The following is a 284848-nucleotide window of genomic DNA, read 5'->3' as shown; positions in this document are numbered from 1 at the left end:
CTCATTCCTTCATTCATTCATTCATTCTGCTTTATTGAGCATGTTCGGTATGTCAGGCACTGTTCTAGGCATAGATAAGCCAAGAGTGATGAAGACAAAATCCCTGCCCTAGTGAAGCCTGCCTCCTACTAAAGAAAGGGACAATAAGCATGTGAACAAATAAACATGCAGGGTGTCAGGTGGAGATAAGTTATGTGTGGAAAATAAGGCAGAGTAATGGAAGAAGCCACAAGGGAACTACCATGGAAAGGCTCTATGAAGAAGTGACATTTGAGCTGAGACCCAGTGAAGAAACAGAGAAACATCTAGAGGGAACATTCCAGAACCACAAAGAGGAAGTAGTCCCTGAAGTATAGAGGAGTCTTTAGCATGCTCCAGGAATAGCAAGAAGGCCTGGGTGGCCAGCGAGGAGTGAGCAAGGAAGAGGGGAGGAGAGGAGGTGTGAGAGGGGGCAGAGTCCTGTGCACCGTGATAAGGGTCCTTGGACTTTATTCTAAGTCATGTGAGGAAGTCACTAGAGGGTTTTGAACAACCATGACAGGGCTAGCACCTTTAAGGGCTCACTGACTGCTGAAGGAAAAATAGACTGTAAGGGGATGAGGAATGAAAGCAGTTAGTTTAGAGTTAGGAGGCTATTACAAGATTCTAGATGAGTAATGATAGTAGCTTTAATCAGTAGGGGGGGTATGAAAGGGTCTCAGATTTGAGATATATTTGAAGGTCAAGCCAAAAGGAGTTCCTGAGATACTGATAGAGGAAGTGAAGGAAACAGAAGAAAAGAGGATGAGACCAAGGCTTTTTGTCCACATCTGAGGGAATATTCCTTGGGATGGAAAAGACAGTAAGGAGAGATTTGACTATGGGGCAATCAAGAGTTTCACTTTGGATTTGGTGAGTTTGAGGTGCTAGCCATGACTACTCCAAGTTCCATATAAGAATACAAAATTCAGGGGTGAATGTGGGAGTCATTAGCAAACAGATGATATTTAAAGGCATGGAGACTTCTGCTTCTATCCAAGATGAAGGAACAGAGATCAAATTTACCCTCCAATCTGAAACAACAAAATAAACCATCCAAAATATATAAAACAATGGCTTTCAAGATACTGGACATCAAATAGACAAGTACTCCTGAGAGATAGAAAACAAATAAGGTGAGCCCTAAAATCACCTTAGCCTACTGCCTTAAGAAGCTTCCAGGTTGCTGCACAGAAAGTAAGAATGGATATAGAGCCTAGAAAACACCATGAGTTGAGGAGATGGAGTTGAGAGCCCCGAGAAACCAAGATAACTAGAATTTGTAAGACAGAGTACTCAACAGCAACAACCTATGTACAGAGAAAACCCTGGAGATCTGGAGAGGGTACCCCTCAAGTATTCACCAGAGCTCTGATCAGCACGTCTGTGTAAGGAAAATACCCAAGGCTGGGCCAATAACAACCCAAAGGTATTTGAAGGAATAGTGTCCAGAACTCACACACCCTGGAATAATGTCTGCTCTCACCAAGACAAGAAAACTTCATAATTCATGCAGCATTGGGTAGAATACTCATCTTGTGCTTCAATTGTGAATAATAATTATCCCTGGACTAAATGCCACTCTGGTCCCACCTAACAAATCTTAAAAGCGAAACCCAAAGGAATCAAACTCTGCCTACAAATAAGTTGCATTCCAAAGCAGAGTTCAGAATATTTATAGGAATACAAAAATAGCCAAGAACACAAAAATACCTAATGTGAGAGTAATTGGAATACCCAAAGGGATACAAAAATTGCCAGAGGGGTAGAAATCACAATGTCTGGCATCTAATAAAAAATTATCAGACATGCAAAGATGCAGGAAAATATGATCCATAATGAAGAAAAAAATTGATCAGTTGAAACTAACCCAGAACTCACACATACGTTAGAATTAGCAGAGAGGGGCATTATGACCATTATTATAACTGTATTCCATATATTCAAATAGTTAAGTGGAGGCATTTAAGATATAAAAAAAGACCCAAATCAAACTTACAGAGATAAAAACCACAATCTGAAATGAAAAATACACTAGATGGGATGAATGGCATATTGACATTGTAGAAAAAAAGATTACTGAACTTGAATACATAGCAATAGAAACTACCCAAAATGAAACACAAAGAATAAAACAGATTTTTTTAAGAGGAATTCAATAGTCTGTGGGACAACTTTAAGCAGCCTAATATATGTGTAAATGGAGTACCCGAATGAAGGGGCAAGTGGTTAATCTACACCTCCAAACCCGACAAAAATATCTTTCAAACAAAGACAAAATAAAGACTATTTCAAACATACAAAAGCTTAAAGAATTCATCAATAGACTTTCACTATAGGAAATGTTAAAGGAAGTCTTTCAGTCAGAATAAAAATGATACCAGATAGAAATATGGATTCAATAATGAAGAACACTAGAAAAACAGGTATATATATTAAATGTATTATTATTTAAGCTGCTTTTTAAAATAATTGACTAAACAAAACAATAGCAATATATATTGTGAGATTTATAACATATGTAAGTAAAATGCATGACAACAATAAAACAATGGCTGGGAGATGGGAAAAGGAAGCATACCATTTAAGAGTTTTACACTTTACCTAAATTGGTACAATATAATTTGAAAGTAGATTATTACAAGTTAAAGATATATACTGCAAATCCTAAAATAATGACTAAAATAACAAAACTAAAAGTTACAGCTAATAAACTGATAATAGAGATGAATTGGAATCATAAAAAATACTTAGTCCAAAAGAAAACAGAAAAATATGAAAAAGGACACGAAGAACAGGTGGGATAAATATAAAACAAATAACAAGATGACAGACTTAAGCATAACCATATAAAAAATAACATCAAATCATCAAATGTAAATGACCCAAACACCCCAATTAAAAGGCAGAGATTGTCAGACTGGATAAAAAAGCAAGAACCAACTATATGCTGTCTCAAAAAAGACACATCAAATATAAAGACAAATAGGTTAAAAGTAAAAGGATATAAGATGGTATGCCATGCTAACACTAAGCAAAAGAAAGCTGGAGTAGCTATGTTAATATCAGACAAAGTGGATATCAGAGGAAAAAATATTACCAGGAATAATATTCATAGCAGTTTTATTTGTGATAGCCAAAATCTGGAAATAGCACAGAAGTCCATCAGTGGTGAATGGATCAACAAACTGTGGTATACCCATATAATGGAATACTACCCAGAAATAAAAGGAATGAACTGTGGCTACAGTAACGATGTGGATGAATCTCAAGGTATTTATGAGAAAGAAACCAGGCCAAAAAAGACTACATACCAAATAAGCCCATTTGCATAAAATTCTAGGAAACCCCAACTTATCTCTAACAAGTAAGGAAACAGATCTATGGTTGGTTGGGGATAGAGTAGGCAGGGAGGCGTGGCAGGAAGGAATTACAAAGGAGCAAGAGAAAAATGTGGAGGATAGATATGTTCGCAATCTTAGTTTCAGAATATAAATGTGTGCCAAAATGTATCTAATCATACATTTGGTGTGTAGTTTATTGTATGTCAATCACACCTCAATTTTTAAAAACAACATTATTGCAAGAAAAATAAAGTCATGAGGAGAGGAGGAATTTCTAGGGATTGAGGGCTGTGATTGTCCAGGTTTTGTTTTTTTAATGAAATTAATTACTCTGTCTTTGTTTAATGAGTATCTGTAAGGATGAACCATCACTTGGTCCAGAAAAACACATACCCAAACCCCCAAAAGAAAAGAGTCTAATGTTAGCCTTCCGAACAACAGAGGTTGTGAAGAGCAGGACCGGCTCTTCACAAGAGAGGAGACTAAGAAGGGGCAGCCAGTGAGGTGGACAGGGAACCTGGGTGCCTGGAAAGGGAGGGCAGAGAATGTTTCGAGGAGAGGAGACAGTGGGTCAACTCTCAGATGCCACAGAGGCCTGAGAACAGATTGCCGACCTGGCAGTGTAGAGGTCACTGGCAACCTTGACAAGAGCTGTTTTGGTGGACTGGTGGGGGACAAGATCTGCCTGGGCTGGGTCCAAGAGGAACAGGAAGAACTTTTTTTTTCCAGAGATTCTGCTCTGAAGAGAAGATACACAGCAGTGTCTATCAGGGAATTTCTTTTTTTTTTCACGAAGCCCCTACTTCTGGGTCCACAGTCAATGCCTGAAACTATTGTGTGCCCTGGAATATTAAATGCTCCCCTGCCCCAGAAGAGTCCCAGACCCTCAGCCACTGCTTAGGGGCCACTGCCCTCCATGCCAGCCCAGCCTCAGCTCACACTACCCTCTGCGGAGGAACAGTGGGTCTCCTCTTTAGGAACTTCCCAGGGCAGAGGCATTGCCACGGACGCAGCAGGTGCAGAGAAAAGAACCCTGGCTGCAGAGTCAGCAGGTCTGGGCTCCAGCACCAGCTCCATGCTCACTGTAAGGCCCTGGGCAAACTCTATTTCCCTATCTGTAAAATGGGAGGAATGACCCCATCCTCCCTTCTTCGCCCTGTGGTGTAGTCCCATCTTGGGTCCCCATTTGGCTGTAGGGGTCTCCAGTTACTCCCTTGCTTCCGCCCTGATGTGATGGTGTCTGCTGCTGGGTCCAGCAAACCCATAGCAGGGCAGGGCAGCAATAACCAAGGGTGTGCCTGATGGAGGAGGTCTTCCAGCTCCCCAGGATCTCCAGGGACCCCAGGAAGACAGATGGCAGATGTGGGAGCCCTGCTCCAGGGGATGTGTAGTTAAGTGGCTAGACTTTAGCTCAGGATCTTCCCACTCACTAGCTGTGAGACCCTGGGCCAGGCAGTTCCACTCCCCAAGAATCCGATTCCTGTTCTATAAAATAGCATCTATTTCAGAGCTGTCATGAGGATTAAATGAGATAATGCATGAATGTGCTTGACCTAATCATTGGCCCCTGTCACAGTACATATAGGCCATTATTTGCTCCCAATCACCTCGCAGGGAGGCTGGTGTCCCCCACCCACCTGAAGTCCAAGTTTCCTGTGAGCCTGGGTTCAGAGAACCAGGGAGAGGCAGAATCCTGTGCTGGTCCCTCCACTAACACAGCCACACCCCCATACCTCAGCTCAGCCAGGGGCGTCAAAATAACAAAAATCTCCTCTTGCTGCTAATTGCCTCTCTAGGGTCTGGATTAGCTCTGAGATCTACAGCTTAGCTGTGTCCTCTCCCAGCTGGGCCCCTCACACCTCGCTCCCGCTGCTCCCAGTTTGGGAGCAAGGCGTGGTACAGCAGAGAAGCAGTCTCCCACTGGCGGTATAGACCAGGGGCTGAGAAAGGAGTCTGGGGCCCTACTGCCTGGCTCTGCCTCCTCCCAGCTCTGTGACTTCAGGCAGATCACTTGACCTCTCTGTGCCTCCATTTCAGAATCTACAAAATGGGGCTACGAGTTGTATCTCCTGATAGGCTTATGGTGCAGATTAAATCAGTGGATAAATTTAAAGTGTTTATGGTAGTGCCTGGCACCACTAAGTTCCATATACGTATTTGCTGTTATTTTCATTGCTATCTTTATCCCGCACATAGCCAAACACACAGTGGGTTTTAAGGCATACTTACTGGATGGATGGGTGGATGGATGGATGGATGGATGGATGGATGGATGGATGGATGGATGGATGGATAAATCAACCAACTTCTAAGGTTCCTTAGTTCACTGATAACTGATAACAGCAGCCATGGTTTTGAGTGCTTAGCAGCTGCCAGGTGCTTCGTAACATGTGGTCTCAATGCTTGCCACAACCCCACAAAGTATGTATCATTACACCCATTTCACAGGTAAGGAAATCATGACCCATAGAAGTTAATGTGTCCAAGATCATGCAGTCATTTTTCCATCCCCTTTAATTTTTAATTATACACAAGATACAGAACTACCAAAGAAAAAAATTTAAATAGAAAGAGGCAAAATTAAAAACATTAAAGAAAAAAACTACTTGGGATTCCACACCCAGAAATTTCCCTTAAGTATTTGCTGACTCTCATGTAGACTTTTTTCATGCAAAAAGTACATTTTTTTTAACAAAGATAGGCTCACATTATGCACACACTGCACTGTAATAGACTGTGGCTCTCTTTCTCTGTCAATAAATCTGTGCCACCAGCAGCAGCTAGTACTCTACTGTAGAGCCGAGTCACAATTTATTTAACCAATTTGCTATCGTAGGATATTTAGGCAGATCCAATTCCCACCATTTTATGTGACGAATACCCTCCTTACCCATACAACTTTCTGAACTTGTCCAATTATTTCCTTAGGATAAATTCCTAGAAGTAAAATTTCTGAGTCAAAGACAATACATTTATTTAGAGCTTTTCATATATTCATACTGCCAAATTGTCTCCCAGAAAGGTTGTACCAATTCACACTCCCACTCGTGAGGAATGAGATATGGGAAGATACACAAATGTACAGAAACTGTGCATTAGTCAGGAATAGCTAGGCCAAACTGCAGTAACAAATTAGCCCCAAATCTCAGTGGCATAAAACAACAAAGATTTGTTTCAGGCCCACGCTGCTGGCTCAACCTGGGTCAGCTGAAGGAGGGTTTCTGCCTCTCACAGTGAAACTCAGGGACTCAGGCTAATTGCAGCTTTACCATATGGAATACAGGCTCAGCAAGGCTACCCCAGAACTGGAAGAGTGAGCCCCCAGGTTCTTAAAGGTTTTGCTCAGAGGTGACACACAGCACCTTCTGTCATACTGCTTTGGCTAGAACTGTCACACACTCCTCTCCAATGGCACAAGGGCCAGAAGGTGTGATCTTCCATGCAACCAAGGTGGAGAGGCAAATCAGATCCACATAAACACTGGTAATGTTTGCTACAGAGAGCAAGGGGTGAAAGTCATAGAAGGTTTCCTTTGGCAAGAGAAATCTGAATTCAGCTTGTGAGTTGCACTGGGCCCAGTGTCACTCACTCTGGTGTGCCTTTTCTTAAGAATTGTTTTGTCTCAGTATAATGCAGATAATGGGGAGGGCCAGGCAAGTGAGTCCAGCAGTGGGCTGGTCCCCTACCTGCACAGCAGCCTCCTCCAGGGCTTGTTCTTGGCACCTCACCCAAGCCATGTGGGCCCCAGGAAGGCGGGGAAAAGTCTCCTCTTCCTGCAAAGACTAGGGGAGTCACAAGAACAAGGTCCACGAGGAAATCTGCCCTTTGCAGCCCACTAAGCTAGTCCCCTGGCAACAGAGGACAGCATGAGGACAGCCCGACCCCAAGGGCAGGGGCAAACAGGAAATTGAAGGATGAGAGTGGTGAAAATGAGGGTTCTGGGGTGATCCTACCTAGGTTTGTGAACCAGCCAAGCCACTTACCATTTCTGTGACCTTGAGCAAGTTAGTTAACATCTCTGTGCCTTTGTTTCTCTATCTCTAAATGGAGATAACTAAGAGCAGCTACCTCTAAGGTCTGTTACAGGGTTTAAGTCAATATTCATTTCTTCATTTAACAACCATACAACAGACACCTTTATGGACACTGCGGATACAGAGCTGATCAAAACAAAGTGCTTTCCCCCAGGGAGTTTATATTCTCTTGCGGAGATAGGCCACAAACAAACCAATAACAAATAACATAGCTTTTCAGGTGGTAATTAGGGCTACCGGAGAAAAGCTAAGCAGGTAAGGGGGAGAGAGAATAATGGGAAGTGCTGTTTTATCTAGAGTCAGTACCTCTGTTTAAAGTGACATTTAAGCAGAGCTCTAAGTGAAGTTGAAGAGAGCCATGTGTATATCAGGAAGAAATGCTCAGACAGCAGGAAAGGTAAGTGCAAAGGCCCTGAGGCAGGAGCCTGCCAGCAGAAAGGCCAGTATGGCTGGAGCAAGTGAGCAAGAAGCATGCCAAGAAATTAAACAGAGGTGCCTATGGCCATGATAAGGACTTTGGATTCCACAAATGGTAAGAGGAAGCCACCCGAGGGTTTTGCGTAGTTTAAAACAACATACTATCATACAACACCAAATGCCTGGTACCCAAGTGCTCAATGAATGTCTGTCATGATGCCAGTGATCACAGTGATGCCCGTGATGATGATAATCATGATGACCAAGGGAGGGTAGGGTTAAGGGCAAGTGCCAGACTCCTCTGTACCATGGGGATGGAGACAGGAATCTGAGGAAATATAAAAATATAGGAGTTCCCACAAAATCAACCCATCTCTCTCCTTCCCACCATATCCCCACTCCCATCCGGTCCTTCCTCCTAATCTTCTTCCCCCAGAGTAAGCCTCAGGATGGAAGGAAAATAAAGAATCATCTTCCAGGCATTAAAAGCTGTTTGTAATGGGGAATCACACAGTGCTGACAGTGGAGGAGAGCTCAGTTAACCCAGGCATGACAGAAGTCGCTGGCATCCAGATCCAGTTTCCCTTTACCTTGTTTGGGGAATTAGAGGTGGGAGGGGAAGATGACTGATGGGAGGCTGTAGAAGCAGGCCAGGGAGCAGCTCTGGGCTGAGCTGGTCACCCAGAAGGATGCACCAGAGAAGGGCTCACCAGGCGAGGGAGAGGCCTAGACACGGAGGTGGAGATGATAAAGGGGCTGTGGTGTCCCACCAGCCAGGGAAGGCGGCGGTGCTGGGACTGGTGGGTATATTCTCCACGTCAGAGTAAAAGCCACTCCACCTTGGTCTGGCTTGCAGCTGTCCTGTCAGCCAATCTACAAGCAGGCAGACTAGGCAGACAAAACACAGCCAGGAGGAACGGGAAACTGGGAGCTCAGATCGGAGGTGCACTGGAAATGAGCTGCTATCCCCAGGCCAAATAGCAGAGGGGTCCACCTGTGGGGCAGCAGATCCAACTCTGCTCCCCTAAAGCAGCACAAATTCCAGAAACCATAGGCCAGGGGCTTGCAGCACTCAGCTCCATCAGCGTCACCAAGCCCTTTGCACATCTACTGCCTTCTAAGACCCAAAGCATGCAGGGGGCTTTTTGAGAGGACGGGACACAGGGTATGACAGTGACCTCAAGGCAGCGCTGAAGGCCCTGGAGGCTGTCCAACAGGACAAACTGAATTCAAACAAGGATCCATTCAAGCCTATAGATCAGCCCCAGCAGGGAAACCATACAGAATGAGGGCTCAGCTTTGGAAGCTTTCATGATAGTGAGCTGGTCTGGCAAAATAGGCCCCTCTGCCATCTGGCTGGGATCCCTAGATGAAGTGAGCCAGCAGTCACCTCTTCCTCCCAACTCAGGGCCAGGGGTAGAACTTCAGAGTTGATGGGAGAAGAGCAGAGAATCAAAGAAGCGGTAATGGGTGTTCCCACAGAGCCCTACGGGAGGCTGGAAGAGAGAAAGTAGTTAATCCTGCAAAGCCCAAGGAGACTCCAAGGCTGCGTTATCAAAGAGGCAGAGGGCTCAGAGAAGTTGACGTCATGTTATTGGGCGACCTCCATTTAATATTTTGCAGCAACCCAACCATCAGGAAAGTCTGCAGTCTCCAAATACATGGATTGCAGAAGTGTTTTATACAAAACCTCATGCTCTCCAATGGAAACTGGATACACAAAGCCGAGGTGTTGGGAAAAGGGGACCTTTGATGACTGTCTGCCTAGTGCAGTGCCCTATGCTTGGGTCAGGCTGTGCAGGTCAGCACAATGTGGCCACAGCTTGGATACAGCCGAAAGTACCCTGATTCAGTCTCCAAGGAGAGAAAAAAGATGCCAAGAACCACAATGCAGGCTGGCAGTGGTCTGAGAATCACTGTTGGCTGTGATCGCATGTCCCAGGAGGGTCCACTAGACTGCTCAGAAGTCCCAAAGGGCCACGTTATCCAGTGCAGTGGGTTGAACTGTGGCCCCCAAAAATATGTCCACCTAGATCTTCAGAATGTGACCTTATTTGAAATAAGCATCTTTGCAGATGTAATTAAGGTGAGACTGTCAAGACAAGATCTTCCTGGTGTAGGTGGGCCCTGAATCCAAGGACAAGTATCCTTAGAAATGACAGAACAGGAGAAAACAGAGAGACAGAGAGAGGGCCATATAGGGACAGAAGCAGAGCTTGGACTATGCAGGCCCAAGCCAAGGAGCACCAGGGGTTGCTGGCGGCCACCAGGGGCAAACAAGGCCCAGAATGGATTCTCCGTCAGAACCTCCAGAGGGCACGATCTCTGCTGACACCTTGATTTTGGACATTTGGCCTACAGAACTGTTTGAGAATAAATCTATTGTTTTAAGACATCAAGTTTGTGCTCATTTACAATGGCAGGCCTAAGAAACAAATACATGTGGTAACAGAGTTCTATACTACTGCATAAACAACCACCCAAAATTTAGTGGTTTAAAACAACAATTTAATTATCTAAAATTTTCTGAGCCAAGAGTCCAGACAGAAGTTAGCTGGGTGGGTTTTCCACTCTGTATGAGTTCAGCTGGGGTCATGCACTGGCTGCATCAAGCTGACAAATGGTTGGAGATCTCACTCGCACCTCTGGTGACGCCGGGCTGCTCCTGGTGGCCCCTCTGTCTCTCCTCCCTCTTCATGTGGCTAGCTTGGACTCCCTCACCATATGGTGGCCTCAGAGTAGTCAAACTTCTTACCTGGTGCTGGCTTCCAAAGGGAATGGTCTAAGCAACAAAACTGGAGTTGTAGATCTCTGTAAGATTTGGCCTTGGAAGTCACACAGAGTCGCGGTTTGCTGTTCTTCAAAGCCGTCAGAGGCCAGCTTAAGTTCAAGGGGAGAGAAAATATACTCCAGCTCTCAGTGTGAGGAGTGGCCAAGAATGTGTGGTGTGGCCACCTTTAACCCACCACAGAGACCAAGACTCTTGTTAGGGCCACATTCTAAGCCTGGAGTGGTTGTTCAAAACCTCAGTCAGGGGTCTGGCAGCAAACAGGCTGCTCATCCGAAGGGCTGCAATAGAAGATTAATGACGACACGGTTTGCAGGGGTGCCACTGGGTTAACAGCATCAACAGGCTGCCATAAGACGGAAGCCTCCAGTTGGCAGATGCAGCTGGAAGCCAGAGGGGCTGGGCAGGTCATGCCCTCCACAGAGATTCTTCCTCCGAGTGCAGAGAAGGGTGGCGGGGGTGGGGGGTGGGGGAAGCAGGCAAACACCGGAGGATGGGCAGAACCTGTGTTTGCAGAGCCCTCCCATGCTCGCACTACTGTGTGCCTGGCACTTTCTGTATGTTGTTGACCCTTCCTGAACTTTCCCAGACTGGAGCCTGAGGCAGGGCAGCGGTGGGGCATGCCTGGGCTGGACCAGGCTGGGGGCTGAGAGGTGAAGGGTGGCAGGGCTTCTGCCCAGAGCAAAGGGGCTGGCAAGGACTGAAGGGGCTTGTTCCTGACCCTGATGCTCAGAGGAAGTTGGGGCCCCTGTAGCACATGACCCCCACACTCTGATGGGCCCAGAACTCAGGCAGGGCACCCCACCACCACCCTCCGACTGCATCCCTGGCTCCCTTCCTCCTGTGGCCAGGCCCCACCCTCACCACCTTAATGAAGTTCCTAGCTGACACCTCCTAATTCCCCAGTGATTAACTTCCAGTGGATTAGAACTAGGACAGCTATTTAATTAACACGCATGTCTGAGATTACTCAGGAATCATTAAGACTCCATGATTGACTTGTTAATGTGCGGGAATTCAATTACTTGCCTGGCACTGAACTCCTGGCCAGGGCATGGTGGCAGGCAGAGGCAAGGGCCACAAAGGCCCAGCCTGAGAGACCCAGTCTGAGGGAGGAGACACAGCCTGACCCAGGGGAGCCCTGGCCGAAGCACAGTCACAGCCCCTGTCCCAGGAAAGCCCCAGACTGAGGGGGGAGGTACAGTCTCTGTCTCTTGAAGGCCTCCAAGTGTAAGAGGCCAGATACATCTCTTACCCGCAAGGAACTTCCTGGAGGGGAAGACCCAACTCATGCCCCTGGGGCTTCCTGGCCTGGGAAGGCACAGCCTCAGCCCTGTTCTGGGGGGCCTCTGTGGAGGGGACAGACACATCACCATCATTCTGAAGGAGGAGACGTAGCCAAAGCTGTGGGGAGTCTGGTCTGAGAGGATACACCGTCCCTTCGCAGGGGAGCCCCTGATCCAAGGAGACAGGGCCCAAGGCCTCCACCGGAGAAACCCAGAAACTCAGACAGACTGAGCAGTCCTGGGCAGGAGCAGGGCGCATCTGGAGCCACCCTCCCTCAGGAGGGACTGGGGCACCAGCACTTCCTGGGAGGCTGATGAGGAAGGGACAGGCAGTGCGGGGGAGAGTTCAGAGAGAGCTGGTCCCAGGGTCCCCTCTCCAGGCATGAGTGCCCCACCTTCAGGCAGACCCCTTGCCTCCAGGGTGGGGACCAGCGCTATTGATCTCTAGCCCCACCTAGCCTAGGACCTGAACTGCAGGGGTGGGGGATCTAATTGAGGAAACTGGGGAGAGAGAGAGAGAGGGGCCCTGTGGCTGAAGTCTGACTGACAAATAAGGCTGGGATGGACACAGTAATGATGATGGCAGGTTTATGGAGTGCCTCCTTGACCCTGAGCATTTTTCACTCATCGTCTCAGTTATTCTCCCCTTTACAGAAGTGGAGACTGAGGGCGAGAGAGGTCAAGTAACTTGTCTAAGGTCACCTAGCAGTAAGGGGTGGGAACTGGCTGAACTTTAAATGGTCTTAATCATTGCCCTTTACTTCCCTGCCCAAGCCCAGTGGCCCCATGGGACGGCCGGCTCACACATGCTGCTGCAGCAACTGCGAATGGAAACTCCATCCACAAACTGCTTTAAAGAGATTCACAGGGGCAGAGCGTGGACCACCCAGTGAGTGCAGTCCCCTCTGAACCCACTGAAGAGGAGATCCCGTGAAGAGGTCTGGACCATGGTGCCAAGCCGGCCCAACAGGATGATGGCAAAGCAGGGGCAGAAACTCAGTGCCAACCCCTGGCAATCCCCCACAGCACATTGTTCAGCTGATGTGGTAACCCCAGCAGTCAAGAAGGGAAGCAGGGAGGGCAGGCTCTGGTGGCCAACAGACTGGGCTCCAGGCATGTCAGAGCTTCTATAAGCTGGGTGGCCTCAGGCAAGTTACTTCACCCCTCTGAGACTGAATCAGCGCCTTCCAGTCAGGGGTGGTAATAGTACCTTCTTTATAAGGTTTTTAGGGGAAATAAATGACATACAAAGGTAAAGAGCTCATGACCATGCCAGGAGGATGGAGAGTGCTCACCATGTTAGCTGTATGGGGTCACGGTCATTTGCAACATTTCAGGAAGGAAAGAGAAGTCACCAGGAGCCGATAATGGTTCACTTGAAAAAGCTATGTCCTGCTAACCTCCACATCAAACATTTCCACAGTGATGAGTCGTGAAGCACTAAAAATGTTTCAGAAATGCATCTGATGCTCTCCTGGAACGCCACACTGATTTCTGTAAGACGTGGGCTGCGTCAGGCACTGTCATATGTGGGCTGAGGCTGTGCTGAGTGTTGATGGAATGGTTCGGGGGCCGTGTCACGGGCGAGGGTCTCCGCAAATACATCGGAAGATGACAAGACGTCATCCAGCTGGAAGGGCCAACAGAAGGATGTCAAATGACCACTAAAGTACAAGGTACAAAACAGTGTATTCAGGCCAAGAAGACAAAGTTTAACTAGAAAAAGTAAAAATCTGTTCTTTAGAAACTGTTAGGAAAAGAGTTCCACCATAGGTTTAGCAAACAACGCAGTGAACAGAAGTAGAAGACGGGGAGGAAAAAGTGTATGTGTGTGTGTATCCTTATATAGCTTAAAACACCCTTTGAGACCCTTTAAAACAGCCTTATGGTATCTTAAAAGAGCTTAAAATAGCCTTCCATATCTTAAAATTTGTTTGGAATTGTACATAAATTAATAACTTCTTCAGTCTGTGAGGAGGAGAATTAAGTCTAGAGGGCAGGGGTGTGGGAGGGAACTTTTTCCCCTGAATAATATTCCCTTTTATTATTTTTAATTTTGAAGCCTATTCAAAAATTAAATTAAAGAATGTTAAGACTGGTTATCTCTAGTTGCTGGGATGATGGGTGGTTTTACTTCTTCACATTTTCCTGTATTGTCTGAATTTTTTTAATGACCATGTATTACATTTTTAAATCAAGAAAAAATAATATCTTTATTAACATTTCCTTTAAAAGTCTGCCTCACATGTATAGGCCGAGGAACTGGCTAGACCACAGCTCATGTGACAAAAGATACATCAGACACTTGTGGTTCCAGGAAAGCCATGTAGGAATGGGAGAAGACTTGCTGTACGGCCGCCGAGAGCAGAAGCAGGAAACGCAGGCAGAACAATACGCCACAGCTCTGGGCAGCACCCAGAAAGAACTTCCTACCAAGGCTGCTCTGGGAGGAAATGAGATTCCATCATAGAGTGTATACAAAAATAAAAAATAAAAACTCTGAAGTGCTTGTCAGGGGGTTACAGAGAGAATTCCTGCTCAGCAAAGGACATAGAGCATTTAAGAGCTGTGGGTTCAAGGTCAGATCTCAGGGGTCTTGGTTTTCTAAGTCCATCAGTGCCAAAAGGGAAGCCCAGTGGGCTTTGCTCACAGTCCCTGGCTGCCTGGACCTACAATTCATTACAGGTTCAGCATCCCCTGTAATACAGCAAATGTAAAACTCTTAATAACATTTTTGTTATTAAGTGGCCACAAAACATAGAACGGTTTACTGAGCACTTACTACATGCCCAGCACTGCCCTACCCAGGCACACACTTCCGTAGATTAACTGAGTTCATTTTCAGAACAACTCTGAGGTAGGTACCATTATTATCCCCATTTTACAGATGAGGAAGTTGAAACAGAAAACTCTGGAGAGAACACTGTGCTGGAGAATGCCTCTCTCCCAGTGTGATAAACTGATTTGTGTCCCCCAAAATTTAGATGTTGAAGTCGTAACACCCTGTACCTCAGAATGTGATGGTATTTGGAGAAAGGAACTTTAAAGAGGTAATTAAGGGAAAATGAGGTCCTTAGGATGAGCCCTTATCCAATATGACTGCATCCTTGTAAGAAAAGAGTAGGACACAGATACCCACAGAGGAGGACCATGTGAACAATGGAGATGACGGCCTCCTACAAGCCAAGGAGGGAGGCCACAGCAGAAGCCAACTCTGCCCACCCCTTGGTCTTAGGCTTCCGGTCCCCAGAACCATGAGAGAATGGATGTCTGTTGTGGCAGCCCCAGTCTGCGGGCTTTGTTATGGCAACTCTAGCTCACTAATACTGCAGTTCGTTTTAGACAGCCATGCAGGGAATCAGTATTGTCTAGCCTTTCAGTTGTAGCAGGGTGCATGCCTGTGCTAGTGAGCAGGTGTAAGGGAGTATGTGCCTGGAGCAGGGCCAGTGAGAGAGTGTGTGTGTGCATACACCTGCAAGGGGGTACATAGGTGAGTGTGCACGGATGTGGCGGAGGGGGGCGGTGAAACCACAGGTGTGGCCCCATGGGTGGGTGGGTGTCAGCTGGCTGCTGTCCATACGCAGAGGGGTGTTCATTCAGCCGGCCTGGAGACAAGATTCAGAGAAAGATGCTGTGCCACGCACACACCCCACATATGTACAGGCACCGTGACCTCCCTTCCAGAGTGCCTGGGACATCTTGGTGGGTAAATCACCTTCTGCACCACCCTGGAGTCTAACGCCAGCCCTGCGGGGTGGCCAGATTGTCCTGACGTAGTATACATCCATTAAGTATCTACTGTCATCATCATTATAATCTTTATCACGACTTTACAGATGAGGAAGCAGGTGGAAAGGACCTGCTCAAAGCAGAACAGGACCTACAGATGCCAGCTCCCAGCCACGGGCTTCTTCCTACATTCTGCTCTTTCTCCCACAGACCTTGACGTGCACAGGTGTCCATCACACACAGACACACACACACATAGCCATGCAAACACCTGAATGTAACAGTAAGTCCCACGCTTCTGACCCTCTGCTCTACGTCTTCCTGTGCACACCTTCCCTCCATCATTCATTTGCTCTGCAGAGTATATAATTATTCATCATCATACAATGGTCTAATATTAAAACGAAATCAGCAGCGACCCAGGCGTGGGCAGCCACTTTCGCACTTGGCTCCCTCCTCCCTTCTCTTCTAGGAAAGCCAGAGTGGTTTTTAAATAGTCACACATCTCTGCATAATGGCTTCCCTTCTGTTCTTTTTCTTTCCAAATAAATTGGCCAGAAAACACACCTCCGTGAAACCCAGAGGCCTCCAGACCCGGGTCTAATTATGGCCACCTGTAAACAATGGTATGTGCAGGAAAGGTGGAAATGTCGGTTTCCATCTGTCTGGTATGCACAGTCTGGAATTCGGGAATTTTCCAGTTTGGCTGAGGGCACCAAGGGGTCAATTGGTGGCCTGTTTGGAAGATTAAAGGTTGGGCTGAGAGCCTCCTGGAGGCTGAACAAAAGTCACAGCTGCAAATTGTCTCTCCTGCTGAGGGCAAGAAGTCGGACTGAGATGGAGATGAAATAGGTAGAAGGAATATGGAACCTATTGTCCCTGCAGGGCTTATAAAGACTGCAAAAGCCTTTCTCTCAGAGTCCGGCTGGACCCAAGGTTTTGCTGACTTTCATCCTGTGGAATATGCTACCTGTCAATAAAACCTCCAGAACATTCCTCCAGCCAAGCAATCCCAGTCTTAATTTTTGTCATGCCATGCACAGTGCTCGAAGCTACAACTAGGGGAGGATGGATCCCGGTATCAAAACACTGGTGTGAAATGAGTATTTGCTGAGCAGCTATTATGTGCCAAGAGCTAAAGATGTCGCTGTGAAGGAGCCATGGTCCAGGACCTCATGAGCTTCAGGGTTGCAGGCTCTGAACAGGGACACCCCACTGCCCCGGGATAGGCTATGTCCTGCTTTGCAGCAGCGGCACACTCTCGGTCTCTCAAATATACTCACACACACACTGTCTCACATACCACTCTCTCACACACACACACTGTCTCTCACATACACTCTATGACACACACTCTCACACACATTGTCTCTCATACACACTCTCACACACTCTCACACACACTCACACACACATACTCTCTCATACTCACACAATCACACTCTGTCTCTCTCAAATACACTCACACACAAACACACACACACTACTCTCACACACTATCACACACTCTGTCTCACACACACACTCACATTCACACACAGCCTGTCTCTCACATACAGTCTCTGTCTCTCTCACACATACTCTCTCACACACACTCACACACCACTCACACACACACACTCTCACGCACACCCTCTGTCTCACACACACACTCATACACTCTCACACACACTCTCACACACACTCTTACACACACCATCTCTCTCACACATGCACTCTCACACACACTCTGTCACACACACTCTATCTCTCACACACTCACTGTCTCTCGCTCTCACACACACACTGTCTCTCACTCTCACACACACACTGTCTCTTTCACTCAGACACACACTCTCAGACACACACACACTCTTGTCTCACACACTCACTCTCACTCACACACACCTCTCACACACCCTCTCATACACACTCATATACACACACACACTGTGTCTCACACACACTCACACTCTCAGACACTCACACATACTGTCACACACACACTCACACACACTGTTTCTCTCGCACACACACACGCACACACACACACATGACCTCTGGCTCTAAGGACAGATGGCCTCCCAAAAAATGAAGAGGTGAAACAAAAATACCAAAGTGTTCCCCAGAGAGCTTTTGGCTCAGAGATGACCCTGACCCTCCCCCTGCCAACCAAGAGAAGACCCCACCAGACGAGGTCCCTGTGGGTGCCTTACAGGGCCTGGCTCATTTGTCCTCGCTGCTTCCTGGATGCACCACTGCCTTTGCTGTTTGGGAGTAAATTTTAAGGCACCCCAGGCAAGTTGATCAGAACTGGGCACTGCCAAAGGGCACCTGGCTTAGCAAGCAGCAGGCATCCTTGTGATTTAAACAAGGCACCCCATTCAGCCCTTGTCCAGAACCTCAACAGTGCCCAGTTTTGTGGAAGCTGTACTCCCTTCACTCTAGCCCTGAGGGGTGAGGTAGAAGGGGGAACCTCACTGAGGTCACAGCTAGTGAGTTAGCAGATGTGGGATTTGAACCCAGGTCTCCAAAGCCAAGGCTCATGCAAACTTAACCCAGCTTCCAAATGTGCATGCTGGCCTGTGCACACACCAGCATATGCATTCAAGGTGTGCAAGCCGGAAGGTACCTGGACATGCCCAGGGACACTTGGCACTCTCTTGAGGGGTCTCCCATCGCAGAGGAAACACTCATAGAGGAAGACAGAGTTGTGCCCTCTGGAGCTCCAGCCTGAGCAGGGAGATGTAGCCCTCCTCAGGGAGCCCCGTCTGCATGGGGACATGGGGAACTGGACATAGCCCTACTTGGGGGTTCGCCTTTCTGAGGAGAGTAATGAGACAAACACGAAGAGAGGCCCTAGACAGAGTAACTCTGTCCTTCACCCCGCAAACAGCCCATGGAAATGGGGTTCCCAATTCCCCAAGGCTGCAGGGCAGGATGAGCCCCTCACAAGGAGAGCCAGGCAGAGGCAGGAGCCCGGCACAGGCTGTCACTCAGCCGCTGCAGCTCCCCAGGGAGCACTTTACAACTTCACCTATTCCGCATCGCCTGCTTGACGGAGCATCCAAAGCAATTCCAGGACTATATTTCATTGTCACATTTATTTGCAAGGGGTGTCAGTCAGACCCCGGAAGCGGCTGCACTGCCGCTCCTTGCTCTTTGTTACACACACGCAGAGGCACACACTTGCCGAAACCCACATTCAGGTACGCCTCAAAAAACACAGAGGACACCCCAAAACACACAATCATGCACGTGTCACGGACACACAAACTTGGGGTCCATAACTCAGGGCCACCATGCTGCACAACCCCAGTGGCACCGTCAGATCGTTACTCTCATACACAGTTATGTGCACATGCAAGACTCACAGATATAGTGTCCCTGTGTACATGGGCACATGTGCACATGCACACACACACAGAAGCACACCCTAGGTCACCCCCAGACACCCAGAGAGCCACAGTCCTCAGGCCATGGGCATGACAACCAGGCCCTTCCCAGGCAGGCGGGCAGGAGACCAGCCACATTCCCAGCCTTCCAGGGCCCCTAAGGCAGGAGATATGGAGGGAGAGAAGAACAGGTACTCTCTGAAACCACCCCTCTCTTTGCCCCATGAGTCTCTCGAGTTGAGAAGGCCCTGCTACACCCTTGCCCACACAGACACACACACAGCCACACACACAGCAGGAAACTCTTCAGCTGCCAAGTTGAAGCCCAACCATTAGCACTAATTACCACACTTGTTGGGAAAGGGATTTAATTAACTCTCCGCTGGGACTCAGAGGGGAGCCAGGGCCCAGGGCAGGTTTGCTGAGGCTGGGCCTTTCTCCTCCCTCATGTGGCTTTTCAGGTGTGGCGGAAGGGTTTCCAGCGAGGCAGTGGAGGAGGTCACATGTCTGGACACTGGGTAAATACTGGCAGCTGTCCTACACATTCAGATGTATTCATGCATATATCTGGAGACATCACAACATACTTAACAACAGATGATAGGTGGCTAGACAGACAGATAACAAACAGATGAAATGAAAGAACAGATAATGGATGGATGGATAATGGATGATGGATGGAAAGATTAATAGAAAATAAATAGATGAACAGATACATAATAAATGGATGGATGGGTAGATAATGGATGGATAAATAGATAATGGATGATAGATAGATAGATAGATAGATAGATAGATAGATAGATAGATAGATAGATAGATAGATAGATAGATAGATGTATGTATGTATGTATGTATGTATATAAAGGGGTAGGTAGATGGTAGACAGATGGACAGATGAACAAATAAAGCTGACCCTTGAACAACACAGGCATTAGGGGTGACGAATGCCAAACATCCACATACAACTCTTGATTTCCCCAGAAACACTAACAGCCTACTATTGACTAGAAGCCTTACTGATACCATAGTCAATTAACACGTATTTTATATGTTATATGTATTATATACTCTATTCTTGCAGAAAAGTAAGCTAGAGAAAAGAAAATGTTTTCAAATTGTCACAAGTCACCAAAACCACTTCCAGCATATTTATTGAAAAGAATCACATACAAATGAACCCACTCAGTTCAAACCCACGTTGTTCAAGAGTCAACTGTATAGCTTTGCAGCCAAGTACACAAGGCACACACATCACTGTGTATTACCCAGTCCTCCACAGCCATTACAGCCACTCACACACTCACTCCAGTGCATACTCCTCTCCCTCTGCCTCCCTTCTCCCCTTTCTCTTTTCAGGAAAGGACGCTTTAGAGTTCCTAGTTGAGAAGTGAGCCCTGGAGTTCGACTCCCTGGATTTAAAGGGCTCCACCCTCCTCTGATGATGTGGACTTGGACAGGATCCTTCAGTTCCCTGTGCCTATGTTTCCCTGTCTATGAGATGGAGACAATGGTGCCTGGCAAACAGGGTTGGTGTGAGGAATAAAGAAGATGGAAAGTTCTTAGAATACATGAAAAGTGCTTGCAAGAGTACCCAGTCCATAGGAAAGGCTTAATACACCCTAGCTATTACTGCTGAGGTGGGTATTTCTCCCACAGGGGGCAATCTGAGGTCCCAGAGAGCCCCAGAACATGCCCTTGTTCCCAGAGAGGGAGTTGAGGGCATGTGGCTGACCACTCCTCCCCTCCCAAGGCCCCACCATGCAAACCCTGGAGATGGGGGGTGGGGGGGGTGTTGTCCTGGACAGAGCCCCACGGGCAGGAAAGAGATTCCCAGGCGATCCTGTAGGGCAGAGGAGCCACATGTACTGAGATGGGCTGAGCCAGGCCCCAAGCATTCAGCCAGGAAGAACCAGCCTGCAGGACCCCTGAGCCCCTTGCCCCAAACAATGATACATATTTTCAATTTTCTCAAAGATTTTTTTTTCCTCCAGATGTTCATCTTGTGCTTTTGACCAGGATAAACTGAAAAATGATAGAATCCAGATGGGAAAAAGATAGTCATTTGTTCTGCTCAGAGTGCAGTGCTAGTACCAGCCCCGCCCCCACCGCTGGGGGTCCTCTGGGGATGGAGTGATCAGGCCAGTGCAGGGGGGTCAGGTAGGGGGTGGCTCACAGTCCCCTGGGATATTACGACCCCCACAGGCCTCCTCACAGCCTGGTGGCATGGAAAAAGCTGGGATGTGGAGCTGGGACATCAGCTCCACACTGTGGACCTTAAGGTTCACTGTGTGACCTTAACTAACTCACTCCCCTCTTGGGGACTCACCTTCCTCATCTGCAAAATGGTGATAATAATTCCTCAGTTGTCTACCCAAAGAGAGGAGGGGAGACTTAAATGAGCTGTGCATGGGAAGGCGTCTGAGACACGACCCCCACCCACACAGGCAGCACCTGTATCCTGAAGGGCTCTGGTGTCCCCCACCCACACTGCCAGGGCTCTGGGCCTCAGGGCTGAGTCTAGCAAATGAGCCTCCTTATCTTCTGCAATTTACTCTGCCAAGTCTCCCTGACTCTGCCACACCCCATCCCCAGGCCCCCAAACGCCATCAGATGGAGTTCCACAGCTCCGGCAGCCTGTCTAGCTTAGAAAGAATGTCAAGATGGCCCCTTTTGTTCTGAAAGACCATCAAAGAAGGCAAAACCAGACTCTGTGGATAAAATTGTAATATTTCCAGAATATCTCACCTGGCTTTAGTGCATCTGCATATCAACAGGCGTTTCTCAGGGGTGGAGAAAGTTCATCTCCGCATCAGTGGGTAAGTACCTGGGCAACCGAGGGCTTATCTGAACCTGAGAGGTTATGGGGAGGTCCTGGCTTGCTTCTGCCGCAGTAGGAGAAAGAGACAAGTCTGCCCGGACTGCAGTTGTAAGCAATAAACGGGTTTTAAACTTTATTTCTCCCTTTGACTGATTTCAGTTTTAGAGGTATTTTGCCCTGGGATTTCCTCTACCTGGACTTACACTCTCACTCATTAGTGCCCACACCTTTAAGAAGCCCTTCTCAGCATCTAACTCAAATCTGCTTTGCTACAGTATACTTGCTTACTCTTATTGGGGTCCCAGTGAGATCAAAGCATGGTTGACCAAGGTCTATCATTTTTTCAGCCAAAGAAAATCTTTCTTTTTTAATGCTCCTCTCACAGAGATGAAGCTGACTAAGGAATAAAAATAACACTGGACTTAGGAGTTCAAGTACCAGCTCTGTCACATACTGGCTGTGTGACCTTGGACAAGTTAATTAACTTCTCTGTGCTCCAATCTCCAGAGGGTTTAGAATCATGCCTTGCCTGCCTCCAGGGCTGCTGTGAGGAGATGTGGAAGCAGAGCTGAGGGGTGCCTTGCTCTTGAGGACCTGTCGCTCCTCCCCATACCCTGGCTCTGGTCTCCCTACCAAGGGTGAGACTTCATCTCCCTGGAGCATGACGGAGGCGATTTGAAGGAGAGGAGAGGAGCTGCTCACCCTCTGCCAGAGTGATGGGTGGTGATCCCGCAGCCAGCCTAGCACCTCACTCCCAGCTGTGGGGAAGCTGCAGCCTCATCATCCGTCATTAACCGGGGCTCTTCTGGCGGCTTGATTGTAGAACATGATTTTAATAACCCTGGCAGGAGGGGATCATTTTTCTTTTGTCACTTAACTCTGATTCTGTTAGAGAGACAAAGAGACACGAAAAGGAGAAGGACAAGCTGACAGGGTGCAGAGACAGAGTAGGAGGGAAAACTGGAGCAGAGTCAGCGGGGGAGCAGCCCCCAGATAGCTGAGAGGAGGACACGCTCAGGAGGAGGGAGGGGGCCAAGCAAGGGGGGAGCAGAGTGAGGGAGAGGCAGAACGGGAGAGCTGCCTAGAACAGGCCCCTTTTCTGCCCCGTGGGTCCCACAGCTGCTCCCTCATCCTGGTCGAGGATGTACCAAGAGCAGGCATGGAATGGGGAGGACAAGTCGCCCTCCAGCCCAGGCCAGCCCAGGCTGCGTCCCTGGGCCATCCTTCCTGGCTCAGCTTAGGGATGGTCAAGGGGGAAAGAAGGGTTCGGGATTTGGGGCCTTTTGCCTAAGAGCAGGGACTCCTCCAGGACCCAGTACAGCCCGGTGTAGGGGTTCAGAGCACAGGTGTGAGTCAGACAGATGCCTGGCTGCAGGCCCGGCTCTGCCGCATGCTAGCTGAGTGGCCTTGCCACCCTTCCCTGATCTGATCTTGGTGTTACCTGTACACTGGGTTCCCTGCTTCACACAGCTGTGTGATCAATACATGAGCTGCAGGGTGTGCCAAACCCAACACAGTGCTTGGCACATACAAATAGGTGGGACATGAAATGCCCAGGGCCCAGAGAACAGACAGCCTGGGCAACAAAGAGATCTCCTGGGATAGCAAGGAGCTGGGGCAAAGGGCATGCCATGAACTTGTGCTCAGATTCCTCAGGGCCTGGCTCTGCCAGCCCTGGGAGACATCCCACCCCACTAGAAACCACCGGCAGAGGCAGGAAGAGAGCCACAAAGGGGCCTTGGCAGGATTCATAGGCCCCACCAGGGCTGCAGCCTGGCCCCCAGCATGGACAGTGTGGAACTGCAGAGCCCAGACCTGAGATGGACAAAGCTGGGGCCACTGCGCCACCTGCTGGCCATTAGTAAAAGTTACAAGAGCCCTGCTGGAAACGGGAGGCTGGGGCTTCTCAGCCCTCAGGAGGAGGACCATCTTTGGAGGCCTGCCCAGGAAGGCACCAGATTGGGTCTCTGAGTACCTCTCCCTATCTTAGGGACCACTCAGGTCAGGTGTGAGCCACTCTCCAAGCTGGAGATGCAGCAAAGGCAGTTGCATTATCTAAATGGCACATTTCCCTCCAAGCCCCAGGGTCTGGGCCCAGGACTAGGAAAGCAACACAAGTCTGCAAGACTTTGCTGTGGACTTGGGGGTCTCAGAGAAGAGGGCAACCAGTTCCAGATCTAGGGGGCTGCAGACTGATTGGGGTGAAGGGGATGAAATAAGAACCTGTCGTGGGGTGAGGGGTTGTTAAGTCAGGCCAGCTGGAAAATGCTTAAGCTGAGGTCTGCAGGTGAGAATGAGCCTGGGCTGGAAGGAGCATGGGCTGCAGTTGTGGATCCTGGGAGTAAGACGAACCCCATAATAACTGTCATTAACTCAGTAAGCCTCAATTCCTCCAAGGGCCAGGCCCATGGACAGGGTTATTCCTAGCTCTGTCCAGTAACCATAATGTCACCCCCTCTCTGGACTTGGTTTCCCCATCTGTGAAATGGGCTGAGGAGGGAAAGATCCAGGTCTGTGTCCTAAGCGGAGGGCTGGAAGCCCAGTGGTGCCACCTCTGATTTCTGCTTTCTCATGTTCAGGAGGAAGCTGTGCTGTTCTGAGACCTGCTGGTAATTCCTCTTTCCCAGGAATGGCAGGCAAGTCCGGCAGTGAGCCCAGAACCTGGGCAGGAAGAGGGGGCACTAATGTCCAGGCCAGGGTTTGAGTAGGGGCAGGAGGAACTGGCCCGCAGATCATCAGCCCAGGAAGCCAAGGCTCACAGCCTACAGACCAGTGGGCTCCGTCTCTGGGACTGAGGAGCATGGGTCAGAGTGTTCCAGGACCCTAGAGAGCCTCCAGAACGAGCCCTGCTACAAAACCACTGCCAGGAGGCAGGCAGGGGTCCCAGCCTCAGGATCCAGCCCCCGAACACTGATCTCTGACCCATGAGCTTCTCCGCCAGCTTTTCCCTGTGTCGGTCCCAGACCTGTTGGCCTCACAGCCCTTCCTTGCTCCTTGTACCCAGAGGCCAGCCCCTGCAGGCTTGGTGGGAGATTGGAGGATGGGAAGAAGGGAGAAGCCAGGGTACTTGCCAGGCCCCCCTCCCATGTCCGGTGGCATCTATGACAACTGCCACATCTCCTTCATGGTTCCAGCCATGCCCCTTCCTGTTGTCTCTCCTTCCTAAAAGTGGTGATGACTTCCCCCTGTTAGTAGTCTGGATCTGCCTCATTGTCCCCCCGCTGGTTGGCTTCTCAGCCTCTTTTCTTAGCCATGTAGCCAGTTCCCTCTACTTAAATACCCTGAGTGGCTTCATTTTCCTCTGTAGGGTTGCTCCACACAAAGCCACAGCTCTACTTCTTTTCTTCTACAATAGCTGGATAGAGCTTAAAGAATCATCAGAAACCCTTACTGCCTCCAGCCCTCCCAACAAGCATGTGTGCACACACTCACTCCCTGAGTACTGAGGAGAAGCCAGCCTTGGGAAATACAAAGGCCCTGGCTGTCTGCAGAGAAGGGAGATCTTCATTTCTTCCTGCTGATTTACCCTTCCAGCCAAGACAGGTGGAAAGACCTCAGTAAAGAAGAAAAAGTGCTCCCACGTGCTAAGTAGCTCCTGGGACCTTCCTCAAAAGAAAGCTGGAGCTTCTTCATCCCATCTGACAAACAGTTTTCAGGGGCTTATACCCAGGAATTCACTAAAATGTGACTCTACCCTTTTAGACCACAAGGACAAGAGCCACATGATAGACACCTTCAGGGTACAACCTCAGAGCACTGCAAAGAGCATTGACCATGAAGGAGAGAGGACAGGGCTCATCATCCAGCCCCGACATCAGAGTTCCTGTTTTCAGTCAACTTCCTGTCTTCCCTCAGGGTTTCAGCCTCAGGAAAACCAGATTGGATTCAGGAATCCCTGTGGATTCAGGGAGACAGAGAAGTGACAATGAAATGTTCTTGGGGCAAAAGCGTTTATGCACAACTTTGTTCTCCCAGCAGTAGGTCCAGCACTAGAATCACATCTGCCTGCAGGTCAGTAATCCCCCTCCATCTCTACCTCCGGCCAGAGCGCTGGGCAGAGCTCTTTACATAGTAACTCAGTCAATAATAGCTTATTGCCTAGGGTGTGGAAGCAGTAGCCTAGCAGCAGGCCAGTTACATCATCAAGTAGGTTAGGGTCAGGTGAGGATCCTGGCCAGAGGAACTTCAGTTTCCCCACACCCCACCAAGACAATCATTTCCACCTGAAAAAGAGGCCCTTGTAGTGTGGCCAACCTGACAGGAGGATCAGGGAAGGAGCCTGGATCCCTGTTAACTCCTTGCTTGATGAGCTGGTCTAGAGGGCCTTCCACATGCCCCTGCACCCTCCAAGCAGGAAGAGACCCACGACCCTCACTCTCCCAGTTCCAAAGGTGAATGGTCCTCAAAGGGGAGCAGCATGAGGCACCCTGCCCAAGAAGTCACTACTTCCACATCACCACCCTGATGCTGTGACCTGTCCTCACCTCTCTCTCCCCAGATGGCTGGGGTCACAGACCCCAGGTTCTACCTGGGGCACCCCCACTATCTGCCATGCTGCTCCCTATCCACCTGGGGTTACACAGGGGCACCTTCTCACCCTCAGGGAAGTCTGTCACATTTTCCTGTGGCTCACCCTAACCTGCCACATCCCCCTCTCCCTGCCGCTTGAATACAGACAAAAATCCCAAGTCTCCCCACCACAAGATATGGGGCAACGTCCAGCTCTGGGCTGCTTTGTGCTTCCTGGGCAGCATCAGGTGATGAGGCAACACTCATGGGCCCTCTGGCAGTGACCAGCATCACCCAGAGCTTGTCCTGGCTAGGTTGCCACAAAAGCCACTCTCAGCCAACCTGCTCAATCCCTTAACTTATCTCTGAAGTTGACATCCTGGCTGAGACCCCCCCAAACCATGAGTGAAAGGCAGCAGAAGGGGATCCATGACAGAAGTCCCACGTGGGTGACAGAACTGCATAGCAGCTAAGTGCACAAACATTAGAGCTAGGTTACCTGGGTTCTCATCCTGGCTCAGCCACTCACTGGGTAACCTCAAGTTGGCTAACTTAACCTCGCTTGTTCCAATATAAAATAGGGATGCTGCTAGTAGCTGCCTTATCAATGCTCATGAAGACTAAATAGTTAACATATGTAAAATGCTCAAAATAGTGTCTGGAACATAGCAAGCCATATAATGAACATTGTTCAAATAAAAAATGCTGCCAATTGGTTCCACTGTCCTTTTGTTCAAGTGGAGATATTCCTCCACATATATACCCAGGTTCCATTAAACCTCCCTAGCCGACACATCCCATCCACCCCAAGGAAGCCCACACAGCCCAGCCTCCCCATGTCACTATGCCTGAGCTATGAAATGTCAAGTGGCAGCCTCTGGACCTTCCTTAAAAGAAAGCTGGAGCTTGCCTTTTGCACCCCTTCTGCATCCCATCTTCCAACCTGTTTCCAGGGGCTTATACCCAGGAATTCACTAAAATGTGAATCTACTTTCTGGGACTATGAAGAAAGAGCAGTCCCCTGGCATGGGGAGCAATTAGCTGCTTGGAGCCATACACATGCACATTCTGGAGCCCCTCCCCTGCCCTGTACTTCCACGTGACAGAGAAAGAAACTTCTCTCTTGTTCAAGCCCCCAAATACACTTCCCCAGTTGTCATGTAGATGGAAATGGTGACCTCAGACGTGGGCAGTCCAGCTGGAAAAGCATTTCTCGTCAAAGACCTTCAAATATGTCCCAATTCAAGGCAGTTTCAGAGGGGACCCCATATGCTGACAGGCACCTCGCTCACCCCACTGAGGTTACTGTGGGTGCCTTTTGATCCCCACCCAGCAGGACAAGCCTGGGTATTATAGGTAACCCACCAATCCCAAGAGGTTCTGACTCCCACAGACAAGGGATGCAAGTCCATGAATGTCTGAGGCTCAGTGCCAGAGGGGCCTCTAAATACGTCTCTCATCTAGGCTTCCCTTGAAACTCATATGAGCTTCCCATTTTGACCTCCTCTGCCATCTTGGGCCAGAAAACCTGAGCCCCACTAGCTAATTCTCTGTCCTTCCTCGGATGGTCCAAGCCATCCTGCAGGGCTCACAAGGTGACAGGGCAGTATTTGGGGGCAACCAGGTCTTTCCCCATTGTCCCCACTGCCCTTGGCAGTTTCTCACCAGTGCATCTGTCTACCCCAGTGCCCCCAGGAACATAGAGACACCACTGAGGAGAGTCCTGATCCTTCCATCCGGGCCCCCTGGTCTCCCCTCCCATGCCCACTCCCAGCCAGGGCCTGTTGGGGCCCCCTGACCTTCCTCCTCTCAGAAGGAAGGTGCATGAGGGCCCTGGCCCCATGCAGTGAACGGCCGTAGTCCCTCACCAGCTCTAAAACTCTCTCGAGAGAGCCCCATTTACCATGGGGATCACCCCAGTGACCTGTGAACAAATCTGGCAGACAAAGCATTCCCACTCCTGAACTTGCCTTGACATGTTGGAAGGCCCAGAATTTTCTAGACTTAGAACTGACCTCAGTCCCAGGCTGCCCACCATGTGAGTGGGCCCATTACCCTTCTGTGCTGAGACCCCGCGGTTCTGGTCCCCACCTGAGTGGATTCCACACTCTCCATCTCTGCCACATCCCTGCTTCTTAGGTCATTTGTCCTCCAGAGAGGACACCCCCTTACAGTGCTCCCCGGGTAACCCATAACCCAAAGGGTGTCAGTGGCCATTTGGCAGAGTGGCCGTTGGGGAGGTGCCCCAGATTCATCAGTGGCCCCAGACTTGTGTTGTTAGTGCCCCTGGGCCAGGTGAGAGGCTGGATGCCTGTGTCACCTGGCCCCAGGCAAACGACCACAAGCATGCAGACCTTACTGCAACCCCTCCCCTTGCCATTTAGCATGCCAGCCACAGCTCTCACCTCCTGCAAGCTGGAAGCCTGGACAGAGAACGGCGATGGCACAATTCATGCTGTGCCAGTGGTGGGGAACTGGCTGGCTAGCATCAGGCCTGGGAAAGGGTGGAGGTGGTTCTGAACCTCAACTAGACCCAGAGGAGCTTATACGGTTTGTGGCCTGGGGCTTTACATGCAGAGTGTCAGGCTACTGGCCCCACAATAATCTGTTTCATGGGAAGCCATGAAAAGTGAAGTAGAAACTCTCCCCTGTCAACACAGTCCTCTTAAAAAGGGTGATCTTATTTCTGGCTGATGGAGAAAGTTTTGTTAGACTAATTCGGAGTCGGACCCCAGCAGCAAGACCCACCCTCAGAGAAATCATCGCTCCGACTTCCCCTCCTAATACAGAGTCATTTTGGGAGAAGCTCAGACTGGTTTTTTTCCCCTTCAGCTCTCAGTCCGTTGCATATCTTTTAACTTTATTTATGGCGTCATTTGTCTTATAGGAGATTTTTATTTTTATGAGGTCAAACCTGAATGTGCTTTCCTTTATAGCTCTTGACTTGTGTGCCTCGCTTAGCAAGGCCTTCTCTGTTCCAAGGAGACATTTTTCAACAGTAGTTACTCCAGGTCCAGAAGAGGCACTTGAACGCCGTCTGGGGCAGACAGGCAACCAAGATACTGGAGGCTGCCCTGGGGCCGGCTAAAGGCTGAGGGAAGGCCTCTGGGGCGCACCAATGGCGCTTCAGCGATGGAAGCAAAAAGACTGTGCATCTCTTCTTCTCAAAAAGCTTTTTATTAAGGAAAATTCCAAACGGAAGGGTGGCAGAGATCTTACGTTATCCCTGCTCCCATATTTCTCTGGGCAGGCCCTGGGGCTGAGTCACCCTCTCGTTACACGCCCTTCCCCGTACCCACCTTCATAGCCTGTCTGCATGCAGTGTATCAGCTCACCCTGGCCTTCCTGATCAGAGCCACTCGAACAGCCCAGCTTTCTTCTCCCCTTGTGTGTGGCCCTGGAGCACCCAATATGTGCTACAGCAAGGACCTCTCTGATTGTTTTGTTCCCCACAAACCACCTGTTGGGAACATTCTGCCTCCTAAGCATCAGGATTGGGCCCAAAGGGACTCCTGACCCTACCCTGAATTTCTCAAAGTCCTCACTCTCCCAGCACAGCTGTGGTCGGTACTGGTTTTCCTGGACCACATTAGACCATGAAGAGCTTGGCAGCAGTGGAGAGCCACTGAAGGTTTGGGCATGTAGTAGACACCTGACAGTCCCAGTGCTGCTGGGACATAGCAATACAATAGGGGACTATAGAAGCACAAGCAGAAAAATGTAGGCCGGACCCTGCCTAGGAGCCCCCAACTCCCCCTCCCAAGTGCCAGTAATCCTTCTAAATAAGCCAGCTCCTGGGGTTCACGGCCTCCAACTCAGCAGGTATGCAGGGGTCTACTCTGGTCTATACACACAGGGGAGGGGGGGTGCGGGGAGGGGGGGGCAGGGCTACATTGGGCCACACCCCACACTGCCCTGAAACAAGTCAGCCGTCCCCATCATCCTCAGCTTCACTGTTCCTTCCAAGCTTGGCACAGACCACTCCCCTCAGCTCTACACCCCCGTGTCTTCCCGCCTCCAAAGTCACTTCCACAAAGGCCTCCTCGAAAGCCTTGCTTGGCTGCCTCTCCCCCAAATCCCGGGGACACTTAGGGACTTATGGCGCAGATGCTTGATCCTCCTGGTACTCCATGGCTGGGTCGCCCAGTGAGATAGCCAAGGTCTTCTATCTTTCTAGATACCTGCTCCCCCAAGCCTAACCCCTTCACCTATCTCACCACACCACCGAGCAAGCCATTGGTGCAGCCACAGGAGCACCAAGACCAGACCCAGGACCAGATGGGAGGCAGGGCTCTGGATGAGGCTTCCACCAGTAGGTCCCCAAAAGAGAGGACCTGCCAGGAGTCCCAGGTGGGCTGGAGGGCAGGGGCTGGGAGGTGTAGCTCCTCCAAGTGCCCATATCCCCGGCACCCCATCTAGCAGGAGCTCTGGACCTCTCTTCCCCCCTTCCCTTCCTGCCCATCTTCAGAGCTCAGCAACCTGGCCACAGAGTCCCTCCTCTTACATTCCCCAGAAACAGTCCTTGCCACGGTCACCTGCTCCTCCCAAAGGCGTTTCCTCAGCCTTCATCCTCCCGTGCTTCCCTTCAGAATTCCAGGCACTCATTCCACAGATGTAATAACTGAGGCCCAGAGAGGCCTACAAGTAGTCACCTGCCCCCTGGCTCATTAGCAGAAAGCCGGGGCTCCCCTGCACCTTGCAGACCCACACCTCAGTGCTCTATCCACCAGATGGAGAGACATGCCCAACCCCGTTCCTCCAAATTCTCTTCTCCCTTGTCTTCTGCAGGTCGCGCTCCCTCGGTCTCCCCCAGCTCCCCCACTGCTCCTACCCTGTCTTTTTCACAAACTTCTCCTCCTCCTGTTTCCTAACAAAGGGTCTTGTCCAAGGATCAAGGGTCCACTCTTCTCTCTCTCGAAGATTTCATCCATTTCCTCCCCGTCAGCCCTTACCTCTGCACAAAGCATCCCCAAAGTCTGTCTCCAGCCCTTTTCTCTCACTGACTTTGGGTCCTTCTCAAGTTCATCTCTTTCTGACCCTGGGGTTGTTAGTAGTAACCAACCCCAGCCTCTGCCTGGGATCCATCCTCCCCTGAGGCCAGATGCATGAGGGGTGCCCTAGGGGGGCAGGCCAGCAGGCAGCTGGCGGTTGGAGATCAGTAGGGAGCAGGAGTCTGTGCTGCAGGAAGGAGGGGATCCGAGGCTGGTGCTGAGACTCCCAGGCTAAGGTCTGTCCCCAGGACTCACGTCAATGCTGAGCAGGGCCACAGGGTTCCCAGAGCAACTCCACACCAGGATTCTGGTGATACATGGGGACAGGAGCAGGTTAGTGACCCAGCCTGGAGGCAAGGGCCAGGCTTCTCCCTTCTTCAAGGAACTCAGTATAATTTGGATGCCTTAAAGAATGCGGGAACCCTGACGTCACTCTGGCTTTTGGGGGTGACCAGAGGAAATGCCAAGGGCATGGTGGATGTAGGTACCTCACAGAGGGCCCTGGCAGCTGTGACAGGACAAGGCAGCCTCAGGCAACCTCACAGAAAGGGGACCTCAAGGAGGTGGGGGTGCGAGCAAGGCCAGAGAACTTGGTGGATGCCACAAGGTAACTCAAGCTGGTCGGCTCTGTCCAGGACACTGTGCAAAACTCCCTGGAGGTTCCCAGAAATAACTGGACAAAACCTGAAGGCTTCTGGCAATCCTGGTGAACAGACGGAGAAAGAAGCAAGCCAAAGGACAGGCCGTGACTGTTAATGTGACCCTATTGGTACCTTTCCCAGGCTGGGGAGGTCTTGGGGAAAACTCTAAAGGAAGTGCTTGTGCTCACCACCAACCAACATCACAACTCCTTTAAAACTGAATCCTCCTTTCCTGGCTCTTTTGCCTTATCATCCAGCCACCCAGGCTCAAATGCCTGGTGCTATCTTCAAAATAGTTCACATGTTTTGAATACTTACTCTGAGACAGACCCCATGCTAAGTAAGTTACAGGAATTATGATCATTAACCTTTGTGGTGACCTTTTAAAGTAGACAGAATAATGATCCCTATTTACAGGGGAGGAAACTCAGAAAAGGTCTGTATTGTGCATGAGAGCCCCGGTGGGTGATAGGCAGAGCTAGGATTTGCATAGCAGAGGTCTGGCCCCAGAGCCCCAGCTCTTTACCAGCAACCCACATGGCTTGTTTGATGGTCAGTTCCTGTCACTATTATTATTATAGTTTTGAAACCCATGTGTGGTTCATCTCTTTCCCAAAAGGATGAGATGTCTTTACAATGGAAAAGATTAATCCATTCAATGGATTCATATTGCTAAAAAAAAAACTAGCAATGATTGCCATAGTTGCTGTGATTGATCCTGAAATATAGCTTTGAGCTTCCTGGCAGCCAGGGCAAAAAATGAAACACTAGGTTCAGACACTCCTATTTTCAGAAAAGAGGAAGCACATCAGTTCCTCCACAGGGACAAATATTTCCAGGAACTAATTCTGAAAGACTTCTCACACAGGACCTCATGTCGGGGACATGGTGTGACATAATAAAAAAGCAATCTTCTAAATAATTTGATAACAAAAGCAGGTGGAAGACTTTCAGTCTAAGCAGAGGGGCCATAGTGCAGTCTTGCAAACAACAGACTTAGGGGTCCCAGCTTTAGACTGCCTGTAAGCTAGCACTCAGAAATGCTAGAATCCCCTCCCCTCCAACCCCAGATGTCTCAGCTGTTGCTAAGTTTTGTCTTTTGAGAACAGATAGCTATAATTGGTTTTCTGACAGGTCCCAAAGTACTGTGGGGTAGGGGTGGGGTGGTGCTACAGGCTATGAAAGCCAGAGATACCCCAAGAAGGGTAGGTCTGTCCTGAAAGTTGAAGTTGCATGCTCACATTCATTTATCAGGTATGTATTCTGTCTCTTTTGTGCCAGGTCTTGCACTAGGAAGAGTGGGAACCAATGAGATAAATAACACAGAATTCCTAACCTCAGGCAATTCAATCATTAATAGAAAAATCAAAAACCAGATTTTTTGAGCACCTACTATGCCAGATGCCTTGCATATAGCATCTCATTTAATATTTCCGGCAATATGTAAGTAATATTACTGCTATCCACAACACAGAACTAGACAGAAACTGAAACCCACAGTACTGAAACCCCATAATGGTACATGCCCAACAGGAAGGCCAGAAACCCATCAGCCTCTGCATGTCCAATAGACCTCATCTGGTTGAAGGAACTTTCTTTTCCCAAGATCTGGTGGGAAACCCCACATGAACAACATGAAATGAGGTCCTCATATGTAAAAATGCTCCTGTTCAACAAATAATTTCAGGCAAGAGAAATTTCAGGATGGGAAAAGGGGCCTCTGTTCAATGGAACAAATGTTTATGTCACAACTTCATGCCAGGAATTATGCCAGGCAGTGTGGATACCCAAATAGTGAGAAACCATACCTGACCTTAAGAAGCCTGAGCTCCCCAGTAGAGTGAGAAGTAAATGCAGAAATGGTAACTTCCAACATATTTGATGACTGCTAAGAGTGAGGTAAGCCCAGGAGCTTTGGGAAGACAGTGGAGTCTTTCCTGGAGGACAGAAGAATTCTCCAACCTGGAGGAGGATCAAGGAAGGCTTCCTGGAGGAGGCAGCACAAAAGATGACTGTTATATGATGAATAAGACTTACACAGATGAAATAAAAACGGTGGTAGGGAGGCAGTGGAAAGGAATTTCAGGCAGTAGAAAGAGCTTGGGCTAAGGCAAAGAAATAGACAATATGGAAAGGGACTTTCATGGAGAAAGGAGGAGCCACAAAGAAGTTAGGAATTGCTAGAGCATATAGTTTGAGTCTGGAAGCCATGGGAATGAGTCTGGAAAGACTAGCAGGTGCCAGGCCTTGTGGAGCTTGGACTTTATCCTAAGGGCAGTGGCATCACTAAAAGGTTTTAACAGGGAAGAAACTTGATCACATTTGTGCTTTGGGAACATCTCTCTAGCATCAGTATGGAGGACACCTTAACAGCCTTGAGACAGGAAGAGCATATAAGTCATGAGAGGTGTAGGGAGTTGTATGAAAAGGAGAAATCTTCCAGCAACATTGTGGATATTGGGCCTTCACACTACAAATCAACCGGGTCCTTTTAAAAAAATGCCTTTAAAGCATTATGAGGCATGCAGGAATAAGGGATTGCCCCAAGCCTACCAGCACCCATCAGCAGAGAGAAAGAAAACCTAGGAGTTGACATCTGGATGGAAAAGGAGCTATAAGAAAACGAGGGAGTGAGAGCAAATTCTACCGTCAGGAGACCAAGACTGGGCTAGAAGCAAGGTGGGGTCTGCACCTTAACATTAACCCAGGACCCTCACAGAGGCTAACATGATCCCAGACAGTGAGTGGTGTTCCTTTGACCCCCGATTAAAGCAAATGTAACCTCTCCAAGGGCAGCACCCCTAACTTTAGCACTGAGGATTCCAAAAGAATATGCAAATGAAACCACAATTTTTTAAAAAATCAAAGACACAAGGAGGCAAAGTGAGCAGAAACAACAAACAATAGATTTAGATCCCTAAGGATGTCAGAAATTGTCATTGATATGAAACTGATTGAAATTTTTAAAGAAATAAAAGATGAAACCATAAGAGTGATCAAGTAACAAGACACAACAAAAAAATGACTAATCAGATCTGAAAAAAAACAGAACTTTTAGGAATGAAAATGACTGTCAAAAACTTAACAAGTAAGTTAAACAGCATATTAAGCCACAATTAAAGAGTCCAAGAGTGAGCTGGAAGATAGATCTGAAGAAATTACACCAGCTTCAGCACAGAAACCAGACGATGGAAGATATGAAGGAGCAGTGAGAAGCTATAGTGGACAGAATGGAAGACCCAGAAAGAGAACAAAGAGAGGGAGGAGAGGTAATATTTGAAGAGATAATGGCTAAGAATCTTCCAGAACTGATGAAAGCCATGACTCCATAGATATTGAGAGCATAACAAATTTCTAACAAGATAAATAAAAAGAAATACACATCTAGTCACAGTGTGGTGAAACTGCAAATCACCAAACAAAGAGATCTTAAAAGCAGCTACATAGAAAAGACATACCACCTACAAAGAAGGGATAATTAAACAACACACCTCTCAAACTGAATATCTTCAAAGCACTGAGAGAAAATAGCTGTCAACCTAGAATCGTGAACTTAGCAAAACTATCTTTCAAGGCGAAGGCAAAACGGAGCTTTCTTTTCAGATGAACAAAAAGAGTTTGCCATCAACAAATCTTTTCTAAAGAAACCTCTGAAGGATGTGCTGTAAGAAAAAGGGAAATTATCCTGGAAGAAAGGTCTGGTAGGCAAGAAAGAATGGCAAGCAAAGAAATCGGTAAGCATGTAGATGAGTCTACACAAACATTGTATAAAATGATTACAACATATGGGAGCAAAAAGGAAATACCTAAAACACTGCACAGAAATGGTATGTAAATCTGTAAGGTAAGATCAAAGTTAAAGCAGTCAAAGCTCATTGTATTATTTGAAAAAGGGGTTTAAGATACTGAGAACCTTTAACTTTATGAGGTATACAAGATAGAATTTCAAAAGCAACCCAGTAGAAACACAGAAGCACAGCATATAAATTCCACATCAATAAGGGAGATAGAAAGGATAGAATTAAAAAATAAACCAACTCAATAAATCCTAAGTGGGGAGAAGCAAGAAACAACAGGGAGGAAGCACAGGGGGAAAAATAGGATAAGAAAACAAAAGTATGTCAAAAGATATCAATAATCACAATAAATTTAAAAGGACTAAATGTGCCATTTAAGAAAACATAGTGTCAGATTGCTTTTTTTTTAATCCAGCTTTTTGCGTTTTACAGTGGTACATCTAAAACATAAGGAGATGGGTTAAAAGGCCGTACAAACACTAATCAAAAGAAAGCTGGGCTGGCTGCACTAAAATCAGAAGAAAAAACAGACTTTAAAATGAAAAGCATGATTAGGAATAGGTCAGTACATAAAGATTTAAAATTCAATTTCCCTGGAAATCACAGCAATTCTAAATTTGCATGTACCTAATAAAATAACCTCAAAAATTAGAAAGTGAAAATTGATAGAACTGCAGGAGAAAATAGAAAAACCCACTTCATGGGGATAGATTTGAATACTCACCTCTCCATTATTGGTATGTCAGGCAGACACAAAATTAGTCAAGGAGGATTTGAACAATATAACAAGCTAGGTTTAATGGAAGTTTATGGAACTCTACATCCAACCATTAGAGACCACAGGGACACATTTTTCAAACTTATTTTAATTTGCCATGTACTAGATTATAAAGCAATGCTCAATTCCGAAGCAGCAGCATCACAGTGTTCTCTCACTGCAATGCATTTAAATTAGAACTCAGTAAGAAACAGATAAATTCAAGATCCCTATCTGTTTGGAAATTTTAAAGTTTTCTTCTATGTTATTCATAAGCCAAAGAAGAAATCATAATGGAAATTTAAAAACACTTAGAACAGAAATGATAATTAAAATAGTGCCTATCACAACTGTGGGTTAGAGCCAAAGTAGTATTTCTAGTAAAATGGAGAACCTTGAAAGTTTCTGTTAGAAATGACTAAAAGCTTATGAACTAAGCCCTCAAATTAAAAAGTTTTAAAAAGAACTGTAGAATAAAGCCCAAAGAAAACCAAGAAGAATAATAAAGCTAATAGAAATTAATGAAATCAAAGCAAAGAAAATAAAATTAATTCAAAGCAAAAAATTAAACAAAGCAAGGCAAAAAATCAATGAAGTCAAAAATTTATTTCTTTCAAGGACAAATAAAAAGACAAACCTCCAGCAAAATTAATCAAAAAGAAAAAAGAAAAGCCATAAAAATGATGTGTTAAAAACAATTTTTTTAAGAAACATAGTTACAGATCCAGAAGAGATTAGGAAGGCAGAAAATGAACACTATGAACAACTCTATGTCAAGGAACAGATCATTCTAACTTACACAAACTCTTACAGAGAAAAAACAGAGCATTTCCCTGCCCATTCCATGAGGACAGTACAACTTTGATTCTATAATATAACAAGGAGAGAATGAGAAAGGATAATTATAGGCCGATTTCATGCCAAAGCATAGATGCAAAAATCCCAAACAAGACAACAACCTGAATCTAGCAGTGGATAAAAATAATATATCATGGCCAAGAGGGTTTATCATACAATTGCCAGGGTGTTTTAATATTATAACTCTGTACATGCTATTCATCACATTTAACAAATTAACTGAGAAAAATCACATCTTTTCAAGAGATTCAGAAGAAGTATTTGATATGATTTAACACTTATTCATGATTTTTTTAAGTTTTAACAAACTAGGACTATAGAAATTTCTTAAATAATAAAGGTTATCTACCCAAAATATTTAGAAAACTTTATTCTTAATGGGAAACACTAGCATTTCCTTCAAAATAATGAACAATACAAAGATGTTCACTACCACTCACTCTTTTCAAAACCAAACTGGTAGTCCTCACCAGTGCAGTAAGACAAGAAAATGAAATAAAGCATAAAAAGATCAGAAGGAAAGAAATGTGATCATTCACAGATTACATAGTTATTTACATAGAAAACCCAAAAATCTACAAATAAAGGGTTTGAAAAAGAGTTAACAAAGTTGCTAGATTTGTTAAACAATATATAAAAGAGATGGAGAAAAATATCTTTACTGTAGGAGGAAAAAATCAATTGCATTTAGGTTTAATTTAAAATACTTATCACTTACTATTTTGCAACAAAAAAATTAAGTAACCAGGAATAAATCTAACAAAACATGTAGAAGACCCAGACTGAAAGCATCATAAAACTTAAAGACAATAAATAAATATTTTTAAAAAGTCCTTCATAGTTAGGGCAATGCCATATTTCAAGATGTCATTTCCTTCTAAATTGATTTATAAAATACGCTCCAATCAAAATTACAACAGAATTTTTGTGGATCTAGACAAGTTACCACTAAAATACCTTAAGAGCAAAAGCCCAAGCGTAAATACTGCTAGCAAATAAAAAGGTGAAGGGACTTGCTCTACCAAATATCAAGACTTACAAAGGTAAAGTAATTGAGATAATATGGCACTGACATAGGGATAGTCAGATAGACCATTGGAACAGATCAGAGCGCCTCAAACCACAAATACAGGGAAATGTGATATATGACACAGAAGTAGCACTGCAGATCACTGGAGAAAGGAAGAGCTATTCAATACATAAGTAATTGGATATTTCCACCTAAAACAATGAAACTGGATCCTTTCCCCAAACTGTAAGTGTCATCAGTCCCAGGTGGATTAAAGTCTTAAAATGAAAAGCAAAACTTTCAAGCTCATAGAAGAAAATACAAGAGAATATCTTTATGACCTCAGCACAGGAAGGTCTTTCTTTAACAAGATAAAAAGCATTGGCCATAAAAGAAAATATTCATAAATTCAATTACATTAAAATGTAGAACCATTATACATCAAGATATCACAAAAGAAATGAAAAGACAAGCCACCAACTGAGGGAAGTTATTTGCAACACATGCAACTGACAGCCCAACTGAAAACATGAGCAAAAGACATGAACAGGCATTTCTCAGAAGTGGAACATAAAAGACCAATTGACACACAAAAAAAGATTGACCTCATTAGTATCAGTAAAATACAGATAAAGACAACATGAGCTACAAGTTCACACCATGTGGGCAAAAATTAAGAAGCCTGATACCACCAAGGGTTGATAAGGATCTGGATCAATAGGACCTTGTACACTCAGCTGGTAGGAATGTAAATTAGCACAACTTCCAAAATTAGCATTTTGTAAAACAAGATGGTGCCATTAGTAAGTTTAAATACTAGCATATCCAACCTGGCCAGCAAGTCTTCTAAAGAAACTCATGAACTTATGGACCAGGGAAGATGTACAAGAATGTCCCTAGTAGCAAGAAAGAAAAAAAAAGAAACTACCTCAACATCTCATTTTTGGTATAGCTACACAATGAATTATACAGGGATAAAAATGAAAAGCTTCAGTCCTTAGAAACATGGCAGAAATATGTTGAGGGGAAAAATCAAGTTGCAAAAGACTGCATTCAGTATGATAACATTTCCATAAAGTTCAAGAACAAGCAAACCAAACAATATATTGTTTATAGAAACATATGTGATAACTATATTTTTAAATAGAAGGGAATAATAAATACAAAACTCAAGATAGTTGTTGTCTCTGAGGGGTGAGAAGACCAAGAGGTAGAATAGGAAGTTTACAGGTGGATGAAAAGTTATGGGTGATGTTCTAGATCTGTGCTTTCCACTATGGTAACTCTTAGCTAATATGGCTACTTTTATTTATATTTAAATTAAGTAAAATCAGTACCACAGTCATGCTAGCTAAATTTCAAGTGTTAGCCAAATTTCAATTTTCATATAGCCAGTGGCTACTCTACTGGACAGCACAGGTTTATAGATCATTTTCATCATCACAGAAAGTTGTATTGGACAGCTCTGTTCCAGACCAGAGACAACTTTTTTGTAAAGAGCCAAATCATAAACTTCTTTACTTTTTCATATGGTCTCTGTCACAACTACTCCACTCTGCTACTGTACCTCAAAAGCAGCCCAGACAATATATAAATGATGGCTGTGACTGTACTCCAATAAATTCTTATTTATTAAAACTGGCAGTGTGTGATTTGATCCTCCCATGATCTACAAAGCATAGTTCTAGATCTCAAATTAGGTGACTGGTTAACAGATGATCATTTTATAATTATGCTTCATAATCTCCAAGCATTCTTACATATTAAATATTAGATAATATTTTTAAATAAATTTTAAAAGATACATCAAGGGACAATTAGTGAAATTTGAAGAAATTCTGTAGATTAAATAATGGTAATATGAGCAATGTTAAATAATGGTAATATAAGCAATGTTAATATCCTGATTTTTATCATTGTACTCTGGTCATGTAAGAGAATGTCCTTGTTTTTAGGAAATATACAATGGAAGTACTTAAGGGTATTGGGAGATATGTTCAACTTACTCTTAAATAGTTCAGAAAAAAAAAATATATATATATATATATATGCATACACACACACATACACATGCACATATTGTTCTAGCTTGCTAGGGCTGCCATAACAAAACACCATAGATGGGGTGATCGAAACAACAGAAATTTTTTTCTCATAGTTCTGGAGTCTAGAAGTCTAAGATCAGGATGTCAGTAGAGTTGACTTCTTCTGAGACCTCTCTCCTCACCATGTCCTAATATGGCCTTTTCACTGTCTGCGCACATCCCTAGTAGGTCTACCTCTTCTTAAAAGGACACCAGCCAATGGAGTATGTGGTGGGGACTTGATAATGGGGGGAATCTAGTAACCATAATATTGTTCAAGTAATTGTACATTAACAATACCAAAATTAAATAAATAAAAATTTAAAATTTAAAAAAAAAAAAGGACACCAGCCATATTGGATTAGGGCCCTGTATTTATTTAATGGCCTCATATTAACATAATCACTTCTTGAAAGACCTTATCTCCCAATACAGTCACATTCTGCTGGGAGTTGGGACTTCAGCATATGAATTGCGGGTGGAAGAGGACACAACTTGGCCCATGATACATACATACATACATACATAGAAAGAGACGATAGATAACAAATTTGGTAAAATGTTAAGGATTTGGGTAAAGGGTTGACAGAAGTTTTCTGTACTATTCCTGCAACTTTTCTACAAACCTAAAATTATCTCAAAATTAAGAGCTTACAAACACATACATATATAGTCATATACACTTAGAATAAGGCCCAAAACTATAATCACAATTTTATAATGGTGAATATGTTAACCTTCAATAAAAAGATCACTTTTAAAAATCCATTAAGCGAAACGGAGGAGGAGGCTGACCCCGGCAAATCCAGGAGCCCAGCCGATGAAGAGAAGACTGAGAAGACCCTGGCCATCAGGAGGCCGTGGGCGACCTGGAGAGACCCGCTCCTGGAGAGCGACGGGGCCGGAGCCAGACGGAACTGGGCCGTAAGGAAATGGAAATAGCAAATGGAGACAACTCTTTCCAATAACTTGTCTGTGGATGGGAGGAGAAAGGGTTGTGCCAAAAAGGAAATTACAGTGAAGGAATGGAAGAAACTGGATCATGGTGAAATGCTGCTGGCAGAGCCACGGAGCAGGAAAAACGTAGAAGCAGCACGATACAGACAGAGCAGACTCAGGTTGTCTGGGTTCAGAACGGGGTCCTGCCTCTGCCACTTGCCAGCTCTCTGTTTTCCTATCTTTGGTATGGGGTGATGGTGGTAACAGGCCCTACCCCACAGAGCAACCATAAAGATTAAATAAATTAATGAATGTGAAGCGCTTAAAGCAGTGCAGAGCACCAGGAAGCACTTAGTAAGAAAGTTACGATAGTTTTGATTGGCCCAAAAGAGAGGGAAAGCTGATGGAGACGGCTGAGGAAGGGAGGAACTGGGCAGAGGAATGGAGGGGAGTTGGCTCTGGACCATGGGAGGGAGTCCTCATCGTGGAAAAGGCCAGGATAGGTATGTTTTGGGGGCAGAAAATAAAGAATAGCCTCTCTTACTGGTCAATTGAGAGTTGGTGAGGCCTCTTGAGAAGCATCTCAAAATCACTGAAGGGAGAATTTTAGGACAAACGACAAGAGCAGAGTCTGAGCAGTGGTTTGAAGGCCCAGGAGAAATAGGAGCCACAACCAGGCCCCGGTCTGGTGGTCCATGAGGGTCTTCACAGGCCCCACACCAGGCCAGGGTGGGTTGGAGGGGCACACAGCTGATGACAGCCTGATCCACAAGGCTCTTCTGGCCAGGGAAGTGGGTGGACAAGACTTGAAAGTACTGAAGGCACAGGTAAGAGAATCATCCATTGCTGAGTTTATGCTGGGCTCCAGAGCAGGGAAGAAAGAAAGTGAGATGAGGTGGAAGCTGATGAATGAATCAATAGGGGACCTGGGACCTGGGGGCCTCTGAACTCAGAGAGCAGGAGCTGTGGGGGAAGCAGGGAGAACTAGACAGAGGGAGGGCTGCGGTCATACTGGGAGGTGTTGGGGTGGAAGGTCTTGGAGGTTGCGCAGTACCGGGTGATAGTACAGTCCACAGTGTGACCACAGCATTGGTGGCTAAAATGGAAAAGCCCTATCTTACTACACTGATGGACAGTGACTGCAGTGGGGTATGGGAGGGGACTCGATAATATGGGTGAATGTAGTGACCACATTGTTTTTCACATGAAACTTTCACAAGAGTGTCTATCAATGATACCTTAATTTTAAAAAACCTACAAAAAAAAAATAGAAAAGCCCTTGGAGATGACAGCCCCAAGGAAGAAAACAATCTGTGTGGTTGAGAAGCGCCCCCACCCAGATGGTGTCAGGATGGGAGTGGACTATGAGGCAGGCCCCCAAGAGAATGATGTTGAGTGACCAGAGGGCCAATAAAAGAGAGTGACAGGGAGGCTGAGTGTGACACAACTCCACAGGCAAGGGCTTCAAATGAGGACCCAGGGGCCTTGGCTGGACACAACACTGGGAACAAGATGGAATACCACCACATTTCTATGCCTGGAGCTTGGGAGAAGGAGCTGCCACCATGCATAAGGGCTATAGGGAGGCGGTGTGGTGTCCTCAGGGATGGGAGGCAGTCGGGGGTTCTGTGAAGAGCCTGAGGGTACAGAAAGTCGGTACAGACCTTGTCAAAGACCACACAACCTGGAATTGTATTCACACATTTTCCTCAGACCCAAGTACAGAGTCTGGTTGGTAGCAGCTGCTTGAAAATATCTGCTGGATGGATGGATGGGTGGATGTGTGAGTGTGTGGATGGCAGATGGATGAATGAATGAGTGTGTGTGATGGATAGGTGGGCGGATGGGTTGGTGAGTGGGTGGATAGCTGGATGGGTGACTGGGAAAATGAATGGAAAAAGAGTGAGAAGGTGAGGCTTGGGGGTGGGTGAATAAAATAAATGAATTGAATAAACTGGGCACTCTAGGAAACATGGGAGACCAGCCTGGGAGGTCAGGGACGTGATAGAGATAATACACCAGACCTTGCCCCAGCAGCCTAGACCACTCATATGAACGCTATAATCACAAGGAGGTTGCAAAAGCCACCATCACTCTACTCCCTCATGCCCCCCAGCCCAAAGGCTTATCTGTGGGCAGAAGCCCCCACCTGTGGCCCCTAGTCTAGACTGGAGGAGCAGAGGACATGGGACCAAGGGAACACTGGCTACCTCTGGAGAGCTCTCTTCCCTCTCAGGACCCAGGCCAGGGGCCCCAGAAAGGAGGGGAAAGTGCAGACCGAATTCTCATCACAGAGGTTTGGACCTGCCTTCGCCTCTCTCTTGCCTTACATGGTCACTTGACTTCTCCTGGCTACTCTTCCTGGCAAAATGCCCCTGTCTTCTCCCTTCCACCTGCCCACCCAGTGGTGGGGACATGAACCAGCTGCCTGCATCCAGTTCCTTCACCCAAGGAAGCCCATGATCTGGGTAGAATCTGCCTGGCCTGGGGACTCTCTGTTTATCTGGCTGCCCCCTATCCCATCTGCCAGCCACAGGCTTGCAGAGGGGATAGGTTTCCTCCAAGCCAAGATAAACATCTGAGCTTTATCTCCCCTCTGCCTCTGATCTTCCCGTAGCCCCCTCAAGATCATACCCCCTCCCCAGCCACACCATGGAACATAGAGATAAGGCCCTCCTGGCCAGCAGACCACAAGCAGTGGGTGGGGGAGGGGGTCTTTCCTTTTGCCCACCAAAGCTAGAATTCTGCTTCCTTCCCTAGGGGCAGGTCCCAAGAGAGTATCTGGGGCAGCGCCCAGCCCTTTCACAGCTTGAGGCCCTACGCTTTGCCCTCCAGCATTCAGCATTCATTACCTCCTGATTCACTTTTTATTTGGTGGCACCAAACAAAGGCAGAAAATCCTGCCAATCTGAGCACCAGGGAAGCAGGGAAGCACAGTGCTGGCTGACACTGGGTGGAAGAATGTTGGTAAATGGAACGGCTGGAGTGTCAAGCCCAGAAAGGGGAAGAGGAGGTTGGGAAAGGGAATATGGAGGGATGAGGCTCCACAGCAGGGAGGATTGGGGATCATTCTGAAGGGCCTTACAGGCCATGAGGAAGATTTGGAACTTTATCCCATGGGCAGTGAGGAACAGTGGAGGGCTTCCAGTCGGACAGTGGCATCCTGGGACTTGTGTTTTGGAAGATGCCATCCAGCTGAGCATATCAAGGCTGTGTCCCAGGACCTAAGACAAGGAGAGCAAGAGGCGGCCACTGTGGTGGTCCCAAGGAGCAACAACCTGCCTCCTGTAATGGCAGTGAGGTGGGAGAGAAGGGGCAGGACCCACAGGAGGGGGTGACAGACCAGATGTGGGGCATAGAGGGCAGGAGTGAGTCCTGGCCAAGTCCAAGTTTCCAGATGTCACTAACCAGGACAGCAAGGCAGGTTTTCCAGAGAAAATGCGGAAGAGCTCAGTTGGGGGCACAATTCGTTTGGGGGATCTGTTGGATATCAAGGGGCACACGGGCTCACAGAGGCAGAACCATGCAGCGCTGCCCAACGTCATGCAGTCTATGTCATCTCTGATCTGGAATGCAGGCCTGCCCAGACCAACAGCCCCAGGCCCAGGTTATCTCCTCCTACCTCTTTTATGGTCTCCATACATGCTCTTCCCATTCCATTTCCATGCCTTTGCTCTTGCTGGTCCCCTGCCCAGAATACCCTTCCCTCCTGTGTATAAATCCCACCCATCCCTCAGGTTCCAGCTGGAGTCCTACCTCAACCCACGAGCTGGAGTAAGGTTCCAGGGTCAGAGGTGGATGGGGTCCAAAAAAGAGGTGGTGAGTATAACAGAAAGTGTAGAGAACTGATTTAGAGCCCAGCTCTGCGACAAGTCAGCTGTGTGACACAGGACAGGACTCTTCTCCTCTCTGGGCCTCGTTTCCTAACCTTTCAAAGGTGGATAAAGAAAAGTCCTTGTCCCCAGAGATCTCACAGTCTAGAAAGGGCTGTAAGGTAAAATGTGACCAGTGACTTTAAAGGTGTAGCAAATGCCTTGAGTAAAATGAGGAAACATTTATGGAGAAAGGTTTAGTGATGTTTTCTCTGAGCCTTGAAGAATGGGGTAAAATTTCCACAAGTGGAGATGGCAGCAGGAGATGGTTTGCTCAGGCAAAGAGAATGGCTTCAGCCAAGGCTGGGAGGCAGCAAGTTCAGGGTATATTCAAAGAAGAAGAATGAGTGTCCAGATTCTGGTTTCTTTCTGAGTCAACAGCTCAGGCACTTTTTGTAAGTAGGCAGCCCAAGCTGGGCAGCCTCCAGTAAACACCTGTTTGCACAATCGAGGTCATACACAGGGACATGTTTGCACAATGACCGGTTTGCACAATCTCAGCCGACTGCTACATTCCAGCCAAACTGCCCCTGGTGAGAAGCACCGCCTCCACATCCCAATGCTCACCCTGATGGGCCCACCCAGCCCCTGCCCAAGGCCTCTGGAATAGGCGACTCCTCCACCCACCCAGCAGCCCCACACATCACAGACAACGACAGAAACTGGGAAGACCTGACCCTCAGTAGGGCTGCCAGGAGCAAGGTTCCTTCCCTGGGCTCCTGACTGGGGTTTCCAGCCCAGGGCGGCCACCCTGTCTGGTGGAGGAGGGGGTGGGGGGGCAGGAAAGCTGGAGGAGGAAGTACCCACAAAGCAGACACTAGGTGTGAGTGGAGGGGATGTCTCATGCTTTTCAGCTCAACAGCGAAACATTTATTGAACATTTACTGTGTGCCTGGCTCTGCTCCACAAGCCTCACATGCATTATTTCACCAATTCTCTCAAGAACCCCATGCAGCAAATGTTATTATCCCCATTTTAAAGATGATGAACCAAGGCTCAGAGCAATTAAACAATTTGTCCAGGGTCACACAGCTACTAACTGGCAAACCTAAGCAACCCAACTCCTCAGCCTCTTTTCTCAACCTCTGTACACTCTACTGCCTCTCCCCTAAGGAATGTTCATCTTTAAATCTTCCATTTCAGTGGCTACTGTCTGTTTCCTAGGGCAGGTCCTTGGTGGAGAAGGGAGCACAAATGAGATCAGTAAAATCTTGCTCTGAAGTATTGAACTAGGCAGAGGGAAGGAAAGGAAAGGAATTTTATTGGAACTTCCTATGTGCAGGTTACCATGCTAGGCTTCCTACTTCCCAAAGCTCATTTAATCCTCACAAAACCCCTGGGAGGAGTTATTATCCCTAGGGCAGATAAGGAAACACAGGCCTGGATGGAGTAAACAACCTCTCTCAGATTCCACAGCCCAAAAAATGTGCACTGCGAATCCTCTGGGTGGCCCGCACTGTGCTGAGGTTGGAGGCAGAGATGAGAACATGATTTCTGCCTTCAAGGAGTTCTCAGTCTAATGGATGAGGCAGACAGCCAACAGCCCACTGCAGAATCACAGGCTCACCAAGCAGGGAGGGCACCTGACCAGCCTGGAGAGATGCTCAGCACAGGCAGGATGTCTCAGTGGGTACAGAAGCAGGACTCAGGCAGCCAGAAGTGACCGGGGATCAGCAAGAGCAATCACAGAGGTGTCCCAGAGCCTGGGGCAGGCAGGGAGACATAAGCAGATTCTGCATAAGAGCGTGAAGCAGCGTGTCTAGGGAAGCAATGGAAGCAGATGAGGCTGGAGAGGGAGGCAGCCCAGACCATGGGGTTTCTCGAGTGTCCTGTTAAGGAGTTAGGATGTTACAGAGGGCCCTTGAAGAAAGGGTACCAGCATGGCCAAATGTGCTATGCCTGTAGGAAAGCTCCCTCTGCCCGGTGCTGAGAGAGGGAGAAAGCCCAGCAGAGAGGCTGTGGAGCATCCAGGTGAGGGGTGGGGAGGCCCAACAAGGGCAGGGAGAGGAGATGAATTTGAGAATTGTTGACCAGACTGAGAGCTCCTCAAAGGCAGGAATTGAAGCTGTTTTCACTCACCACTGGACTGCTGCACCTATTCTAGGAACATGTTTTCTGAATGATGAGCAAAGTCCTGTTCTCCTTCATTATAAATGATGGATGTAGGAGTGGGGAAAAGAGGTGTGAGGAATGCTTCCTGGGGCCCTGGGTGAGGGGAGTGGGGAGAGTGGTGTAACTTACTAACATGAGGCACATGAGGACTGGGACAGGCTTGGGTAAGTGGAAGGGAGATCCACCCATTCAATCATTCACCCAACAAATACATATTCAGGGCTCACTACTGAGCAACCGATGCTGCAGACAGTGAAGACAGTCTTAAACAAACAGACTAAAGCTCTTGCTCTCACAGAGCTTCTGCTCTAGTTGGAGGTGGGGGTAGCAATCAGTGTCAGATGGTGAAAGGAATATGGGAGAAAAGAGTGATCGGGGTGGTGGGGGGGTGGGGGGAGTTGCAGTTTTTTAAAAGACCTCAGTGAGAAGGCGACACCTGAGCAAAGACTTAAATAAGGGAAGGGAGTGACCCTTGTCATTTTCAGGAAGAGTCCAGGCCGAAGACAGCAAGTGCAAAGGCCCTGAGGCATGAGGGAGCCAGAAAATTCAAGAAACAACATGGAAAACAGAGTGGCTAGAACATAGCAGCAAGGGGGAGAATAATGGGGGAGGGGTCAGGGAGGGAACAGGGGCCCTGGGTTGACAGGGCCTTGTAGATTATTGAAAGGGCTTTGACTTTGACTCTGAGTGAGGTGGGAGCCATTGGGGATTTGGGGTAGAGGATGACATGAACAGACTTCTGTTTGATCAATATAGCACTGCCTGCTAAAGGAACAGACAGGTTGGGGGACAAGGATGAATGGAAACAGGAGACCAAGGAGGGGGCTACTGCAACGATCTAGGTAAGAGGTAAGGTTGGCTTAGTCCTGGCTGGTATTGGTTTAAGTGATATTTATATTTTCCAGTGTTTATCATGAAAATATTCAAACACAGTTAAGCTGAACTTTACAGTGAATACCTGTATACCCAGGAGTCTGTTTATATTTTGAAAGACTCAATGGGATTTGCTGAGCATTTGGGGCCTATAGGACATCTTGGGGAGGTTGCAACAGCTGGGTATTGTGACCTGGAAGCGGAACCAGGTGTGCCCCATCACACCCAACTCAGAAGCCTGCTCCCTCTAAGAAGTGTCATATGTTATGGACACTCTGCAAGTCTGTTGGTACCTAACCTTTATCGGGTCACACATCCAGTAAACTGTGAATAGTCTGAGCCCTCTTCAGAAAACTACCTGTAAACAATTGCAAGGGAACTGTGGATACAGATAATGAAAGACATAAAATGTAGTCTGTTCCACTTAATCCAAAAATGTTCAGTGTAGCAGAATCACTGTGAGTAAACATTTCTAATTTCTAGTGTGCATGTGAAGACTCGAGCCTCACCAGGTCAGCCCCATCTTGTTTCCAGAGTCCCCGTTTCTCCATCTCCTGGCCTACAGGCAACGGTGGAGAACATGCAGGGAGCGGGTGGGGGGGTGGGGGTCAGGAGGGCAGTAGGAAGTTTCTATGTTATGAAATTCCCTGTAACCCAAAGGCTGCCCCCCTGAAAATGTGAGGATCAGAGCCCCCAGGCGAGTGAGAGAAGAGGCTTAGGGCTGAGCAGGGTCCGTCTCCAAATGATGCCTCCCAGGGCAGGTGGCATGGGAATGGCACCCAGACATGTTGGAGCCTGGGCCCTGGCCAGCCTCAGAGCTCTGAGGTCAGGAAATCCGGAGGCAGGGGAGGGGGACATCATTGCCACATCCCCTAGTCTCTTCAAGACCCTCAAGGCAGGAAGGCTGCCAGGGCCTCACCAGCTTCCCTCCCAGGCTCCTTCCTGGGAGGAAGGGGCTACCCATCTGGCTGGGACTGACTGACACCGCGAGGGAGGGAAGGAGGCAGGGCAGGTGTTGCAATCAGCAGCCCCTGGGCCTGTCAGAGCCACAGCCATTAACGACAGGGCTGGGGAGAGAAGCCAGCTGTTTTCAGGAACTTGCCTTTAATAGGAGAGCAGAGACCAGGGAGGCCAGGCAGGTGCCCTACTGGCTCCAGCGTGAGTAGGGGGTCCCCAGGGAGGGCTGAGCCTTGAGCTTGATGAGGCCCTGAAGTTCCAAGCCCATTCCCCCCAGCTCTGCCAAGTGCCTGAATGTAGGGGGCCTTGGCCTTGGACCAGGGCTCCTGCCTTTATGATTTGTCCCTTGGAACCAGGAGCCCTGGATACTGAGTCTCTTTTCCCAGGGATGTCCCATTTATTGTGGGGAGGTCTTACATTAGGAAAGGGCATAATTGTCATCTCTGCCTCAGAGCCCATGGGTGTCAAGCTCTTCCTACTTCCGACTCCATCAACTTTACTCTCCGCCTCTGTCTTTGCTCCTCAGCCCCTCTCTGACTGGCCTTGACTCTGAGTTTCTCCCAGTCTGTCTGAGGGTCTCTGTGCGTCTCTCTCTGTCTCTCATGTTTCCCTCTGTCTCTTGAATCAGACGCCGTCTTGAGTATCCCTTGCTTCTCGGCCTCCCAGTGCCTCAGTCTCTCTGGGTCAGCATCCTTACCCCTTGGGCTCTTTCCTCTGTCTCAGTCTCTCAGCATCTCCCCCACCACAGTCTTCATACCCGTGAGTCCCTCTTGGTCATTTCAGTCTGTGTGCCCTTACTTACTCTTCCTGCCTCTCTGTCTCCCTGAACCACATCTGCAGGGGCCTCTCCCTCTGTAGCCCCCTCCTCCCTCCGGACGCCTTCCATAGGAAGAATCTCCACGTGAAGGAGGGTGGAAAGAACAGAGGAGAGAGGGTAGGAACGAAGGAAAGGGGGAGTGGAGAAGACCGAGTGGAGGGCAAGGGGAGGGAAGCAGGAAGCCCGGCGTGATGGCAGCCACTCCAGGAGGCAGTGCAGTGCCGTGCGCTGGGGCCTAGAAAAGGAGAGCAGAGCCGAGAGGGCTGGAGCAAAGGGGAGCCTGGGGGCCAAGGAGCTAGAAGTAGGCAACCCGGAATGGGGCTTTGAAACCACACAGCATGACCATCCTAGGAGAGTGTGGCTGTGCAGCCTGCAGCAGGGGAGGAGGCCACTGAACCATGCTGGACCCCAAGAGGTGGTGGCCTGCTTGACGGCACATGAAAATAACTATGGCCACTAAGTGCTTCCTCATTCAGGCTCTGTGCTAAGTGCTTTTATCACGGATCATCTCATTTCAGTCTCTCCACAACCCCAACAGTGTGTGCCATTGTTACCCCTCTTTTGCAGATGGGGACACTGAGGTTCCGAAAGGTGAAGTGACTTGTCCAAGGTCACAAAGCTGGTAAGTAGCGGAGCCGTGGTTCAGATCAAGTGGTCTGACTTTCTGTGTACTGGCCCCCAGTGAGGCCATGCTCCAACAGGCCCTAGAGCCTACTCAACTCAGGTGGGGGTACCCAGGGCTGCTGTGGGGAACCAGAGACTGCTGCCAAATGTGCCAACACCATTGGGACTCAGGGCGAGGATGCCTGGCCTCTCAGGTCTGGGGTTTGGTGCCCACTGTGAACCAGAATCAGTGGAGAGAACTAAAGTGGTATCTCACTGTGGCTGACCCTTGCTAGAGTAGCAGGACTAGGGTATGATCAAACACACATGGAGATGGGACCCAGTGTCCCGAAATCCAGAGCTAAGAGGCTAACCCTTCCCCCAACAAGTGTACACAGGAGACAATCAAACTAGTATACTGTAATGAGAAAGTTGCCAACCACTGGTTGGTAGACTTGGGTGCTCTGAACTTGAGTGGGGGGCAAGTGGAGGCTGAAACCAGCCTGTTCTCCTGTGGCTAGGTCCTAGTGTGGGGCTGCTTCTGGTGCTTTCTTCTGATTTGCAAAAAGGTGACTTATGAACTAGCAGTCACCTGGTGTCCTGACACTGCAATATTACAGGTAGATCGGGGGCTTGGGTAAGGCTTGGCAGCAAAAGCCTTGGGCATCTGGGAAGTTCTTATTCACACTTCTGTCTTGGAAGGAGAGAAAAGGGAAAGAAGCTTTCTCCCTTCTGAGCACAGGAGATCTGCTGGGACACCACCTGCATGTACACGTGCATGTATGTATACATGCAGGCTGGTTAACAGCTCCACTGGCCTGCCGCCAAGAGTGCCAGTTAGCACTGGGTGACCAAGTATCTGGAGCTAAGACCCCAATGGGAGGAGAGCAGATGGTTAGGCTGGAAGCCCACCCCAGCAAAAGAAATCTTTGCTTACTTCCTGAGACTGGAATTAATGTTCCCCTACCCAGGCACTGTTACCATGACCACAGGATGCCTGGCCCCAGAAGGCCTCCAGAAGTCTGTGCCCAGAACTGGAGATGTATTGAACTCCTGTGTGTCCCACCTGATGTCCTCTCAGCCTGCCTTTCTCTCCAGCCATCGCCACAGCAGCCAGCTTCCCGCAGTGTAACCTGACAGTCCCTTACCTGAGCTCCTCCATCAAGTTGTCCCTTTCTGCCAGAGGGCATTCCTGACCCTTCTGGCATGGCTCACCCAGGAGAACCTGCCCAGTACTCATATATGTGCATCCCAGAAGTGCCAAGGAGTCAACACCCCAAAGGACATCCTTTGATCAATGGAGGACGGGAGTCAGTGGATAAATGTCCCATCCCACCCCCCCCATTCAAGGGACACAGTTCTCTGAGTGCACAGTTCTGAGGCATGGTCTACCTAGCTCCGGGGAAGGTTCCAACAGGACTGAGCCCCTGTTGTCGGTAGAAGCGACCAGCTCAATGACTCACCCTTGTGTTGGCTTTCCCTCCTTAACCTGTTTCATTCTCCCCACCCCCTCACTCTGTCCCTGGGATCTTCCCAAAATAAAGTATCTGCATGCAAGTCGCAGTGTCAGGCTCTGCTCTCTCGGGGGGCCTGACAAAGACAAGGAAAGAGGGAAGAATGCTGTTCCTAGCTGCTCCTTTCCCTGCTCTCTCCTGGTAGGCAAGTCTAACAACAGTGGCTGTCACAGAGTCCTTTCCTACGGGCCAGGCAGTGCGCAAAGCCCTTGACTTGCATCATTACGGGTCTTCTTCCTAAAGCCCTCTGCGGTATAGGCTATTGTGACCTCCACTTTGCAGACAAAGAAAGTAAGGCTCAGAGAGGCCAAGCAACCTGGCCAAAGCCACACTGTGGTAGAACAAAGATTAAACTCAGCTCTGACTCCAAAGTCCATGACTTTAACCATGCTCCTCTGCCACCAGGAGAGCACCGAGCTGGCACCATGGCGGGCCTGGGGACCTGGAGCCTGACTGGAGCTGCCCTCATCATCCTGCTGCTCCCCAGAAGTGAGTGTGTCCAGGGGGTGGAGCTGTGGAGAAGGATATGGGGTGTGGAGGAGGGAATCATTTCCCTGAACTATCACACTACTCCGGGGCTCCCAGAGAATCCCAAGAGAATCAAGACTGGGCCACAGATGTGGGTAGCTGGGCTCCTACACACAGACCTCGGCAGGCACACCACCACCCGTGAGGAATGGTGGGAGGACCTGGGCTGGTCAGCCTGGAAGAGGTCAGGGGACCCAGGTCTTATCTACAAATCTCTGCCAGGTTGTCAGAAGGAAGCTGAGTCCTGTGCAGCCTTTAAAGGCAATGAAGGGATCAGGGTGGAAGCCATAAGAGACAGGTTTCATCCTGAAATAAAGAAGTCAAAGAAGAGCTCTCCAGCTATGGGAACTCTACCTTGAGAGGTGGAGAGCTTCCCATTCCTAGGGGGGTATGCAAGCTGAGGCCAGGACTGACAGGGATGCTGCATGGCAGGGACTGGCAAACTTTGATAGTATTATTTAGGCTTTGCCAGACACATATAGTCACTGTTGCACGTTCCTGTTTGGATTTTCTCTTTTGTTTGTGGCCCTTTAAAAATGTAAGAAGCATTCTTGGCTGGCAGGCCATACAGAAGCAGGCCACCCCTGCCCTGCTAAGGAGGACACGGCATCAGGTGGAGTGTGAAGTAAACAGTTTGCAAGGTTCCTTCCAGTCTGCATTTCTGAGTCTGGAAGTGGTAGGAAACCAGACTGAGAGTCATGAACTTGTTCTGTGACCCTGGGCAAACTGCTTCTCCTCTTAGGGCCTCAGCATCCCCATAAGCAAAACGGGCCTAAGAACACCTGAAAGAGGAAAGAAGGCATGGCGGGCCAAGAGCAGCGCTTACTCACTCATTTGTTTATTCAGTAGACATTCACCATGGCCTGCTCTGTGCCAGGCACTGGGAATGCAGGAATGAGCAAGACACAGTGTCTGGCCTCATGGAACCCACAGTCTAGCTGGGGAGACAGACAAGCAACTAAGCCCATAATGATCACAGGGATAGTAAAAGCTTTGAGGCTTGGCCTGGTCTGATTGGTCAGGGCCTGATCTGGCTCCCCACCCCCAAGATGCCTAAAGGTTAACGGGCATGGGGAGGAGGAAAAGGGGCACCTCAAGAAGGAAGAACAAATACAAGGATCCAGAGACTGGAGAGGTCCTAGCATTTTCCAGGAATAGCAAGACGACCAGAGTGACTGGCGCTGCGAGACGACGGCCTGAGCTGGAACTGGGAGGGGTAGGCAGGGGCCAGGCCACAAGGGCTGTGAGAAGCTGGATCTTTATCCTACCCATGGCAGCAGGTACATACCAGGTGTTGTCTATGTGTCATACTCTGTTCTCACATCAAATCATCTGGCAACACTAAGGTAGGGAGTATTTTTATCCCCATTTTACAAGTGAGAAAACTGAGACACAAGTCTTAGTAACATACCAGGGTCCCATCATTAACAAGCAATAGAACCAGGCCCTAAACCTAGGCAGTCTGTCTCCAACATCCACGCTCTTACACCACCTCACTGTTTCACAGCAATAATGTCCCACTGAAGTGCTGTGATCAAGATGGGGTAACACAATCAGATCTGAATTCTGAGAAGATTGCTGTGGCTGCAGGGTTCTTATCTTTCTCATCATTGCTTACATCATCCTTGGGGAGGAGGCTGGGGAGGAGACTAGTTGCTATCTGGTGGCGTGCTGGGGCTGGCCTGCATGAAATCACTCATGGTGGGAGCATTTACTCCAGGGAAAGCAGCCCATACTACAAATCAGCATCTGTTTTCTCCTGTGTAGCCAGCTGATAAACATTTACACACACATCGCTATCTCCCTCATCCCTGAGAGCCTCTCACAGTCCCCATACACACCCTCCCCATTCCAGCCCCCATGTCTTGGCAGGTCAGGGCATCTAGGAGTACAAAGGCCTAGCTTTGCAGCCCAGCTCTGCCAGGCAGAGGAGACACTCACAGCCCACTCACTCTCTTCTACCCCAGGCCTGGAGGAGTGTGGGCACATCAGCCTTTCAGCCTCCATCGTCCGCTTAGGAGATCCCATCACAGCCTCCTGCATCATCAACCAGAATTGTAGCCACCTGGGCCCGGACTCACAGATTCTTTGGAAATTGGGAGCAGAGCTTCAACCAGGGGGCAGGCAGCAGCATCTGGCAGATGGGACCCAGAAATCCACCATCACCCTGCCTCATGTCAACCACACTTGGGACACTCTCTCCTGCTGCGTGCGCTGGGGCAACAGCCTGCAGATCCTGGACCAGGCTGAGCTGCAGGCAGGCAGTAAGTCCCTGCAGCCATTCACCCTCTCTGCCAATACTATTAAGAGTTATTATTTATTGAGCTCTTGCTCAAGAAGTACTTTCTGGGCACAGTATCCGGTAATCTTTCCTACCAGGGGATAGTGCCATTTAGCCCTATTTTGCAGAAGAGAAAACTGAGGCTCAGTGAGTGTAAGTGATTGGCTGAAGGTCAAAAACTAACAAGGATGAAGCCAAGACCCAGAGTAGGCAATGTGGCTCCAAAGCCAGTGTACAACTACCACTCTATGTGGCTGCCAAGCAAACCCAAGTCCCCAGCCACAGGACGTTCTCTGCCACTTGGGCCTGCTCCAATTCCCCCCACCCACCCCAGTTTCAGCTTTCTGCTCTGAGAAGAATGGAGTTTATCCAGGCCAGCACATATGAAAAAACAAAGACCAGGTTTCTTTTTTAAGAATCAGTAATAGTAGAGCTAACATTTACTATGTGCCAGGCACTGCTCTGAGCCCCTTAAATAATAACGTCATTCAGCCCTTACGGTAATCCTAGGGGGTAGGTATACTACCATTACCTCCATTTCACAGATGCAGAAATTGAGACACAGGGCAATTAAGTGACTTCAAGTTCACATGGCTAATAAATGGCGGAACCAGGATGAAAACCCAGACACTACACTGTCACTGTCAAAGGCGGCGGAGATGAGAGGGTTGGAAGCTCTGTGTTGCTTGTCCCCATACATGCCTGTAATTCGACTTCCCCCAGGACCACCCCTCCAGGGTCTCCCTGCATGGAGACAGGAGAATAGACAAGGTGACCCCCAGAGGGAACGACCCAGCTTTTCGAGTGGTCCCACCCAAAGGCCTCATTCTTCCCACCTTATGTGCAGACCCTCCTGCCAAACCCCACAACCTGTCCTGCCTCATGAACCTCACAACGAACAGCCTCATCTGCCAGTGGGAACCAGGACCTGACAGCCACCTGTCCACCAACTTCACCCTAAAGAGTTTCAAGTGAGTGGGGGGTCTGAACCCCAGCTCCATTCCTTTGGGTCCTGAGGCAGGGTATGGGCAGGACTGTGGGGATAGGGGAATGAGAGGCAAAGATGGGAGGGAGAAGGGAGCCTTGCTTTCTTCCTCCGCTAGACACACAAGCCTGGCTTGTTGGCAGGAGCCGGGACAAATGCCAGACTGAAGAGGACTCCATCCTGGACTGCGTGCCTGCGGAGGCACAGAGCCGCTGCTCCATCCCACGTAAACACCTGCAGCTGTACCAGAGTATGAGCATCTGGGTGCAGGCAGAGAATGCACTGGGGACCAGCAGGTCCCCACAGCTGTGCCTTGATCCCATGGATGTTGGTGGGTGATGCTGGGTCCAGGGGAGGGGAGATCCCACCATCGGGGATGAGAGGGACAGAAAGGAAACCACAGACCCCCTGATAGCCAAGGAGAGACTAGAAGCCCTAGAGACAGAGGAAGAAAAGAGAAACAGAGACAAGGTGGGATGCAGTTGGAGACAGCCACGGAGACACAGACACAGGGAGACATGGTAGAAACAGAGGCAAGGAGACACATTCTTTAATTCTTTCAGCAAATGTCTTATACCCACTATGTGCTAGGCCCTATTCTAGGTGCTGAAGATACAGCAGTGAAGAAAATACTAAAAATCCTGCCCTTGGAATGTTACATTCCGCGAAATAAACAAAATGGAATGGCAGGTGATGATAAGTGTGATGGGAAAATTAAAGCAAGGAAGGGGATGTGGAGAGTTGGAGGTGCAGGGCAATTGCTACTGAGGTACTCAGGGAAGGCCACTCTGAGGTGACATTTGAGAAGATCCTTGAAGAAAATAAGGGAGCAAGCCATTGGTATCTGGAGGGAAAGTGCTGCAGGCAGAGGTGACAACCAGTGCAAAGGCCCTGGGGCAAGAGTATGAAACAGAGACCTAGAGAGAAACAGGCATACAGACAGAGGCAGAACTGCAGAAACATGACAACACAGAGATGAGAGACAGAGGGAGACAGGGAGACCCGGGGTGGAAAATGAAACAACACGCGACAAGCAGGAGCTAAGGTAGAGCCCTATAAGATGGGCAGGAAAAGGTTCTGACAGCACTCCCTCTCCCTGCAGTCAAACTGGAGCCCCCAACACTGTGGGCCCTGGCCTCACCCCACCCACACTGCCTGCAGTTGAGCTGGAAGATGTGGAAGTCAAGCCTGTACATAGAACAGAAGTGTGAGCTGCGCCACCAGCCACAGCTTGGAGAAGCCAGCTGGGCCCTGGTGAGGCGGAGGGCAACCTCAAAGGCCTGGGGTGGGAGTGGCTGAGGGGAGGGTAAGTTGAGCTAGCCCTGGAGGGCACAGGGATCCAAGTTCAGAGCCAAGGCCCCCTCCACCAGGTGGACTCCCTGCCCTCCAACACCTTCCAGCATGAGCTCTGCGGGCTCCTCCCATCCACAGCCTACGTCCTGCAGATGCGCTGCATCCGCTGGCCCCTGCCTGGCCACTGGAGTGACTGGAGCCCCAGGCTGGAGCTGACCACCGCACAACAGGGTAAGAAGGTGGTGAGGGGCTGGGAGAAGACATCAAGATCCGGTTCAGCCTCCAGGGCCCTTCCTGACCCTCTCTTCTTGCTCGATCCACAGCCCCCATTGTCAGACTGGACACCTGGTGGCAGCAGAGGCAGCTGGACACCAGGACAGTGGACGTGCAGCTATTCTGGAAGGTGATCCCCTCTGAAGGCCTTCCCTCCACTCCTGAGATCTCCTCCAACCCAGACCCCTGTGAGCTGGGGCTCGGACTCAATCAGGTCTGGGAGGCTTAAATGCATCTGTGTAGGATTTGCATGCACTTTGCAAGTGCCTAGGAAGCTTGGTATTGCCCTTCTAGAGACTACAGTGTAGGACTAGCTTATGGCAAAGGATTGGTTCAGTTAGTTAGACGCCTGCTGCGTACCCATTTTAACTCTTCCTTCCCTCCCTCCTAGGACCTGGAACAAGGGAATGGGGGAAGAAGGGAAGGAGGGAGGAAAGCTGGCTCCCAGCCTAGGAGGCTTGTTCCTGTGACCCATCCACGCCACATAGAAGCTCTCTCCTACTCACGATGAGCTGTGCATCCACATTCTCTTTTTTCTCCTTTGCCCACCATAGCCAGTGCCTCTGGTGGAAGACAGTGGGCAAATCCAAGGGTACCTGGTCTTCTGGAAACCCTCAGGCCAGGATGGAGCAGCCAGACAGCTACCTCTCTGCAACACCACAGAGCTAAACTGCACCTTCCACTTGCCTTCAGAAGCCCAGGAGGTGGACCTTGTGGCCTATAATACAGCTGGGACCTCTCATCCCACCCCAGTGGTCTTCTTGGATAGCAGAGGTAAAGGGGGATGGCAGTAAGAGAGCATGGTGATCAAGCATGTAAATTCAGACGCTAGACTGCCTAGGTTCAAATCTAGTCTTATCACTTGCTAACAGTGCAAACTGGGCAAGTTACTTAACCTCCACGGCCTCTGTTTGCTCATCTAGCAAATGAGGATGATAAAGTGCCTACCTCAAAGGGTTATTATAAAGATTACACGAGTTAAGACATATGCCCAGCCCAAAGTAACTGCTTGACATGTGTTGGCTGTTGTTATTATCATTAGCCAGAATGAGATTAAGCTGGTGGTGGTGCCTACACAGAGAGAGAGAGAGATTCCATTCTGCCAAGGAAATGGAAGAGAAAGCCCTAAGGTTTTCCAGCTGGAACACAGTGCCTGAGTTAACTGCTCACTCTTGGGGGATCAACCACCACCACCCCAGGTGCCCCCTGAGCATGAGTCCCCACAAGGTGAGACTAGCAATAGCTAATATTCCCACTTAGTAGCTGTGTGACCTTAGACAAGTTACACATCTTGTGTCTCAGTTTTCTCATTGATAAAATGGGACAGTAGTAGTGCCTCCCTCATGGGACTGTTACGTGACTCAGAGAATTAATACACACAAGGACTCTATCTGGCACCTACCAAGAAGTACACAGTGTTAGCCTCTATCATTATGAAGCACTCTGCGCTCGGCGCCATGCTGGGCTTGTTCCATCATCTCATTTAATCTGCACTGAGATCCTATGAGGTAGGAACTTTTTCACATTTCCACTTTACAGATGAGGAAACTGGGACTCAGATGTTGACTTATCCAATGTCACCCAGCTTGTAAGTAACAAAACTAGGATTTGAACCCAGGCTTCTGGCTCCAGGGCCTGCATTCTTTTTGGCTTCATTCCATTATCTCCTACATTCTCTCCAGGCCCACCCCTGGTCAGACTCTACACCATGGCCCGAGATCCTCACAGTGTCTGGGTAGGCTGGGAGCCCCCCAACCCTCAGCCTCACGCCTATGTGATCGAGTGGGGCCTAGGTCCTCCCAGTCCCAGCGGCAGCAATAAAAACTGGAGAATGGAGCATAATGGGAGCATTTCAGGGACCCTGCTGGAGGGTAAGGCAGGTCTGGGGTGCCAGGGGGGACAGGGCTGGGAAGGTGGTGGGCAGTGTTTGTCGGACAATAGGCAAGAGGCAGTGTCAATGATCCTAGAGACACAGCTCTCTGTCTTTCCAGATCCTTCACTGTTCTCATCACCTAGCCCGTCATCAGGAATTTTTTCCTACAGTCTAACTGGGTCCTCTCTTTCTATAGCCCTGACCCTGCCTACTTACTTTTCTTTCCTTCCCCTATCAAATGATCTGAAGAGAGGTTGCCAAGGCTAGCCCTGCAGCATGAGGCCTAGGTTATCGCTGCCTAGAGGTCTGAGGTTAGTCCTGGTCATCTGCAGAGATTAGCCCTTAACCAGAGGACCTACCCCATTCTCTCTCAACAGACAACATCAGGCCCTTCCAGCTCTATGAGATCACTGTGACACCCCTGTACCAGGACACCATGGGACCCTCCCAGCACATCTATGCCTACTCCCAAGAGATGGGTTCGTCAGTCTCCAGGCCCCTTCTCAGAACCCTCTCCTCTCTCTCAAGGCCTACCTGGGCCCCAAGAATAAGGAATATGAGGGAACATTTCCTTCCTCCCCTACCTCTGGCCCAGAAGGGGCTCTCTCGCAGTCCTAAGATTACCCCTGGCTTACACTGGACCCCCACAGCTGGACAGAAGTCAGGTGGTAGTGTCACAGAAACTGGGCAGTGAGTTTAGCAAAATTCTAGGAACAAGTCTGGCAAAAATAAATTGCCCTCATAGAAAACAGGTGTCAGGTTTGATAGCAATTAGATAGAAGGCCTGGCATAAATTCAGAGAGTGAATGGCAGAAATCAGATAATCAAACAGAATTAGGCCTGGCAGATAGCAGGGCTGTGGAGTCAAAGAGAACCAGATTCAAATCCTGACTCAACCACTTATTGGCAGTTAATGGAATTCTATCAAAGTTCCTGTGAAAATAAGGCTTAGACATAAATCCCCTTTTCTCACTCACCCCACTGTGTGTCCCAGTTCCTGGGTCTGGGGAGCCACAAGAAGTCCAACTGGGCTCTCCACTTGCCCTGCTCCCTGACAGCCCCATGCCCCTCTTCTGGCAGCCCCCTCTCAGACCCCAGAGCTGCACCTAAGGCACATTGGCAAGACCTGGGCCCAGCTGGAGTGGGTGCCCCAGGCCCCTGAGCTGGGGAAGAGCCCCTTTACCCACTACACCATCTTCTGGACCAATGCTCAGGACCAGTCCTTCTGTGAGTCTATCCTCAGCTCCCCACAGCCCCAAAAGATGTGGGAGGGGGGTGGTCAGCACCCTCTCCTTTGGAGGGAGCCTCGGCATCTGAGCCCAGGCTGACCATTGTCCTCTACTCTCAGCCACTGTCCTAAATGCCTCCTCCCATGGCTGGGTCCTCCATGGCCTGGAGCCTGGCAGCTTGTACCACGTCCACCTCATGGCTACCAGCCAGGCAGGGGCCATCAACAGTACAAGCCTCACCCTGATGACCTTGGCGCTAGGTAAGGGGAGAAGGGGGCTGGCAAACAAGGCTGTTGAGAGGGCTCCTTGTCTCCATTTTGAGACCAGACAGGCCTTGCCTGGATCCTCCAGTCTGAGGGAGGAGGCCCAGGTTTACTTGCATGCACCCTAATGTCTTCTGGCTTTCCCCTTACCTCAGAGGAGTCAGAGATGCACATCCTCCTAGGCCTGTTTGGCCTCCTGCTCTCAGTCATTTGCCTCTGTGGGGCTGCCAAGTTCTGCTGCAGACCCAGGTATGTCCTTTTGAGAGATCTGACACCTAGCCATCCCCACCCAGAGGGAACTGCAGGCCAGTGTGGGCCAGTCTAAGTCCCTCTTAGCCTTCCCAGACCTCGGGGCCTATGTCTGGGAGACCCAGCCCTCACTTTCTCCTCTCTACACTAAGGGGCCATTGCATCAGCTGCTGGGAGTGAGTGGGAGAAAGAAAGGGAAGATGGGAGGGTGTGCGTGCCCAGGCTTCACCTGCCCCAGCAGTCACCCACCCCTTCTCCAGCAGAAAGAATCCCCTCTGGCCAAGTGTCCCAGACCCAGCCCACAGCAGCCTGGGCTCCTGGGTGCCTACCATCACGGTGGAGGTGAGAACCCTGGAGGAAGAGGGGAACAGGGCTGGGAGTGTTGCCAGGCTTAAAGTAAGGAGATACTCCTCTGGGGATGGGTACTCAGACCTCCCCCTCACTTCCTAGCATGTTCCCTGCCCTCTGGAGTAAAGCAGAGCTGAGCCTGAATCCCAGCTCTACCCATGTCAAAACTTCAGTCATCTCACTGTGAAATGAGACTAATCCCACACACGTGTCAGGAACATATGAGGTGCTTTGCAAGTGAAACTCTTTGAGTTCCAACAGAGAGCAAGCAGCAGGGGTGTCCCCACAACTGCCCCAACTCAAGAAGGGCCAGTGGCTGAGGCAGGTATCTGAAATGACTCACACATTGACCCCATATCTTTGTGTCCAGGAGACCTTCCAGCTGCCCAGCCTTCGGGACCCCGGCATGCCACCCATCACCAAGATCACAGTGCTGGAGGAAGAAGAGAAGAAGCCAGGGCCCTGGGAGTCCAATGACAGCTCCGGGACCTGTGGCCTCCCCACCCTGGTCCAGGCCTATGTGCTCCAGGGGGACCCAAGAGCACCTTCCACCCAGCCCCAACCCCAGTCTGGCACCAGCGACCAGGTCTTTTATGGCCAGGTTCTGGGCAGCCCCACAAGCCCAGGGCCAGGGCACTACCTCCGCTGTGACTCAACTCAGCCCCTCTTGGGGGGCTTCACTCCAAGTCCCAAGTCCTATGAGAACCTCTGGTTCCAGACCAGCCCCCTGGAGACCCCAGATCCCCTACTCCCAAACCAGGAGGATGATTGCGTCTTTGGGCCACTGCTTGACTTCCCCCTCCTGCAGGGGCTCCAGGTCCATGGGGTGGAGGGGCTGGGAGGCTTCTAGGGATTCCTGGGACTCCCAAGCTGGGCTTGCCTCTTGAAAGTCCTGGGCCCTCCAGAGGAGAGGAGAGGGTCAGTAAGCCTATCATGAAAAAACCATCCAACCCCAGGAAAGGCTCTCGGTATCCCCCTATCCCAGGCCTCCCGCATCTCTCCTCTACCCCCCAATCTCATGGGGTAGGGCTCCCACCTGAAAGGCAAGAATGCTTGTCCAGCCCTGCCCACTAGCCTTTTTGTGCTTATTTTTTGTCTCTTAAACTGGTTTATGGTTTGGTTTGAAGAAACTCTTGAGTGTGCCTGAGTCTCTGTTCTTTCTTTTCAGGGGAGCCCTAACAGTCATGGCAGTACTTCTCAGAATTGTTCCTTTGCTTATTATTTCCTTCATTCATTCAACCAGCCCTCACCTAGCATCTAGGCCCTAGGCTGATAGCAGGAATTTAAAAGTGACTCGGCTTAGTCCACCCTGAAAGAAGGTAGTGAAGTCTTGAGAACTGGCCATTAGAACACCATGGCCAGGGTTACCTGGAGGGGTCACAGAGTGCTGTGCAGCATGGAGAATAGACCTTGGAAAAGACTAACCCCTGTTAGGAATATAATTAAAAACAAAATCTTCTGCCAACCTAGAAAACCTCTCCACAAGCATGGAAGAGGATGAAAACAGTTTTATTACTGAATGAGCACTAAACCAGAATGTGATGTGTATCACAGGACATCCACCAAAGAGCTTGCAAAGACAGAAAGAAACCGTACTCTTTAGTATAGTCAAGTGGATACAACTTATTGCATGTTTTCTCAAGATAAACAATAACTAGTCCTCAAGCAAGAAGACTTGACAGCACCATTGGTCACACAGAGTTCATCCTACATTTACCTGGTAAATGGGGTAGCCACCTGTGTTTGCTAATTATCTTTATCAAAGGAAAAAACACATTTCTCACATCTTTATGAGAGCAGGTGGGTTTGCAGCTTGGAGCTAGACAGCAACTGAAGTTAGGCTCCTGTCCTCCCTTGGAAACTGGGAGATGGGGGCACTATCTTCCTTAATGACTGCATTTCAAAGAGATGACTCCCAGATCCTTGAGAAAAACATTCCTAGGTTGTAAAACTGGCAAGAGGCTTATTTAACTTTTTAAAAGATTTACATACAACTCAAAAGGGCAGAGAAAGAATTCAGTTACAAGTTTTCAAAAGTAAATGCTTAAGAAAAGTGAGGGGAAGAAGGGTGTTTTCTTTTTGCCCTAGAAAGAATTAAAATTTATTTTCCCTACTTTTAATTTGTATTTGTTCTCACACCCCTCATTTCACTAATACTCACTGAATGCGTACTATATAGTGGGTGCTTTGCAAACAACTCTTCTAACAATCCAAAAAGACAGATACTGTTAGCATCATCCCCGTTTGGTGAATGAGTACATTGTGGCCCAGGAAGGTTGAGTGACTTGCCCATAGGATCCCACAGCGAGTAAATGGCTGAGCTAGGATTCCAGCCCAGGGCTGTGCAAATCACCAGGCTTAATTACCAGGCTACAAGGCTGCCAGAAAGGAGGTTGAAACCCAGCCATTCTTACCAAGGGGTGGGGAGGACAACAGGTTGATCGAAGAAGGCTACAGCAAGCCCCGCGGAAGCCCCCAAGGTAAAGGTAACCCGGGCCAAGGCCAGGAACGTATAGTGGGATTAAGGGTTGGATCCACGCCCAAGAAATGTCAGAATTACTCAGCACCGCACACCAGTCATGAGGCCAGGCAACCACCAAGCCTCCAACCTCGCACAGCGGTTACCGGAACCTCTCCGCTAGGCCCGATCCGCGTCGTCAGACGTGGCTTTCCAATCCGTTCTCTCGGTTCTCGTCTGCTTCGGTCTCGCACCTGCTCTCGATTGGCCGAGCCTGAGCCGGCACGGCGGCGCCCGGGAAACGCGGTCCGCACCGCGAGGGGGACGGCAGCGGCGCGGACCCCGCGGGGGGCAGCAGGCACCATGCTGAGGGCGGTGTGGAGGGCGCTGGGTTCGCTACGCACCCCGGCAGTGACCCAGGCCCCGGGCCTTGGGGTCCCCGGCGGGGAGTGCGCCAGGCTTCCCCCCACCCAGTGGGGCCTTTCCTCACCTCCTGGAGGTGAGGAGCCGAGAAACCCGACAGCGGGGGCAGAGGATACGGGGACGGGGGGGGGGGAGAGGGGCGGGAGACGGAGGACGAGGTGGGCGACCGTGGGGCAGCGGGGTGCGGAAGAGGGGGGTGGCGGTTCGGCGCAGAGGCGCGAAGGCCTTGGAGGAAAGAAGATAACGCAAGGGCCGCAGAAAGGAACCGAGGCCGCACTGTTCGAGGACAAGGGGCTTCAGCTCTTTCTGCGTAGGTCTCCGCCCGGCCGTCCGCGGATATTCCGTCCTGGAACCAGGTAGGATCTCTCGGGGTAGGACTCGGGGCTTAAGAGAGACTGCCTGGAAAACTTGGGGCAGCCAAAGGGACAGAAGTGGCCAGTTGGGGTCACTAGAAGGGGTGAGCCGGAGGTCCTGAGCAGAAGACCCCCACGTCCACCTTGTCACAAGCTGTAGGTCTGAAGCCCGCGTGGGGTGCCAGGGGAGGTGGAGGGAGCGGGAGGCTTGCGTCTGAGTGAAAATGAGCTGACCAGAGGGAGTGCGTGGCTGGCACTACCCAGGCCTACCCAGAATATAGCACTTTGTGTCTTCCCTTCCGAGGTGGAGAGCATGGTTTCCCATTCCAAGGCAGTCTGCATAGCAATTAAGCTCTCTTATTAGCTCAATATTGGGCAAGTTACTCTCTCTCAGTCTAATTCTAAAAATACCTATTGGAGAGGATTTTCCTTAGGACTCAGGGATAACAAATGAAAAGCATCCTTAGCACTGTGTGCAATAAACTGTAGTATGTGTTAGTACTTATAGCTATTAATAATACTGATAATACAGCCAGTGTTTTACTGCTATTAATAAAATATTAATTATTTGCATAGTGGCAGAGCAGGGTCTGACTGGAGAGGACAGATTGATCTCTCCCGTGCCTCTCCCACACACTTCCAAGAGAAGACAGGGATGCACACACTAAGGCTGAGGGTGTCTTGTGGTCTCTGGTGCTTACATTCCAGGTGTCCTAAAGCTATGGTCTCTCCTTAACCCCCTTATTTCATTCATGTAGTCAGCCAGCAAGTGCTTGTTGAGTGCCTGTTCTCACCAGGCCATGGACCAGCCTGTGGGGGATTCAAAAGTGGTCAAACTCATCCCTCCGCAGGAGGACCCATGCCAGCAGGGGGACCTGATAACTGTAGAGCCAGACAGGTGTGAGAGGTGAAGGCACAGTATGGGCGCTTGGGAAAGGCCAGCTACTCCCAGCATGAACTAACAAGGCAGGTGCCCACAGGGTTTGCAGAGGAGGTAATCGGGGTTTACCTTGCTTGAGACCCAGGATATCTCGGACAGATTTGGTGAGAAGAGCCAAGTCTGGGAGGAAGGGCAGTGAGAGTTGATTCTGGCTGTTTTCTATTCCTACACTTGACAGTCCAGCCCAGCCAAGATGATGACCCACCCCCTTCCACGCTGCTCAAAGACTACCAGAACATCCCCGGAGTTGATAAGTAAGCAGGAAGAAATCCCTTTGGTGAGGCAGGGGGCTCTGGGATGATTGGGAAGGAAAGGGGGGAGACAGTGGCTTCAAGGCCTGGCCTGCTGTATCTGTAGCTTGATTATAGAATGGAGCAGAGAACTATAGAAGCCCACACATCATGAGGGATGGAGCTGCTGTCGAAGCTGAACTGTGTGCTCTTTTTGTACTCTGGGTGAAGACCCTACATCATTAAATAACAAGGAGGCAATATGCCTCATGGTCTTTATAGAAATCTGTCACCTCTTGATCCTTACAAAAGCCCTGTGAGGAGAGACACATTGTCCTCACTTTATAGATTATCAAGCTGCCCAGTGTCCTGCAGCTCCCAAGGGGCAGAGCTGGGGTTTGAATCCAGGGCTGAAAGACACCAGAGTCAGGATCCTTCTGTGCATCTCCTGTGCAGTGGGAGCTGGGCAGACCCTCCAGTCCCTCCCGCTATGCAGTGTGACATGAGAAAGAAATAGTGATTATAGCAGTGAAGTGTCTTAAAACAGACTGAACCATTTCTAGCTAAAATGGAAATTCTCCCTCTGCTATCCCTCCGACAAGCCTGGAACACTTGAGCTGACAGCCCCATTTTCTGCAGTTATCACATCATTCTCACCACAGCAAATCAGATCCACACTGACTTTTAATCCTTGAGAAATGGCTCCCCACTTCCAGAGATTAATTTATCATAAAAAATTTTTAGTCATCCTTGCTTTTTAAACTAAAATGAAAACAGCATTGCTTCCCCTTGCCCCTCTCCCCCCAACCTGTCTCTCATTGCTATGGTTTCCACAGGCTCGACGATGTCGTGAAAAGACTCTTGTCTCTGGAAATGGCCAACCAGGTGAGTAGCTTGTGCCAACCTCGGCCTCTCCCAGCTCTCTCCTCTAGGACTTCCTCCTACCCAGCTAACACTTCCTGTCTCATGCTTCTCAAGGCACAGCATTTATCCCACTCTTATTCTATGTCCACTCGTCAGTACCCCCCAGCCGGCTTGTTCCCACATTGTACCCCTAGCACTTGGCAAAGAGTAGGTGCCCAATAACCACCTAATGCCTGAATGAATAAGCAAAGTTTGGGAACATTCATCCAACAAGCCATTTCTCCTGTCAGTGACACTGGCCTTGGGATCACCTCGACATGAATAGCTATGTGGCTGGCCAAAAGCCATGCTTAGGTGAGCAAAGTCAGACCCTGACCCTTATGACCTAGTTGCTATGACTGCAGCCATGGGCTTAAAGGTATTAGAGCTAGTTCTCAGGGGGTGGCAGACCTCATGGATTCTCTGTCTCTATCTTCAACAGAAGGAGAAGCTAAAAATCAAGCAAGAACAGTTGATGAAAAAGGTCGTGGCAAACCCTGAGGACATGCGCTCTCTGGAGGCTCGAAGTTGGTTAGGGGGCCCTTGGGGAGTCGGGGTGCAGGGGAGTCTGCTAGCTGGTACTTGATCCAGGGCCTCCACCTGGAAGTACACTAGCTCTTAAATGTGGCTCAATAAAGGGAGAAGCAGGAAAGACCAAGGGTAATAAAAACTGGACTCTGTATCCTGAACTCTGGAATGCTGGAGTCAGTGCCCAGGTACCCCTGCATGCACTCAGGCAAGGCTCCTCATGAACCAAATTTCGTCTCTCTGTCTGTCTCACTCTGCAGCTAGGGCAGTGTGAAAGGGCCAGGTGGTCAGGGCTGAAGTCCCCACTACACTCTGCGGTGCTTCCAGAACTCAGTGTGGGTATGGGCGGGGCCTGCTGTAGTGACAGCCTCTCCCTGGGGCCACCTCTGCTTTTGCCTTCGTCCTCTCTTTGCCATACAGTCAAAAATCAAACAAGAGGACACCTGAAGGGAGGATATTCCAGGAGCTTTAGGAGATGAGTGGGAGCTGATCATTATGAAAACTCAGTGCAAACACAGACATTAAGAGTGGCAGCTGGGAAGGGGAGAGGCAAGGAGTAGACCCTTGACAGTTGTGGAATCTTTGACTTACTGCATTGACTGATCTCCAGTGCAGTGTTGAATCATTAATATGATGGCGCATGCATCCTAGACCCTTGCTGAATTTAATAGGAATGCTCTATAATTTAACTGTTAAGAATGCTATTTGCTATGATCTAGGGATGATACGATTTTATAAGATTAAGGAACTTTACTTCCTCAGCCTTAGCTTTCTAAAGGAAAGTAATCCAAAGCCTTTTGAGATCTGGAAATTCAGAGTGCTTTGGAAATTACAGAGAGTTCAGAAGCATTGGTGATTATTATTCCTTGAGCTCTTAAAACCTAGGCCTGGGCCCTTCCTTCCTCTGTGCCCAGCTTGCATCCTCTGTGGTTTGTGGTTTCAGTTGTTGCCTTGACTGTCAAGATCCGCAATTATGAAGAGCACATGCAGAAACACCGAAAGGTAAACCTTGGCTATCACTCACAGCTCAACACCAGCAGCCAGGGAGAGGAGTCTGTGAGCTGAAGGGCTTGGGTGCCGAGGAGCAGGTTGAGAAGCCAGGCAGCTCCATCACCAGAGTGCCTACCCCTTAGATGCAGTGGGAAAGACATTTCCCACCTGCCTCCGGGGAGAAATGGGAGCCATAAAGGGCTATGCTGGGTGTCACCAGTGATCAAAAACACAAACTTTAGAGCATGGTCACAGTGTCTAGCATATAGTGGGTGCTCAGTAAATATTTCTTGAATGAATGAATGGGGTCAGGTTGCCCTGGGTTTAAATCCAAGCTCTGCCACTTCCACCTAAATAGCTGTGTGACTTTGGGGAAGTACTTTATGTGCCCGAGCCTTAGTTCTCCTGTCTATAAAATGGGGCTCATAATAGTACCTGCTGACAGGATTGCAAAGACTATATGAAATAATAATAGCAGCCAACATGATGCATATAAATTATTTAGGCCTTATGCTAAATACATGCATCAGCTCATTTAACCCTTATAACCATAAGGGTTATAATCTTTCTATTCATTTTCCAAAGGAATAATCTAGGCATGAAGTGATAATTTATTCTTCAAGGCACACCACTAGGATATGATGTGCTAGGACTTAAAACTAGGTGGTCTTGCTCCACAGCCCATATTCTTAACCATTATGCCATATCTAAGCACAGTGCTGGGCACAGAGCTACTGTAATTAGGCAGTTGCTTGTATTTTTAATAAACACAGTTGTGAATACAGGTTGGTATGGCACCATGCCTGGCACTTCAGTGTTCACTGAAGCTGGTTGAGCCTGCTCCTTGGAGATCAGAGTTTTGTTCATTTGGAGTATGACACACCAGCCTCACTGCCAAGGTCCCTCACAGAATAGCACCTGGCTGCGGGCAGGGGTCTCCAGAGAGAGCACAGGGCCTTCCCTTCTCTTCACCCCAGCTGACAGTTTGCTAAGCTGTGAAGAGGCTGAGTGGGTAGTATAGGGGAAGGAGCCTGAGATTTGGAGTGAGACCCCTAGATCCAGATTCAAGACCTATCCTCACACAAGGCCCCTACCTAGCACAGGTATTGGCCCTTATATGAATCAGATACCATCTCTGAGCTTTTATTTCCCCATCTGTAAAATGGGAATAACAAGGGCAATACCTACCTCAGAGCTGCACTAATATTTACATAAGGTTGATGGGAGGTTTCCGTGAGATGATAAAATGACCATCCTTTGCTACTATGAGGTGGCACACCACTTATTTATATAACAACTAAGAGTACTACCAACTCTCTTACAGGACAAAGCCCACAAGCGCCGTCTGCTGATGAGCATCGACCAGAGGAACAAGATGCTCAAAAACCTCCGTAAGACCAACTATAATGTCTTTGAGAAGGCATGCAAGGAGCTGGGGATTGTGTACACCATTCCCCCTCTGCACATCCAAAAGAACCACCGCCGCTTCATGACCAAAAAGGCTCTGTGCATTCAAGTACGCATCAAAATTGCTGCTTTCGTTGGCCCTATCTGGGACTGAGAGCAGAGGGAGGGGTTCCCTCTGACTGAGGCGAGGTAGCTGCCAAGCCATCAACCCTGTGGAGAAAGGCTGGGGTGACCATCAAAGGGCAGTTCCCACGCCACCTGCTCCAAGTCTGAGGTTTCACATAGGATTACACCATCTTTCCTGCTCTCTTTCTTTCTTCCCTAGGTTTTCCAGGAGGTTCAAAAGCTGAAGAAGCAAAAAAGGGCCTTAAAAGCTGCGGCAGCAGCCCAGAAACAAGGTCTCCAGAACCCAGAGAGCCCTTCCAACCCAGACCAGAGGCAATGAAAGAAAACTAATAAATTTCGTTAAACTTGTATTTTTTGGTCTCGAAGAATAATGAGAGACGGTGGGGCTCTTTGTGTCGTTAGGAAGAGGAGGAATTCATTCTTCCATTCAATTCTAGGCTCCCAGGGTTATCTGAGGTAGATTCCCTGCCTTCGCACACCAGAGGTCACATTCTCATAACACACCTCACACACACCCCCATAAACAGCTCCCTGTCGTCCAGGTGACATTTCAATGGAGGCAAGACTGAGCACACAGCGGCACAGGAGAAGGGTGGCGGCTGGCTAACTGCTGGGTGAGAAGGCCAAACTGCCCTCTAGACAGCACTGAAGGGCAAGAGTGCTAATTCATCAGGCAGAAATGGGGAGGGAAGGTATCCTGGGCAGAAGATACCAGAAGTGCAAAGGCGAAGAAGTTGACAGGTGCATGCTGTATTCAGAAAGCAGTGAGACCTGGAAATAGAGCTTGACAGGTAAGCTGAAGCTCGGGTGTGAGAGGCTTGATAATGCTGCCTGAGACTGCCCTGTCCTTTAGGGAGGCGGAGACCGGATTTTGAAACCAAAGGAGTGATAGCAATGAATCTGTTTTATTAAGCAGCAGCAGTATGGAGGGTAGACAGGAGGGGCATAAGCAAGACCAATTTATTGTTGTGGGGGCAGGGGTATTGATGTTCACATTAAGAATCTGATTAAAGATGAAGGTCCTATCCCTGAAAGACATATATAAAACATTGCTTATAAATTCTGGGAGGTAGAGATACCCCCTTCCCCACAAAGCATACCCATTTACATCAAGTTCAGTGCCAAGGTATTGAAGAGTGCTCACTTGAAGCCTGAGTATTCCTTTTTTTTTTAAACCACCACCATAGGAGATTGCCGTCATTCTTTCCTGAATCCACTTTACTCATGATTGGTTAGTTAGTCGTTCAATGAGGGTGTTTTTTAATTGGAGTAAAGTTGATACACAATATTCATTCATTTCAGATGTACAACAGTGACTCAGTAATTTTATACGTTGCTAGATGCTTGCCACTGTAAACATAGTTCTCCCTGTTACCATATCAAGATAATTACAAAATACTGGTTGTATTCTGTATGTTGTACTTCCATTCTACAACTAATTTATTTTACAATTTGCAGTTTGTACCTCCTTAACCCCTTCACCCATTTCACCCATCCCCCCAACCCAAAGTATTCTTGGCATGTTTGAAAAACCCAAGGAAGACTGTCTAAAACTGAGTGAGCAAGAGAAGACTAGGAAAAGATGAGGTCGGAGGGGTAAGCAGACACCAGATAATATAGAGCTCTCTGGGTGTATTAGCTCAGGCTGCCATAAAAAATAACCATAAACTGAGTGGCTTTACTCACAGTTCTGGAGGCTGGGAGTCGAAGATCAAGGTGCTGGCCAATCTGGTTTCTGGTGGGAATCATTCTGGCTTTTAGATGTCCATGGTCTGGGTCCTCACATGCAGAGTGAGAGAGGAATCTCTGCTCCTTTTCACATTAGGGCAACAATTCCACCATGGGGCCCTGCCTGCCCATGTGACCTAATCTAACTCTGATTACCTCCTAAATGACCCATCTCCAAATACCATCACATTGAAGAGCAGGGCTTCAACATAAAATCTGAGGGCACAAACGTTCAGTCATGACACGGGAAGAGACTTGGGACTTAATTCTGAGTGAGAAGGTGTCTTGCCAATGGGTTTCAGCCCTGGACAAGTTCACTCCGGATTCAATGAGGCGGAAAAATCACAGTGCAATGTTCTTGGGGTGAAAGGGTTTATCCCAAACTTCATTCCCTCGGTGGCAGGTCAATCACTAGATTCCCGTCCACTCAGAGTGAGTCGGCCTGCAGCACGCTGGACTCTGCCTCTGGGCCTCTCTGCCTCAGTAGCCATCTCAGTCTCCGTCCTCGGTGCTGCCACCACTTCATCTCTGCTTTCCTGCAGCCATGCAGCCAAGCTGCCCTGCTGCCATATAGCCCAGAGCACTGGGTGGAGCTCTTTATATAGAGTCAATAACAACGTTTTGCCACACGTGTGTAGTGAGCTAGCTGACCAGGGCCAGGTGAGAATCCTGGCCACAGGAACCTTCACTTTCTCCACAGAAGGAAAGCCAAAAAGGAAGAAAGATGAAGTAAAGTGATGTACAAAAAGTAGTTAGAAATTTAGATCCAGGACTCCAGAGAGGGCTGAGCTGGAGACAGATTTGGGAGTTCAGGTGGTAATTGAAGCCATGGGTATAAGTGAAGTTGCTCAGGGAGGGAGTGGAAATGAAGAAAAAGGGGCCATGTCAGGATGGGAAGGATGATCTTGGAATCAGTTTCTTCTAAATCGGGAGAAGGAGCCCAGGTTGAGGCTCAGGGGAAGTGAGGGTAGAACAGAAAGTCAGGGGTCCTGCGCAGTCAGAAGTGAGATGAGAGGCTCAGAACTGAAGATGAGCTGTTCAGGTATCACCTCTGGGAGCTGCAGGGAAGGCTTTGATGGGGCAGGACTTTGAGTGGATACAACTACTTAAGGATACTGTGCTGGTGGGCCAGCTGCCAACATTTAAGGGGGCTAGTGGAGAGGAAGGAGAGAAAATGAACATACATTAATGGAGTAGACCCTATGGAAAAGGCATTGTTTTAAGTGCTACCTTAGGCACATTATCTGTGTAATCTAAAGCCACCTTTACCAGACCCACCTCCCCACCCCACCCCCATGCATATTGGTTAATTACCTTCATTTTACCAGGAGAGTATTAAGCCTGAGAGAGGTTAGGTAACTTGTACGAATTCACACAGCTGGTTAGAGGCAGACTTAGGATTCAAACCCACATCGGTCTTGACTACAAAGCCCACGTTCTGTTCATTATACCACACTGACTAGGGGCAAAAAATATAGTCTGAGAAGCTATGGAAGGAATCCAAACTCCAGCAAACAAATGCCTCTAGCAACCAGGCAGGTAATAGAATACATGAAAGCCAGGTGTATGATAGTGCTGCTAAACTGCTTGCTACATTCCTATCATATTCACTTTTAAAACACTGCACAGACCAGGCAAAATCAAATCAAAGCCTTAGGCTGCCAGCCAACTACTGTAGCGTATCCAGTGCTGAGATGTCAGTTAAGGACCCAAAAGTCTTTGTGGTGAAGCAGTTTTAGTGGTGGGGTGAGAGCTGAATCCCTGTTGCAGTGAACTGTGGAGTGAGGATATTAAGAAAATTCACGTTATGAGTATAAACTACGCTTTTAAAACCTTGGCTGTGAGGGAAGGAAAATAGACTACCTAACGTGTGGAAAGGACTTGAGCTTGACATATGTCAAGGCAAGACTTTCAAGTGGTTGCCTTGGTTATGAGGTGATGCTCCATAGAGGGGACCACCCTGATGAGATGAGTTCAGCTGGACTGGGGGCAACGGGGGAATGAGATGCCTCTAGAAAGGTAAGTGGAGCCAAAATAGAAAGCATTGAATGCCACGTCAAGGCATTTAGATTGATGGGTCAAACAGTAGGGAACTACTAAAGAATGCGCAATTTAAATGGTATCTTCTCAAAGTTAGCCTAGCACCCAGTGCATGTGGAGGAAAGAGCAATAATGTGGAGGAACTGGTACTGCAGAACAGAAAAAGTGAAGAGGGAAATGTGAGAAAAATTTTGGAAGGAAAAGTAGAATTGGTGACCCAGGGAGATAGAATTGGAAGCCAAGGCTCAGGAGGGAAAGAACAGTAGGTTTTCGAAGTATTGAAATTTACAGAAATGGTTGCTCATCGAAGTGACAAGGTACAGCAGGTGACAGAAAGGTGATTCTGGAGATCAAGATGAGGGTGAAGTATGGGGTCCCTTCCCCCAAAGCACAGAAATGGATGAGAGGCCTGCTTAACAGTGTGAAGAAAGTAGCTTCAGAGAGCCTCCAGGTCGGATCCCCCAGGCATGGGACAGACACGCACAGGCCTGATTTGCTTCATGGAGTATGAAACCAGGTGGGGCTTCACTCCATGTAGCTTTTAGGGAGGAAATCAAGTAATTCAAGGATTTTTGGTCCTTCTCCCATCTAAAAGAAATGTCAGTTACCGTTTTAGGGAGTGCTTTCGTGGTATTTTACATCATCTCACTGATCACTCTCTGCAGCCCTGTGAGGTGCGTATGTCCTCCATTTTACGTAAAGTCCAGCCTCAAAACTCCTGCTCCTAAGTCACACCTAGGAAACAGCAGAGCCCTGGTTCAAACCCAGGTCTGTCTGCCCGGAGCCTGCTCTAATTTGCTCGGGTTTTCCTCGTTCATGGGCACGGAGGTACTGGGCTGGAGGTGGGTGGGTGGCCGCAAGGGCAGAACCAAGCCGCGCGCGCGGTGACCACCCCGACCTCCGAGCCTCAGCCCCAGCCCCGCCCTTCCTCCAGAGCTTAAGAAACTCAAAATCAGCGGCCGCGGCCCCGCGGCGCTCCCGCCTCCGGCGTGAACCAATTCACGCCATAGGTCTCTGCCGCCCAGCCCAATAAGCGTCCGCCCCCCGGGCGCCTCCCAACAAACGGTCCTCTGATTGGCTTCCTTTGCGGTGCGTCGCGTTGCCGTAGCAACCAGGCTACCGGGGATGCGGCGGCGGGGCCTCCAAGCCAGAGGCTACCCCAGCCCCTGGGCTCTTCACGAGCCTTGCTCGCTGCCGGCACCATGTCAGTGCGGACGCTACCGCTGCTTTTCTTGAACTTGGGAGGGGAAATGCTTTACATCCTGGACCAACGACTGCGAGCTCAGAACATCCCCGGAGACAAGGCCCGAAAAGGTGAGAGGCGCCCGGCCCGCACAGCCAGCCCCATGCCCCGCAGCCCGGCCCCCTCACCGCCACTCAGCCCCAACAGCCAGACCTGCGCAGCCAGGCCCCTACACAGACTGACCACCAGCCTAGCACCATGCTTTCTTATAGCCAGGGACTGTTGTCACAACGCCACAGCCACCTAGGCAGAGCCCCTCAGGAGTCAGATTCCCCAAAAGGTCTTTTCACAGCACAGGGGTGGATTAGGGTACGTGACCCGAATTTCCTCATCCCTTTAAATTGAGAGATCAATCAAAAGAGAGATCCCCCATCTCTCTTGACATCCGGTCCCTCCCAAATGTAGAAGTCCCAGCTGCCCACCACTTAGAGACTTACTGCTAATCTAAGCATCCTCTTTCACCGCCTGGGAAACAGGTTTTGGTGCTCCTTTCCTCTGCACAGTACCTTCCTACACAAGCTGGAGACCATTCTTGCTAATTTCACAAGTTATTTCTGTGAGGTTCTGAAGTAACATGGACAAAACAAAGTTTTAAATCTTTCCATTCACAATTGTTGGAAAAGAATGCAATTATGGAAACAATTATATGAGAGTTTCTAAAATGCAAAATCTGTCTTCCATATAAACCATATCTTGTCCCCAGAAAAGTGACCATACTGAACTCTCTGCCACTCTTCTCTTCTCCCTCTCTTCCTCCCTTCTCAACCAACAACTGTTTTCACCAAGTTTTCTGGGTTAAGTATGAAGGAGGAATTTTATTTCAAAATAGAAGAAGAAAAGTTGATGTAAAGGTAACTGACCTGGCTACTGATTAAAACATTTATTCAATTGATGTTAAACATACATATTCAGATATTCACTATTGTGTCTATGCAGTTGAGTCAAGTCCATGGGTAAAGAGATAAAAGAACTCCCTATAGCACACCGCCTCCACTCATTTGTACACTACCACAAGTGAGCTTTCCAAAAGGCCATCTGTCCATACTCTCCACTACACTTAAAACCCTTTGTCAGCTTTGCACTGCTATGGGATAGCAGGCAAGTCCTGGGCAGGACATTTCAGGGCACTTCCTGATCTGATCTCTGTCCACCTCTGCAGTCCCACCTTCCACCACTGTCTGCCTCCTACCTGTGTCCTAGTAATACCAAACTACTCATAGCTCTCCAATGAAAGCATATTCATTCATGTTTCCATGCTAATAATCCCCATTCTACCCCAAACCTCCCATTTCCATGGTAGTAACTTTCCATCCTACATTATTCACCTTAAGAATCATCTTCAGGAAGCCTCCCCACATGGGGAAAGGCCTGAAAATACCCAGAGAACCCTACATGTGTGCTCTCTACCTTATTACTGGCCATATTACACTGAAATGTTTATGTCTTTGTCTGTCTACCCCACCCCCATTAATTGTCTTTTTCATCTTTGTACTCCAGCACCTAGCACAATGCCTAGAACAGAATAAATTGTTGCTCAGTAAATGTTTGTTGAACTGATTATCTAAATTGGCTGTTTTATATGACATTGCCATTTCTTCCTCAGGAGGGTTCTGTTTTCCTCGCCACCTATGTTTTTTTGTGGTTTCTTTCGGGCTAATGGCACCAGCAAGCTGAGTGGAAGGCAGGGAGTTCTTGGACTGGCAGCCTTGGACTAGTAGGATGAAAGGCAGTGTAAATTAGCAACAAAGAACATACTCTCTGGAGTCATATAGATGTGAGTCTCAATTCCAGCTTTGACATTTAACTAGTTGTATGACCTTGGAGTGTAAACTCTATAAGCCTATTTCTTTTTCCATAAGAAGGGAATAATAATACATACCTTATATCAAAACTGTGAGGACTGAATGAGATAATGTAGTTAACATGTTAAGCACAATAAGCAGCAGGTGTCATCCTTCAAGAGGAAGTGTGGGCAGGACCCTGTGAGTGCTGGGGAGCTGGCTTCCTTTGTCGTCAGGGGCTGTAGTCCTGGGTCGGCTAGATCCAGCTGTAGGGAGTTTCAGCCATCCTCATCAATTCCCATTCACACACTCATTCCTACCACAGTTTTGGTGAGTGTCAGATGCCACATGAGATGCTGGGTGGAGACGGATCCAGCCCTCTGTGCATTCACTGGAGGCAGAACTTTTGATCAGTCTGATGCAATAACTGATTCTAAAACTGGGAGTATATCTCCTTATATGACAAGAAAAGACATTTATCAAGCACTTTCCATGTACCAAGGAATTCTCTGAACACCTTAATCCCCACAATTATCCTACCATGAAGGTAAGACTACTATCCCCATTTTACAGATAGGGAAGCTAAAGCTAATTTGCCCCAGGTTACACAGATGGCAAAAAGGGAATAAAGGATTTGAACCAGGTCTTTGGGCTCCAGAGCTCTTACTCTTAACTACTGCACTGTACTTCCATACCTCAGGGGACCATAGCAGAATCTTGGGGGAGTTGGAAGGTTGGGATGATAGGGACTATCCAGTCTACCCACTAATTTTATAAAAGAAATAACAGAAAGGAGTTGGCAGCTGGAGGAATGTAAACAAAAGACTTTTTGTAGAAGATAGAGTGAGAAAGCCAAGTTGAGAGTGTGGGATTGAAACTGTGAGACATACTCATGCGGTCCACCATTTAGAGTTGGTGAAGCTGCAGGCACAGGAGCCACTCTGACAAATGCCCGTGCAGAGGTCTATAAAACCCCGCAGTAAGCTAGTCCTCATGGACGCTTTGAATGGAAATCGTGTTCCTTCTCGATGTTTTCATTATCTCACACAACTAATTGGTCTCCTGGAGACTATCCCGCTCCCATACAGCCAATGCGATATTGCAGTTTCCCCCACAGCGCAGCTTCTGGTTTAGTGTTCAACAGAAAGGAAGCGCGCTCTCTATGGGGCAACCTCTGAGTGTTGCATATTCAATGTTGTCCCACATTTTAAGCAATAGCAAAAATAATAAAAGCTGCCTTTGCTTCACTCCTGTCCTCTTAAAAATACCCCTATCACATAAGGCCCTATCACATTTTATTTACATTCCTTGTTTTACATAAGGGGAAACTGAGGCATAGAGCCATATTAAGTGATTTTTTTCCAAAATGTACAGATCACGGTGTAGTACTGAGCAACCAAATGATGGTGAGTTTGTGTTTATGTTTCTAGTTCCAATTTAACAAGCAGCTCTGGAGAGCCTCGGGCTGGCCTCCCACTCAAAATGTAACTCAAGTGGAATTGTCACAAACAAGTCATCTGGAGAAATAACAGAAAAACAGGGCCTCTTTTACCTTCCCCTGGGTCTGAGCTAAGGAGAAAAGGAGCCCAGAGCACCCAACATTACAGAGACCACTGCTGGAGCCCAGCGTCAGTGCCCGTGGGAGTGCCTTCCACCCAGGATCTAGCCATTTTGTCAGCAGCAGGCTGTCACTGTCCCTGAGAATAGGTGAGACCCTTGCAGCACCACTGTTCCCAAACACACCCTCAAGAGGGTGGCAACTCCACCCCTCTGAATTCCTACGAGCCTATCAGGGAAGACCACCTGTGAAATAAATGCCAAGAAAGGTAGGATTTGGGGTCATTGTTGGCAAAGAAGCTAATATCTGCTTTAAGAAGGCCAGATGCTTGGTGCTGCTCCCCAGTGTTTTCTCTCCAAAAGCCTGTGACTCCGAGTGTAGGAGAAAGATGGTGGATTTGCCAGAGAAGTCTGAGCTTGCAACGGGAAGCCTTTGAAGCTGGTTAGGGCCTGGCACTGGCTATGCGTTCAGGCTGGTCTCTTAGGAGCTGTTGGTATTGTGTATTGAAGGCACATACGTGGCTCTGAGTATACCTTGAGTATATTATACTTCAGAAATCACCTGTGAGACAATCCAGCACAAATGTTTCCCAAAGAGACTATTAATTAATTACAAAGTGTTTTGAAAACATGGATGGGTGTAGAATTCTGTTTACCTGGGGTAGTTTTTCTAGATTGAAACGTCCTAAAAAAAAATTAAGGGAACCAAAACGTCCTCTTTCATCCTTGATGGATGGTGTCCCACGTTCTGCAGTAGAGAAAACAACTAGAAGAGAAGCCAGCTAAGTGCTTTATGTGTGTTATCCATTCCATCTCCACACAACCCTGTGAGGTAGATGCAGTTATCCCCATTTTACAGATGAAACTGAGGTTAAACAAGTTGCTTGAAGTTACATGGCTGATAAGTGGTAGAGCCAGGTCTCAACCCAGAAAGGGTCTTGATTCTCACAATTTCCCTATCAAGTATATTTTTCCCTTATTTGGTCTCCTTTGGCATCTGTCTCTCTGCCTGCCTTAGTCCTCAGGAGCATTCTTTACCAATGGGGCTTTCTTTACAGTGGTTGTATTATTCCCTCTTTTTACATGGAAGTCATGTATCTACATATAAAAAGTAAATCAGACACAAATAGACATTTATTTCTTTTAACTCACATTCCAAATTTTCTAATTTGAGCAGTTCCATCTATCCTCTAGAAACAGAAATCTTACATTAATTAAAAAATCAGGTTATAACAAAATAAAACCCTATCTCTTCTTGTTCTTGGAATAAACTGCCTCACAAAAGTTAGTGTTTTTAGAAGCCTTCTTTTGAATGATGTTAATTCTCATAGTTTTAGAGAGGATGACTTCTTGAGCCTTTCAAGGTAAGCCCCAGGCAGTTAGTCCTGTGCTTCCTCTCCTCCTAGACCATCCTCTGTAAGATAAAGCCTATCTAGGGCATTTTTGGAACTTGTTATTTATCCATCATCCTTTTAAAAGTTTCAAATGGAAGAGTATTTGCATTAGACATTAAAGCAAACATGAAAAATAAAGTTTCCTAAGCCAGCTAATTGGAATTGGTATTTCTAAACCCTCCTTGAAAATGTTCTTGCTTTATGAACTGGTGTTTTCTTTTTATATGCTTCATGTAGATGAATGGACAGAGGTGGACAGAAAACGAGGTATGCTATTTCTGGGCTGCATGTATTCAGTCTGCATCCACAGGTTCACTCAGTTCTCTGCCCCAATCAATGGGGCTTACAGTGGGAGCACTCTAAACATTTCAAAGCAAAAATATAGGCATGAGTTTCTCTTTAGCCAAGATATGCATTTGAATCTTTTACTTAAATAAATAAAGCATGTAAGATGAAAACCAAGCATACTGGTCAGAAGACCGTATTGTAACTGAAGTATTTGTCTCTTTTCATCAAGTCCAAGTTTGCAGGGCCAGTGGGGGCAGTAGCTACACTTCTGGGTGGGTTACCTTATTTGGTAGTCCTTAAAACAATTCTGTGATAATATTATGTAGCCAAAGAATTGTGCTTCGACATGAGCCACCCTCCCTGAATCATTCTCCTTAGCACACAGAGGAGATACTTGTTGAGCAACCAAGAAAAATGGAAGCATGTGCCTGCATGGCTGCCAGGATTGTGGACAGAAGGCATGACATCATGCATGCACTATGGCCTTATGGCAAATCTGGAGTTTCCTCTTCACCTGCAAATAGCTGCAAACCTGAAAAAGTTGCTGATTCCTCAGAATAAAACCTTAGCCTTTCTCACCTGTAAATGTCATGAATACCTTCCATCATTTGACATTTGGGTGCAGTTTATGCATGTCATCAGCCATTATCCTTAACATTTTAAATGCTCTCACCATACCAAGTATGCTGAGGAGATAACATATAATATTCAAGAGCACGGGCATTAGAATCAATCCCATTCTAATTTCAACTCCACCACCAGGTGTGTAAACTAGGACTTTAACCTAAGACCCAGTTTTCCTTATTGATAGAGTAAGGAAAATAGTTCAGAGTTGTCTTGGGGTTTAAATGAGATAATTCATGGAAAGTTCTAAGCCCAGGGCCTGAAACATAATGAAGATTGAAAATATGGTAACTATCCAGAAGTAATAACTTCTTTTAACCCTAGTTTCCAAATTTCCTAGTTTTCAAATTCTATTGAAATGAAGTGCTTGATACACTTTTATTATATTTCACAACCATCTTTTACCATTTCTCTTGAGCAATTTTTGACCCACCTCTGGAAGCATGGCAGAATTTCAGGCAAGAAGGCTTTTTGTATATGTAATTGAATCACTGGAATTTATTTTAATCAAAAATAATGAACAGGAACAGACTTCATGATCTGAACCCAGGATTAGAAGACTAATATGTTAAGAACTCAGTTACTAATCCTTCTGATGCATCTATGAAGTATCGCTTCCCTCCCTGACTTTAGACTCTTTCTGATGAAATTGGCTCCTAGTAAATTCGTGCCTCACTAAATTATGCAAAACTTGTGTGGATGCCAAAAATTAACACCAGACATACTGACAGGTCTGGTTAAAACTGTTTTCAGGTTTAACTTAAATGCAACGTGGGCTGCTTCTCTAGGGCAAGGACATTTCCTCCTTCTTTGTGCTCTGGTGTCTGTCTGTGTCTCATACAGAGTGGGCCCACCTCAACCAAGTGCTAGGTGAAGCACATTGTGAGATGTAAGCATGTCGATATGTGCCTCAGATTCCCAGAGAATTAAGTAAGAGGTGGGAGCCTGACTGCTGGGGCCCAACCATAAAACTGCCATTTCCTCTTGAGGCCTTTTGTGTTCACTGCTCTGCCCACAGAGGCAGGCCTGCTGTACTCTTTTTCCAGCAGGTGAACTTTCTGGACGTTCTTGTGCAAGGAGCCATGGAGATGTATAGCTTGTTCACTTCCCAGGAGGAAAGGCTTCATTTTGCTTTTGCTTTGCCAGAATGACTAACAATCACCTTGGGATTTTCTTTTTTAGAACTGATTTATTTGGGTCTAAGCTATTTTTCTAGATCCTGTAAGGGCTCAAAGACCCTAGAGAAATGACTCAGCATCTAGGTGAATGGTAGCTATTTGTAAGTGTTCATATAACCAGACCTGATGTGATTCTTTAACTTAAATTCTTCTTTGGCACTCCTGCCTAGCTTACATAAATCCTAGGAAAATCCTTCAAATTCTTTTTTGAGGATTTACAAATTCTTTTTTGGGGTTTTTTTCAGTTGTACCTATTTCCTTGCAAATTCTGCATCTTATATTGGCTGTGGTAAGAAAAATGTTAGAAAACCCAGTTTATTGCAGGTCTTTGCTTGTTTAGGTCAAAGTCAAAAGGCCATGCAAACCAGGAGAGTGAAATGTCTCCCAGCTGTACACGTTGGGGAAACATTGGTGCACGTAAAGGGCAAGCCACAATGGGTTGAAATTATCAGATGTGAGGGATGTGCTCTGTTGGCAAATGATTTGGTATTTCCTCACCAATAGGGTGGCGTCTAGAGTAAAATCCAAAGGTCAGGTGTAAGTCCAACACTTCTGTAAGGAGTCAGTCAGTTCTTTTGTATCAATGTGGTGGGTGAAGAGGGGCGCTCTCCTGGATCTCCTGCCCGTCCCCTCTCTCTGTAGCCTTTCCATTTAAGATTTAAATACAACCAGCCCTCAGCTCCTTCTTCTCCCAAAAAAGGCTCTTTGAGATGCTTTAAGATGCTGGCCTGAGCCCTCAGGTCCTTCTATCATTACTTAAAGGCAGAGAGAGTGCCTGAAATCATGTCTTCAGGGCCATACCTTGCCTTCGCTCTCTAAGATACTTGGCCACAGCCAGTCACGGGGGTGTCCTTTATGTGGCAAGAGGAAGAGGTATTTGTGTCCTTCAGTAATAGTCACTCATGTTTAATCATTGATTTTATATCATTTTAAGTAACTGGTTTTCTTTCAAATTTTAATTACCGTGAATGTATATTCTCATCATCCACATACTCTCACCCTTAGGCCAGAATATATCTAGTTTAATTAAGAATAGACTGTGTTCATTTATACCTGTTCCTATTTCTTGTACCAGGGGGCTTTCTTAGCCCTTGCCTAATGTTATTTGGGTTGCAGAAAATATCTAAGTGATTGAGTGAGTGAACAATTAGAATTATAGATACTTTGGTATGTACACACCTTAGGATCTTTTATTCTCACCAGGTGGAAATTTTCCACTTGAACTCAGTGTGAGACATATCACTACAATGTAATATCAATATTATAGACCAAATGTAGAAATTAAGGCATTCTAAAATGGTTCTGATGTGAAGTACACATCTTGAAAAAACAATAAAAATATTTTAATCTCTAACCAGTGGGTAGATATGTCTATTTCATAAAATGTTTTCCCCCAAAAAAATGTCAGTTACCATTATTGGTCTCATTTTTATAAAACATAATTTTCAGTAAAAATGTTACAGATTTGCTAAACATAGGAAAAAAAGAGCATTGCTGTTTCTCATTTTAAGAAAGAGCTCTACTCTAAAATTCTTAGAATAATCTTTTTTAAAGAATAAACGTTTCTCCTATCAAGTGAGACAATGCACGTAAAGTGGTTTGTAACCTCTGAAGCACAACACATTTGTACACTGCCACATCTACGTTTGCTCTGAGATGGTCCTATAAAGCACTCTGGACCTGCTTCTAGGACACCATGTGGTTTCTCCGCAGGAAGCAGATCTCACCGAGCATATCAGCACCCCACTGTGCATCAGCCCAGCAACTCCATTGCATTCTCACAACAGCGAGCATTTCCTGAACAAAGCTTCCTCCAGTACCTGGCTCAGCTGTGTTCTGTCTTGTCTCTACAGTTCTAAATGACATCATCTCAACCATGTTCAATCGAAAGTTTATGGAGGAATTGTTCAAACCCCAAGAGCTCTACTCCAAGAAGGCCCTGAGGACAGTCTATGACCGCCTGGCTCATGCCTCCATTATGAGACTGAACCAGGCCAGTATGGATAAGGTAAGCAGACAGCCACCTCTGTCCCCTGGGTTGCATTTCTTGTACCTTTTGTGGATGGTCATGCAATGAGAGGATGTATGCAATGGTGCCTTGCAAAAAAAGGTAGTTGTTACTGTGTTGCAGAGTGAACCTCAGAAGTCATCCACACCAATTCTTCCGTTGTTTATGTCATTCCCTCTGCCCAAGGAGAGTGCTGATTTTCATGCCCCCATCTAGGAACACTGGAAACACATGCACCTTAGCCCAGTACAAGCATCCAACCCTAAAAACTTTAATTCAGCATCATTCTCAACAGATCTCAGCTCTGCAGTGAGGAAACCAGGCTTTTTTTTTTTTAGCAAATTCAAAACTGCTACTTCTTCATTTGTAACATGAACATATCTTATTTCTTTGGGAAACAAATTATTAGGGCACTCTGATTTTTAAAATAATAATTCCGGATAAATAGATGGCAAAGAATAGACAAATCTCCCAATCAGAAAAAGTCCAAGTAATTTATATAAATGCTCTGCCCTTAAGAAAGGAAAGCATAACTCCCCATTCCTTGTGTCGTGGGCTGCACTTACTGAATTCCTTCCAAAGAGGACAGTATGTAAAGGGCAAAGAACAGTTAACTTTAGAGTGGAGAAACTGACAAACACTACCTCAACCAGGATGATCAAGGTCAACATCAACATGATAAGTCATGTTGGTAGTATGTACCCCAATAGGATGCGGTGAGGATAGCACTGGATCTCTGTGCTCTTCCTCTTGAAAACCCACAACCCTGGTCTAATCATGAGAAAAAAACATCAGCACATATGGAGGTCATGCTACAAAATACCTGACCAGTACTCAAAACTGTCAGGGCCACCAAAACAAGGTAAGTCAGAAAAACTGTCAGCCAAGAAGAGCTCAGGAGACATGATGACTAAATGTCATGTAGGATCCTAGCACAGAAATAGGACAGTAGGGAAAAACTAATAAAATATGAACTTCAGTTTTTTTAAAGCAACAAATTCCTCCACTATGTGAATTTTTACAAATCATGAGAACTGACATTGGGTGCTAGGTGTGCAAACTCAATGCCCACTTATTGCTGGTACCTGGAAACCTCAGGTAGACAGACTGTCTGTAACTTGGCCTGTTGCCTCCTGCCACTTATTTCTGCAAAGTTACTTTATCTCCCTGAGCCTCCACCTCCATTTTCTCCTCTATAAAATGGCTACTTCATCATGCTAGCAGGAATAAGTGAGAAACATATACAGAATGATATACCTAGGCCTGGCACATAGTAGATGTTCAATTAATGTTATTATCTGCTCTGCCTCTTCTCCCTCTATCTTTAAGAAGACTTAGGTTTCCATAGAGAAAGGACACAGAATTTGTAATCAAAAAAACTAGATTCAAGTCTTAGCTCTACCAGTTACTAACTGTGAGACTCATTTTACTGAATAACTCTGAAATTTCATCTCTTCATCTTATAATTTTTATCCTTTATTCCTAGCATGGTATCCTATACACAAAAGGTAGTTAATGTTTGATAATGATGGCAGAGAGTCTCAAATCTATCTCTTGTACTATATGCCTCCTCCTTCTCCTGCACACACATACACACACACTCCACTGTTCCTGTGGCATGCCACTTTCTAAGTGAAATGTTTCTAGCTGCATGTTAAAGAAATGGAATCATTTAGAAAATTCTAGCAAGTTCCTTAGGATCTAACCATCCTGAGTTCAAACCTTATCCTGCCACTTATCACCAGCTATATGAAATTAGGCGAGTTTCTTCATTTTTAAACTTGAGATAGTATCTACCTCACAAAGTTCTTATAAAGATTAAATGGGATCAGATGAGGTAATGTATATGAATGTGCTTGGCACAACACTCAGATGGTACCAGTTTATATTTTCAACCCTGCCCCAGACGTGTCCATAACTTCTCTCCCAAACTGGCTCCTTCTGTCCCCCGCTCCTGCCTCATCAGAGCATCATCTTCTCTTAGGCACTAGGTTGAAAAAGCAATAGTCATTCTGGAGACCCTTATCTTTATCCCCCAAATATCTGGTCAGGTAGTCACCATATACGGACAGCTTTTCCTTCTAAATATCACATGTTCTTCTTTTCCCTGCTTTTTTCATTCCTACTGTCTTTATTCCAGCTCTTAAGTCTGGATTCCTCCAATAAAATTTCTTTCATTCATACAATCAATAGATATCGTTGCAGCCTCGGGAGGAGCCAGGTCCTGGCCAATCTCCATGACTCTAACTCCAGTCTTTCCCATCTCTTACATCTCATCGTTGCCAGGCTGACTGTCTTGCTTAATTACTGCTTTTATCCCATCAGCTCAGAAAACATCAGTAGGGCCCTAATTCCTACCATATCAAGTCTAAATCATTTTGCCTGTCTTTCTAAGACCTTTAATATTCTCAACTTGCCATGCTTATCCAAGTTTATTTCCCACCACCCCAACATGAACTGTTCTCTCTAGTCAGGCTGTTTTTCTTATCCTCCTAGGAAAATAGCATACTCATTGCTGCCTCCATGCATGCTGTTCCCCTCAGCTAGAACACCTTTCCCCTCCCTCAGCCAATTTGAACCCTATGACTGCCTTCTTTTTCTTCCACAAAGCCTGTCTTGACCACTTTGACCCTCACCAATTTCTCACCTCTGATCACTCACAGTCAGGCTATACATGAAGCTTGTGGATATTTTGCTCATCACTTAAAATTGTTCTTATTCAGTTGTAGAACTTTAGACCTGCCTCTTTCACCTATGCCATCTCATTTACTCCTTTCAGCAGTTCTACAACTATAGGAAATTAGGAATTATTTTTTACAGATGAAAAAACTCAGGCTCAGAGAGGCAAAGAGGCTTGGCCAGGGCCATCCAGCAAGTCAGGAGCAATGAAGGGCTTGAATTCAGGTTTTTGTTCCCCAAGTCCAGGACCTGATCCAAGACTCTAAAGCTGCTGATATTGTTTCAAACTGACTCCATCAACAATAGGCATAAGCTGGCCAGAAATCCTGGTTTGCCCAGGAATGTCCTGGTTTACTCCTGCTATCCTGGCGTAATTATTAAATCACCCCCCTTTTACTCTCAAAAGTGTCTCATTTTGAGTGATAACTGACATAGTCTCCCAAGCTGTATGAAATGCCCAGAACTAGTTTTCAGTAAATGCTTGACTGAGTCGTTGTTTGGAGGTTCTGACGTTTGCTTTTATGATCCTATTTATTTTGCTCATGCATGGGTTGGCAGCTATATGACCTGATGACTATGGCTTTCAAATATCAAGTATTGCTGTGTCCCCGTCCCAAGGATGTGTTGCTGGTCACTTTCAATCACTTAGATGCCATCAAGGGATTCATCCGAGACTCCCCAACCATCCTGCATCAAGTGGATGAGACTTTCCGGCAGCTGACTGAAGTAAGAGTGTCATCAGTTCATCACCTCCCAGCTCCAGTGAACCTCTCCTTCCTGTGTTAATAATAGGCAGAGTCTGTGACAGAAAGAACAGATGGGGAATGGCAAAGCCTGCCGCTCTCCCAGGAAATTCTAAAAATCTACAAGTATTACATTTTGGTAATACAATGGATGTTATCATCTATGCCCTCTTACTGTTGCCTTCAAAATTGGGGAAGCAGTGATACAGAACATAGCCATTTCTCCTAGCTTTTCTGAAAGGGAGTTGATAGTGGATGTTCTGCTAAATCTTGGGGAACGGGAGAGGCAAAGTGTGGCCCTCTCAGGTGCGGCATAGTGAAGTTTGTTCCTCTAGTGAGGGGACGGAGCTGGCTCTCCTGCTGCTCATCTGCCCCAACAACTGAGCCCCCTCCCTGCTTATCTGGTGCCCACCTCGGAGCATCTGCACTTCTCAGGTCGATTCTGAAAGTGAAGTGCTTCTTTCTGCTTTGCCTCTGGCAGACATACGGAGGTCTCTCTGCAGGGGAGTTCCAGCTGATCCGGCAGACACTTCTCATCTTCTTCCAGGACCTGCACATCCGGGTGAGTGAGTGGGTGACCCTCGGACCTCCCACCACTGTTAACCTGGGGAAACAGGGTGCTAAGTGGTCAAGCACACAAGGGCTGAGATTGTCCAGGTAGTCATGTCCTCAGTGTTTGGCTCCATGATGATAAACATTCTGATGCCAAATCTCAGCAGTTTTAAATGGACCAAGGAAGACAATGATACTGCCATTCCTCCTAGTTATCTAATGTGTTTCTTTAAATATGGTTTTGACTGCCCTCTCTCTCTTTGTCTCTGCCTCTCTGTCCCCCTGCTCTCTCTGCTCTCTCTCTGCTCTCTCTCTGTCTCTCTGTCCTCTCTGTCTCTCTGTCTCGCTGTCCCGCTGCTCCCTCTCTCTCTCTCCCCCCCCCACCCAGGGGCAGCCACTTTCTCTTTCAGATAAAAAATCTCTTGCATGGGGAAAATATAAATGGTTTCTTCCCTTCTCTCCAGAGAAAATGTGCACTCAAGGCTACCAGCCTGACCTCACTTACAAAGCCTTTCCTCAAACCTCTAGGATCCTTGGCCTCTCCAGTATCTGATGCTGTCAGGAGGCCACCCTCTCTCCATGGAACTCTTGCCTCCCTGGGACTTCCATGGCACCACACCATCCTGGCCTTCCCTTCCGCCTCCCATCTCTATGCCTTTCACTCCTTCTTCTCCCTCCTATCTTCAAGCCTCCTTCTTCTGCCTCTGCCCACCCCTGCTCTTTAGGAATCTCTTTCCTCCCTCTTCCTAACTCTGTCAAGTAGGACTCCTGAGTCTAACCTCTACCCTACCCTTGGTCAGGCCCACCGATACAGACCTACTCCCACCTGCTTGCTGAATCTCTCTATGAGGATGCCCACCAGTGCCTACGACTTCATGTCTGTAGCTAATTCAGTCTCCAAAATCCAAGTCCTGTCCCAACTTCCTGATTTGTTTTGAGGGCACCACCATTCCTTCTCACTTGACTCAGAACCAGAGCATCACCTTTGACTCCCCTTCTCTGATCTTCATCTGACTGCTTCTAAGGCTTATAGAGTCTGCCATTTCAATATCCGTGACCTCCTTTCCATTCCTGTTGCCAGCAGCCTAGCTCAGGCCCTCATACTCTTGTTGACTATTGCCTCCCAATTGACCCTGCCTCCTCCTGTCATGCCTACAATTCTACACCCTAGCTTTTAAAAAGATATTTTGAGCTTCTGAATTTGGGGCCTGTCCCTCCTGGATAGGACTTTGTTCCTTCCCATAATTTAACACACCAATATGAGAAAATGGATGATATGGCAAAATGAGCCCTGGCTCTGGAGTCAGACACTCCCAAATCCAGCACAGATCCACAACCTTGAGCAAATTACTTCTCTTGAGCCTTATTTCTTCATCTGAAAAATGGAGATGGAAATCCTAACTGAGAGTTTGTTGGGAGGATGAACTGATGCAGCCTATGTAATGTGCATGCGTTGGCTTGTATATGGGTAGTGCAGAGTGCCTCTAGAAGGATGGACAAGAACCTGGCCGCAGGGGTTGCCTCCTGGGAGCAGGGAACTGCATGGAGGATGGCTATAGGAGAGACACTTACGTTCCATCACATACCCTTTAAACCTTTTGAATTCTGCACCTATGCATGTGTAACATATTCACAAAATAAAATTCAAAAAAAAAAGAAATAAAATATGTTTAGTGCCTCATTGTGATTTCCCTTCAATGGACCAGGGAAGACAAATAGATTTCCACTTCGAGGCCAATTTTATTTTTAAGCCTCATGAATAATTTTATTTGATAAGGATGGAGGAATAATAACCCCAATATAAATTAAGATCTCTAATAGCCATTGATTAAAATTAAAAATATGAAAGCACAAATAATATTGTTTTGCATTGCTTTAAAATATTGAAAACTGCATTATTATCAACACTAATGTTGTCAAGACTATGCATATTTGGATATTATTTTATGGATTGGAGTAATATAAGCAGCCATATTGATTTTTCATTTCTGACACAATAAAATTCATTATAATGAAAAAACACTCCTAATAGAAGTCTATAACAAAACATTAAAATATATTTAATCACAAACTATATTACACTTTAATTACTAAATGGGCAGGCAATGAAGCATCAGAACGTTCATCAAGAGAAATAGGAGCCATGTATCCTGACAATATTAAGCCACTGATCTGTAACACATTTGGCTCATCTTCCAAGTCTGGTCTTTGATGGTATTTCTGCTCAGCTGCAATTTGTGATTGCCTATACTGATTTTCTCTGTTTTCAAAATAGTCTTGATAGTTTTTAAACTTGCTATCAAAACCAGCTAACTAAATTAAGAAAATACAGCTCTGACCTAACACTCCCTTGCTCACTGTTTAACCAAAGTAAATACAAAACTCCTCATCCTAATATCCAAAGCTTTCTGTGATATCACAAAACGACCTGAAGTGGTGTTAATGTCAAGGCTCCAGCTGCACTCCAGGCCTTGCCAGAGACTGCATAAAGACCAATTCCATTTGGAATCCTGAGCAGTTATTTACAACCATCTCAAATGCCAACCCCTTCCAGCCCTCCGGAACTCCTCCAGACCTGCTTCCCAGGGGAGGCTCCTCAGGTCACCCACCCTCGCCCGTACTCTCATTCCCATTCATGTGTCTTCCATCATGGACTCTCCTCATGTTCTTTCCATTGATTTAGTTGCTAGAAAACATCATTCCATCTTCACCTCTTCATAGAATGCTCTTTACCCATCCATGCCATTATCCACTCCACCGGGAAATATTTCATCCCTGGAACCCAACCAGTCTTACAAATATTGAAGGCATACTCTATACCAGGCACTATATTCAGTGTTTGAGATACATGAGTGAACAAGACAGAGGCCCTGTCTTGAGGAGTTGCTCTACTAGTAGGAAGACACAGGAAGGGCAAATAAATTCTGTTCTGGCTTAAATAACTCTTAGGAAGATGACAACATAAGGTGAAGTTATAAAGGGCAACTGGGATGGGATGTTGCATTAGAGCAGCACTGTGCAATAGAACTTCCTGTTAGGATGGAAACGTCCCGTGTCCATGCTGTCTGGTATGATAGCCACTAGCCATATGCGGCTTATGAAGCACTTAAAATAGAACCAGTGTGACTGAGAAACTGAATTTTTAATTTAATTTAAATAGTCACACTTGACTAGTAGCTACTGTACTGCATAACACATCCTTAGATGACAGAGTTAGAGTCAAGGACAGCCTTTTTTTTTTTTTTTTGAGAGGGCATCTCTCATATTTATTGATCATGTGGTTGTTAACAACAATAAAATTCTGTATAGGGGACTCAATGCACAATCATTAATCCACCCCAAGCCTAATTCTCGTCAGTCTCCAATCTTCTGAAGCATAATGAACAAGTTCTTACATGGTGAACAAATTCTTACATAGTGAATAAGTTCTTACATGGTGAACAGTACAAGGGCAGTCATCACAGAAACTTCCGGTTTTGATCATGCATCATGAACTATAAACAATCAGGTCAATTATGATTATTTGTTTATTTTTATACTTGATTTATATGTGAATCCCACATTTCTCCATTATTTTTTTTTAAAATAAAATGATGAAGTGGTAGGTAGATGCAAGATAAAGGTAGAAAACATAGTTTAGTGCTGTAAGAGGGCAAATGTAGATGATCACGTATGTGCCTATAGACTAAGTATTAATCCAAGCTAGACAAGGGCAACAAAACATCCACGGATGCAGAAGATTTCTCTCAAAACAGGGGGCATGAGGTTCTAAGCCTCACCTCTGTTGATCCTCAATTTCTCACCTGATGGCCCCCCTGCGACTGTGCCTGTCTTAGGTTGTTCCTCCCTTGAGGCATCTTACCTGTCTCTGGCTAACCAGTCATCTTCCGGGGCCATACAGGGAAATGTAAAGTTGGCAAGTGAGAGAGAAGCAATATTGAAGGACAGCCTTTTTGAAGACAGGCATTTTAGCTGAGAATATAACAGATCTCATGGAGGAGCATCTAAACTGAAGGAACAGCCAGTTCAAAGGCCCTTAGGTGGGAAAAAGCATGTGTTCCTTGGGCAAAGAGAGAGCCTATGTGACTAAAGCATATCTAGACAGGAGTGATACTCAGAGAGTACTACCTATGCAGCATGGGCACTGGCTGATCAGAACAGGGGCCAGTCATTAATAAACGCAGCCTACCAGTTGACATAGCTTTAGGCCCTAGTAAGGAGTTTTTTCTAAGAGGAAAGAAAAGATTATGAGCATTTTAAGGTGAGTGGTGACATGACCTGATTTGTGTTCTGGAAGATGAACTCTGTGGGATGGGACAAAGGTAGCAATAGGACTGCAGTTAGGAAGCTATTGTAGAAATCTAGGCAAAAATGGCGCTACTGGTGGAGAGCATGGGAAACTTCCACATTTGGGCTGTCTGTTCAGGGCAAGGTCACTAAGACCTGAGCCAGAGACTGGATGTGGGGAAGAGGAATGAAGAACAACTACCAAGTTTTTGACCTGAGCAACTGGTGGTGCCATTTACTGTGGGAGGAGAACCGAAGGGAAGTTTATTTGGGTAGAAAAATTAATTGTTTAAGTTTGATTTGCCTATGAGACATCCAAGTAGCAATTTCAAGTAGGCATTTGAATATTAAAATCTAAAACTCAGAAGAAAGGTCCAGGGTGGAGACAAAAATGTGCAGATCCTCAGCATACAGCACAGAGGTGGTGTTTGAAGTGTTCTGGCCACTTGGTGGAAGCTGGTCCTTCTCCCTCATCTGCAGGCAGGATGTGAGAAGCAGAATCAGTATTCTGCCAGCTTCCCCCTCACTTTCAGATCATTATTCTCCTGCCCGCACAGACTCACCCCTTCTCCTGTAAGGTCAGACCAGTAACCATAACTCAGTCCAAGGCCCTGTGCTCATCACTCACTGCTGAACTGACTGCCAAGTCCCTCACCCATATTCACTGAGCATTTAAAGCCCTGGCTCTCTTCCTGGCCACCAGAGTTAGCCAGCATCCTGAGGAACACAAATGCTTATGGAGATGTCTCATCCAGCACTCTGTCCCCACAGCTGAATGACATTCACCTAGGAAACACGGTTCTTGCCCTCAAGAACTCATTAGAGAAGTGGGGGAAATGCACTTAGTACCTTACAGGTATTTGGTTTTAAATGAAAGAGTGTAAAGAGAGAGGACACAACCAATGAGGTGGTCAGTTCTATCTAAAAGAATCAGGAAAGTCTTCATAGAGGAGCTAATACCTTTAAAAGAAATGGGTTTTCATTAGACCCATAGGAAAATAAGGGGAGGTTAAGATGGACACCTCAGGCAGAGGACACCATCTCAGCAGAGGCCTGAGGCATATACTGCCTGGTGTATTTGGTGGTGCAGGGTGGAGAACACTACGAGAAACAGTATGGCTAGAGCATAGGACTCAAGGAGACACATGGCTACAAAGAAGAACAAGAGCCAGCTGGACATTATCTGGCAGGCAGAGAGCCACTGAAGCAAGAGAGGGACAGGGTCAGATATGAGTTGGGAACAGTCTCTAGCAGCATGATGGCAGCTGGATCAAATTGGAGGGGAGCAGGAGACCAGTTAAGAGGTAAGAGGCAAGGAAGCCCTGCACTGGGGAGCCATGGAGAGAGCAAGGGCCAGACACAAGGAGTGGTCACTGGGTTGGCAAGGCTTGGTGGCTGAATAGACATGGGAAGGTGGTGGGGGAAGCCTGATGACCTGGGTGTCACTCACTGAGATTGCGACCATCGGAGGAGGACAAGGTTTAAGAAGACAAATGATGAGCCCTGTTCTGAGCAGGGTGAATCCGGGGTGCACCCCATGAACCTGTATGTGGACATGTCTAATAAGCAATGGAATAGATGGGTCCCGTGCCCAGAGAATAAAGCTAAGTGGCAGCTCAAGATCTGGGAGGCATCAGCACAGGGTAAACATTGGCATATGGGAGTAGATGAGATCACCTGGGGGGAAAAAAGGGTGGGGTGAGGGGGGAAAGGGCAAGGGAGAGTCACACCTACAGCTGAGGGCCAACAGAGGGGCTGAACAAGCAGGCAGATCCCACAGTCCTGTCTAGCCAAGGGCAGATTTTCGAGTCAAACACAGACTCTTTATTTAAATGTGTACATTTCAGATCTACTATGACATGGTCAGCCTTACTAGAGAGTCCAGCATGTATATATATATTCCCACTTCCCTTTCCAAATTTTCTTTCTCCATGCCTGTATTCATATCCCCTAGTCACAGAATCTCAAGGATAACAATTCCTTAAAGGTCATCCAGCCAAACCTTCTAACCAATCCAGTTTATACATTTCCCCCCAAAACATGTCTTGTGCATGCCCATCTCTGCTTCACAAGTAGCTGCTTCCTCCAGGCCAGCCCCAAACCCACCCCCAGGCCTGTAGTGGTTCTCCTCAGTGGGCTAATCTACATATGCCATTCAGCATATCCTGCTGTAGAATATCATTCTTTTTTTCCATTTTATGCCTGTGTCCTGTGTCCAATTAGGCAGTGATACTGAGAGTATTACCTACCACGTACTGAGCACTTACTGTGTCAGGCTCTGGGATGCATGTTTTTTGTTCATTATCTGACCTACTGATCACACTAACCCATTGCAAAGGTACCACTATTAACCCCAGTTTACCAAAGAGAAAAGTGATTGACAGAAGGGTAAAGGGTTGTGTAACTTCCAAAACCCCCAGGGCCAAGGAGGGACCCAGCTGGGATGTAAGCCTAGACAGTCTGTCATTAACCTGCCAACAGTCTGTCACAGCCAGCATACAAATTCTTACCTTTGCACTTTCACTGCCTTGCATACAACAGATGCTTATCCTTAGTGATATTACTAATATAATCCTGTAGAATTTTAGAGTTGAAGAGACGTTCAAGTTTATCTCATTTTACAGATGAGGAAGGTAAGATCCAATAAAACTGATTAACTGCTACTATCTTTATGGGACTTCTCCTGACCAAGACCCCCAGTACAGAGTGCACAAACCAGGGAGGAGAAATAAGCATTAGGTGATGTTTTTAGACACATCAAAGACCTTAAAACTCAAGCACCAACTGGATACACCTGCTCTGACCCCTTCTCACCAGTCCAACACAGGGCAAAATCTCGGGCTCCAGAGTCTGAATTCAAACACAAGGCTTTGAACCTCAGCTCTGGCCCTTATGAGCTGGCTGGCTTTGAGGAAGTGGCTTAACCTCTGAGCTGCTGATTTCTCATCTGTAAAATGGAGATAATGAGGTTCTTACAACTCAAGCCTCACAGCTGTGTGGAAAGTTAACAGGGAACCATGGAATGGTATGGAATTTGAAGTCAACCTTGGTTTTGAATCCTGGCCCTACCTCTTACTGTACTCTTTGGGCAAGTCACTTCACTCTGTGAACCTTAACTTCATTTTTAAAAGATGGGTAATACAATGTGCCTGGGAGACTTGCTGTGCGGCTCAAAAGAAGTTCTGTTTGTAAAAACACTAACTGCCAGTGTTAGTTAGGATGAGTTTGTCTGTTACTGTTACGAACTCACTAGGTAACATTCCCAAGCCATTACATGCTTTCCATCCTCAGAATGCTTATGTCCATGAAAGTATACCAAGTAAAACGACAATACATGTATTTTTTTCCAGGTGTCCATATTTCTAAAGGACCGAGTTCAGAATTCTAGTGGTCGCTTTGTGTTGCCAGTGTCTGGGCCTGTTCCCTGGGGAACTGAAGTTCCTGGACTCATCAGGTGAATTCCTGACAGTAATGGTCAGACCAGTGTTTGAGGTACCAGAAAAGCAATATGGGGGGCCACTACACAGAATGGAGTACTGTTGGGCCCCTCTCTTTCTTCAGAAAGCACAGCAGTAGAAGGTCAGGTTCTAATCCTAGATTTGCCATTTAGCAGACACTTGAAGCAAATCACCAAGTCCTCCAGGATTTATTTCTTCATCTATTAAAAGGTTACTATGAAGATGAATAAGAGGATAATGCTTTAAAGTGCTTACACAGACCTGGCACAAAACACACACTCAGTAACTATTATTATTAAATATTATTATTGCATTATTATTATTGTTGCCTCAACCAGCATCTTTATCTTGAAGGAGTGCATGAATTCCTTTTTGTCCCATAGTACAAAGAATAAAGAAGACTCCAGGACTACCCCAGCTTAGAGAACATTCCATCATGTCATACTTTGTATTGTAGAATGTTCAACAACAAAGGCGAAGAGGTGAAGAATGTAGAATTCAAGCATGGTGGAAACTATGTCACTGCATCAAAAGAAGGTTCTTTTGAACTTTATGGAGACCGAGGCCTGAAACTGGGAACTAATATGTAAGCAAAGTCCCCCTCCCTGAATGAATTCAAGTCCAGGGGAGATCACTTCATTTAAAAAACCAACTTGACTTCTGCTTTTGAAAATCCCTGCTGACAATTGAAGTAATTTCCCCTTAGATACAAGGCATGCAGACCCCTGACATGTTCAGAGAGCACCCAGGATTTCCAAACACAAGGTAACCCAACAAGTCGAAAAGATAAATAATTTTAAGTGGTCATGGGAGAGAAGTAGCCAAAACCTTTGTTGCAGTGAAGATCCAGAAGGGTGGGCCTTCATGTATCGTTCACCTTCTTTTCCATGTTCCACATTATTTTGCAAGAGGAGGCATCTCCACACAGCTTCCCAGGTATTTTTCTTTGGGAAGAAGTGAAATTTGAGTGGCTGACACCCATTTCGTTGTATTGTGTACTCCCAAAATCTTTTTGGATGCTTCTTAATGTCTCAAAAGCCATGCATTATATTTATGAGTCAGAAAGAAGTCACTGTAAAAGGACTGGACAATGTTTTTGTGGTTTTCCTTTGACACAGGTACAGTGCAAACCGGTCTGTGGAAACCCATATGTCTGGAGCATCAAAGAACTTAGCTTCACAGACACAGGTAAGCTTCACCCACCCTTGCCTTCAGAGCTTATTTCTAGATACAAAAATCTGGATGAGGAGAAGGGTGGGAACTCTAGATCTTAAAGCTAGCCAGCATTTCCCTTGTTGTTTGCAATCTTCTCTCAGCCTTACAAGTACACAGGTTTTTAATTGTAGTTTCTCATAGATACTTCCAGTAATCTGGCTAATTGGGTAATTTTAGGCTTGGCTCAGCCCGCATACTTAGGCAGGAACCACACACCAGGACATGTGAATAACATTGTGCCAATCCTACTAGGTGCTGGTTGTTGAGTCCAGCACTCATGTGTAGTCTGATCATTCTGGATGCTTCTTAATGTCTCAAAAGCTTCCCCATATAATGATGTGGTAGCTAAGTTCAAAATGGGTTTAGGCTCTCTGAATTCCATCTTTATAAATTTTCAGTGAACTAGCTACCAGCTAGCCGTAGGACAAATCATGGAATATTCAGTTATTCAAAAAACATTTATTGAACTACTTCCATGGGCTGGGTTCCCAGCTCATTTAGGTGTGGTCCATCCTGCAGGGGCTTGAGGAAAGATGACAGACAGAAACAAATAATCATCACACAGTGGAAGAAGAGCTAGCTGGGTGTCCTGAACAAAGTGCCTTGCCAGAACACATGTTCTGTCCAGTGGGATGGGGACAGGGGCCAAGGATCAAGGGGGCTCTAGAGTGGGTAAGATACTAAACAGCCAAGAAGGAGAAATGGACATGCAAACCACGGTGACTGTTTGAGCAAAGGCAAGGGGCAAAGGAGCATAGTGTTTGAGGGAAGCCGGGAGGCCACATCTCTCCCACATGGCTACATTTTAACAAAATTGAGGCAGGTAGCCAGAGATTCAACCGCACAGGGACACTGGGGCCCGATGCAAAAAGGGCATAAACACTTTGGACTTTGTCCTTTAGGTAGGAGGCAGCGGGGTTTGTCTCCAGCAAGAGAAAAACGTTGAGAACTGTATTTAGAGCTCTCGCGGCCCACTGACGGAACAGGCGGAGCTGGGGAAGGCGGGGGCTGGGGCGGTTCGAAAGAAGGGCAAAGGCGGGGCAAAGGCCAAGGCCCGATCACCCTGTGAGGGAGAGGAGGGCATGGCTTCCGGGTGTGCTCATGACGGTCACCACCTGAGGGCACTGTGGTAGCTCCTACAGAATGAATGCCCTTGGACCTTGTGTCTGCTGAGGCTACTTGTAATTGCTTAGGGAACTAGACTGACAGAAGAGGAAGCAGTGTTCTCCTCTGAGGAGGGAGGTGGTTTAAGGAGAATGGGGATCCCTAGGGCCTTCCACTCATCTTGAAACTGAAGATGTCTGGTTTGCTGCCTTGCTAAGAGTCCCTCTGCTTCTGACATGGATTATTTCTCTTTTGGTTAAGTCTGTTTCTATGCTATATTTGGACACAGCTCTTCCTGGAAGTAATTTAAACAGTTACTGTTTTGCCCTGTTTTATAACCTGGGTCTCTGGGGTCTCAACAGGAAATGTGATCACCTTCATGTGGCTAAAAATCATTAAAATGTTTCTGCAGGAAAGCATTGCTCCAAACCCTCTTGCTAAAGAAGAGCTGAATTTCCTGGCCAGGCTGATGGGAGGGATGGAGATTCAGAAACCCAGTGGCTGGGAGCCAGGATTCCGGTTGAATCTCTTCACTACTGATGAAGAGGAGGAGTATGTTTTTTAAACCTGCTTTTTCAAGATATATATAAAAATCCTAAGTACAAAAAGAACCCAAAAAATGACCATTAGAAACCAATGACACTTATACATACAGAGGTAAAGATCACAAATGAAACACCTGCAAATCCAACAACGCAGTTGGAGAAGAATCCGCCAGTAAATAGCCTGAACCTTCTGGATTCATTCAAAGGCAGTTCTAATGTTTTACTTTGCAAAGCACAGCTGAACAGGAAGTATTGGAAGTCAGGATACTCATATTACGAAAAGTCTTTTAAGAAACCAGAGGGAGGCTGGAGCATGATGTCTCTGAGATCAGACAGTCTCCCCCAAAACCAGTTGTCATAATAACTCACCAAGATTTTTACAGCGCGTTGCAATTTACAAGACACTTCTGCATCCATTACCTCATGTGATCCTTCTCACAACCAAATATCTGGGGTGGGGGTTGACTTCAACTTCCCTATCCATTGAGCAAACTACTTTTGTATACTGCTGTGTGGCAGATAATATGGTAAGTTCTGGAAACACAAGGATGGAGTGTAAGAGCAAGAGCCTGTCCTCGAGAGCGCCTAGTGTAGTGGGAGAATGAGTACATGAGTGATTTCAGTGCCGTGTCATAAATGCTCTAATGGAGTACACAGTGATTGACTTTGCACCAGCAGATTGAGGGCGTTGCCATCTGAGCTGGGTCTTGGAGTTTGCCAAGCAGAGGAAGAGTGAGAATATTCTTGGCAGAACTCAGTATGTGCAGAGGCACACAGACATAAAGGACTTGGCTTTCTGGAGTGTAGGGTGCATTGGTTGGGGATAGGGTGAAAAGTTGATGGGAAATGGCAGAAGGTGAGGCAGAAAAAAGTAGGTGGCCAAATTATCAAGTGCCAGTTTGCCATGCTAGCAGGGAGAAAACCCTAACCTTTACCCCATTTTTCTACCATCTCCTGCAGGCAAGCAGCACTAACCAGACCAGAAGAGTTATCCTATGAAGTCATCAACATACAGGCCACTCAGGTGTGTGCCAGGGATTTCTCAAATCAAAGTTCATTCCGTGCCTCTTGTAATAACCTTGAACTTCAAAGGCCCTCCTTCCCGCTCTAGTCAGCATGTAACCATAGTCCCTAGTCTGACAAACAGGCGAGGAACTGGAGTGCATCCCCATGGTGGGACAGCAGTGAAACACCCACTGCACACAGGCGTGCCAACCCAGCCTCTTCACTCTTTCCTCTCACCTTTCTCCAACAGGACCAGCAAAGGAACGAGGCACTGGCTCGTATCATGGGGGAGCTTGAGATCACGGACCAGCCTAGGCAGAGTGCCAGCAAGGGGGATGATTTGCTGGCCATGATGGATGAGTTATAGCTGTGCTGACCAGGCACCCCCACCCTCATGGGAGAGGCTGCTTGACGACCCCAGGGGACGCCCCTGAGAGAAAATGCTGCTGCTAGTTTTCTACGGAGCGAGCGGAGCCGTTACCTCTTGTTCCTGTTTACGTTGTAGCAAGCTGCGCGAGTCTTCCTCAGGGAGCATGCTCTCTGGAAGGCACACCCAGAAACATACTGTCAGCAAAACATACTCTGGCTTTTAAATTGCACCTTTCCCATTTTCTTTCCACTTCAATGGCAAGCAAGCAGCCAAAGCCTTCAAGGTTAGAGGTTTAAGCCCCAGAGTCAGGAAGGGGGCATGTCTGTTGAGCTTTTAGTTGTAGCTTTTCTCTGGGGACCTACAGATGCCAATGAATCGCCAAGACGCTCCGAGCTTTCTAGAATGTATTTGGCCTTGTAAGTGAGTTTGAAATAAGTGGAGAAGACAGTTGCCTCAAACACCTGGGGCCCAGTTTACACAGCCCTCCTCTCCCTGGCACATTGGGAACTGTAACCTCAGAGGCAGGGTGAGCAGGGCCATCACAGGGAACGCTCAGCTGGTCCCCCACGGAGCATGCGGGTGTCTGTAGTTCTCTGCACATCTCTCCATGTGGCGGCTCTTCATCCCATATGGAAATATGTACTTGCTTCTCAACATGATACATACTCCTTACCTCCAGAGGCTCCCTCTGCCACTTACTGTTCTTGCCCTCTAAGGACCCAGCATGATGTGCCATGGCGCCTGCCTCCTCTGCTTCAACATCAATAGCCAGGCAGAGCCTCAGGTTGGATACAGGGGAGGCACACGTGGTGCTCCACTTTCCCTTCTGTGTACCAGGTGAGTTACTTCTCTTGGCAGGAGTATCTCAGGCCAGGGCTGTCCTAATTGCTTCAAGAGAGAGCATCAGCCCTCTGTCACATGCCCATCCTGGACAAGTAACTGGCAGGCTCAGGGCCAGCCAGTGCTCAACAGTCAAGGTCTGTTCATTCCTAAAGAAAAAATACACAGAATGGCAGAGGGTAGGAGAGAAACTGAGCTGAGCTGGTCATCACCTGAAATTGAGCCAACCCTGGGACCCTTGGGCCCCTCGCACCTTGGCAAGAGTAGAGCAAACATACTTCTGCAATAGGAGGGCCGGGGAAGCTGTCCTTTAGCTTGCCCAAGGAGTAGGGTTTGGTTGCATAAAGTCAAATAAAATAAACTGAAGTTGCTTCCAACCCATGAACATTACACTCCCTTACTTAGAAAAGCCCCCAAAAGGCCCACTGGGGAGGAGAAGCATATGATGCTTTAAACCATTACAGGCAGACAAACTGCTCTCAGTTTTAGTCTCTTTTAAGCAATCTGGTCACCAGCTGGGGTGGCCTGACTCCGTGACAGACAAAGAGGAGGGTTCTGTCCTGTTCTGAGTCTGGCTCCCACCACACTGCTACTGACCCGAATTCCACTGTCTTCTCCAAGCGTGTCCTGGAACCTTGGAGGAGGGCCACGAGCTGCTGAGAAGCTCTTCTTCCCTCTACCTACCCCAGAGTGATACTGATGATTTTAAACATTTCTGCCCTCTCAGAAATTAAACAAGATACAGATCTCCAGTAAGGCAGCCTTGTGATGAGGCAATCTTTGAGTTTCAAGTCTCTATACTGGCTCAAACACTGAGAAAAACAAGTCTATTTGCATGGTGGTTCAGGGCATCCAGAGAAAGGGAAGTCAGGAGGAGGCAAAGAAAAAACGGATTACTCTGGCAAGAATATGGACTGAGTACTAATAACACATCCATGTTCACTTAAAACATGGCCCCAGAGCACAAGGGTGTCACACAACAGTGCCCAGTGCACTGCAGGGGAGGCACGCTGCGGTCAGTCGGGATGCTGGGCTCCAGTCCCATCCTCGCCCCAAATCCACCATAGCATCTTGGGCAGTTGCCCTCACTGAGCCTCTGTTCCCTCCCTGGTAAGAAAGAGAAAGAATGGTTCACTGGCTGAAAGCCTGCTTGCCCAGATACGTTGTTCAGTTTACAGATTCCTAGGCCCTGCCCCAGGCAAGACCTGAGAATAGGAATTTTTACCCATGGTGCCCCCGACTCCATGCTTTGGGGATGTATCTGCTCTCTGTTAGCTCTACGTAACTAACCTCTTCTCAGAGAAGTTTCAAACTCTTCCACTTTTGTTCTTATCATAGTGTTGGAATGCCCTACGGATTATGGAAGGCAGTGCTCTAGAAAAGCCTTCTGAATGAGGTACCTTAAAAGGCTTCCAGAAGAAAGCAGTTAATAAAACTTGAGAGTGAATGGGAAAGAGGGTGGAGGAGGAATGTATTTAGTTCTAAGAGGAAAGTCATCCCATGTAGCACAACACACTTAAGTATACAACAGTATTTCAAGGTAGACTCACTTATTTTCCTTAGACCCAGATCCTGGTAGGCAAGAAACTGCCTTCAGCATGGTAACCAGATCCGGAGAGCCCCAACTCTAGACAGGATCAGGCTCCATTAATTGCCCTCTGGTTTGCCACCCCGGTTTATACCCACCATAGAGATCAACTCAAGCCTCAGGAAACCATAGAAAAAGAAATGCAGATTTTAGAAAATACAGTCATTTACTATAATGCCTAATGGTAAAAACCCAAATTAAAATCTGAAAGACCAATACAACCTTTACCTACCCCTTATTCCCTTTAAATTATGCCCCAGATAACTCCTCTTCAGCTGCTAAATTCCTGTACAGTTGACAGTAGAGGGAATTAAAGGATGTGGAAAACAAGGAGCTGGACTGGGGAAAAGGCCTTCATAGTTGGATCTTCCCTGCATAGCTTCATGATTTGGCATGAAGTGAATTCAAATGAGAATATCAAGATGCACTCCAAAGGGCCAGTGGAAATTGCTCTGGATTATTCGATTACCTTAACATTCCCCCTGCTACACGCACACACACTCAACAGTCTTTGTTTCTGCCCAGCGGTGCCTCTGCTGTCAAAAATAGCATTGCCTTCTCTTGTAGTTCCCAAAACTACATGAAATCCCAGTGGCATTAGTCCTGGTGAAGGCACAGAGGGGGTTCCAACCAGGACTCCTAAACCCTAGGTGTGGCTATTTGCCTTAGACCACTCTGCCCTCCTTTCTCTTTATACCCCCCCCAAGTTCCTTTTGAAATGCTGGGGCCACTTTTCTCAGGTTTTCAAGGGGGAAGTCAGTGTCAGCCAAGGACATTTGACAGGGGTTTTCTGGCTATCCTAAAGACCATGCAGCTTCAGTTACAATTGAGACGGTAATGCTATGTATGCTCTCCCTCATCTCTCCCCTCGGCCTCAGCATGCCTGCACCCTTCTTCCCTCCATCACACCCAGCCCTCTTTCTGCACCTCTGCTGTCTATCCAAATGGCTGCTGAGGATGTCCTCCTCCTATGCAACCATTCCCACCCAAACCTGCGACCTCTGCATCTCCAGGGGTCTTCCTCTCCACCTTACCTCTCTAGCTGTTCCTCTCCACTCCTCTCCATTGACTCACCCGCACTCCAGGCTCCCCCACTCCCTCCTACAGCCTAGTAGCTCCAGCACTCCACAGATCCTGGCTCACGCCTCCATGCCCAACTTTGCTAGATCCAACAGCCTTCTCTCCTCCCCCTTGTCTTGGCTTTTTGAAGGCTCTCAGCCCTGCTAAAGGGCCTTTTCCTCCTAAAACTCTCTCTCCCTTTGGCTTTGATGGCTCAAATCATACTACTTTCGGACCACACTTGCCCTCTCTCCCTCAGTGGCTTGGATTGAGGATTGCCCTGGTGATACAGATGTCAGTGCAGCCATTTTTAAAGGTCTGCCCAAACAGCCAGGTCACTTGACCAGACATCCTGATCAGATCCCTTGCTTCTTCCCCAGCCTCACTCTCTTCTCTCTCTCTCTGTTCCTCACTCTCAGGATTGGGTCCTTTATACTCACCCCACTGCTGACCCAATGTGCCCTGTGCCCCCAGCTGCTTAGTTTGCATTCTTCTGCAAATAGTTTTGCAGCATTTTTTTCCAGAGAGGCCATTACCTTGACTTGCAACTCTCTGTAATCCCCCCCCTTACCTGGGCTGCAGGCTCTTTCCCTGAGATGTTCCACAGCACCTCACACTTAGTGTCTAACACTTGACAGTCATTTCTGTTTATTTAATACATTACTTCATTTCCAAAAGGCATGAAGAAACTTTTGAAATTAAATATAAAACAAAATAGGACAGTTTTCCATAAAAGAGAACTAGAAGTGATGGGTAGAAGTTACTAGAAACTTCTTAACAATGGAGTAGAACATCTGGCAAAGACATGAGTTGCTGGTCACTGGCATCTCAGGCAGTGGTCAGGGGGCATCTTCCCAGTGCTCTAGAAGGGATTTGGGTACCGGGTGGTAAAATGGAACAGGTGACCTGGGACTCGCCCTAACTCTCAGGGTTCTGTGATCCTCTGACAACTGGGAACAGAACCACAAGAGAACTCAAAAAATATTGAAACCAATTCTGGCTACTGAAGTAGAGAAGGGATCTACTGAAAGGGCTTCCAGCAGCTCACAGTTGTCAGGAAGCCTGATGAACCATGAGAGAATGGCCAGGAACCAAGGATGGGTAAGCAGCACAGGAAAGGACTCCGGCACGGCAGCCCTCCCGGCAGTGAGGCGCTGGGAGACTCAGACATCAGGACAGGCCCTAAATAGTTCCTGCTGGGCTGTGTCACTTGGTCCAGATTTCGAGTCTGATAATGCCTGAGTTTAGGTCACAAGCGCATGCTGTGGCTGACAAGGATCAGAGGCAATAACTGGCCTTTAGATCATCTGCAGCAGGAAGTAGAACCCCACCTCCCACTGAAATTCATGAATGTCAGATTTCTCCAATCATGGGGAAAGGAGTTCAGTGGCTGAGTAGCCAAAAAATGAGATATCCTCCACTGACACGACCCCCATCCCACCCCCAACACTCTCATTCCCATCAGTGGGTCACCATCTGTCTCCCACCCACACCCCAGATTTAATCACCCTCCAAGGACTCTGATAAACCGTGTTCATGGTCTTTAACATTCATCCCTTTCCATTCCCACTGCCACCACTTCACTCAGATCCCAATCGCCTTCTCACCACATTCACGGAACCAGTGTTCCACTCCCAGCTGTTGTTTGTAGTGTGATGCCCTTGGGCCTCCTAAACCTTCTCCCTGTCTCAACACCCAGGAGACTTACAGGGAAGGTAAGATTTATGTAAATAACTCAGGCACATTTGCATGCAACAAGTAAACATCTAAGAAGCAATATGTGATAGGGGTGAGAGCAGAGATGTCACGCCCAACTGAGGTCATCAGTGAAGACTTCAGAAAGATACAGCAACTGAGGCAAGCTTTAAAGGAGGAATTGGACTTAACCATCCAAAGATAAGAGAGGATCTAAGGCAGATGGAGCAGGACAGAAAAGGCAGAGGCAAGAGTGTAAGGCTTGTCCAAGGGTTGCAGACTGACTGATTCTGACTAGAGGGGAGAGCAGTGGGTCTCAAACTTCAGTGTGCATTGTTAGCTGTGCAGATTCCTGGGCTTCACTTGTGGTTCTGCAGGTCTGGGGTTGGGTTTAACAAACTTTCCAGATAACTTTAAGGCAACTGGTTCCAATACCACACTTGAAGAAACAGTGGTTGGAGAGTTTGGGTAGAGAACCTGAAGGAGATCCAGCTGGAAACTAAGCTGGAATCAAATCAATGTCAGCATTCAATTCATATTGCTAGTGATTGATTATATTGCAATTCATTTTATAGTGCTAGCAAATGAAAGTTTTCTTAGCAGGTAAACAATAGGATCAGAACTGTACTTTGAATCTAATCTGTTGGCAAAAGGTCACAAGACACAGAGACCAGCAAAAATGGTTTTTATAATGAATCAAATGAGAGGATGAGGTTTTCAACTAGAATGCTTGCAAACAGTCAGGATAAAAAGGCAAGTAAAGTGGGGAGACACACTTCAAAGAATTTGCAAGGCTCAGTGACTGTAACAGGTGTGGGGGAATCAAGAAATGATAGAAAATGTTAAGTTTATTCAAGGTGCCCAACTTGGGTAGTTGAAAAATGGTGGTAGCAACCATAGAAATAGAAAAATTCAGAGCAGCAAATGATTTGGGAAGGACTTGATGAATTTACCTTGTAGACATGCAGTTTCAAGTACCAGTAAGACATATGAGAATAAGCAACAGACAAGTGCAGTTGGAAAATGGAGATCATAGAGCACTGTGGGCTGGAGACCTAGACCAAGGACTCAGCACGTAGTAGTAGACAGCATAGAGACAGAAGCGACCAAATACAGGCCTGGGCGGGGACACAGACCCAGAGAAAGCACATGAATTTAGGGAGCAGGAGAATGAAGTGAGGTTAAAAAGAAAGACAGATGGAGAAGAAACAGAGAAATGGGTGAAACCAAATGATATAATAATGCCCCAGGAGGGAAAAAGAAGTACCAGGGAGGAGGATGGTCAATATGGTCAAGCACTGAGGAACATGAAGTAGGGACTAAGAAAGGAGATAGAAGTTCTCCTATGACCACACAAATCATGAGTAACTTTTTTCAGGGAAGTTCATGGAGTTTTGAGGATAGAAGCCAGATTACAGTGGGTTGAGTAAATTGGTGAAAGCTCTCAGGATAGAGCAGCAGTTCTCAAACTTTTCACCCTTATGGAGGAGAAAGTTCCTATTTTTAGGATAAGAAGAAACTAACTGCGGTCACTGGTAAAAAGTGAAGGCTTCTGGGGGAGGTGCAAATCAATGAATGAGAGAGTGAAGGAATGAAACAAGTGTAACTTCAACTGAGCTTCTCCTATGTGCCAGATGCTGCCACACATTAATGATCTTTCAATTCTGTGACATTATCTTTTTTTTCTAATGAGGAAATTGAGACTGAGAGAAGATAAGCAGCTTTTTTCAAGGCAATAAGGAGTAACCTTTTAAAAATGTAAACCAGACCATGTCACTCCCCTTTGATAGCCAATCACTGCACTTCTAATAATATGTGAGGAAACCCAGGCACAGAGAGAATAAGAAACTTGTCTATAAAGTTTTATGGTTAGTATTGTATTTTTCATTGCTGCTGTAACAAATTACCATAAACACAATGGCTTAAAAAAAAAAAAGTTATATAGTTAGCACAGAGCAGATTTGAACCCAGGCACTGCCTCTGGAGCCTGCACTCTAACCAAGAAATCCAGTCTCCCTACCTTGACTTACAAAGCTCTAAATGCTCTGACTTTGGCCTTCCTCTCTGACCTCTTGTCACTCCACTCTCCCAGAGCTTACTGGCCTTTCTGTTTTTCCAAACAGTCCAGTTCATTCCCCTAGGACCTTTGCACAAACTTCTAATTGCTATGCTTCTATCCTAGTTTTCACAAGGTTGGCTTCATATCATTCATCTCAGCTCAAATGTCACATCCCTGACCATCCAATAAAAGGCTACGCAGTCACTATCACATCACCCTATTTTAATTCCCTTAAGAATTTTTACCATAATTGTTTGTTTTCTTATGGACGCCCCCTCCACTCTCACTCCCTTCTCTCCCCAAATAGATTGAAAGATCATCACATCAGAATTTGCTGTCTCCTTGGTCGCCGCTCTGTGTCCAGAGAGCCAAAGGGACTGACATACGGTGACCGTTCAATGGCTGTTTGTTGAATGAATGACTCCTATGGAGAGACTTCTAAGACACAGGCCCAGGATTGCCAGCCAGAACGCGGGCCACGACGCCTGCGAGGCATTATGGGGATTGTAGTTCCCGTCACACGACGCGCTCTCTATGCTCCGGGAGGACAGAGCGGCCCCGTCGTTACCATGGCTTCTCAGTTCCGCCGCCTGAGGAAGGCCGAGCTAAGTGCCCGCTAGCTTCAGCGGCGACGCAGATCCGGAAAGCGGAACAAATCCTGTGCAGGAAGTCCGCGGAACCCGGGGCCCGGCAGGCGGCCGGGAGCAGGTGAAAGGTTTTCTTCCCAGTTGGCTGAGTGTAGCTCATCTCCCGCAGCGCACTCCCAGGGCTTTGTGAGGAAAGAGTCGTCACCATCCACATCCTCATTTTACCTCTGTGCAAACAGGCTTCAAGCTAAGGGGCTTGCTCGAGGCCTCCCTCTTAGGAAGGGGCAGGGCCGGTCTTAGAGCCAGGCCTGCCTCTTTGCAGTACTGTGCAGCCCCAAGCCTTTGCTTGGGCACGTGCTCCTCCTGGTGAAGCCGGGGTGGGGTCGTTAGATGCTAATGGCCCAGCGCCCAACCCCTCTCTCAGTGGTGCGGTCTGGCTTGCCCCACTTAATGCCACCAGGCACAGCCCTGGTCGGGATTTTGAGTGAAGTCTTAAGGAAAGAAAGTTTCACCACCAGTTACCCAAGGTCTGAAAATAGGAGATAAGACAAAGTTACCTTGATAGAGTATTAGGACAAAGCAAACGAGAGTAAATGCAGTGTAGTGAGATTTTCTTAGCCTCCTTTAGTATGTGGTTTAATAGATGGGGAAACAGGTTCAGAGACATTCACTGTCCTAGGTTTACAGAGTTTGTGGGTGGAGTGGGGATTCCAGCCTAGGTTTCTCTGCCTTTAAAACCTGTGCGCTTTATATGATACCATTTTTTTCAGTTGATTACCTAAATTTCTACTTATATGGTGGCTGCCCGGTGGAGACCAGTCGTTCTCAGAATGTGGGCTCCAGACCAACAACACCAGCATCAAGTAGAATATGTTAGATACCACACATTCGGAGGCCCCACCTTAGACCTGAGTTAGAAACTGGGGGTGGAGCCCAGCATTTTGTTTTAACAAGTCTTCCTGGTGATTCTGATTCACACTACCATTTGAGAACTTCTGTTGATTCACCTGAGGATCATGTTAAAGTGCACATTCTTTCAATAGGTCTGGGAAGATTCTGCGTTTCCCTGGGGATGCTGAAACTGCTGGTCCACAGACAGTACTTGTAATAGCAAGGGTGTAAACTATACTTTAAAGAAGTGGTTCTCAAACTTGGGTGCACATTAGAGTTACCTGAAGAGTTTTTAAAACAGGAACCTAGACCCCACCCCTGACTAAATGACTCAGAACCTCTGGGGTATGATAGCCAGGTAGTAAGTCCCTGGGTAATTCTAATGTACAGTGAGGGTTCAGAATGACTGGTGTGAGGTTTGGAGTCCAGAACCCATGGATTTGAATCCCAGCACCTCCACTTACCAACTATGTAACCTGGGGCAAGTTGCAGAACCTCTCTCTCCTGGCCATATTTTCCTTATTGATAGAATGACTGTAAGTAATCCTTGGTTTGCATGGTGGTGTGAGGATCCTATGAGATGTGTTCAGACCTGGCTCCTGAGGGTGCTCCACAGACATAAAAACTGGGGAGGTGGGCAGGTTTGGGGAAGTCCATGCTAGAACCTGGTAGAGGTGAGTTGGCAGCTGCAACGCCTCACTCCTTATAGCTCCCATCTGTGTGCTCCTCCTGCAGGCAGCGGTGTGGAAGAATGGCGGTGAGCCACTCAGTGAAGGAGAGGACCATCTCCGAGAACAGCCTGATTATCCTGCTGCAGGGCCTCCAGGGCCAGGTAACCACTGTGGATCTGAGGGATGAGAGCGTGGCCCATGGACGCATAGACAACGTCGATGCTTTCATGAACATCCGTCTGGCCAAGGTCACTTACACGGACCGCTGGGGGCATCAAGTTGAGCTGGATGACCTCTTTGTGACAGGCCGTAATATCCGTTATGTCCACATCCCAGATGATGTGAACATCACCTCAACCATTGAGCAGCAGCTGCAGGTTGTCAATCGGGTACGCAACTTTGGCAGCAAGGGCCAAGGCCGGCGGGAATTTCCCTCCAAAAAGCATAAATGAGCCTGTCTCCTCAGCAAGCCCCAGTCCCCACTCAGGTTCCTCCAGAGGTCTACTGAGCCAACTGCAGGCTATACTTCCCTGCCTGGAAACTGGGAAGGGAAGGGCCAGCCCAGCAACTGGCATCTGTAACAGACACCACCCATCACAGCTGCCTTTACCAGGGTTCCACCTGTCAGACTCACCTGGGGACCCAGAATCTATTTATCTGTCTGTGGCCTTGGGGTAGGTGATAATCCCTGCTTTTGATCATTTACATCTGAATCTCTGATTTACTGATTTAAGGAATCTCAAATAGTTTTCAACTTTCTCCCAGTGAAAGTTATTAAATGTGCTTAGCTTGAGCCACCCCTAAGTGTCTGCATTTCTCTTGCAGTTGTGTTTGTTTTCTCATGAAACAGAACTTAGACACAAACCGGTCCATGCCTAATTGCTTTCCCTGGTGTGCACAGGCCTCTGTACTGGTCCTGTATCTTAAACTTGGCAGCCCATTGGAATCCCCTGGCCCACCATCAGCTATTCAGATTTAATTAATATGGGGTGTAGCCTGGACACGGATTTTTAGGTTTCCCAGGTGGCTGCGAAGTTAGAGAATTGTAGGAGAATGCTTCAGTACAGGCATAGGAGAAGTGGTTTTTACGTCGAGATTCCCTGTTGAGAAGGCTGCTTGTCTCGCCGCTGTTTCCTGATATAGAGGGCTTAGAATAATCCTGGGCTGCCCCTTGAGTGCGGGAGCCCAGCCAACAGCAAGAAACCAGGCTCCGATCCTGAGAGCTGTCAGGTCCTCAGGGAAGAAGGGATTCTCAGGTCAGAACCCTCATCTCCATGGTGGCCACCTTGGAGCCAGACCAGCCCTGCCACAGGCAAACAACCATCTCAGCAAAAGCACCTCTGTCTTGTAAAACCAGGAGTTTGTTTTCCTCAAACAAACACCCACAGAGCCGCTACGACATGCCAGGCCCCCTGCTGAGCACACAGCGTCCAATGAGACTTGGTCCCTGCTGGAGAGGGACTTATGATCAAGTTGGGAAAGTGGTCAAGAACCAAAAAATGAAACCCAGGCTGAGAACTGCTGCACCAGAGTTTTGAATAAGGCAGTGCTGCTACCCTTAAGACGCTTTCGTCTCCTGAGGGAGATTGGAGGAGAGTGGTCATTTGGGCAGTAGCAGCCTGAGGTCACTGCATTTGCATTCCAGCCCAGTCTTTGTCAAAGCTTTGTTCTCAGGCACCCCGCCTCACCATCAGAATCAACTGGGGTGTATCTGGAAAAGCCACTTCCCTGACGCCCTCTTTCCCATGTGAACCAGGACCTGAAACCTGGGAATCTGCATAACTAACAGCCACTCACTGTGATTCTTTGGCATGGTGTGTTTATTTCACTGCCTACAGGTTCCAGAAGCCCCTAAAACTGTGCCCTCTGCCTTCAGGGGAGAACGGTGGGTCCTAGCAGGGAGAAAACCAATTCTCTGAGTTTCCAGGCCCCTCTGACAGAGTTAAGGGAGCATCACCACAAGGGGACTGCTGGTAAGAGACGCCCAGAGGGCAGGCACAGAAGGGCGGTCATCACTGTGGGAATGGCTATGTGCACGCAGCAAATGGGGAGAGAACCACCGGAATGATGCGCTGGCAGGGAATCCCATAGCAGCGCCCACTGCAGACATTTCCCACATGTCTGCAGAAGTTTCCAGGGCTTTTGCTGAGAGGCCCAGGATGAAGGAAAGGTCTAACTCTGAGGCTTTTAAATGGTGTGCCTGGGACTTCTACAGGCTGAGCAGACAAGGGAGAGTCCCCAGGCCTGGGAGGGAAGCAGCAAGGCTAGCGCTGAAAAGAGAGGCAAACAGGCTGAAGCACTGTCCTGATCCTAAGCGTCGTGCCCCAGACCTGTGAGCCTCAGTTGTCCCTAGGCAAGGTGCTGGGAGGATAGGTGGGAAGGAGTGGAACCAGGCCCCACTGACACATTCATGCTGACTCCCTGGAGTAGAGCACAGCTAAGTCTTCAAGCCCTAAGGATCTGGGTCTTTTGGTATCTGGTCCTAGCTTGCTGAGAAAGGCTGTCAGGAACTCAGGTGCAGGTTGAGGACACTCAATGCCCACCAGCCTATAGCAAGTCAGGAATTCCCAGTCACCAGTAATTCATTCCACAAGTAATTCCAGCCACAGTACAAGCTACTGAGGGAACATCAAGATAGACAGAGGTCCTGTCCTCAGCAGGCTGACTTTCTTGACAATAAACAAGAAAAGTAATAATTACAGATGTTGTGAAGGAAATAAATGGGGTACTTGAAAAAGAATATGGAGGTGGTTTTATTTTGGGAAGTGTGGTCTTGAGAAGTTAAATTTGAGAAGGAGCCTGACATTTAAAGAGCCAGGGGAAGGCAGAGGAAACTGCCAGTGCGAAGGTCCTGAGGTGGGAGTGCCTGGGGGTTTGGGGCAATGACAGAATACCATTGTGACTATTGATGGAGCAGAAAGAGGCAGGTAAGGCTGGAGAAAGGATAATCAGGACTTGTGGGTACAGAATGTAGCTGGTTCCAATTTCTGGTATGTAAGAACTACAACTTGAATTTTCTCTAATTCAGCTGAATTTCTCTTTCATCCTACTCAGCCAGAGTGGCAGAAACAACTGCAGTCCATTCAAAGTTCCTCTCACTTTCCTTGGAACTGATTGAATTCTAGGGCATCCCCTTTCAAGGTACCAAAGTGTGGGAAAGATAGTCTAATCTGGTGGTAATCGAATCCCTCTAGCATCCTCTGACATGTCCCCGGTTTGTTCTGCTCTTTTGTCATCAGCCCAGTAGGGCTGTTCCAAGTTGCTCATTCCCTTCCAGAAGACCTCTTCAGGAGAACCGTCCCCCTCTCGGTGTTCAGCTTTCTCTCCTTTTCCTACGCCATATTAGGCCCTGGAAATGTGTAGGCCCACAGGTTACTCAGGCCCTGTTTACCCAGATGCAGCTCACAGCTATTTCTTCAGAGGATTTTTTTACTTCTTGGTGCTCCACCAAGAAGAAGAGTGCAACTCTTCCTGCTTCCCAGTCTCTGAGCCCCAGCTGATCCCCTCCAGCTCTGAGGCTGAGAGAAGCCTCTATTCTCAGGGACCACCCTTCCCCCACCCAGGACCCAAGTCTCCCAGATGCCCCTTGTTACACAGCTTTCTAAATTTGTATCTGCACAGAAATTCTTTCTGTACCTCCCTGAAAGCTAGGCTTTTGGAATTGAGAAGCTAAAAAGGAACCCTGCATTCTGTTGTATCATATGGTTTCCTGAAGTAAGGAATGCAGAGTAACCTATCTGTATAAGGGAAGGGTTGAAGGACACCAAGGAAACAAACGAAAAATGTATTTCAAAATTTTATTACCCCATCGGTGTGGGTTTTGTGCTTCTCCTTGCTGTGACCTTTGTTCAAACTCCCACATATGCCAATGTGGAGGTCCCGGCTGATGACTAAGCCCCCAGGAATTCTGAGTGCTCAGGTGGCATGGGGTGTCCCCCTCCCTCCCCTCCCGTTACTGGAAAGAAGAGAATAGGAGGGCACTGTCATTTGGGAGGGGGCACTAGCAGGCTCTGAAGAGAGCTGGCGGGCATACAGCTTGAAGTTCAGATCTCCCCAGGGGCCACACAAGTGACCCAGCATCTCCAGCAATCATCTGGATGGGAATATCCAGCTCAGTGAGTTCCAGTCTGGCATCCGGCTCAAGGGACCCCAAGGGCAGCAGTGCTCTCTTGAATTCTTTCAATGTTCCAGAAGGACCTAGAAAAACAACACATTGTATGTGAAGGGTAATGAAGCCGGCGTGGTCCCTGCTCTGGGGCGGAATTACGCCAACAGTGTGGTGGCCACACTAGCTTGCTCCTTTGGATCACAAGCTCTAATGGCTGTAACACAAAGAAGTAATCAATAAAAAGGCAGAAATAACTTGATGCAAGTTGCTTGGGAGACAAAATCTTAGCAAATGTGAGGCTTGTATGGAGAGAAAATGCTAAAAGAAGCTTTGAAGGTAAGAAGGTAAGGAGCCACTGAACCAATTCAACTCTCTAATTTTACAGTTGAGGAAACTGAGGCCCAGTCTTCTTGGGGAAGGGGAAGGTGCTCTCCCTGCATCCCACGATGAATTTAATGGCAGAAAGCCAAGATGGTCTTCATAAATAGCTATCATAAATCTCATTGCGTGCCAGGCCTTGTGCCAGAGGCTCTGCGTGCTTCCATCATTACAACAACCCTGCATGTATATATCAATAACCCCATTTTACAGATAGGCAAACAGGCCCAGAGAGGTTAAGTCGGTTGCTCAAGGTCAAAGAGCAACTGAACAGCAGGGTGGGGATTTGAACTGAGGTCTGTATCACTCAAACTCCATGATCTTAAGTACTACACTACTATGCATCCCAGCACTCCTAACATCACACTGATAACAAAAATAAGCAGTGCCTCTGCTCACCTCAGTGGGGGTACCCAGTCGCCAGGTGAGGGCCTGGTACTCAAAACCTGGCCATACCCAGGCCTGGGGGCTTGACCAGGAGAAGCCAGAGCCAGCCAGTAAGTAGGGTTTGCTGGGTTTCAGAAGCCTGAAAAAGCTCCTTAGGGTTAAAGGTCTTCTCTCCTGTGCTAGGCAGATCTGCCCATACCTCATCAAGCAACCATCTCATGCTGTTGTGACAGGCGTCACTTTGTTGTGGCAGTGCCATTTGCGAGTGTGCCCAGAGTCGGAGAGCCAGCAGGAGAGTATGTCGTTGTACACAGGTGTGCGTGTGTGTGTGTGTGAGTGACGCAGTGGTCTCATGTTGGTGTCCTGACAACAGTTCTTTATTTCCTCTGGCTGGCACCTTAAGTTTCTATTCATTACCTCTTCACCTCCCCTCTTTCTCCTCCTCCTCCTCTTCTTGTTAAAATCCTGTATTTTGAATCAGCTGAGAATCTCCTGGGGGTGGGGATGCAGTGTCAGCTCCAAGTGATTCATCTAGCTGATAATTAGAACTCTGGAAAACCCAAAACTCATTCCTGTCAGAGTCAGGGCTTCCGGAATCCCTGGCTTTTCCCTTTGTCAGAGAGAGGATTTTGGAGGGGTCAGGGCCAGGTTTCTTTGTGCCTCACTTTTCACTGTCCACTTCACTGAAGCTCTGTAACTGAGATGAGAATGAGCACCCTTACTGGCCAGGTCCTGTGAGGAGGTGTTTCCATACTCCCTGAAGTCTCACCGTGGGCCACAGAGTGTTGTCCCCATTTTGCCAGATGGGAAATGTTAGGGCATTTGTAAGGGACACAGCTAGGATTCAAATCCCACCTTTTAGGAACCATACTTGGTTCAAACCACATCCTCACCATTATTAGCTGTGTGTCTTTGGACAGGCTTCTTTCCTCTCAGACCTTCTTCATTGTAACAGACTCCTGATGCTGATGTCTCTGAAGTGCTAACACAGTGTGTGACACAATAGTGGGAGCTGTTTGATTACTGTTGTTATTCAGCCCAATCAGCTCAGTGGGCACCAGGCATTTGAGAGACAAAGAGATGGGCAGCCAGACTCACACCAGTTCTCATGTCCTGGCACTGCCTGTGTGGAGATGGCGAATTCACGTACACATAAATGGCCACACGCCCTAGGAAAACCCAGCAAAGCATACAGCCTACATGTGAATGCAGAGTGCCCCAGGGGACAGCTGGAAAAACACCAGGGAGATAGTCATGTGTTAAAAGCACCCTGGCCCACATCTCCGAGACAAAGGAGTGGGGCCGTGGTTTTTGGTGCTGCTGTCACTGAGCTCTTCAAGCTGTGTCTGCACGCCAGAGGAGGGAAGCCAGAGGAAGGCTGTCGGAGGGCCCCAGTGAGTCACCAGCCTGATGCAATCCCTTTAAAGGGTTCATCTGCTGGTGCAAGAAGCTGATTCATGGAGGGCGTGGTTGCTGGAGGAGGAGGAGAAAGGGACCGAAACTGCAGCAGGAGGGACTGAGGTTAGATGGCTGGAATCGTTAATAAGAGCCCTTCACTGTGAACCTACTTGCTCAAGACTCCAGGGATGTTCAGGTTGAAGCGGGGTTTCTGCAAAGGCAAGTGGCCCTGATAGGAATGTCTTGTGAGGGCCGCGACAAGAATTCCTGTCACTTATTGAGCCTAACTGCAGCACCCTCCGCACAGGGCGCCAAAAACAGAGAAATGGGGATCAAGGAAGAGCCATTTTTCTGACCGGCCCTGGTTCCCGGGGCCGGAGCGCCTATATCCTTCCAGCTGCTGGAGACTTCTCCAAAGGCGGCAGTGCGAGGGTAGGGCACGCGAGGCTCTGTGGAGTCCAGGCGGGGGCGGTGTCTCCGTCCCAGCCTCACCTCAGACATAGATAAGCGGTAAGTACCGCCCCATGAGAGTCTCAGTCTCCAATCGTTTCACAGGTTTCGGCCCAGTCCCCATGCAGAACCAATCCCCAATCGGATTCTGTTTTCCTGCCTCAAGACTTCCGCCCATCGTCAAGATGGCACCCCAATCCCCAGGCCGTGGGTTGTAGACACAGACGAGGGGCGGGGCCCGGGGAGAGGGGCGGGGCTGCGGCGCGGGCCCGAGAGGAGGGGGCGGTGCGTCACTTCCGTTGTCAGGTGGCGGCGCCGCAGCCATGGAGGGAGGCGGTGGCGGCAGCAGTGGCGGCTCCGGCGGCTGCGCTGGGAGGCGGCGGTGAGCGGCTCCCACGCCTCCGGCCCGGCCCTGGTTCCCCGGGACGGAGCGCCAAGCAGCCCCGGCTCCGGGATACGGACTATGGGCGAGCAGCGCTGAGCACCGGGGGAAGGTGAGGGCGGGGGTCCCGGAGCGGGGAGCCAGGCGGGGGGTGCGGGCTGGCGGGGCGGGCCTCAGAGGCCGTGGCAGTAGGATTCGGGTGACAGCCCCCGGCCGTCGGGTGCGACAGGAATGGCAACAGCGAATGCCCCCTCCTCTGCTGGGTCTGCCCTTCCCGGGCGGCGGAGGCGGCGGCCGCTGCGCCGGGTCCGAGGCGCCCGCGGGGAGCTGCGGGTCCCGCCGCAGTCCTGGGAGGTGGGCACTGCCAGCCTTGCCCGGAGTCATTCGGCAAGTGAATGAAGGTACCGGCGTTTGAACCCAGGAGACACGCTCTGCCTCTCCATGCTTCCCTCCCGATCCCGAGAGTGACTTGAAAGTTAGAACGAGTCCCTGGGGAGAGCCAGCCAGCGCTTTCTCCAGGAGCCCTCACCGGCTGGCACGGGCACCATCGCTGCTGGGAAATTTTCGCATCCCGAGTGGGGTTCAGGTGAGCTACGCGCTTGCCAGTGCTGCGTTTGGCCGGCTTTTTCCGAGGAGCCTGCTGCTGTGGTCAGTGTTTCATCTGTCTGAGGGTCAGGCCGGCCCATTCCCACGCCACTTGTCCCCCACCTTACAGGCAGTAGGGGGGGGGGGCACCGGGACTCCCGACGTCGCGTTCTCTGCCTACCCCCACTTTAGGTTTGATGCACGTTTCTTGGCGGAAGGAAGAGATGACAGCCACTTCGGTGGCAGGATAGACTTTGCTCTGTTTTAAGTCATGAGGAGAAACCGGTTAGCTTTGCTTGGTTTTGAGAGCAGTGGCGAAGAGGGTAGTCACTGTGGGCTGGGCGAGTTTCCCTCTTGGCTTAGTTTTGCATGAGATAAGGAAGAGCAGAATGTGTAATTGTAAGGTCAGAAGAGTCCTTGTTTGTAAACAGCGCTTGTGAGCTGCTCCAGCGCCGCTTAATAGCCCTGCTGTGCCAGTTGTTTGTCGGTTAGAGCTACACAGTCTGGAGGTAGCCCTCATTCATTCATTCATTCATTCATTCATTCATTCCCCACGGACAATAAACAATGTCCTTGCCTTGCGTGGAGGGGCAAGTATGCATGGTGGTTAAGAGTGGGCTTTGGAGCCAGACTTTCTGAGTTCAGATTCTGACTCCACAGCTTACCTATGTGGCCTTGGGCACATTGTTTAGCCTCTCTGTGCCTCAGTGTCCTCATCTATAAAACAGGGGTGATAACATAATGTTGTTATGAACATTTTAAAAGTTAACACATGTAAAACACATAGAACCGTGTCTGCCCCACAATAAGAGTTCAATAAATGTTAGCTATTATTATTTCAAGAAACTCGTGAAAGTCAACATGGCACAAGGTAAAGCAATATAAGTTGGAAAGGAAATGCCACATTAACAATTTGGAACTTTGTGCCAAGAGCAGTGAAGAGACAGTGGAAAGGTTTTAAGCAGAGTGACATGACTGGATCTGTTTCAGAATGATTTCTCTGAAGTCCCAACAGATCAGGGAAAGGACAGGAGAGGAGAAATGAAGGGACTGCAGGCCTCTGAGAGAGGAAAGCTGGTGCTAGGGAGGTGGCTCTTTACTGAGAAAGCACCATATGCAACTGGTGGCAAGTGACAAGCTCCTGCATCACCCTGGGCTCCTCTGCCTGGCAAATATGCCCCTCTCTTCCTGGGACTGCAAGTTACTTGAGCAGCTGGGAGGTGAGGCTGCTCTCAGGCCCATTGTAGGGGGTGCTGCATTTGTTCCCTGTGCCTTCCATTTGACCTTTAGGGAAGGCAGCAGACTGTAGGAGGCAGGAACCTGTTTGGCTCTGCAGTCAGACAGATCTGAGTTCTAATGCCAGCCCTGCCAGTCACTAGAGGTTACTTATTCTCTCTGTACCCAGCTTTCTCATTTGTAAAACAGGGACAGAGCCCCTCCATAATAGGACAGTTGTGAAGATTTAGTAAAATGTTGCAGGTTGAACATTTAGCACACAACAAGTAAGAAACACTTGGTAACTGTTAGCTCTTATTACAGGCTGCAGGCAAGAACTTCCAATAATTGAAGCAATTAGCAGCAACTAGAACTGTGTCCCATTGAGCTGTTAGAAGTGTCCTGAAGGATCACAATCAGAGAATTTTATTGTATTCTTTCTGAAAAGGAAATCTGTGGGGAGTTAACCCAGTCTCTATGGGAGCCATGCAGCTAATTCAGCTTGGCTCTTTAAAAGAACCGTTTTTAAAAATAGAACTGTGGAGAAAAAAGTCCTAACATATTCATGAGAGAGAAAGTATTAGAGTATCATCTTTGTGTGTCCCTATTAGTGACCCTAGTCTGGTATCTGAATTACTAGTATCATTAAGAAGCCTTGTACATATTGATGTGTGTGGTGGCTTGAAATCCAGAACCACAGTTCCATACACGTGAGCTCCCATGTATGGCTGGGGGTGTGCTGGATACAGAAGGTAGGAGGAGAATGGCCAAGGCAGGCTCCCATTTAACTGACACTTCCCTGGAGTCTGGTGAGTCTCTCACAGAAGTCTTTGCCACATGTAGTGGGGACAAGGAAGGAGTGGGAGAGTGCAGAGAACTGGGGAGAGCCCTTAGAGCTTGAACTGGATCTTGAAGGGTGAATAGAGTTTTCTGAGGGCTCATGAAGCACTCCAGGCAGGGGAGCAGCATGGCGCAGACATGGATGTGTGCCAGTGTGGGTGCACTTCAGGGACCGTGGGAGGTTCTAGCACAGGGTGTGAAGGGACCTTGCTGGAGGACATGCTGGAGTGGGAGACACCATGCTAAGATGCTTGAACTTCCCATTCTGTAGGTGATAGGATGCTTTAAGTGGAGGAAACCCCATTAGACCTGCATCTTCCCAGAGCCCTCTGGCTGTGGGTGGAGGATGGATTGGGGAGAGAGGAAACCTGGAGTCCCAGTAGGAGGTCATTGCAATAATCAAAGCAAGGGCTGGTAGGGGCTTGCATCAGGGCAGAGATCAGAGCTCTTTTGGAGAAAATCAGCTGGACTCTCGGGATGTTTGGAAATGATGGTTGAGGGAGGAGCAACAGTGACAGGTGACTCTCAGGTTCTTGATTTGAGTGACAGAGTGAATGACAGTGCGGAGATCGGATGGCTTGGGAGAAGACAATGGCTGGTGAAATCCGCCAGCTTCATTCAGTAAGCCCTGAGCACACCCTCACGGGAAAGGATCAGTTGCAAAGTCTTTGGCACTGTGTCTGGCTTTCGGCCAGGCTTCCCTCTGGTTTTGCCTGAGTCAGAGCCTGGGAGAGAAAGGCAGCCTCCCTTCCTTCACCTTTCCTCTGCTCAGATTTGCCCAGGGAGGTAAACTTCTTCAGTGTTTTAGAAACTCAAGTGGCTGAGTCTGCAAAACTCCAATAATGCCTTTAGCCTTCAAATGGCCTTAAAGAGCAGCGCTTCTGTCTGCGCTGTCCACACTGACTCCTCTAGCAGTAGCGATTGATGGGGTCCTGGGCGGCAGCCTACCTCAGGGAGACATGGCTTTCTCAGTGCTCTCTGGAGATCTTACTAGAAGGAGACCTTGAGATTGGATGTACTCTGGAGGCTGGCACAGCAGATTCAGTCCCTCTTCCCAGGAAGGAGAGGCGCCTGCCAGAGGCCACCCAGAACCATCAGGAAAGTGGGAGCGAGCCACCCTGGTGGCCTTATCCCCCTGAGCCCTCTGAGGGCACTGGCTGGGCATGGGGCTTCAGGCAGGCCCTTTGCAGCTGGGGAGATCTGCATGGGATTTGTCCTTGAATTTTTGTTCTGTAAAGAAGGTTGAGAGTGGCCTGAAACAAGAGCATTCTTTCTCCTCCACCTGCTCATGTGAGACTGTGGCCTTGAAGGTGGCCCAGGGTCCGCAGCAGCAGCCCTGCGTGTCCTCTCAGGATGTGTAATCAAGGTCTGAGTGGGGAAAGGATAGTACTGCTTGCTTTGATTTACTTAACTATCTTAGAGATGGTTCCACTTTGGCACATACAGGTCTGGGTCATCATCGTGTGTGTGTCTGTGTCTGTAATTTATGCAACAAAGATTCTGCTGATAAATTTAGGCTTTTCTCTTCTTGATCTTCCCACAAAGCTGAAGTGTCTGTATACATATGATTCTGCTCATCTTAGGTATCTGCAGGATAAATTTCCTAGAAGAGGGGTTGCTGCTTCAAACAGTACCTTTTATTATTATTCTTTTTTAAAGAAATTCTAGGTCTCCTTTTAATAATCTGGAGTAGGCCGATTTTCCCCCAGTGGTGGTCATCTTCTTCCAGCTAATGGCAGTCTGTCTTGGGTGCCAGTTCAGGCTCCCCAGAGCTTGCACAGTGCAGCAGTGTACAGGCCTGATGGTTTCAGAGAAGCTCTAGTTGTTGGAAAGCACCAGAGAAAACTGAGAAGGGCTCTTGTCATTCAGAAAGATGTCCCCTTAAAAAATATATTTACAGACTGCCACCTACTTGGCAAAAGAGACAGGTAGAAGATCTTTAGCCTTTAGGGAGTCTGTGACCTAAGGGTCCAGAAGGAGGGAGGAGTGGTCTGGACACTGTAGTAGGAATTGGCAAGAGCAGGACTGGTGTGCCTGTCATTTCCCTGGGTCTGGAGCAGATCTGGTTTGAGGTATGATAAGGAGTCAGTAGGTGCTTCTAGAGAGGGGCTCTGTTCAGCCCCTTGAGAGAACTTGGAACTGGCTAGCCCATAATTCTGAAGGTTTTTAGGAACCCCACTGCTGGCATCTGACAGTTCTGAAGAGCAAGAGTCCTGCTACTTTTACAGTAGGTGTGGGGTTCCTGTCATTGCCATGTTTGGCATGAGTTTCATGGGCTGGATTCTCTTCTGACTCCTCTCCCAAGTGGTCCCTCCTGCAGGAACAGGAAGGAAACCAGCCAAAAAAGGAGGATCCCCACCACCTTCTAGCTCCTTTGCAACATGTATTGAGTCCTTCTCAGAATCTAAGGCAAGAATGGTTGGCTCTGTTTTTGTTTGTTTTATTTTTTATTGGCATATAGTTGATATACAATATTACATTGGTTTCAAGTATACAGCACAGTGGTTCAACAGTTACACACATTATTAAATCCTCAACCCACCTAGTGCAGTTTCTGTCTGTCTGCATAGGTAATAGAACCATTGGCTGTATTCTCCATTCTGCTCTTCTATCCCTGTGACCAACTTATATTATGACTGAGATTTTTGTGCTGCTTTATCTCCCTCACCCCACCCACCCCAGCCCCTTCCCCATGGTAACCACCAGTTACTTCTTAGTGTCTGAGTCTACTGCTGATTTGTTCATTCTGTTTTGCTTTGTTTTTAGGTTCTATAAATAAGTGAAATCATGACATTTGTCTTTCTCTGCCTGGCTTATTTCATTTAATGTAATACCCTTTGGGTCCATCCGTGTTGTCACAGATGGCAGGATTTCTTTCTTTTTATGGCTGAATAATATTCCATTGTGTATATGTATCACATCTTTTGATGGACACTTCAGTTGCTTTCATATCTTGGCTATTGTAAATAGGGGTGCATATATGTTTTCAAATCAGAGATTTTGTTTTCTTTGGTAAATTCCTAGAAGTGGAGTTACTGGGTCAGGTTGTCTCTGTTTTACAAAGGAGAACCCCCAGGCACAGAGGAGTTAAGTAACCTGTCCACTGTTACACAGCCAGCAGGGACAGAGCCAGCTTTCCAGCCCAAAGCTGTGTGACTCTACAGCCCATGCCACACCATTCCTCCAACCTGGTCAGGCTCTGGCCTCAGGGAGCCCAGCCCACGTGGAATCTTGGACTCAAAGACCTGTAGAGCTGGAAGGGTCTCTTTTTTGCCAGAAGAATGAAAACTGCCACTGTCTGGAGAGAAGTCCCTCCCCCTCCTGCCCTATGGGTAGTAAGTAAGAAGGCTTTAGGCCATGTCACCCAGCTGTTAAGGACCTAGGCTCAGATCAGACCTGGCTTCAAAACCCAGTTCTGCCACTTTCTAGCTGAGTGACCTTGAACGAGTCACTTCCTATCTCCAATCCCAGTTCCCTCCTCTATAAAGTGGACATAATGCTCCTTGCTCCTAAGGTAGTAAGGAGGATTAGATGTGAGGTGTTACTATCTGTAGCCAGTGCCTGTAGTCAGGGCCCAGGGGCCAGCTCTGGAGACCCATGTAAGCTCATTCCTAACCAATCCTAAATTATCCCAAAGGAGGCATCATGAGGCAGCTTCCAGGTGTCCAGTCTGAATGGTTTGCCTGTCCTCCTGGCCCTTGTGGATACCAGGTGGTGAGCAGGAGGTTCCTTAGAAGCATATATGCGTATTACCTAAGAGAGCTTAAGTGTAACAGGAGCGGTGGTTTGTCCCTTCCACCTGCCACTCCCAATGAGCCTTGCATCAGCACACATATAATCCCAGGCTGCTCCTAGGGAGCAGCAAGTATGGGCCTCATCTTAAAGGCTGCATAGTACTCCACTGTCTGGATGGAACAATGATATAGTGATATTTAGTGGGTATTTAGATTGTGTCCTGTCTAGATGCGTGTGTTTGTGTTTTGATTTTTGTGGTTTTGTCTTTTGTGTTTCTTCACTGCTACACATGGTTTTCTACAGGGACCCTTGCTGAGCACATTTGTCTTTGTGAACTTGTGTAAGTATATCTGTAGGATAAATCCCTAGAACTGGAATTGCTGGGCCTGCAGTGTGTGCATTTTCTTTCACTTTGTTGGCTGTGGTTTTATACACGTTTTCTGCGCATCTGCTGGGCCTGTGCAGGGTTTCTGAAGTGGACAAGGCCCAGACCCTCCCTCCAGGAATTACCCTCTCGAGAGACACAGGCAAGCAGACATGCGATGAACATGCTGTCACCCACGTGAGGAGAGTGCCTTCTGGTGGCGGCTCATGGCTCTCAGGATTGGCCGTGGCTGGTCTCTCGGGGGTTCAGAGCAGGGGAGGCCCTTGCAGGGGGCCCACCATCCGAATGGCTCGCCGAGGGGTGCTCTGGTATCAGAGCCTGTCAGCTGACTTTGTAATAGCACAGCAGTTGGTAAAACTGCAGAAAGTGAACTGTATTGTCATTATCAAGTTGTAAAATTTAATTGAATTGAATTTTTGATAGAGGCAGTTAAAGAGAGGCAGTTTCCTGGCCCCACTCCAAATTGCTTTTCTCACAGGATGATTGTAGTGATTCTTGCTGTTAAAAACAGTATAAAAAGAGAGAATCATATGCACCTGGGCTGGCCCAGTCTTTCCCGTCTGTCACTCTGGAAATCTGCAGTGGAAGGAAGGAAACGTAACATTTGCCTGGTGCCTCCCACCTGCTGGCTCCCAGCAGTCTTCAGAGAGGCCTGTGTTGGGGTAGTGCTGTCCCTCTTCCCTAGGTGAAGAGATTATGGAGCAGAGAAACAGGTGTCCAGGTCACAGTGGACACAAAGGTGGCTCTCAGACTCAGCCAGCCCTTCCTTAGTGGCTGCTTTCTTCTTGCCTAATTAGGGCCATTGTGGATGGCAAGAACCTGAACTTCATGGGGGACCCACGGCAGGCCTTATTCCAGGGCCGAGTCACTGCACAAAGCAGTTACGGATTGTTTGAGCTGAGGAAGGGTCCTCCTAGTTGTAGGGCAGGCTGGCATGACGGGAGGGCTGTTAGTGACTCGGTCTGCCATCACTGCACATGACAGCAGGACCCCCCCTCCACGTTGCCAAGAGGCCACCAAGCCAGTGAAAGAGCCATCAAGTCTGCCCCTTCCACACACACACACACACACACACACTGACGGATTATTCGCTGTCACATCAGCTGCTTCCGGAGGCCCCTGGGAGGGGTGAGCTGGTGGTGGGCTTTCATTGCACCCTGGATTCTGTTGTCATGGCTCCCAGTGAAGTCCTTTGTCCCATTCACAGGGACTGCTTTCTTTTCCCCAGAGGGGCCTACAGGTCCGCCTCTGTGTGCACAGCCCTGGAGCCTTTTCTACCCGAATCACTCAGACACATCCCCCAGATCAGGGACCTTTAGCTTCCAGTCTCTCCCCTGCCTTCATGGAGGCCACAGAGAAGCCCAATGGGATCTTCCTCAGGGCAGTGGAGTGAAGAAGGACATCCCCGATTACAAATCTTCTTGTGCATGAATCCGGCCTCCTGGAGACTACAGCTGGACCTCTGAGCCACAGACACTGGCTTCCTGTGAGCCGGGGGTCTTCAAGCTGCTGCCGGCCCCCAGGACCGCTGTGCTCTGAACGCTGTGGTCCTGCGGAGGAAAGGCAGCCATAGAGGATGATGGGTCTGTTGACGGGTCTGGTGCGGGTGTGCTGATGGGGAGCAGGCTGGGCACAGGGCCCTCTTTCTGACCGCCCCTCCCACTTCCCACTGGGCTGAGTCACTTCCTCTCTGGCTGCTGCAGGTACTCTCCCACATGCCCGAGGAGCAGAGCGGGCTTTAGGGGTGGGCTTCCCCCTGTGCAGTGAGAGTGGAGGTAGCAGCCGGCTCACTGTTACCCCCGAGGCAGGAAAGTAGGGTGTTTACAGAATGTGATGTTACGCATTCCTGACAAATTGAAGCTATACATATCTTGCATTTTAAAAATGAACAAAACCATCATTCTGTTTTGGAATGGTGAAAATGACAGCACATGCATGAATCTTTGTCATCAGGGAGTCCTGGCTGAAGCCGAGGGATTGCTAATCCACTTCCCCCCGTGTCCATCCTGAGCACAGAAGCAAATGGCTCCCAGGGAGTTCCTGAGAGGTTGCATGCAGCCTTCAGGCTCCCTGGGAGAGTGTTTGTGCCTACTTCATGGACAGCTGTCATTCAAACGCAAAGGAAAGGCCCCCAAACAAAGCCCCCTTCCAACCATCTGGCAGGAATAGAAAACAGGCTTCAAGCAGCCTAATTGGGCTCAGTAATCTGGGCCAGGGTCTCCAGGTCAACAGTAAAAGGAGGAAATCTTTACTTCAAAAGGTTGTGAGACTTAAGGAAAATGTAGGAAATACGAAGAACTGTCCTGGCAAGCAGTAGCTGCCAATCAAATGACGGTTAAGAAGGTATGCACCTGGAGAGACTTGACACCAGGGAGATCACCTCAGCATGGAGCAGGGAACACTCACCTTTCATTCAGCAAAGACCTTGTGACACCACCAGCCATGGAATCACTTCTGATCCTTCAGTCACCCCTATTTGACAGATGAGAAAACTGAGGCCCACAAAGGGTAAGTGACTAATTCAGGTCACTAAGAAAGTGAGTGACAGAAACTAGCATTTGAACAAGGTCATGAGATTCAGAATTGGAAAACCTGTGTTCGTATCTCAACTGTCTCACCAGCTAGCCAGGAGACTTGAGGCAGATCTCTCAGTATCTCTGAGTCTCAACTCCTTTTTCTAGAAAATGCTGTGTTTGGGGGCCATGGGTGTTGGGGGTCAGTAAGTTACAACCATGTATTTGAAAGTGCTTTGTCAGCTATAAAGCCGTGTGCAAAAGTTAGTTGTTGTGATAGTTAATGTGAGGGTGTGAACCTCCCACGTGGGTTCTAAGTCCAAAATTCCCCATCCAGGAAGGGGCCTGGGGAATTTTCCAGGGAACTGGCAGCCCTCTAGTATGGAGGGAGTCTGGTCTATAAAGCGTGGATCCACATGATCTTAGTTAGGGCATGTATTCAGATTTCACACCACTCACCTCAAGACTCATTCTGTCTTTCAGGGTGTAGTCAGCGAGCACAGTTGGGCTGGAAGTCCTCTTGTTTGGGGGAAGCAAGTGGTAGGAATTTTTCTGACCAGCAGAAGGACCTTCATGCTACAAACCTAGAGTGGCCAGGAGGGCTTGTTACTGGTGTAAGGGACAGGCCAGGCTGTCACTCATACATGCCCAATCTTGCTGCAGGAAAACAGATCTTTTTGCTGGATTCGGCAAGAAGGGGGCTACTCTGCCCCTTTGCCAGTGAGGGGTTGGGCTTCAGCTGCAGGCATCCTGTGGATGGGGTTCACTCCTCAGTGGGGGCTACTCTATTGGAGTAGGGAGCCCATAGCCCAGGATGGGAGAGTCAGACAGATAAACCAGGGGCTATAGCCTCCTGCAGTGGGAGGGGATGGGGTATGCTCAGGCGCCCTGGGAGTGGAGGAGGAAAGGATGGCTTCAGAAGGTGATGCCAGTGAGGACTGACGGAACGGGATGAGCCAACCAGGGAGAGGCAGTCAGGGCAAGGATGTCCATGGCACACTCGGAATTGTGAGCCATTTGGTATGGCTGGATTTAGGGTGTATAGAAGGGTAGTGAGGCTGGAGAGGTAGCCTGGGTCTGGCCAGGCTTACTGAGGAGTTGGGTTTCTTCCTGAAGACCATGGGAATGTTGGAGGACCCCCACAGCAGACAGAGATACTACAGTCCCAGGTCCCTGAGCAGAGGAGAAAGTGCAGCCTGCTGGGGTCTGTTTGTCCAGCCCCAGTTATGCAGGTAGCTGAGGTGGGGTCTTCTGCTGGAGTCATTTCTGCACCGTCCTGATCAGCCTCATGGAGGGCAGTGCCCCCACTCCCCAACTTACACCTGGTGCAGAAACCCTTTGAAGATATGCTGCAGAAAGCCACCACGTGGCAGACCTGGAGATTGCACAACAGCCTCATTTTTCACCCCCATCCCCACCCCACCCCCACCACCATTCCTTTGGCACAGTGTTTGGGAGAGAGGAAGGGGGACATTCAAGACTGAAGTCCTATTCATGCCAACAAGTATGAGATTCCAAGTTCTTTCACTGTGGGCTTTGTGCCCACAAGAAATTCCTTTGAACCTGTGAATCTGGACAGCAGTTTCCTCCAGGGTCTTGGGAGCTATCCCAGCTGGTTACACTTGCTCCTCTGTCTCTGGGTACCTGAGGGTAAATTGCAGACATTGTGACCTCACCCCCAAATACTTCCCAACATTTGTCACCTGAACGGACATCATGTTACTCCTGATATGATGCACTTAGAATCACTTACGTTATTATTTTTTTTTTTGCCAAAATGCCTAACTTGAATCTGATCATGAGACAAACCCAAACTGAGGAACATTCAACAAACAGGCCCGTATGTTTAAAAAACATCAAGTCGAATATGCACCCCTATGTTTATCACAGCACTATTTACAATAGCCAAGAAATGGAAGCAACCTAAGTGTCCATCAGTAGATGAATGGATAAAGCAGATGTGGTACATATACACAATGGAATACTATTCAGCCATAAGAAGAAAATAAATCCTACCATTTGCAATAACATGGATGGAGTTGGAGGGTATTATGAGTTGGTGGTTATATATGAGAATGAAGGACATTCTCATATATAACCACAATACAATTTTCAAATTCAGGAAGTTTAATGTCAACATAATTCTGTCATCTAATATTCAATCCATATTCAGATTTTGCCAGTTGCCCAGGCATGTCCTTTATAACTTGTCCCCCCAGAATCACACATCATATTTACTTGTCATATGCCTTTCATCTCCTTCAGTCTAAATGAGTTCTTTAGCCTTTCTTTAAACATCAACTTGATGTTTTTCCTTCCTTCCTTCCTTCCTTCCTTCCTTCCTTCCTTCCTTCCTTCCTTCCTTCCTTCCTTTTCTTTCTCTCTTTCTCTTTCTCTCTCTCTCTTTCTTTCTTTCTTCCTTTCTTCCTTTCTTTTCTCTTTTCTTTCTTTTTTTCTTTTCTTTCTCTCTCTCTCTTCCTTTTCTTTCTTTCTATCATTAATATAAAATCACATGGGCAACATTGTGGTTACTAGATTCCCCCATTATCAAGTCCCTACCACATACCCCATTACAGTCACTGTCCGTCAGCATAGTACATGCTATAGAGTCACTACTTGTCTTCTCTGTGCTATACTGCCTTCCCTGTGGCCTCCCCTATGTTATGTGTGCTGATCGTAATGCTCCTTATTCCCCTTCTCCCTCCCTTCCCACCCATCCTCCCCAGTCCCTTTCCCTTTGGTAACTGTAGTCCATTCTTGGGTTCTGTGATTCTGCTGCTGTTTTGTTCCTTCAGTTTTTGCTTTGTTCTTATACTCCACAGATGAGTGAAATCAGTACTTGTCTTTCTCCACCTGGTTTATTTCATTGAGCATAATACCCTCCAACTCCATCCATGTTATTGCAAATGGTAGGATTTGTTTTCTTCTTATGGCTGAATAGTATTCCATTGTGTATATGTACCACATCTGCTTTATCCATTCATCTACTGATGGACACTTAGGTTGCTTCCATTTCTTGGCTATTGTAAATAGTGCTGCGATAAACATAGGGGTGCATATTCGACTTGATGTTTTTTAAACATACGGGCCTGTTTGTTGAATGTTCCTCAGTTTGGGTTTGTCTCATGATCAGATTCAAGTTAGGCATTTTGGCAAAAAAAAAAATAATAACGTAAGTGATTCTAAGTGCATCATATCAGGAGTAACATGATGTCCGTTAATTCTTTTATTGGTGATATTAACTTTGACCATTTAGTTAAGTTTGCAGCTTGCTTTTATTTTAATTAAGGTATGTTTACACACAGTGAATTTCAGGTCTTTTCATTGCACAATTCAGTTGTTTTGGAAATTGCGTACACCCAGAAGTTATGTTCTTCAATAGTAAAAACTTTCACACCCCAGTATATGTACTCTGTCCCTCTCTCCCAATCCTGGTCCAAGAAATCTTGGACTAGAGACACTAGGTCTTAATTCCAGACTCCTCCCTGCCCTGCAAGTGGATCATGATGACAGACCCATTTGGGGTGGCCTCATCACCCTAGACAGGCCCTTACTGTGATCTCAGTTGGCCATTGCCAGCTGGTGCTCTAGCCTCTCCTTCCCTGACAGACCAGTGAGCAAAATGAGGGTGAGATGCTGTGCACCTCTGCTCAAAAGAGCAGGTGCTCCCATTGGCCCACAGAACTATAGTCTGCCCTCCACTAGAGAGTGTGTACCTGGCACTGCCCAGCATCCCTCTACCTGAGCAGCTTAGCTAACCTCCAGGCCCCTCTGGTCCCCACACTGAGCTGAACATGTCACTCAGGCTGGCTGTCAGACCCCGCCAGACTGTAGTTGCAGGCCAGCAGCGGCAGGTTCAAGGTCTCTTAAGCCTTCAGTCTGGTTACCACGCTCCTCCTGCTCCCCACCTCTCCAGTTCGGGGCCCAACTATCCCTTTCTGCTTGGAGGGAGAAATGCAAAGCGACTGTGTTTAAGCTGATAACAGCACAGTTTATCGAATGCTTTCAGTATGCTACTAGGTACTCTGCCAAACCTCTTGAGTGGGTTATTCCACTTAATCCTTAGACCAATCTTGTAAGGTAGGCGTTGAACTCAGAATTTTGTAGATACAGAAGAATGAATAAGTAACTTGCCCCAAATCTCATCACTATTAAGTGATGGTGCTGGAGTTTGAACCAAGTTTGGCTTACTCCAAAACCCTAGTTCTGACTCAGAGATTCCCAGCCACTGTGGGTTATGTAGGTCAAGATGGTAAGTCAAGATGGTAAGGGTGACTGGGCCAGGCACAGGACAGCTTTCATCTCTGAGTGCAGAATCACTTGCTAACCGTGTCGTTCTGTTGCCTTAGTATTCTAGGGCAGAGACTCTTCCCCTCCCTTCTGGGGTCTTGTACAGATCTTGACACACAGACCCTTAACACATGCGTGGCAGACAGTACTGAGGCCAGGAATGGGTAGGAACTCTGCCCTCACTTTCAGATGCCAGGTAGGCTGGACAGAGTTGCAGGGTCCCTGCCTTCAGTAGACACTGCCAAAAGTAAAGTCCAGAAGACAGAGGCCTGCGTAGCTCAGGAACTTTCATTCTGTTTGGCTTGTTCTGTTTGACAGAGCCAAGAAACCTGGCGAGGGTGGCAGGGAGGGTGCACGGCAGGGTTTGTGGGGATAGGGGCTGCTCACAGAGGCAGCCTGAATCTTGACACCATCAGCTAAGCCCTACCCTGCAGGGTAGATACAGTCCCTTGGCTCCTACCAGGCATTAGAAGCTACTGACAAGTGTTGGCCACCAGCTGTTGTTGTCACACATGCATACACAGTAAGTAGTGTACTGGGCCAGGGTCCACTGTTTGCTTCTTGAGGTGACTGCCCTTTCATTCTGCCTTCACTGGTTAGGTTTTCAGGGTCACCCATCTCTCCAGGAACCCAGAAATTGCAACAAGAAGCCTAGGACAAAGTTGAGTGCAGAACTTCCTGCACATGTGAGCAGGCCTGTCGCTATCCCTCATGTTTGTGGGGGATGGGGACTCACTCTGGCTCTCTGTGCACACATGTGTCCTCTGCCTGGGGCCGTGCATCTGTGCACCTGTGTGGAGGCCTGCGGGGATGCCTCCTGGTATGAGTGTTGGGCCCCTCCTTGCCTTGGCCAGGCTTTCCCTGCTTTGTGGATGGGTGGAGCTGAGGAAAAACTGAGCTGGAGAGGTCTCAGTACCACCTCTCTTTGCAGCCCACCTCCTTTTGGGATTGATGGTGTTGAAACATGCCCTGCCTGGCTCTACCTCACCCAATTGTCATGTACCCTGTCATACTACACCCCTGGACTCAGCATCATGGACTTAGAACTTTATTTGTCATTCATTGCTATCTTGCCAATGGGTTTTAGCCCTGGGCAAGTTCACTATGGATTCAAAGTGACCAAAGAAATGACAGTAAAACATTCTTGGGGTGAAAGGGTTATACCTAACTTTCAATCACTAGAGTGGCAGATCAGTCACTAGAATCCCATCCACTCAGAGCAAGTCTTCATGGAGCAGGCCGGTCTCTGCCTCTCTGGGCTTCTCTGCCTGCACAGCCATCCTCTGGGCCTCTCTGCCTGCACAGCCATCCTTTGGGCCTTTGTCCTCGGCGCTGCCACCACTCCAGCCTCTGCTCTGCTCTCCTGCAGCCTTGAAGCCATGCCAACATGTCGCCCAGAGCACTGGGCAGGGCTCTTTGTATAGAGTCAGTAACGACACATTGCCCACACGTGTATAGTGAGCTAGCCAACCAGGGCCAGGTGAGAATCCTGGCCACAGGCACCTTCATTTTATCCACAATTACTGTCTGGGAAAGTTGCATTCACATCACCCAGAAGCCCTGGAGTAGGATGAACTTAAACCCAAATTGACAGGGTAGGGCAGGCATCCCCTTCTCTGAGCATGCTGTGGTGCCTGTCACAGAGCTGAGGCCCTCTCATGCTGAGGCCCACAACTCTTTCCCCAGGCTGAGCCAGGTACACAGAATCCCCTGCGTTCAGGATTGAGGAGCACACCCCGCAGGCAGTGGGGATTGCCAGGCTGGGTTCTCGTTCAGTGCCCCCCTCCTGACCTCCACCCCTTACCCCCATTGGTGCCTCACTGAGCTCCATCTTGAGTCCAGGTTCTAAGGGAACTGGTGCTCCTTGGGAGGTTAGCGCACAGAATAGTTAACAGACGTAAAGCTCCAGAGACTTCTAAGCCAGGACTGCTGAGCTCCTGGGGAGCTGAGCAGTGGGCCCAGGAGACACCAAGCAAATGGCTGCCTCTTAGCCAGGGCCCTTCACCCCAGCCTGAGGACATAGGGGTCTGGCCACAAATCCTTCTGAGTCCAGGGTTGCCAGAGCTTCTGCATCACAGATCTCACTGTGAAGTTGGGGTCCCTCAAAGCAACATCCCACGTGGGAACATCTGCAGAGCATTTGCAGGTGTGTCTCTGGAGGGGCCACATCAAGATGATGTGAGGGCGGGGCATATCCTCCCTGTGCATCAGCTGGGGAGCCAGGAACAGAAGGGCCTTTCCCTGGGGGGTTTGTCTGTAGTCACCCACTAGAGAGCCTGCAGCAGCTTCTGATTTTCCACGCCTGCCTCTTCACAATGCTTCCGTTGCTTCCCCAGCTCCCGGTGGCATGAGGGGATGTTCAGGTAGGGAAGCAGCCTTGCTGCCACTTCCTCTGCCAGCATCCTTTCCCTCTCCCTGCCCGTCTGCTCCCATCCTTCTGCCAGCCCACATTTTGGAGCTGTTCCCATGCCATGTGCGTGAGTGGATCTGCGCGGAAGGGGTGGGGTCAGGTTGCGCCCACTCATAGCCTGTGCTGCAGCTGCCCGCGGCAAACTGTCGTCTAGACTGCGCCTGTGCGTAGGCACCTAGGCAGGGGCTACACAGATAGGCTGGAGCCTCCGTGGTACTCTCCTGGGAACCGGAAAGAGAGAGAGGCAGCTTAGTGCTCCAGGCAAGAGGGAGAACATGGCCAGAATGGTAGTGAAACCAGCTCATCTAGCAGGGCAGGGGCAGCTCCAGCACCGGGCTGCTGACCCACTCAGAGTCACCACCAGCTGGAGTGTCTGCTGGGCCAGGAGGCAGCGGGGATGCAATGGATTTTTTTTTTTCCCTTGTGAATTTTTAGTCTAGTGGTGGTGGAAAGACATTAACCATATAAACACACAATCACAAACATGATCACAAAATATGGAAAGTGGCATGAATAAAAATGATAGGATCCTGAGTGAGACTAACTGGGACCCATTGGTAGTGGCAATATCGAGGAAGACTTCTCTGAGGAAGTGATATTTAAATTGAGAGAAAAATGTGTAGAAGTTAGCCAGGCAAAGAGTGGAAACACTGTTGCTGATACAGTACTGCCCAGCTTTTCAAGATTTTTCTGGAAGCAATTTCGTTCTTGCTTTTTTGTGGATGACTTTGAATCTGCTTCCAGCATGAGCTTCTTTGGCAAAGTCATGGCCAAGCCTAACCATGGCTTCTGCCCCACTGGGGACTGTGTGGGCCTACTGAATTATATGGTTCTAGTTATTCTCAGCATGAAATCGTGGGTCTGTTCCTCAGTGGCACAACTCTGAAAACAAATTGGGGAAGAGGGGAAGCAAGTCTGGTAGACTGGACTGGAAGTGAGTTGGGTTGCCTCTCCTACTTTCCAGTTCACTGCATGGAGTCGGTCTCCTGGGGTTCAGAATAAGGGCCAAAATGGCAGCATGTAAAGACTGAAGCTAACTAGTGAGTATGCACTTATTCTCAGAGTAGGGGCAGCCTTCCAAATAGAACAACAAAAACAAACTAAAGGAAAAGAGAACTATTTGACTACATAAACATTTAACATTTTTTTAATTAAAAAAGTTAAAAGGTTAAGAAAACTACATCCTATGTTAGTTAGAGCCTTATTGTATAAAGAATTCCTAAAATCAATAAGATACACAAGGCAATAAAAAATGGAAAAATAATATGAACTGGAAATTCATAAAAGAAATCATTCATACAAACAATTAGTATGTGAAACAAGTTCAACCTCGTGAATAATCAAAGAGTTATGAATCTAAACAATGATATGCTTTTTATTACCCATCAATTTGGCAGTTTTCAGAAAATAAGGAAATATTTAGTTCTGGTGCAGGTTCTGGGACGGCTGCTGTTAGAGCCTGAATTGGCACAGCCTCCCTGGGATCAGCCTGGCAGTGTATGTCAAGCACCTTTAAAAACCTGTACTTATTCAACCCTGCAGTTCCACTTCTTCGAATTTATCCTGAGGGTGAGAGACAAGTGTGCCAAGATGTACGTGTGTAACTGTTAGTAAAATATATAAAAAATGGAAAGAATCTACATGTCATGAATAGGGGTGTGGTCTGATAAATCACAATATATTCTTACCAGGAAGACTGTAGAGCTATTTCAAGTGTTGCCGCAAAGGCATATTGTCATACAGGGATGTTAACAGTGTTTTTGTTTTGTTTTGTTTTGTTTATGGTTTTACTGAGTTATATTTTACATACCATAAAATTCACTCTCATAACGTATTTTAGGTGAGAGAAAAGGAAACTTACAAAATGGTATTGGTGTGGTCCAAATTTTTGTAATAATGAAAACTGTTAAGCACACACACATACAAACACAGACTCAGGAAAGTCAGCTTGAATGTCAATAGTAATTATGTCTGGGTGGTGAGATTATAAGAACCTTACTCATTTTTGCATATCTGTATTTTTAATGTTTTTGTAGGAAATGCAAATTAGTTTTGTATGAAAAAAAGCCATGGTACTTCAAGGTTCAGTGTTCCCAAGCCTTTTGGGGAAGGGTAAAGCTACACAACTAATATGGTCATCAGTTCCCCTAGATCTGGCCCTTTCCCCCACTCCCTGCTTCATGTTATACACTCCAGCAACAGAAACTACTCAGGCTTGGGTTGCTTACCTGCCGCTTCTTACCTGTGTTCATTTGCTCACCCAGGTCCTCTGCCTGGAATGACCTTGCCCTTTGCCCAGTCCACTCTAGTAGCGTCTCCTCGGGGAAGGCTTCCCTGGGCACCCCCAGGACCCTCTGCGCTCCCCATGTGGAAGTCATCTGTGTACACGTTTCCTGCTCCACCTCCAGGACACTGCGTTCCCAAGGTGTTAGCTGTGAAAGCTGGAAGGAGTAAATCTTTTTTTTAAAATCCACGTCTAGAGATTAATGTCTTCTAGAATCTGGCTCCTCTGTCCTCCTTTCATTTTAACCCTGGAGATGAGGATTACCAGGCAAAACAAATGCTTAGCGAGCTCCATTGGTATCCTTAACTGGTTCTTGAATGCACAATATATTTTCCTTAAAAGTAATTAAAGAAATATTTGAAAATAGGAAAAAGAAAAGAGAAAGTAAACCCCTCATTGACGACTTTGGGGTATTCTTGACCTAAGAGTCAAGGACAGCTTGAGAGAGTTCTGAGGGCAGTCATCCTCACACTTTGTGAGCATAAGAATCCCCAGGCCTCATGGTGCCATTTCCTGAGCCCCACTCCCCACCATGCCCAAGATCAGATCAGTAGGGTTTCCACAGGTCCACTTGGCCTCGCTTTGAGAACAATCACTCCAGGGCTGGCATCCTCTGTCTCTGTGGTGGGTAGTGAACAAGACAGACCCCTGTTTGCATCTGCACGAAGCCCAGTCCTCTTCTCTGCATTTGGCCCCTTTGAGGTGGGCTGGCTGCCCACATCTACAGCCAATACCTGCTGCCTTGAAGTACCTCCGCCTCAAGCCCCTAATTAGTCCCAAGTAAAGGAGCCACAGTTCTTTGTCAATGGGAACCTTTGAAGCTCCTCTGGGAGGGGAGGAGGCTGCAGGACCAGCAGCTACAGCTGTGTGATGCATCCCCAAGTCAGAGACTTGCAGGCTGGGTTAGCATAAGGAAACTTGCTGACTTGCTGGGTGAGAAACACTCTTTTCTGTCTTGTCTAGAGCTGAGAATGAAGCGGAGAGCATCAGACAGAGGAGCTGGAGAAACATCGGCCAGGGCAAAGGCTCTAGGAAGTGGGATTTCCGGAAATAATGCAAAAAGAGCTGGACCGTTCATCCTGGGTAAGCCTCTGACCGCCAGGCAAGTTGAGGTGTCAGGCCAGGGCAGGGCGCACTGGCGTGCACAGCGGACCTGCTGCTCTGCAGAGTGAAATGCCACACCCACCATGGTGGGGGGGGCCTGACCCACCCTTGGCCTGGCCCTAGTTTCATCACTTTAGCTGGAGCCTGTGTGAGCTAGTGGAAGATCCAGAGCCTTAGGCCACTCCATACCAAGAGCTGTCATTTTTGCTGTGTGCACCAGGCCTGGATCAGTCTCAGCTGAGAGCCAGGCTGTGTCTTCCCTAAGCGACTCCTGTGTGCCCCCCAGGATGTCACCCACAGAAAGCACACAAGCAGCTCTAGAACCTGAGGTCCATAATCCAAGGCACTTCTTTGACCATTCTTGGAAGGCACAGTTAATTTCACAAAGCATTTGGTGTAGCCCCCCCAAACTTCCTGTGAAGTTGGCACAGAAATCCTGCAGAACTAGGGGTTCCCAGCAGTCCAGAGGAGCAGCAGGGCCTTTCGGCGTGATGTTGGAGGCCCAGCAAATCCAAATTCCTTGTGCTCAGGGTGGCAGGGGGTGGGCCCTGAGGATGCCTGTTCTCCTAGCAACTAGAGACTGAGTGTGAGTCTTGATTTGGCATGGGATCCCGGACTTAAGGGCACAGGATAGTTCTAGCCCCAGTCTTTCAGCAGATAGTTCTTAGCGGCTACTGTGAGCTGGGTGTTTGCCAGGGTGCAGCAGTGAACAAGACAGACAAGTCCCTGCCCTCACCGAACTTAACATTCTAGTTGGAAAAAGAACAGAGAGTAAACAACACACAGGATCATCACTGGGAGTGGTGAGGGCCTGGAAGGAAGTAAACAAGATGATGTGAGCTAACAAGGGCCTAGAGAGAGTGTAGACAAGGGAGGTTCTGTATGAGGAAGTGATTTGAGCTGACACTGAGTATGAGAAGGAGCCAGTCATGTGAAAAGCAGGAGAAAAGCATTTCAGGCAGAAGGAATAGCAAGCACAGAGGTCCAGAAGCAGGAAAGGGCTTAACATCTTAGGAATTAAGAGCCCAGTGTAGGTGGAGTACAGTTGGGGTAGAGGGCACATAGTCAGAAAGATGGACAGGAACCAAATCATGCAAGACTTTGGGGGCCAAAAAAGGAGTTTCGATTGCATATTAAGAGCAGTGGAATGCTATTAAGGGACTGCACTTAATAGCAGTGCAGTGACACTGTGACTTACCTGATTTACACTCTGAAAGCTCAGGCAGGGTGCTGTCACAGGACAAGCTGGAGTACACAAGTTCCCAAAAGCTGGTACTTGGATTGCAGCCAGGTGGCTATCTCAGACTACCAGGGAATATGGTAAAGCTGTAGTGTCCTGGATCCTTACCTGGAGTTGCAGATTCAGAGGGCCCAGGTTGCAGCTGGGATATCTTTTTCTAACACGCACCTCAGAGATTCCAGGATGCACCCACTGTTGAAAAACCCCTCTTCTTGAGAGATGTGCCTGGAACGGCCAGGTGTACCTCAGGGAGATGCACAGATACTCCTCCATTTTGGAGGGGAGACTGTGAGAACTCTCCACCAGGAAACTTGGGGTTATGGGGGGGTGAGTTCAGTGGATATGAACTGTAGTGCCTTCCTGAAGAGATCTAGCCAAAAGACCACGTGGTGACATGATGCCACGATGGACAGGGCTTCTAAAGAGTAAGCTGGTGGCTCTGTGCCATAGGTCCCCGTCTGGGCAACTCACCAGTGCCAAGCATTGTGCAGTGTTTGGCAAGGAAAGACGGCACAGATGACTTCTATCAGCTGAAGGTAAGTGAGGCACCAGGGGTGGGGGAGGTGGGGGACCCAGGGGCCGTCCTGCCAGCCAAGCTCTTCCCTCCTCCCACCTTCGCACCTACACCACTTGTGAACAAGAGTAGCGCCATTTTTTCCCAGGAAGCAATCAAGTTCACACCGTCTTGCTCTGCGCAGCTGATTTAAAGAGCTTTATCTGTGCATAAATTACATTGCCATCACATTAAGAAAAACGTTCTGCTTCGTGTGTACATGTGTGCATGTGTGTGCAAGTGTTGCATGGTGAATGTGAATCCCACTTTTCTTATTCTAATCACCGTTTTGTAAATAAGGTGTTTTTGGTTTTTGTTTTTTGTTTTTTTTTGTGTATGTGCCTTCCTAAAGATCCTTACCCTTGAGGAGAGGGGGGACCAAGGAATGGAAAGCCAAGAGGAGAGGCAAGGCAAGATGCTGTTACACACCGAGTACTCTCTGCTTTCCCTCCTCCACACGCAGGACGGCGTGGTTCACCACCATGGTCTCTTCCAGGTGAGTGCCGGAGCGCGCTGCCTGGCCCCGTCCCCAGCCCCCAGCCCCCAGCCCTGGGGCTGGCGCTTGCTGGGGCCACCTCTGTACTGTGAGCAGCTCATCCAAGTGTCCCTGCACGTTGGGTGTTCAGGCTTCCTGGGCAGGGTGGCTGGAGGTCAGGCTGGGGCCGGCTTGCTGCTGCAGGGCCCCTGCTGTGGTGATCACAGCCTCGGGGATGCCCTCGGTTCTTTCTATTAGAGCCTCTTTTCTGAGAAAAGAGGAAAGGAGGAAGTCATTTAAAGACACAGGGCTCTTTCTAGTTGTGTTGTCAGGAATTGGCCAGAACAGGGCTGAAGAGAGGGCAGTGAGGCAGAACAGGCAGTTGGGGCCACCTGTCAATCGCCGTAGCTGGTTTTTGTACCAACAGTCCTTTTGCCTTTCCAGGCATTTCAGTTTGTTCAGCACGTATCCCTGAGCCTCCATGCTTGGATGTTCCAGGTCCCTCAGGAAAGGTACTAAAAGAGCCCTCCTCAGGGTAGAACTGAAACCGTCTCCAGAAGTGAAGAACCAGATTCAGAATACAGGGGGCCACCTGCTCCGTCCCCCAGCAGAGCTTCTGCAGAGCCCTTGGCAGATACGCTGGCCAGGGCCCACTCCTGCTAGGATGGACCTGGTACTCGAGAGGCAGCGTGGTATCAGGGCAACACACAGCTTTCAGAGCCGCAGCCCTGCATTCCGGCTGTGTGACCTTGGGCAAGATACCTCAGGTTCCTAAGCTTCAGACTCCTCATCTGTAAAATGGGGGGCAGCAATAATGGGTGCCTGCCTCAGAAGGTGGTTGGGGGGATGAATGACAGCACGTAAAGCACTGAGCTGCCCCCATCACACTCTCATCCTTGTTGTTATTTCAGGCAATAAAAACTCTGTCAGCTTGATTTCCTGAAATAAGTCAGTGGAAAACTCCCACCCCCACACATACACCCCACCAAGGTCTTTATTCTTAGATGCATGATTAGAGACTGCTCAGAGTATCATTAGGCAACTCTGAAAATCAGAGCTTCCCTTAACTTGAACTCAAACTGAGGGTGATTGTAATATCTTAGTATTTCATCTCTGACAGCTTCCATATCTTGGCCTTGGTTTATATCACTTTGGCTAAGAGAACTTGGTGGTTCGAAGTATTTCTAGAGTTGTCTGTGTACCAGACACTGTTCTGGGCCTCTGGGGAAAAGAGAGTAAGAGGTGTGAGCCTGCTCTTAGGAGTTTTCAGTCCTCAGGAGTTGCCCAGCAGCCACTGTCAGTCTGCTGGGATCACTCTGAAGGCCTCCTCAGGCTGTTGGGATATAAGTCCCTGTGTACTTGTTTTTTGTCTTACCTAAAATACTTTTTCAGCAAGGAAAGTGGGTCCAGAGCTTGCAACTGCAGTATTGGTAGCAGGACCCACTTACTGAGCCCTGGCTTGTGGGGGAGCTAAGCCCTTGGCATGGGTGGTCTCATTCTCTCGACAACCTGTGACATAGGGAGCTAGTTCCCTTTAACAGATGAGGAACCAGGGACTTGGAGAGGTTACGTGAACTGTCCCAGGCCACACAGCTAGGATGAGATGGAGCTGTGGCCTGAGCCCAGCCATCAGGCAGTACCAGGGGTCATGTAACATGGCTGCCTGGGAGTCCTGCTTCCATGTGAGAGCAGCTGTCTTGGACACACCGAACCTGACTTCTACCATCTTGGACACTGGCCAGAAGTTTACATGGGTCAGTGCTGGAATCCCCTCAAGTGCTACAGAGGAAGGTGCCCCAAGGCCCTGTGTTTGCTGCCTACATACTGGGCTCAGGAGACCCTTTGGCTTTAAATGCCCAGCTCAGATCCGAACCCTTTGCAGTAGGATCAAAGCATGAAGCCTAAATCTGAGCCTCTCTAACCTCAGCCTCTGGCTGGGCCTGGCACTGGCACACAGGAAGCCTGGCATTGCTGAGTGGCCACGTGGTCCATGCTGCCCTGGCCTCAGGCCTCCACTGCCCACAGACATGCAGGCTTGTTCCAGGCTCTCTAGCTGGTTTGTGTGCCCAGCTCCAGAGGAGAGTCCCAAACCCCTGGCCCTGGCCCTGTGGACCCACAGCCAAGCCCTGGTCTGCCCCTTGCCTCCCAGGACCGCACCTGTGAAATTGTTGAGGACACAGAATCCAGCCGAATGGTTAAGAAGATGAAGAAGCGCATCTGCCTTGTCCTTGACTGCCTCTGTGCACACGACTTCAGTGACAAGACGGCCGACCTGATCAACCTGCAGCACTACGTCATCAAGGAAAAGAGGCTCAGCGAGCGGGAGACTGTGGTCATCTTCTACGACGTGGTGCGAGTGGTGGAAGCCCTGCACCAGGTGAGGCTCTGCCCCTCTGTGGCGCTCTCCTTTTCTGCCCCAGGAGCATCCTGGGCCCCCAGTGACAAGAGGCCTCAGGGCCCCAAAAGCTGTGGAAAGCCACCCTTCTTGTTGCTGCTCAGCAGATGTAGCTGTCCCTCCCTCACCCAGGTGTGCTTTGCAGCTGGGAATGTCCAGGGAAGTGACCAGGTGCCACTCCTGCTGGGCCACTGGGCTGCAGGCATTCCTGGGGAGGCATGGCCTGGGCAGCCCAGCAGAGCCCCGTGCAGCAGTAAGCCATCCGTCAAGAGGCTACACTGTAGTGTCCAGCTCCGGGCAGACTGTGAGATACGCATGGGGGGCAGCCACAGCCTGTCTCTGAGCTTCTTCTAGGATTGGGGTGGCCTGGCCCCTTCCAGGCACACAGCTTCTGTGGGCCAAGCTGTAAGACTTGGTCACTGGAACCATGCAAGCTCATCTGGGTTTTGGGTGTCCCCAGATCCAGACAGATGCTTTTTTTTTCCCAGTGGGACATTTGATGGAGGTGCAGAGAGGAGTGGTTTCCCCACTGGCTGCTGCCCTGAGGGGAGAGCTGGGGAAACACCCTGGGTGAGGCAGAGACTGCCTGAGCTCACACACCACCCTCTCTGTGGGCATGGTTAATAAGGCTTCAGAAGGGTCCAATCTTACAGATCAAGGCACTAGGTTAGAGTTACATCACAGGGCTTTTCCTGCCTCCCCAAACCCTGGAGAGCCTACATCTTACAGGCTGGGCCCAACCCCAGCTCTCGCCTTCATGGTATAAGCCGTGTGCGTGCATATTGTTTTCCAGAAAAACATTGTGCACAGAGACCTGAAGCTTGGGAACATGGTGCTCAATAAGAGGTAAGATTCGCTTCCCTTTTTCCGTGATGTCACCTTGGGGTTGGGACAGGCTACATGCTGCACTACCCAGCTCCCTACAGCGTCCCCTTGGGGATTCTGACTCAGAACAGTCTCCTTCTCCCAGGAATCCCAGGGACGGAGGGTGGGATGCTCTCTTCTGTCTCTTGCCACAGGGGAATATGGTGCTTACTGTTGGCCAGGGCAAGAGGGGCTGTGGTATTAAAGGCCACAGACCTGCCCATCAGGCCAGGTACTGGGAAGGATTTCAGAGCTCCTCGCTGTTCCGTTCATTTGTCGTGCCTAGTAGGTGCTCACCAAATGACTATAAAAAAATGGATAGCTGGGTGAAGGAATGACAGAGAACAAAGTGAGGCAGTTGGGTTCCCAGGAAACAGACTGAGATATGCATGCAGGAGGCTTACCTGGGTGTGCTTCCAGGGAAAAGGGGCAGCATTAGGCAGAGAGAGAAGCTGGACTGTGCTGCGGTCTGACAGGGCCTCAGCCTGGAAAGCTTGACCAGGAGGGGCCCTTCAGATGTCCCAAATCAAGGCAAGGGGCACCAGCTGTGGGGAGAGGGTCCTGTGGGGCTAGACCCTGAAGGGCCAGCCTGAGATGCATTGGGAGGATGCTGCAGCCCTCAGCAGGTCTGCCTGTCCCCACCCTTCCACCAGCGTCACCCAGCCCTGGTGCTGCAGCCTGTCCCAGAGCTCACGACCTGCTGGGATGCCCAGCAGAGAGTAGGTATCGCTACATGGAGAAGAGGGCAGAGGGCTGGGGCCAGAGCCTGGCCATCTCGGTCAGTCTGTGAAGGGTGAGTAAAGACGGCCAGCCTGAGCCAGTGAAGTGAGGACAGCCTTCACTGGCCCTGTCCTGCTCCACGGGGAGGACGGAAGGAGACGGGACTCCCAGGGCTGCTCAATCCCCTGACCGGCCGAGTGAGAGAATCAGGGAAGCTGGGGAGGAGTAGGACTTGGGGGTCAGCTTGGCTCACAGCTCAGCACTGCCTCTTAATTACCCTTCAGACTGTGAGAGTTTATTTGATTGTTTATTCACTGATTAACCCATTTGTATATTGAGAAGCTACTGTGGTACGAAGCACTTCTCTGAGCTTCCGTTCCCTCATTTGTGAGAGTGGATGTGATTATACCTCCCTGTAGAGGTTGGCCACAGACCTGAAACTGCCTAATAGGATTCAGCCCATCATGGGCACACCCCCACACGATACCAGCGAGGGGCCGGAGGGCCTGTATGCTTGCTCGCTTCCTTCAGGAGATGGGGCTTGCTGTGTGTCGAGTGGCTGAAGAGGATACCAGTGGTGAGGCTCAGCGATGCCCCAGCCCAGCTCTGAATTGCACAAGGCAGGCAGGCTGTGAAGAACTGACTATCCCAACCCTGAGAACATATTGCCTTAGAGCCAGAGGTGCAGGCCCTGGCCTTCTGTGGGCTGCTGGGCTGGCCACCATCCTGCCCTGGACCACAGGCTCACTGTTCACAAAGAGAGGGCATAGTTCTTGAGCATCTCGGTCCATCCAGCTGTGGAGCCCACGCCCCCTCCAGCCTCTGAATGAGCATCCCAGGGGTGTTACAGAATGTGCCACTGGGGCTCCTGCACAGCTAACCCAGCAGCACTCCAGGTCTCTGTCTCCACTGTAGGTGTGCCTCCCACTCTCGCTTCTCCAGGCCCCCAGGTTCTGGGAATCTAGTCAGGAAGTCACACCTCTCTTGAGTAACACCAGTTTAGCTGTAGCAGCTCTTCCATGCATGCGTGTGTGTGTGTGTCTGATGTCTGTGTTTATGAGTATGTGTGTGTCTGTGTCTGTGTTTTCCTCGGATTGTGGAGTACCACTACCTCACTCAGACCCTGCATCTTGGCTACACTTCCTTCCGTCTGATAACAATCCCCTTCTGATGTCTCAGGGCAGACAGGTTTCGCTGCCTCTCCCTTGAGCCAGGGGTGCTCTGGAACGGGGCAGGGTAGTGGTGTGCAGAGACCCACACTGAACACCCAGGCCTGGTCTGTGTTGTCTGTGGGCACAGCCCTCCGTTCTCAGGCCTCACTTCATCCCTGTGAAGTCGAGGATCAACCTAGAGGAGACCCAGCCCCTCCCTGCCCATCAGGCCAGGTCCTAACTCCAGCTGGAGAGGCAGCAGACAAGCCCGGGGCCTTAGTCTGCATCCTGCACAGCACAGAACTCCCTCAGGGAAGGAAACAGGGAGAAGTATTTTCTAGGCAGCTGCAAAGACAAGTTCACCCTGCTTTGGGTAAAAGGCAAGGGTTGAAATCTGAAATCCCCTTTGGGGTTATGTGAGGTTTACTGTGGGTTCTTTCTCCTTCCTCCTTTCTTTTTGGGTCGGCAAGTTGCACACCAAGTTCCTAGAAAAGGAGAAAAACACTGTGGTAGCCCAAAGGGCCATAGTTAAAGAGTGACTCACTCAGAGTGGGTCCTGCTGACGCAGAGCTCCCTCCCTTCATCTCTTGCTGCTCTCGCTCCCTCCTGCCAGGACCAGCCTGGGGGGTCTGGGACTACCAGGGATCCATGCACCACCCAGCAGACTAGGGCCGTGGTGGTTGGAGGGGTGGGGCGACGGGGGGCAGGGGAGCGTCGCCAAGCTTCAGGAGGCCTCAGAGCTGACCATGTGGTTTCCTGTGGGAGAGACTTCAGGATCCTCAGTGCGCAGAGCAGTGCAGGCCAGCCTGGCCCTGCCATCCAGCCCTGCAGTCCCAGGCCTGCGTCTTCCTCGAGCTCCGTGCACAGAGGCCTGGTGGGTCCTGCTGGCAGAGCCGGGGGAAAGCTCAGCCACACTGGCACGTGCGCTCCGGGGCTTGTCGCAGTGTGGTGCTTTGCACCCGCCACGCAGAGATGGTGTGTTTCCTAGGGGCTTCCACTAGGAGTCTCTGCCAGTGCGCCTACCATCTGGGGAGGAAATGATAATCAGAGCTGGCAGTTAGTAATCAATTACTATTGTCCAGGCCCGGGCTCAGTGCTTTCCCTGGGATTATCTTCTTATCTTGTTAAATCCTAGTACAGTCTGGGAGTGGGGTGCTACTATTTCCCTGTTCTACTGATGAGGAAACTGAGGTTTAGCAAGAGATTAACTAACATGTCACATGACCAGGAGGTGGTAGAGCTGAGACCAGAACCCAGGAATCTGACTTCCAAGCCCACCAGACTCTCCCCTGAGTCGTCCTCCTCCCAGTGTCTCATGACTCAAAGAACCCCTGCAAGACACACGCCCAGCTGCAGTGGCATCTCTGAGCAGGGGAGAGAACGCAGTGCTTCTGCTCATGGACGGACCTTGCAGATGAGAGGCCTGAGCAGCCCCACATACAGGGCAGTGACCCGGGAGGCTCAGAGAGTAGAGCAGCCCACTTTTTAATATGATCCTTGGCTGAGACCCTTTGCCTGCACCGTCCGGCTCTGGCTGCCCTCGGGGCCACCAGTCCGATTTCTGCAGCATCTTATGGGCCTGTATGGAGAGAGGCTATGTTTCCATTAGGAATGCAGAGGACAGACTGGCCTTTGTTTTGCACCAAGCCCTTTGCCAGCAGAATTCCCCAAGATAGCTGAAGGGCTCTTGGAGCCTTTTGGATGCAGCTCCTGGGGAATTCCACACTCAGCCCCACATTTTGCCCCTGAGCTGATCTCTTCTCCACCCTTGAGACTCGTCTAGGGAGAGGAGACCCAAGGCCCCTAGTGGAGCTTCCCTCCTGCCATCCTGTACAGCCTCTCTGCTCAACCAGCTGACCGGGAGCTGGGCACGTGGCCCCTGCTCACTTTTGGCTAGAGAGGCACCCTTAGAGGCAAAGAAGCCTTGGAGGGGACCTGCCCACCCTGACCCCTACCTCCCAGGTGTGGTGTAAGGAAGGCATCCTCCCTGTTGGCTTCTTTTTGTTCACATGGTGAGCTTCCTAAAAGGGTCAGAGCCCTGAGGCGCTCCCAAACGTGACTCTCTTGGATGGGGGAATCTGTGGTTGTCTAGGCCAGTGCAGAGTCTGAAGTATAAGCCAGTGGGTGAGCAGATTTTTGATGGGACTAAAGGGGAAGTCTGGGACTGGGCACTGTCCAGGGACACTCTGTGCACTTGACTGGTGTCAGTCCACAGTGTGGGTTTTGGGATGAGACCTGGTGTGGAGCCTGCTCTACCGCTCGCTAGCTGCAGGTCCCATCATGTCTCTGTGCCTTAATTGCATCAGCTGGGTAGTGGGGCAGTGAGTTCTCCCTCACACTGTTGTGAGGGCTGAATGCAGTCCCCCTCAGGCACAGAGACCGGGTCTGCACTTGCAAATGCTTGGGGAGCACTGGTGTCAGTACTGTTGGGGATGCCAATTGGTAATGACAGGGGTGATGACTGAAGGCATCAGCAAAGGGGGCAGAAGCGGTACCCCAGGGTGGACTTCAGAGCTCTGCTGGACTTCCTTTTCCTCATGTGCCGATGAGGGAACTGGACTGACCTGCTAGTCACTCCCCATCTGGACATTATGTGAGGTTGTTTTGGAGCTCTCTTCAATTTGTTCCAAGCCCCAAGTGGTAGCCCTGGGGCTCAGCCTGGCGGCAGGTTCAGAGGAGCCCACCAAAGCTCCCACTGGTTGGAGTGACTCAGATCCCTGGGGCCAGCTCATCAGGTGGCAACCAAGGGTGACTGGCCTGTGCCAGCACCCCACTCGCACTCCCCACACCACCATGGGGAAGGCAGGGGCGCCAGGGGAGCAGAAAAGGACCTGAGTGTGACTCCTCTGCTCCCTGGACGAGCAGTGGGGGCAGCTGGGGTACCTGCAGGTATAGATCCTGAGGTGTGTTCACTTTCTGCCTCCCGCTCCCAGGACGCATCGGATAACCATCACCAACTTCTGCCTTGGGAAGCATCTCGTGAGTGAAGGGGACCTGCTGAAGGACCAGAGGGGGAGCCCTGCCTACATCAGCCCAGATGTGCTCAGCGGTATGTGCGGAGTGCCAGGCAGCAGGCCCCTTGCCGTTCACACAGCCAAGCTCTGTAGTAGCTCATTCATTCACAGAGTGCAGCTGTGGGCAGGCCCTGGGCTAGTGCTAGGCCTTCAGTGGTGACCCAAACCAGTACTGTCTCTCTAGGCACAAAAGTTGGGGGTCTTGCAGAGGAGGAAGATAGCAGTTATCACACTAGTATAGTTAGTTAGTTCCTCTCTGAGATTAGTGCTTGGAAGAAAAGAAACTTGATTTCTGTGTGAATAACGAGCACTTGAAGGACTTGCCCAAGGAAGTGACATTTGCACTGATACTGGAAGGTTAAATAGGAACCCAGTTGGTGTGATGGGAGGAGGTGGCATAGTCCAGGTGAGGAACTACTGGGGCCCCTGAGGCTGCTGCTCAGAGAGCTTGGTTCAAGTGGAGGCCAGAGAGGGGGCTGAGGCCAGACCACACATGGCCTGATGGAAGCCCTGCGAGAGAGAGGAAGCCACTGAACAGGTGCTCACTGAGAGTGCCACGGTGACATTTACGTATCAGAGACATCACTCCCTTACACTGTTTGTTCGTTCGTTCATTCATTCATTCTGCTGGTATTTACAGAGGGCGTACCATGTACAAGGCTCTGTTCTAGATACTTTGGATACAGCAGTGAACAGACAGGCAAACATCAAACATCCCTGCCTCCGTAGATGGTGAGCTGATTGTCTAGTGGAGACGAGACAAATAATACATGAATAAGTCGGCTATGTACTATCTACTGATCACCCTGCAAGTAATAGGAACTGTTGCTGAGCACAACGTGCATTACCTGTTCAAAACCACAACTACTCTGTGAGGCAAATATTCTAAGTCCCTTTTTCATAGATGAGAAAACCAAGGCCAGGAGAGATTAAATCTCTTATACCAAGTCACAGCAAATAACAACCAGAAAACTCAGGCCTGATTCCAGGGCCGCCTCTTGCCCAAGCCCGTGCTCCTGTCTCATCATAGGCTATTCCTTCCCCTTTCATGCTCATCCTTTGCTCGATTGGGTCCCTCCATCCTGATCCCTTAGGGGACCAAGAGCTTACGTCAGCTCCCATCCCTCCGACACGGAGGTTTCAGGGTTGTCTCCAGGGTCCATTATCCCCAGCACACACACACATGTCCCTCCTTATGCGCCAGAACCAGCCTCTTCCCCAGGCATCACACATCCCCTGGGGGAGCAGGCTACTATAATTTGCCACAAGCATTTGTGGGTTGCAATTTGGAGGTCTCCCACAGTGAGGCTTAGCTGGAATGCCAGGCTTATCCCAGACCTACCACATGCAGAGGCCAGGGGTGCCACTCCCCAGGACCTCGGGGTTTTGTTTGGAATGTTTAGCCTCTGCTAGAAGGATCTGGGTGCCAGAGGTGCACCCCACCTCCTTGGGCCCCAGCCCTGCCTGGGCACCCTCCATGAGAGTCTCTGTAGGTGACTCACGCCTCTGAGGTAGGCTTTGTGCCTGTGTCAGCCAGGAGTGTACTCACTACCTGCTGCCGCCCTCGGCCACTCTCACAGGCACATCCAGAGTCATGCCATTCTTGAAGGATAAGACAAAGGAACCCACTGCATCAGAAGAAGTCCGGAACCGGGAAACCAGAGATGCAGGCTCTGATCTGGGCTCCTGATTAACCAGCTGCATGACTTGGTCTTCAACACCCCCGTCTCTGAGCCCCAGTCTCCTTGGTGGTTAAAAGCTGAAACAGTGCTGTCTGCCCACATTGTTGACAGGATGAAGTAGGATGATTAAGTACAAGCCCCACTGTGTAGATTCTGATCCCAGGTCTGACACTTGGTCTATTCTGTGTGCCGAGCACAGCCTCAGGCATTGGGTATGGAGCTGTGGGAAGGCAGGCATTGCCCTCAGAGAGTTTATAGTTTTGTTAATAGCTGTGTGACCTTAGAAAAGCTACTGACTTTGGGCCTCAATTTTCTCATCTGTAAAATGGGGGTGATATAGCTCCTGCCTCGTTAGGTCCCATGGGATTAAATAAGGCCCGTAACCTAGTGTTTGGCTCAATAAACATTAGCAGGCATTATCATTACTAAAAGAAAAGCTGGGAGTTCGGTGTTCTTGCCGAAGCCAAAGCTCAGGGCAGGGTCGCCCTCCCAGTTACAGCTCCTGGGAGAGTGGGTCTGCAGGGGCTGTTCATCCCCACCTTGCACCCAGGCCAGGGCAGACAGTCCAGCTGCACGCCTGTGCTGGCTCAAGTGCAGCACCCACGCCCACCCTGTCAGCAGTGCAGTGCCTCTTCCTCCTCCACTGAGAGTCCATCTCCAGCCTCTGGGCAGGACTACCTTCCCACTACTGCAGGAGGGGCAGGGCCTTTTTGGAGCCACATGAAGAGTGGTGGCACAATGGACTCTGTTGGCGACCCTACTTGGTGGAGCGGGGTGCAGGACAATGTTGCCTGATGCAGTCATGGGGGAAGCTTCGCAGAGGCTGGTCTCCACTGAACTGCCACTCAGCCTGCCAGGGTAGGCTCACTCCCCTCAGCAGCCCTGTGAGGTGGGTGTCTTGTTTGATGATGTAACAGGCTAGGTGAGGGAGGCCGCTGGCACCTTCTGAAGGGCTGGCCAAGGCCTGTAACAGCACTTCTGTGCACACACCTACCCCATTAAGTGGCTTGACCTTCAGGGGTCTGGGTGAGACCTTCAGAAACAGCATCTTTCTACCCCAAAGGCCTCTTCAGCCACCCAGGAGGCTGTAGGATCCAGAGGAGGGATTGTTTCACCCAGGCCCTGCCCAGTGACTGGGGAGATGACACTGAAGTGCCAGTGGCAGCCCTCCACACCCATGGGGACTGAGTCACGTTCTGGGATCCAGGCTGCCAAACAAGGTGCTGTTGCAGCGACTGGCAGGCAGGCACTTTCAAAAGGCTTGAGTTCAGTTGTTCTCCTGTTCTGTGTGTTGGGGGGGCAAGTCAGGCTGCAGCTGGCGTGGGGGAGAAGCTCTACTGCTGATGGATAGAGGGATGGATTTCCCTGAAAATGTGAAGAGCAGGGCTTTTACAGTCTACTGTGTGACCTTGGACAAACATCGCTATACCTCATTTTGCTCTTTGGGTAAATTTCTAATTCATAGAGTTGTGGTGGCAGTTTAACGAAGTAAAAGTGTTTCTTCCAATGTTGTCACAAAACAGGTGCTCAATTAAATATTTGCTCTCTTCTATTTTACCTGTAAGGAAGCTAACACAGTTTACTTAACTGGATATTCATTCATTTAGCAAATATTTGAGTCTGTGCTAGGCACAGCGCTCAGCAGTGAGCAAAGCAGAGGCACCTGCGCCTGAGAACTTCACGTTCTTGCATGGGAGATGGGAAGTGAACAAGAAGAGGCTCCCTGCAGACTGGGCTGAGTGCTTTGCGAGGCCAGACGGGCAGGCAGTGATAGGGCAGGGAGTGGCTGGCTTGTCCAGAGCTCAACACACACCTGGTGTGAGCTGCTCTGCTGGGTGCTGGGGCTGTACAACCAGGCGCAGCCCCCAGGAACTTGCAGTCTGGTGGAGCAGGGTTGGTCCACTGGTCCACAGGTGGGTTGGCCATGCAAGGCCACGTGCGATTCCTTCTCTTGTGGGGGTTACACCAAGGCAGGGTCATCATCCTGTGGATCTGGGTCTGGAGAGCATGAGCAGGAATCAACCTACCGTCGGGGAAGGGATGTGTGTGGGCACAAGCTAGAGGACTGAACTAGTGTGGCTTGTTCTAGAGGAAGTTGGGGGAGGGTGACCAGAAGTGAGGGCAGCAAAGTAGAGAGGTCCCATTAGTAGGATTTCAGGCATGTCGCTGGTAAGCCATTCTCTTCCCCAGCCCTGGGCTGAGTGTGTGTGTGCCCATGTGCCCCACAGGCCGGCCGTACCGCGGCAAGCCGAGCGACATGTGGGCCCTGGGCGTGGTGCTCTTCACCATGCTGTATGGCCAGTTCCCCTTCTACGACAGCATCCCGCAGGAGCTCTTCCGCAAGATCAAGGCTGCCGAGTACACCATCCCTGAGTGAGTACTGCTTCCCTGGGGAGGGCGGGGAGGCCTGGCCCTTCAGGCTTGATGTGGGGAACAACACAGTGAGGCCGGGAGTCCTGGGGCCCAGACGCAGCACCCGCCTGACCCTCCTGAGCCCTCTCCGCCCTCTCCCTCTCCTGCATCAGGGATGGCCGGGTTTCGGAGAACACCGTGTGTCTCATCCGGAAACTGCTGGTCCTCGACCCCCAGCAGCGCCTGGCTGCTGCTGACGTCCTGGAGGCCCTCAGCGCCATCATTGCCTCGTGGTGAGTGGGCTGGCACTGGGCCAGGCTCCAAGCTAGGTTCTGCCCATCTGTAGGCACTGCCCATCCTGCCCAGAGAAGCGGCCTGCAGTTGGGCTTGTTTCTCTTCCAGGCAGTCAGATTTCCAGATTTTCCCTGCCCCGTGGGCACAAATGGGAAGGTGCAGAGTTGAGCATCTCCTGCATGCCAGCCGATGCTGACTGTGGGGTTGCCATTATCTCACCAAGTTCTCACCACAGCCCACAAGGTGGAAACTGTCCTCTGTTATTGGATGAGAACACTGGGGCTCAGAGAAGCACAGTCAGTCGTGTCAGGAAGGGGCTAGGCTGGGACCTGACCCAGGTCTCTTGACTCTAGCCAAGTTTTAGAGCAGGGGAGACCTGGCTTTTCTGGGCTCCTGCCAGCCAGGCTGGCATAGCAGGGGCCAGGGGCTGCCTGGAGCCGGCCTGACTTGTCTGCCCCTCTGCAGGCAGTCCCTGTCGTCTCTGAGCGGGCCTTTGCAAGTGGTTCCTGACATCGACGACCAGCTGAGCAGTGCAGACAGCTCCCAGGAGGTGAGTTGGGGAGGGTAGGCAGGGCATTACCAAGTCCTGAGGGACCAGCTCCAGGGAGGCAGGTGGGGAGGGGCAGAGGTAGCACCCCCAGTATGCTGCAAGTCCCCCGTGGCCTCGCCTCCAGCCCCTGGGGTGGGAAAGGGAGACTTCAGTCTTTGGCCTGAACAGTGTGGGGCCTGCCAGAGAGCTGTGGGGCAGCTGAGGTGGAGGCCCCATGGTGGGGAGGCCTCACAGCAGCCAGCTTGGCCCTCTCTCAGCTTCCTCTTCCTGCCCAGACCCTGGCTCTGCCACGTGCATTTGTCATATTTCTCTGTCCCTCTGACTCACAAGGTTCTCTTGCCCTTCCTGCTTTTCATTTTTCAGATGATTCATTTTCTCCCAGTTTTCTCTCCTCTACTGTTCCTGCACTGGAGAAAGTGCTGGGCCTGGGGTGCAGCCCCAGGAGTGCAAGCCCTGCCCTCCAGGGGGCACCCTAGGATCACCTGCCAGCTGCTTTCTGGTGCCCAGGTCTCTGCTCCCTGGAGGGCAGGGCTTGGCCAAGCCTTGGGAGTGATGCCTAAAGGACCTTCCCTCTCTAGCCCACCCTCTAGTTCCACAGCAAGTACTGGGCAGGCAGGACCAGAAGGAACCAGCCTTAGGCCACAGCAGAACCTCCAGGCCCTACCCACCAGCTCCCACCACTCCCAGGGCTGTTCAGCCGCTAAAAGTCATCCTCACTAGTAGGCACTGAGTGCCCACTCCTAGTACATCTTGTCAGTTCTCACTACACACAGTGGCTTGTGTTCTTAACCTTGTTTCAGAGAAGCAGAAACTGAGGTTCAGAGAGATCAAACGATTTTCCCAAAGTCCAACAGCTTGGAAGTAGTAGAGCTGAGGCTTGAGCCCACATCTGATTGCAAAGCCCTGCTTTCCCACTCTGATGAATAGTGCAGGCACCTACCATTTCTTTGTTCTGTCTGCATGGCGGCTCAATGGAGTGCAGCTCAGGCAAGAGAAACAAATAGGGTTGCCCACGTGCCAAGCGCCCCACCAGCAGGCCCTTCTCTTAACATTTGATCTACACTGCCCGCCACCGTCCGTCCTCACCACCCTCCCCACCCCCAGAGCTCTTGATGGGCTCTTGACAACCTCTATGAGAGGAGATTATACCTCACCTCACAGGTGAGGAGGCTCAGGTTTCTGAGGTAATGTGACCTCTCCTAAGGTCAGTGAGTTAGGAAGCAGGAGATCTGGGCCAGATCACAGGTCTGTGCTTTAGCTGGAGCAGCACCCAGGGTGACCAGAAAGGCTAGGTCTAGGTTGGCTGGAGGGCTTCAGGGGCCACACTCAGCCACCAGCTAGATCGGGCCCAAGGGTGTGGTGCCTGCGGAGGGAGGCTCTGGAGCCAGACCTCTGACAGGCCCTTCCCTGCACTTGTCTTTGCATCTCCCGTCTTATGCTGTGTCTCCCTCTCTGCCTCCCAGGCGAAGGTGACGGAGGAGTGCTCCCAGTATGAGTTTGAGAACTACATGCGGCAGCAGCTGCTGCTGGCTGAGGAGAAGAGCTCCGGACACGAGGCCCGGAGCTGGGTGCCCAAGCGGCAGTTTGGCAGTGTGCCACCAGTGCGGCGGCTGGGCCACGATGCCCAGCCCATGAACCCCTTGGACGCAGCCATCCTGGCACAGCGCTACCGGCGGAAATAGCGCCTCCAGCCGGGCACCAGCACCGCGCTGCCTCTTCCCGGCTGTCAGGGCTGGGCCCTGGAGTGCTGAACTCTCCCAGGCTGCACGGGGACAGGGCAGGGACAGCCCAGGTCACACAGGGGGTCAGCAGAGGTACCACGAAGCTACCTTTTGGAATGATTGCTTGATTGTTTGGTTTTTTTTAATCTGAGAAGCCTAGATAACTAATCTGCTTTTAATCACGACGTTTTAATCTACCTCTGTCTCTTTAACCATGCTGTCTCTGGACTGAGTGAGAGGGAGGAGGAGGAAGCCCACCCACCTGCCCACCAGGCTCCACGGCCTGACCCAGCCGCCCGCCTGCCCGGGCAGCTGCTCCCACAGTCCACATAAGCTAAAAGTGCGTCTCGCTGCTGGCTCCCCAGATGAACACCCACTCCCAGTGCTCTCCCAGGCCCCTCCCAGGGGCTGTTTTCATCCCTCCCCTTCTGACCCCAGGCCCCTCAGTCCAAGCTTTGGAAAACCTTCACCTCATCTTAAGCAGAATTCAAATATATTTATTTTTGTACTGCAACCAACTTCTGTCCCATCTCTAGATTTCTCAGCCCATGGCCACTCCTTGCCCCCAGCCTGGCTGGCCAGCAGGAGTCCACAGCCCATAGATGGGCCCCCACCTTGCCCCAGGCTCAGAAGCCCCATCTTGCCAGCCCTGCTCCTCCTCTAGCCCCCAGTCCCTCCTTGTTTCTGGTGATGGGGAGGCCTTTCTATCCTTGGTTCTCTGTCTCCATCTCAGTAACTGCTCTGAGGTGCTGTACACTTGCATTGACCATGGTTTCCTTCTCCATCCCGCACTGTGGTACCCAGGGAACACTGACATAGATGTGAAGGGGTGTCTGGTGGCTGGGCTGGGGAGGGGGGTGTTGGGCTAGCTGTGCACAGGTGGGCCCTGTTTATACACCCTTTGCCCCCACATCCCACTCTGTTCAGAGAGCGGGGGGCATCTCCCCTCCTGTCCTTGCCCCACAATGGATTGCTGTCTCTTCCAGCAGATCCTGGCCAGGGTCCTTCATGGAGGCTGCGGGGCTCGTGGGGAGAACTGTAGGGACTGGGGGACCCTTCCTAGCTTGAGAACAGCCCTGCTGCCCTTTTTGAGCCAAGATTTTGAAGTGGATGCCTGTCTTGCCAGAAACACTGTTCTCACCAGAATGGCCTCCCCTCCCACTCCCCTCCCTGGACTTGGCCCTGCCCAGTGCTAAGCAAAGACCCCCACCACCGCACAACCTACATTCCCAGGCCCCCTGGGAGAAACGGAGTGTTCACCTCCAGGCTGCCCTGGGCCTTCAGCAGGCCCTGCCTGCCTGAACTTGCTCCCTAGTCAGGAGGCCTCAATTCCCAGAGTGTAAGCAGCCCCCTCCCCAAAAGCTGACTCACTGTGAGTGACTTGGGCAAGTTCCCAAACCTCCTTGTGCCTCAGTTTCCCCATCTGGAAAAAATGGGGCCACCTCTTGCCAGCAGTAGCAGGGCCGCCCATGCCCCTTCCTCCCTATACCCACTCCTAGCACTTGGGCGCCTTGTGCCTCTGCCTCGGTGGGTCTGTGGGAGCCCGCCTGAGCCCACCCAGCACTTACTCCCCCTGAGCACCAAGCTCTGCCTCTATCAGCCGGCCAGCTGCTGAGAGCCAGGGTCTCATGCTGTGGGGGTGAGGGCTGCCCTCTTTTCTATATTTATTTCAAAAAGAAGTCTCCTAAAGGAGTAGAAACGCAGTCCAGCCTAGGGCTCCCAGCCCCTGTGACTGACCTGTGAGGGTGTCAGCCATGCCCCTTGTCCAGCAGCCTGCCCAGACCCTCCAGGCCTGCTTGCCAGGTGTGGTCTCTCTCCTCCTTTTCAAAGCAATATCCTCTGGGTCTGCAAAGCCCTATCAGACAGACTGGTCCCTTCCAAGGTCAACCCATGTGTCTGACTACATTTCTGGCAAAGCAAATGAGAGGAGGTTGGGTCTGCCCTCACTGGGTGTCACACGCTGAGAGAAGTCCTATTGTAAAGAAACAAAATGGAAAAAGTCACAAAAAGTTTGTATAAAGACATATTTTTGTACTACATGGGGACTCTTCCTGCATGTCAGCAATAAACTTCCTGATCTGGAGCCACTGTGGCCTGTATCATCTGCCGTTCTTGCGTTCCTCGCCCGCATCTTCATATCTCCATCCCAGCTAGGCAGTGCAGGATTCCTGCAGCACTTGGCTCCAGCACTAGGTGCACTGGATAGCCCTCTCACCCACTGCTGGCAGGCTGGCCACCATCAGTTTTCTGAACAGGGAAGAGGACCAGAAGTACCCAGCATCCTCCCAGACCTGTCAGTCCTGTTTCTGGCTATGTGGAAACTCCCTGCTTGGCTTGGTTCAGCCCCCGGCCTGTGCATACAAGAGGTGTCCCAGAGTGGCTGCAGCTGACTGAATATTGATCCTCTCTCCCTGCCAAACCCCCATCTGAGGTCAGGGAAACCGAGCCAGGCAGAGACTGCCCGCCTACCCCTATGTCCATCCAGGATAGCAGGGAAGAGAAGAGCCAGGCCAGGCCTTTTCCTGCACCACCCTCCCCTTCCCTCTCCTCCATAGGAAGCCAAAGGGGTTCCTTCCTTCCTTTCTTCTTTCCTTCCTTTGCCTAAATTTAGACTTTGTAAATTGAGCATTGAAGCAATGAAGCTAGAGGTAGGCTGGGCCCTCCCCCAGCACACCACAGCGCACAGGCAGACCCATTTGTGTTCAGGAACCACACACAGGCCCAGGTCACAAAAGGGGCAGAGATCCATGCAGGCAAAGCCTCTTCCCAGCCAAGTGCAGACACAGTGATGGGGGTGGGGGTTGGCACCTCTCCAAGGCCCTGGTTCTCTGTAAATGCTTCAGAATGGCATCCCCCAACACCATCTCTTCCTTCACTCCACAGACCCTTGAAGGACCTTCACCTCAGCAGTGAAGTGGCCACTCCTGAGTCTATACAAATTCTGCCCATTTCATCTGGCCCATACCTTATCTGTCGAGCTGCCCTGGATGCACACACAAGGTCCCCTCACTCCCAGCCCACCACTGTCACACACCAGCCTGCCCAGCTGCCATCCCTGGGGCTTGTCTCCCTCTCAGCCTTCCTCCTGCCCCCACCCCCATCAGCCTCTGTTCTGTGCACAGGTTATCGCCCAGGTACCCACACGTGGCAGGCTTACACTCAGCAATACCCAAGACAGTAAGGGGCATCCAGGCAGGGACTCGGTTTTGCTCACTCTTGTATCCTCAACATCTAGAACGGGCCTGGCATGAGCTCACACGCCAGAGCTGTTGGTTCATTATCTAAATGTCTTGGTTCCTTCCTCTAGTTTTTATTTTGAGCCCTGGGAGTAAAGGGAGGGAAAAATACCAGAAAGGTGGGTGTGATCAACAGCTATCTATGCTCCGGAGAAATCAAACAAGGAGAAGTGTCCATCAGTGTAACCACTGCCTGGTCTCCAGTGTCCTCGAAGCCAGACAGAGCTGTGGAGCCATCTGAAGTGGGAAAGGAAGTAGGAAATGGGCTCTGGGTTGGCTGAGTTGTTCAGGCTTCCAAGCCAAGTTAGCCTTGACTCCTTGTCTCTCTTCCTCTCTCTCTCTCCTACCCCATGTCCAATCCGCTGCTAATTCTGTCAGCGGGCCAGGCAGAATCTGACCGCTTCCCAGCCCTGCACCCACTCTGTCTGATCCCACTTCTCTTGCTTCCTGGTCTCCCTGCTCCCACTCTGCCCCTGCAGCAACCCAGGGGCCACAGAGCAGCCAGAGGGAGCCTTTTCAAAGGCCAGTTTTGTCTCTCCTGCTTACACGCCTCTGATGGCTTCTGTCCCATGCAGGATAACCAGAGGCCTGCCTGTGGTCTAGAAAGCTCTACACCACGCAGAGCTCCACACCTGGCCTCCCTTCTAACTTCTGGGCTCCTCACCCCACCCTCACTGTTCCAGCCCCACAGGCCTCCGGGGGCCTCCTTACCAAATGAGCTAAGCCCTCACCACCTCAAGGTCTTTGCATTGGCCTTTCTTTCTGAAAGGCTCTTCTCCCCAGATATTTGCATGGCTCCCTCAATTCCCTCTGCTCAAAGTGTCCCCTCCTTGGAGAGGCTGGCCCTCACCATGTCCATCTGGTCTTCTCTAACCCCTGACCCTGCTTTACTTGTGCTTATCACAGCCTGATAGTATATCATATGCTGGATAATTGATTTTATCTGTCTCACCTCTTCACATGTCGAGCTCCACGAGGGCAGAATCCTGTGTGTCCAAATGGGGGTGAGGAATTGGGGTGGGGCTGGTTGTCACGAGAGGGGTGCTGCTGGCATTTAGGGCTGGGGCCACACAACCCAAGGAAGCAGATTCTACTTCTACCTGCAAAACATGAGTGAAAAACTTGTTTGTAATCACCAGAGCCAAGAATCTAATCCCATTTTATACATAAACACAAAGGACTTCATACTAATATACACTAAACTAATATACACTGAATTTTCTGGGAATGCAACTCCTGTATAAAGTAGAGGGAACTGGTAGTTGGTTTTGTTCATAACTTTACCAAGAGTTCCTCACCATGTCAGACACTGACACCACAAATGTCTGTTTGCACGTGTAACCATCATCTTCCCAGCAATTGATCACTTCATAAATATTATTATCCTTTATTTCTTTTGTATTATAGGACAATATATATATTTTTCATTACATGGAGAGGTAGATCCGTTGGCCATAATTTCATTTTAGGAGCATAAAAGGAAATAATACAAAGTATATTTAAAAAGGTGGGTCTGATGAGGTGGAAAACAATGACCTCAAGACTAGGTCTAGTGGAAGACTGGTTGGGAGCACAGGCTGAGGAGTTCAGGTCCATGCCCCACCACTTATGCCCATGTGATTGTACATGCATTACTTAACCTCTCTGAGCCTCAGCAGTTCTATCTCTGTAAGGTGGGAATCATGCCATAAACTGCATGGGGTTCCTGGGAAGATTTAAAGGGCTGAGGCATACATGGCATTTAGCAGAGTGCCAGGGGCCAGAGGGGTACTTAATATCTGTAATGATCACTATTCATTTTGCAAACTTTCCCAGTGCCTTCTTTCCAGCAGCTGTCTTGGGTCCTGCGGGGGCATTCAGAAGACTGGGCAGGTTTTATGTCTTGAGGCCTTGAGTCCCCTTCTTCCCTCCATCTAAGACCTTGCCAGTCCCTGCCCCACCAGTGAGGTGAGGCCCCAGTGTCAGGAACAGAGCAGCCAGAGCCAGGCCCCAGCTTGGCCACTGGAGCCGGGGGTTGGGCTTTGCATTGGGCCTGAATATGGCAGCCCCCTGACCTCCCATCAAGACCTTTCTTTCCTGGTTTCATCTTAGTATCTACCTCTGTGCCTCCCAAGGTGACAAATCTCTAGTCTCACAGACTGACAGGAGGGCAGAGAGGCGGCCAATAAGCAGGTAGGTGAGCAGGCAGGTCAGTCACAGGCCAACAGACAGGAAGGAAGTCAGCAGGGGGCTAGGTGGGCTGTAAGCAAGACAGGCAGGTGACAGATACACAGAGAGAGCCCAGCCAGCATGACTAGAAAGCAGGTGGCTGGGACGACCTACAGACAGGCTGGTGGGCAGGGACAGGCAGGCAAAAGAGCAGAAGACAGGTGACCAGGAGGGCAAGAGGACTGTGGGAAGGGCCCACATGGGCCAAAAGCTTCCAGCACCTCTCCTGGGGTGCCAGCCTAGACACAGGTACACCTTTGTCTGCAGGTGGCCATCGCCAGAGCTCTGCACGCACAGTAACAGCTTGGTGCAAACACATCTAAATTCTTACAGAGAGGCACCCCGCAGACCTTCATGGAGACTAAGGTGTGTGCCACACAAACTGAGACATGATGTCCTGCACACACATGGCCGGTCACACTAGCAAAGCCACAGCATCAGGATGCACATGAATGGTAGCATTCGACGTGTGAATGCAGCCTGTGGAAACCGACCCGTCTCAGCCAGTGATCAGCTTCTGGCCTCACCTCCACCTCTCAGCCCAATTTAACATGGCTGACCTCGTCCTTAGCCTGGCCCAGTCTTTAGCCACCTCACTGCTCTCCCCAGGCTGACTCCTCGAGACCCCTCAAGGCTGGAGCTCGGGCTCTGGACGCCTCTCTTCTCTCCCCGCCACCTAGATGATCTCACCCGCTCCCAGGGCGTCAAATCCATCACTGGTGTTGAGGGCTCTCGCACAATTTCCAGCCCAGCCTCCTTGGGGCTCCACCTGCCCAGGGGCCTAACACCCCCAGCCGATGTCTAATGGGCAAATCCAACATGAAACAATCCCCAGGTAAGCTCTCTTCGGGGGTCCAGGCCCAACATCAAGCGGCTGCCCAGGTCCTGCCTGAGTCTCTCCTTCCCACATATCCGCACATGACGCAGGCATCCTGCTGGCGTTCTCTCAGGACACTCCTGCTGATCTTGCCTCACCTCCTCCACTGCCCTGTGGGCCAAGCCTCAGCCACTGCTTGCCTGGATGGCCGCCAGCCTGCCCACTGCACAGCGGCCCAAATTGAGCCGCCACAGGGACCCTCCTCTCACCACACTGACAACGGCATCCAGGATCCTCCTCTGCTGGCCCCAGATGCTCCGACCTCAGGGGCCCAGCCCTCCCTGCTGGCTGCTCCCCAGATCCTGACCTGGCTGCCCCCTCTTTGGGACTCAGATGCCACCCCAGGTTCCCTTCCCGTTATCATTCCATCATCCCTGGAGCCCTCCGCAGCACCCAGATGATCTTTCTTGGGATTGTTTGTCTCTGCTTTGTGTCAGCTCAGTGAGGGCAAAGATTTATGTCCGCTCTGCTTACTGCTGAACCCCATCACTGGGAAGCGCCAGGCAGACACTGCGTGTGCTGACTAGTGGTTGTACAAACTTATACACAGACATACCCACCCCCATCCCCACAAAAATGCTCATGCAGATACAACACGAAAACAAATACAGAGATACGGACAGAAATACCTCCACACATGCACACAACACAGTGTAAACAGTCACAAAGACCCCTGGGGGCCCTTTCCCCATCCCCATGGGAGTCAGCCCTAATCCTTTCTCCATCTAGATCTGCCCTCTCCTTGAACCCAGTCTCAGGACTGAGTTGGGGTCTCCAGCCTGGACGGGGGCGGGGAGATGGGGGTCACTGGCCCACAGGCCTCAGGCTGCGCCTTCAGCTATGTCTACAATTTCCTCTCCCCCTCCTTCCCTTCTCCTCTCCAGAGCTCCTGCCAAGAACTCCCCCTCACCCCAGCCCCAGCACAGGAGGGGGGGCCCAAGCAGGGGCAGGGGCAGGGAGTCTGGGCAGGAGGAAGCCCCAGGGGCACACACTGATAATGCAGTGCATGCACAGCCGGAGCCCAGGTGGAAATGCATGTGCATGGGCAGGTTGTGCAGGCAGCCAAACACATCTCTGTGGCATGCTCTGGCACAGAGCACAGGGCCAGCACAGGGCCTAGGCTGGGTTCTGCAAGGCTGGCCTGGCTCAGAGCAGGAGTCCAACATTCATTAACCCTGTGTGTCTGGAGCTCCACTGGCTGGACACACCCCAGCCCATGCCCACTGGGCCCTGGGAGAAGGGGGTGAAAGCCCCCTCTCTGGATCAGCGGTTGAGGGTCTGAGGGAAGGCTGACATCAGGGCTGGGTAGGGCAGTCTTCCCTTGGAAAGGGGGCCTCCTGGGAGGAAGAACGAGGTATAGGGGAGGGTTAAGAGCCCAGGCTCTAGGGTCAGCCAGCAGTGGGTTCAAATCGTGACCCTTTGGTAAAGTTATTCAATCTCTCTGTGACAGTTAATTATCTGCCAAGTGGGGATAATGGTACCCACGTTACAGGGTTGTTAGGATTAAATGAAAGAACACTATAAAGGGTTTAGTCCGCTGCCTGGCACCTGGGCAGCAGTTCATCCTCATTACTATTATTGTAATTAGTAGCCTGGGGGCGGGTCCCTGCAACCGGCCTCCCCAGCGGTTTCCTGTGGGGGTGCAGAGGCCCCGCAGACCTTGCTTCCCTCCTCCCTGCCGCCCGCGCTCTCCCCTTCCTCTCCCGGCCCTTTTCCTCCCCGCCTCCCCGCGCCCCGCCCCGCCCCTCCTCTTTCCGTGGAGAAACTTTCCGCCGGCTGGTCCGTCGGCCCGTATCGGGCCCGCGCTGCCGCGGCCTGGGAGCCGAGCCGGGCGGGCGGGGCGGCCGGGACGGGCGGGGTGGGAGCGGCCGGGCCCCGGGTGTATACGGCCGCCAGACGCGCGTGGCCGGGCAGCGGGGAAGTGGGCGCTGACGGTGAGTGAGCCCGGGCCACCAGGTCCCCGCGGGGCAGGCGGGGTGGGAGAGGACGGCGGCCGCGGCTCCCCGTCCCCGGAGCCTGCCTAGGGAGTTGGGGGAGGCACCCGCGTCTCTCCTCCATCCAGCTCCCGGGACGGCGAAACCGGGCCTCTCCTGGTGAACCCACAAGGTGACGGGGCCTTCTGACTCCCAGGTTGGAGGGGGTCGGCGCCCAGGGAAAGGATCCCAAGACAGGGCCCAGGTCTGTAACGAACTTAGGGAGCCGTCTCTCCAGGGTGGACCCTGGGGCTGTTCTTCCAGGGAGAGGGGCTGCCCCAAGGAGGAAGCGGGGTCAGGGTCAGCTCTAGGGGCCCTAGGATCTGACCTTGCTGACCTCGCAGGTTGACAGGGAAGCTGCCCCACCCCCGCCAGAGCAGCATGGATGCCCCCCGAAGGGACATGGAGTTGCTCAGCAACAGCCTGGCTGCCTTCGCACACATCCGCGGTGAGGGCGGCCCCGGGGACATGGACCTCCCCTGCCCCTCTGAGGTCCCATTCCACCCCTTCCCTCCCCTCCTCCCCGGGGCCCCATTGCCCGTGGGCAGCTACCTAATGTCCTTAAAGTAATGGGTAACGCTCTTAGCCCCCAAACTCAAACCTGGGATCTTTTCGGGATGTAACGACTCCCACACACCAGGGCTTCCCATGACTTTTGCCCTCTGACCCCCCAGCTAACCCCGAGAGCTTTGGCCTCTACTTCGTGCTGGGCGTCTGCTTTGGCCTGCTGCTAACCCTGTGCCTACTAGTCATCAGCATCTCCTGCGCGCCCCGCCAGCGGCCCCGGGGCCCTGCCCCGCGCCGGGACCCCCGCAGCAGCACCCTGGAGCCCGACGACGACGACGAGGACACGGTGACGCGGCTGGGCCCCGACGACACGCTGCCGGGTCCCGAGCAGTCCGCAGAGCCCGACGGGCCCCTGAGCGTCAACGTCTTCACGTCGGCAGAGGAGCTGGAGCGAGCACAGCGCCTAGAGGAGCGGGAACGGATCCTGCGGGAGATTTGGCGCACAGGGCAGCCCGACCTGCTGGGCACCGGCACTTTGGGGCCCAGCCCCACGGCCACAGGCACCCTGGGCCGCATGCACTATTACTGACCCGCCACCGCTCCCGCTGCAAGGCGCTCTAGGTACTGGACATGCACGTGTGCTCACGGCTGCCCCAGGACCTTGGGACTGCCCCTGCCCACGGTGCTATGGAGGCCCCTCCCCCACGACTCCCTCGGTGCTATTGAGCCTGGATTCCCCCCTCTGGGAAGCATCCTTCCTCTGTCCTGCCAGAGGCCCTGGGGGAAGGGCAGGACACAGGGGCCCCACCCTCTCTCTGGGTTAACGTTAAGAGGTAAAGTGACCAATGACATCTTCATTCTCAGTGACTCGGTCTGCCTCTGTTACCCCTGCCCGTGACGTCCGCAGGCTGCTGCCTTGCGGGGCGCCTCAGGACAAGATCCGACTCGATTCCTTTACCAGGCTGTCCACCATCCACCCACCCGAAGCCTCAGCACACATGCTCCCATTCACTTGAGAGAGCAAAAACACTGTCCGCCACCTCAGTCTTCACACACACACATCACATTCCTTACTTACAAATGCATTCTTTACAGGAAACGCCTGGGCGCACTTGCCCCGGTCCTTACAAACGCCTTGGGTCCACGCATCATTGCATTCACCCACATCCCCCACCTCACCCCAGGCCTCAGGGCTCTGACCACAACGCTAAGGCGCTACTAGCCCCCAGCGTGATTACGTGTGCCTGAGCTGGGTTGGGTAGACAGTGTCTGAGCCAAGGTGCGTTCCTGTGAGTACTTCGGAGCGGACAGTGGGGCCAACTAGGAGGGGTCGGGGATCCAGAGCAGGCCCTCGCGGCCCCCCTGCGCACAGCTGGATTCCGGAATCCGCGCCCGCGGGCAGAGCCCGACCCTGCTTGGGCCCCTCCTGCCGGCCATTTCTCCAGCGCCGGGCTGGCGTCCGAAGGAGACACCCCCACTCCCCACCCCCAGCCATCCGGTGGATAAAAATAGCCGCGCGCAAGCCTTGGGAACCGTAATGGGAGCCACATGTTGGCCAGATGTGCCCGGGAGAGGCTGCAGGAATGCAGTGGGCCCGGAGCGCCAGCCGGCCCCGCCCCCTGCCCCCGCACGGACCAGGCAGGCGCGGTACGCGCGTACACTGCAGTTTATTTTCTTGAGTTTCCCAGAGTCGTGTGTAAGCACGCGGGTGACCGGAGCCAGACTTTCCTCCGTGTCCCTCCCGGGCTCACGCTCAGGGAGTCTGCGTCTGCGCGTGCACCGAGCCCCGGCCCAGGCCTCCTGGGTCCTCCGCGTCCTGTAAACCTAATCGGGAGAGGGCGTCAGGGGGCGGCCAGCCGCCAGCCCCTCCCATCTGGGACTCGCACCCCACCCACCTCCAGCAGCAGGCGCTTCTCCCTCTCTCTTCTCAGCTCCCCCCAGATGTCGACCAGCTTCCCTCTGCAGATACAAGAGCGGAAGGGAAGGGTAGGCCGGGCAGGCTTGGAGCCACCATCCCCCTCCCGCACAACCCACTCGTGCCCGTCCCTACCTACTCCAGCTGCACCCCCATCAGCTCCAGCGGCCTCCTTAAAGACTGCACCTCTTCCTGTAGCCTTACGATGTCGTCCCTGTCACTTTTGCTCTCCGTGGGATTTTGTGGGACCAGGGATTGGAGGATGGTAGTCTCTTGGGGTTCTGGCATGGGCTTGATAACATGTGGATTCTTCTGAGCAGGTGCTACTTCTTCGGGGGTCACCTCCCCTTTGGGAACCTCCTCTTGTTCTGGGGGTGCATACTTCACAGGCCCCTTCTCAGGGAGGGTTGTAGACTCTTCCTGGGGATGCACTTTCTCCAAAGCAGGCATGCACCCTGGCTTGGACTTAAGACTGTAGTGGGAGCTTCCCCCTCACCAAAGGGGTGTTGCTCCTCTGGCATGTGGACTCCTCTTGGGATTGAGCCTCATTGGCCACACGAGACAGGACAGTCAGTAGGGTTTCCTCCAGATAGAAGTGATGGAACTGAGTGCTGTGAAGGCCTCTTCAGAGAACACCTGCTCCGGAGCCAAAATCTTTTCTAGTGGCGGGGACTTGTCCACAGGAGGAGCCAACTTTGGACCAGGGCCTTCACCTTCAGGTAGGACTTCTGGGCCAGGGGCCTCACCCACAGACAAGCGCATGTCCAGACTCAGGGAGGTCTCTGGGGCTGGGGCCTTGAATTCCAGGGTCTCCTCTGGGGTAGGAACCTTATCTGCACTCAGGGTTCCCTCTGGAGTGGGGGCCTTATCTGAAGAGAGAGTCTTTTCTGGGCTGGGCACCTTATCTGGAGACAGGGGCTTCTCTGGGCTCGGGGTCTTGTCCAGAGTCAGGGTTTTAGTTGCAGGAGGGGCTTTCGCTAGGCTTCTCTGCTCTTTCTCCTGTGGTGATGGGTGTGAGGTCTAAGCTGACAGCAGGTGCCTTGATGTTTGAGTCTGGCTCCCCTTGGTCCAGGATCCTTCCCCCTTGCACACCATACAGACTCTGCCCAGGATTCCCATGTGCCCGTGTCTCAGGGCCTCTCACCTGACCAGCTGTGAGGCACTGCCCAGAAGCCTGAGTTTTGGATCGCCTTCTGCCAGGGCAGCCTGGGATCCCACTGGGGCCTATGACAGAGCATCAGGGGCTCAGGCCTCCTCTGACCTGGAGTCTGTCCTCATCTCTGTGCCTCAGCACAACCACCCCATCCCTGTCCCCCAGTCCTCACCCCACTGAAGGGAGGCAATGAGACTTACCAGTCTGGGAGAGATGCTTCCAGCTGTCTCCACTGGGTGTCCAAGATGGTAGAACAGGAGCCCATCAGAGGCAGGGGGTGGGGGGCAGGGAGCAGCGCTTCCTCTGTACCCTCCCCCAGCCCCACCCCCACCCTGTTCCTCACCTGGTTTTGCCAGGCCCAGTGGTGGCTGTCACCAGTTCCTTGACTCCGGGGAGGGCTGTTTTGGGCATCGTTTTTGGTTGCTTAAATGGAGCTGGAAGGGGAGAAGGGAGTGTGGTATTCGTTCACTCACTTATCCATCCATCTAAGAGTTGCTGGCCAGGGCACAGGAGATGAATATTTGACTCTGCTTCCTGGTGGCTCCAGGTAAGCTTAGGCCACATTGGCATAGGGAACTGTAGAACACCCCCAAGGGACACTTAGCAGACAGTTAAATCAGGGAAGGCTTTGTAGGGGAGATGGCTCCATATCCTGCCAGCTTTTTATCCATACTTCTCTAAGACCTGACCCTTGCTTAAGGCCCACAGCTGCTTCCCTGGTTCAAACCTCATCTCTTGCCTAGACCATGGCAATAACCTTCCCCCTTCCAATCCACCCTCCCTTGAACTTCTCTATGTCATTTACTCCCCAGGAGAGCTCACCAGTCTCATGGGCGAATTATCATCAATAAGCCAACAAATTCCAAATTCCCATCTCTAGCACCCTTCCTCTACTCTGAACTGCCGATTCATATCCAACCACTCTCTCAATATTTCCACTTGGAGAGCTAGCTGGCATCACACGCTTAACATACCCAAAACAAATCTCTTGCTTTCCAGCCCCCTCCCCCCATCACTCTGCCTCTCACCCGATGTTCTCCATCTCATCCTTTTGCCCAGTGGCTCAGATGACAAAATGAGGAGTCATCCTGGACCGTTATTCCGTCTTGCTGCACACCCGAACCATCAGTAAATCCTGTCTGCCCGACCTTCAAAGCACCCTGAATCCAACCCCTTGTCACCACTAAGACTCCAGATCAGGGCACCACCATCTTCACCTGGACTATTGCAACAGCCTCCAACCCAGGCTGTGCCTACACTCACCACGCCTACAGTGCTTTCTTCCCACAGCAGCCACAGTGAGCTCGTGGTCAAGAGAAGCAGAATATGTAGTGTGTTAGGAAGTTATTAGGTGTCACTGAGGAAGAACAGGGAGGGGAGTGTACAGTCTTAAGTGGGGTGGTCAGGGAAGGCCACACGGAGAATGTGACATCAGAGCGAACAGTCACACACAGTGACATTCATATCCATGGACACATGAACAGCCACTCTGGCTTATGTACACATGCTGGCATTTAGTCCCATGCCCAGTATCTCACCCAGATACATACCCTAATGCCTTGACAATGTGTCATGGTGGGCCGGAGCGCAGGTCCCGGAGCCCGACACCAGGCTTTGGATTCCCATACCATTACTTGTCAGCCATGTGAGAACTTGGGTAGGGAACTTAACCCCTCTATGCCCCAGGGTCCTCATCCATAAGATACAAGTATCAACAGTATATAACTTACAGAGCTGTTGTGAGGGTTAAGTCACTGAATTCATGTGAGGTGCTTAGAAGAGTGTTTAGCATATAGGCAGTCACAGCTGGGTAATGTTAACTGTGACTTCTGCTGCTTGGAGTGTGGCCAATTAGGTGCACAGTAGGGCCCTCCCACTAGACAGCAATTACATCCTGCCTGGGGTACAATTCTGAGGCACTGTTGGACTTCAAAGAAGTAGGGAAGGTCCATAATAATGGGGGAACTGGGGCCTGCAGACACCTGCCAGAGGAGCAGGTGTCCCGGATTCTGCTCCCTGGGCTCCCTGCGGGCCCCAAGCATGGCAGCTGTCCAGCAGCGCGAACCTTGTACCACTTCCTCCCCAAGAGCTAAGGCCATCTCTGGTGGTTGGTACGCTCTGGCTACTGGCAGAAGTAGAAGTCAGTCCTCTAGGGAAGAGGTCCCTTACTAAGATGTGTCAGACACCCACAGGCTGAGATTAAGTCATGAGCTCACACTCAAAGACCGGAGGACACACACACGAGAAGGCAGGCCCAAGAGCAGGAGTCAGCAGACACAACATGCAGCAGACACTGGAACTGGCAGGTAGAGAACACGGCACAGCTATGTGCAAAATATTTGAAGAAATAAAGATATGCATGCAACAAAGGGAACATGAGGACTAAACAAGCAATAAATAAAATAAATAACGAAAAACTACTAGAGATTAAAAAAGAGCATTCTTGAAGTAAAGTGCAATATAGGTTAAACAGCAGATTAAATATAGCCAAAAAGCTAGAGAGAGAATTAGTACACTGGAAAAGGAATAAAAAATTTGTAAGCTATGTGAGAAGGAATGGGTAACAGAAGTGGCGCCTGACTATGGCTCAGTGAGGTAGCAGACACACCCTCACCTCATCAGGCAGTTATAAAATTAGACAAAACCACCACTTCAGTGTGCTGGAAATCGACCAAAAGCACGAAATAATCTGATGAGTGTTTATGCTTGAAGGTGTTCTGCCTAGGGCTGCCCCCATGCCTGGCCCCTGCCCTGCCCCTGCCCACTTGACCCCTGTAGGCCTTCTGTAGGATGGGCCACATTGTGAGAACCAGCAGCTTCACCACCATGGCGGAAGGGAGCTCACTCCGTTTGAGGTATAACGCTGGATTTGGCACTGGTCTCACAGATACAACACCAAAGGCACCAGCAACCAAAGAAAAGACACATGGGACTTCATCAAAATTTAACACTTTTGTGTATCAAAGGATACCACCAAGCAAGTGAAAAGGCAATGTACAGATTGGGAGAAAATATTTGCAAATTATTTAAAAAAGGACTTCTATCAAAAATACAGAAAGAACTACAACTCAACAGTAAAAAGTAACCCAATTTGGTTGATTAATGATTGTGCATTGAGTCTATACAGAATTTTATTGTTGTTAACAACCATTTGATCAATAAATATGAGAGATGCCCTCTCAAAAAAAAAAAAAAAGTAACCCAATTTAAAAAAGGAGCAAGCATCCAGACAGACATTTCTCTAAAAGAAGATCTACAAGTGCCAATGAGCATATGAAAAGATGCACAACACATAAGCCATCAGAGAAACGCAAAGCTAAACCACAGTGAGATGCCACTTCATACCTAATCAGGTGATTATAAGAAAGGCGGTAACAACTGCTGGTCTGGTGTGGATGTGGAGATATTAGAGTCCTCATACTGCTAGTGGGAATATAAAACGATGCGCCCACTTTGAAAAATGGTTCTTCCTAAAGTGAAACAGTTACAGTAGCTCCCAGCAATTCTATTCCTAGGTATATATCGAAGAGAAATGAAAACACAACCACACAAAATCTTGTACACAAATACTCATAGCTAAAAAGTAAAAACAACCAAATGTCCATCACCTAATGGATGAAATGCTCCACATGTTTATACAATATTATTGTGCAAGAAAAAGGATTGACGTACAATGCATACTACAAAACAGATGAACCCTGAAAACAAAAGGTACAATAGAAAAGCTTTATAAAAAATATTTGAGTATATTAACAACTCTGGTGAGACTGAACAAAAGAGAGGAAGAAACAAACATTACTAGAATTGAAAAAAGATGATACCTGCAGATACAGAATATAAGAGACAATTATGAATAACTTTATACAAATAATGAGAAAACATTCATCAAGTGGATAATTTAAAAAATACAACTTATTAAAACTGATTCAAAAAATTTAGCCAGATTTTTGACCAGCCATTGCACCCAGAGATCAGGAGACAGAATGCTATCTGTGCAAGTCTCCTAAGCTTGCACAGCTTAATTTCTTCCCCTTGGAGTTTCAAGCTGAAGCCAACTGAGAGAGTAAAGGGGTCTTCCAGATGTAATCAAGTTAAAATGAGGTCAAACTGGATTACAGTGAGCCCAAATCCGATGACTGGTGTCCTCATTAGAAGGTGGAAATTTGGACACTGACACACAGGGCAGAAGACCAGGTGAAGACACAGGCAGAGAATGAAGTTGTGTCTAAAGCCAAGGATGGCCAGCAACTATAAGAAGCTAAGAGGTAAGGAAAGATTCTTCTCTGAGAACCTTCACATGACCATGCCAACAACTTGGTTTCAGATTTCTGGCCTCCAGAACTGCAAGAAATTAAAATTCTATTGTTTCAAGCCAAAAAAAAAACAGAAGGAAAAGAAAAAGAATTTTAGCCAGACTTACTAATAACTATTAAAGAACTTTAAAATAGTTTAAAATCTTCCCATAATAGGAAAAAATAGGGCAAGATGAATTTCAGGCACAGTTCATGAACTTTTGAGGAAAGAAGATTCCCATTTTATATAATAAGATCTACCAGAAAATTTAAAAACAAAATCTATACTCTTTAACTCATTCATTAGGCCAGCATAATATTCATAATTGGATAAGGACAGTTAAAATAAATGCAAAAAACTTATGAAAAACTGGGAAAGTATTCCAGTAAATATATGAAAAGATAATAAACCATGACCAATTTGAATTTATCCCAGGAATGTAAGGATGGCTTAATATTAGAAAATTCTACAAATGTCACTCATCACATTGACAGATTAAAGGATAACATCCATAGAATCATTCAGAAGATTCACATGAACAATTTGAGAAAATTTGACACTCACTCTTGGATAACAATTCTAAGTGAACTAGAAATAGAAAGGACCTTTCTTAGCTTGACAAAAATATATCTAACAAAAGATCTACGCAGACATCATTATTAAAGGGGAAAAGTTAGAAGCATTCCATTTAAAATTAAGACCATGGTAATGATGTTCATCATCTCTACTTCATTTCAATGTATTGAGATCATAACCACTACAGTAAAACAAGAAAATGCAATTAAAAGGCACAGGAGTGGAAAAGAGAATAGCTAAACTGTCATTTCTTCCAGATGACATGACTGTGTTCATATAAAACTAAGAATTCCAAATAAACAATTAGAAATAGAGTTTAGCACCATAGCCAACTATAAAATCAATATATAAATTTCAATGCATTTCTTTATTCCTGCAATATACAGAAGGATAGCTAATTTTTTAAAAAGTCACAGTAAAAATTTTGAGGCATCTAGAAATAAATTCTGTGTAAATAAACCTGTGTAAAACTCACATGCAGAAAATAATAAATGATACTGAAACAACTACTTGTTCAAATAGAAAAAGGTATAATTGGGTTATTTATTAAAAATCAATACTACATAGATAAAAGCACTTAAAAATGAACAACACTTTGGAAGTTTTAAGGAAAATATAATTGACTGTCTTTTTGATCTTGGGGCAGGAAGGATTTCTTAAACAAGGAAAAGCCGGCTAACCCCTAAAGACTGGTATGTCTGTATTATAATTAAGAACTCCCCTTCATCAAAGAACATCATTTAAAAAAAGACAACACATCACAAACTGGGAGGAAATATTTATAACACGTATAACCCATAAAGAATTGGGTCAGAATATAAAAGGAACTCCAACAAATGATTATATATATATATATGTATAATATAAAAGGAATATATATTTAAGATTATAAAAGGAATATAAAAGGAAACTCCCAACAAACTAGGGAAATGCCAATTAAGTCCACAATGAGATGCTATTTTGCACCCACTAGATTCACAAAAATAATGAAAGCTGACCAACACCAAGAGCTGAAGAGAATTCAGAGCAATAGGATCTCTTATACACCGAGGGCAGAGTGTTAAAGTGTACAATCACTCTGGAAAGCAGTTTAACTGTATCTCATAAAAGTTTTACATTCATTCTCTATAGTCAGGGCCACTCCCAGGATTATATCCTAGGGGAACATCCCTGTATACTGGGAGACAGGCACAGGAATGTCCATGGCAGCACTGTAGTAGTCAAAACTAGAAACAACAAAAATGTCCAACATCAGGAGGAGACCAGATACATAGATTGGTAAATTCCCTGAGGAATAGTAGATAGCAGAGAAAAATTAAGTACTTCCATATACATACAACATGGATGAATCTTAGAAACATGTTATTGGAAATATCAAGTCACAGAAAACTGTAAACACATGATATAATTTCCAGGAAGCCCCCAAACAAGCAAAACTTAAGTGCACATTGTTAAGGCATATACACATGTGAGTACAATAAAAAATTCGAGGGAATTATAAACACACAATTCAGGAGAGTGGTTCCGTGTGGTATGGGTGACATAGCAGAAAGGACAAACTACTGGCAGTGTTCTGCTGGTTCTTAGGTTTGGATCATAAGAGCATGGGTATTTGAGAGTGTTCAATATTAAGTTTTAAAACACATATGTACATTTTTTGCATGTGTGAAATATTACATTAAAAGATAAATTAAGACACATATCCCACAGACATATATACAGAGCTTTTCACTTATACACTTTTAAGACATGCGAACACAGTCATACAGACATATCAATCCATACATTTCCTCACAAAATGAAACAAATTTAAACACACTGATAGTCACATTCTCAAGATACAGAGAAACACGAACCTATTAACATACACAAATTAACATGCTCCCAAACAATGACCCACATATATTCCCACTGGGCCCTTAACCCAGGAGAAGGCAGTTCCTAAGAGGGTCTACTGGAATGTTGGGGAGCTGTGGGTATTTAGGGGGAACTGGACTGGTGGGTCTCCCAGAGAGCACTCCCCCCAATCCCAGGCTTCCCTGGCACCCACCTGATTCCTGATATCCCACTTGCCTTGGGGCTTTCTTGATCTGTGCAGAAGAGAAGTATCAGAATTTGAAGAAGAGCCCCCACATGTCTAGGGCCATCCTCATTTAAGGGTGACCCTCCAGCATGTTCAGTGAGCACCAGGACCCCCAACTTGTTCAGAGTAGCCTGTCCTGCCCATAACCCACCTCTACTCCACCCCCACCACCGCCCCACAGTGCCTGGCTTTGTACTCACTGGAGGTGGCAGGAACAAAAGTTATCTGGGAAAATTCCTCTTCTTCCTTGCGACTCTCCTTCCCACCAGCCCATATCCTCTGTGATCTGGGAAAGAAATACCTAGTGGTGAGGTGAGCCAGATCCCCAGGCTCCTTCCTTCCAGGGTGTCCCCTTCTCAACACACCCTTCCCTGCTCCCTCCTCTGCCCTGTGCCTTTCATACCTTCCTCAGTACTTCCATCTCATCCCCCCTCCACAGTGCCAGGTCGTCTGGGCCTGGGGCTGGTAGTCAAACAGGACCCTGTAGGTCTTGGGATGAGAGACTGAGGGGAGATCAGTCCCTTGAAGCTGACTCCCCTCCCCAAATCAGTCAGCAGCTCTCTCCTCCATCAGTCTAGCTGGGTCGGTCCCCTCTCCTCAAGTACGAGTGTCTTGGGGGAGGGGGCTCCGAGAGACCCTCTGGCTGGATGCTCACCTGTCCACAGGTAGTCTGGAGGGCTGTTACAGGTCAGGCTGCTCAGCTAGTGGGAGCCAAGGGAGGGAGGAACATGCTGAGCCACTTTTCTTCCCGGTTGGAACCCAGGAAGGAAAGGTCACCATCTCTGTGCTTGCTCCACCCAGCTTACCGGGAGGCCGCTGGGGAGCAGGGCTGACTGAAGGCATGTCTAGGTTACCAAGGCCTGGTGGAGTACACTGAGGTTAGGGTGGGTACTAAATTCAGAGTTTAGACGGCGGGAGGAGTCAGAGGGTCAGGAGGTGTGGATCTCAGGCTCAGGCCACTGGGAGAGTCATTGGAGGCTGCAGATTCAGGTCACAGGGGTTCAGGGGGTCCACACGGTCCAGGTCTCACTTGGGGGCCCACTGTCCAGCAACTCCACAAAGTTGGATGGAAAGGCTCCCAGCCACCAGCCGTCCTCAATCTGGGGAGGAGGGATGATGCAGGGGCATCTGGTTCTGCCCCAAGGGCCTCTCTTAACATCTGACACCCTTGGCTCTGCCCGATGAACCCCCTCCTCCCTTGCTCCCTCCCTTTCTCATTTCTGCACCCCTCGCCATTCCCGTCGCCCATACCCTCCGTTCACCCATCTCCCCTCACCCAGAGCGTGCTCCATCCATCATCTCCCCGCAAACCATTCCATAATCCCTCACCTTTATCACTTCTACAATCTCCCCAACTTGCAGACTCAGCTCGTCTGCCTGCTCCGGGATGTAGCTGAAGTTCACTTTGCACCATCTTTGGGGGCCCCAAGATTTGGCGGGTCGACCTAGGGCGGGACGAGAGTGAGGCCGCCGAAGCCGGAATCCGCGAATTCGCTTAGCTGGGGAGAGGCTGGCGGAGAGCGCGCCCGCAGCTCCTCCAGACCCCGCCCCAGGGCGGGGCATTGTACTCGAGAACCAATCACAGACCGCAGGGCGGCCTCGAAGCTCCTCCCACAGCCGCGCCCGCCAAAGCGAGCTGGGGGCGACTCCAGTTGCGGGGCTTCGCCAGCCGGCCACCGGGTCCCGGCGTTCACCTCGGCGGCGCGCACAGTGCGGTCTCTACGTCTACCCAGCTCTGAGAAGAGTCTCCGGGATCTCCTGGAAATGAGGGCACCCGAGGGGGCTCTCAGCTCCCGGAGACGAGAGATGAGACACATACCCCGACCCGACCTCCGACCAGGCCTCACCTGCACCAACCGCTCGGGGAAGAGGCTGCAACGGCCCCTCAGCTCTCCTCGCAGCCTGTCGCGTGGGGGCCCCTCGCACACCTGCCGGACCACGTCCCCGGGTGCCAGACTCGGCTCATCCTCCTATGCGCGGTATCCGGCCAGGACCAGCACCGCTGCGGGTGGAGAATCGGGCGGGCTCGGCTCAGAAGGGCCCAGTCGGGGCAGATTGCCCGCGGCCCGAGTCCCGGGCTCCACGTAGATCACGGGAGCGTGGAATGGTGGTGTAGGCTTTTGCTGCCATTTCCACACGGTTGCAAAGGAGGCACCCCAACCTTCTGCACATACCCATGGCTCCCGGGACGCCCTCCAGAGCCAGGCAGGTAGGATAGTGCCGTCTCTCTGACAGCCGAGCACTGGCCCAGGCAGGGTGGGACAGCTTAGACTGTGAATCAAAGGAAGCAGAGATACTAGCCGATAGGTCGGGCTCCAGGTGCTGGGAGAGGGTGTGTGCGCGTTAGGTGGCCCGGCTCAGCAGGTTTAGCCCCCAATCCAGGAATGATGACTAGGGTCTCTGGCCTGTGTGGAGTCACGGCCTCCCCACATGCTCTTCCCTGCCTAGTCACCTAAACTCCATCCAGTCTAGCCGCCTCTCCTTCCAGCCTTGGCCCTGAGAGCCCCCCCTTCCTGCCATTTGCAGACCCTTCCACGTATCTTCCTTTTTCTGCACAAAAGCTTTTACCTGAAGGGTAAAGGGTGGGGAGAGGCACATGCCACACACCCCCAACCACCCCCTACACCAGCAGGCAATAACTGCCTTAGGGCGGTGCCTGGGTGGAGGCTGTGGCTACTGTTCACAGAGCTACTGCTGGTATACTCTGCTTTCTTTGGGAGGCCGTCCCTCCCTGCCACCCCTCCACTCCCAACCCACCGTGTAAGAGGAAGAGTGTGAAGGCCCCAGCTTCCGGCCACTGGGGCCTAATTTGGTCTCAGAAAACACCTCTGGATCCTCCTTGGGAGGAGACAGGAAGAAAGTACTTAAGGAGCTTTCAAGGCTCCTTCCCCCTCACAGCTAAGCAAAGGCCTAAGGTTAGAGCCCACTTTGTGCCACTCTCATGTGGTCGAGCTTTTAATCTTCCTGCTCAGTGGTGAACAGAGAAAAGCTAAGCCTGTTATCCACACCCCTTGACCCCCTGCCCTACCACCTTAGAAGCCAAAGTCCTTACCCCATCACACACCACAGTGAAAAAATCTGGATCTCCGGGCACATCCAAGGTACAAGCAAGCAAAACCAGTGAGGAGTCACTAGCCAGCATAGGGGTGCCTGAGGCTCCTCCCAGACCAACCGAGTGGGGCTGGTGAAGACGGGCTGAGCCAGCCAGGGCCCAGTATCCACAGACATTTTGTCTTACACACTTAGACACACACACGGTGACAATGACCAGAGCTCATTTACATCTGCCTTCTTCATTTATTTTTTTTATTTGCAGGAGGAGTTGAAACAAATTTTAAGGGCATTTTCATTTTTTTCCCCCTAAACATGAATCATTCAAGTAAAACCAACTTAACTATAGAAATGTAGCAAAGTAAGGGGAAAGTAGCACAACCCAAGAGGTTGAGGGGTGGGGGGCGGAGAGGTGGGTACAGTCCGAATATAACATATGCATAAATGCCGTATGATACACCTGCTCAGGACCGCCTCCCCAGAAGGCAAGCATAGGACCCATTTTAAGAGGATGTTTTCCCCCCAAACATCTGAGAATACTTCAACTTAAAGCTTAAGGTAAAAAAAAAAAAGAAAAAAAACAAAACAAAACAAACCCCCACAAACCACCCAGCCATAACCACCTTCCTTAATCGATCATAGGAGTTTCTTTTCATTTTATAAAAAGATTAATAAAAAATATTGAAAAAATTATTTTTTCATCTTATATTTGTAAAGATAATAGAATTCAGAAGTTTCTTAGAAAACAGACCAGAAACTGCTGTCCAGTTTCCACCCCTGTTGCTGAGAGATCAGCAGGACTAGAAAGTTTGGGATACTGGAGCTGCTGGTGGAGAATGGGAAGCCCAGCCCAGAAATCAGAAAATATTTGGGGGGGTAGGAGGGGGGACGCATGCACACATGGGGTGTGGTTAGAGGCAACGCCATGTGTACATGGCTGTGCAGAAAAGGGGAACACAAGGTGGTAAGAAAGGCCTTGAACTCCTCCTCGACATACAAAAACCAATTTTTACAAAGATCCAAGCAGTTTGGTCCCAAACTGAGGTGAACACTTCAATGTTTATTCACATGCTTTTTCTCTTTAAGAATCAAAGTTGCCCAAATTAAATCTTTCTAATGTTACTACATATGCCTTAAAAAAAGGGTGAGAGGGGGCTTTTAAAATCAGAATAAAGGAGAAGAGACTGAAAATTATCAAATTAGTCCTCTTAGCTCCAAATGAAATTACAAACAAAACTTGGTTTCTAATAGGGAACAAACCAAAATCCAAGTATCGCTCTCCCCTCCCTACCCCAACCCCACCCCACACACCAACAACAAATGAGAAACAGCTAAAGCCCATCGAGTGTGTTCTGTTCCAGACCTGGGCCTGCCCCAGGCTCTGAGGCCAGCCACCTGTCCAGTGGGATGCAGCGCCAGGGATGCTTTCGGCTGTAGTAGGATTCTGCCTGGCTGGTGGGCAGTAGGGGTGGGATTTTCAGCATCATCTTGAGGTTCCTCTGCTTAGCTTCTCACCAGCCATCTTCCCAGCGCTTCTCTCCCCCAGGCAGAGGCTCCATCAGAGTGGCCCCTACTCGGTTGTGGGCTGTAAACTGTCCTTCTCCTCTCTGTTCTCTGTCCCACTCTCGTCGTCTTCTATCTCCCCTTCCTCCCCACTGAACTTGTCGTGGGCCCACTTGGGGCTGGTGCTGGATTTCCGGAACATGAACCGGCCCCGACCCCGGGGAAAGGCTCCTCGGCCCCGGCCCCGGCTCACCCACTTCTCACTGCCTTCACCTTCCCGGTCATCGTGCTGAGAGAAAAGAAAACTGCCATTAATGCCAGAGTAAGAGGAGCCAGAACCTTCTTACCTTCTTCTGTGACCACCCAAATGTGACTTTCTTAAATGAACCTATGCTCCAACCCACCTTTTTTCTCCTTTTCTGTCCTCCTCCCTGTCCCTACCCTAAAAATGCTACTGATTTAGATCCAATAAACTATTCAGTTGGATGCCTTAGGATTCTAAGGCAGTAGAGTTTGGGCTTTTATAATAATGATGATGACAAAACTTTCACCAAGCACTGAAAAACCCTGACATGCATTATCTCATTTAATCCTCACATCTACTCTACTATTATCCCCTTCCACTATGTATATAGGGAAACAGGCTTAGGAACTTAAAGTAACTCCATTTTATGTAGTACACCATCTCTCAGAGGATGGGTTTGAGAAAGGCAATCACACCAGAATGTGAAAATATGTCTGATCTGGGCGGTTAGGCAGCTAAAAGAAGAAGTTACACTCAGAATGCATAGCTGGGGCACTGGCTCTTCCCGACTCTCCCCTATCCCCAGCAAGAACAGGCAGTGAGACCAAGGGCAAATGACCTGCTCATGGCCTCAGACCAGTTAGTGGAAAAGGTAAGACCAGAACCCAGCCTCCCATCTTCTATCTCCCCTCTTCAATTTTATACAAGGAGGCAGGCTCTATGGCAGGGTAAAAAAATCAGAACCTACATCTGAACCCCTGCTCTGATGATCTCAGGAAAGAGGAGGGAGCCAATGAATGAGAAAGAGATTTTGAAAACCGCAAGTCATCATTACCTCATCAACTCCAAGGCCTCCAGGAGTCTAAACCATCTATCTACTCAAGTAGGGCTTCAGGCTCCTGGAGGGTTGGCTCAGCTAAAGGGCCAGCTGCTTCTTACCAGGGCTGCTTGTTCACCTGCCTAACCAGTCAGGTCAGCAGTGCTCCTTCGAGTGGCAGGTGGGGCAGGAAGAGGGCTTTGTATGGGCTTTAATCCTTTCCCTACAGCTGTCTCACTCCAGCACCTATCCTGGGCCCAGCCAACACTGCCCTAGATAAAGGTTCTAGGATTCTCTACAAGTCTCAGAGCAGCTCCCAGGAACCTAGAAGAGTGAAGGCTGACTGCGCACAGTCATCTGCACAACCTGTTTCCTAGCTATGCAGCTGACAACACAGACCAATCCAACCCTTCTCATGGATGACAGAGATTCAGCTCCAAGTACACCTTGGTTACAACATTGAGTCAAATCTGCTTGGACCTATGCCTGCTGTTGACATATTAAGGCTAAGAAAGCTTACTCACTGGCCAGGTATTTCAGCCAACAAGAGCCCCAACCAAAGAGACAGAGATAGACCCAGAGGTGTCTCTACAGAACTGTTGAGATGAGAAAAGCCCCAGTGGCATTTCATTTTAGAGACAGATCTGTCCTCAAAGAGATCCTGACCTGTCCTTCCTGTTAATCCTGCACTGGGGAGTGACACCCTGTTACTGTGCCATCAGGGGAGGGTTATGACTTTACCCTGGGTGAAATAAAGGTTGGCAAGAGGCTGAGGTTATGGGTGGGAGAGCAGTAAAACAAGTTCACAGACCAAAAAGGAAGAGCAACCCCTTTCTTGCTTATGCTGGAACATCTTAGATGGTAAACCTTTCAAGGCCAGAACTACTCCTGTAGAGCCTCTCATCTTGCCATCACCACACTGTCCCACAATACACATCCCCTGGTGCAATATGCCTGCACACATATTTAATCAGCTTTGGACAAACCAACTAAGGCCTCAGCATCAGCTCTCAGGTTGCCAAAGGCCCTCTGGCCCCTCCTGTAATCCCCAAGCACATACCAGGTAATACTTCTTGCTCTTGGGCGTGTACTCAGGGTCCCACTCCTCATCCCGGTTTCTCTTCTGAAAATCATTGTTACTGCTGCTGTTAGCAGAGTAGCTGCCTCTGCCCCAGCCTCTCCCTCTGGCTCGGTACTGCTGTAGCAACAAACAGTGAGAAGCAACAAAAAACCATGTCAAGAACAGAGAAAAACAGCTCGCTGCATTCTGCTCCTTTACTGGTGTGAACAGCTGTTCTCCAGTCAATATGCTGGTCACCTGGTTTCCAGCCACTCCCTTTCTGCTTATATGAAATCTACAGCCTAGACAAGAGGGCAACACGAGTCCGGGTGAGTGGGGAGAGCCCTAAGAGGCTTCTAGCTAAGTACTCATGAATAGGAATCACAGATTCTGGGGTCTACAGACTAGATTACATGTAGCAAGGGCAACAGAACAGTTTTCTGATAAACACAGAATTGTGGAAATAGGGGCTTAGAGAGAGGGGTAGGGGGCAGGGTCTTACAAAGGTCCCTCGAGCTCTGCCTCCTCTTTCACTTGGACCCACAAAGTCTTTGGTCCCCAGTCTGGATTTATCAAAGCCAGTGGTGCTCTCCTCTCTCTCCTCTGTTTCTTCAGTGTACTCTTCTGCTTTATAGGAGTGGGATGACTGGGAGGAAGAGGAGGATGACCTGGACCGGTCTCGTGCTCTCCGATGCTTCCTATGAAAATAAAGAGCCAGGGAAATCAATAAGCCTCCAGGGTACGCACTTGATGAGGCGGTGGTAAAGCAGCCCAGGGCAACCAAGAGTGTATCTGTGATGAAGACACTGGAGATAAATAACCTGAAAATCCCCACTTACCCACCCAGGGTACCTGGGGAGCTTCCTCCCTACTCTTGTCAGTCATATTCAGCAGCACATCCATGTCTTAGCCTGTGATGAGCACCAGCCATACACAGCAGGAGGAACAGAAACATAGCCCATAGACTGGCAGCTCTGTGTAACGCATGCATGAACTAGAAAGGCAGAAGGAAACCAAAGGTGGCACTGACAGCCACGAGTGCCTAGTACTGGGACAGAGGCTTTGTGTATTACCATGTCTATGCTTTCTGTTACTTCTGTTTCTCATGGGAAGAGCCCTACCTGTCTCATGGAGCTGCTCTAAAGATTAGACAACATGCTTCAACACTTTACACTGACACAGCAGGTATGCAGTAAATGGCAACTACCATTATTCCATATTACTATCCAATTTTAGAGAGGAGATTCGGTGACAGAGCTAAGCAGAACCTGAATTCAAATTTGCCTCTGACTAATAATACCACTCCTCCACTGAGCTCACACAGGTGGTGTTACTAAGCACAGGATCTGGTGAAACTTTCTGGAGTTGTCTCCTCCCCTTCCCTTCATCTGGGGCAATTACAGACTAGGGCAAAGCAGCTTACTACAATGAATCACTGTCTATGCACTACAAGTCAGTGCCAGCCCTGAAAGGTAGAAGTGAGAGGCTACCAGCTAACTCTAAGGGAAAAGCCAGGCTCCCAGGAGTAGAGAAGGACTTCCAGGGAGAAGCCAGCCAAGAGTCAGAAACCTATCACTGTCTTCCCTGCCCTCAGTCCTCCACCATGAATACTAGCTTGGCTCCTCTCCGAGACAACTGAGATCCTCAAGAACTTAAATATTTGAATCCTATTGGCTGTTCCTAGCATTTATTCATAAAAGGGGGAAATCTAAGGTACTGTTATAGGATTCTAGTAACTCAGACATATAACTCCGACACCTAGAAATCCATACTACTTCAAGGCTTTCAAAAATAAGACTCCAAAAGGCCCCAGTTCGCATCCCAGCACTGCCTTTGATCAGCTGTGTGACCTTGGTGAGTCATTCTTCAGGCATATGAGACAGAGTTCTTATAAGCTGAAGTGTGATATATAATGAGAACAGTGACCTATCATTTTCTCCTTGTCCCAATCACAGAATACTAGGGTTGCAAGAGACCACTGTTCAAAGTTACAGAGCAAGGCAGGTACAGGCATGTGTTCCAGGCAAAGGATTCAGGCTCAGTAACCCAAACCTGACCAAAAAACGCCTGAGCGGTTCTGCCCCTGTCCACCAGTGGTAGCAGACGGGACTGCTATACCACCCCTCCCATTCCCTGGTGAGGGCCAGCAGGTCCTTCACCTACAGGCAGCCCTGAAAGTCTAAGTGACACAGTGGAAAAGAAGACAAAGAAGGACAGAAGATCTGAGTTTTGATATTGGCAGATACTTGTGTGAGTTCGGACAAATACTTCTGAGCTTATTAGTTATTAGTTTCTTTATCTTTCAAAGGGGCAAAATGAGTATCACACACCAACTGTCCAACTTATCTCACAGAACTGTTACCAGAAAATGGATACAAAAATGTTTGCAGCTGAAGCTCAGAAACAGCAAAAGTGAAGGGGTGGGGCTTCAACTCTTCTAATGTTTAATGAGACATGATTGAAAAGTCATGGAACTTTCAAATATGTAACAGAAATGACAGGACCTTGACATGAATGTTGCCCTATGAAATTCAACAATGCTACCTTTGTTTAAAGACAATTTGGAACACTTTTCTTGGAAGTGTCTGCGAAACTAGTTTATAAGGCATTTAAAATCAACAATCTTGTCCTATCTAGTCCCGCCCTGTTTCTTTGACCAAAAAGTATTATTACCCAACAACAACTAAGAGCCATTTGTAGAATATAACCTCTCCATGAAGATTTGGAATGAAAAAGAACATGTCTAAAACTGCAAAAGGGATTCCCAAATAATTCCCCACATTGTCCCTACAGCCAAATTAACGCCCAGGAGGCCTTCCCTAGACAAGGATCAACTACTCTGATGCAAAAGTTCTGTTTTCAAACTAGGGACTTACTTGACAGGGGGTACATAAAAAAATTTTTTTAAACTACACAAGCTGCTATCATGCCCAGGTTTAAAGTCCTCTGGCTTGGAAGGTCTGGTGTTACAGCCTAAGGTAGGCAGACAAGATTCCACTCAAGAGTCTGAATGAGATGACAGGCAGGGGCTTACGTACTTCTGCTTCTTTGATCCTTTGTGAGTTTTCTCTGTTTTCTCAGTTGACCTTTCCCTCGAGTGGCTTGAATCACGGGAATCCACTGATTCTCTTGATTTACCTCGTTTAAGATCTCTCTCCTTATGTTTTTTACGACGTTCAATATCAAGACGGAGATCAACAGGATCATCTTTGTATTTTCCCTCAGCCTGCCAAAGATCAGAATTAAGGTTTTTGGGATTCAAGGCTGCCAACTCAACCACCCCAAAACTTGTGGTTTCTATTCCAAAAGAGCAGTGCAGAGGAAGCACTGGAATGTGAGGCATCTCACCCAAGCTTGGGAGGGATACAGGACGTCCCACAGAAGTCACTTCATGAGGGTCCCTTACAGAGCCCAAACCAGTTCTCTACAATAGTGCTGACAGCCTTCCGAAGATGTTACATATTGATCTCAGTTTCAGTAATGACTTTGGCTAGCCTACAAGCTGACAAGGCCAAGATCAGCTCTGGCAGCTGGCTGGTTAGACTGACTTAGGCTCAGCCACGAACAGGAGTGCAAATGCTCACACTCCCTACCTACACTGTAGCAACCACCCTGGGATTATCCTGTACTTGGAATTTTCTCTGGGTACTGAGTCCAAAAACAGACAATGGGACTTGAGCAGCCTTCCAACATGTTTACTTATACTGAAAACTTCCTCCACAGATGGAGTATCAAAAACCATTAATAGAGAATTCATAAAGTGGCAATACCAGGTCAAAGTTAACTGAAACAAGGGAAAAAACCTTTTTTACTAACTTCCTAGAAGTTTAATCAGTGTATAGATGCTGCAGGTACAGAATAAACCTGGCAACAGCAACAGCCTGTGCCACCCCAAACCACCAAGGCTCTCAACAGTACTTGGGAAACTCAGTGAGCGCAGAGATACAAGGTAGTTTCAAGGTAGTTTCAGTACATTACACACCAGGACTTGCTTCATAGAAGCAAAACCTCTCTAAAGAGAAAGGAATGAGCAGTTCACTCTATATTACCATTTTATTTACACAAACTACTGAGCTTTTTGTTGAAATAAAGCTTAATTTTAATTAACAGGAGTGGTATAGGTAGTGAGGTTTATTTTTACCATGTTTGTTTCTGAGGGAATGCGGCCTCAGCACCCTCAAATGACAAAAAGAAAAAAGAAAAAAACGGCCGCTGCTCCCTTACACAATGCAGGCAGCTCCTCTAATGAGTTGGCTTTATGAGGCACAGAAGATGAAATCTCTTATGTTTCAAAACCTTGGGTTTCACCTGGTTAGTGCTAAGCTAGTGGGTATTTGGAAAACAAGAAAAGGGGTATGATAGAAGGAGAGAGATTGTGCAAGAGTGTCTCTCATCACACTAACCAAGACACATCTTTCTGGAAAACCTGAAGATTAATATTTTTAGAAAAGGTCTCAGCAGCACTGGAAGAGCCAACTCTAATTTGAGATTTCAACTGTATTTGTGAATGAAAGTCAATAAATACTAAGATTTTTTTAAAAACCCCAATCTACTATTTCACAGTAAAAGACTGCATACAAGCTTTAACCTGGTAATTAATAGTGTTTACGTGCACATCACTGCAAATGTAGCTGGGCTATCAAAGTAATGTTTACGTTTTCAAGTAACAGAAACCAACAAATGATAGATATGGTACAATGTTAGGAAAAAAACTGGACTAGCTGCTTAAAACAGTCTATCATGTTAAGATTATGAATATTTACTCTCCTCTGACATGCATGTCTTTTTGAAATCATGGTTGGAAATAGTGCATGTATATAGTTGATTTGATAATACTTACAAGCAGAAAAATATCACAAAAAGTTTCTTCTCTCATCATGGGCACTTGTTCCAAAACTCCTCTCTTTTTTTTCTCAAGCTCACCTCAATAGACTTTGGGGTCATTTACCATATTCTAACCACTTCACAAAGGTTGTTGATACATTTAATAAAAATTAACCCTTTGTAGTTCATTTTTAGAATTATGCCCATCCTTAAAAGAAAAACACAAACTTAAGTAGAGAGTAATTTAAACAAACACATTTCTGTCAAGTTCATGCCCAACGCACTCATTTTGTTGGAATTACTGATCAAAGCAACAGTTCACCTTGTAGCCAGGTTCCCGGGGACTTTTCATTTCATCATGAGCCAAACCGTGTTTTCTGAATGTACTGGGGGAAATGTCTATCCTCCTGAAATTGAAAACACAAAATCTGTTTAGTATTCCATAGTGTGAATACAGTACTGGTAATATTCTAATTTGTAACCTGAGTAATGGAAATCATACACATTGCTTCTTATAATTATGTTTCATAACTTACATACATATTACTTACATTCTTTGCTTAAATATTCATACTCTCCCATAGGTGTGCACCTGTATGTGTGCACACACAAAACCCCAACTTCTCTGTCAAACTCAGGGAGAAGAAACTCATTCCTTCCCAGTACTGTTACAACTAGGAAGACAGACTCACCTACACCCATGCCTGTATCTCAAGTTCACATCAAGATTATCTGCTCCCTGCTAACCTCAAAGAGCATTTTTCATCTTGGGAATTAGAATATAATGGCCCATTATTTACCTATGAGATAAGGGCTAGGTGAGAAGCAACTGCCCGGCATGTACACACATCCCCAAAGACCCCCAAATCCAAGACTGCCATACAAACATGGTTCTCCTACTCACTGCCAACAGGGTCAGGAGGTCTAGACTATTAAGGAATTAAAGATAAGGCCAACTTTGTTTCTAGACAGAGTCCCTGTTGGCTGAACAGATCCCCCACAACCAAATGTGACACTCTTCAAACCTGCTAGGTTTTTAAAACCCTTTGATAATCGTACAAGCTCCCCCACCAGCAGCACCCATCTGCTGCAAATTCTTTCAAAAGAGTAAGTGATAGATGAAACACATGGGTAGCTTACAGAAACTGAATGTTTACTCTACCTATAGAAAGCTCACACCCAGCTGGCAAGACTACAAAGGGTTCGTCTATATCAAAAGAGCCGTTTTCCTGAGAAACCATAGTCACCAAAGCATGGCCTTTCCATTCACAGCTCTAAATGCCCAAGACTACCCTACAGTCTGGAGGTGGTAACTAAATTCTGCTGCTAATGCACCTAACACAGAAAAAATAGGGAAGTTTAGTAAGTGATGAGCAGTCTTTTATCACCTCCAGTGTAAGGCTGAGGTCCTCACCTGTGTATCTCTGGGCTTTTCTTATTTTTAGCTGCTTCCTGCTCAGTTCCTCTCTTTAGATATTTAGTAAAGCGTTCATGCAATGTCATTCCTGAGGACCCAAAGTGATGCTCTGTGGAAATTCAAAGAAAAACATGATGTGTTATCAAAGGCAGACACAATACAACTCTTTTGCAGGAATATGCAGCCACAGAGATGTGACTGAAGTAGTTAAATCCATGTAACAGACATACTGAAGATAGGAGGGGAAAGGCTGGTTCAGACAGAATCCAGTTTATACACTGGATTTCCACCGCAGCTCCCTTATCTTAGGACATGCATTCAGAGAGAAAAGCCTGAGGTTTGCGTGCGTCTCTTTGAATCACAACACCAACGCCTCCTTGAGTTTAAATTTCAGATGGAACCTGCAAGTGGCCCAACCCAGCTTCAGTTACCACTTCCCTCTGCCATTCCCCAACCTGCCCACCTCCATTTGCCCAGGAGATGGTAGAATGTGAGGAAGAAATTCACACAAAAACGTCTACAGAGACCTCTAGAGGCTTCCACCTGCTGGAAGGAGAGAGGTGCTAGAAAGCCACTTTTTATACCTCCTTTCTCCAGTATTACAAACCTTCATGTAAAGGATTTTTCCCATCCTCACAATCCTAGGTTCCTATACTAGCACTTCAAAATGTTCAGCTCTGTAATTAAATAGTGGAAACTTCTCCCTGGAAGGAATTTCCATGGAGTCACTTGCTAGCTTCAAAGGCCCTTTTGGTGACATAAAGGGCCCCAAAAGGCTCCCTGATACACCCACTCATCCTACTGCTTTTAACACAGGAAGCTAAGGAAAGGGAGCCTGAAGGAGGCTGGGGTCTGGACTCACCTTTAACATGATGAACAATGGTCACTATATGCTGGGCGAAAAGTTCTGAGGGGCTCCGCTGAGACTGAGCTGACTGTATATGCTGGAAAATGGAACGAAATTCCTGTTCCTTTTTGTTGCTATGGACTAGATCCCGACAAAGTTTGCGTTCCTGAGCCAATAAGCCACTGGGTCTGCAGAAGAAACACAGGGAGGGCCAGTGTAACAAGATACACAGAACATTAAAACCCTAAATATGCATTGTTTTTATCAAAGAGTTTTAAATGGATCTGCAAAGTTCCTTTTTTCTCTTCCTCTCCACATTCAAAGTGACCTTAGTGCACTGTTTACTATGGGAAAAAGCATCCAAAACTTCTCATCCTTTTCCCTTGGGATCTTTCACAGGAACAAATGGGCAGGGTGAAGTGTTAGGCTTCAGTGACTCTGTTTTTGGGGTTACTGCTGATTTTAACACACACAACAAATGGGAAGGTATTTTAAAAGATCAACAGCTTGGCCAGCCAGGGCCACTCAGTGAAATGACAATGGAGGAGGAGGGGGACATGGCTGGAATGCTGCACAGGCAGACTTCCAACTGGCTGTGCAGTTTTTACACCAAATGAAAAACAGCTTTGGCCTCAGCTCTCTTTCCTGAAGTCTGCCACCTCCCAGTCCCAACTTTAAAACTGCTAACAGTATTTGATGAGGCCTGCGGAAACGGATAGCTCCACAAGCAAAAGACATCATAAGCACATTTTAAGGAAGAAAATGGGAAGACAGGGCTGGGTGGGAAGATAGAGAGCAAGAGAGAAGGAGAAGGAACCCAGTGCCAAGAAAGCCAGTCACTAAAGACCAAAATGACACTTCGCCACCCTATGTATCGCCCCAGCACACAATCCCTTAGCGACACACACTTCTCTGAAAAAAGGTGACCATAAGGATACTTGGCCGGCAGGGGAGATATAGAAAGGGCCTCTCCTGGTTCCAGAATGTCTTCAGGGAGAGGACTGAGGAGACATCACTTGGGACACTAAAGCCCTGAGGATCAAGAAGGACTACATCTCACCTTGCAAGGTCCTCATCAAAAGAGTCCATCCGGACATTGACCTGGGCCTCTCGAGTAATGGAAAAGGAAGACTTCCCGGTGGAAAAGTCTCCTTTGGCTCCCAGCTTCTCTCTGCTCTCCGAGGTCTTTCTTGGGGGAGGTGATGAACTTTTCTCCTGGACTGCTTTGTAAGCGGTCACTCGGAAATTCTTTTCAGGCACAAACCCCCTGTGCCCACTTTCGGTTCTCTTGGGACCTCCCCGATCCTCCTTTTTGGATCTCTCTGAGAAAGACTCCTCCTCCATCTCCTCTGTTTTCCTTTGCTTTTCCTTCCCTGGAGGTGCATACACCAGGCCCTCCCATTTGCCAGACTTCTCCTCCTCCTGGTTTTTGTTTGCACCTGCTATGACTTTCGACATGAATTTGGGTTCATCATCAAACTCAGATTCCTTCCTTCCCTTAGCTTTGTCCTTATCTTGATCATCCATCTCCTCCTTGTGGAAATCAGCCATCTTCTTCTCAAAGTCATCTCGGAGCTTATATCTTTTGGGTGACTGGCTACCCCGAAAAGGTTTCTCACTATCAGTTTTGGGAGCAAAGGGATCAGATTTCATTTTCGATTCACTCAAGCCTGTGTCAGAGAAGCTCCCTTTATCTTTCATTTTCTCTTTATCGCTATTTGTTTGTTTCTGTTCCTTATCTTTTCCATTCTCTGTTTTCTGTTCTTCTAGATACCTAGTTATAAAAACACAAAGGAGACACACACAAGACGCTTCTTAAGCAACCTGACCTAAAAAACAGCACCATATGTTATTGGGTTTCTGACTGAACAAATGTCTTGTGGATTCCAGTGTTACCGAAGGACTTTCTATTTGGTTACTTTCTAGTAATTTCTGAAAAACTGCCCTTCACAGATTTATGAATTTGGCATTTAAGAGAAAAATATATGGTCTGTGGAGTTGTGTCTTACAAAAGCAACAAAAAGAAAATAGCAAAGGTAAGTTTTAGGATACTAAAAAATAAAACTTACTTACCTGTAAGTGGTCTAGGAAAAAAAAAAATTAAGGTCTTATCCAACCTTCACTCAGTCACTTAAAATCTGCTTTCAGCAAAGTTAACATAGAATGTTCAACCTTGGACTGTTTTGCTTTTATACAACTCACATTTGGAAATACAAGTTTCAAGAGACCTCAAATTTGCTTCAAGTCACCTAGAAGATCTAAATATGAAATATACTGTGAACACAAATAAAAACAAAACAGATGTTAATTGAGGAGGGGGGCAAAAATCATCCCACTCATTCTTGTGAAAAAGCAGAGCTCACCATCTTCTATAAGATTCATAGTCCTGCCAAGAACAAAACAAAATTTACATTTTAAAGTAGACTTACTGAAGGCTGGAAAGCAGAGATTCTGAACATCTCATTTGTACTAGTGGAGAAAGTCTAATCAAGTTATAGTTGCATTAAAATGGCAAAGAAGAATCAAATAGTAGGACATCAGAGAATATGCTAATAAGAGAAAAGAAAAAAAAAAGGAGACCACTTGCCCATTAAGTCTCTTAACCACCTGGTCCCAGTGCAACTTGCCTGTTGGCGTCTCCACCAGCCCAAACCCATCCAACCACACAAATATACATTCAGGTTCAAACTCACCGTGTCCCCCAGAGTAGAAAGACGGAAGCACTGCCACATCCTCTCCTAACACGCAGCCTGGTTGGCTTCTACTGGGACATACGCCCACCTTGTGATTTTAAAACAAGGCGTTCCTGGACTAAGCCTTGGACTTCCCCATTCTGCCCAGTCTCCTCAATTGGAGGGTGTGAGGGTGCAGCTCTTCACCATGATGGGCTGGTGCAGATCAATCACAGTAGATGGTGGGTCCTAGAGGGTCTAAGAGCTCCAATGGCCATTCATTTTGGCAAAGCCATGTTTTTTGATAGCTGACCCACAAATCTCTACTGTTGTCTGGCTTATATTGGTAGAATCCAAGGTAAATTTTAAATGTGAAAACATCATTTCAGAGCAGTCTAAAGAAACTTTATGCTGCAATACACATTCAGGAAGGTAGGAAAGCCAGAGCTAAGCTAAAGTTTTCCTTGGGTGATGCTTTCAAAGTTTGCTAATTAAAGTTTAGGAACTGGGGATCACCTTATTACCATAAATCAGCTCTAATTTAGGTCTCATTACAATTAAACTGCCAGTTGGTGAGATCAAAACAACCAGGCAGGGGAAACAAGGTACTTGCCTCTTTGTATAGGCTGCTCCTCCTGAAGCGGAAGCCTCCTCCTTCTGAGATGAGCCATATGTGGAACCAGTGGCCGGTGGACTCTTACCCACAGGACTCTTTTTGGATGGACTCAAGGACCCAGAGCCATGGTCGAACTGACCTTGGTGTGTACCAGCCTGGTACCCAGTACCACTCTGCAGAGTTGAGCCCATCTGGGAAGTGCTGGAAAGTGGAGGGCTAGGTTTTGGCACAGGGCTAGGACGGGGTGACCGCCGCCTAACCACTACAGACTGGAGTGGACTTTTGAGAGCAGGGCTTCGCTCCCGAGGACTCAGCTCAGAAACTGCTGAGGCCCGCGATGCAGAACCACCACTGTATGTGGTGGCATCTGGCCATGGCTTCGAGCTCTCAGACGGTTTTGTATCTTGAGAGGTGCCTCCAGAAAATGTTTGTTCCTTGGTCTCATCTCCCTGGTTATCCCCAGCAGCCTGAGATGGCCGGCTATCCTTGGAAGAGGACTTTTTCTCTTTTGTCGACTTGCGCTTAGAAGACTCAACTCGGCTGTGGTTGGAGGAAGAACGAGAGGAGGAGGACCGCCTTGACCTGTCAGAGGAAGACTTATCGGAGTTTCTGGAGTGGCTCCTGGACCTTGGTGAAGGAGATCTTCTCTTTGGGGACCGGGATCGGGAACGGCCCCTACGAGGACTGTATGCTTGCCGATAATTCTGCCAGTTTGAGCGGTAGTTTCCATAGCCTCCTCGGTTATACTGGCCCCACGGATAAAAGCCTCTGTTGCGCCCACGAAAATAATAGGGCCTTCTATAGCCTCTGTTGTGACCTCGGAAATCCCGATTTTGATATACTCGTGGGTGATTTCTCTCTCTGTTATGAGCTGGAGAATATGATCTAGAACGAGACCTAGAACTGAAAAGGGGGATAGGATGGGGGATGGGAGGGAAGAGAAATATTTTAATTTTTGACACAGTCATTTTTATTCAAAAAAACCTGCCAAAAAAGAAGTAACATTCTGAAAGTCCTGCTCTTATGTTTCATTTATTTTGTTTTGTTTTCAAAGAAAGGGTAAAAGCTTAAATAATCTCACTGCTTATGGCCCTATTAAGTACAAAAATTCAACTAAGAATCACTTTAACAAATAAGTCAGAGACTACTTCATTAATACTGTAGCACACTTTAAATGGAAAGATATTTCAATAGTGACTTGAAGAGTATCAAAATGTTTTTCCTGTGTAATAAACTAAACAAAGATCATTTTAACAAAGTGCTAGAGTTTCACATGCACCAGGGATTTCACAGACCCATGTCACTGGAAATGAGGAAGAATGCAAAGCTGTGGCACCCAGACTCAGGTCCAGCCCACCATGTTCTCTGGCCCTATGCTATTTTAACACTCTACTTCCCATCCTAAAGCTCTCTGTCTGTACAGGGCTAATTCCTTAGGTTCCACCAAGACCTGGGGTTGTTAAGAACAGTTACAACAGGTCTAAATCAAAGAACACTTAAGTACGGACTTAGAGAATGAAGCTGTTCAAAGCTTGAAAGAATTTATTGAAATCAGATCAGTAAAGCATACATATATTGGTTTTTTACTGCGGACCTCCTGAATATATATGGCCTCACTACTCAGAAGGGCAAGTTTCTGTGGTGGACACATGGTCTTACCTAGGTGCCACAAGAGGGCACCATCTGACTGTGAGACACCCAAGTACACAGGAATTTATCAAAGAAACTACAAAACCCCTCTACTTGCACATCTTTCAAATCACCCTTAAGCCTAATGCTGGAGTCTTCATTTTAACAATATAGCACTCTCATCTGGCAAAGATACATTTCCAGGAATTCAACATTAACCTAACTTTGTAAAAATTACGTGTTCATAAATGCCAGGCTGTCAATAATAGGGAGCTTTGTTCCCATCAAAAAGTCAATTTTATTTGTTGGTGTAAAATTCCACTGGGGTTCCTGGGTACCACTTGCCAACTATGATATAGACAATTAACATTAACCACTACTTCTAAGTAGTTTCATAGAAATATATAAAATTACTAGAACTCTCTCCAAAAATGTTTTATTTGTAAATAGAAGAATAAAAACCCTTCAGTTATCGGCAGGCCTTTGCCTATCAGGCCTGACTGCGAACAGGTGCATTTTATTTGCTTGCTTGCTTCTTTTATAAACAACTTCATTTTGAAAATGTGACAGGTTTTAACAGCTAAACAAAACGATGTTTTTAAAAAGAAACTTACATTCAATTTAATGGAAAGAAGATAATGTAGGATGGTCTGCTACTACTTACTACCCATGGTGCTCAGGTTCTCCACCCCAAAAACAAGAGTGACTGCCAAAGATACATCATCCTGCTGCTGTAAGGCAGCTGCTATGTGAGTACAATTAAAAACACAACTTACCTTCCACAATTTTCATTCGAACACAGTAACAATATAAGAGAAGAAGGAAGAGGCAGATGCAGGCTATGAAACTGAATAGGACCCAATTAAACGGCTATGCATGACAGAGGTGATACACCACCAGCACTAAGGAGGGTTCAACTCATGTTCCTATCCTCAGGAGTCACTGCTGGTTCCTCACCAATTACTGGTGAGGGCCCTGTGACATACTGCATCCAAAACCCGCAGTCACTGCACAGACGCAGGAATATGAGTCTCTGCAGATTGCAAATGAAGTTATTTACAATAAGTCACTTAAAAGGATACAGTCTGTGAAATACAAGGAAACAATTTTCTCCAATTCTGTAGAACTCAGCAGTTAAGTTAATTTAAAGGTTTTCTCAAACTCTCTGGATAGTATACTTTCCTTGTAGGAGAGGGAAAACAAGAGAAAAAAACCATGAAACAGATAAGCCAGAAATAAAAACTGAACATCCAGCAGGTGGCAAGTTTATCTGTTTCTAAAAAGCAGAGAAATCAGACTAAAATCAAGTATAAAAACCAGTTTTCTGGTGGAGAAATTCCTCCAAAGAAACAACCTGCTAAGAGAGCACATAAAGTGGCCCTGAACTGACCCCAACACACACTGCCTCCCTACGGTGCTTCTCCCTCACTGCCAAGTCAATGACCATGCCAAACAATTTGTAGACAATGACGACAACTGTGCAGACATATCTGTCCAGAACTCCACGTATCACACATAACTTCAGAGCGGCTTAACCTTTCACATTTGGTTTAGGTCCCTTAAATTTTGTCTCTCTGTTTCAGATGAATAGCCTCTTGTTTTCGAATCAATTATTTAGTTCCCATTTACTAGATTAAGTTTTAAAATGTTACCTTTCAGATCCAAATGAGCTGGTTTAAACAGCCCAAATCAAAAGACTTGGTACAAAGTAGTTACTGAGTCTCTACTCAGTCCCATGGCCTTGACAGCAACTTTCTCAGGTAGGTATAAATATATTTAATGGGTTCTCTCTCAGTCTCTCTCTCTTTTTTGGGGGGCAGTGTGGGGGCAGGGGCGAGAAGGTGGAATAGAATTTTACCTATGTAGACTTGGGACACCATTGGGCAACAGACTCTGGCCTAAGGCTTGAACTAAGTTTGGTATAAAAATGCATGCCCACAAAACATGGGAGAGAGAGGAGGAAAAAAGCCAGGGGTGTGGTATTATCTTTATTTAAAAAAAAAAAAAAATATATATATATATATATATATATATATATATATAGTGTTTCTTTGGTTTAAGGGAGACTCAAAGTTTGTAACTTCCTAATCTACATTACACTGGAATCAGATTCATTAGCATTTATGCACACCTACTTTTTGTACAGCTTCTGGTCTGAAATTAGTTTTCAGGCAGGCTTCTCAGAGTTTTCATCTGAGAATTAACTTGTTCTTGCTGGGAGGGGAAAAAAAGGAATCCTACCAACCACCTGTTTATTAACAGACTCTTTAAAAGTACTATGGAAACCACCAAGAATGAAGCTGAACTACTTTTCTGCAAGTTTAAATTTTATAATCAATTAAGAAAAGGATTCTAGATCTCCATCTGAGATACAACAGTAGGGGTCGCAAGCGGCAAAACTGAGTTGAGAGACTATCTCCTTGCCTAGTACAGTTCTGACAAAAAGAATAAAGCCGTACAAAAGATGCCCCTTCGGTATTTAAATACACCAGTACTTCCCTAACTCACATATAGACACTTCTATCTACTGAAAGGTTCTTATCTACTCACAAGAGAAAAGTAAAAGTTTTAAAAAATGAAAACCCCGACTCACAACACATCAAAAGAAAGGTGCTGGAGGTTTGGCATCCTATTTCAAGACAACTGCAACAGGGAAACCCACCTACAGACGGGAGAACTGACTGCATTAAGGAATGCTGTCAAGAAATTCAGAAGAATTATCTGCACATTTAGTTATGACAAAGGGATGTCTACAGCAATGTAGTTTAGACAGCTTTGCTGTGTTTTACTAAAAAGATCCCAGCTTGTTGGTAACTGGCACATCAGGTGTACAGACTTGAGTTTTTTACAGTGTAATTATTTTACTGGGCAAAGATTTCTTCTCTTTGCAATAACCACCTTACTAGTAACTCTCTTAGCTATCCTTTCTTTGCTCATGATGCATATAAACGTTGGTCCAAGCCTCCAAAAATACCGTAGTAAAAAATAGTTGGAAAAAACCACTCAGGTGCAGAGACTTGAAAAAAGCAGTTCAAACAAAGACAAAATGCTTTCTTCCAAAGTGGATGAGTAACAGTACATGCTAGCAGAGGAGAAAAGGAATTACGCAAACAGCATAACAATCAAAGCTGATTTGGATATGTAGTTTAGAAGAGACCTGCAATTATCTTATGGCCCAACCCTTCACCTAAAGCCAACCCCCAACTTCCTTTGACATTTACAGAAAGAGTCTAACAAAATATCTTCGAAAACTCACATTAGCGGATGCAATGATTATCTCAAAATACAATCACATTCCCTTACCTCAGTCTGCGCTTCCTTGAACGAGAGACAGATCGACTTCGAGACCGAGACTTCGAAAATGAACGAGATCGAGATCTTGACGCAGATCTTGAGCGAGAAGAGCGAGATCCAGACTTGGACTTGTTTGTTTTTGACATCTCTGAAAAGAGGGTCACTTTTCAATTACACCTAATGTAAGAAAATAGATTCAAACAAATGAGTAAATCTCTTTGCACCTTGAACTTCTCTGGACATGAATGACTGATGTATAAAAACACTCTGTCTTCTCATCAGGAGAGAGGGCTAAGCAGTACAAACCCAAACACACTAGCAAATGGAGAGTCTGACATGTGGCCCTCACCAGGGAACACTGTGAAACACTGACGAAAGTAAAGACAGCCTTCAACAATGCGGTGCGGTCTTTTCTCAATAAGCAAACAACTTGTGAGGACTAAGCAAGCTGTTAACAAAATTACAGAGATCACCAGAGACAGGCTTCCCAGTTCTAAGAGAAGAAATTCTATAAAATGGTATCTTGACTATAGTCTGTGTGGCACATCTGACCATTTCTCTGCTCCTGGGGCCTTAAACCACAACGCGTATCTTTGATATTTAATTCTAAGGAAAAGGTTAAAAGGGTATGAGAGTTTTCTCAAACAGTCTAATACCATGACAGCAGGTGCTGCATCCTGTAAAACACAGATATCAATCCATGAACATAGGTAAAGCAATTTATAAAGTGAAGAACTATCACTTTCTTCTAGCTCTTCTTTAGCATCAAGAGTCAATCTTCTTTCAGGGTCATTTTCCCACAAAATAACAAAAATCACCTTCCTCCTTTTCTTCCCGCCTCACAAGAATGAACAGAGACCCTCAGAGCTGCCCTGCCGGGTCTGGTCTGGAAACTGCATGCACAGGCTGACTCACTTCCTCCTCCTCATGGCCCTCCTAGAGCTTTGGGCACCTTCCAAGGAGCAAAAACCTGAAGTGCTGTAATATGTACCTATGAGATCAGCTGCATAAGGGATCTGTCAGAACAGACAGCTAACAGCCAGACCAGAGCATATCCTACTGCACCCACTGCCTCACTGGCTCAGCAAAGGATTCTTCCAAGTGACACTGCCCCTGGAGTGTGAGGGGAAAACAATCAACAAACATTCCACCCTCCCCTGCCTCTCAAGATTTTCCTGTTACCAGGTCTCAGCTCAAAAGCTACCTTCTCAAGACATCTGTCCAGCCACTCAATCGAAAGTAGCCACGCAGTCATTCTCTAGGGTCAGGCCAGCTGCTTTCTGTCAGAGCCTAAATTCAGTACCTGAAACTATCTTGTTTACTTTATTGTTCCATCTTTATCCAACCAGAATGTAAGCTCCCCACCAACAGAATTTAGTCTTTCTTATTTACTGCTGAATTCTCAATGACCAGAACAGCAAACATTCAAACGGTGTTTTTATTAACTTATTTTATCCTCAAGAAGGGCACTATTACATGCTATTTTACAGATGAGGCCATTGAGCATAAAGAAGGTAACTAACTTGCTCATAGGCACACTACTGTAGATAGCAGGGCTGGATGTGAAGCCAGGTGTTAATTACACTGCCTCTCTAGACCAGTATCTGGTACACAGAGGACACTCACAGATCTGTGGAATGAGTGAAAACAAATCTACACTTTTACCAAGTGTAGGATCTGGTGAAGGACACAACATACAGACAAACAAAGGTATTATTTATTTATATTCTAATTTTCATATTCAAATTTTACATTCAAATTTTAAGAACTTTTAAAAAGGCAAGAAGCTCAGGAAGCTGCCATAGCTCCAGGTTGCAGGGGAAATGACCATAACCTCAGAGACATATTTTAGAGGAGAACTGAGAAACTGCTAAAAGCCAGAGACAAAGGACAATGAGTAAGAGATTGCTAAATAAGGATACCAAAGACCCACAGTCTAAAGCCTGCCGAAAGGTTCAAATTTTTTTGTGCTCTACAAAGGTCAAAGACATTTCAATTTGGAGCCAGTTTTGGCAGGACTGTCAGTGTACAAAGCCAGGGTAAAGGAGCAAGTTATTTGGGGACAGGAGGTACAGGTGTAAAGGAGCAATTTACAGAAACTGAATATCGAAAATATATCTTGTTTTTCTGGTTGGCCTTCAATGTATTCTGGGATGGCTTCTCTAGGTTCATTCTTGCTGAATGGCTTTTTTCTGTTGAAAGTGTAGGGATATCTTTGTCTACCTAGTAGCATCTCTGTCCGATTTTCAGTTTCAGCTTGGGCAAGAAATAAAAACCCTTTTAGATCATTTACACAACAGGTAGACAGTATCAGACTTTAAAAGGAAAAACAGAACAAGTTAGTGGAAAAAGAAATACTCATTTCAACACTGAAAAAATAGACAATTAAGACGCTAATTTTCATTAAGAAGAAGAAAAGGTTGTTATCTAAATACAGATAGTGCCAAATGTAACACTTCAACATATATTAAACTTAGAAGGATTGACAAGTACCTTCAACAGTCACAACACTGTGACACCAGCCCCACTCCTACCCCTGGAACTTCCTTAATGTGAATTGAAACTAATTTTAAAAACATCATTATACCCTGATAATTAAGTGGAGTAACTTTGGATGATATAAAACCACAGCTAGAAATAAATCAGTGCATCACTCAACTCATTCAAGAAGACTCCAGACAGTATAAAACCAATTACACTAGGTCTTTGCCTTCATGAAGCTTATAACAGAGAATAAATAAGTGAGCAAGCAAAAATATATACAAATCCTACGAAGTATTAGGAAGAAAACAGAGCACATAATTTTGTCCAATTTATGCAGTGCTGTAGTGACTTATTCAGATAAGATGGTCAACAGGTGGCATTTAAGCTGCCGCCTAAAGACTAAGAGCAAGTCCCATGAAAAATAGGGGAAGGTAACTTCATGAAATTTCTTCTCTTGATATACATAAATATGTATTTAAAAATAGACATTTGAGTATAAGGTAGAGATAATCATAACTAAAAGCAATGTGATCAAGTTACCAAAACTCAAAATAACTCAATGCTATTTTGAAGACCTTTAAACTTCACTGTCATCACATACACCTTTTCCCATTTCTAACATTTTGTCCGTGTCCATGCTCTAGCTCTAAAAACACATTAGTAAGTAAGAAAGACAAATACCACCTTAGAGATCGATTTAGCACCTTTTACATGTTAAAAAACCAACTAGGAGTTGGTTTCTGCTCAAACTAAAATTTCCCTAAAAGGAAGTTTTGCTTCTTCGACAATACCCACTCTTCCTAGAGATGCTGTGTCATTTAGAATATTATGAAGAAGTCCAGTCCCTACAGAATTATGGTATAATACAATGGCACGTGGCTATGAAACATGCCTCAGGTAAAAACATATATGTCCCTTCAAACACAACTATTTTGGATAAAAAAAATTCTTCTTACAGTAAAGGTAAGGTAGCTCTGCTCCTACACCAGCATTACAAAAGAATCCATGAACTGAACAAGTCAACAATCAATACTTCAATACTATCTATTAATGTGCTTGGGATGTTAGGATGGAGAAATATAGGACCTAGTTCCTAAACTCCTAGTTAAGGACCCAGTATGATCCAAATATTTTTAACTTTGCAACATTCTTCAGATGACAGGGTTTTATATCCACATTATTGCCCTCCTTGCCCATGAATCAATTCCAGTTTGATTCACTGGATACTCAGAATTTAAATGTAATTTTCTCCAAATGTGGCCTAATACAGAACTATTCAGACACTATTAATACAACCTAAAATTTCTTTCTGGCAGCCACATGAGATGTTAGTTCAGAGTGAGCTCAGAGTCACAAAACCCCGAAGTCCTTTCCCAAAAACCCTTCTGCAGCTGCCAGGTATCTTCCTCTTCCACCTTGTACTTATACAACTGTTGTTTTCTCCCCACCATCCTTTAAAGCACAAGAGTAGAATTTCAATCTTCTGAAATAATTTCAGATAGGATTCTGTTTCTTGGAGCAAGGGTTCATTTTCACACTATTCCACAAGAGAGGCTAGTTTTCAGACCCATTACCCTCTTCAAAGTCCAAGCTGTCCTCACTCAAACCACTTACTAATTACCAAGCAGATCAACAGTCCTTGAAAGAACACAGCTCTTGGAAAAATAGATGTATTTTACTTAAAACAAAGCAAAGGACTTAAGATACATAATTACATGGTTTCCACATCATTAAAACACAGATCTTATTTTTCAGCTCCAAGAAAAAGGAATAATACTTGGCAGAGAAGGCCAAAGCAAGTCCTCTAAATCAAAAGCTCTCCAAGATAAGGAAGAATTAATTAAATTACTCCTTTCTCCTTCTCACTCCAGATTGTTAAGTTTCTTCTTAGTGTCCCTAATGACTATGCCAGCATTGTGTGTGGCATATGGTAGGTGTCTGCTGAATTCACCAGAAGAAACATTTTGGAATTATTTACCAGTGGGCCCCATATTTGGAACCCTGCAGGTGGCCTACTGAGGTTGTATCTGGCAGGAGACTGAGTTCCTAAAACTAAGTAGTGCTAAATATAACCTCTCAACAGGCTGCCTTGGGGTTCCAACCTTAGTGGTTCTAAACAGCCAAGCTACATATAAACTACACAGCTACCCTTCAGTCCATAAATACTAGGTCCATATTCAAAAAGGTCTTCTCAGACTGAACTACTTATTTTCATAGAAAGAGGATTTACAGGTCAAGCAAACAAAAATGTAGGGCAAACATACTATAACCTGAAAACAAAACAGTAACATAGAACAGACCCAAAGCCTGCCTCCTATGTAAAATCAATTCAAAACTAAGTCCTCTGAAGCTCCCTAAACCCATGCAATAATATGAAAATTGACTTGGGCCAAATAACTAATGGCTATGGTCAAGAGTCTGGTATCTGGTCATCACACTAAACTGTTTTTGAGTAGCTCCACTGCTGTAATTTAACATCGGTGCAGGGCTCTACTAATAAGCAAGGCTGTTTTTTTTCCCCCTTTCTCATTCCCAATAATATCAAACTTACTACCTCACAGGACGTTCAATTTCTTCAAGAGATTTCATGTGCCTTAAAGAGCATATTCAGAACATTTCTCACAGTGTTAACTCTCATTTAAATGTCCACACTGCAACCAACTGAAGACCAAATAACTAGGTATTCGGATAAACACCAGCCTCTTTTTTTTTTTTCTAAGCACCAGCTGCTTCCTGTCAGCAATGACAAATACAGAGGTGATTATCTTATTTTTCTCAGGTTACTTGAATGTATTAACAACACCATGAAATTTTCATTACTAATTCTTACTAAGGACTCTTGACAGAAAAGCAAGCGTTAATTCAAAAAAGGAAGGTGGTGACAAAGGAACATTTATTTTAATCTTTAACTTGGGTAACAAGATCCAAATGGGATCTAAGCCTAGAGAATTTCAGAACAGGATCAATACATACCACCCTCTGAAAGGAAATTAATGGTCACATCAATGGAAAAGAACAATCACCAATAGAATTCTTCCCAGGAAATAACCCTCCAGAAAGAAATGCAAAAAGCTCAGCGTAAGATTTAGAATCCATTGTAATCAACTATATATACTTCCATTAAAACAAAAACAAAAACAAAAAACTATACCAAAGAAAAAAAAAGGATTTAGAATCCCTTTAGGTCAAGTCCCTAATTAAAATGTAAACACCCTAAGATACACAGAAATACTGTATAACACCCATGACATGAGTTTATAAACCCGTTTTAATAATGAATAAATACTAAAAGGGGGAAATTGAATTGTAAAAATCTGCATCTTCCTGCAGTTCAGAGAAAGTGAAAACTATGACTTAATGACCCACAACAATTATCTAAAGAAAAATATCCACCTAGAAGTAGGGGGGATCACAGAGTTCAAACTGAAAAGTTAACAAGTAGTCCAGTAAGTTTTTTGCCCTGCTTCTGGCTGAGACACACTGGGTGTGGCGGGGGCATGACATTTGTATGTAGCAGTGTAAATCTTACAGGATATATATTTTAACAATGGGGAAAGGGATTTTAAATTGGAACTATCCTGAAAGTCCAGAACACATCATTTCCTTAAGTAGGCAGATTCAGCTACCCTGATTTGATGGAGTTACTATTTCAGAACATACTGCTTTGTATCCAGAATATGTTCATCAAACACCCTTCTAAGTTAGTTTGATCACTGGATGGACCTACCTACCAGAAAGGGCTGCCGTAGGCAAATATTGGCTATCTTGCTAGATACACATCCACTGTTCCCTGGAACAGTGATTTAGACATAACTAACAATTACTAAGATGGGCCAGACAAGAAGCTACAAACCTTCAGCATTACCTCATTTTATATACACAAACCTCATTAAGTACTTATTATATTCTGTACCTATTTTACAGAAAAAGAAATCAGAAAACTTAAGGGGTTAAGTAACTTGTCCCCCAAGTTCCACAGCTAATTAAATCCTGAATTCAGACACAGATCTCTCCAACAATGTTACATTACCTTATGGGCTACCCCAACAGTATACTCCACACATCAGTCTCTTGTGAATTTGGTACATTATAAAAACAATCATCTCTTAAGCATAGTTGTCTCTGAAGAATTTTTTTCTTAAACAAGCAAAGCTGAGATGCTTAACTAAGGCAAGCATAACTCTTCCCCAACTCCTCTCTCTAGCTCCTAACATGCAAAAAATGGATATAGGCTTTTGCCTGACACCCCTCTCGGAACCTCCAGTGCAAAAAAGAAATCCATTGTCCAAGACAGCAGGAATGTTTCTGCTGTAGGTTATTTTAGAGAGCCCAAACTAGGAAAGCTACAGCCAACTGCAGAGAACAAAGAACTTCATGTAATAACAGACTCGTAACAAGAAACACAAACATAACTACAGGGGATTAAAAAATGGTACTTGCCTAAAAAGACATTCACCAGAGGAAGAGCTCCACACCAGCCTCTTTATGAGAGGACTGTGTTGTGCTACAGAGCTTCCTTCTACCTTTAAGTGAGATGACAGCTGCAGGATTTTCATAGATGTCTATGATCAGGTTGAGAAGGTTCCTTTCTATTCCTAGCTTGTTGGGTATTTTTATAATGAAAGTGTGTTGGATTTTTTCCAACTGTTTTTACACTGTGCCTATTGAGATGATAATGTGGCATGATATGATTTAGCAGTAACTAACATTTGGTCTTTATTCCATTGATACATTACCTCAATTATATTCAACTGCTATCATGATAACACCTGTTTTTAAAATAGGTCTTATAATTAATCTCCCCCTTATGATCTCTCACATAACCTTAAAAGAATGGGAAAGTTCCTGAGGATTGACCCCACATGGTCCTGGACTCCCTGTCCCTTTCCCGGGCCCCAGAACGATGTCTCTGCTCTGTCAAGAGGCCAGCACACTTTTCCAGATCAATGGCACTACATCTGATGACTGTTAGGTAATACAAGAGTGCTAACCAAATAAATTCAACAATTCAGGACACCAAACCCAGGAGGCTACAAAATGAACTGGTCAGAGATCATGTCTGATTTTATCTTTAGCACTCTGGATGGTGCTTAGCCATGAGCCAAGAATGGACATTTCTTATTTGCTAAATGAACAGGCTTTTCAAACTTCCTCCTCATTCTCCATCCTCTTCACCACACAAGCAGGAATAATAAAATAACAGTTCATCAAATATTAATATAGCCCAGGAATAAAATTATGTACCAAAGCCCTAATCATTCCTGCTAAACTTGAAGATGAGATCATTCTTACCCCTTCTACATCTTACAGGCACAGAAGGTCAAAATGATCTCAGTGTCAGGGAGACACTCACACTTCATTTATTAGTTACAGGCTAGAGTGAAACTCCACTGCCACCAAGTCCAGTCAAGACAGCCATGCTTTCAGCAGTCACTAAAGGCAAGAATTAGAAAATGCTTTAACAAGACACAAAATGAGATCAAGATTACCATTCATTACAGCCTGCAGACAAAGCAGCAGGCCTGATTTGTGCTCTGTACACCTCTGAATAGTTAGGGTAGAAAAGCAGAGCTCAGATGAAATATTAAGTATGTTTACTATCTTATGCTTTATTCTGGATATTATCCTCCTCTGTGTAAAAGAAGGAAACAGAATCAAGAGCAGCTGAGGGTATCTCTAGGGTAACACTTTGCCAAAGCTGTACACACCCCACCCATATCCCTGAAGAAATTAAAGCAGAGACACCTTCCTAACATTTACTCTGCTGTTAAGTGGCTCTCTTATATTTAAATACATCAGTTAAGTATAATACTAATTTCAATTCTGAGGTCTTAAAATTTATAGAGAACACCCACACATGTGTTAAGCACCTTCCTACAAGGAGGTGGGTAGGGGTCATTTGGGGAGAATAGCAATTTTACTGCTTAAACAACTTAAAGATATAATACTAAAATTCTTACCCTTTAAATACTGAAGTCTATGGGATTTGGAAGAACTCGCCTTGAAGCATGTACTATGTATGTACTTACAGATGTGCACCTAAGACACCTACATAAGAACACACAGCAAACTTAACGGCTCTGTGGAGCAGAAAGGAAGCTATGAAGAGGAAAGGGGCAGGAGAAGGCAGAGACACAACATAGGCAGACAGGATGCGTGCACTTACTTTATATGTAATATTTTTAGCTAGTCATTTCACAGGTAACCTTCCCCTATTATTCTAAAAAACAAAAGTTGTGGACATTCATGGAGTTAATGGTATTGATACATTTATCTGTAATGTGGGATCAAACATGTATCAAAGGATCAAAACCTACCACCTAGGATAGTAAAATAATGTAAAATAGTAATTTCCACATGACCCTAAATAAATAAAACTGCATTTCTCAAAGTCCATTTCAGGAAACTTTACAACAATGGAATTGTTTTGTTTTGCTTTTATGACTTTAAGGAGGGTTAAGGAAGGCCAGCCTTATAGCCAACTGGGCCCTATATATTTTTAAATGTTTTTCTTATGGAAGTGTTGATCCAAACATACAACAAAGTGGAGAAGAATGAACAGTGTAAAGAACCCAAGCATACCCATTATCCAACCTAAAGATTATCAACTCTCTGTAAATGGGCTTTATTTATGGTCAAAATCCTAACAAGTTTATAGGTGGTTATAGCCAACTCTACAGCTATTTTCCCATACCTTTTCACTTAAAAACTCAGCAACTGTAATTAACAAGGAAATGCAAGTTAAAACCACAATGAGATATCACCTCACACCAGTTAGGATGGCCAACATCAAAAAGGCAAGTAACAACAAATGCTGGTGAAGATGCAGAGAAAGGGGAACCCTCCTACACTGCTGGTGGGAATGTAAATTAGTTCAACCATTGTGGAAAGCAATATGGAGGTTCCTCAAAAAACTCAAAATAGAAATAACATTTGACCCAGGAATTCAACTCCTAGGAATTTACCCAAAGAAAACAAGATCTCAGATTCAAAAAGACATATGCACCCCTGTTTATCCTGCTGCTGCAGTATTTACAATCATCAAGATATGGAAGCAATCTAAGTGTCCATCAGTAGAGGAATGGATAAAGAAGATGTGGTACATATACACAATGGAATACTATTTAGCCATAAGAAAGAAACAAATCCTACCATTTGCAACAACATAGATGGAGCTAGAGGGTATTATGCTCAGTGAAATAAGCCAGGTGGAGAAAGACAAGTACCAAATGATTTCCCTCATTTGTGGAGTATAACAACAAAGCAAAACTGAAGGAACAAAAAAACAGCAGCAGACTCAGAGACCCCAAGAACCCAAGAAAAGACTAGCAGTCACCAAAGGGGAAGGGTGAGGGAGGGGATTAAGGGTATTATGACCGGCACACAAGGTGTGTGTGTGGGGTCACAGGGAAGACTGTAGCACAGAGAAGACAAGTAGTGACTCTGTGGCATCTTACTAGGCTAAAGGACAGTGTGTGGGGGACTTGAAAATACAGCTGACTGTAGTAATCACAAGGTTTTTCATGTGAAACCAGAAGAGTATATACCAATGACACCTTAATAAAGTAAAATAAAATAAAATTTCATTTAAAAAAACTCAGCAATTGCTTAGGCTGAAAAACCTAGACATAAAAATATCAAATCGTTATGTTGTACACCTCAATCTAATAGTGTTTTATGCCAATTATACCTCAATTAAAAAACAAAAAACCCAGACACCCAACAAAGGGACCCAAAGGGCTCACCTCTCCATGCCTCTCCATGTGTGCTCTGAGAGTAAGTCTAAAAGGAGAATCTTTTATCAGCAAATAACAATCGCTCCAATTAAAGTTCAAACACATTTGAATTCCAAAGTGCAACCCTAAACTACCTCCTAATTCCAGCACAGGAGTCCCAAATACCATTCCCACTGTAGGCTGTTCATCATTTTGTTTTTAGAAGTGTGAATACTTCATAACAGCTGAGAATATTGCTGTGAGGGGGAGAAAATACATTAATAAACTAGAGTTTTTTAATTAGCAACCAAAAAAACCTATGGCTCCTAACTCTACAGAGTCCAAAATCCACTGTAAAAATGGTGAGCTCACTTCAACTGTTCAACATTAGGGGAAATACCTGACATTGTAATTTTTTACTGAAGTGCTTTTTAATGCTAGCCTTACTACGGACTTTCCTAAAGCAAACTCTTTTACTAGTAGGAGCTTTTTTACTCTTTTACTACTAGGAGTTCACTTATGCTAACAATGGACCTATTCACAAAGCAATTCTCAACTGATCTTCCTAATAGTTCTTTTGGGTTGCAAAGAGAATTCAGAGGAGGAATCAGCTGAGCAAACTCCACAGAAACAATCCAGCACAAGGACCCCTCTATGTTCAGAAACTGGAGGGTTAAGGGACAGCCAGTAATCCCACACCTTCAGAGAAACGGTATCTGGCCCTTGGTTCTTGTGTCAGGTTAACTACAGGAACAAAAGGCCCAACTCTGTGTATTATGTACACGACATTAAAAAACTAACTCATGTTAGTTATATCCATGGACACATGGATAAGTTTTCTAAGTGACCACTAAAAAGTTTTCCTGAGGGTAAGTTCTGTAGTTTATAAGTATAGCAATTAAGGGGTGTCAAGCTTGGCATAAAAGTACACATTAATGGATTATTTAAAATAATAAAAGAGCCTTTTTCCCCCTAAATCAAGAATATTGCCAATGTGGGAGGTACTGGGCCAGCTCTTATCTACAAAGGTAAGAGTGTGCAGCTCAAAGTCCTCCAAAAAGTCCATCTCTGATCTCCCTTTTCTGGCCCTAGTATTTCTTTCGATGGCAAACATGAGCACCAAGTTACCTGTCTCTTAGGGAAGTCATATCTAAATTCATAGCAAAAAAAAAAAGATGACTTTTTACTGTCACTTCAAACTTGAAGAAAAGGTGTAATTACTCACATTATTGCTCCGTACCTAGGATGCTTTGGCTGACAAAGCTCTTCTCCAAAAGCCACCACATGCCCTGTATTCTGTGGGTGGGTGTGGGGACTAAGGGCTCCAGTCTATCCAGCAGGGAGCCCATTCCACCTCTGAAAGGAAGTCATCTGAACTTCCCTCCTTTCAAGTCCAAGCACAGTCACTAACTAATCAACAACAGATGGTGCTCTAGCCTGTGCTTGGCTATTGGCAAACTACTTTCTTCCCCCTCTCCCTCCCCACCAAAACTATCAAGTCCCCAGGGGGAGGGCAGAACTGGTCTTTCCCATCCGCACTGATGAGTGATAAAAGCTGAAAAAAGAATCTAGCACCAACCAAGTGTTCAAGTGCTTTAAATGACAGAAATTTACCAAAACTAAACTAAGTGTTCCTAATAATAAGACCAGAAACCCTTATTCTGGGCAAGTGTTTTCACTTTTCTGTGCCTATTTTTTCATTAGTAAAATGCAGACTTAGAATAGATCTATCACTGGCAAAAAAAAAAAACCTGGAAGTTTGCACAAACTGAGGACATTCCTCATCTCTACTTCGGCCAACTTCTAAAAATGGAATCAATGGTAAGGTTTAAACTTTTTGCTTTTAAAAAAGAACCATCCCTCCACCCCATTCCCATCAATCCTAAAATTTACCATAGAAAAAAATCATTTAAGATTCATATTGTATTCTACTCCTTCATAAAAACTAGCCAACCTGCCTAAAAATAGGTATTAGCTGACCAGGGACTTGGCCACTTGTCTCTGACTGTACAACTGTACTTAAACTTATCACTTGCATCAGGGGCAGTCCATCTACACCAAAATTCAGGCAGCACGAACCTCACTTGGGAAAGATGAGTTCCCAGAATGAGTCAGGGATCTGCTACAGAATCCTGACAGGGTGAAGGACACTGCTAACTTCTTTCCATCACAGAGCCAGCAAGAAGTCACATTTCCTTCTTGCTGTTCAGTTAGTGAATTAGTTTCTAGTCCCAAAGACAGGGCAAACACCACTCCTTCCATATTTCACATTTTAAAGGAACAGGACCATATTACTTTTCAATAACTTGGAAAGGTCGGAAAAACTCAGCAAAAGACATTTTCCATATGGTACAGAATATAGCAAGCAGAGGGACACCAATTATTTTCAAGCCTCATTTCCACACAGGAATCTTGAGTTTTTCATAAAACCTGAGTTTTTCATAAAGCTTTCTTTATTTTTTTTAACACTAGAGAACATACTCAATAATTTAAGATCATAATGACAAATATTTGCTGGAAAACATCTTTACTCATTCTTTCAATCAAATTGCTATTTTTCCCGCATCAAAAATAAAAACATACGGAAGTCTTAAGACAGCTGGAATATTATATAATATTCACAGAAAGTTACATAATCTAACCAATCAGTGCTTGAAATTCTGAAAAATACACACAAATAATGAACTCAGGTCTCAAGTCACCAGCAGCTTAAAACAAGCTGGTAAAATAAAATGCAAAAAATTTTAACATGCTATCTTCTTACAGTATGCCTCCTATAGGTATTCTGAAGGAATAACAAATATGCAGATGGTAAACTCAACTTTGCCTGCACCCTGTGTTTATTAAGTGTATTAAGTGTATAGTTTACTTAACAATGTCATAGCAAAAGGAAGCAATATGGAATTAAGAGAGGAAACAGAATAGAGAGCCCAGATATAAACCCAAGCATATAGGGTAAATCAATACATGCTAAAGGAGCCATGGATATACAATGGGGAAATGACTGCCTTTTCAACAGCTGGCGTTGGCAAAACTGAACAGCTACATGTAAGAGAACTAAACTGGATTACTGTCTAACCCCATACACAATAATAAACTCAAAATGGATCAAAGACCTGAATGTAAGCCATGAAACCATAAAACTCTAGGAAAAAAATATAGGCAAAAATCTCTTGGACATAAACATGAGCAACTTCTTTGTGAACAAGCGAAACAAAAGCAAAAATGAACAAGTGGGACTATATCAAACTAAAAAGCTTCTGTACAGCAAAGGATACCATCAGCAGAACAAAAAGACATCCTACAGTATGGGAGAATATATTTATAAATGACATATCTGATAAGGGGTTGACATTCAAATTATATAAAGAGCTCACACACCTCAACAAAAAGCAAATAATCCAATTAAAAAATGGGCAGAGGAGCTGAACAGACACTTCTCCAAAGAAGAAATTCAGATGGCCAACAGGCACATGAAAAGATGCTCCACATAGCTAATCATCAGAGAAATGCAAATTAAAACACAATGAGATATCACCTCACACCAGTTAGGATGGCCACCATCCAAAAGACAGACAACAACAAATGTTGGTGAGGATGTGGAGAAAGGGAAAACCTCCTACACTGCTGGTGGGAATGTAAACTAGTTCGACCATTGTGAAAAGCAGTATGGAGGTTCCTCAAAAAACTCAAAATAGAAATACCATTTGACCCAGGAATTCCACTCCTAGGAATCTACCCTAAGAATGCAGCAGCCAAGTTTGAAAAAGACAGATGCACCCCTATGTTTACCGCAGCACTATTTACAATAGCCAAGAAATGGAAGCAACCTAAGTGTCCATCAGTAGATGAATGGATAAAGAAGATGTGGTACATAAACACAATGGAATATTATTCAGCCATAAGAAGAAAACGAATCCTACCATTTGCAACAACATGGATGGAGCTAGAGGGTATTATGCTCAGCGAAATAAGCCAGGCAGAGAAAGACAAGTATCAAATGATTTCACTCATCTGTGGAGTATAAGAACAAAGAAAAAAATGAAGGAACAAAACAGCAGACTCACAGAATCCAAGAATGGACTAACCGTTACCAAAGGGAAAGGGACTGGGGAGGATGGGTGGGAAGAGAGGGAGAAAGGGGGAAAAGGGGCATTACCATTAGCAGACATAATATAGGGGGTGGGGGGCACAGGGAGGGCTGTAAAACACAGAGAAGACAAGTAGTGATTCTACAGCATCTTACTACACTGATGGGACAGTGACTGTACAGATACTGGTATGTGAGGGGGGACTTGGTGATGGGGGGAGTCTAGTAAACATAATGTTCCTCATGTAATTGTAGATTAATGATACCAAAAACAAGCAAGTATTCTCAGATCTAAACATTACTAACATGGCTATACATCAAAGCTATGTAGAGTGTTATCCAAAAGGAAACAAGGTTCCAAGATCAGCAATGGATATATGCAGTGGTAACTCTTAGTATGTCCTACTATATGTAGTAGTAGTATGTCCTCACTCCTAGCTTATTAGGACTTTATTATTCATTCATATTACTATAAAGTAGGAAAGCACCCAAGATTCAAATAATCTAAAGATGCAGTCTTGACATTAATCTTTTTTTCACTTAGCATTCACTCAATCAAGGATACCCACCTTAGCTTTCTCTGAAAACTGCAGTTTGCACATAGCTGAACCCTTACCTATCCACCCATGAAAGAAAGGTATGTATTCTCTCTCGGTACATTTTGAACCCTCAGCCTAGAGTATTTGCTCCCCTCTCACCAAACTCCTATCTCCTGCCCCAGCAAGCTGTCCCTGGATCACACAGATAACTGCTTCTCCTAGACTGGTCTCTCCTTACACTCGCCTCATTGCATCTTCTAATATGTCAATTTTTCTCAGGGGGTTAAGACCTCTATGTATTTTACACTAGTATGTTTTGCCAAGTACTCTGAACACCAAAGCAAAAAACTCCTGACCTGTATGAAAGGTAATCAGGTAATTTACATTACAAAGAGGCAACAAAGACCTACTTTTAAAACTAACAGGTTAAGACTTTTTTCCAGATGAAATTAGTATTCAGTTATTCTTAACCAAATTACTAACAATGTTTACATAGATTTACTTAGTACATTAATAGTAAAAATACAGTACTTTTGATATTTCATTCTTTCAAAATGCTTTGCAATATAGTCTTGCAGAATATAGAAGTCATCCTAGGTTACATGAGGCCAATCTTCTCTCCCTGTTTCTAAGTTCAGAGGCACAGGGGGCTCACATCAATCTGCTTGTGGAGACCCTGATGACTGCTGACAGGACTGAGAACCACTTATTGTACAACACTTCCAATTAAGAAACAAACTGTTCTGTACTCCAATACATCCACAGGTTCTAACCAGACAGCAAGTATGCCCACACACACAGACCCTTCCATTTTACTGCCCCATCACCTTTCTTTCCTACTAATTAACCTCTTCTCAGATACTGGCAAGAATTTTACCCTCCCAACAAGTCTTCAATCTTCCACTGTCTCAATGGGTGAAGAAGCAAATCTGAGGTGTTGGTTCTTAGTTATTCTGTGACAGTAAGGAGACACCTGAAGCCCTGAGACATCCTTGCCACACACTTTTTATGCACCCCTGCCCTCAAACTTGTTCTGCCTGTTATCTGGACAGTCACAGGCAAACTTTTTAGCCTCTGTCTCCTCAACCTCCCTTGTTCAGATATCAGTACATTATAAGGACACCCTGGCATTGCTGCCAACATACTTTTCCTCTTCCACACTATTTACCTTCTAAATGTCTACTTACTCAACAAAAACACTATTAAATACCTACTACACTGCCAGGCACTACTCTGGCAATGGAGATTCAACAATTTAAAAAAAAACTCTTCAAATAAATAAATAAAAGAATAAGAATAGAAAATTTTTAAAAAACTCTTCATTCCTAGAGCTTACATCCCAGGGGAGACCTGTGGGAAATAAGAGTTACAATCTTTTATGAAGTGGTCAGGGAAAGCCTCTCTCATCTGACAGAAGAACTGAGACTTGAATAGGTAAGTATATGCTGAGCCTTATCTGAAGGCAGAGGGGACCAAACAGAGGAAACAGCAGGTGCAAACACCCTGGAGAAGGAACATGCTTGACAGAAATGAGGAAAAGAGAAAACAAGGTTTTTCATCCTTTCCCAACTATGGCATGGGAGCAGCTGGAAGACTAGGTCAGAGACACGGTGAATGGATACGGCCTTACGAGCCACCATAAGGACTTCGTTTTCCTCTGGGTGATATGGGTGGTCCCTGAGGTGTTCTAAGGAGACAAGAAACATGGCCAGAATTATGTTTTAATAGGATTACTGTGGCTGCTAAGTGTAGAACAGACTTCAACAGGGGTAGGTCAGAAGAAATCGGTATATATTGCCTACAATAATCCAGGTAAAGGACAGCAGTGGCTTAGACAAGAGTGTAGCACAATACTCCCATGTTTCATACACTACCAGACCTTAAGTAACAACATAGTTCTAAATCCAAAAAAAGGTGAACACTAATATTCCAGGACCACAGTGTTTGTACCTTCTGTGGTTAAAGACTAAACTTTTTATCTAACCTCACCTCAGGAACCCCTGGGAATCTTATAGGGATATACGGAACATACGGAAATACAAGGATGACCTTGCCTGCTCCTATGACTGCAGTCAAAGCTAATCCTTTAAACCACCAGGCACAACTTGCTTATATACTACTTAAGGACTAATGCATTCTAGTGTCAAAAGCATGATAGGACCAATGAAAGTGAACAAAAGGACAGTATTTTCTATTCACATTAACCCAAAGTATCCAATCAATAAAATTTAACATTAGCCGCTCAAAAAAAAAAAAAAAAGCCCACTAGGAATTGATGAGATCATGACAACTGAGCAAATAAACTGTTTTTCCACAGAAAACTGCAATGTCTGCTCCAAGAAGATTCCTCAGTATCAGCAGGAACCAAGACGGAACCCAAGACTGGTGGAATTACTACAAATGGCTTTAGAAAAAAAGAAAGACACTTCCAAATGTGTTGTGTGTATAGAGCCTTCTACATAAAGGGGTCAGCAAATGATACACACAGCCAAACGTAGCCCAATCTGTTTTGTATCACCCTTGAGGTAAGAACATTTATACATTTTTAAATGGTTGAAAAAAATCAAGACACTATGTCATGATGTGAAAATTCTATGGAATTCCAACATCCATGAATAGTTTTACTGGAACACAGCCATGTTCATTCATTTACAGATAGCTGCTTTCACACCACCACAGCACAGATGAGTAGCTGAAAAGGGACTGCATGCAGTGGTCTCACATTTTACACTACTACCACAAATTCCAGTGATGCAGTTATTAAGTCAACAGTATCTCAAATACCATGCATTCTGTCATATCACACTTTATTGTTATTTTTTAAATTACCAGTACAAAACTAGAGAAAAGTATACTTTGAAGTTAGCCACTTAAAGTACAGTGTGGAGTTTGTACTACTTTGCTACTGAATGCAATAGATGTCGACATTACCAAACTAAACACTCATCACAATATTCTCAACTCACAGGAAACAAACTGTTAGAATAATTCAAAAATTTAAAAGAGTTTCTCATCACAACAGAAAACCTTCACAGAAACAAAAAATATCAAAATTCAAAATAGAAATGAGTCTACAACCAAAAGTAAGTTCCTGAGTCGTTCATCTGTTAGCGTAACAAGGAGATCCACTTATTTATAGTGGATTAATTAAATGTTTTGACATCAGCAGTGAAAGAAATTGTCCAGACGAAATGAATTTGTTTGACTATTTGCTTTTTGGTGCCAAGAGTTGAGGACAGCTGAAGCAACATCAGTAGTCAATTAAATTAGACAGGTGGAGGGAAAAGAACACCAAAACAACTGTGGAAAGGGGAGGAACAGGGACAATTAAAAGCAAAAGGAACTGCATATAAACCACCATATTCTAGTTGTTACATATAAACCACCATATTCTAGTTGTTAAAGTTGTTTCCCATGGGGTATGAATTAACAATTCTGAAACCACTATATATGTATACTGGAATGAGTAAGTAAGTGAATGATAGATGGTGAGCCAAGTTTCTCACTGTTTGGAGTGGGAGGTTACAGGCAATAAAAAGGAAAGGGTAGAGGGGAGGGGCTCAAAATGGCAGGGTGAGTAGGGTGGCGGAAATCTTCTCTCAAAACCATATATATTTCTGAAAATGCAACAAATACAACTATTCCCAAAAGAGAGACCAGAATATAGAGTACAACATCCAGGCTACATCTACATCTGCGAGAACTCAGCATCTCATGAAAAGGGTAAGATACAAAGCCCTCAACTAGCAGGACCCAAGCACTCCCCCCCACCCCAGCTCACTGGAGGGAGGAAAAGAATCAGAGTAGGGAGGGAGTAGAGGCACAGGACTACAAAATAACTAGCCCTAGTAATCTGCACTGGGAGCACAGACACACACACATTGCATGGTGTACTAGGTATTAGAGAAACAGAAAAGTAAAATCTGAGAGACAGACTGCGAGCAGGTCCCTACAGCCGGCTCCACTGGAACAAAAGAAAAGTAGGCGCTTTTTAAGTCTCAAAAGGACAAGGGCAGGGGATCACAGAAAGATGGCGGCATGAGTAATTCAGAGGAAATATCCTCCCCAAAACATATATATTTATGAAAATACAATAAATACAACTATTCCTGAAAGAGACACCAGTGGATGCAGTACAACAGCCAGGATACATCTACATCTGAGAGAACTCAACATCAAACGAAGTAACATACAAGCTGCAGCCAGGCAGGACCCAAACACTCCCCCACCCCAAAACCTGGTGGGAAGAAAGGAGTCGGAACAGGGAGGGAGTGAAAGCCCAGGACTACTAAACAACCAGCTCTAGAAATCCACACCCGGAACACAGACACAAGGTGCACAGGGTGCTCAATATTAGAGAAATGGAAAAGCAAAACCTGTGGGCAGGTCCCCGCGAATGGCACCCCTGAGACAAAAGAAAAGCAAGTGCTTTCTGCAAGTCTTAAAGAGACAGGGACCCCATGGCTGGACGAAGTTGTCCCGGCACACTTAACCAGCAGCTGGGAATCCCAGGGAAATTAAGGCGCCCTAAACCCCGGGGAGGCAGTGCAGCTCTGAAGCCCCTCACGGCACTAAGCAGCCTGCCAGTCGTTCCTCCAACTGGCGTGGACCCCAACACACTGGCCCAGTAGCGGGAGAGTGGCAGCGCGTGCTGGGGACAGCAGCGCCAGAAGGGACCGGGAGCAGATCCGTGCGCCAATGGTGCCAGACGGGACCCAGAGAGGCTTGTGCGAGCCCACAGAGGAGCAACCGAACAGCCTGGGTGCGGCTTGTGCACACCGGTGGCAGTGAAGCCAGAGGAGCCCGGTAGAGGCCCGCGTGGGAGAGCCCCGCGCGCACCTGCAGCGGAGCCAGAGGGAGCAGGCGCACTCCCAGCAACCAACCAGAATCCCAGCCCAACACACAGCCGTCCAGGCCAGACCCAAAGGCCACTGCTGTCACACAGCTGCCCGGCAGGGGTGCTGCTAGCACAGAGGAGCGCACCTGGCATACCTGTCACTCCCCGCAGGGCTCCGTGCTGCTCTGACAGAGACCCCGCCCACAGCAGCTTAGGGGACTAACCCGGTGGCTGCTCCAAGAGTGCAGGTAACCGTCAGAGGCAGCGGAGAAGGGCAAGGCATCCAGCAAGCAGGAAAGGACTTTCTTCTCCCAGCTGACACACATGCAACCTGCCTACAGCCACCACTATCACCATGAAAAGGCAAAAAAATTTAGTCCAATCCAAGATAGTTCAGACAACACCTTAGAAAGGATCTGCAGAGGCAGACCTAACCAGTCTCCCTGAAAAAGAATTCAAAATAAAAATTATAAACATGCTGACAGAGCTGCAGAGAAATATGCAAGAGCTAAGGGATGAAGTCCAGAGGGAGATCACAGACGTCCAGAGGGAGATTACAGAAGTGAAACAAACTCTGGAAGGATTTATAAGCAGAATGGATAAGATGCAAGAGGCCATTGATGGAATAGAAACCAGAGAACAGGAACGCATAGAAGCTGAGAGAGAGAGAGATAAAAGGATCTCCAGGAATGAAACAATATTAAGAGAACTGTGTGACCAATCCAAAAGGAACAATATCCGCATTATAGGGGTACCAGAGGAAGAAGAGAGAGAAAAAGGGATAGAAAGTGTCTTTGAAGAAATAATTGCTGAGAACTTCCCCAAACTGGGGTAGGAAATAGTTGCTAAGACTACAGAGGCACACAGAACTCCCGAGAGACGGGACCGAAAGAGGACAACACCAAGATACATAATTAAAATGGCAAAGATCAAGGATAAGGACAGAGTATTAAAGGCAGCCAGAGAGAGAAAAAAGGTCACCTACAAAGGAAAACCCATCAGACTATCATCAGACTTCTCAACAGAAACCTTACAGGCCAGAAGAGAATGGCATGATGTATTTAATGCAATGAAAGAGAAGGGCCTTGAACCAAGGATACTGTATCCAGCACGATTATCATTTAAATATGAAGGAGGGATTAAACAATTCCCAGACAAGCAAAAGTTGAGGGAATTTGCCTCCGACAAACCACCTCTACAGGGTATCTTAGAAGGACTGCTGTAGATGGGAGCACTCCTAAAAAGAGCACACAACAAAACACCCAACATATGAACAATGGAGGAGGAAAAAGAAGGGAAAGAAATAATCATCAGACTGTGTTTAAAAGAGTTCAATAGGCGAGTTGAGTCAGACACTAAGGTAGTAAACAAGCTAACCTTGAACCTTTGGTAACCACGAATCTAAAGCCTGCAATGGCAATAAGTACATATCTTTCAATAATCACCCTAAATAAATGGACTGAATGCACCAATCAAAAGACAGAGTAATAGAATGGATAAAAAAGCAAGACCCATCTATATGCTGCTTACAAGAAACTCACCTCAAACCCAAAGACATGCACAGATTAAAAATCAAGGGCTGGAGAAAGATATTTCATGCGAACAACAGAGAGAAAAAAGCAGGTGTTGCAATACTAGTATCAGATAAAATAGACTTCAAAATAAAGAAAGTAACAAGAGATAAAGAAGGACATTACATAATGATGAAGGGCTCAGCCAACAAGAGGATATAACCATTATAAACATATATGCACCCAATACAGGAGCACCAATATATGTGAAAGAAATACAGAATTAAAGGAGGAAACAGAATGCAATGCATTCATTTTGGGAGACTTTAACACACCACTCACTCCAAAGAACAGATCCACCAGACAGAAAATAAGTAAGGACACAGAGGCACTGAACAACACACTACAACAGATGGACCTAATAGACATCTACAGAACTCTACATCCAAAAGCAACAGGATACACATTCTTCTCAAGTGCACATGGGACATTCTCCAGAACAGACCACATACTAGGCCACAAAAAGAGCCTCAGTAAATTCTAAAAGACTGAAATCCTACCAACCAACTTTTCAGACCACAAAGGTATAAAACTAGAAATAAATTGTACAAAGAAAGCAAAAAGGCTCACAAACACATGGAGGCTTAACAACATGCTCCTAAACAATCAATGGATCAACGACCAAATTAAAATGCAGATCCAGCAATATATGGAAACAAATGACAACACCACCACAAAGCCCCAACTTCTGTGGGACACAGCAAAAGCAGTCTTTAGAGGAAAGTATATAGCAATCCAGGCATATTTAAAGAAGGAAGAACAATCCCAAATGAACAGTCTAATGTCACAATTATCAAAATTGGAAAAAGAAGAACAAATGAGGCCTAAGGTCAGCAGACAGAGGGGAGGGACATAATAAAGATCAGAGAAGAAATAAATAAAATTGAGAAGAATAAAACAATAGAAAAAAATCCATGAAACCAAGAGCTGGTTCTTCAAGAAAATAAACAAAATAGATAAGCCTCTAGCCAGACTTAAAAGAAAAAGAGAGTCAACACACATCAACAGAATTAGAAACAAGAAAGGGAAAATCATGACGGACCCCACAGAAATACAAAGAATTATTAGAGAATACTATGTAAACCTATATGCTAACAAGCTGGAAAACCTAGGAGAAACGGACAACTTCCTAGAAAAATACAACCTTCCAAGACTGACCCAGAAAGAAACAAAATCTAAACAGACCAATTACCAGCAAAGAAACTGAAGCGGTAATCAAAAAACTACCCAAGAGCAAAACCCCCGGGCCAGATGGATTTACCTCGGAATTTTATCAGACATACAGAGAAGACATAACACCCATTCTCATTAAAGTTTTCCAAAAAATAGAAGAGGAGGGAATACTCCCAAATTCATTCTATGAAGCCAACATCACCCTAATACCAAAACCAGGCAAAGACCCCACCGAAAAAGAAAACTACGGCCCAATATCCCTAATGAACGTAAATGCAAAAATACTCAACAAAATATTAGGAAACCGAATTCAAAACTACATCAAGAGGATCATACACCATGACCAAGTGGGATTCATCCCAGGGATGCAAGGATGGTACAGCATTTGAAAATCCATCAACATTATCCACCACATCAACAAAAAGAAGGACAAAAACCACATGATCATCTCCATAGATGCTAAAAAAGCATTCGACAAAATTCAACATCCATTCATGATAAAAGCTCTAAGCAAAATGGGTACAGAGGGCAAGTACCTCAACATAATAAAGGCCATATATGATAAACCCACAGCCAACATCATACTGAACAGCGAGAAGCTGAAAGCTTTTCCTCTGAGATCAGGAACAAGACAGGGATGCCCACTCTCCCCACTGTTATTCAACATAGTACTGGAGGTCCTAGTCACAGCAATTAGACAAAACAATACAAGGAATCCAAATTGGTAAAGAAGAAGTTAAACTGTCACTATTTGCAGATGACATAAAAAACCCTAAAGACTCCACTCCGAAACTACTAGAACTGCTATCGGAATACAGCAAAGTTGCAGGGTACAAAATCAACACACAGAAATCTGTGGCTTTCCTATACACTAACAATGAACTAATAGAAAGAGAAATCAGGAAAAGAATTCCATGCACAATTGCATCAAAAAGAATAAAATACCTAGGAATAAACCTAACCAAGGAGGTGAAAGACCTATACCCTGAAAACTGTAAGACACTCTTAAGAGAAATTAAAGAGGACACTAGCAAATGGAAACTCATCCCATGCTCTTGGCTAGGAAGAATTAATATCATCAAAATGGCCATCCTGCATATACAGATTCGATGGAATCCCTACCAAATTACCAACAACATTCTTCAACTAACTGGAACAAATAATTCAGAAATTCATATGGAAACACCAAAGACCCCGAATAGCCAAAGCAATCCTGAGAAGAATAAAGTGGGGGGGATATCACTCCCCAACTTTAAGCTCTACTACAAAGCCACAGTAATCAAAACAATTTGGTACTGGCACAAGAACAGAGCCACAGACCAGTGAAACAGAATAGAAACTCCAGACATTAACCCAAACATATATGATCAATTAATATACGATAAAGGAGCCATGGACATACAGTGGGGAAATGACAGTCTCTTCAACAGAAGGTGCTGGCAAAACCGGACAGCTACATGTAAGAGAATGAAACTGGATCACTGTCTAACCCCATACACAAAAGTAAATTCGAAATGGATCAAAGAACTGAATATAAGTCATGAAACCATAAAACTCTTAGAAAAAAACATAGGCAAAAATCTCTTGGGCATAAACAAGAGCGACTTCTTCATGAACATATCTCCCCAGGCAAGGGAAACAAAAGCAAAAATGAACAAGTGGGACTATATCAAGCTGAAAAGCTTCTGTACAGCAAAGGACACCATCAATAGAACAAAAAGGTACCCTACAGTATGGGAGAACATATTCATAAACGGCAGATCTGATAAAGGGTTGACATCCAAAATATATAAAGAGCTCACGCACCTCAACGAACAAAAAGCAAATAATCCAATTAAAAAGTGGGCAGAGGAGCTGAACAGACAGTTCTCCAAAGAAGAAATTCAGATGGCCAACAGAAACATGAAAAGATTCTCCGCATTGCTAGTCATCAGAGAAATGCAAATTAAAACCATAATGAGATATCACCTCACACCAATAAGGATCGCCACCATCCAAAAGACAAACAACAAATGTTGGCGAGGTTGTGCAGAAAGGGGAACCCTCCTACACTGCTGGTGGGAATGTAAATTAGTTCAACCATTGTGGAAAGCCGTAGGGAGGTTCCTCAAAAAGCTCAAAGTAGAAATACCATTGACCCAGGAATTCCACTCCTAGGAATTTACCCTAAGAATGTAGCAGCCCAGTTTGAAAAAAAAAAACTAAGGAGCCAGTGACTGTAATGGGGTGTGTGGTGGGGACTTGATAATGGGGGGAGTATAGTAACTATAACGTTGTTCATGTAACTGTACATAAATGATACCAACATTTTTAAAAATAAAATAAGATAAATAAATAAATAAACATTAAGGAGCAAATGGAAAATCACAAAGGTTTTTGAACCAAACAAAAGCATCAGGTCAGGGCTTTTTTTTTTACTCATTATTAAGTCAAAAAATACGGTTCTCCAGTCTACAACAGCTCCTTTCTACCTAGGATTCCACCATATAAGTATACTGTAATATAAGCACGCCCTAGTGCTGTACCTTTAGATTTTTCACTGAAGTAACACCATGATGATTATCCTTATCTTTAAGGATCTATCTAAAGGAGCTTTAAGGACCTTAAGGTATGCTCGATAAAAGTACAGATACATTCTGTGTCCTCCAGAACAGCTGCATCAATTTACAGTGCAACCAGTAGTATTTGAGAATGTCCATTTCCCCAGATCCTCACCAATAATTGCCATATTGCTTTTTTATCATGATGGACATCTTTAGGGGAAAAAATGGTATCTCATTAATCACTTAATCTGTATTGCTCTGGTTTCCAAATGGGATTGATTTTTGTCAAAATAATTAATTTTTCAGAATGGTTAGCCAATTGTTCCAGAACTGTTTGTTGAAAAATGAAGGCATCCTTCCATCACAATCTTGAAACACCACCTTTACCATACACTCAGCCCTTTCCACTTGCTATAAGTTGAGGACTCAGGGTGTTTCCCACTATCCTTCTGGATTTAATGCCGTATGACTGACTATTCCGTTTTCCAAATAACTAACAAGCAACCTATCTCCCATATACAGTAAGATTAATTTGTTGCATCCCTACTATGTGCCATGGCATTGGGCTAATTTATCATCTAACCACAATAACTCTATTGGAGGTCGACAGAGATTTCTATCTCCACCTGAAATCAAAGGTAACTCTGAAGGCTTAAGCAACTTGCCCCAAAGTCCCAGTTTTAAGAAAAGTTTCTGATGAGGAATCAAGGGCTTCCATTTCTCATCCCATTCATCAGATAAGAAAGCCATCTAGGTAACACAGATCATATATTCCCATGTGCATGCCTTATTACTGAACATTGCAGCTGAAAATATTTTGCTGAAAATGTAACAGAAAATATTCCCTATCAAACTACTTCCATCATGTGTCCTCCAACACTAAGCACCCTCAATAGTAAAAAATATCAGTAAATCAACCAATTAAATTTTATATTACCATTCAGTATGGCACTACATTCAAGCCCCTTTAATCACCCCTGGCTGACTGAAAAGTCAAGCAATTCAGACTTGCTGAAGGCATGATGCTCAGCAAAAACGTATGTGACTATAAAAAGCCTGAAACGAATAGAGAGAACAGGCAAGCTAAGTTCTATGCTATAAAGCCACAAGAATCAACACATCACCTTCTAGATTTTCTAGAAAAACAAGAAGAGTATCACAAATAATAGATTTTGCAATTTAAGTCCTTCTGAAGCAAAGTTTTAAGCACTAAGCTTTCACAGAGGTTTCTGTTTCTTGCAGTTTCTTACTGTTTACCTTCACTATGCAGAAACACCTTCACTAGGCACCCAAAGGCAGAGAAGGGAGGAAAGAAGGGATCACACATACAACACACCAGAAGAGTAGAAATCTCTTCTATGTACCCAAACTGTCAACACTGCCCTAAAGAGATGGCATTATAGGAAACTTTTACTTTCTACATTATATATTTCTGCAGTGTCAAATTCTTCACAAGTACCTATTACCTGTGAGGTTTTACAGCCTATGCCTTGCTTATTTAACTAAACTCTGGGGCAGAGATGGAGGGCCTCTAAAAAAAACACACAGAATTACTGAAAGCAAAGCAACAGACTTCTCAAGAGCATATTAAAAACAGCAATTGTAGTCCTGGTACTTCAGAGCAGGAACCAAAAGTCTTCTAATTAGACATTCAGCAACTTCTCTTTGTTTGGCCTTCTATCTTCTGAAATCCAAGCTATGCGGTTACAACATTCCAGATGCTAAAAAGCAAATCAGGCAGAACAAAAACGAGGACACTGTATACATATGCCAGTTAAAAAGCATGGACGGGATCAGATCAGTGCCTGTATGCTTTCTAAAAGCCCCTTGGGTTTCTTCAGCTTGGAAACAAAATAATCAATGTTTTGGGTCTTTCCCCCCTCACTGCTCCATCTCGCACTTCTGAAGTTACCTAAAATATCCCTTTTTTAAAAGAAAAAAGAAGGCACTAAGACCAAAAAAATTTTTTAAGAATCTAACATTAAGACAGCAAAATGACTTTTTAGTGGAGGTTATTAAGAGACCTGCATCATGTATCTAGAACAGGGATAGCAAATTAAAAGACCTACAAACAATATAATGGTATAAAATATAAACCTCCACTGACATTCTGCTCCAGTGTACTGCCAAGATACACATTAAGCTGTGTGGTGAGGTCTGTGACAAACTGGAGAGGACGTGCCTCAACTATAAAAGATGGCTGCTGCAAAGCAGAAACACAGGCCATGGTTGCCAAGATCTAATTTGCAAAAGCTACCTGAATCCAAATTTTTACATGAAATCTCCCTGCTTTTTAATGTTGACAACTAATTCAAATTTACAACACTGAGTGAGCCAAACAAAACATATATGCAGACTGGATTTTGTCCATGAACCTTCAGTTTTCAACCTCGGCCATAAACAGAAAAATACATGGTTCTGAATTTCAGTGGTAGAGCTCAAACTTTGGGACAGAAAGCAAATATGCTATCATCTGAAAGTAAGCTACAAAATATATGAACAAACACCTGAAATACCTAATTGTTGAAGGAAAGAAGGAAGAAAATTATTTTACTCTTCACACACTGAAGTGCTCCATTCCTACCACTAAAATGAGAACTATGAATAAAGCCCAGTGGAAGAAAACATTAGGAAATAAGACTTTTGAGAAAAAAAGCTCACTAATGTTCAGCTTCTCAGTAAGTATATAAGCCCACAACTTTTAGACACCCCCTCCCAAAAAAAACACCGAAATGATTTCCAAGGCAAAACAGCATTTAACACTGATTAAAAAGAGTCCCCTTAAAAGACTAAGAAAGTCAGTCTCTTCGAAAAGGTACCCAAAACTCTTATCCTTCCGGTAAGCCGTGGGCCATTACCTTTTCATGGGTTATGAATATGCCTTACAGACTCTAGAGCAGTAGTTCTTAAACTCTGAAACTCTATACGGTAAAAGGTAACAACCTTTTGAGAAAATGCACTCCCTCACAAAAATCTCTGGAAGTTCATGGGCCTCCAGTAGTCCACGGATCATAGATTAAAGATGCTCTGCTCCAGAGAACACTGAACTATCATCTCCAAACCCTCAGCTTCTTCCCACTAATATTTCCATTCCATCACTACTTCAGGTAACTATCATGCCCAGCCTGGACTAGAACAGCAGCCTCTTACCTGGTATCCCCCACAATCCATTTTCCACACCCCAGCTAAAGTGACTTAAAAATATAAATCAGAAGGCTTCAATGGCTTCTCTCTCCATCTCCTCTTGAACCACTCTCCTCACTATGTCTCAGCCACATCTGGCCTCTTTTCTGGTTCTGAAAGCAACACTACATTCTTCTCATCTCCCAGTCTTGGCACTTGCTGTTTCCTCCACCTGGAAATGCTCTCTCCTTGACATCCTACAAAACTGTCTCCTCACTCTTGCCAAAATTAATTACTCTGATGACCCTTAGGTCTCTCCCTTTTTAGCATCTTTTGGAGTCCCCTGCTTGAAACTCCTGCCATCACTTCTCTGTAATTTATTTGCTTCCCTGCTGGGTCTTCCTCCATGATACTGTACATTCCCCCAAAACAGACCCCTTCCATCTCATGTCACCTGTACTCCCAGAAGTACACAGGAGCTGTTAGATGGTATCTTAGGCACTATTTGCTGAATCAATCAAACACTGAATCAATCTTAGATGTTTACAGAACGAAGGTGTTAAGCAATCTGTCAAAATCTAATATTTGAGAGGACAGCAGTAACCACAGGATGTCACTAATGCCCAAAAGAAACAGGCTTGCAGCTAAGGTTCTTAATGGGTGACTCTCTATTCTAAAAAAAAAAAAAATTAATGAATCCTTACGTCTTAGGTTCTCTCTCTGTCAGCTCCCCACCTTGGTGCTATCTCAGAAATACTCCAAGCTTCCTCCCTCCAATTTCTCAGCACAAAACAGGCCACTCTTTTTCTAATCCATGATTTAACTGGCTAAACCAAATTTTAAAAATACCTGTCGTTGGTACTAAGGAAATATGTTAAAAAACTATTACTACCATCACCACCACGGATGCTAAAATTGGACTGTACCTAGTTTGAATATTAAAAACACGTCTCCAAAACCAGTGATCTTTCACTGCTGGTGAAAGGCTGAAAAACCAGAGATGGAACAGTACTGGACATAAAAATTCGTAGTTAAACAGGTTTTTACAGAAACTTCACCTTTTCTACAAAATACAAGCAAGCCTAAATGGCTGCAGAAAAAAATTTGTTTTTCATACAAGTGCGTACCCTAGTTCACAAAACTTATTTCCCACCAAAGATCACACTAGGCCCGATTTGCTCGAGTTGTTCATGGCAGCAGCAGCTTCTCTTTAACGGGTCTCTATATGATACATCAAGCTGTCTAGGTAAGGTTAACAGGACAGACTACAACAGACAGTACTTCCACAAAAAAAAGAGGGGGAGACATCTGAAAAGGAAGGAAAATGATAGTGTGATTACATGCCTTTCCACTATGGGTCCACAATCTAGAAATCCTGTAAATGATAGTAATAATAGTGTTTAATACATGTCAGGTAATGAGCTAAGCGGTTTTCAACTTTATCTTATTTAATCTTCACAATAACGCTGTCAGGTGGCCACTGTTACCGCTATTTTGCAGATAAGGAAACTGAGGCACCCGGAAATGAAGAACCTAGACCTAAAACCAAAAACGAGCCAAAGTTTGAAATCAGTCAAGCTGGCTCCAGGATCCCTCTGTTATGCTGCCACCAGAAGCTTCACTGGCTCTCTCCTCCCATCTACCATATTCTGAGGCTTTTCCTTCAATCCAATTAACAACCTCCCCGCAAACACTACTGCCACTGTTCCAGATTCTGCCGCCGTGCTCCACCCCTAGGATTCAGACGGCAGAGAATAGCTAACAGAAGTTGCTGAGGTGCTAACGCCGGCAAAGGAAACTGCCTCGCGTAAGCACAACACAGGCCAATTACCACTGGAATGCAAGCTGGCCTCACCTCCAGCCCAAGAGATAGAAATAAAAGTGGGCTCGCAAATTTTCCCTTACAGACAAAATTTGAACTATGCCTCCTCTGGCCGCAAGGCAGAAAAGAACGGAAGAGGTACTAACATTAACTGAGTGCCAGCCACATGCGCCGTAGACGGCAGAACCAGGCCACTGGAGACTAGCTGGGGGGAAGGGCACTCAAGAGTTTCAGGAAAGGGAGAAATCCAACTAATGGGGTTCATACGACTAAAAGGGGAGACGGGGGTGGGAGAGGCCTCTCCCTGGAAGCTTGCATCGCGGAAAAGAAAGGGTAAGAGAGAAAAGGCGGCTCAGAGGGTCGGAAACTAGGCCTACCGAGGGGAAGCCCTAAAGGGCGGGGAAGGGGAGGAGCCGAAGGGAGCTGGGCCCGCTCAGAGCCGACCAAAGGGTAGGCGCGGGAGAGCGGCTCCGCGCCGGGCCTGCTCGGACACCCGGAAGCAGCCTCCTTGGTAAAAAGATGAAAAACGAAACGACTGGAGCCGCTTGGGCTGCCCTAACTCCCATCAGAGCCCTCACTCACCTGGGCCCACCGCAGCGTTCGCAGCTGCAGCCTCACAACGGCACAACCGACCCAAACCCCACCCCCGCCCGACAGCGCGCCCCGCGTCCCCGCTCTCCTACGACGACAGCAGGGCCGTCGCCCCGCTGCCTCCTGGGAAATGTATTCCTAGACTCGTCACTCTCTGCCTACCTGATGGTCTGCTGAACTACGTTTCCCACAAGGCAAGACGAGCATTGGGCCCGCCGCTTTGCGTCACGCGCCAGGTCGTCGGCAGTCACGTGGGTTGTTCTGTTCCATTTTCCATCCCCTCCCCCAGCCTGGGTGGCCTAGGAAAGAGGGAGGGAGGCTGACGGAAGGGGTGGGGGCGTTGCTGACGCCACTGCCCCCACCATTTTGGAGCCAGCCTGGAGGGAGGGCCTGAGCCCCACCTACTCGCGGCCTGCTTTCGTTGTCTAAAAGTCTGAACAGGAAATCCGATCAGCCTGGCTTTCGGTCTCTGCCCTGCCACCTCTCGTTTTGTGACCTTGAGCAAGTGTCTCCCTTCTCTGAGCCTCAGTTCCCACCTCTATAAAATGAACTCGTGATTTCTACCCCAGAGTTACTGCACGGCTCCGACGATGTAAGGCACTTAAAAGTGAAAGTGTCTGCTACCTTAAAAGCGCCACTCAAAATGGAGTTGTTTATATTGTGGTAATTTGACCTCCTAGGAGAGCCGGGGGCAGATGAGCAAAGCTCCCTCCAGCTTCATCTCTGCCACTGCCCCCCTCTCACGACAATGGGAGCACAGAACAGTTTTCTGAAAGTGTGGTCCTGGGAAGCTTGTTAAAATGGGTGCCACTCAACCTATTGGGTCAGAAGTTTCCTGGGAAGTGTAGGCTTGGAATCTGTATTATAGACAGACCTCTCCAGTGATTCTTAGGCCCATACAAGTTAGAGAACCACTGCATTTTTCCGGGGCTGGAAAACCTATTGCAGAGGCTGGTTTCCCCTGGCATTCCTGCCCTAGTGAACTTGAACCTTTAAGATTAAGCTGAAATATCACCTCTTCTGTGAAGCCTTCCCGGTTTACTAGATCTTGCCCATTTCTGTACTTACTTTGTGCCTAATTCTGTAAGCATCAGGGCCTATGTTTGTCTTCCCCACCAGACTGTGAGCTCTTTGAGAACACAGATCAGTCTGATGGATTCTGCATCCCCAGGGCAAAGTAAACATGAATAAATATTGAAGGATGTTCTTTGTGCAAGAAAACTTTACCAGGCTCACCTCAGGTCTCAGACCTGCTACATCAGGCCACACCCTTAATTGACCTCAGCAGCATTCCTTCCACACTACTTGCCCTTTCTTCCTTCTCTGAGCACTTAACTGTGGGATGCATGCTGGGTAGTGCTCCTTGAAAGGTTCTGATTCAACTTAATTTTCAATTCACAGTCTGTTATATGCCATACTGAGTGCAAATACTAGGAACACAGTAATAAACTAGGTGGATACAAAAAAACACATGGTCATTCCTCTTGATTTCTGAAATACTCTATGCTGAATCTTCTCTTAGCTCTCTTCCACCTCTGCCCCTTTCCTTGTCTCAAAACTTAATGCACAGTTCCAGCCTCGACCCACTCCTCACCTTATTCAGACTCTTTCCCTCAGTGACCTTTCTCCTTGAGTGATCTGGCATACTCAGGTAGCTTGTATTCCTGTTTGTTTTACTCCCTTATCTTAGCATCAATTCAGATAGTGCTAGATGTTAGGAAGTCACCATACACTGATTTCCCACTGGTATCTTAAACTAAACCTGCTGAAAACTGAGGTCTTCTTCCCTTCAACTGCCTAGTTAATTGTGTAGTTAATTGTTTACGTATGTGTATTCCCAGTAAGCTTTGAGCTCCTCTCAGGGAAGACAATGCCTATCACTCCATTCATTTATTAAGCACCTACTGTAAGCCAGGCCCTGTGCTATATAAGCTCAGGGGGAAAATGATAAACAAAACCAGTGTCCCCGCCTTCACAGAGCTTGCTTCTAACTGGAGAGAGAATATTAAGAAGTCTATCAAGGAGATTAAAGATGGCAGCGTGAGAGGTGAGACAGAGGCTTTCTCCTAAAACCGCATATAATACGAAAATATAATTAACAACTAATCCTGAAACAGCAACAGGAAAGAGGACTGCACCACACTGCAAACACCTGGGGAAAAGAGCACACCTCACTGAACAGGGTTACTACCAAAGCTGTGGCCCAGCAGGACCCAAGCCCTTCCCCCACCCCAGCTCACCGGCAGGAGGAAGAGAAATGGAGCAGAGACGGAATGGAGGCCTTGAACTGCTGAATACCTAACTCTGGAAATCTGCTCTGGGAGCACAAACCTACATTTCATGGTGCTTGCATGATACTCTCATGATTATGGAATTGGAAAGCTAAGACAGGCAGAATTCCTGGAGAGACTGAGATTCCAGCGGCTTGTGGAAAACAGTGATCCATATCTGGCTGCTCTGGGACAAAAGAAAGGGAGGCAGTCTGAGAAACTTCCTAACAGAGAGATGGCTGCTAAAGGGGCAAGGATTGCACAGAGCTAACTGCTCAGGAGAAAGGACAGGTAGACGAAATTGTCCAGGTGCACTCTGCCCAGCAGGTTGGGAGCTTTCATGATCTTCAGGTGCTCCAGCTCCCGGGCTGGCTACACAGCTCCAAGGACCCCCTCCATGATATGCAGCCTACCGCGCCTTTCACGGGGCCAGCCCCACCTGGCTTGCAAACCGGCAAACCCTACCCTCGCGTGAGGCCAGCCAGAGGGAAGATCTGTCTACAGCAACTACAAACGCAAAGCATAAAGGCTTTCATCTGTGTGATTAGCCCACTGGTTCAGGCAGTAGAGACAGGCATAGCGGCCGGGAAGCAGAAAACACCTCTTTCCTCCCCCCAGGCACCAATATCACCCCCCTGGGACCCCTGACATTGCTTCAGGGGCTGAGCAGCTCCAGAGAGTAGAGCTGCTGGACACTAGAGGGCGCCATATACAAATATGAAACACGAAAGGAACATAGTTCAAAGTAAAATTAATATAACCCCTGAGAAAGATGACATGGACCTCATGACTCTTCCTGAAAGGGAGTTCAAAATAAAAATCATTCACATGCTCATGGAGGTACAGAAAAATATACAAGAATACAAGAATTAATTCCGGTAGGAGATCCAATCGTTAAGAGCACAATGGAGGGTATTGAAAGCAGATTAGATACCATGGAGGAGATGATAAGTGAAACTAGAGAAGAGGAATAACAAGAAGCTGAGACACAGAAAGAAAAAAGAATCTCTAAAGAATATTGAGAGAACTGTGTGACCAATCTAAACAGAACAACATACACATTATAGGAGTACCAGAAGAAGAAGAGAGACAAAAAGGGATAGAAAGTGTCTTTGAGGAGGTAATTGCTGAAAACTTCCCCAATCTGGGGAAGGAGATAGTCTCTCAGGCCATGGAAGTACACAGATCTCATAACGCAAGGGACCCAAGGAGGACAACACCAAGACACATAGTAATTAAAATGGCAAAGATCCAGGATAAGGACAGACCACTAAAAGCAGCCAGAGACAGAAATAAGATCACATACAAAGGAAAGCCCATTAGGCTATCATCAGACATCTCAGCAGAAACCTTACAGGCCGGCAGGGAGTGGCATGATGTATTTAATGCAATGAAGCAGAAGGACCTGAACCAAGATTACTTTATCCAGTAAGATTATCATTTAAATTTGAAGCAGGGATTAAACAATTTCTACATAAGCAAAAGCTGAGAGAATTTACCTCCCACAGTCTCTACAGTGTATTTTGGAGGGACTGCTATTGATGGAAGTGTTCCTAAGGTTTAATAGCTGTCACCAGAGATAATAAAACCACACTAAAGAAAGTAGAACATCTAATTACTAAGCAAATGCAAAATTAAATTAACTATCCCCAAAGTCAATCAAGGGATAGGCAAACACTACAGAATATGACACCTAATATATAAAGAATAGAGGAGGAAGAAAAAGGAGGAGAAAAAGAAAAGAACCTTTAAATTGTGTTTGTAATAGCATATTAACTGAGTTAAATTAGACTCTTAGATAGTAAGTAAGTTAACCTTGAACCTTTGGTAACCATAAATCTAAAGCCTGCAATGGCAATAAGTACATACCTATCAATAATCATTCTAAATGTAAATGGACTGAAGGCACCAATCAAAAGACATAGAGTCACTGAATGGATAAAAAAACAAGACACATCTATATGCTGTCTACAAGAGACTCACTTTAAACCCAAAGACATACACAGACTAAAAATGAAGGGATTGAAAAAGATATTTCATGCAAACAATAAGGAGAAAAAAAGCAGGAGTTGTTGTACTTGTATTAGACAAAATAGACTTCAAAACAAAGAAAGTCACAAGAGACAAAGAAGGACATTACATAATGATAAAGGGGTCAATACAACAAGAAGATATAACCATTATAAATATCTATGCACCCAACACAGGAGCACCTACATATGTGAAACAAATACTAACTGAATTAAAAGGGGAAATAAAATGCAATGCATTCATTCTAGGAGACTTCAAACTCCACTTACTCTGAAGGACAGATCAACCAAACAGAAAATAAGTAAGGACACAGAGGCACTGAACAACACATTAGAACAGATGGACCCGACAGACATCTACAGAACTCTACACCCAGAAGCAGCAAAATACACATTCTTCTCAAGTGCACATGGGACATTTTCAAGAATAGATCATATCCTAGGCCACAAAAAGAGCCTTGGTAAATTAAAAAAGATTGAAATTGTACCAACCAGTTTCTCAGACCACAAAGGTATGAAACTAGAAATAAATTATGCAAAGAAAATGAAAAATCTCACAAACACAGAGGCTTAATAACATGCTCCTAAATAACCTATGGATCAATGACCAAATAAAAACAGATCAAGCAATATATCGAGACAAATTACAACAATAATTCAACACCACAAAATCTGTGGTACACAGCCAAGGCTGTTCTAAGAGGAAAGTATATTGCAATACAGACCTACCTCAGGAAAGAAGAACAATCCCATATAAGCGGTCTAAACTCACAATTAATGAAACTAGAAAAAGAAGAACAAATGAGGCCCAAAGTCAGGAGAAGGAGGGACATAATAAAGATTAGAGCAGAAATAAATAAAATCCAGAAGAATAAAACAATAGAAAGAACCAATGAAAGCAAGAACTGGTTCTTTGAGAAAATAAACAAACTAGATAAACCGCTAGCCAGACTTATCAAGAAAAAAAGAGAGTACACACACATAAACAGAATCAGAAATGAGAAAGGAAAAATCACTATGGACACCACAGAAATACAAAGAATTATTAGAGAATACTATGAAAAATTACATGCTAACAAACTGAATAACCTAGAAGAAATGGACAACTTTCTAGAAAAATACACTCTTCCAAGGCTGACTAAGGAAGAAACAGAAAATCTGAGCAGACCAATTACCAGCAATGAAATTGAATCGGTAATCAAAAAACTACCTAAGAACAAAACACCTGGACCATATGGCTTCACCACTGAATTTTATCAAACATTTAGTGAAGACCTAATATCCATCCTTCAAAAAGTTTTCCAAAGAGTAGAAGAAGAGGGAATACTTCCAAACTCATTCTATGAGGCCAGCATCACTCTAATACCAAAACCAGGCAAAGACACCACAAAAAAAGATAATTACAGACCAATATCCCTGATGAACATAGATGCAAAAATACTCAACAAAATATTAGCAAACCAAATTCAAAAATACATCTAAAACATCATTGATCATGATCAAGTAGGATTTATTCCAGGGATGCAAGGATAGTACAACATTCAAAAATGCATCAATATCATCCACCCCATCAACAAAAAGAAGGACAAAAACCACATGATCATCTCCATAGATGCTGAAAAAGCATTTGACAAAATTCAATATCCATTCATGATAAAAACTCTCAACAAAATGGGTATACAGGGCAAGTACCTCAATATAATAAAGGCCATATATGACAAACCCACAGCCAACATTATACATAACAGCAAGAAGCTGAAAGCCTTTCCTTTAAGATCAGGAACAAGACAAGCATACCCACTTTCTCCACCTCTATTCAACATAATACTGGAGGCCCTAGCCATGCAATCAGAGAACACAAAGAAATGAAAGGCATCCAGATTGGCAAGGAAGAAGTTAAACTGTCCCTGTTTGCAGATGACATGATATTGTACATAAAAAACCCAAAGAATCCACTCCAAAACTACTAGATCTAATATCTGAATTCAGCAAAGTTGCAGGATACAAAATTAATACACAGAAATCTGTTGCTTTCCTATACACTAACAATGAACTAGCAGAGAGAGAAATCAGGAAAATTCACAATTGCATCAAAAAGAATAAAATACCTAGGAATAATCCTAACCAAGGAAGTGAAAGACCTATCCTCTGAAAACTACAAAACTACAAGAGAATTTAAAGAAGATACCAATAAATGGAAACATGTCCCATGCTCATGGATAGGCAGAATTAATTTTGTCAAAATGGCCATCCTGCCTAAAGCAATCTATAGATTCAATGCAATTCCTATCAAAATACCAACAGCATTCTTCAACGAACTAGAGAAAATAGTTCTAAAATTCTTTTGGAACCACAAAAGACCCCGAATAGCCAAAGAAATCCTGAGAAGGAAGAATAAAGCTGGGGGGATTATGCTTCCCAACTTCAAGCTCTACTACAAAGCCACAGTAATCAAGATAATTTGGTATTGGCATAACAACAGACCCATAAACCAATGGAACATACTAGAGAGACCTGATATAAACCGAAGCATATATGGTCAATTAATATATGATAAAGAGCCATGGACATATAATGGGGAAATGACAGCCTCTTCAACAGTTGGTGTTGGCAAAACTGGACAGCTATATCCAAGAGAATAAGACTGGATTATTGTTTAACCCCATACACAAAAGTAAACTCAGAATGGATTGAAGACTTGAATGTTAGTCATGAAACCATAAAACTCTTAGAAGACAACATAGGCAAAAATCTCCTAAATATAAGCATGAGCAATTTCTTTCTGAACGCATGTCCTTAAGAACGGGAAACAAAAGCAAAAATGAACTCATGGGACTACATCAAACTAAAAAGTTTCTGTATGGCAAAGGACACCATCAACAAAACTAAAAGGCATCTTACAGTATGGGAGAATATATTTTTAAATGACATATCTGACAAGGGGTTAACATCCAAAATATATAAAGAACTTACACGCCTCAACACCCAAAAAGCAAATAACCCAATTAACAAATGGGCAGAGGATATGAAGAGACAGTTCTCCAAAGAAGAAATTCAGATGGCCAACAGACACATGAAAAGATGCTTCACATCACTAATCATCAGGGAAATGCAAATAAAACCACAATGAGATATCACCTCACACCAGTAAGGATGGCCAGCATCAAAAAGACTAAGAACAACAAATGCTGGTGAAGATGTGGAGAAAGGGGCACCCTCCTACACTGTTGGTGGGAATGTAAGCTAGTTCAACCATTGTGGAAAGCAATAGGGAGGTTCCTCAAAAAACAAAAATAGAAATACCATTTGACCTGGGAATCCCACTCCTTGGAATATACCCAAGGAATACAACTTCTCAGATTCAAAAAGACATATGCACCCCTATGTTTATCACAGCACTTTTTACAATAGCCAAGATATGGAAGCAACCTAAGTGTCCGTCAGTAGATGAATGGATAAAGAAGAAGTGGTACATGTACACATTCATATATACATTCAGCCATAAGAAAGAAACAAATTCTACCATTTGCAACAACATGGATGGAGCTGGAGAACATTATGCTCAGTGAAATAAACCAGGTAAAGAAAAACAAATGCAAAATGATTTCCTTCATTTGTGGAGTATAACAATGAAGCAAAACTGAAGGAACAAAATAGTAGTGAACTCAGAGACGCCAAGAAGGAACTAGTGGTTACCAAAGGGGAGGGGTGTGGGAGGGTGGGTGGGGAGGGAGGGAGAAGGGGATTGAGGGGTATTATGTTTAGTACACATGGTGTGGGGAATCATGGGGAGAATAGTGTATCACAGAGAAGGCACACAGTGGATCTATGACATCTTGCTGCGCTGATGGACAGTGACTGCATTGGGGTATGGGTGGGGACTTGATAATATGGGTGAATGTAGTAACCACACTGTTTTTTCATGTGAAACCTTCATAAGAGTGTATATCAATAATACCTTAATAAAAAATTTTAAAAAAAGAAGTCTATCAAGTGCATAACTAATTACTACTGTGATAAGTGCAACACAGTAGAACATATGATATATACTATGACAACATAGAACAAGGGTTGACAAACTACAGCCTATAGACCAATTCTGGCCCATTTGCTTTTGTATGTTTAGAAGCTAGGAATTTTTTTTCCCTAGGAATTGTTTTTACATTTTTTAATGTTGCAGAAAAATCAAAAGAAAAGTAGGTATGAAATTCAAAATTCAGAATACATAAATTCATTAATGTGTTGGCTATGGCTGCTATGATGCAGAGTGGAGTGGTAGTGACACTGTGATTTGTAAAGCCTAAAATATTTATTATCTATCTGCCTGTCTCTCTTGAGGGGGATTGCCTCAGGGCAAGTTCACTCTGGATTCCCCAAGACTGAATAACAGTTGAACGTGAGAGGTAAAAAGGTCTATATCAAGCTTTATTTTCACAGTGGCAGGTGCAGCTGGAATCATGTTTGCCTTTGGAGAGTTCTCAGTCTCTATCTCTCCCTCCAGGCAGAGCACTGGGCCGAGCTTTTTATATAGTCACTGACAATTATGACTCATTGCCAAAGGGTGTGTAAGTATTAGCCTAGCAGTAGGCCAGTTACATCACCATGCAGTTTAGGGTCAGGTGAGGATCCTGGTCATAGAAACTTTCATTCTCCCTACACTGCCTTCACAAAGAAAAAGTTTGATGACTCGACATAGAATCTGGAGATCCTGACCTAGGCTAGGTCAGAGGAAGCTTCCATGAGGATGTGACCTTGACCTATAAACTTGTAATTAACCAGGCCAAGAATTGGAGAAGAGCAGAAGAAACAACACATGGGAAAATTCTGTGACCTGAAGGTACTTGGCACATTCTATATATTGTTAGGCCTGCCATTGACTCTGGACTTTGCTATTAATAGCACAGTGAACCTACTGAGGTGATAAGGAGCCAGATCCTGCTATGTCTGATAGTTCAGGTTGAAGGTATCAGATTTTACTCTGAGAGCAATAGGAAGCCATTGACAGGTTTATAAGCAGGACAGGGATTCTGATTTCCTTTTTTAAAGGATTGTTCTGGCACAGCATGAAAAAGTATTAGGGTAAACCAGAATGACAGTGGTAAGACCAATTAGGAAGTTATTTGACAGTATTTCCAATGAGAAGACACAGTGGCTTGATCTAGTGTGTTCTCAATGGGGATCAAGAAAAGTAATAAGATTCAAAAGATGCTCAAAAGATATTTAGGAGATCTTGGTCTTGGCTATTGACTGCATGAGAAAGGGAAGGAGGGATCAAGGTGGACCCTGTAGAGACCAAGAGCAGGCAGCCCCAAAATGTATTGTGGCATGCAAAGTATTTGAGCTGAAAACCATCAAGGCCCAAAAGACTCAAAAAAAACTTTGACCTCTCCAACTGCATAAAAAGAATTTAGATAGGGGCTGTCACCTTAAAGGGTGTGGCTGAGTCTGTTAAAATATCTCTCTGTGCTTCATTGTTTCCATATGGCCCATCAAGTATTCTGCTTACCATTTATTCTTTTCATATTCCTGTGAATTACTTCCTTTCTCATTTGAAGTCTCAAACCCCTACCCTCTTCTCCTTGGTTCGAGATGACATATATACCTGATTCTCCCTGTCTGTGGAATCCAGGTCTTCTATGGCTTCTCCATACATATGTAATTAAACTTTGGTTTCTTCTCCTGTTAATCTGTTTCATGTCAATTTGATTTTAAGACCAGTTAGAAGAACCTTGAGGGGCAGAGGAAATTTCTTCCTCCCCAACGACCCCTAGGGTTCTGACTTGAATAGCTGCATGGATGGAAGTGCTGTTACTGCCTCCCTACCCTTCTCTGCTTGTGCAAGTCTCCTCACACTCATCCCGATGTACTGAAGTCATCATTACATGCCTGTGTCTTCTGCAGAAAGCCAACCCTGGATGGCAGCAGTGAGCCTGTTCTTTGTATCCCTAGGGCCCAGCAGTGGGTCAGGCACAGCATCAGCTGTGTGTATGGACTTCTTAGTTCTTTTTCCTGTTTCTTATAGGGGCTCCTCTATCCTTCTGATCACTCAGTTTCAAAATCTCTGAAGAATCCTGGTTTCTGCTTTCTACCTTATCCATTATATGACATCAGTCACAAAATTCAATGTATTCTGCCCCCACAACATCTGTTCTGCTCTTACTAACCTGTTTCAGGCCTTCATGTGTCTTAACATGTGTAAAGTGATTAGCACAGTGTCTGGCCTAGAGTAAGGAGTATGTAAGTGTTGGCTATGATTAAGAGCTCTTCCTCAGCTTCCCTGCCTCCTGCTGCCTTCCATCCAGGTCACCTCTAAAAGGTAATCAGAATGCTATTCCTCAGGCACAACTCTGATCATGTCATTCCCTGGCTCCAGCACTCTTAAGATCACACCTTAAATCCTCAATGGGGTCTGCAGGTCCCACGTGGTCTAACATCTCACTATCTTTCCAGTTTCACCTTCGCCCTCAAAGGCTTTCCATTGTCATTGGGATGAGGGTCAAGCTCAAGGCCTTCCACCATCTGGCCTCCACGTCCTCATCCTCATCTCTTTCATATACAATGCTGCAGATGTGTGCTTGTCTTGTCAAGATTCTGGGTTTCCTGCCTCGTGTCTGCTCTCACCCTTTCTCCCCAGTGGCCCTACCTATCAAAGGCACATCCTGTCAGCTGAGGGTCCCTCTCCATCAGAAGTCCCCGATACCTACTCTGCGTTTGTCATATTCTACCTTCCACGGTTGAGATTTCTGCACATCTCATTCCTCCACTGACCTGGAAACGGACAGAGTGGCCATCTGTTGCTGGGCCTGCTCAGCATCTTTCCATTCCTGCTCTGGTAACAGCTCTCTGATAATCCTTTGAGAAGGCTTCCTACCCCCACTCTGGCTCCAGCGTGAGCAGGTGACTGGCTGATCAGCGCATTTCATTCCTTTGGCCACAGTGATTGGCAAGTGGCTCATACCAAGCTAGTCAGCTGGAGACCAATGCTGGGATACTGGGAGAAAGGCCCTCTCTTCTGGGACTGCTACATTAGAAGAGCAGCAGCCTGGACTTGCCAATGGGCATCTTTGCCACTATTTGGAAAGAGCCTTCCTGAGAATGAAGCCAACACAGTTGGAAAGCAGAGCCATGAGTTGCAAAGGACATATTCCCAGCTCTACCAGTGGAGACCTTGAATTCAGCCCTACCTGAGGTTAGCAGTGCTTCTGTACTTCTCCTTGCTTGAGCCCAATAAATGAATTCATTTGAGTTGTGTTTTGCCAACTTCTAAGCTGGAGTCACAACTAGCAGGGAGAATCTGTTGGAGCAATCTATTATTGTATACAGGCAGAAAGGGAGATCAAAAGAGACTGAGACCAGCACCAGTGTGTGGCCCCCTGAGCTTGAAGGACCACCTATGGAAAAGGGGAGCAGTTACCTTTGGTATTGCTCAGACCAACCAATAAAGTAATTCCACCTTTCTGCTGTTTTGCAAGAGAACCAAACCAAACATTCTGATCAGGGTGACAGTTGCTTGTCTTGTCGTTGATCATTGACAAGTGGAGGCCCTTCTTGTGTGACCTTAAGCAGGAGATGGTTATGCCCTAGCCAACTGGCTAGCATCTACCATCAGGGAAAACTCTAGTCCCGGGGTTCCCAGATTTATCTGCACATTAGAACCATATTAGGATACTTTAAAATTTCCAACATCCAGGCCACATTCCAGACCATGTAAATCACAACCTTTTTTTTCCCAATTGAAGTATAGTTGATATACAATATTATATTGGTCTCAGTAAATCACGATCTTTAGGGATGGGACACAGACATTGTGATTTTGAATTTTCTACAGGTGATTCCAACATGCAGACAAGACTGGCTTATACTTTTCTAAGGCAGAGATTCTGGAGAATCTCTATATCTGGTGATTTATTTTTCTTAATACCTACATCTGAGCCCCACCACCCAGAGATTCTGATTCAGTTAGTTTGGGGTGGAGCTCTGCTAGTGGCTGCTATAGCCTGGATGTTTGTGCCCCAAAAATTCATATGTTGAAACTTAACCCTAATGTGCTGGTATCTGGAGGTGGGAGCTTTGGGGGATGATTAGGTCGTGAGGGTGGCACCTCATGAATGGAATAACAGAGACCCCCAGAAAGCTCCTCCCTCTACCTGCTGGGCACCGCTTCCCTGCTCATTCACTTGCTCATCCCCTAAGGGATTTTTATGGGATGGATGAGACTGAGAGAAGTTTCAAGAGGCAAATAAGACCTGGGCTCTCCTTCCTTTTCAGACCCTCCTGTTTCTGTTCTTGTGTTGAACACAAGGCCAGAGCTAGTCAGATTTCTAGAGGCAAGTCTGGAGATCCACCTCTCTGATCCCACCCTCAGGGTTGGCCCAAGACCTGGGTAGGTGTGTCCATCCTCTCCACCCACACCCCTCCTTGGGTGGTCTTGCCAAGGTCTAGAGGGGGGAGGGGAAAGTTCTTCAGCTTAAAGCTAAATACCAGCAACTAGTAATATGCTGATTTGACTTTCCTTCCAACTGTTGCAGCTGGCCAGGCTGAACCTCTTTCCGTTGGTCTGGAATCAGAGAGGTGGGGGGAGTATAAGTACCACTCTGAAACCCCAACTCTGGTATTTATACCAGCTGCCATTCATTGGCTCTTCTGACTGAATGGACTGTGTATTGTGACCTGTGTCCTCTGCATTCTGCCAGCACAGAGATTGCCACGAACAAAGGGAGAAATAAAGTGGGAGAAACCCATTTATTGCTTACAAGCAGTCGTGCACTTCTCTTCCCCCATGTCTTTCATGACCTGGCTGTAAAAACGGACCCCACCAAACCTCTCTGGTCCAGATATACTCTCACTCCCCCTAACCCTTGTAATCACCGATTGATATGGAGATGGACTACTTCTCTCCACCCCTTGGAAACACCTATTGATATGGAGATACATTAAGGCCCGGTGAGAGGTTCTGGAAATACTGCAGTTTTACCCACAGTAAATAAAATAAATTGATTCAGGTCTTGGTTGAATCCTGCCCCATTTATGAAATAAGAAGGGATACAAGATATACAGATGAGATACAGTAATCCTGCTCTCAGGTTTCCAGGGACCCACAGCCTCTCAGGGGCAAGGGAGGCTTGCCACAAAGGAGGCACTTGAGCCGGCTCTTAAAGGATAGGCAGGAAAAGCATGAAGGTGTAGAGATGTAAGGTTCACTAGGAGAACACTGTGCTCCCTTAAGGGCGCTTGAAAGGATGTTCTGGTTGACACCCCCACATCCACACACACACCTCGAGTAAACGAGAGGGCAGGGCTTCATGTCAGTTCTCCTCAGTCCTCTCAAGGGAGCAGATCAGTTGGGACTGAGCACTCAATACCAGATGCTTACAGAAGGAAAAGAGGCTCATAGAAGAGGTCCCAGGGAGAGAAGGACGTAGCACCAGCCACCATTCGCTGCTCTTCCCATCGTCGGCTTTGAACAAGTTCCTTTTGCAGTTGGGACATCCTCCTGGGGGTGGTGCGATAGATGAGTCATCAGAAATAGTTATTTGGTCATACGACCAAATATACACTTCCCAGATATATTTGGTCTTCATCCACAGTTGGGGAAAACACTGCAGAGTCTTAAAGGTGAAGTGGGTGTTTTGTCATGTTAATAAGACACTTTTGGACTCCACCCAAGGGCAGAGGCTGGAGTCTGAATCAGCCAATGGCCAATAATTTAGTAAATTGTGACTGTGCAATTAATACCTCACAAAAACCCCTGAGAAGGGCTGATTTGCTCTCTCCTCCCTGGGAGCCTGCTTCTCTGTCCGAGGGAACTTCCATGCTTGGGAAACCAGAACGCCTCCATGTGCCACCAAGCCAGGCCCCAAGCTCCACGTGGATAGAAGCTCCTTTATTTGGGACCTTGCCCTAGGCATCTCTTCATCTGGCTGTTAACTTGAATCCCTTCTAGTATCCTTTATTAAACTGGTAAACGTAAATGTTTTCCTGAGTTCTGTGAGCCACTCTAACAAATTAATCGAACCTAAGGGGAAAGGCCGTGGGAACCTCCAATCTGTAAGGGGTAGGTCAGAAGCCCAGGTTAACTGCCTGGGGCTTGGGACCAGCATTTGGAGTTGGGGGTGGAGGGCAGTCATGTTGGACAGAGCCCTTAACCTGGGGAATCTGGTGCTGTCTCCAGGCAGATAGCATCAAAATTGAGTTCTCTGACCCCTTGCTGGTGTTCGAGAATTGCTTGGGGTTTGCTTGGGGGAAGAACACCCCTCCACTGCCTCCCCCACACATTGGAGTTGGGTCCGGGAACCCAAAAGGAGTTAAGCAGCTCACCCATCACAGGTGGCAGTGAATGTAACATCACTGACCCTTCTTGGACTCTGATTTGACAGTGCTGGGTTCTAGCCAAGCCAGTTACTCCCAGGGGAGTCAGAGTCAGTCCTCAGAGGGGTTCAGGGATGGAGGCCTTAGAGGCTCTGTCTCGCCCCCTCTCCTATCCAAAGCAGGATCCTGCACCTCACTGATCTAACACCCCCTAGCTTCTCGAGCACAGGGACTTATTCATCATTGGCATATCTTCTCTACTCCTTCCCAAACGGCTTGCTTTTTAATTGTTTAATTTGAAACAGCTGCATTTAAATTTTTGGTCTAACTCAGTGGTTCTTCACTGTGGACCACTGTGTCCTCCAGGGGACATTTGGTGATGTCTGGAGACTCTCCTGGTTGTCACAACCTTGAAGGGGAGAGGGTACTACTGTCATCCGGTGGGCGGAGGCCAGAGGTACAGCTAAAAACCTTACAATGAGCAGGACAGCCCCCCACACCAAAGACTGATCACCCCAAATATCAACAGTGCCAAACTGGAGAAACTCTCTTGCTCAGAGAGAAAAAAACTCAGTAGTATTAAGCTTTAAAAATTGTTATGGCTTGGCCAGCAAACTGCCACAAGGTCTTTGTTCTGTAATTCATCAATAAATTCATGCTTGCTCTCTTTTCCCCAGCTTCTCTATGGAGAGGTTGCAGAGGTAATTAGGGACCAGTGGGGATGAGAGATGGGGTCACACAGTGCAAAGTACCCAAGTTTTGGAGTCAGATCTGAGCTGATACTCCAGCCTTCATTACTTTAGCTGTGTGCCTTCTGTTAAGTGACTTACCCTCTCTGAGCCTGTTTTTTTCATCTGTAAACTAGGATAACTCCTACCTAGCTAGGTCCAGGCACTCAGTTATTGATATGACTTCATCCTGAGGCGATGGGGAGCCATCAGAGGACATCGTGTGAGCATCTGGGAGGCAAGTCAACTTTGAATGGTCCCTGGGCAGCCTGGAAGGGAGACTACTTACCCTCACACTGTGTTTAATTCCCTCCAGCCCGGTCCGGAAGTCTTGAAGTCTAGCTGGAATCACCGCTTCTTAACGTCCATTCTCCCTTTTGTTTAGTTAGATGCCTAGCACCTTATTGCCCCCACAGTGGTCTAAACTGCAGGGAAACAGATAGCGGCTTAATTTGCATTTCAATCTCCCTGCTGTGAGTCTGTTTCCTCCTTTTTGCCTGGGGGTGGGGACTGAGGCTGTTAAAGGCTTTGGGGTTGCCAGGCCAAAAGCAGAGGTTGCCAAGTTCCAAAAGACATTTCCCGGCCAGGACTTTTGTGTAACACAGTCAGGCTCTAGGAGACGCAGATTTGGGTTATTCTGGAGCTCAGGGCTCCCAAGCTCTTGAGGGGCAGACATGGGCCCATCAGAGAAGGCTTGAAGAGTGAGGAGATGGGCACGTGAGGGCTGAGAGTGGTGGTTTGGGAGCAAAAGACCACTGTGGCGAAGCCAAGCGGATCATGGGGATAGCTGACTGAAGATCAGAGTTCTCCCCTGAATGTTCTAGACTATAGATAAACTAGACAAGGATAAACTCAGGAATTATATACACAGTGCTTCAGAGAGGTGGGGGCATTATACAGAATTAAATTATGTAAATAAAGTGTATTTAAAGGTAATAACATTCCAAGTGCATCACTTCCTAATTATTTTACTACATTTTGCTATTATCTATGCTCTTGGGGTTATTCTCATCTGTATGGTGGAAATACTATATCATGGTCTTCTGCAGGTCACCTCTTCCTGGCAACACCTTCAGTCACATCACACGAGTAGCTTGGAAGTGGTGGTGGTGCGACTGTTTATACCATGGAAATTGGCAAACGCTTCAAATCAAGTCTCTCCGTTGTACCACCCACCTCAGATTGTTTGTAAACATTTACCAGCACACCACTGGGTAGAGGATTCTCAAAATATGACTGATTGAATTTCCCACCAGCCTGGCTGGCAGGGGGGATTTGGAGCAGAATAACCCATTAAGAGAGAAATAAGTAAATGTGACATGTCTTACATCTAATGATTGTGGATAAAATGCATGCTTGCTACAAATACCTAGTCCATATACACTTGGGGGCTCATCTTTCCCTCCTCCCTTAAAGACAGGAGTGCACACCAACTCACAAAGCACCGTCCAGCATACCCCCAAAACGCACCTTCTGGATGGAATAAGACCAGAAGCCCGTGAGGGCAGGGACTTTGTTCACTGCTTCAGCACATCTTCAGACCCCTTCTCAGGCTCAGCAACTCACCCAGTTTCCCTGGCTTCTCAGTCAGGGTAATTGAAGCCATGCTGGGGGTGAGGGGTGTGCAGGAGGGATGATGGGAGCACCAGCCAGAAGCCAAGGGTTGCCTCTTCTTAAGCACATGGATCCACTTGGGAGCAGGGAAGGTAGTGTCAGTGGAGGGCAATTGCCTCCCCAGGGCAATGTCCAGAGATATTTTTCATTGTCACAGCTCAGGGGAAGGCTGCCACCGGCATTTGGGCAGGCAGAGGCTAGGACTGCCACTTGAGAACCTCCAGTGCGCAGGACAGCACCCCCTGTGCCCCCCACTTCCCTGTCAGAGGATTATCATGCCCCAAACAACAGCAGTGCCGAGGCTGAGAGACCCTGGGGTTGGGGCACAGTGGGAGAAACTCAGCCTGGGCCAGGTCTGCTTGCGGTTAGCTAGAGCTCCCTCACCCCCCATAACACCGGCCTCATGGGGGCCTTTCGGGCACCTTCTGTGTCCCCCCTGCCCTGTGTGCCTGTGGTGCTGTGCTTGTTCATCTCTATTTATCTCTTGGTTTCCTCTCACTTCCATTGTGCTGTCTGCTCTGGCTGGATCCCTGTGTTCTGAGACAGGAGACAAGCCTTTGGCATTTGGACTCCCTGGGCCCACACTAATCACTCCAGCTGCCTCTGCCTGGGAGCGGGGCCAGGAGGTTGGCAAAGGGGGAGGGTGCAAAGATGGAGGTCTAAAGGTCCCAGTAGCATCCTGTCTTTGCCCCTCGGGCCCTGCTGCCTGCTTGCCAGAGGCCTGGAGCTCCGCCTCCTCCCTACCCCAAGGGCCTGGGTCCTAAGACAGCCTGCCTAAGTGCCCTTGCCCTGCCTACTGACCCCCTTCCTCCTCACCCTACCTCCAGCTCCTTAAATTCCTTCTGTAGGCTAGTCCAGCAGCTGTTAGTAAACAGCTGGGATTGGGCAGCTCCTCATCCCCGGCCCCCTCTGAGCAGTAAGGGACACCAGGATCATGACTTTGGCTGAGCCCAGTACCCTCTGTCCAGTGGCCTCCAACCTGGGCCTGGTTTCCAGGACCCAGATCCCAGCACTCAGAGCCAGGACGTGTTACCCTGAGCTGGGAACCCAGTGTTCAGCATCCGCAGTGCCCATTTCCAGGGCCCAGGCCCCAGCCCTCAGTGCCTGGCCAGAGCTGCCTCCCCTGCACCTCTGCTCACTTCACTTGGCAGACCCTGGAGCTTGGCCTGCTACGTGCTAGGCCAGCAGGGCCCAGGGTGTAAGGACAGGGACCTAGCCGAAAACTCTGGTGGCAGTTTTAATAGCAAATTTGAATGGCTTTTAAAGTAAAAATCATTCATGTGAAGATTAAAAAAAAAAATCAGGGAAAGGACCAACAGTATGGGCAGAGGGAGGAGACAGGTTTGGGCAGGGGATAGGTTTGCCAGATAAAAAACAGATGCCCAGTTAAATTTGAGTTTCAGGTAACAGAGACTTTTTTACTGTAGGTATGTCCCATATCCTATTTGGAACATACTGTACTAAAAAATTATTCATTGTTTATTTGAAATTCCATTTTGGAAGGGTCCATATTTTTATCTCAACCTGGCTTCCCACTAGGGGATAAGCCTTCCCCCTCAGGTTATCTTTCTGTAGCTTTAGGTGGGGAAGCTGACTGTTTCTATCACTGCTCACTCTTGGGTAAAGGGAACTTCAGGAGATCCTATTTTTTAAATTTATATTTTTATATACCTTTTCATTTTCTTTAAGGAATCAGCATTAGTTTACAGTACAAAAAAATCAGATGTTATAGACACTATATCTTGCCTAGATTGTTGCACGCAACCCTTTTGTCCACTCTTTAAAATGATTTTTGACTAATTAATACAGTCACATGCTTCAACATTCCATAGGCACAAAAGAACATGCAATGAAATGTTTCTCCCACCCCTGTCCCTCAGCCACCAGTTCTCTTTCCTACTTCTCTGTGTTTCCTTCCAGGGACCACCTATTGCCACAACTTCATAATTATCTTTGGCCTCCTGTCTTGCCCACCTGCCTTTTTATAGTGGCCAGCTTGTATTTCACCTCCAGTCATGTTACCTCCCAACTAAAAACCTTTCTGTGCTTTTCCAAGCTGTGAGAGACAGAACAAATTTCCCTGCTAACCAGGATACAAGGCACTTGGTGCCTGATTCCTGTCCAGCTTTCAGGAGCACTTGGCAACATCCTTGACTATTTCACATGACACCACAGAAACATGACCTGCCCGCCTATTAGTCTCCCTCACTCACCCACGTGTTCTAGATTCCATGCTCTTGATCATGTTTCTCTCTGTCAGACATTTATTGCACAAAGACAGCATCTATTGTGTGCCAGGCACTTGGGGCTAAGAGGGACACAGTGGAGAACAAAACTGAAATGCCCCTGCTCTTGCGACTCAGGTTCTAGCAGAGTAGATTTAATAGACATTGTCTTGTCAATGGGTTTCAGACCTGGGCAAGTTCACTATGGGTTCAATGTGACCAAAGAAATGACAGTAGAATGTTCTTGGGGTGAAAGGGTTTATACCAAACTTTATTTCCACTGTGGTAGGTCAATCACTAGATCCTGTCCGCTCAGAGTGAGTCTGCATGCAGCAAGCCGGTCTCTGCCACTGGGCCTCTCTGCCCCCACAGCAGTCTCAGTCTCTGTCCTCGGCGATGCCACCACTCCAGCCTCTGCTCTACTCTCCTACAGTTGTGCCACCATGTCACCCATATCACTGGGCAGGGCTCTTTATACAGAGTCAGTAATGACACATTGCCCATATGTATGTAGTGAGCTAACCAATCAGGGCCAGGTGAGAATCCTGGCCACAAGAACCTTCATTTTATCTGCAGACACATAGTTAATAGTTACAATTAATCATTTATTGGGGTGGAGTGGGGGGCAGGTACAGAGCTCTGGTTAAAAAAGGCCTCCTGGGCTCAGAACCTCACCCCCCCTGCTTTGAGAGAAATCTTCTGCATCCGTGGATGTCTTGATGCCCTTGTCTAGCCTGGATTAATACTTAGTCCATAGGCACACACCTGATCATCTGATCATCTACATTTGCCTTCTTACAGCACTAAACTATGTTTTCTACCTTTATCTTGCATCTACCTACCACTTCAGCATTTTATTAAAAATAAAAATAATAATAATAGTAGGAGAAATGGGGGATCAACATATAGATCAAGTACAAAAATCAAACGAATATTCATATTTGACCTGATTGTTTATAGGTCATATTGCATGATCAAAACCGAAAGTTTCTGTGATGAATGCCCTTGTACTGTTCACCATGTAAGAATTTATTCACTATGTAAGAATTCGTTCACCATGTAAGAACTTGTTCGTTATGCTTCAGAAGATTGGAGACTGATGAGAATTAGGCTTGAGATGGATTAATGATTGTACATTGAGCGTTGACCCCCCTATACTGAATTTTATTGTTGTTAACAACCATTTGATCAATAAATATGAGAGATGCCCTCTCAAAAAAAAAAAAAAAAAAAAAAAGTCATTAAAGTACAGAAGTTGACCCAGCAAAAAAAAAAAAAAAAGGCCTCCTGGAAGAGGTGCTATTTAGAATCTGAACAGTCATCAGCCAACCGTGGGGAGGAAGGCAGGGAATGTTCACACTAAGGAAACAGTTCTTGCAAAAGCCCTGAGAACCTGAGAAGAGTTACAAATCCAGGGTGGTGGGAACACAGAGGAGAGTGAGAGTCACAGGGTGGGAAGGCCCCAGAAAGCCCCTCTATAGAGTGTGCGTTTTATCCTGAGGGCAGCCAGAAGGCTGGGGAGGGATTTAAGCAGGGAAGTGTGTGGGCAGATTAGTGGCTATTGGGCAGAGAGTAGACCTTGCTGATCTTCCTAGGATGGCAGAAATGATAGAAGCTTGGGCTAGTGTGAGGGCACTGGGGACGAAGCCAGAATGACTTCCAAGCTATCCTCTGGCTTGGGAGCCTGCTGGATGCTGGTGATGTTCTCTAGGACAGAGTTTCTGAGTGACTCAATAAATTGATGTTATTTGCAAGATATCCAAGCCCGGACATCCAGAAGACATATACGCAGGCTATCAATGTCAGGAGAGAGCTCTGGACTGGACAGAAACATATTGGGAGTCAGAAACATAAAGATAACAATAAAAGTGTTTTCTAGTACCGGATTAAAAATGGCGGTGTGAGAGGTGAGACAGAGACCTCCTCCTAAGACCACATATAATAAGAAAATATAATTAATACAACTAATCCTGAAAGAGTAACAGGAAAGAAGACTGAGCCAAACTGCATAAAACTGGAGGAAAGAACAGACCCCACAGAACAGGGTAATGTACCAAAGCCATGACCCAGTGGGACCCAAGCCCTCCCTCACCCCAGCTCACCAGCAGGAGGAAGAGAAACAGAGCAGGAAGGGAGTAGAGATCTGGGACTGCTGAACACCCAGCCCTGGAGATCTACTCTGGGAGCATGAAACTGCATTGCATGGTGTTCTGGTGATTAGTGGGGTTGGAAAGCTAAGACAGCGGAATACCTGGAGAGACTGAGATTCCAGCTGCTTGTGGAAAACAGGGATTCATATCCGGCTGATCTGGACTGGCAGTCTGAGAGACTTCCTAAAAGCAAGAAGACTGCTAAAGGGGCAAGGATTGCACAGAGCTTACTCTGCTCACAGATCATGAGGAAGGACAGCTAGACAAAATTGTCTGGGTGCACTCTGCCCAGCAGGTTGGGAACTTTCTCGATCTTCAGGCACTCCATTCCATTGGCTGGCTACGCAGCTCCAAAGCCCCCAATGTGATACGCAGCCTGCTGCGCCTTCCTCCCAGGAAGCCCGCACCTGGCTTGCAAACCGGTAAACCCTGCCCTGGTGTCAGGCCAGCAAGTGGGAATCCCCGCCTACAGCAGCTACAAATGCAAAGCCTAGAGGCTTATACCTGTGAGCTCGGCCCACTGGTTCTGGCAGTGGAGACAGGCATAGCAGCCAGGAAGCAGGAAACAGCTCTTTCCTCCCTCCAGGCACCAGTAACGCTCCCGTGACCCCCAACATTGCATCAAGGGCTGAGCAGCACCAGAGAGTATTGCTTCTGGGCACTAGAGGGCACCATATACAAATATAAAATACCAAAGGAACCTGGTTCAAAGTAAAATTATGAATACAACACCTAAGAAAGATTCAAATGAAATCGACTTCATGAATCTTCCTGAAAGGGATTTCAAAATAAAAATCATAAACATGCTCATGGGGGTACAGAACAATACTCAAGAACTCAGGAATGAATTCCAGTTGGAGATCCAATCATTATGGAATACAGTATCAGAAATGAAACATACAATGGAAAGTTTTAAAAGCAGATTAGATAGAGTGGAGGAGACAATAAATGAAGTAAAAATTAGAGAAGATGAATACAAAGAAGCTGAGGCACAGAGAGAAAAAAGGATCTCTAGGAATGAAAGAATATTAAGAGAACTGTGTGACCAATCCAAATAGAACAATATTCGCATTATAGGGGTACCAGAAGAAGAAGAGAGACAAAAAGGGATAGAAAGTGTCTTTGAGGAGGTAATTGCTGAAAACTTCCCCAATTTGGGAAGGGAGATAGTCTCTGAGGCCATGGAGGAGCACAGATCTCATAAAACAAGGGACCCAAAGAGGACAACACCAAGACATATAGTAATTAAAACGGCAAAGATCAAGGATAAGGACAGACCACTAAAAGCAGCCAGAGACAGAAATAATATCACATACAAAGGAAAGCCCATTAGGCTATCATCAGACATCTCAGCAGAAACCTTACAGGCTGGCAGGGAGTGGCATGATGTATTAAATGCAATGAAGCAGAAGGGCCTGAACCAAGATTACTTTATCCAGCAAGATTATCATTTAAATTTGAAGGAGGGATTAAACAATTTCCGGATAAGCAAAAGCTGAGACAATTTACCTCCCACAAACAGTCTCTACAGTGTATTTTGGAGGGACTGCTATTGATGGAAGCTATAGCTGTCACCAGAGGTAATAAAACCACAATAAAGAAAGTAGAACACCTAATTACTAAGCAAATGCAAAATTAAATCAACTATCTCCAAAGTCAATCAAGGGATAGGCAAAGATTACAGAATATAGTACCTAATATATAAAGAAGAGAGGAGGAAGAAAAAGAAGGAGAAAAAGAAAAGAACCTTTAGATTGTGTGTGTAATAGTATATTAAGTGAGTTAAGTTAGACTCTTAGATAGTAAGGAAGTTAACCTTGAACCTTTGGTAAGAACAAATCTAAAGTATGCAATGGCAATAAGTACAAACCTATCGATAATCACCCTAAATGTAAATCGACTGAATGCACCAATCAAAAGACATAGAGTCACTGAATGGATAAAAAATCAAGACCCATCTATATGCTGCCTACAAGAGATTCACTTTAAAACCAAAATCATACACAGACTAAAAGTGAAGGGATGGAAAAAGATTTCATGCAACTAATAGGGAGAAAAAAAGGAGTTGCAGTACTTGTATCAGAAAAAATAGACTTCAAAACAAAGAAAGTCACAAGAGACAAAGAAGGACATTACATAATGATAAAGGGATTAATACAACAATGATAAATATAACCATTGTAAATATCTATGCACCCAACACAGGAGCACCTACATATGTGAAACAAATACTAACAGAATTAAAAGGGGAAATAGAATGCAATGCTTTCATTCTAGGAGACTTTGATACTCCACTTATTCAAAAAGACAGATCAATCTCACAGAAAATAAGTAAGGACACAGAGGCACTGAACAACACATTAGAACAGATGGACCTAAGAGACATCTACAGAACTCTACACCCAAAAGCAGCAGAATACACATTCCTCTCAAGTGCACATGGAACACTTTCAAGAACAGATTATATACTAGGCCACAAAAAGAGCCTTGGTAGATTAAAAAAGATTGAAATTGTACCAAACTAGTTTCTCAGACCACAAAGGTAAATTAAGCAAAGAAAATGAAAAATCCCACAAACACATGTAGGCTTAATAAAATGCTCCTAAATAACCAATGGATCAATGACCAAATAAAAACAGAGATCAAGCAATATATCGAGACAAATTACAACAATAATTCAACACCGCAAAATCTATGGGATGCAACAAAGGCCATGCTAAGAGGAACGTATATTGCAGGCCTACCTCAGGAAAGAAAAACAATCCCTATGAATAGAATAAACCCACAGTCAACATTATACTTAACAGTGAGAAGCTGAAAGCCTTTCCTTTAAGATTGGGAACAAGACAAGGATGCCCACTCTCCCCACTTTTATTCAACTTGGCACTGGAGGTCCTAGTCACAGCAATCAGACAACACAAAGAAATAAAAGGCATCCAGATTCGCAAGGAAGAAGTTAAACTGTCCCTGTTTGCAGATGGCATGATATTGTACATAAGAAACCCTAAAGAATCCACTCCAAAACTACTAGATCTAATATCTGAATTCAGCAAAGTTGCAGGATACAAAATTAATACACAGAAGTCTGTTGCATTCCTATACACTAATGATGAACTAGCATAAAGAGAAATCAGGAAAACAATTCCATTCACAATTGCATCAAAAAGAATAAAATACTTAGGAATAAACCTAACCAAGGAAGTGAAAGACCTATACCCTGAAAACTATGGGACACTCTTAAGAGAAATTAAAGAGGACATGAATAAATTCATCCCATGCTCTTGGCTAGGAAGAATTAATATTGTCAAAATGGCCATCCTGCCTAAAGCAATCTACAGATTCAATGCAATCCCTATGAAAATACCAACAGCATTCTTCAATAGCCAAAGCAATCCTGAGAAGGAAGAATTAAGCTGGAGGATTATCCTCCCCGACTTCAAGCTGTACTGTACTACAAAGCCACAGTAACCAAGACAATTTGGTACTGGCACAACAACACACCCATAGACCAATGGAACAGAGAGCCCAGATATAAACCCAAGAATATACGGCCAATTAATACATGATAAAGGAGCCATGGACATACAATGGGGAAATGACAGCCTCTTCAATAACTGGTGTTGGCAAAACTGGACAGCTACATGCAAGAGAATGAAACTGTATTATTGTCTAACCCCATACACAAAAGTAAACTCAATGGATCAAAGACCTGAATGTAAGTCATGAAACCATAAAACCCTTAGAAGATAACATAGGCAAAAACCTCCTGAATATAAACATGAGCAACTTTTTTCTGAATGCATCTCCTCCAGCAAGGGAAACAAAAGCAAAAATGAACACATGGGACTACATCAAACTAAAAAGCTTCTGTACAGCAAAGGATACCATCAACAGAACAAAAAGGCATCTTACAGTATGGGAGAATATATTTGTAAATGACATATCTGACAAGGTGTTAACATCCAAATTATATAGAGAACTCACACACCTTAACACCCAAGAAGCAAATAACCCAATTAAAAAATGGGTGGAGGATATGAACAGACAGTTCTCCAAAGAAGAAATTCAGATGGCCAACAGGCATATGAAAAGATGCTCCACATTACTAATCATCAGGGAAATGCAAAGAAAAACCACAATGAGATAGCACCTCACACCAGTAAGGATGGCCAGTATAGAACAGAAAATGCTGGTGAGGATGTGGAGAAAGGGGAACCCTCCTACACTGCTGGTGGAAATGTAAGCTAGTTCAACCATTGTGGACAGCAATATGGAGGTTCCTCAAAAAACTAAAAATAGAAATACGATTTGATCCGGGAATCCCACTCCTTGGAGTTTACCCAAAGAATACAACTTCTCAGATTCAAAAAGATATATGCACCCCTATGTTTATCGCAGCACTTTTTACAATAGCCAAGATATGGAAGCAACCAAGCGCCCATCAGTCAATGAATGGATAAAGAAGATGTGGTACATAAACACAATGGAATACTATTCAGCCATAAGAAAGAAACAAATCCTACCGTTTGCAACAACATGGATGGAGCTGGAGGACATTATGCTCATGAAATAAGCCCGGCGGAGAAAGACAAGTACCAAATGATTTCTCTCATTTGTGGAGTACAACAATGTAGCAAAACTGAAGGAACAAAACAGCAACAGACTCACACAAACTCCATGAAGGGACTAGCAGTTGCCAAGGGGGAGGGATGGGGGAGGGCAGGTGGGGAGGGAGGGAGAATGGGATTGAGGTGTATTATGATTGGCACACATGGTGTGGGGGGAATCATGAGGAAGACAGTGTAGCACAGAGAAGGCAAATAGTGATTCTGTGGCATCTTACTATACTGTTGGATAGTGACTGCAATGGGGTGTGTGTGTGGGGACTCCATAATATGGGTGAATGTAGTAACCACATTGTGTTTTCATGTGAAACCTTCATAAGAGTGTATATCAATAATATCTTAATAAAAAAGGGGGAGATGTGTTTTCTAGCCTTTACTGAGCATTTACTAAGTATCACATTTTTCTAAAGTTCTTTGCATAAGTTAATTTCTTGATTCCTCACAACAACCCTGTGAGATACTTTCACTCTTGCAAAAAAAAGACAGGGATTAGATTCATTTTACAGATGAAGGGGAAAATGTTAAGTACTGCAACCAGGGTTATACAACTATCAAGTGACAGAGCCCGGGTTTGAACCCTGGCAGAACAGCTCCAGGATCCTGCTCTTGACTGCACCATATAGCCTCTCACCTAAACAGTATTTAGCCCCCCAAAGAAGTAGATGAGATCACTTTGAGAATTGTAAGTGAGAAAAACAGCTGATTACCCCCGAAGAATACTAGCATCTAAATCCCAGGGGCTGAGTCCTGTTCTTAGATAAGTTTTTTTTTCTGAAATGCCTAGTGTTTTAATATCCCTGATGAACACACATGTAAAAATACTCAACAAAATATTAGCAAACTGAATTCAAAAATACATCAAAAAGATCATCCATCATGATCGAGTGGAATTCATCCCAGGGATGCAAGGATGGTACAACATTCGAAAATCCATCAACATCATCTTCTACATCAACAAAAAGGACAGAAAATACATGATCATCTCCACAGATGCTGAAAAAGCATTCGACAAAATTCAACATCCATTCATGACAAAAACTCTCAACAAAATGGTTATAGAGGGCAAGTACCTCAACATATTAAAGGCCATATATGACAAACCCATAGCCAATATTATACTTAACAGCGAGAAGCTGAAATCCTTTCCTTTAAGATCAGGAACAAGACAGAGATGCCCACTCTCCCCACTTTTTTTCAACATAGTTCTGGAGGTCCTAGTCATGGCAATCAGACAACAGAAAGCAATAAAAGACATCCTGCTAGGCAAGGAAGAAGTCAAACTGTCCCTATTTGCAGATGACATGATATTGTACATAAAAAACCCTAAAGAATCCACTCCAAAACTACTAGATCTAATATCTGTATTCAGCAAAGTTGCAGGATACAAAATTAATACACAGAAGTCTGTTGCATTCCTATACACTAATGATGAACTAGCAGAAAGAGAAATCAGGAAAACAATTCCATTCACAATTGCATCAAAAAGAATAAAATACTTAGGAATAAACCTAACCAAGGAAGTGAAAGACCTATACACTGAAAACTACGGGACACTCTTAAGAGAAATTAAAGAGGACATGAATAAATTCATCCCATGCTCTTGGCTAGGAAGAATTAATATTGTCAAAATGGCCATCCTGCCTAAAGCAATCTACAGATTCAATGCAATCCCTATGAAAATACCAACAGCATTCTTCAATGAACTAGAGCAAATAGTTCTAAAATTCATATGGAATGAGAAAAGACCCCGAACATCCAAAGCAATCCTGAGAAGGAAGAATAAAGCAGGCACAATTACGCTCCCTGACTTTAAGTTCTCCTACAAAGCCACAGTAATCAAGACAATTTGGTACTGGCACAAGAACAGACCCATAGACCAGTGGAACAGAATAGAAAGTCCAGATATAAACTCTAGCATATATGGTCAATTAGTATATGATAAAGGAGCCATGGATATACAACAGGGAAATGACAGCCTCTTCAACAGCTGGTGTTGGCAAAACTGGACAGCTACATGTAAGATAATGAAACTGCATTATTGTCTAACACTGTACACAAAAGGAAACTCAAAATGGATCAAAGACCTGAATGTAAGTCATGAAACCATAAAACTCTTAGAAAAAAATATAGGCAAAAATCTGTTGGACATAAATATGAGCAACTTCTTTATGAACATATCTCCCCAGGCAAGGGAAACAAAGTAAAAATGAACAAGTGGACTATATCAAACTAAAAAACTTCTGTACAGCAAGCGATACCATCAGTAGAACAAAAAGACATCCTACAGTATGGGAGAATATATTCATAAAAGACAGATCCGATAAATGGTTGACATCCAAAATATATAAAGAGCTCACGCACCTCAACAAACAAAAAGTAAATAATCCAATTAAAAAATGGACAGAGGAGCTGAGCAGACAATTTTCCAAAGAAGAAATTCAGATGGCCAACAGACACATGAAAAGATGATCCACATCGCTAGTCATCAGAGAAATGCAAATTTAAACCACAATGAGATATCACCTCACACCAGTAAGGATGGCCACCATCCAAAAGACAAACAACAACAAATGCTGGCAAGGATGTGGAGAAAGGGGAACCCTCCTACCCTGCTGTTTGGAATGTAATTTAGTTCAACCATTGTGAAAAGCAGTATGGAGGTTCCTCAAATAACTAATAATAGAAATACCATTTGACCCAGGAATTCCACTCTTAGGAACTTAGCCTAAGAATGCAGCAGCCCAGTGTGAAAAAGACATATGCACTCCTATGTTTATCACAGCAGTATTAAAATAGCAAAGAAATGGAAGCAACATAAGTGTCCATCAGTAGATGAATGGATAAAGGAGATGTGGTACATATACACAATGGAATATTATTCAGCCATTAAGAAGAAAACAAATCCTACCATTTGCAACAACATGGATGGAGCTGGAGGGTATTATGCTCAGTGAAATAAGCCAGGCAGAGAAAGACAAGTACCAAATGATTTCACTCATATGTGGAGTATAAGAACAAAAGAAAACTGAAGGAACAAAACAGCAGCAGAAGCACAGAACCCAAGGACTAATAGTTACCAAAGGGAAAGGGATTGGGGAGGACGGGTAGGAAGGGAGGGATAAGGGTGGGAAAAAAAGAAAGGGGGCATTACGATTAGCATGTATAGTGTAGTGGGGGCACGGGGAGGGCTGTGCAACACAGAGAAGACAAGTAGTGATTTTACAGTATCTTACTATGTTGATGGACAGTGACTGTGAATGGGGATTTGGGGGGGACTTGGTGAAGGGGGAGCCTAGTAAACATAATGTCCTTCATATAATTGTAGATTAATGATACCAAAATAAAATTAAAAAAAAATTTATTCTCATTCAAAAAAAAAAAAAAGAAGAAAACAAATCCTACCATTTGCAACAACATGGATGGAGCTAGAGGGTATCATGCTCAGTGAAATAAGCCAGGTGGAGAAAGACAGGTACCAGATGATTTCACTTATATGTGGAGTATAAGAACAAAGCAAAAACTGAAGGAACAAAACAGCAGCAGATTCACAGAACCCAAGAATGGACTAACAGTTACCAAGGGGAAAGGGACTGGGGAGGGTGGGTTGGAAGGGAGGGAGGGATAAGGGGGAAAATGGGGCATTACGATTAGCACACATAATGTAGGGGGGGAGGGTCTCGGGGAAGGCAGTATAGCACAGAGAAGACAAGAAATGATTCTATAGCATCTTCCTACACTGATGGACAGTGACTGTAATGGGGTATGTGGGGGGGACTTGATAATGAGGGGAATCTAGTAAACATAATGTTGTTCAAGTAATTGTACATTAATGATATCAAAATAAAAAAAAATTTAAATTAATTAACTTGAAAGGCATTGAAGAACTAAAGGTTAGAACTAAAACTGTAAACTCTTGTAAGAAAACATCAGGGCAAAGCTTCATGACATGGATCTGGCAATGATTTCTTGTATATGACACTGGAAGCCCAGGCTTCGTCACAAACACTCATGCATCAGACACTATCCGCAGACAGAAAAGGCAACCCATAGAATGGGAGAAAATCTGAGAAGTGATGAATATCTAGACAGCAAAAAGAACTCCTAAAACTCAACAACAAAAAACAGTTAATAAATGGACAAAGGACTTGAATAGACATTTTTCCAAAGAAGATATACAAATGGCCAATAAGCACATGAAAAGATGCTTGATATCACTAATCATTCGGGAAATGCAAATCAAAATCACAAGATAGCACTTCACAGACAGCAGGATGACTATGAAAAAAAGCAAAAAAAAAAAAAACAGAAAATAACAAGTGCTGGTGAGGATGTGGAGAATTAGAACACTTAGGCACTGCTGGTGGGAATGTAAAATGGTACAGCCAGTATGGAAACAGAGTGGCAGCTTCTCCCAAAAAATTAAATACAGAAGTGCCACATGACCCAGCAATTTCATGTCTGGGTATATACCTCAAAGAATTGAAAGTAGGGACTTGATCTTTATATAATCATTTTCATAACAGCAGCATTATTCACAGTAGCCTAAGGTAGAAAAAATCCAAATGTCCATCAACAGATGAATGGATAGCAAAGTGTGGTAGATACATACAATGGGATATTACTCAGCTTTAAAAGTCATAGAGTTCTGACACAGGTTATGATGTGGATGAACTTCAAAGACATTATACTAAGTGAAATAATCCATTTATAAAAGGACACACATTATATGATTCCACTTACATGAGGTCCCTCATGAATAGTAAAATTGATAGAGACAGAATGTAGAATGATGGTTGCCAGGGGCTGCGTAGAAGTGGGGTAGGAAGTTGTTGTTTACTGAGTACAAATTTTAAGTTTGGGAAGATTGAAAAGTTCTAGGGATGAATGTGAATGGTAATGGTGGTTGTACAACAATGTGAATGTACTTAATGCCACAGAACTATGCTTAAAAATTGTAAATTGTATGATACATATATTTTACCACAATAAAAAGAATTGAAAAAATAAAATAAAGACAACTTTAACTTGTAAGATATTATTCAAATTTGCTAAAACATTTCAAGTTTGAATTAAATTTTGCACTTTCAAAACAAAAATATTATACCTTACAGTTCTGTTTTCAATTTTAGCACAAAATTCTGTTTATTATTTTGTGTTCATAATATGTATGTAAATTTTATTAGTGCAAATGGTCACAAAGAACTGAGGTAACTTAAGTTCTGTTTCTTCTCCTTTATTATCCCTTACATCATTTATTCTGAAACTGCTGTTTAAGCCCAGGGGTAAGTAGTGTCACAGAGCTGGAGATACCAATTGAGCCCAAAGCAAGCTTGAGTGATTCCAAAGTATTAAGACATTACTTTCAGAATGAACGTGTGTGTCTGAGTGTGTCTCTATGAGTCTGTGTGTATCAAGAGGCAACTATTTGAGTTACATTTCTCCTAATTAACTTCCATGTGGAACACAACACTTATTAAAAGATAAGTAATAGATTTATGCTGATTTGAAGCTTACATATATAGAACTAAAACTCAACTGTATTTGTAGCAACTATTTAGAACTTAGACCAATAAAATATTTTTTTCAGGGAGAAGCATTTTGTAACTGACATTATTTAAATTGCTGATGAATGGGGATAATAGAAAGCAAACCAATTTTTAGTGCTTTTAATCATGGTTCTAAAATTATCTGCAGACAATACACCTTTATTGCCCACTCCTGGGGCAGACCCCTACCCTCACCCTACCCTTGGTGGGCCACTCCCAGAAATCTTGGTAGCTAACTCCACCTGGCAACAGTGGACCAGAGCTGAGTGTCAGGGGCTGCCCTTTAAAGGCATTCCAGTTCTCAACTCTTAAAAGGACCTTCCTAGGTATTTCCTGCAGAAAGCCTCCTCTAACATTCTCCCCCCCCTTGAATCTAGATCAAGTATTTCCCTTTATGTTCCCATAGCACCCCCTGCCTGGTTCTGTCACTGACCTCTTACACTGTTAAATTATATGTCTCCTCCCACTTCTAGGCTGAGCACCGTGAAAGGAAGGACATGACCCTAAGGATCAATTAGTTCTCAATGTTCTGACCACTTCAGGACATGTCTCACATGGCTGTTCCTAGGCGAAGAGGCTTAGGAAGGGGGCTGGTAGTACACAGGAGGTGTTTTGAGCTGCCCCAGTATGTCATGGCTCCTCAAGATAGGTGGGGACAGGGGTCTTGCAACTAACAAAACTCTTTTATTCAGCTCAAGGAATGCCTCTCTCATATTACCAGCCCTCATTTTCAGGGGAGGAACTTGACGCTCACAGAGCTCAGGGCAATCGCCCACAGCTATGCAGTGAGACCCTGGCCAAGCCTGGACACACACTTCCTAACCTCCCAGCCAGGACCCCGCACAGACCTGCATCTGGTCCCGTCGGCTCCGACCTCTCCTATTTTGCCAATGTGCTCTTTTAACCACGAGAGGGCGCCAGATGCTGGTTCGCTGGGAAGCCGGCCCGGGTTTAGGGTGACCTCTCGGTTGTGGGGGGCCCACCCTGACCAACGCCGGTGGAGCTGGAGATTCCATCCAAAGAAAGGGTGTATTTTGGGGGAATCCTGTATGGGAGCCGGGGTTCAAGAGCGTTGGCGGCTGGCATGGAAGAAGAGCATTTGTGGCCGCCTCTGGTCCTGCCTGGTCTGGCCTGTTGGAGAAAGGGGCGGAGTGAGGGGGGGCGCCTCTCCAGAGCCGAGGGCTGCTGCCTCCGCCTCCATTCTTATCGGGCTCGCTCAGCGCCTGGAACAGATCGGACATTCCTAAGTCTCCGGCGGGAGACCAGGAGGCCAGCCTCTCTGCAGCCTGGGCCAGTTCTCCCAATGCCCGCCCGGCCCCAGGACTTCCCGGAAGTGCTCTGCTGTGCCCAAGGCCCCAGGCCCCCCGAACACCGCTGCCGTCCTAGAACTCGCTCTGCTCTCTTCCCTCCTGCACTCCTGGCTCCTCCTTCCAAGCGTATGGGATCAGGTCCAACCCCTAGCGCCAGACCTGTATGAGAAATTGTTGCCCACCCACTTCCAGGTCAACCTCATTATCTGTCCGGCTAAACAGGGCTCTCTTCCAGAGTTCCCTCTCTCAAGAACCATACCAGTGTCCATCTGCTTCTTTGACCCAGAAAGCTTGTAATCATCCTTGGTACCATTGTTTTTCATTCTCCATGTCCGTTTTTTTTTTTCTTCTCTGAATGTCTCTTGGTTTTTACTACTTCCCAGACCAAGTGCCCATCAACTCCTACCAGAATTGGTGTTCTTGGATTCTTTACTGTCACTCTTCCACCTGCTTCAGGTGGAAATCCTGATTGATACTCTTTTCAAATTGTAAGATCTGATCATGTTACCCACCTGCTGAAATCTTTCAACAGCTTCCCAGTGCTCTTGGAATAACTCTCAGCATGACCCACAGGGTCCTGCATGCTCCATCCTACCTCTCTGGCACCACCCATGTTCCAGCTACACTGGCCGCTTGTCACAAAGCCTTTGCCTGGAATCCCACCTTTTAGCCTTGTTAATTCCTCTTCCTTCAGATCTTGGCTCTGCATTGCTTTCTCAAGACCACCCTTCTTGGCCCCCCTAACCAGGTCGGATCCCTTATTATTAACTCTCCTAGTACCATGTAATTCTCCCTCAAGTATTTGTCATAGTTATAATTGTCCATTTGTTTGTAATGTTATTTAATTCATGTCTATTTCTTCCACTAGACTGTAAGCTCCACGAGGGTAAGGACCATGTAAATTTTTGCTCATTTGAAAATCTCCAGCACAGTGATTACTATCTTCCTGGCACATAGAAGGTGCTCAATATTTATGGAATAAATAAGTAAATGAACAATAGAGGCCTAAACCTCTCTCATCTATCCGAACCTCAGCAATCACTTCTTACTTGGTTCTCCCAGTATACAATCAAGTCCCTATTGGTTTCCCACCCAACAGTCGGAGTGGTCTAATAAAAATGCCAATCTGACCATGTCACACTTCCCACTCCATTTAATAACCTTCAGTGGCTCCCTATGCTGTTGGAATAAAAGCCAAACTCCTGACAGAACCTTACAAGGCCTTGCATGATCTGGCTCACCTCTTGCCAAGCTCCACCTCCTCAACGGACCTTTCTTGATTCAACAAATATTGAGTGCCTATTGTACCAGGCATTGAGGATTCAGTGGTGAGTAAAAACAGACTCCTTCAGATTTGCATACACTCCTCCAGATAGTCAAACATACCTTCCTCCCATGTGGGGGTCTTTGCACATGCTTTTCTCCTTGTCTGAAAAGTGCTTCTTTCTCCTCCTCTGTTTTTGCCCAGTCAACATCTTCTCAGCTATCAGATCTCAGATTAAACACCATTTATTCAGGGATATCTTATCTGACTCCCCAGCTTAGGTCCCCCTTGTTAGATGCTTTTATTGCTCCCTATATTTGACCTTCATACCTCTTACCATATTTTTCTATTTTCACATTTGTTTGTGTTATTTGCTTAATACCCATCTTCCTATCAAGGAAGCTCAGTGAGTTTGTGTCTGGTTTTTGCTTACCATCATATTCCTCTGGTGTTTAACTGGTGCTCTACAATTTATTAAATAAATGAATGAATGAGTAAATGATTCTCTTGTAGTATTCAGAGGATATTGCCTTCAGGGAAATGTTGGGCCTCTGCCTCAGTGTGATTATGAGCTGGGTGCTGGGAAGAGTTCACAGTTCTCACTGAGAAGGTCTGGCAACTGTGAATCCTTTCCCTGCCCCTTCTCATTCCCAGCATGCTGTGACTTGCCCCCCACCCACCCAGCTCTCCCCATTTTTCACATGCCCCAGCACTGGTCCTGCTTCTGCTACTCTACAGCTTCCTACAGACTGACCCCGACACCTGCAACCCTTCTGCCTGCTCTTTTCCATATGGCTGGCTCCTCATCTTTCAGGTCAAGTTTAAATGCTGCTTCTTTAGAGGCCACCTTCTCTGAGTAGGTCTCTGTTATTGCCCATCCTTCCATCCAGTTCATTTGCTTCATTGCATCTCACAGTGGAAATACATTTACGTATGTTTGTCATCTGTGTCCCTAGGTAAGTAAGAAGTGTTTGGCCACACGTAACAGCAAATCCAAGTCCACTGGCTTAAACAGTAAGAGAACTTGTCTAGTGGTAGGACTGGTTTTGGGTTGGTTAATTCAGTGATGTTCTCAAGGACCTAGGTTCTCCCCCGCTTGCTGCTCTGCCATCCTTGATGTTGGCTTTGCCCTCAGGTGGGTTACCAGGACGGATGCCGCAATTCCAGGCATGATAGCTGGAACTTCACATCTTATAAGCAGGGTTTTCTCATTTATGTGTCTTAGTTCACTGTTGTTGTGTAACAAATTATCACAAAACTTAGCAGTTTAAAACAACATTTATTCTTACAGTTTCCAAGGTTAGAACCCTAGGGGTGGCTTAGTTGGTTGGCTTGGGCACAGGGTCTCTCATGAGGTAATTGTCAAGCTGTTGGCCAGGGCTTAACTGATGCTGGAGAATCTGCTTCCAAGCTTATTGATGTGGCTGTTGGCTGGGGGCTTCAGTCCCTTCATTTATGGGCCTCTCCATAAGGCTATTCTCAACATAGAAGCTGCCTTCCTCCAGAGTATCCAAGAGCGAGAGAGCATCCAAGACAGAAGCTGCAGTGTTTTATGACCTAATCTTGGACATGATGCACCATTGCTTCTGCTGTGTTCTGTCGGTCACTCAGCCCAGCCTTGTTGCAACATGGGAAGGGACTATGCAGTGTGAACACCAGGAGGTGAAGACACTGTGAAGTCATCTTAGAGGCTGACTACTACATGGTATTTTTTCCAAAAGTGAGGAAGACTCTCCAAGAAGCCCAGGGGGCCTTTTTTTTTTTTTCCTACCCACCAACCAATCCCTGGAGGCCTTTCTTTACATTTCTTGGCTGCAGCTGTGTCATGTGTCCACACCTAAACCCATCACTATGAGGAGTTTGAGAACACAGTTTTTGGCTCATTACAATCACAATTCACTGTTGGGCCTAGGATGCACTTTTGTTGAAGCACAGGGTGGAATCCAGGAGAAAGATCGCCACCGAACAAAATCGGGATTCTGTTTGGAATAAGGAAGGGGCGATGGGAATGGATGTTGAGTAGGCAACTCACAGTGTCTATGACAATCACCTGCTAGACTTTCAACTCCATGAGAACAGAGGGTTACATCTTTTCCTACTACTGAACCCCCAACATGTAACCTACTGCCTGGTACTGAGTAGATGCAACCATATTTGTTAAATGAATTAATGAATGAACTCATGACAAAATGTAAGGCAGGGAGGTCTAGGACAGGTACCAGGTAGGGGCAGATATCCCCAGGCCCCCACCACCAGCCCCAAGGATGGACAGGACTGGCAGAATTAGTCTCACTTTATTTCTGCAGAAGTTCGATCAGATGCAATAACACTGATTCCAGGTGAGGGCAGGGGGCATGGGTACCCCTAAAGCAACCAGTATCCTGTGGCCCAAGGTAACCCCTATCCCCAGATCTGGTTCCCCCACAGTTACAGTTAAATAGAGAGAGGAAGATTTCCCTAGGGAGTCTTGGGAGGGTCTGCCTTCTGCATCTCCCCTCCTCCACACAGAGGCATCTGAGCACAAGCTATTTACAGTATTCACATCCACTGTACCCCACCAAACCAAGGCAAATACTACAGGTGGCCCATTCCCAAGGGAAGAGGCCAGAGAGGCTGTGAGTGTGTGTGTGTATGGGGGGAGGGGTGTCCGCATGTGTGAGCACACAAATGCACTGAGGGGCAGGGTCTGGCTCCGCCAAAGAGACATCAGTCTATAAGGTGCAGATTAAAAATAACAGAGAGGACCCACCCCCAGGGGCCCAGGCCACTTCTGGCTTTGTTCTGTCTCTTTCTCTTCCAGACATCCTGACAGGTGATGCAGAGGAGCTCTCACAGCTGTGCCTGGTCCAAGGCAAACCCTTAAAGGACTTCTGGGGAAAAAAACGGGAGGAGAAATAGTCAGGGAAAACCATGCCAAGCTCAGAGGACTGGGAGTCTTCAGAGTGGAGTGTGAGGGAGCCTCTGGCAGAGCTGGAAGAGAGGCCATGGAAGGCTGCTGGGAGGGAAGGCTATGGGTCCAGGGATCCCTACCTGTGACCTGTGGGGGCTGCACAACGGCTTTCTTGAGGAAGGCTTCTGCCTCTGCAAAGGGCAGGAGTGCCTCTGGCGTTCGGCCCAGACTTTTGTCCCCAGAGGGTCCCTTAGGGGAGAAGCCATTTTCCTGGTGTGCTGGGAGAGGCTGCAGGCCATTCACCAGGGACCCCGGTGACTCCTTGCTCGGCAGGCTGTGGATACAGAGGCCAACGCTCAGGCACTTCCCATCCCAGGACAGCCCAGGCACCCCACAGCTCCAGCACGACCCTACCTCCCTGCTCAGTGCCCCTGGGATTGGAGCTGTACCTCCACTGAGGCTCCTGGGAGGCCAGTTCCTCCTTCTGCAAAGCCTCCTTCTGCAGCCCTGACGGCCGAGAGTCCCCAACTTTCACAGGGTCTATCAAGGAAAGGAATGGCCATCAGTTAGGGCCTGGTGAGGGGAGGAGGTCTAGGATGGGGTGGCAAATGGGACAGAGATGAGAACAGGGCCTTTACCTGGGCTGGAATTGTTTTTTGCCTCATTTCTGTCTGGCTTCTGCTTTGAAGAGGAAGAGCAGTCAGACTCAAGGGCTTCCACCAGACTAAGGTGCTGAATTCTATCACTCCCTGCCCCCAGAAGCTGAGGGGCACACCCACAGCCTCCTTCCTCCACCCTCAACGGCTTTCCCCAACCTCCCTTCCTCACAGGGCCTCCACTCCCAGCACTGCTCTTTGGGGAATCCTGACCTTGGTTTCAGCAGCTTCTGACTTCCGAGTCCTCTTCATTATCTCCTCCAGACGCTGTTGGGAGGCCCGACATCAGTTAGGCCCAAGCCCTGTCCGATTCCTAAACTTCCCACCAGCCGGCTCCGGTCCTAAGTCTCAGGGCCTTTCCACTCACACCAATCATTTCCAAACCAGGAACCAGAACTTGCCCCAACTCCTGGTCCTGCAGTTCATACACCCAAGGCAGGGCCCACCGTCAGCCCCGCCCACGGGCGCCAGGCCACGCCCACGGAAGCACCGCCCGCTACTCTGCCTACCTTCTTGCGCTCTTGCCGCTCCTGCTCCTCCCGCTGGAAATGCTTTTCCCGCTCCAGACGCTGCCGCTCCGCCTCTTCCCGGGAACGAGCTTCGGCCTCCTCTTTCTGCCGGAAACCTCCGTGAGCTTTAAGCAGCTGTACTCCAGCCTTCCCTCCAGGCCAGCCCCCAGCCCGGACTGCCCACCCGCGGACCTGCTTCTGCAGCCGCTCCTGCTCCTCCTGCTCTGCCTGCGCCTTCTCTCGGGCCTCTTGCTCCTCCCGCCTCCGGGCCTCCGCCTCCCTCTCGGCCCGGGCCTCGGCCTCCCGCGCCAGCAGCTCCTCTCGCATTCGTCTGGGGGACAGAGGGCACTCGGGATCAGTCCCGCGCTACTTCCGCAGCCTCAATGAGGGCCCCCTCAGTGCCTGAGGGCGCACTCACTTGTCCCTTTCTGCCTGCAGCCTCCGCTCCTGTTCCTCGCGCTCCCGCTGCTCACGGGCCTGGCGCCGCTTCTCAGCCAGGAGTCTAGTGGCCTCTTCTCGGTCTGTGGTACCCGCCATTGGTTTGCTAGGGGTCACCGCGGTAGCAGCGGCTGGGGGTGAGGTCAGGACGGCTGGGGGTGAGGTCAGGACAGTGGCATCTGGAGTGGGATCCAGGACCAGGAGTTAGTACACCCTAGCACAGGCACCTCCATCCCCCTTGCCACCGCCTCCTCTGGGCCCGGGCCTCCGCCTCCCGCACCAGCTGCTTCCGGGACTCAAGGCGGCCCAGTCGCCCAACCTCTGCCATCACTTCCGAGTGCTTGTGGTCCTCCCTTCTGGCCTGTGTTCTGGACCTGGATCTGCTAAGGTAGAAGCCTGTCCTTCCTGTCTCCCAATACCCAGTCCACCGCCACCTCTGGGCTACCTCTCTCTCCTTCACACAGGCAAAAACCGGCTTCTCTTGCCCTGCCCACCTTTCGCTCCCCTCTCATGCCCACCTGCGGGGGTCTCCACTGTGGGCTGCTCCTTCTGGGGCAGGGCTGGGGTGGGTGAGGGTGCTGGTGAGGCTGGGTCTGCTGGCTCCTTCTCGTCACTGGCCTTGCCTTTGCTCTGGCTCTTGTCCTCAGGTCCTGCTGTGCTGGGGCTCTCCTTTGCCTCGTCCTTCCTCCGAACCCTCCCCTTGGGCGATGCAGTGGTGCCTCGGGGAGACGGTGGTTTTGGGGGCAGAGCATGGCCTGGCCCTGGGCTGGGGCAGGGAGAGGCAGGCCTGTGCCAGGATGTGGAGGGAGAAGATGGCCGGGCCTTGGATTTGGGACTGAGAGAAAAGGGAAGAGTGAGGCCTTGAGAGTACAGGGTATACACCCCCCGACACACACACTGAGTATGTCACTTCCCCAAGGAAGTGTCCTGTTTCGCCCGCTACCCAGGTCAGCACCCTGCTAACAGAATATGTTCTCACAGAACCAAATTATTTCCTTTTAGAGCATATATTCCAGTTTGTTATCACATATTGATTTGTGAGTCTTTGTATAACGTCTCTCTCCCCAGTGGCCCTGTAAGATTAACAAGAGCAAGAACTAGGCCTGGCTTGGCTCACCCTGTGTCCTCAGCACCCAGAACAGTACCTGGCAGATCCATTCATTCATTCCACAGGTATTTGCTGAGTGCTTACCAGATGCCAGGCACTGTTCTCGGTGCTAGGATACCTCAGTGATCAAAACAAAAAAGCAAGAAAGATGGAAAGAAAGAGAAATAGAAAGAAATCTGTCCTCAAGGAGCTTTCATTCTAGTGGGTGCCCTACAAATAACTGCGAATGAATGGATGGCAGGGCCGGTGGCTGCCGGCCCCGCCCCCGCGCGTGCGCACCTGAGCTCGCCAGCGCCGGCCGAGAGGCGTGGGCGCGAAGGAGGCAGCGACTGGCGCTTCTTGAGGCTGCGCTCCCGGGCCAGGGCACTCTTCTCCTTCTCGTTTTCCCGCTCCTTGTCCTTCTTCTCCTTTTTCTGAATCTGGCGAACACGGAGGAGAGCGGGGAAAGAGGAGCAGTGGTCAGTGGCGCCGCGCTCCTCCGCCGGGCTCCTGTCCCCTCGCCGCGCGGCCACTTACCGGCGAGGCCTCGGGCCGGCGGCGGACCTGGGCGGGGCTGCCCCCAGTGCTGGGCTTGCGGCGATCCCCGCGCTCCCCGGCAGGGGCGCAGCGATGCACGCTTCGCGGGGCGCTGCACAACGGCGTCAGGGGGCTGGCGGAGGCCGAGCGCGGGCACACGGGCACGGCTGCAGAGGGATGAGCGCGGTCTAGGTGCATTCCTTCGGCGAGGCTGGCCCCTGCCCCGCCCCTCGTGCGGGTTCGCCCAGGGCCGCCGCCCCTACCCTGGTCCCGGCCATTGCGGGGCAGTGTTACTGCACTGCGACTCCGTGCCAGGAAGGAAAGGGTGGGCGTCATCAGACGGTCCACGATGCTGCTCTCCCATGCGCTCAGCTGCAGGCTGCGATCTAGAGGGACAATACCAGAAGGCGGTTACCGCAGAAGGCCACAGTAGGCAGAGGCATAGGGAGACCTCCAGGTGCCAAGCCCAACGAGTTTCTCCCAGGAGGACTCTCCTTCCAATCATGTGGGGCCACACTTATCTGCCCTGGGGTCTGACCTCCACTGCAGACCCAGGCAATAAGACACTTCCCAGGGCAATGTGTACATTGCTTGAGGGTGCCCTCCTACCACTCTCCCAGGTGAAAGGTCTCTGAACTGTAAGTATAGAAAGGAGCTACCCAGGATGGTGGGACTCCGAATCCTACTGTAGGGCCCTCCTCCTCCTCTCGGAGGGCTGGCCTGGGGAGGCATGACCCCATGGATTTGGGGCAGTGAGGGGTCCCTGTGCTCCTCTGACTCATGAGAGTCCCAGCTTTTAGGTGTCCCATGCCAGGGACAGGCTGCCAGGGGGCCTGACTGCCCTGTGCCATCGGGCTCTGTCCCCTCAGCTGCTGGGTTATATTTAAGCCTCAGTCAGGTGGGGTTGGTAGAGCAGCTGATTTGGTTGCTAGGGAACAAAGCAACCAAATAAAGGCTGGAGAAACTTATAAATAACTGTTACCATGGCCCCTTCACATGTGAGCACCAGGGCATGGTGGAGGGCAGGGGCCATGCCACCCTGGTTCGCCACCCAGCTAAGGCCATGCCTGGGGCTCTGAAGCCAGAGAGGGCGCAGATACATGGAACACAGAGGGCTCCAGGGTGGAGGCAGAATAAGGGGCCTTCTCCATACACACAACAGCCAGGCCACTCTGATACTTGGGGGCAAGGCCACCTGCCTAAGGCTAGCCTAGGCCAGCTGGCTGTGGTTGGAGATGAGACTCCCTGCCCATCCCCTTCCTCCACCTACCCGCAACCCCACCTGCTCTTAAGGCCCAGCCAGGCTCTCTGCCTGCTGGGACACTGCCCTTTGTCTCTGTTTTCCTCCCCTGCAGGGTACACCTCTGTCCTCAGGGTCCAGATCCAAATGCCGGCTCCCCCAAGGGGCACAGAGGCCCAGGTGGGATAGAGTGGGGATGGAGACCTGGAGTATGTGCGGGCTCCAGGGACCTGGGGTTCTTGCTGAGCTCTGGAGGAGGCTTGGTGGGGGCTACAAGGTGCTCTGGAGGGAGGAGGACTGGGCCTTCTCTTACTTCTACTGGGGGAGTTCCAGAGCGTGGCAGAGGACTTTGAGAGCCGCTTGTTGATTATAGAGTCCACGTGTTTGGGCAGGTTTACTGCCGACACGGAGCACCTGCTCCCACCTGGAGGGGAAAAGACACGGCATTAGGGCCGGGCCAGACAGGAGCCAGGGGGTGCACTGAGGCCTTCCATGCAGGATGCTCCGCGGGCAGGGTGGGAGAGGGAAGAGTGGACAGGCCAGGAAGGGGAGGAGGAGGCAGACTTGACTCTGGGAGGAGGGGTGGGTGACCAGAGACAACCTGGATTGGGGGAGCCGACGGAGAAGGAGCAGAGGAAGGAGATGGAGTAAAACTTGAGAAACTATAGCCTTTCTGACCAGGAAGGCATTCCCTAGGGCTGGGCGCTGCAGCCCCTCCTCCCCAACCACCCAGCATTGGCACTTGCTGACATTGCCCAGCCAAGGTGCTATGGCTATGACACCCACATACTGGGAAAAATGCAGAGTTGTTCCTAAGTAGAAGAACCCATGGTCACAGTCACTCGTACAAATCCACGTGTTCATACAGACACACAAAGACATGCAGGCATGAGCATAGAGAGTGGTAGGTGTTTTCACATGCACATGAGTGTGCAGACATGCACAGATATAGAAACACAAACACTGATGGATAATGTGTCAGACCCAGATGCACACAGGCACAAACACAATGAAGCAAGTTAATCGTATTTTTAACAGCTGACATTTGTTGGATGCTTACCATGTACCAGACACTGTGCTGGACACCACACACATGTTACCTCACTTGATCCTCCCAAACATCTACCTACAACCTTGGAGGCAAGTAGTATTGTTATCCCCATTTTACAGATGAAGGAAGTGAGACATCGAGAAGTTAGAGGTCAAGTGCCAGAGCTGGGATCCTAACCCAGTTCTGTCTGACTTGAGAGTTCTTACTGAAGTACACAAGGCCACAGACACACCAAGGCAAAGGTATTAAGAACACGACACCCAGATCCATGAGCACATACAGCAAAACATACACAGCTAGGAATACTGAAACTTGCATTACATAAAGACTTCCAAACACAGTGGTACATACATGCCAGCAAAGAATCAGACAAAAATCCATGATGGCCCTACATGAAGAAAACTCAGAGACAAAAATCTACCTTCCAAGACAGGTACATAAGGGGGGTGATAGTTTTCTTTAAATATCCAGTGTCTGCAGGGAATTAAAATGCTGTTTTGTGTATCATCAACTAATAACAGTTGACAGGAACAAAGAAGGCTAATCTAAAATGACAGAGGTTTGAGGAGCAAGCCCAATGAAGAGAATCTGCCTCCGACTTGGTGGTGGACGTCCTTGGGAAGGGACACCGTGGTTTACAGATCACTCCAGAAGACACGTAAGTCACCTGAAGCAAATCATACCTGCTGCATGGAGCTGCCAGCTCCTGGCACTGAAGCTACTCCCCTCCCCAACTCCTCAGGCCCCAACCTTGCCCAGCCACCCACCAGCCCCTCCAGCCCACTCACTGGTCTTACGTCCTGGGGAGCTGTGGTGCAGGGCCCCTGCCCAAGACCAACGCTGCTGCCGGATTTCAGCCCACGTCTTCTTCACTGACCGCTGGATAGCTGCTTCATAGCGCTCCTGAAGGAGAAAGGGGAGAGGAGAGAGGTATGAGCTCAAAATCACTCATTCCTGGGAGAAAGGCCCCCTGGCTCCTGTGACATGCCTCCCCCACCCCTAGAAGCTTTGCCTGACTCATTGCTGGTAACCAAGGTTACTGCATCCTTGCTGTGATTTAAGACTACTTGCAACAGATCCCTTTCAACTTGTTCTGGGGGAGCTTTTCACTGTTCTTGAGTCATTTCCTGGGTGTATGAGTGTTTCTCTGAGGATAGAAGAACAGGGACTCTCCCTGCCTGTGGCTCCCAGGTGGAGCCATGGCCTCCTGGCACTGAGGATCCTGACCTTGTGACTGTGTTTTCTTTTCAACCTGAGGCTTCAGGGCAGGGCCAGGCCACCTTTTCCCTTATATCCTGATGGGTGCTCAAGCCAGGACTCTACTCACGTTGTGGAGCTCAGCACACTCACACAGACACATCTCTGCACACATACAAATACACATACGTGAGGCACACATGCAAATATCTGTACTGACAGTGCATGGGTCCCACACACGTGCAGAACCAAACATGTCTGCAGTCACACAGATGCCCAGATGTACACTAAGGGACACAACTGCAGGCATGAACACAGGTGTGTATACACACTGAGCAGTGTACAGATGTGTACACACACGTGTACCCAGATCCGTACATACTCAGACAGAAATAGGCCCAAACGCACCTTGTTTTTCTCCAGCTTCTGCCGCTGCCGCTCCTCCAGGGCTGCCCGGCGTTGCTCAGCTTTAAGCCGCTGCTCCTCTAGCCGCCGCCGGCGCTCCTGGAGCTGCTTCTCCCGCAGCACCTTGGCCTTCTCCTCCTTCTCTAGCCACACTGCCTTCTTGGCCGCTGCAGGAAAGGGGTCCCAGGGGTGTGAGGGGTCTGCAGCGGCCAAGCAGGTCTCCTCCAGAAGTGGCCTGCCGTGTTAACCTGGCCTTGGGTGGGTCTTTGTCCTGCCAGCTTGGGGAGGGATGTGCCTCCACTCAGACTCTTCCCTCAAATTGCAGGGCTTCCTAAAGACAGGCTCAGGCTTCAGAATGAGGGTTTCTCAGAGGGGAGGCCCATTTCTCTTCTATTGTTCTTATGGGCTCTTGAAACTGAAGGAGAAATAAGTTCTTCAGTACCTGATCCCTGTCTGATTCTGGGATCTGCTGGACAGATTTTCACATACTGTGATTAAAAGCATGGGATTTGGAGTAAGATGAGGCTTCCGGGTCTGAATCTCAGCTGCTCCACTAGGTGTGTGGCTTAAGGCAAATGATTTGGTCTCTCCGAGCCTGTTTTCTCATCCTCAAAATGGGTGGAGAGGGTAAAATGGGACACCACACGTACAGTTCTTTGCACACCAAGCATAATGCAGTGTTCCTGCAGTGTTAGTGTTACTGATAGGATGCCGATGGTGACGATGGTGGACATGACGCTTCCCCAGTACTCACCCAGGTACTTGGCCCGCTCTTCTCGCCGCTCCTTTGCCAGCTTATGTCTCTCTCCTGCCTTCTTTACATCTTAGTAGAGGGAACAAGAATCGACTTAGGTGAAGAGGCTCCCCACAGAGGGAAGTCAGCCTCAGGACCCTATCTCATCCCCACCCCAATCCTTTCCCATGTCCTTTTGGGCAGAAGATAGTCCCTCTGGTGGCATCACCCAGGGCTGGAATCCTGAGCCAAGGGGTTTGGGCCCAGGACTAGGGGCATCACACATACCTTGCTTGGTGGGAGGGCTGTCAGAGGCTGGCACTGTTGGGGATGGTTGGCTGCTCCTTCGAGGAGGCCTGGCATCCCGTGGGCCTGTGGCTGGTGGAGTGGGTCCCCTGATCTTCACTTCTGAGAAAGGGGACTCTTCTTGCTGAGGGGCTGGCCTGGGCCCAATTGGTCCTGGGGGGCTCTCTTGTTCCAGTGAGAGCTGCTTAGGGCTAGTGGCATTCTTCAAGGCAGGAGGGGTATCCGGGGGAGTGTCAGGGACCAGGGCTGATGGTGGTGGTGGTGGTGGTGGTGGTGGGGAGGGGTCACCTTCTGGAGAAGGTCTTGGCTCTGAGGGAGTCCTGGCTGTCACAGCTGGAAGACCAACATAAGAGGAGAATCAGATTGTAGATCTGTGCCATCAGTTCAACATGTAGCTCTTTCCCTGTCCAACTGACTTACTCATTCACTCACCCAACATGTTAATATTGAGTTTCTTCTGTGTGCCAGACCCTGTTCAGACATACTAATGATATAATGATGAGAAAACAGCCATGGTCCCTGCCTCTGTGGAGCCCATCTTCTAGCACAGCAGGCAAAGAACTAAGTAATTCCAGTTTAGAATAAGTACTATATCTGTGTGCCACATATCAGAGATGGTTAACCTACATTTGGGGGGCTTCCTGAGGAAGTAACCACCAAGCTGAGGTCTATAGGATGAGCTGGAATGGGCAAAGCACAGAGGAGAGGGTTCTGGGCAACAGAACATTTTCAAAGAGGCAGGAGGGAGCAGGGTGTATTAGAAACACTTACTGGTGCCCCAAATGGTAACAAGTGGCTTCCACATCTGCCTCCCTCACCTTTCTGCTTTACTTGGGGCCACAGTGCCCAACCCAGGCCTTGTGCCCAGAAGGTGCCAGGGCTGGGCATAGGGGACTGGCCAAGGGGAAGGACACAAGCATGGGTGCAAGTGGGATGCCCATGTTGCAAAAATTCCCAAAGGGGAGGGGGGCAACCTGCCACATCCACTTAGTAATCATTTTTCTCTTCCTACCACTCTCAGATTTTTTATTTTAAGACATAAATAATTGCAGGTCCTGTACAGTCATTAGAATTACTAGAATAATTCCTTTTCCCTGCAGAAGACATCAAAATGCCGTGTAAGGACGCCACATGATTTGGTATGTACAAGTATATACACACATGTGAGCACATGTACACTACAAGACAGTGGCAAAACAGGCTTCAGAGTCAGTCAGATGGGGGTCCATCCTGATTTCACCACCTCAAGACAGGAAGGGAGGGCCTGCCCCCTCAGCAGGTAGACTTGGTGAGCTGTGCAACCTCTTTAAGCCTCAGTTTTCATATCTGTGAATGGGGATAATGAGCCCGAGCTGGTAGGGATGTCAGTAAAGTGCCTGGCACAAGTCATGTGCCAGCAAACACTTCCCTCCCTTCCCCTGTGGGTCTTATGAAGCTGAGAGGAGAAGCCTCTGCACAGTGAGCCCTGGTGCCATCTGCTGTTCCCCTTTGGGCACTGAGGGGACCAGGGGGGGTCATAGCCACTGGCCTGGGCTTAGAGAGCAGGACGAGCGTCTGTGGGGAGGTGAATCTAAAGAGGCGTTTTTTGCTCCTATCAGGTGCCTCCAACTATCCTAGGTCCTCTGCCCTGGGAAACCTGGCCCTCTCAGAGGTTGACAAACTCCCCATTCCTGTGGGTGACAATGTGTGTATAAGGAGGTGGCACTCTCAAGGAGTTACCCTTGGGACTCTGGGCGCCTTTTTTCAGGGAGAAGGGTGTCCAGTGGTTGAATATCTGCCTGAAGGCAAACTATCTGAATATTAATTCTAGCTTCTCCACTAACTGTGTGACCTTGGACTAGTTACAGACCCTCTCTGTGCCACAGCTCCTCTTCTATAAAATACAGATATACCTACCTCACAAGATTATGGTATTAGTGATTAACAGCAACTATTAAGTTACATATTTTTTGAGGACTTTCTATATTCAAGGCATTATACCTTTATTAGTTTTAATCCTCACTGACAATTCTTATGAAGGAGGCACTATAAACAAAAAGAGGTTAAGTAAAGTGATTTGAGGTCACTCAGCTGGTAAGTGAAGGAGCCTGTATTTGAAGCCAGCATCTGTCACCAGAGCCCATGTTCTCACCTACTGCACCCTCCTGCCTCTGCTTAAGGCAGTATGAGGTAATACATGTTATGCAATGAACTGATCTGAGGATACTTTCCCCTCACTCCTTCCCTTCCAGCTTCCTGGGCTCCAGGCAAGAGCCCCAGCTAAGGCCCTTGTCTCCCTAACCCATCCCATTCTGCCAGCCTCTAGGCTGCATAGCAGCCCACCTAGCTTTTCCCACACCAGTAGAAGGCTGCCTGGTCACTTGCTAGTCTATTTCCTCACCACTTGTAAACTCCTTTCCAATGCAACAGTATATAAAACTAGTAGCAACCACTCAGTGAGTATTTACTACGTACCAAGAGCTGAGCTCGGCCCTTTGTATTCCCATCCAGCATCCCCATATGAGTTCTGAGGAACAGAGATCCTTATCTGCATTATACAGATGGGACAGTCAAAGCTTATCCTAATAAGTGACTTGCTGAGGGTCATAGAACAAGTACGTGGCAGAGGCAGGATTTGAACCCAGGACTGTCTGGGGCCAAACGGCCTAGGTGTGTAAGCACTAAGCTTGAAAGCTGAGGGCGAGGGCTGTGTATTGCCTCTCCTAGCACCTGTGCGTGCTACAGGTGTTGCAAGGAACACTGGTAGGCGGGTGTTGGCTACACCTAGGCAAATTACACCCAGTAGGCAAGAGAATGAATCTCCAACTAGGTCCTGACGAGTTGTGTGAGGAGAGCCTGGCAGGAAGGAGAGTGTGAGGCCTGGAAAAGCCCACACCTGGGCATCACATGCAGCACAGGGGAAAGGTCTTAGGCTTCAGAGTTGGGCAGGCCGGCCTGGGTGGGGAATCCGAGCTCTGCTGTGGGACCCTGGACAAGCCCTGAACCTATCTGAGCCTCAGTTTCCTCACTGAGTTGTTGGGATTGACAGTAAGAAAGTATGTCGTCTCTGGCACATGGCAGGCTCTCAGTAACTAGCACCTGCCTGGAAGAATCTGTCCACTTCTTCCCATCTCTGCCACAAGAGTCCACTTGGGTCAGGCTTTCATCCCCACTGCTCCCTGACACAGCTCTTCTCAAGGTCGCCAATGACCTTGGCATTGCTAAATCAGCCGGCATTTCTCGGTCCTTGTCTTGCTAATGGAGCAGCTGCCTTTGACACAATTGATCCCTTGGTGCTCTTTGAACACTCTGTGCTTGGCTTTGAAGACAGCACTTCTCCTGGTTTTCCTTCTACCTTGTTGGCTGTGACTTCTCCATCTTCTTTACTGACCACTCCTTAGCTTCTTAACCTCTCTGCGCAGGACTGCCCCAGGGCTCAGTGGAGGACCTCATCCCTTTTCTGTCTACACACACTCCCTCGGTGACCTCATCCAGACTCATGGCTTTAAATACCATTGCTCTGCTGATGACAACCAAATTTGTATCTCCAGCCTAGACCTCTCCCTTGAGTTCCAGTTTTGCTCATGAAACTCCCTACTTGACACCCATGGATGTCTTATAGACACTCCAAACTTATATCCAAAGCTGAGCACCTCACAAAAAACCCTGCTCCTCCACCAGTTTTCCCATCTCAGTCAATGACAAACCCATCCTTCCAGTTTCCTAGGCAAAAATTCTTGGAACCATTTTAGAATCTTACCTCACACTCCACATCTAATCTGTCAGCAAATCTTTTTGGCTCAATGTGAAAAATATATCCTGAATCCAATCACTTCTATCTACACTTCTGTCATCTTGGTTCAGCCACTGGCCCTTATAAAAGACCCCTGCTACCATCCTTTGTTCCCCTTTGGTATTTTCCCAACACAGTAACAGAGTGATTCTGTTTAAAAATAAATCAGACCAAATCACTCCTCTTGATAAAATCCTCCCAAGGTGCCCCAAGTCATGGGAGGAAAAGCCAGATGGCCTCCAAGGCCCCTCAGGATCCTCCCTCTCTTCACCCCTGCTCAGAATGTTTCAGCCACTGTTCCTTAAAGGTGCCAGGCATGCACCCGCCTCAGGGCCACTGGCTCGCCTTTCTCTCTGCCAAGAACTCTCTGCCCCCAGAATCAGTATATTTCCCTCACCTCTTTCAGGCCTTTACTTCAATGTCCTTTCTTCCCTGACCTCCTATTTAAAATGAAAAACTGCAATTGAAGTCTCCTCACCTTCCCAACTTTTTTTTCTCTCCAATTCTATTTTTATCCATAAGTATTAATACCATTTTAACACTATCTCCCACTGCTAGAAGATAATCTCCATGAGGGCACAAATTTTTGTGTTTTGTTATCTGTTCTATCTCCATGGCCAAAATGGCCTGGCACACAGATGCCCACAACTGTCTGATGAATGAAGGTCCGTGAGCTCCACCCTGGCAAGTATCACCAGCACCTCTCTTACCTGATTACAAAGTCCTCCCACTGCTCTCCTTCTGCCCATTCTCACTCTTCTTTCCATGGGGCACCCAGAGTAGTTGTTCCCAAATACACATCTGATCATCATACTCTTTGTCACATGAAACCTCTCTGTGGCTTCCCACTGCTCTAAAGGTAAAGACAAAATTCTTGAACCCAAGCTACAAGTCTCACACAGTCTGAATTCCCTGTCTTTCAGCAACTCTCTTCCGCTGTCCTCCACCTCTTGAATCTCCTCTCCATGTCCCTACTTGCTCTCTGTACTCCAGCCACACTGACCGTCTTTTAATTCAGGTAACCATCCATGCTCCCTCCTGCCACAGGGCCTTTGCACATTCTCTTCCTTCTCTTTACTGAGTTAACTCTCATTTACCCTTTAGCTCTTAGCTCAGTCATCATTTCTGCAGGCAAGCCCTCCCTGGCCTTTCTGATTGGGATAAACTCCCTCATTACAGTCATGATTTCACATGCCTCTTGTTTGCAGCCCTATGAGTGTTACAGTTTCAAACTTCCTTGTGTGGCTCTTTTGTTATTATCAGCCTCCCCCTAGACTGTGAGGAAGCCCTACAAGGACTGGGCCATGTCTGCTTTCTTGCTGCTGCATCACGAGCAGCTACCACAGTGCCAAGTACATGGAAACGGTCATGAAATGCTGTTGCATGAGAATAAAGCGCTGTACTCGGAAGGCACTGTGGCCTAAAACAGGGTGTAGAGAAGGAGATTTTTACTTGAATAAAGAGAAATCCATGTGGCAATTTACTGCAAATGAATAAACACTTCAAGAGAAGCAAAACAACTCCATCTCAATTGAGTCTGAGCAGCTTCCTGGACTAAGGCATTCAGGTAGAAGTTAACAGAGCTAATAGTGAGTGTTTACTCCAGCGGCTCAGCAACAAAGACTTCTCAGGAGGCACACAGCACATCTGGAGCTCTTCTTCTGACCTGGTGGACCATTGAACCTGAGTACAGATATTTTCCTGAGAATGATGCAACTCTGACGAAATGTCATTGGGACAGTGTTATCCAGGACAAATTGTATTAAGCCAAATTAATTCCTTGGTTAATTATCTATATAATACAGTGAAGCCAATTTCTGATTACCCTCATTTTCAATCAAGTGAATGTGATTTTTCAGCTACTTCATTTTTGGTCTGTATCAAATTGTGAGGTTTCAACCACTGTTAGTTTTATTTTGCTCTGTTGATATCTACCAGAAGTATTTGTTTAAGAACTGGATAAGGGACAGATAGCTTGTATTTATTTCTTGACACACAGAGCATTAGCAGGGCAGAGGTGTGGGAACTGGCCATAGGGTCAGTAAGCTTGTCTTCTCAAGAGCTCCAAGAAGGCATGCACCTGGGGTCTGCGGCAGGGTCTGGGCCACGTCTCTCAGAGGACCTGTCACATGTCTCAGGGAGCCTACTCCCCATCTCCATCATCTGGTAGCTGGCAGTCCTTTCCTCTTTCCCTCTTCCTACCCCAACCACTGCTGCCAGGCCAAATATTCCCCTCAAACACTGATAGCTCAGTCTGGCTTTTCTGTTTGCCTGCACCCCTGCCTCCACCAATGGGAGAGCTTGTGGAGAGAAGAGACTGGGTCTTAATCCTTGCAGTCCCAGAGCCTTACCCAGGACCTGCCCAGAGCAGAGTAGGAGTTCTGTGTCTGTTTAATGAAAATCTGGTTGGATGGACGGCTGGCTAGCTGGCTGGCTGGCTGGCTGGCTGGCTGGCTGTGAAAGGCTACCTAGATAGCATGGGGTCACTCCCCCAGCTGCTTCAAAGCCTAGCCTCTTTAACCCTCAATGTCTTGATCATATTAGAGCCCTATGTGTGCCCTGCCAGCTCCTACACCCAGGAAGGGAAATAAACTAATTGATTGAAGCCCTACCTTATCAGGCACTTTCTCTTAGGTAATTCTTATAACAGCCCTAAAAGGAAAGTATTATGGATGGTCCCCGTTTCACAGGTGAGAAAACTTACTCAAACAGGTTAAGTGAATTGCTCATGTCAGTGTCAGAGGTTGGATATGAACCTGAGGCTGTCTCACAAAACCCTGATGTCACACTGTTTCTGGTAGGCGTCACATCACCCCTCCCAAAGTTCCTGCCTGTTCCCTGCAGAAGGAAATGATTTGGTGATTCCCCCAGGAGGCTGCCCTGTGATGGTGAAGGGTGTAGGTGGGGCGGGCAGGCACTGAGCTCAGAGCGCAGGAATGCAGGGAAGGCAAGCTCCTGCCCGGGCTGGCCACTAGGAGGCAGGAAGTGAAGCACTGGCAGGGAGTGGGGGAGATTGGTCCTCCTCCAGGGGGCAGAGCAAGCAGAAGGGGATGCACAGACAGCACCCCTGGGTGGGGGCAAGGGAGGCAGAGGCAAAAGGCAGAGAGAGGCAACAGGACAGTCAATAGGACAGTGACCAATATTTCTAGCCAGAGCCCTCCTGGCTCTCTCAGCACTTCTTAGATGGCAGTGCTAGACAAGACAAATGACGACAGGAGGCTGACAGGGAGACAGAGAGTACACACCACAGAGAGGGAAACACCCAGACAATGTGGGCAGAGCCTACACAATAGCAAGAGTCAGGACATATTCTTTCTCTCATACACACAGGAAGAAGACTTACTGGGATTCAGAACTCTGCACAGATAGACACATACTCATATCCTTAGACACACACACACACTGAGCCAGGCAACCCCTCTGAGGCTCACACGAAGCCTTAGAGACACAAACACTCATAGATACAATGTCCCCAGTATATTTACACAGCCTCATCCAAGTCAATTCTGCTCTGCCTCTTCTGGGCACACCTTTATCTGGGCCCAAGGAAAAGTCCAACTGACAGTAGCAATAGCTAACGCCGTGTCAGGCACAGCCAAACACTTTAACACATCAGTGCATTTCATCTTCACCACAATCCTATGAGGTAGGTATTAGTCCATTTTACAAACAAGGAAACAGATTCGGAGAGATAAAGACACTTACTTAAATCATACAGCTGGTGAGGGGCAATGCTGGGGTTTGGACACAAATCAGTGTGAGTCTGTACCTTCACTCTGTTACCCAAAGTGGGCAGCTTCCTGGGTTCCCCTCCTGGAGAGATCTGGGCTAGGAGGACAGGGATGGGCAGAAAAGACAAACCCTGAGAGATGCCTGATTGTGAGGCTGGGACAGAGGGGACCTGTAGGGGGCAGCATTACTCCCGGCCAGAACTCAGAAGTACCAGCTCTGAGAGCGAGTGAACTAGGAGGGGGCAGCCTGCTCCAGCAGTCCTGGTAGCAGGGTACCAGGGCCTGGCTGTAGGTGTCTGTGGGTGATAAAGCTGGGAGCCCAACTGAGGCTGCAGATCTGAAGGAGCTCTCTGACTGGGTTGGCAGCCATTGTTCTCAGCCTCCAATCAGGAGCGCCCACTTCCTGTTATTTTAGGCGGCAGGAAATGACCCTATCCCGTAGCGGGGGTTAGGGGGGCCAATATGGCCCTCCCTCAGCCCCAGCAGGGTTGCCCACGCGGGGGCCTAGATGTTGAGGGCAGAGGCCCAGCTTTAGGCCAAAGCCTGAGGATAGTCCACTGGCTGGATTGTCACCACTGCCTGCATCCAGGGCCTCCTCCTGGTCTGACTTGTTCCAACTTGGCAGGATGCACAAGGGACCCAGGGCTCTACTGGCTCTCCTCCTGCCTGCCAGAGAAAAGACCACTAGGTCCTCAAGACCAAGATCCCCATAGATGATCAGCCATGCAAGAGAAGCAGGCCAGATTCTATCATGGCTGGCTTGGTCATGATAATTCAGCATACAGGTTTGGTGTACAGTCTTTAGAGTCAGATGGACGTGGGTTCAAATTCAGTCACTGCCAGTTCCTAGCTGTGTGACTTTGGGCAAGTGACTTTCCACTCTGAGCCTCATCTATAAAATGGAGACGATACTGTTCCCTACTCAGGACTGTTTTGAGGATCAAATGAAACAATGCACATGACACGCTAAATAACCATTATGCCTGGCACAGAGATGGCTTTTTATAGGAGTGGGAGATGTTGAATCACCTGGGAGTCTATTCCTGGTCCACATCTCCTTTTACAACTGGTGATGGGGGCAGTGATGCCATGCTCTGCTCCCGGCAGGGCAGAGCTGCAGCTGAGAGGTGCCAGAGGAGATGCTGAAGGCTGTGCCCTGGGGTGCCAGGCAGAGCTACCACAGCCAACAGAGCTGCATTATCTGGCTCCGTGGCCCAAGGTCCAGTGGGACCCAAGGACACGGCTCCCAACTGCTTGTGGCCTAACTTCCAGCCTTGGTCAGACCCAAGACCTGCCCTGACTGCTCTCAAGTGCCACCACTCTAGTCTGGGTCCGGCTTTCAGCTCACTGCCCACTCCTTCAGCCCTGCCATACCAGCAGCTGATGCCCATTCCTAGGGGGAAGGGGGAGTAAACTGGCCTAATGCCCCTTCCTCCTTATTTGCATATGTACAACTGCACATTAGGGGCTCATTAGAGGCCTCATTACTGGGTCCACCAGCCCAAGTGGGGACTGAAGCTGTCAGTGGGAGGTTCCAGTCAGGCTGGCTGCTGTATGTAGAGACATGGCTCATTTTGCCAATCTCAGCAACTTGTACTCATCCTTTCAGGTCCACCTCCAAGGCCTCATCCCCTATGATGCCCTCCACAAGCAAAGCCCACAGACCACTGCATCACCATTACACCAGGGGTTCTCTGCAGTGAACAAGTCTGCTTCCCCCACTGGGCCAGAAGCTCTTTGGGGTGGGGGGTGACTGGTTCCCTTATCTGCCATTTGCACAGCCAGCACTGAGCTGGCACATGGTGGGCATCAGTAAGGTGTGCTGGCTGGCTGGCTGCACCCTTCTCCTGGGTCTTTCTCCTCCCCCCACTGCCTTCCTCTAGTACGTGGGCCCCTCTGTTCTCCAGATACACCCTGGCTCATGTCTGTCCAGAAGTTCTTCCCTCCTCCTTGCCCTCGGTTCCACATTTACCACCTTAAGTTCTAATTCATCACATCTTACAGGTCTCTGAAGGCAATAAAAAACAAAACCAAATAGCTAGAGTTTATTGAGCATTAACTACATGCCAAGATCTAGGCTAAGCATTTTATGTATTCATCAAATGATCTCAATGTCTTTGTGAGCTAATTTCTAGCATTATGCTCATTTTATAGATGGGAACATTTAAGATTAAGGTTAAACAACTTGCCTAAGACCACACAGTAGTAAGTTATGAAGGGGAGACTTAAAACTACTTGATTCAAGTTTACACTCTTAAGCAAACTGACCCCCAGTTCCCGCCTTCACCTTCCACATATTTTGTACCTCCCCGCTGGCACCAGTTCCGATGAGCACAACCACAATAATGGTAATAACACTGTCCTGTGGGCGTCTGTGTGTCATCTTCCTTTAGATACATCATCTCTAACCCTCACATTGACCCCACAAGGTTAATAACACTCCCTCCATTTTCCAGGGGCATAAACTGTAGCCAGAGCAGGTAAGTCACTTGCTTCTGTTCATGCTTGTCCCCTGCTCTGTGTTGCCTCCTGTTAATGCTCAATGTGTGGAGGGGGCTCAAAGAGGGCAGAGATCACACTCAGAGATGTACTCTCAGTGTCTCTGACCAGTGCCTCAAACTCACAGGGCACTATCTTTACTCTCTGGAAGGTGTTGGCTCATAGGGGCCCCTGTCACCTTTAACTTCTCTCTGTGTAGGGAACAACCACCATCCTGATTCAGGTTCCCATGTAACTCTGTTTTGGTCTCTGTATATAGAAGAATCTTTCCAATCCAGGACACTGTATGCAGGCTCCCCCCATCCAGGCCCCCCAGTACAGCCAGGCATACTCACCCCCATGCATTCATATTCAGTCCAGGCATCCCACTCAAGTGCCCTAATTATAAATTAGCCACCCACTCAGGCCTCATCTATGGCCTAATAACCACCCCCATTCAGGCTCCGATATATATGCCAATGCCAGGGACCTCAGATGAGGGGGCCAGCGAGCAGACGGAATGGACCCTGCCTAGGCTTCCTTGGGTGTCCCCTTTCAGGCTCAGCAGACTGACCCAAGTGCCATTGTTCCAGCACAGCCTGTGAACCTCCTGAACCACACCAGTCTGAGAGCCTCCCCTCTGTGCCCTCCAGCTCCCACACCCACACGGTCCCCTCGAAGCACCCACGCTGGCACGGGGAGGAGCCCACCCACAGCCAAGCGGCTCCACCTTGTCCTGGGCTCTCCGCACCCACAGACACTGTTTCATCCTGGGCCCATGCCCCAGGGGGCAGGGAGGTGACGGGATTAGGCTCTAGGACTCTATGGAGGTGTGAGGTTGGGGCCACCTCCCCTTGAGTCAGAACAGAACTTGGGTCCTAGGTAATTATGCTCTTCCCTCCCCTTCCAGGAAGAAAGAGAAAGAGAAATCCCTCCCTCCAACACCAGGCCCAACCAGAAACCTGTCCCCACCCCCTCATCAGCTGCTCGCAGATCCGAATGGGATTTGCAGAAGTCCTAGGCACTGGTGGTTGGTAGGGTGAGGGGAGGGGAGCTTTGATGGTCTGGGGCCTAGAAAGAGAGAGAGAGAGAGTGTGTGTGTAGTGTGTGTGTGTGGCTGGGGGTGGGGGGGGGTGTCCAAAGCCTCGGGCTGAGGAATGATGGAATGATGTGGCAGGTCCCCGGAGTGCTGGCCTTCAGCCTTCACCTCATTCTCCCCGGGAGAAAGGCCCGGAGAGGCTAGGAAGGAGGACAGCAGGATAAGCAGATTTACTTCTGTCCCCTTCCTCCCAAAATTGGGCTGGGTGGGCTCCAGAGTAGGCCTGGCTGCAGGGGAGGCGGCCCCCTGCCCAGCTCCCGCCCTCGCCCCAAACAATGCCGCCTCCCCCTCCCCCTCGCCTTTATCCGGCGGGTTACTTGGCAGCCGCCGCTAGAGACCTCCCCCACTCCTCCCCTCCCTCCTTGCCGGCCGGCTGCAGCAACAGGCCCTTTGCGCGGCAGCTGGAGGGATGGGGTGGGGGCAAGGTCTGGGCCAGGGCCTTGGTATGGAGGGTGCCAGGGCCTAGGCTTCGGTATGCGGGTCTCCAGGCCTGATAATCTGTACCCCCCAATACACACATTCAGGCTAAGGTCACACACATGACCACCAGGGAGGGTGAGGACAGACACCCCAGCTCAGGAATAGAGGATCTTCAGGGCCTGGAGTGGATCGGGAAGGGTGTGTGGGCGGGCAAGCCGAGGTGGCACTAGGCTGGGGCGGAAGGGTCACCCCAATAACTCTTAAGTGAGGTGCCCGCGGATCCCGCCGCCCAGTGCGTCCCAGCGCCCCGGGTGGGGGAGGGGGCAGCTGTCAGAAGATGCGTCGGTGGCCCCAAGCTGCCGCCGCCGCAGCCTTTATTTTTAAACTTCCAAGTGGTCAGAGGGCGCGGCGGGGAGGGGTCCCCGCCCAGCGGGCCAGCCTCATCCTCGGCCTTTCTGGGGCCCCTCGACCTCTCCCCATCTCGCCTCTGCGTGGCTCCCGCGTACCTGGGGGTGCGTCGGCACCCGGCTCGGCATTTGGGCCGCTCTCCATGGCTGTGGCGTCACTGGGGGGCCTAGGGGTCTCAGGGGCGGCGACGGCGGCGGCCAGCGGCCAGGATAGGGGTCCCGCGGCGCATCACGCCCGGCCCGGCCCGGCGGGCAACGACTCGGAGGCCTGGGCGCTCCGGAGAAGATGGAGGCTGGTTCAGCTGGTGGCCTTGCAAGGCTCGGAGTCGCCGGTCGCCCAGTGTCTGTCGGCTCCGGCCGCGATCCCGCTCCCTGCCCGGCGCCGGCCCAGTCCCGGCCGCGGCCCAACCCTATTGTACCGCCCGGGCTGGGCCTGGCCTCCTCGCTGGCGTGTACCAAGTGCGCTGCGGGGAGGGCCGCTCTCTCAGCGCCTGGGGACAGAGCCGCCGCGCGCCCGCCCCGCCCGCCCCGCCCCTGCCCTGGAGTGCGGGGCCTCGAGCCTGCTGACACTTCTCCTGCGGCCGCGACGGAGGGGACGCCACGGCTCCCGCGGGCCGCGCGTCGAGCTGCCTCCCCCTGCAGCCCCGCGTTGGTACGCGCCGCAGCGCAAGAAGACTATGTAGGGAGCGCTCTGGTGACTCATCCGCTGCTGGAACTGGGGGGAGCCGTTGGGGGCGCCCCCAGTCCCACCGTGGAGCCTGGGAGCTCCGGCTCTGGGCCCTTGGCAGCAGCTTCAAGTCTAAATTCTCTTCCGAACCCCCCTCAAACTCTGCCCGAGGGACGTCGGGAGACCTTACGGAGGGCCACAAGGAGACCCCTGAAAGGGCTATGCTTTCTGTCCCGGGTGATGGCTGGAATGGGGAGAGGCCCGGGAGCCTTGCTGCTGACCTTTCTGCAGCATCCTACGGTTGGCATCTCCCCTGCTCCTCTGGGGAAGCTGTAGGCCTGCACGGATGCTTTATGCAAGTCTAATCTGCTGGGGCTCTCTCGGCTCCAAGCCGGGTGGTCCTGGCTCTGAACCTTCCCACTCCCATCAGAGGACCTCTCCAATCTCCCAGGAAGGATTTTCTCCCCTGTAGCCTGTTAAGGAAGGAGTAAACCCCTTCCGACTTCCCCCAAGTAGCCATGCTTCCCAGCCCTCCGGAGTGGTACCCAAATCCCCTTGTTAGTGTCATCAGAGGTGGGGCCTCAAGCCAAGTCAGGCCCAGCCTGGACAGCTAGATTGGGGGGCTTGCTGGGAATGTGGATCGATGCTGGTGCTTCAGGGATTGACAGTGGAGAGGAAGGAGGAGGTGCAGCTGGGCGCTGCCACCCCCTCCCTGCCCTTTGTCCTGACTTTGAGAAGGTCAGTTCTCTAGTTCTCCATTGTCCAGAGATTAGGCCCAGTGAGATGCTGTCCTGCCCCCCATTCCCGCCAGCGTCTGCTTCCTTTGAGCAGCTCCTGAGAACAGCCATTTTAAGAGGGAGGGTGGAGAACAAAAGGGTCTGGGTCCCAGGCAACCTGAGAGTAGTTTGTCCTGGGAGGAGTGAGTAGTTCGGAGTCTGAATACTCTTGGAAGGGCCCCTGGGGAGGGAATAGTGTCCCCTCTGGCTCAAAACTCATTAGAAAAGGATGATGGAAGGCCTGCAACCAGCGCTGGTATCCTTAAGCTAATGTCCTAACTTTTCTGAAACTCGGTTTGAATACCTATAAAATCAGGAAAAACAAAGTACCATAAGGTATCATGGGGTCATTATAAAGGTTAAATAAGGAAGTGGAGAGGAAGTGTTTAATGAATAAGGATAATGATGGTGATGGGTAATCTGCTTCAAAAGTAAAAGTAAATTAGGAGGAGGAGCAGATCCCCCAATCACTGTCATCAGCCATCCATCCGCAGAGTGATGGCACCATGTGGGTGATGGAATCCACGACTATCCTGTGTGATATCAGAGGCTTCAGCATGTGCATCTTCCAGAGCTGAACAGGCCCCACACTGAGCCAGGCAGTGACTAGACTCAGAAATCATGAACAAAATCCAACAGAGGAGAGCCCTCTGGGATGGTTCTTCTCTTTCCTCTGTCTGTGGTCTTGAGGTTACTAAAGAGACAAAGACATATAAGTAGGGAATAGTGAGATACCCTCACTGGCTAGAGCTCAAGAATAGTCAGGAGGGAAGTGGTAGCTAAAGATGAAAAAACAGGCCAGGAATGGCTTCTATAGGAGGATCTGAATGCCAACTGACATGATCTGCATGATGTAGTGGACAGTGGAGCTGTTGAAGGTTCTTGGAAAGGAGAAGGGTGAGGAGTCTTTTAGAACTGTAAATCCTCTATTGTGTCTAATGATCTGGGGTTGACTCTAGGAACTCACTGCAGAGACACAGTGATGTATTCGTCTACATCAGTGGTTCTCAACCAGAGGCATTTTTGTTCCCCAGGGGACATTTGGCAATATCTAGAGGCACTTTTGGTTGTCACAACTGAGGGTATTACTGGCCAGAGGTGCTGTTTAACATGCCACAACGTACAGGGCCACCCCAGAGCCTAGTCACTGGGCCCAAAATGTCAGTGGTGCCAAGGATGAGGAACCATTCTCCAGACTGAGGTGGAGGCACCTGCACTCCCTCACAAGACCACAAGACGCTACCAGCAGGGCATCTGGGGGGTTAGGCAATGTGACAGTTTTCCTGGCCAGTCCCAGAAGGCTTCCCAGTTGATGGGTCCATGGTAAGTCCTGGGGGGATGACTGAGGGGGAGCCAGGAAAGTACCAGTGTCCTGTGACTGATTACATTGGAGTGAATAGGTGGATTCTCTCCTAAATTCTTCCCACTTCTCTCCCGATTGACCAGGATCCCAGGCACATTCCAGGCTCCAGCAACTTAAAGGATTTAGAGTAGGTGTCTCTCTTTGGGTTTGGGACTGGGTAACACTGCCTGGGGACCCCTCAAGACCCCCTGAATATTATATCCCAGAAAAGAAGCAAGTGGGGACATTTGCAACGGGCTGACGCTCCAACAGAACATCCCACCCTCTTCTGTGAGGGGCAGGGACTTCTGTCATTGCCTTCCCTACTGCCCAGGGCAATCACCTCCCCCTCCACGGAAACAGGCAGGAATGAGCCATTAACCACATGGCTGGGCTGAGGCTAGGGAGCAGATCACTGAATGGGGATCAGAAACATACCCCTTTCCTGCTATCCTTAGGGGGAGTCCAGGAGCAAAAGCATTTGTAACCTCCCAGGTTTGGTGGTGCAGGGTCCAGGATGAACCCAATGGAGCCGTGAAGGAAATCACTCGGAGAACTGACACAAAGATATAAATCAGGACAGAGGCCCTGGAGGCCACCTACACACCACAAAGTAGGAAGTGGGAGGGGCCTCATGGTGGGGGCAGCAGAGATAGCAGACACCAGATTCTAACTTCCACCCCACCCCCATGGCACTGTATTGCAAAGGAAGGGGTCACTAACCCAGACACCCTCTTGGGAAACCATAGCTTCCAGGGCTCACTCCCTGGGGTTGGGGGTGGGAAAGTCCTCAAGGGACTGTGGCAACACCAGCTGCAATAAGGCCTTCCTCCCTCCAGCTCTAGGGGAGGGGTGAGGGAGGAATTGGTGGGGGAGGAACCCAGTTTCAGAATTAAATACGTTTAACCTTTTGGGTTCCTGGGAGGGGGTCCTTGTTTAGAGTCCCTGCTAGGGATGGGAAGCTGTGTTCTTTTTCCAGGAAGAAGGAGATGAGGATGGGGAAGGGGTGCCTAGTGTCCCTAAGGGTCCTGGCCCTAGGGGATGGTGGAGAGGGACTGGGATTTGGGAATGTTAGGAGCTGTCCTGAGAGCTCTTGGAGCAGCTGTCTACGGAGTCTTTAAGTCCCCATCTGGACACGAAAGACACCCAATAGATCAGCCTGAGACGAACCCCACCCCCTCCCTAATTCAGGACTGACGCTGCCGCAAGGAGTCCCAAAGGAGAAGACGCCGAAAGGAAGAATCACAGGCAGAGAGAGGAAGAATC

At 47.4% G+C, this 284848-nt stretch overlaps 9 protein-coding genes and 2 long non-coding RNA genes across 37 annotated transcripts; 7 read left to right on the top strand and 4 right to left on the bottom strand.

The window, feature by feature from the left end:
* Nucleotides 1-49286: 49286 nt before the first annotated feature.
* On the top strand, nt 49287-62608 carry CSF3R (colony stimulating factor 3 receptor). Of its 4 annotated transcripts, none has more exons than XM_017666382.3 (17): nt 49288-49411; nt 50595-50649; nt 52550-52633; nt 54640-54936; nt 55801-55924; nt 56082-56269; nt 57041-57192; nt 57309-57462; nt 57555-57634; nt 58059-58278; nt 59187-59375; nt 59755-59856; nt 60458-60604; nt 60726-60866; nt 61025-61118; nt 61382-61460; nt 61837-62608. In XM_017666382.3, exons 3-17 carry the CDS (start codon nt 52570-52572, stop codon nt 62314-62316), a joined length of 2511 nt encoding a protein of 836 aa, XP_017521871.3. In that variant the 5' UTR covers nt 49288-49411; nt 50595-50649; nt 52550-52569; the 3' UTR covers nt 62317-62608. The 4 variants fall into 4 exon arrangements, with proteins under 4 accessions (XP_036877237.2, XP_036877235.2, XP_017521871.3 ...); XM_017666381.3 differs by having other exon boundaries at nt 61379-61460; XM_037021342.2 differs by lacking the exon at nt 59187-59375 and having other exon boundaries at nt 49287-49411; nt 61379-61460.
* A 1555-nt stretch (nt 62609-64163) lies between these two features.
* On the top strand, nt 64164-70174 carry MRPS15 (mitochondrial ribosomal protein S15). 2 transcript variants are annotated; one of them, XM_073233635.1, is made up of 8 exons: nt 64167-64423; nt 64662-64703; nt 65819-65894; nt 66707-66755; nt 67216-67300; nt 68245-68303; nt 69616-69807; nt 70024-70174. In XM_073233635.1, the coding sequence occupies exons 1-8, from the start codon at nt 64288-64290 to the stop codon at nt 70141-70143; spliced, it is 759 nt and encodes a 252-aa protein (XP_073089736.1). In that variant the 5' UTR covers nt 64167-64287; the 3' UTR covers nt 70144-70174. The 2 variants fall into 2 exon arrangements, with proteins under 2 accessions (XP_073089737.1, XP_073089736.1); XM_073233636.1 differs by lacking the exon at nt 64662-64703 and having other exon boundaries at nt 64164-64423.
* Nucleotides 70175-74674: 4500 nt separating this feature from the next.
* Nucleotides 74675-99852, top strand: OSCP1 (organic solute carrier partner 1). Of its 5 annotated transcripts, none has more exons than XM_073233634.1 (13): nt 74675-74906; nt 79805-79834; nt 83511-83665; nt 86963-87070; nt 87569-87649; nt 95277-95380; nt 95842-95970; nt 96091-96149; nt 96224-96320; nt 96503-96572; nt 98116-98255; nt 99209-99272; nt 99504-99852. In XM_073233634.1, exons 1-13 carry the CDS (start codon nt 74795-74797, stop codon nt 99618-99620), a joined length of 1266 nt encoding a protein of 421 aa, XP_073089735.1. In that variant the 5' UTR covers nt 74675-74794; the 3' UTR covers nt 99621-99852. The 5 variants fall into 5 exon arrangements, with proteins under 5 accessions (XP_073089735.1, XP_073089733.1, XP_073089734.1 ...); XM_073233632.1 differs by having other exon boundaries at nt 86903-87070; XM_073233633.1 differs by lacking the exon at nt 79805-79834 and having other exon boundaries at nt 74676-74906; nt 86903-87070.
* A 7369-nt stretch (nt 99853-107221) lies between these two features.
* On the top strand, nt 107222-109811 carry LSM10 (LSM10, U7 small nuclear RNA associated). The gene is made up of 2 exons (XM_017666385.3): nt 107222-107572; nt 109078-109811. The coding sequence occupies exon 2, from the start codon at nt 109094-109096 to the stop codon at nt 109463-109465; it is 372 nt and encodes a 123-aa protein (XP_017521874.1). The 5' UTR covers nt 107222-107572; nt 109078-109093; the 3' UTR covers nt 109466-109811.
* Nucleotides 109812-115773: 5962 nt separating this feature from the next.
* STK40 (serine/threonine kinase 40) lies at nt 115774-154571 on the top strand. 4 transcript variants are annotated; one of them, XM_037021294.2, is made up of 12 exons: nt 116026-116228; nt 134354-134539; nt 135337-135456; nt 137168-137253; nt 137623-137766; nt 139895-140122; nt 140934-140986; nt 145809-145924; nt 149800-149944; nt 150097-150216; nt 150683-150767; nt 152231-154571. In XM_037021294.2, exons 2-12 carry the CDS (start codon nt 134368-134370, stop codon nt 152447-152449), a joined length of 1488 nt encoding a protein of 495 aa, XP_036877189.1. In that variant the 5' UTR covers nt 116026-116228; nt 134354-134367; the 3' UTR covers nt 152450-154571. The 4 variants fall into 4 exon arrangements, with proteins under 4 accessions (XP_036877190.1, XP_036877189.1, XP_017521865.1 ...); XM_037021295.2 differs by lacking the exons at nt 116026-116228; nt 134354-134539 and adding an exon at nt 115774-115794; XM_017666376.3 differs by lacking the exon at nt 134354-134539.
* Nucleotides 154572-154714: 143 nt separating this feature from the next.
* On the bottom strand, nt 154715-175847 carry SH3D21 (SH3 domain containing 21). Its single transcript, XM_073232846.1, is given in 21 exon segments — nt 154715-155961; nt 156677-156824; nt 162368-163113; nt 163185-163248; nt 163344-163695; nt 163780-164164; nt 164166-164428; nt 164558-164606; nt 164700-164791; nt 171277-171316; nt 171510-171526; nt 171529-171595; nt 171713-171762; nt 171765-171812; nt 171965-172012; nt 172116-172169; nt 172340-172409; nt 172639-172754; nt 173004-173067; nt 173157-173665; nt 175724-175847. Coding segments are annotated over 19 exon segments (2916 nt in total). The 3' UTR covers nt 154715-155961; nt 156677-156824; nt 162368-162609.
* On the top strand, nt 160607-162146 carry EVA1B (eva-1 homolog B). 2 transcript variants are annotated; one of them, XM_037021251.2, is made up of 4 exons: nt 160679-160743; nt 160940-160987; nt 161127-161230; nt 161457-162146. In XM_037021251.2, exons 3-4 carry the CDS (start codon nt 161164-161166, stop codon nt 161876-161878), a joined length of 489 nt encoding a protein of 162 aa, XP_036877146.1. In that variant the 5' UTR covers nt 160679-160743; nt 160940-160987; nt 161127-161163; the 3' UTR covers nt 161879-162146. The 2 variants fall into 2 exon arrangements, with proteins under 2 accessions (XP_036877145.1, XP_036877146.1); XM_037021250.2 differs by lacking the exon at nt 160940-160987 and having other exon boundaries at nt 160607-160743.
* On the bottom strand, nt 174587-223866 carry THRAP3 (thyroid hormone receptor associated protein 3). 2 transcript variants are annotated; one of them, XM_073233630.1, is made up of 11 exons: nt 223763-223866; nt 193293-193460; nt 188358-189263; nt 186133-186846; nt 185088-185260; nt 184223-184334; nt 183131-183215; nt 181023-181210; nt 178487-178682; nt 177985-178122; nt 174587-176152 (listed from the first exon to the last, which is right to left on the bottom strand). In XM_073233630.1, exons 2-11 carry the CDS (start codon nt 193427-193429, stop codon nt 175931-175933), a joined length of 2871 nt encoding a protein of 956 aa, XP_073089731.1. In that variant the 5' UTR covers nt 193430-193460; nt 223763-223866; the 3' UTR covers nt 174587-175930. The 2 variants fall into 2 exon arrangements, with proteins under 2 accessions (XP_073089731.1, XP_073089732.1); XM_073233631.1 differs by having other exon boundaries at nt 177985-178119.
* Nucleotides 223867-236808: 12942 nt separating this feature from the next.
* LOC118972955 (uncharacterized) lies at nt 236809-256636 on the bottom strand. Its single transcript, XR_005062126.2, has 3 exons — nt 256116-256636; nt 240578-240797; nt 236809-237564 (listed from the first exon to the last, which is right to left on the bottom strand). It is a non-coding gene; the product is annotated as an uncharacterized lncRNA (long non-coding RNA).
* A 3480-nt stretch (nt 256637-260116) lies between these two features.
* Nucleotides 260117-281224, bottom strand: MAP7D1 (MAP7 domain containing 1). Of its 8 annotated transcripts, none has more exons than XM_017676310.3 (18): nt 280897-281222; nt 268873-269223; nt 268606-268674; nt 267855-268018; nt 267038-267152; nt 265512-265622; nt 264222-264344; nt 263959-264125; nt 263722-263861; nt 262853-263169; nt 262315-262513; nt 262089-262227; nt 261897-262001; nt 261601-261654; nt 261370-261409; nt 261181-261271; nt 260872-261065; nt 260117-260711 (listed from the first exon to the last, which is right to left on the bottom strand). In XM_017676310.3, exons 1-18 carry the CDS (start codon nt 280940-280942, stop codon nt 260701-260703), a joined length of 2436 nt encoding a protein of 811 aa, XP_017531799.2. In that variant the 5' UTR covers nt 280943-281222; the 3' UTR covers nt 260117-260700. The 8 variants fall into 8 exon arrangements, with proteins under 8 accessions (XP_017531799.2, XP_017531800.2, XP_017531798.2 ...); XM_017676311.3 differs by having other exon boundaries at nt 267047-267152; XM_017676309.3 differs by having other exon boundaries at nt 263959-264344; nt 280897-281224.
* Nucleotides 262504-275201, top strand: LOC108407159 (uncharacterized). Of its 7 annotated transcripts, XR_005062118.2 has the most exons (6): nt 262504-262722; nt 265314-265378; nt 266771-266907; nt 266992-267179; nt 269991-270029; nt 273926-275201. It is a non-coding gene; the product is annotated as an uncharacterized lncRNA (long non-coding RNA). The 7 variants fall into 7 exon arrangements; XR_001855663.3 differs by lacking the exon at nt 265314-265378; XR_005062119.2 differs by lacking the exons at nt 262504-262722; nt 265314-265378 and adding an exon at nt 264338-264596.
* Nucleotides 281225-284848: the final 3624 nt, after the last annotated feature.

Source organism: Manis javanica, chromosome 4 (genome assembly GCF_040802235.1).
Source record: "Manis javanica isolate MJ-LG chromosome 4, MJ_LKY, whole genome shotgun sequence".
NCBI lineage: Eukaryota > Metazoa > Chordata > Mammalia > Pholidota > Manidae > Manis > Manis javanica.
Note: the sequence above shows the minus strand (reverse complement) of the source record. Positions and strands in the feature narration are given on the sequence as shown.

Excerpts from the sequence above, each read along its gene's own strand:
- THRAP3 (XM_073233630.1), bottom strand. The coding sequence starts at position 193,429 with ATGTCAAAAACAAACAAGTCCAAGTCTGGATCTCGCTCTTCTCGCTCA. Across the intron at positions 186,847-188,357 it reads GGAGCAGCCTATACAAAGAG|GTATCTAGAAGAACAGAAAA; the intron begins GCAAGTACCTTG and ends TTTTATAACTAG. Across the intron at positions 183,216-184,222 it reads AAAAGCCCAGAGATACACAG|GAGGATAGACATTTCCCCCA; the intron begins GTGAGGACCTCA and ends TTTCAATTTCAG.
- STK40 (XM_037021294.2), top strand. The coding sequence starts at position 134,368 with ATGACCTTGCCCTTTGCCCAGTCCACTCTAGTAGCGTCTCCTCGGGGA. Across the intron at positions 137,254-137,622 it reads ATGACTTCTATCAGCTGAAG|ATCCTTACCCTTGAGGAGAG; the intron begins GTAAGTGAGGCA and ends GCCTTCCTAAAG. Across the intron at positions 137,767-139,894 it reads ACCACCATGGTCTCTTCCAG|GACCGCACCTGTGAAATTGT; the intron begins GTGAGTGCCGGA and ends CTTGCCTCCCAG.
- CSF3R (XM_017666381.3), top strand. The coding sequence starts at position 52,570 with ATGGCGGGCCTGGGGACCTGGAGCCTGACTGGAGCTGCCCTCATCATC. Across the intron at positions 57,463-57,554 it reads GCTGACCACCGCACAACAGG|CCCCCATTGTCAGACTGGAC; the intron begins GTAAGAAGGTGG and ends CTCGATCCACAG. Across the intron at positions 59,376-59,754 it reads TTCAGGGACCCTGCTGGAGG|ACAACATCAGGCCCTTCCAG; the intron begins GTAAGGCAGGTC and ends CTCTCTCAACAG.
- LSM10 (XM_017666385.3), top strand. The coding sequence starts at position 109,094 with ATGGCGGTGAGCCACTCAGTGAAGGAGAGGACCATCTCCGAGAACAGC.
- MAP7D1 (XM_017676309.3), bottom strand. The coding sequence starts at position 280,942 with ATGGAGAGCGGCCCAAATGCCGAGCCGGGTGCCGACGCACCCCCAG. Across the intron at positions 265,623-267,037 it reads CTCCCCAGGACGTAAGACCA|GTGGGAGCAGGTGCTCCGTG; the intron begins GTGAGTGGGCTG and ends TTTCCCCTCCAG. Across the intron at positions 264,345-265,511 it reads CTGGAACTCCCCCAGTAGAA|ATCGCAGCCTGCAGCTGAGC; the intron begins GTAAGAGAAGGC and ends TTGTCCCTCTAG.
- EVA1B (XM_037021250.2), top strand. The coding sequence starts at position 161,164 with ATGGATGCCCCCCGAAGGGACATGGAGTTGCTCAGCAACAGCCTGGCT. Across the intron at positions 161,231-161,456 it reads TGCCTTCGCACACATCCGCG|CTAACCCCGAGAGCTTTGGC; the intron begins GTGAGGGCGGCC and ends CTGACCCCCCAG.
- OSCP1 (XM_073233632.1), top strand. The coding sequence starts at position 74,795 with ATGTCAGTGCGGACGCTACCGCTGCTTTTCTTGAACTTGGGAGGGGAA. Across the intron at positions 83,666-86,902 it reads ACCAGGCCAGTATGGATAAG|CTATATGACCTGATGACTAT; the intron begins GTAAGCAGACAG and ends ATGGGTTGGCAG. Across the intron at positions 96,573-98,115 it reads ACTTAGCTTCACAGACACAG|GAAAGCATTGCTCCAAACCC; the intron begins GTAAGCTTCACC and ends ATGTTTCTGCAG.
- MRPS15 (XM_073233635.1), top strand. The coding sequence starts at position 64,288 with ATGCTGAGGGCGGTGTGGAGGGCGCTGGGTTCGCTACGCACCCCGGCA. Across the intron at positions 64,704-65,818 it reads ATATTCCGTCCTGGAACCAG|TCCAGCCCAGCCAAGATGAT; the intron begins GTAGGATCTCTC and ends TACACTTGACAG. Across the intron at positions 69,808-70,023 it reads AAAAGGCTCTGTGCATTCAA|GTTTTCCAGGAGGTTCAAAA; the intron begins GTACGCATCAAA and ends TTTCTTCCCTAG.